This window comes from Ammospiza caudacuta, chromosome 3 (genome assembly GCF_027887145.1).
Source record: "Ammospiza caudacuta isolate bAmmCau1 chromosome 3, bAmmCau1.pri, whole genome shotgun sequence".
In the NCBI taxonomy this organism is placed as follows: Eukaryota; Metazoa; Chordata; class Aves; order Passeriformes; family Passerellidae; genus Ammospiza; species Ammospiza caudacuta.
In genome coordinates, this window is record NC_080595.1 from 42,367,770 (window position 1) to 42,656,127 (window position 288,358).

Below are 288,358 nucleotides of genomic sequence, written 5' to 3' on the forward strand. Positions count from 1 at the left end.
TTCAAGCAAAATGTAAAAATCCTTCTGTTACATTTTTTAAAGCATTTAGTAAGAGTGCTTCTGTAAGTATCCCAGGGCTGATTACATTCAATTATTAACATCACACAAATGAGACTAATTAACTTGGTATTCCACTATACCTACTTCTAATTACTTTTATGTTTTATTTCTAATAGCCTTTTGGCTGACCAATTATTTCACATTTATAATGTTCTCAAATTTTAATTTTTAACTAAATACATCCTATCATCCTCTCAGAAATAATTGAGTTTAATTTTTGTCCAAGTTTTGTCTGTCAAATGACATTGACATTTATCCATTAAGTCCCTGCATACCTGACCTGCAGATCATGCAACTCTCAATTCAAAAAACAAAGAAATACCAGAAAGTAGATTCATTAACACTTCTGCAGTTTAGAAGCAGATGCAAGTGTGATCATGCCTTATAGCCTTGTTTGTACCTCTTCTGTTGCTCATGTTCTTAGGACATAATTCATCAATACTTTTTGAAGGGAAAGAGCAAAGAACTCTTCTATTCCTACAGGTCCTTTATATAACCTCTAACGCCTCAGCTACACTGATTTATGTTCAGTTCCTGAAGGGAGTGTAACTATCACAAACCAAACCACATTCATTTTGCACATGATTTTGTAATAATCTTTAAATTTCTAGATCTACTAGTACTCAGCTCTGGCAAAGAAATCCTTGCAAATTTAAGCAGGAAGTGAAACACAAATCATTGTCTAGAAAGTGCTCTCCCTGCTGTTTGTGGGGAGACTGCTCATTTAAATTTCATGCTCTGCTTTACTGTTTTTCTTCTTCAATTCCTCCCCTCCCTCTCATTAAGTCTAATGAATGCATCCGTTCGGGAAATCATAACAACATGATATACAATAACTTCATACCATAAAGTGGTTATTCTGCATGTTCATGAAATTATTGTGTGTTAGTGGTCTTAGATTATTAGATAACAGCTCCTGAATTGAAAGCTCTTTGCACTGCCACCTTCCAACAAAACAAGTGTACCGTAATTCTGCATAGCACCTTATGAAACCTAGCACAATTCTCAACCAAGAGCCAGAAACGTAAAATTAACAGAAGCTAAGCCTTAAATTTAAGATTTCATAGACTAATAGAATTATTGATTTCCTATCTTAGGCTTGAAAAAATAATTGAATTGAAAACTTTTATTTTTCATAAGATCTGAGTTCAGGATTCTTTTTAGTCAAGATTCATAGCTTATTTGAAAATAAATTCTTATCTTACTTCCCCAATAAAATTTAAAAGTAAGAATTTCTGCAAGTGTCAGCAATTACAACGTCCCCTTTGACACCAAATGTTGGCAATAAGATGAAAACAGAGTTATTCTTTTCTATATTGAAGCATCTAATTCTTTGGAGTCTGTAACTATAATTTTGGACTCTTACCAACAACACCATAATGGTACATGGAAGTGTATAGGTCACAGACACAACAGGAACCTGCAGCAACCATTTGGGATTCTAGGGCACAAACCACCTGCCATCTAAATCTGAAAAACCTTTCTCTTAGTGCTGTGTTGTAACCAAAGGAGACAACTGCATAAAGTCAGCCTAATGTTTGAAACCCTGAAAGGCTGACCCAAAATGCACTCAGGTCAGTGAGCCTTTCTGTGTGTCCTCAGGCCTTGTATTAACTTATGATGCCAACCTGCAACTGATAGATGAAATCATTTGCATTACTCATGCAGATATAAACTAACAAATTAGGCATGCAGCAAACTAAGGAATTAAATTTGTTGCAGCCTGCCACTACCTGATTTGCCTGGATGCAGTGATTTCTTGTACTGGTAAATTGTAGGTACAAAAATACTCATGGACAACTAGACATTTCAAATATTTTGTGGATATATTTTTCCACTCATATAAATCCTTAGTTCTGGCTGAAGTTTGCTCAGTTTCTGTAAAATTGTACTTCAGGTAAGAAAAATAAACCTCTAAGCAGCACTAAAAACTCACAGCCACCAATCTGAAGTTATGTTAAATATGCTGAAACAAACACCTGTACAAGTATGTGCATTTCATGACCTTGACAGTGGATAAATAAGTAGGGATAGCCTTTCTTCCATCATGCTTTAGGTCAGATGGCTCCTCATCCAAAGCTTTGGAAGACTAAAAACATGGCAGAAATAAATGGTCTTGTGCTAAAACAAAATACTGAAAGCACCACAGAAACAATTATATTCAATACCTCTGACAGGCAACATCAATAATCAAACATGCACGATTTCACTTCTTACAATATGTTACTTCAAATGCTTGAAATGATCCCATAATATACCTCTTTCAAATAAAGAAATGTTTATGTCAAAGAAGTTTAAGAATCTCAAGCAAGTTACCAACATACAGAAAATTGCACTGCACAAAGTTACCGAAACTGTCACTAGTGAGCAATGTCAGAAGAGACAAGGGCTTGAACTTCTCCATTTTGGGTGTAAAAACCATCAGCAGGATGCTTTCAGAAAACTTGTAAGTCTTTAAGTACCATAAGAGTCCATTCTGTACCTGTATGGTCATAGCTCCAAAGCTGTCAGAGTTGGAGAAGCGTTTGCACAATGCTCTTGAGAATATGGTGTCATTCTTGGGGCTGTCCTGTGCAGGGCCAAGAGTTAGACTTTGATGATCCTTCTGGGTCCCTTCCACCTTTGAATATTCTGATTCTATAAATAAGAAACTAAAGCAATCAGAATTCTTAATTAAAATCTGTGCATAATTTTTATTATTTAATTCTCTGAGCCATACTGAAGTCAAATCTATAATATCTGATTATGACTCCCAGCTGCTACTGTGTATGTTCTGCAATGAACACTTGAATGCATCTCCTATCAGTAACTAATTTGTCTTACTTTGGCCCAAAGCTGTTGTGACTGGAATTTCCATCACTAACACTTTTCTGTGCAACCACACTGACAGATATTTGAACATTTCATACTCACCTTTGATTTTCCTGAGTGATTTTCAGTTTATTTAAAACTTCTGTGCTATTTCCTTCTACTTCCTGGAAAAAAGGCATATATGGTGAGAAACATTGAAATACTTTTCGGTATATAACAAAAAATCTGCAGCAATACTAATTGGCAACAGGTCTGATCAGCATACAAAATACTCCAATGTTTTTTACTCCATTAACCTTGACATAAATTATAGTAAGTAGTCTCTGTGTGACAGGAGTTTTAATTTAGCACTACATCTCAAGTTACGTACATCTTTGAGTCTGACATAGAGCCTCTCTTCTGGACAGTTTTCTCCCTTGAGGGAAACTGAACAGACAGTAGAACCAGGTCTTACCATGAAAACAAGGAAGGGTGTTCACAGCATGTTTTTTGGCTACAGCCAGTACTATGTTACAAATTACTTGATTTTGTCTTTCAGCATCCATAACCATTTCTGGCTTTTAGACTGAGCTGCTAGACAAAGCTCTGCATACAATGAGCTTTGTGCTTCACATTTCACCAATAATTGAAATGATGCCTGCTTTTTGACTACTGACATAGAGCTTCAGACTTCAGAGTCTGCAGCAGAACCTAAAATTGTTTTATTCAAACTATTACTCACTACTCTCAAGACATCTGTTAGTTCCTATATTTTACAGAAGTCTTTCCAAGTTCCTGCTGCTGAGCTGTTCCATGAATTTTATATGTCAGGGTTATCTACCACAGGCTTTTGCCTCCTTCCAGTGCCTTCAGTATAGTTGGAAGGAGGAAGATTTTGCAGCTTTGATTTACATATTTATATCAAAGTACTCTAATAGCTTTCCACAGCAGTTGGGAAAAGGGGGGAAAAAAAAGTAATTATACCCATAACTTTCCGCTTTCTAGAAGGCAAAGCACAGCAGGCCTAACCTGGAACTTGCTAGGGCCAAAGAGAAGATTTCCAGTCATTTGGGATTAGAGCTAGCAAAGGTAACTCATGTATAAACTAGTTTGCTGTATGCCTGAACCACATTATTGGGTTCTAAGGAGATAACTTTTATTTGGCATTGGAGAAATGTGTTTGATGAGTTGACTTTCAGAGTTTGAGCGTGAAAAGGCACTAACAGATCAGTTAAACAGATCTGTTAACATTCCAGCAAAAAAAAAAAAGAAAATGCATCAGGCACACTTATCTTTTAAAAATAAAACCTCCGTGGCAAAGAACATGTTGCACTTACGTAGCATCATGAAATGTTATTAAAAGACTATGGGAATGCTCTGGTTTAATTAGAATGTTCTTAAATTATAGTGGGTTTTCCCTTTAAAATGAGGAGTTTTAAATGTTGAATTGCTGTTACAAATGGTATAACAAACTCAGAAAGCCTACACAAGTATTCAGCTGAAGTGTGCTTGAAGGGCCAAGTCTCCAAAGGCTGCAGGGGCCATTCTTTTTTCCCTTATGGCTACTTAAGGAGTATAAGAGGTTTCCCTCCCTTACTGATGTGGCTGTCTCCTGTTGGGACAACTATACAACATTGCCATCTGCTGACTCTCTCTTTTCATTACAATACAGACAAGCTCAGCCTCCCCAGAAAAATCACTCTATAAACCAGCAATTTAAATTTAAAGACCTTCTGAATATTTATATCTATTTTTCAAAGAGCAAAAGGAAGGACTTCCGAAAGTGGATATTTTTTCAGGGGACCATGTTGTCATCTTATTGCAGGGGTTCCACACTGTTGTCTCCTTATCACAAAAGTTCCATACCTTCTTGGTGTTTCTTGTAAGCTTCTCCTCAGAGCACTGACTCATTCTTCTTTATAAAGCAGCCAACTGACTCCAGTTCCCCTCAGCCAACCAACCCACTCTTTTATAGCACTCTTCTTCTTTACAGCTGTGGCCTGGTAAAGTCAGGCCTGCTCCTAATCTTTAATAATTAGCCCAGCTGCAACTCTTTAGGGGGTAATATTTCTTTCTATACTACCTTTATTTTCTTATATTCTATTCCCCTACAGGACCATATTTCATTTGTCATCTTGCCATGGGGGAGCACGTCTTAGAGGGCTTACACAGGAACCTTACATAAGGCACATGGACCCTAAGTTGTCCTGCTTGCTAGGAAAAAAAAAAAATAGGGAAAAAAGGAAAAGTTCATGACTTACTGCTGCTGTTCATTGTTTTCCTATCTTGATACCAAGTAAATTCTCTAAACAATCCAAGAATTCTCTTCATTTCCCAAAGCTCTCTGATGTTGAAGACCTGCTAAGTCTTTAGAAAGAAGTGACAGACTTCTTTCTTGTACACTTAGGTAGCAGTGCACAGGGTTGGTTGAAAAATTACACAGGAAAACCAATTATTTTAAATATGTCATTGAATTTAAAGATGGTCAAACACATAACAAGAACACTGGCTGTACTTATACCTGCAATTTTCATGTTATGAAGGTTTTTTTCAGCTTTTCTGAGGCTTTTTGGTGCCTGTTTTATTCAGAGTATACTTAATTAATTAATTTCATCTCCTGCCAACAGGTATAACTGCTTCAGGAGACAGTAAGTTTGGAGATATGTTTGACCTTTTAGATGCTTAGTCAAACATAAGCCTTACATGAAGAACTGCTGTTTGCCCACCATTAGCAGTGACACATTATCCCCTACCCATGGTGACTGTACTTCTAGCTGCATGAAATTACCTCCTCACTCCACACAGCTGGAACCCTTATCAGCATAACTGGCAACAAGGACACGTTAAAGTGCCTTTATTGAAATCTTGTGCTATTTCTTACTGCACAACAGCCAGAAGAAAAGGAATACTGTTTGTAAATGCTGAATGCACTAATCCTGCAGAAATTTGCAAGCACCTATGTTTTATAGTTTAAGAGGTCCTCACACAGGCCACTTTCGGTATATAAATTTTAGCACATGAATAAATTTCTGCAAGTTCTGTACCTCGGATTACACAGCATTCAATACAAGGCTATCTCTCACTGCTTGCTTTGTACAGCACCAATGACTATGAGAGCTGAACCAATAATGATGGAGCCTAGTAAATCACAAAAAAACCCAAACAAGTAACAACTGTATTCTGTAAACAAGTATTCATGTTAATATTTGTCATTTTATTAAAAATCAATTACTTGATATCAAGAATTCATCAAAGACTTCTGAATCAATCTAGACTTGACATTCCTGGCTGCATCCAAAATGTGTTCACAGCTGTGGTCATTCCTATATACAAGAGAATAATCTCTAGAAATGTTTGGTTATTTCAGCATCCAGAAATTTCAAAGGAAATCAGGAGACAGTCCTATCTATCCCTTCTTGAAGTCACTAAGGCATTTCAGCATTCATTTCAAGGATGGATGATGCCAACTTGGAATACTTAAAAATCCCACCCAGAACATTTTTGTTTCTCCAGGCTAAGAAACAAACAGGTTAAAAATAATGATCCTGTTGTTTAATGTATATTTACTTGCAAATCCCCAGAATTGCAGCATGAATAGAGAAATAACCCCTATGTCTGTAGATCCCCATCTGACCTAGTGAGGGTCAGCCTACAAGCCTCCCATTGCAGGGGCAGAGGCTGAGATGCTCTGGTGAGCAGAGAAGCACCCAAACTAGGCACATGTTGTGTGTGAGGGTAAAATAAAGACCACTGAAGGGCAATATCTCAGTTCTAAAAGGTCCATCATGGTAGTACCTACATCGACACCAATAGTTCTTCAGAAATCTTACTAGGATGTGTGTAGAATTCATGATTTTTTTTGCCTGTATTTTTTTAAGAGTATTTGCCATTATATGCACCATCACGGCATAAACCACTATTTCTTTCTTCACAGTCTCTAGTGTGTTCATTTCTTCCCATTTATCAAGAGCTTTACACCTCATAGATTCAAGCTGTTCTGAAACAGAGAGCAGTCTTTTGCTATTCTCTTCATCTCATGTCTGCTTTGGGTTTCCAGAAGTAAAACAGTGCAAGCACAATGTAAAGGACAGAGCTGGCAGTGCAAAGCTAATGGTCATCCAAGGCTGTGTCCATGGGGTGCTTAGCAGGAATACCCACCTGTAAACTTGAGTAAACCATGCCAAGCACCCACAATATTGTCCTCAGTTGGGTACACACACCCCCTGTACCCACACTTTATTCCCACCAGGAAATGAATGCTGGCACACTCACTGTGGGCTGTGCCACTCACCTTTCACAGACACCCCCAACCAAAATCCTTTAGCTCTTCATGCAAAAGGAATCAGGCTCTGACACAAAGGAAACAGAGTCAAGGAAGAAGTTACTGAGTCCCAGCACAAAGAACAGATATCAGCACACAAGGAGCAGAATAAATAAACTGTACTCCCTTAGGAGAGTCCAGGAAAAATATGCACTTCAGAATTTTACAGACCAGCTTCACTGTCACTTCACCCATTCACCTCAGTACAAGTCAATAATGTTGTGTTACAAGATCCTACATGGCCAGCTCATGCTTCTGTCCAGCCAGGATCTTATTTGAGGCAGAGACCTTTTTGGCTTTTCACAGCTTGTCAGCAAGCTCGTCCGCAGGCTGTCAGTGTCCGTGCTGCTGCAGCCAGAGCTGTGTTTCAGCCCTTGCCAGCTCCTCATCCAGGGAAGGAGAGGAATGGCATGCACAAATAGTGCCCTTCACTCCAGTGGTCTGTACTAATAGAAATAAACTTTCTTTCTTTCCCTGGGGGCAGCACAGCTGAAGATGGCCCTGCTTTATCTGTCTCCCACACCTGTGTCCTTGTGCAAGGGGAGCTATGGAGAACACAATAGCCAGGAAAGATGGGTGCAGGGTTACACCTCCAAGGCTTTGCAGATGCAAAAGCAAAGGAAGGAGGAAGGAAAGGCACAGGTGAAGGGAGTGAGAACATGGAAAGGAGGAACTGGCCTTTCTCTGCTTCTAGCCTTGCTCTCTGGCTTGTCTCACTCCTGCAATGAGCAGCTCGGGAAAATCCTGTTGACTGAGGGGCTGCCTTGGATCTGGGAGGGACTTTCAGACTCTGCAGCAATTCATTAGCCTCATTTGACATGTAACAGCTTTCTGCCAGGGTGTCAGATTCAGGACTAGGCACTATATTGGGTAATGATGACATTTCAGCATTAAAGATCACAGAACACCTAAATTTCCTACCCTCCAAGCAGTTTGTCAGAGGCAGGCAGCCCTCCTCTCCATCCCTCTGGTCTGGGGGCAGTGTCAGCACTCACTCAATAGCTCCAGTGGGAGCCAGCAGCTCTGATGAAAAGTGAGGCAGGCTGGAGGAAGAGAGTGTGAGCCACATGTGAGGGATGCACTGCTTATGTGGGGAAAGGGCCTGACCATGCTCCCTGCTGCTCCTGCCCTGGGGACCAGCAGCCACTGGCTTCTCAAAGATCCTGTCTTTTGTGTGAAGCACTGTAAATGATAGAAGAGCACAGTCTCAACTCAGTGGATCAGAATAAGTGACTGGTCCTGGAAGGGCCTCAAAGAAATTTATCTAGAGAGAAGAAAATTATGCCTTCTGTTTTAGAAAATATTAAGAAAACTTTATTCAATGTTTAAATATACTCATATCTCCCTTTTCTCCTCTGAGAAAATTGTAAAGTTGTCATTTCAGGTTAACAGAGATTGAACACTTTTTTAATTGCTTACATTAACACATCTCACATTAAAAAAACAAACAACTCAACAAAACAGACCAATAAACCTAAACAAACAAAAAACCCCCACACAAACTATATTTGAACAATGTTTGTAAAGCTTTGTTCCCTATAGTGCCAGCATATGTTAGCACATGTGGCCCAAACATCTTGGCTTGGGCTTCTAAATAGAGCAGTAAGACAAAAAGAAGAACAGCAACATTAACAACATTCTGACTTGGCTAGTTTTAATTCCCCAATGTGTAATTGAGGAAGACAGGGAGGGGAAGTTTGAGGTTAACTGAGTTAGTACTTCCGAAATTAGTACCTGGCAAGGAGGAGAAAGGGAAAAACCTTTACCCATTGTTTAAATGCCTTTTAGCTCATGTTATGCAAAACTATTCCTCAGATATGCCTTGGCCTGGAGAGTTCTGCTTGTTTTATTCATTAGCCCCGTGGGAGACCCAGAGCCAATGACTGATTTTACTGTTTTTTTAGTGGTTGACTGCAAAGCAATGGAGCTCAAATTCTGTACCATGCTGTAGAAACAAACATAATCAGAGCAGCTGCATTCAGGCATACATTCATTGATGGGAAGACAGTTACACTAGGGAGAAATTTGGGCCAGTTTAGCTGCTGAAGAAAAAGACACAAAAAACACAACCACAGCTGGCTTGACTCTTCCTGACACTACACAGAAAGATAAAGAAGATTTGGATCTTTCTCTTCTCTCAAAGAGGAACTTTACATCACCCCATGAACAGCTATTTCCTTATTTACCACTTTACAACTTACTAACCAGTATGTTCTCACACTCTGGAAGAAAATGGCTTTCAGAACAGGTTTTCACTAAAGCCATAAAATGCAGGTGTGCTATGGTCAGACTAGTTATACTTTATCTTAGTGACATTCAACAGGATTTGCTAGCTTATCAGCAATCAGCTGTTTTATTTTTTTTACCCTTCCACAACTTTCCAGATTTATGGTTTTTCTCCTACTTGAAGACCCTCACACAGATTCCTTACAGATCAAAAGACTTACTTATCAAAAGACGCTGCCTTCTTGAGCAATACATCAATAGAGTGTAAACCTCAGTGCTGTCACTGAATCAAAGCACTGAGCAAACCTCCAAGAGGGACTGGACTATTGTATGGATAACTACAGCACTCAGGACTGATACAGTGAAGGCTGAAAAGAAGCTTAGCAAGGGCACTTGAAAGCACATGATTCAGGGTTTAACCTCCTCATCACAGGCATGAAATCCAGTTACTGTGTTTCTGCCAGCTGGAGGGTTTCATGCCCTGAGACATCTCTAACATTTTAGCAAGTCTTCCAGTGACACCTACTGGTTTCAGACAAGGCCAGGAGTAAAAGAAGTATAAGAAATATTGCACATCTGATTTCATTAGATATCAGCACATTTTGATCACCCTAACAGGAAAAATCTCAAAAGCTGAGGCAATTTTTGATTGGTTTTCCTTGCTGCCCTTTAGAACCTTAATGGCCTAAATTTGTAACACATCTCTTTTCTGCTCAACTCAGAAGTGTTCTATCACTCACCTTTTTTGTTTTCTGGAGTCTGATTCATCTGTTGCACTATTTTTAATTATTTCATCAATCTAGACTAGAACAAAAGAGAAACTCCATAAATATCTTTTCAAGATCATACACAAAGGTAGATGTAAATAAATAGTTGTTACATACAATGAAGATTATTACACATGCCCAGAGGCCAAATGTTGCTCTAATAGGGCAGAGAGAAACTGAGGTTCAGTGAATCACTGCAAAATGACTCCAGGTTTGAATGCTCAGTGATGCAAAGGAGAGAAGAATTGACACTCTGTGAGGAGCTAACAGGATTCAATCACTCTCTTCTTTATTAAAACTGCAGCTTCTTTTCCTAAGAGGAAACCTCTTGTTCACTGAACAAGGGAAGCAACTGCACATTGTAAGATGTTACAATAGCATAAGAGGACAGCTTAGCTCTCTGCCTGCATATCTATATTCTTTTTTTCTCTCCATCATCAGATTGCAAAAATTCTACCAGACATTTTAACATCTACTAACTAATGTTATTTTAAAAAAAGAGTTTTTTATAAAAAGCTTTTCCTCTGCCCACCCTCCAAGGATGGCTTCCCTACACACAGAAAGGATCACGCATGATCCGTGGCAAGAGGAAAAAATTCGGTCTTAGGCTGTCAGTAGTAAGCAATGCATGCAAATGACTCAAATTTCAGTTGTTGCTTTTCATGCAAATCTAGCAAGTTGACATTAGGATAGCACATGTGCCCAGACTTCTCTGGAAACAGACTGTCTTCAGAACTGAACAGTCTTATGGGGCATTGGCTTTTTATACCAACAGCTGACAAATCTCTCAAAAACTCCTTTAGATAATTCTAGGATGTTTATCATTATTTCCTTTCACCACTTTGGCAGAAGACAAAATGTCATATTCTTCCCCTTTATCTCTAAAATATTTATAAAAGCTTGCACAAAAATCAATCTCTGAACAGCCTAGATAAAATTTGCATGTGCAGGAGCTATAAATATTCCACACTATGCCCTGTTCCATCTTAAATTCATGCCAGTTTGACTATCCCATGGTAACATATCATGAATTCTCTCTGTAGACAAGTATAGACACATAGATTACTGGGTCACTGTTAGTCACCTTTCTGCTTACCTTAATGAAAGCTAATGACCCTGAGTGTCTTTCACACTCCAGTATCTTAACTGCAGAACCATGCAAAATACCTATCAAAAGCACAGTGTAAATATTGAATAGTGCACACACGAAATACTCTGGAAACAACAATTGAAAAGACATAAAGGACTTCTTGAGTCACCCAGTCTTGTTAGAGTTACATTTCCAAGAAAAAGAGATGGGTAAGAAAAGGAACCAGAAGCTTAGTTAAACAAGACTGCCGCCAGTCTTGTTAGAGTTACATTTCCAAGAAAAAGAGATGGGTAAGAAAAGGAACCAGAAGTTTAGTGAAAGAGTGACTTGGTAATTCTTCAGGTTCAGAGAGTGGAGTAGGCAAGAACAAGAAGGCAGGTAGGCTGCCAGGACAGCTTCCAAAACTAAAGGTCAGAGTTCTATGGCAGGTTTCAGCCATTCAAAGCTTTTTCCATTTTTTAATAGATCAGGGGTTTGTTTCAAATAAAAAAAAAAAAAAAGAAAAAAAAAAAAAATAATATGGACAGTTTTCTGCATGTGTCACAGCCAGTAAATATTAAGACAGATTCATGCAAACCCCTTGCTTTTGGACAATCCTTCCTGGTGTTATGCCTCTGAGCAGTGAGACATCCAACCTAGACAAAGCTCTGATGCTGTCAGCTGTGCCATGTTCATCATTACCTTTAACTTCATTTCAACAGATTGTCAATATCACACAGCTACTCCCAGCCCATTGCTAAAGAGAGTGGATAACTAGGGGAAATCCTCAGAGCAAATCCACAGGATTGTCTCTGGGTCGACGGAGAACATAGGCCTAAGAAGCTGTCAGAAAACAGAGGGGTCTAGTTTTGGAGTAAGGGAAGTAAAAAAAAAACAACAAACTAGAGTACAAAAGGATGAGATGGGGAAATGGGCAGGGGCTGAGAGGTCCAGGATGAACTGAGGTGGGCTCCTGTGCCATGAGCATGCTGGGAAGAGGCTCCAAGGGGGCTGGATATAGCTCCAGGTCAGGTATAGCTCTGCCCTCAGATCCTGACATCTCCTCTGTGCTCCCCCTGTGCACCCATAGCGGACGGCACCTTTCCTTGTGCATTTTCCTTTCAGCACAATTGAGATGTCAGGGGAGGGAGAGGCGGGGGAAAGGGCTGTGCAGTTCTGCTCCTGGAAGCCTGAGGCAAACACCACCCTCTGCTCAGCAGCATTTCTCCAGTAAACCTGGTAAAACCTCACATGGATCTACCAAAAACAAGACAGAAGGACAACAGGTTTGACACTTCAGAAATCCAGCACAGTCTAATCAGACAACATTCTGCTTATTCTGTAAGCAGCTGCTGTCTCAGATTTCCCTACTGGGGGTTGCTCCTACAGAAACTGTTGTCAAAAATAAAGCAAAGGGCAAGAACTAGATCTCTGATGTCAAACAGGGAGTGAGGAAGTGCCCATATCTGACTTTAAATACTTAATTTCTCTGTAGTATCACCAAGGAAATGAGCTAATATTGACAAATAAGTACCACCTTGTAATGTGTTAAAGGCAGAGAGTCCAGAAGAGCTCATGAATTTAACTGAGAGGAAAGAAGACTATAAAAAAATGCTTAACAGTCCAGATTACAGACTCCTGTTTAAGTTTGGCTCCAGGAAAATCATACCTTTTTTTCTGTGACAGAAGGTTTTCTTATTCTGCCACCTTTGGGTTTTTTCAAAACCTAGAGATGATAAATTGGATTTCAACTATAGCAACATCATTCTCAGCACAGTTCACCTACCTAAGTAGCTGCTCTTCCTCAAGGATTTACTGATTTCTCTGTCCTCCTCTTCTCTTTTCTTTCCCATAAATTTTGGATAGTAATGTGCAATTGTTTCCCCAAAAAACATGGAAAAATATAGAGGAATGGGTATTTTGCCCCCTCAGTTATCACTGGGAGAACCAATGTAGAAAATCGATCGTGACTACCAGCACATTACAGAGTCTGTACTCTATCAGAGTATAATTTTCAGCTACAATATTTTAGTTGTGTTCTACATGCAAATCACTGCCCGAATTGCTCAAGAATAAAAAACCCCAGATTTTGTCCCAAATAAAGAATTTCAAGTATTCTAATTCTAAATAGTAAAAAAAAAAAAAAAAAAAAAAAAAAAACAAAGGAAAAAAAATTTTGAAAACTGCCTGGTAAGTAAGATAAGAAATATCACACACAGGTAACCATTAAAGTGAAAGATGGAGAAATAATTCACCAGTAGGCTACAGACCGATTTTTTTTTCCCCATAAACATTTTAAGGATTTTAACATTAGGACTCAAAAGTTAGAAGGCTAGGGTATTGGGGAGGTTGTTTGTGGGTTTTTCTTAAATAATGTTTTTAACAAAGTCCTTCAGCAATAACTGGATGCTCAGGGTCAGTTTGTATTATTCACAATTAGAGAAAACCTGGGAAAGAATTCGTCCATCTTTCCTAAACACTGTCTGCCCTTCTGTCCTGACCATACAGAGATATTTCAGCAAGTGAAAATGTAAGTGTGGCACGTGATGCTACTCTCTTGTAACCTGGGGGACACTGCAGGAAGAAAGAGTGATGGTTTGCTGCTATGCAGTTAATTAAAGGGTATAAAGTCACCATAGGAACAAGGGGACACATGCAAGGGCTTGTCTCACCAGTAGGGCCACAAACAGAACTGGGAATGCACTGAAGACAAAAATCACATGGCTCTTGTAGCCATGCAGTTTAATTTGCTGGTCAGTCAAGAAAAATTGGATGAAAAAACACACACACAGAGACACACACTCGTGACCCTAATTTAAATGAATAAATGAAAGCAGTGACTGAAAGCATACCCTGTTCCTGAATCAATTTATATATCTATTTGCAATTCACCTTTTTCCCCAGTGGTATTTCTTCCAGTCTTGTGGCCTGTGCATGTGCAAAGATGTGCAATTCCTCTTTTCTCCTTTCTCCATTAACATGTTGAAACTTACAGAATGAAATTATGTCAGTTCAAATCACTGAGCAGACTGGAAATCAACTTTTTATACAGGCATCTCTCTTAACACTTGTATTCACTGTTCTTGTTTGCTTACCTGTGTACAATGGGAGAAGGAGAAAAATGAGGAAGAAATTGACTATCCCCTTTGAGACCACAACTGATGAAATATTAAAAAATTATGAAGTCCATGAAGTTTGTTTGGTTTTAATGTGTGAGTATTGGCCAAGACAAGAAGCAGACCTTGGAACACATTGCATTCTTTAAAAGTAGCTGTTAGCTCAGATTGTGCTCACAATTCACATAGACATAACCCAAGAACCCCTAGCTAAGGGATACAACAGCTAAAATAATACACTTGGAATCTCACACTTATACATTGCCAAGTCTGAGTAATAAATCTGGGCAAGAGAAAGAAGAGGGTCTCACAGGCAACCTGTGCTGGGCTCCACTGCCGTGGGAACTTTTTCTCAAGAGAGCTGCTGGCCTCACTTCAAAGTGCTCTGTGGCCAAGATTAAATTTTTCACAACAAGCCTTTTAGATAATACACTATGGCAGTTTTTTCCTTGGTGAATATATTTGTTTAAAATCAAGGCTGGTAGTGAGTCCAAACATTTAATCAAAGGACAAAGACTGACATCACTAGTTAGTGATAGTTTTCTGTTAAGCTTTGTACCGGAGGTGCTCTATCTCATAAAAGTTGTACTGATGCAAATTGTTTTTGGGGAAAAGGTTTCCTGGTAAAAAATGCTTCAAAAATTACAAGACCAAGTTGTTACCCTGATATAATACTGCACTTTGCCTCTTGTGTTCCCCCCATCCCTTCTTCCTTTTACTCTGACCTCTTAGCTCAGAGGCAGAAGAGAAGGGTTGCCTAGTGATATTGACTGAGATAGGAGGTAGCCAACTTCTGTAGCAAGTTCATTAACTGTGTGGCAGGTGATATTTTCTAAACTCCAGTGGAGGTATGTATACAAGACAAACAACCTCTGCTTATTTGTCTAATGATTTCCAGTTTCTGCTGTACCTGGGCTTCCGTTGGCATGGCTGTTTCCGTCGAGCCTGATCTCTATTTTCTGTGTTAGCAGCCACAGTCCAGCAAACACCACTGCTAAATTCTCTATGAAATGCCCTTCATAAATAAGCTGGCATCTCACAAAGGATGAAAACCTGACTATAAGTACCACAGTGAGGGACAAAGTGCCAAATTCTTTCAAATATTTCTCTCATCTACGCGAAATGTCAGTTTTTGTCCAGGCCATAGTAGTAGATGTGTCTTACAAGTGTTCAACTAAGGAAACACAGGGGATTGGGTCTTTGAAAAGAAGAGAGAGGCGATTTTGCTTAAACCTCTTTCATTTTTCTGGAACACACAATCAATGCATCCGGAAAGATAATGCCAAATTTACTTTTCCATCCACTTGGAGACTTTTTCTTACTTTAGGAAGCTTGCTTTCATGCTACTCTAATATTTTGCTGTTACATCATTTGGTAACAGCTCATGGTTTGCCACAAACTACTCCTGGAAATGCAAGAACTTGTTAAACTGCTCAGTTTTAGCTACGTCAGCCAAGTGTGAAGGTATGAACTGGTATTCCCCTTTGACAAGTTCTACAGCCATAACCTCTTACACATCTAACTCATCTCTTTCGATGACTCTCATAGGATCTGTCAGTTCCCTCCTCTTTCCTTTTTAGTGCTTTAAACTTTAGTATTTCCTGTGGAATAAAAAAATCTGCTGAGGCACTAACACAAGTCACAGGTGACTGTGGATGTCTGTTGTTAGGGCAGAAAAATTCAGGCTTTGCTGGAAGCAAAGGGATGCTGGATGAAAAGTTACCTGAAAATCTTCTAATCTTCTTTGCTCTCTCATTTTCAGCTGGGAATTGATTTCTTTCTATTATGGAAAAAGTTTGTTTCCTGGCAGAGTACCATCATCCCTGTTTTATTTTCTCCGAAGGCTTACAAAACTTCCTTTAAGTGTCCAGAGGTGTAGAGTTTAAGATTTGTTCTGTAAGCCATTTCTACACTAAGAGATGAGTCAGGCTCCTTGCATGACAGTTTCTTTCCATGGTAAAATGGATAGCTGCAACACACGCTTAAAAGGAGAAAAGATAAAACACACTTTAAAAAGGGAAAAGTTTAGATGACAAAATCCCTCAACACACAACAAAACTATTCTACTTTTGGGACAGAGTATTTTATACAGTTATGGCCTACAAAAATAGGCTGCTTTCTCCTACCTTCTCTGGTTGACAGCTGGACGTGAGCCAGTGTGTACCCAGGTGACCAAGAGGGCCAATGGCATCTTGGCCTGTGCCAAGAACAGGGTGGCCAGCAGGACCAGGGCAGTCCCACTGCACCCAGCACGGTGAGGCTGCACCTCAAGTTCTGTGTCTGTTCCAGTCCCCTCTCTACAAGTAACACATTGAGGCGCTGGAGTGTGTCCAGAGAGAGCAAGGGAACCTTGTGAAGGGTCTGGAGCACTAGCCTGATGAGGAGGAGCTGAGGGAACTGGGCTTGTTCTGCTTGGAGGAAAAGACTCAAAGGCACCCTATTGCTCTCTACAACTGTCTGAAAGGAGGAAGGTCAAGGGGAAGGTCAAGCTCTTCTTCCAGGTAACAAGTGAAAGGATGAGAGGAAATAGCTCTTGTACCAGGGAAGCTTTAGCTTGGATATTAGGAAAAACTTCTTCACTGAAAGGGTGGTCAGGCATTGGCATAGGATGCCTGGAGAAGTGCTTGAATCACCATCCCTGAAAGCATTCAAAAGTTGTGTGGATATGGCGCTTGGAGATATGATTGTAGTGGTGAGCAGAGTGGTGCTAGGTTAATGGTTTGACTTCATGGTCCTAAAGTTCTTTTCCTGTTGTCATCTTATTGCAAAAGTTCCATACCTTCTTGGTGATTTCTAATGGACATCTCCTCACAGCACTGACTCCTTCTTCACACCACAGCCAACAAACTGCAGCTCTTCTTCACCCAGCTAACCCTCTCTTTTATAGTACTCATCCTTATTAGACACAGCTGTGGCCTGTTAAGGGCAGGCCTGTTCCTAATCTTTGATAATTAGTGCAGCTGCAACTCCTCAGGGGTGAGATTACCTTCTGCATTATATTTTCTTACATTCTACCCCCCCACATTTTCCAGCCTTAAGGATTCTATGATTGTTGTCCACAGCAGTATACAAGTAGTCAGCGAAACCTGGAGGCACCTGTGTGTTCCTGTGAAGCTCAGTCTCTGCCCACACCCCTTGGTTGCACAGTCTCTGGCTTTTCTTCCCCTAGGTCTCCCCATGAATTTTGCTGCTTGTGAGGGCAGCTTCTTCTGCCAGTTCATTTACATTGGGCCTAAGGCTGATCCCTTTCTATGCTATGCCAAATAATTCCTTTCTCCTCACTTAGCACTGGAGAGGTGCAGGCAACATCAGTGACACAAGGCCAAATAAATGTTAGAAAACCTAAGAACCTGAATGACCAGATTAGGTAACACTCAAAGTAAAAAGTGTTGCTAACTTGGCTAAACCTGATTAACAATCTGTCTACCATATGTGAAAAACTGCCTAAAACAGTCTCAAATAGGTTAGCAGTTGCTTTTGAGGATAGCTGTGGACTGTTGAGTTACCGACTGTGACAATGCTGTACATTTGAGGTCTGTGTTTAAAAGGAAGGCAGAAAGGAAATGAGTACAAAAGCTCATCAACTTTACCTTCAGCTTCCAAAAACAAATAAAAAAGAGCTGGGGAAAAGTAAACTTATTCTAGGCCTCCACATGGCAAACAAGGAGCTGAATAACAGCCACTATGATGGTTCAGGAGCATCAGTGCAGGAGAGGCAGTTGTGTACTTTTAATTTACTTAGGCTTTTGGCATTACCTTTTGTACTACTGTTTTAAGTAAGCAAAACCAAAAACAAAAAAAGAAAATTATCTGGATCAACAGGCTAGCTTGAGTGCAAAACAAAAACACCAAGAACTCCATACAGCTACATTGAAAGAGTACTTATAAAGACTCCCTGTCCAAATTGAAGAAGTAACAAGCGAATCTATATGGAGATTTATCCTGAACATGTACCAATTTTCCCAGCATTTTTGTTTACACTATGGATGATGGAATACAGAGTATGCTTGTTAAATTTGCAGATGACATGAAATGGAGAGGGGATGCAGATATTCTTAGAGACAGGATTGGAACTGAAAATGCTGTTGATAAACTGGAAAATTCTCAGAACTGCTGGATGAACTTCAACATCTACAGAAATAAGCAGCTGCCCAATGGCCAGCAGCAGCTGGCTCAGTGGAAACTTGGGAATGTGGTCAGCACAAACGAGCAGCGTCAGTGTGGTGAGCAAGACAAATGCCATTTTGGGATAGACAGAAATGTCCGTGTTAAACACATAGCAAGTGGGAATACTTTTGTCAGTGTCGCCAACACAGAAAGGGGCTTTGGCCAGATATTATGCTCAGTTTCAGTCACCATGCTTCAGGAAACATTTAAGACAACAAGAGGATTCCAGAAGAGAGTAAGCTGAAACCATAACTGAGAAGAAAATGCACGTGGGTGCAAGAATTCAATTTAGCCTGGAGAAGAGACTACAAGAGGGAATACAGCAGAAAATATACTTGTAGCATGGCTGGAAAGATTTTAGGAGTTCAATAATTAAAAAACATATCTCCAGTGTTGCTGGACTTATCTCCTGTCTTGCTTTTCCCAGTTTTCCCAATTTCCAGGTCAGCAGCCTGCAGTGACCAAGAGCAGACCCTAACTGCTCTTGCTACTCAGGAAAACAGACTGTGAAACTGAAAGACACAGAAAATGTTATAAAATGTTATCTAATAGAACTGAACTATATTATTCTTTCATCAACAATATGACATTAAGAGGAGGGGGAAAGAAATTTAATTTTCCCTCCTTGGCACCCAATTTTTACCTGTTTCTTTCTAAATGTCACTTTTAATTCCATAACTATTTAATTGCTCCTATGATTGACTTGTGCTGGAGGGATGGAAATGAGCATTCTAAGAAGGTCGTGATTTTTCTCATAAAAACGTGCAAGAGAAAAAGCATATTGCCTCCTGTTGAATAAAGGATAAGCAGTGACTGCTGCAGCTGAGGACAATCTGCCTAACTGGTCATATTTGCTCCTCTTTTTTATCTTTAAACTGAGACAAAATCCTCTTGTGGATATGACTGTTATTATTCTAGAAATGTAGCAATAGGCTGGCCAGGTATAGAGCAGAGAACGGGACTAATTATGTTTTTCCATTCAGAATACAGCCTGGGCTGATCCTGAAGGGAAATCTCATCCTGGGTTGGGATCAGTTCATACCCAGATGCTGCCACTTCATTTCCTCTCTGGGCAGAACACAGTAGTCTGAAAACTTCTACACAAAATAAGTCTTTGATTCAGTCCTCATTTAAGCTGAAGTTTTAAGATCTAATTGGAAAGGAGATGAGGTGAAGCACAAGATAAGGCGTGAAGCAACACAAACCAAATATGAAATTATTTTCTTGAACAGAGCAGGAATTTTCTATTTTTTTCTCCTCAGTGAGTCTCTCAATGAGCAGATAGCAAGGATGAACACCTGAGGGCCTGTAGCTCCTGCTAGGGAATATGTCTGCATCCTGTCAAGCAAAAGCTTCCAAAGGCTCTGGGCAGCAGAGGCCCTTCCCCTTCCAAGATTCTCTCCAGTGCAATTCAGACTAGCCTGCTTCTATAAACCAATCCCACCATGCCTCTGTAGTCTATAATACAAGAAAACACTGCTCTGAAAGGGAATTATGTCCTTGAACATATCTGCATCGCATAGGAACAAGCACAAGAGAGCAGGAAATTAAATGCTTAATGAAAAGTAGGGAGGTAGAAGAAAAAAGTTTGGGAGACCTTGACAGGCTGGAGGAATTGTCCAATAGAAACCTCTTGAGGACTAAAAAGAAGCAACATACAGCTGAGGTGCTCTAACCCCATACTGCTGTACACACTAGGTGTGAGCTGAGCTTTGCAGAAGGGTGCTTGGGAGATTCCTTCTGGCAAATTGCACAAGAGCCAGCCATGTGCCTTGCAGTGAAGGCAGCTAATTGCTGTCATCTTATTGCAGGGGTTCCATACCATTGGCTCCTTATCACAAAAGTTTCATACCTCCTTGGTGTTTCTTGTCGGCATCTCCTCAGAGCACTGACTCTTTCTTCTTCACAAAGTAACCAACTGACGCCATTTCCCTTCTCAACCAGCCACCCCTCTCTTTTACAGCACTCTGCTTCTCATTGGTTACAGCTGTGGCCTGGTACAGTCAGGCCTGCTCCCAGTCTTTGATAATTGGCCCAGCTGCAATTCCTTAGGGGTAAGATTATTTCCTACACTATCTTTATTTTCTTATAGTCTATCCCCCTACAGCTAATCACTTACTAGGCCACACAAGCACATGCATAGCCACCAGAGAAAGGAAAAATCTTAGTCCCCTGTATTTCACATGGCTAGGCATGCCTGGCTCAGGGTGTCCAGTCTGTAGAGCAAGCAAGACAATGACAAAAAAAGTCCAGCAAAGGAAGACTAAAACTGCCAAGAGGCTGAAGCACAGGCCACCCCAAGAAGAGCTTTTTTGTATCACCCAGAGATTTGACCACTAATGAGAGGCAGGAGTAGTGGGTTGGATGTAAGGAAAAAAATGTGCATAGAAAGAGTGGTTCAGCACTAAAGTAACATGCACAAGGAGGCTGTGAAAGCTCCATGCTTGGAAGTATTGGCAACTCCACTGGATATGGTGCTGAGCATCCAAACAAAATTTATTAGTCTAACATGGAATAGGGCTGGACTTTGTGAGCTCTAGAGCTCCCTTCCAACTTAACTTTTACTATTTTTCCAGGAAGGTCTTTAAGCTTGCAAATGAAACACTGTAAAGTCAGGAAATACCTTGATGTGCTTCCCTTGTCTTCTGTCGTGTACATTCAAGCTGCACACTGCAGGTGGCAGAGAAGCAGCAGCAAAGATGAGCAAGCACTGTTGTTGTAGTCACAGTGCCTGCAGAATGTAAGTGAGGCCAGGTCTGTAGGAAGAGGTAATCTCTTTTATTAGACTGACTGATATACTTACAAGAACTTGGATGGGATTTCAGGCTCACAAATTCTTCTTCAGCCTGAAAATAGAAGCAGCCCACTTCAGTGCTAAACACAGGTTGAAAATGGTTACTCTGAATTTAGCTAGTTATATTTATCATTTAGACCATCTGAGAAAAACCCCCACATAATTGGCACTTGCAGAGTGAAAGATTTGTTAACTAAATTTTCATTTCTCCTCTTAATATACCTCTTCAAAGAGGCAGAGGGATATTTTTGCCTGCAGAACATGAGGGCGGAAGAGAGGTTTAAAAGTGTGACACAGCAGCTCAGTACAGCTGAGCATAGCTTCCCAAGAGTCAGGGAAGCTTGGGATGCCCTTAGCAAAAGACACACACACGTGCCAAGCTCAGTGTCAGGTTTTGGATAAGGGCACTGAGCAGGGGCAGCCCTGCAGAATGTGTCATGTTGATCACTGAGGGTTATGCTCAGCTTTTCCTGCTGCAGCACAATTTCATGCATTACTCCCAGACTGGCACAAAGGCCTCACCTGCTTCAGCCCATGTGGCTTCCCCTCCTTAACTTCCCACCTGCGGCTCTTCAGCCACATGTGGCTGACAGGAACCAGGATGTCAGCACTGAGGTGCTCACCTGATTCTCCTGTCCCCAACACAACCAGTCAGAGACTTGGGGACATGCTCACCACAGATCCCATCCATCACCACAGATACTGTCTGGATGCCCCATTGTTCCCAGGGCTCCCACCTGGCACTGGATAAGCTCCTGGGCTTGATGTTCCCTCAGTCATGTTTCTGCCTGGGGCTTAAGGGCAGACCCAGGTTTGATTTCAGACTGGCCCTGTAAGGCACAGGTCTGCATCCCACTGCCCACTTCCAGAGCTCCCAAACCTAGCACAGGCACTCCTGGCTCCTGCACAAGAGCTAGACTCCAGTCACAAATCATCCTGGAGGGTAGGTGCTCAGAGTCACAATGCCCTCAGCCTGGGTTTTGGGATAGCCTCTTCACCTTCCCAGTGACTTCTTGTGCTAACTACTGATGCTTCTTTCACTGGTACAATTCCCCCTCCAAGACTTGCACCAGCCTTCCTGTCAACACAGGAGTGCAGAGGGCCTTGACCATCACCCTACCCTCCATGCAGGTTGAGGCTTCTTCTGGTTCTAAAGAGATCATGTGATTCAGATAATTCAAACAATAAGATTCTCGAGGACCAAGACTTTACATCTAGTCCTCCAATAAAGTTTGGGTTTTTCCTCCACACTGGCCAACTACCAAAAATATAGTGCTAAGGAAACTTCTTTCATCGACAGAGCACCAAGTCTTTTCCATCAACAATATTTTCATCTTCAAGGAAAGGAGTATTTGTATTGCTGACAGCAGACAGTGGCTCAAGGTTTTTAGCCTTAGACCAATCTGCATTGGGTAGATGCAGATTGAAGTACCAGCAAAAGGCCAAATCCAGCAAAACTGAATTCCCAAATCCTCACACAGTCACACCAGTATCTAGTGAGAGTGTAAAAGACCAAATCAAGTCTGGGCCTCTCCAGAGGAAATTCCAGAGGAATTTCAGGTGACTTGAGCTGACTCTGTACCAGAAGGATCTGTCACATGAGAAACAGGATATAAGCAAGTCTGTACACTTAAAATCAGAGAGGGGGAAAAGCCACACAATAAATGGTCTGTGGAAGAGGCGAAAGACAAAAATGGATAGAAGGCCTTAAGAGCATGATATCTAACAAAGCTACAGAGAAATTGAACTTCCATGAGTATCAGACCAGAGTTCTCCACCTGCATCAAGCTGCTGAATCAATATATAGACAAGCTGATGACACAGTGAGAGTGCATGAGAAATAAAGTGGAAGACAGCCTTTTCCCTGGCAGATGGCAACAGACACATTTGCCTGGCTTTAGGGCCACAATCAACTTAGGCCCTTATCTCCCTAGCACATTAATCCTATCACGTTAATTAGCTTTACAATCCCATAATTTGTTTCCAGGGAAGACAGAAGGAAATCTACACCCAAACAAATGGAAAAACAAAACAAAAATAAACCCACAAACAAAATCAAGAAGAAAATCCTGCAATCAACTACATAAATTAACAAACAAACCCAAACCACAATACTGATGCTGTATAATAATCTTAAAAGCATACCCAAATAAATCCATTTCTTAGAAGTTTGAGCAGCATTGCACTGCATGCCTGATTCCTGAAAAACTAGATGACAACCACTTTAGCACATTTTGAGCACAGCACTGGTCATCATATCTGCCTGATTCAAAAGTCTGCTCTTAAGCTGGAATCCATTCTGCAGATTGGCAGGCAGGGAGCAGCTCGAGCTCCTCTTTCAAAGAATCTCTGGTTTATGCTCAAGAGTCACAAAACAGCTGGACACAGTTATAGTTTAGAATAAACATGAAAGCTCCCATCTGTGCCTAGCAGTGATCATTCCCAGCCAGCCCTTCTGTGTATGATGACCACCAATGAAGGTACATCAATACAGTTTTGTTACTCTTGAAACATGCAGGCACCAAACAACAAAGCCTCTCTCACCTCTGAGCTATTGCTATTCTCAAACTATGTTTGTCTAAAGGGAAAAGAAGTGACAGCATTGCTTCCACTACTGTTATTTCTTCAGTGGGGCTTTTGTTTGCAATGAGCAACAGAAAAGACTGCCAAGAAATCAGATCTATTGGTGTAAGTTTTATGGATATTATCCTTCCCCCAAATGCCCTGAAATGCAAACATCTTACGGTTGTTATGTACTTTGTCACAGTCACAAGTTTAATTTGCTTTCATTTCATGTTGCTATTACATAAAAAGAAATCATCAAGCCCAGGGAAGGGAACCATTTGAAAGGTAGGTTATATTTGCTCTGTAAGCCTCAGTGAGGAGCCTGTACCAGACTGATGCAGCTGGAGTGGCCTTGTGCTGAGATCTGTGGAGCAGATCAGAGGCTGCACAGGCCCATGGCATTAATCAGAGGCAGACTATGGTCACGGAAAGGGCAGAAGGAGGGCAGACTCTTTCTCAGTTGTCTCTGGCACAGAAGCAGGCTGGATGCTGTATTGAGCCAGATGTGTAATCTGTGCTCTGTAATTGGGCCCACATCAGCACTTGCGCCAAAGGCAAGATCCAGAGCTGGGGAATGGGAGCAATCAGCATTTACATTATTAGACTAGATCATCTGAGGTCACTGCCAGCCAGCACTAATTACACTGCTACCTTTGGAGTCTAAATGGGCATTAATTTCAGGAGCTGACTATGATTAAAGCCTTCACACCTGTCCCAGTCCCACTTTAGGCTGATCTTTATGAAAGGAGCCAGCAGGACCCTTCTGTGGAAACCCACATGAATACAGCCAGAATCCAGCCCAAATTTTTTCACGTCACCATGACAGAGCTGAAAGCTCTAGGCTGTGAAGGGAAAACAGAAGGAAGATGAGTGAGGGAGGTTCACCATCAAACTGGGATAATTCAAACCTGATTGCTGTGCAGGACAGGCTTTATAGAAATGACAAATGGAGCCCTTAAATAAAACTCATTCATCAAAAAGTGTTTACAGAATATGAAAACAGCACCAGAGCCCAGATATTCAACAATCACAGCATCCAATCTCATCAGTTTGACAGGGAAGGCTCATGTCATCACCAGCTCCAAGTTCCAGGATTAGATTTAAGAAAAGTTCTAATCTTAAATCCTTAAACAAAATCAGAATTCCTTAACAAGACAAAACCTAAGAATTTTTGTAAATATCTGCTGTGTAGCTCTTCGTCTCCATTGCAGTTTCCCACTTACACTTTCGTACCAGGAACATAACCTGTATGTAGTCCAAAGTCCTGAAAGGGAGGCTTGGCTGATAGGGAGCATTGCTCCCCACCTGAGACAGAGGTAAAGTGTCTCTACACAATGAACCTTAACAGAGAAAAACAAGGTGTCCAGACTTGTTCTGAGAAACTGCTGGCAAGTTGCAGTGTTTAGTTTGTGTATCAGGAACGGCAAAAGCAAAAGTTTGCCAGCATTCACACAGTATGTGGGGCTCCAATAGATGCTATTATTTTACCATAGTTCTAAAGTTAAAGTTTGAACTGTAAGGCACAGTGTGATATCTTAGGTAGCTTTTCAGCAATGTCACACTAGACCTCCCACTCCCTGGCACCTTCATTCTCCCACCATAAACCTTTTGAATGCATTGGCTGATTACACTCAAACTTCAGAGAACAGCTTCATAAATAACAAAATTCCATATTTGATAAAAGAGGTGGCTGTTTAGGGCCACTTAAACAGTCCTGTTAAGGACTGGGCTCCACCCCATAAATTTCATTCTTTCAGCCAGCTTCTACAGAATATGTGAGTCTGTGTATCATAGCCAAAGCCCAGTAAGGGATGATTTGTAATAGAGAGCAGAGGAGAATTCAAAAAGCACATGTAAAGATAGCAGAAAACCTAAGTTAAATTTTTCACATCTAAGGAAAATAACGCAAATCAATAGGAAGCTGGGCTTCACCACCCCTGTGATCAGAGGAGTACCTGTTTGGGAACACAGTGCAGCCTCAGGCCCTTTGGGCAGGATTTCACATCAGCTCTGCTCCTGTGGAATCCACCAGTTAATAATGCTGGGAGCAGAGATGATGACCATGGTCTCCTGTCTCAAAGTTGTTTTTGAACAGGGGTACAGTTGGTTTGGTTGTGTGTACATGCCTGTGGCTTTGGTGAGAGGCAGAGATGACCTTACCATTGGTACTTACCTTTGTCTAACAGAGAGGACTTAGAGAACACTCTCTGATCCTATTAGTGCAGTGACAGTGATGTGCAGAATTCCTGGGTGAGATCCCTCACAGTCACAGCTCTATGTGACTACAAGAGAGAAAAGTGACTGCAGCTTTTTAAAGCTCTCCCTGCCTGCTCTGCAAACACACAATTTTCAGCAAGCTAGGGATTGGCCACATTCTTAAAATCCTTGAAAAAGTAATTTCTCAGCAATTTAAAACATCACTGTTTTGCCTTGCTAAGTTATTTTTCATCATTTATTTAGGAAACATGTTTCTGCATATTCTCAGCCTGTTGCTGCCATAAATGTTGAGATTCTATTATTTCCAATGATCACAGTAGCTATTTGGAGTCTATATAACCTGCAGAAGAAGTATCCAGGAAGTTTATTATAAAGTTAAATGCAACTGTTCTCAGAGTAAAAAAAAGGTGTTGATCTTTTTTTTTGTTTGTTTTTGTTTTCTTTTGTTTTATTTTTTTAAATATTACTCTCTAGAGGAATTTTCACAAGCATTTCCCTCTCATCATTTCTTGGCATGTCAAAATTAGAGCATGTTACATTTTCTCCTAGGTTACTTCTGTTTTAAACAGATAGTGATTGCAGTGGGGGTATAGTGCTGAAGAAGCACACAGGCTGTGGGAAAACCATGCATTTTAAAAATAGATGCTTTTATGAACATGCACAGGAAAAAGCATGTGAAAAATCTGGACTAACCCTGAGTTGTACCATGGAGAATTACTCAGTTCAAATTTGGTTTCTAATTATTTCTAAACTTATTACAGAACATAACATACTCTATTTATTTTACTTTTTTTTCAAGGTGAAAGTAGCCCTAGTGAAACTGATGTTCCCAACCAGTTATCTCCAGGAGAACTTGGAGACAAGCTCTAGAAAGATAAAGAATTCCTTCTGTTCCAGCCCATCCTCTCTGTTTGTTGAAGTTTCCAGTATTCCCCTCAACTCAGGACAAAAATGGCAGTAATATCTCATATGGAAGGAAACAAAATGGGTTACAACCATCAGCCTACCCTGTAAAGTTCATCGAAAAGCCAATTCCAGACTGTGTAAACCACATTAGCCTTGATTGCAGCAGCATAAACACTAAATCACAGCATTCTCAGTCACAGGATTCTCTTGTTTAAAATATAGAGTTGCTACTAAAACACAGAAAAAGAGTTAGTGATGAGTCAAAAAAGCCTTTCCACATCTGCAAAAGGAATCCTGTTCCACTCCAGTTTTCCCATGGTACATTTTATATTGACTGACTTTACTGAAAATGATGACAAAGATCCTCTCTTGGTACACGTTCCAGTTGAAAGAATGTGAAAAAAATCTTTCCTGTTTACCATGTGAATGTCTGCTACAGCATTTCCCATAGCATCAGTATTCCTGGGGAGGGGAAATATCTGTGCCAGAAGTGTTTTTTCAGATGGAGGTTAGATATCTAATAAAATGGAAGCTCAAGCAAATCCTGCAAACTCTGTTTTACTGTAACTGAAAGCCAGCAGCAAAAGGAATAAGATACAAAAAGGCTTCATCTGTGGCACAGGCTTGTGTCAAGGTCTTGTAAAGGAAAAATCATCTTGAATTCACCCTGTAGTCCTTTCTTGTCACTTCCTAAACAGGTTCATAATACAGTTCAGTTTCAAAAGACAGTACCAGGATTCCCAAATTTAATCTATGCCAACATGAAGACACCATCTGAAGCATTTCAGAAAGCTCTGGATAAGCATTGCATGATGCTTCTATGAGGCAGACAGTGTGATTCTGCATGAGGGCCTTTATGATAATTTTTCACAGGAAAATTTACTGTGCAGGAAGACTGGGGAGCTGAGATTTCAGATCAGCCCCCTTAGTTTAGGCTGACCAGTGGCTTCCCTGTGGGCATAGCCCATTTCCCACCAGCCCTCACCTTACTCTCATATGGCACAGCACTCACTTCATTCCAAGCCTTTCAGGTATGTGATACTGGATGCAAATTATTTGTCTCAGGGTAGGAAGAAATTAGGATCTCCTTTTCAAATTCCAGCCTATTAACTCAGTCTTCATTAGACACTGTTCTCTGTACTTCACATAAATTTTGGAAACACAGCCCTGAAGAATAGCTTTACACTTTTAATTTCCAATCACTGGGAATAAATTCAGTTCAGAGAAATTGAGAGGATAGAAGAGGCTGTAGAGATGGCAGTCTGTTCTATTCATGCAGTCCTCAAAGGGGAAAGAAAAAAAAATAAAAATTGCTCTACCACAAAGTTCCTAGCACAAAAGGAGCAGAAAGTAAAAAGGAGGAAAATTGGAAGTCATCTGATGACTGGAGCTGATTTAGATAGTTTAAAGAATCCAAAGAATTATTTTTAAGAGCAGTCTGGAACAGGACATGTAAAGTGACTGCAGAACAAGAACTACAGAGGTGTGGTACCCAAACCAATCTGCCATTGATACCCAAATAGAAGTCAGTAAAAAATTAAAGCAAAATTTGCTACAGTGTTTAGTTATAGGACTTTGAATTTTTTTAAGATTATATGTCACTGCAGCAGCTCAAACGTTAAAGGTGCAGCCGTATATGTAAGCATGAAAGCTTTCAGTGTGATTTCTTAATCTTCCCCTCACATCCAGAGAAAATGGAAAAGGAAGGACTCATCAGCAGCATACCTGAGGGCATCACAGCCCTGTGATGTTTGTCCCCACCTGACACGAAAGTAAATATCTTTCTCTACGTATATCTTGAATTCTAAACTGCATGTACCCAGGAGTACTTAGCAATATGCATAACACACAAAAAACTGTGTTTAGAGGCTTAAATAAATTGAAAAAAAACCCAAACCACCCAGTGTCTGGCAACTTGCATAAGGCTATAATGGAAACCTGTCACAGAGCAACTTTGTTCCTTCAAGTCCATAAGTAGCATTGTAACAGATGCCCATTGTCTTCCCAAATGAACTGAAAATATTCTTCTGTTCCACCATCAGTACATTTTCATGTTCAGAAGAAAAGCACATTTGCTGGCTTTTTTCCCATACTAATCACATGAAAAACTACATTTTTTCATCAAGGTGGCTTTCTTTTTGTCTCAAGATGTAAAATACATTAATGTACATACTGACATTGAATATTTTTTTCTTTCCATGAGACAGTATCAGAAAACAACTTGGACTTCACTAGCTGGAAATTAACATTAGCTATCATACCACTTCTATTCTTTATGATGAACTTGTTCATCAAAACTATCCATATCTGTCACTGTACCACATTCACTACTGCTAGTGCACTGTGCCACACTGACTACTGCTTAGCACTACTACTGCATTAATGGTAAAATTTTCAGAGGCTTATTACAGCTACTGACTCTCTTAGGTGCTTCCAAAAGGTTTTTGGTGTTTTTGTCCTTTTGTTTAAATTTATTTGCTTTTGGGTTTTTAAATTTTAATTTTTTTTACTTTTAAAAACTATGTTTTTAATTTCTAATGGGCTAATGGAGTAGTGCATATTAACAACTAATGCTGTTTCTAAAAGCAGCAGAAACACAGCTAAAGGAACATAAGGAACACTAGAAATATATTCTCACCTGTATTCACAGGGCTTGCAATGCTGTAAAAAAGAAAAACTATTAATGCCAGCTGCATGTTAACAGATGATATGGTGAAAATCATTTACTCCTGTCAGCAATGTTACAAACAAAAAACAAAAAACAAAAAAAAAAAAAAAAAAACAAAAAACAAATAAACAAAAAAAACCCCAAACAAACGCAAAACCAAAAAACTTTATCTGCTATAATTCATTCTTTCCATATTTCTAGAGTCTGATATTTCCCCTTTCTTTTAGACTTTTAAACAACAGCTTTAATGCACACGTGAGCTACCTTCTGACGCATTTCTCTGTAAGTCATGCTTGACCCAGAGACAAAGAACTTCATCTTTGTAAGCAGCTCCTGTGGTACAGGCAGCCCTTCCAGAATGCTACTGAAACACACTGCAAAAAACTTCTCTCTGTAACCTCAGGAAGACAGAATATGGATTGAGGAAAGGGAATTTTGCCCTTAGTATTTGACTTCAGCAAAATAAGTACAACAATGTAATCTCCAATACTTGTTGAGTAGGTGAAAGCCACTGATATTTATGTCCCAGAGCTCTTGGATACTTTCAAATAAGACAAATTCAAACTTCCTCAAGACCAACAGCAATATTAATTTCCTCTTCAAATATCAATAAGCTTAAGTTAAGGTACTTTTACATTTATATTTTCCATTATCTGCAAGGGAATATACCCAGGCTTGATTTTTGTGTGTTTCTGATGACATTGTTCAATGTCAAAGGGTTAAAAATTCTAAGGAAAGCACACCAAATGGACAGTGACCATCAACAGCAAAGCACCAGGCTGTGCTACAAGAGCTAAGTCTGCACAACAAGCAGAAAAATATGAAAAGTCACAAGACTGACTGCCACCAATTTTAAAATCTTGTCCAGAAAGTTATTGATGTCAGCCTATAGACCCTTGCCAAAAATACAGAAACAAGTGGAAAGTACTAATTGATCATATGTAGAGAAACATTCCTCTTCTATTGCCTTTCCCTCCAAATAATTCAGAAAGTTTTAAATTAAATGAACAAACCCTATAAAAATTATTAAATGTCAGTGCATTTTCTCTCTCAGCACAAAAGCTGGCCCTTGCAGCAAACAGAGCTTTCTGGAAGGACTGGTCACAAGAGTATATAGTAAATGGAGAAATACACAGATTTAATTTTCTCCCTTATTTTTTTCAGCTATTTTTTAATTTCATTTTTAATGTGTTGGTCAGAATTTTGCTTTACAGTTCTCTGAACCTACCTTGTATTTTCAGGATACTGGCAGCTGTTAAAGCCCAATATTGCTTTGGACTAGACCTTACAAATTTGGGTGCAGGATTATTTTTTTTACAATTCAGCATCTAAGTGTCTCAGTAATTCCCAAAGGTAGCAAATGATTCTGTATCAGCTGCACTAACATTAGACAGTGGCAAAGCAAGGATCTCTGTCTGATGGAAGTTGTCCATCAACAGCAAGGCAAGCTCCTGGCAGCAGGAGAGCAAACAGAAAAGGAGATGTCTTTGCAGTTTGTGACAAAGTGAACCTGCAATAGGTGATATAACTATATTTTAAAAAAATCTTATGTTGGGAAAACATACCTTATGCAGGAAACTGCAAATACAGGGAACAACAAGCACTGCCTATGCAAAAGACTACATCGTACTTTGAATCACTTTGTGCCGTGTTTTACTTGTGGTGTAAACACACATATATGCACACACATTCCCATCCCTCACTTGTACTCCCAATAATAGCAAAAATAAACATGAAAAATAATATTAAAAAACTCTGTATTCAGTAATATTCACACCAAAGTATATGTATAGATATATCCATTAAAATTATGAACATTTCTAAATATATTTTATGTATCATACATATATTTATATGTATAATTACATATCCACAGAAGTCGTCTTGCTGTGCTAAAGCCAGCAGTAAAAGCAAAAACAGGTTTCACAATAGGACACCCATATATGCATATGTACTGGCTGTTTGGTTTGTGAATTTATTTACAACTTAACTATATCATAATAAATGCTTACTGTTCTATTGTACAAACGTAATAGTAAAGGTTTAGGTTTGTTTTTTAAATACAAAGACTGCAAATGAATACATGAAAAAAATTACACACCATGTACAGTATTTATAATTTATAAATGCAAAGTTAAGACCTCTTTAAATTATTGCACTTGCTTATTTTTACAAAGATAGTTTATATGTATCATATATATATATATGTGTGTGTGTGTAAATATATATATATATAAAACAAATTTTTCAGCTCACTAAATGTAGTAAAGTTGAATGTTGTTACCTTGAAGTTCTGTCTTCTCCACATTACAGCCCAACCTGAATTTGGAATATTTATGAAACTACTCTACAAATCAGTTTGATCTACCCTAGAAAGCAGTCCATTATTTTAGGTTTATTTGACAGAGTATACACCCGTATTACAATCGAGCACAGTTTTTGGTCAGAAAGCAAACAAAAGTTATGATGTGCCTTTGCTAGATTGGGATATAGAACCTAAAGTTTGAACATTAACTTCTTTGTAGTAGTGTGCAGAAAGCCTTTTTTGTGTTTCGAATTAATAAATTAATTGTTCCACTTCACAGAACTGGTCCAATATCACAGTGTTTGAGGCAAATGCATTATTTCAAGAGGGTCATGATTGATTTGAGCATCTAATAATCTCTATTTTTTAACATGAACAGTGCTTTTTGCTACTCCTACAATTTTAACACTATATGCTCTAAGTGCAGTCACAGCAAACTGATCACACTGTTTTAAGTTTACACAGGAAAAAAATCAGTGACACATAAAAAGATGAATTCCACTCTGCATGTCCTCTCCAATTCAATATGATTGATCATATACTCCAGCTAAAAAACCCTGTTTCATTTCTCTAATGATTACTTACAGAAAAAAAATTACTGCCATGAGTCGAATCATTACAGTAGAGTGTTGTAGGATCATGCAAAATTAATAAATTAATTGTAACAATGGAATTTGCCATGCTGTAATAAAATATGCAACATCTCAGATGAGCATCATGCTACATCAACTATTTTTCTCACTTAGTGCATACCTTTCAGGCACATTTTCATAATACACTAGAAATGCTCAGTTACAGCTTCAAACAGTGTTTTTACCTTTACTAGACATAGGAGGGAAAAGCAGCTGGAATTATTACCAAGAAAAATGCAATTCTAAGAACATAAAATCTAAGACTTCTAGGAAAGGAATGATCTGTTAAGCTTTTTATACATTCTTTTGGGCAAGATGAGTTTTAGTAGGATAAAAATGCAAGGAGGAGTGACTTTAGATAATTTAACTTAATGAGTCAGATGTCTTACAAACCTAGATGTCTTAATAAACTGCGAGTTTGAGTCCAGAACTTTGAATAGTTAAATCTCAAGATGTGTTTGATTCATCAAATTCAAATGCAGCTCCAAAGTTCTAACTTTTGGTGGATTTGACTTTGGAAGTGCAGGTACAAGTATTTTTTTTCAAAACACTTACACATACAAATCTGTATTCTGTAAATGTTAAGACAGACTACATTTGCTTAAATAAATCAGCTCATCATGACTATGTTTTTGGTCTAAGTCATAACAAGGAGTAATATTTTGTCATTACCTTTCTCCTTTTACACACCGGGAAATCAAACCAAATCACAGCCACTGGAGCCAATTTTTAAAAATTCTAACAGAAATTATATTATAGCAAACATATTTTATGTGGTTTGGATAGTTGTATGATAGAAACAGTTGCTGATTCACTTGTGACGTTAATAAAACAAGTTAGTGCCAATTTGATAAATCTGCCAGGGAAACATGTCCTCTATCAGTACTTACAAACTTCAAAACATAACAGCGTGTGATACTGCCAAACATTTTTAATGGCAGGAAACAGAACTAGTGAAGTTATCTTTACTGTCAGTGAGTAAAAGATGAGTGGAAAGCTTTCCATACACACAGATCTAGTGTGATATGGAATACTTTTGCAGTGCTTTTAAATCAGCATTTTTAAATGGAAAGGGGGGGGAAAAAAAGGGAAAATAATGGCAAATATATTTAATGCAAATATGCTTAAGTAAACATACTTAGCCTGCAAAGAAAAATATTCCATCCAGTTGCTGAGGTGCTGAGGTATCTGAATTTCAATGAGCATTTCTGTAGTCATCATAGATTTAGATAATTTCCATGTAAATTAGGAATGGTGGATTTTGTCTCAAAAGTACTCTTATTGGACAAAAGGGTGCATCTGCATTATTTAGCTGAAACAGAATGGCTACGGAGTAAAGTAGAGGACACAGCATGACATGTTTTTCGTTCTACTTTGCTGTAATTGTTTCCTGCCATGTCTTCCTTCTTTTGTTTTTGCTTTTTTCCAATTCCAAACCAGTTTGCTGTGATTACCAAAGAATTTCTGCACTTAGAATTAGTAAGGCAAGCTAAAAAACAAAAAAATAAATTATGGGGCTGTTGCTAGGTAACATGCATCACACAAATAAGATAACTTCATACTGAATTCTCAGCCTGTGGGATCTCTATGTACAGCAAAGGCTTAGGTGCATTTATACATTATGCGACTACGGATCACGCACTGTACACATAAACAGATACTGGCATGTGCTCGACCATAACAGAAGGCAAAACTCAAGAGGCCAAGTTGTTCACATGAAACCCAAAAGCTGGCATGCCTATTAGAGCAATAGAGCCCAAAAGACAGTAGATGGAAAAAGAACAGCTGTGTTCTGTCTTCAGGTCACTACTGTTGCAACTGTGTTGCAGTTACACAATGGCCATGTTATCACGGAACCTCCGCAAGAGTGCATTATCTGTGAAAAAGCATATAATGCACTATAGGCTGTATGTGAAAGGTATGCAAAGACTGTGTTTTCACCTACTGTGTGGATCACTATGAAGATTTTTTTTTCTCATTACTTCTAAGAGAAAGACAAAGGCAAATTAAGTGTTGTGAAACATATTCTGTACAATTGCACTAAATTTATAAGAGTGGCATTACATGTAAGTCTGTGCATAAGTTTGTAAGGCTGAGGCCTAAGTCAGCACAGAACTGTAAACACACCATTTAGTGTACTTTTCTTCAGTCAGCTATTCTTTCACTAAGAAAGGCATTTCTAAACTTTGAAATTTCTCTAACTAGGGGAAAAAACCAGACAAATGGAGAAGTTTCCTAATTTCACTCATCTTGGGATGGGGGGAAAAAAGCAGTTGAAGACATGCAGTGTTACTGTGCAACACAAAAGCTAGTCGATACAAAAACCATTTTTGATTTATTGTGATGGTACCACAATCCCTCTCATCAGACCTGACTTTTCTGACAAGCCTTTTCTTCCCAGCAGGTAGCATACTTCAGATATGTCTCCAATACCTTTTAAGATACAGCTCAGCAGGTAGAAATAAAAATGATGACTTTACTTAACTGTGAGCTAGGCAAGGAAATCTTTGCTGTCACATTTAAATTTAATCCAATATTTCTGTCACTATGGATACAAAAACTCCAACCTGAAATTCCCTCTTATATTGGGGATAATTAACCAGTACTTCCATTGTTTTAAGGAAGGAGTTGCCTAGTTTTTTAAAACATCCTAAAGAACAAAGCACCATCACTAGTTCTATCAATATTTCCCTTGTGAGTGACAGACAACTGGCATCATGATGCTTAATGAAGTACTTTAAAACTTTAACCTGAATGTTGGTTTTCCTTTAGTTTGCAGCAAGAGAATTCACTGTAACCTAAGCATAAATTATAGTCTCCAAGGATTCTGCTGGAGTTCAAACTGATTACAAGTAGATCACACATAAACATTCACAATAGCAATGGGTATATTGTTCTATTTATAGCCAAGAACTCCCAAGTGACACTGGTGTTAAAGCCAGCCACAGTACGGTATAATAAAAGTACCATTGAAACCCTTACTAGAAAGATACAATTTAGAAGTACCCCATAAGATTCCCCCCCACCCCCATCAGTTTTAAATTAAGGCCTCAGCAATTTAGCCCATGATATAAGGCCAGTCTTTTATATTCACAAGTTGTAAGTTCTCTTTTGATAGCTGACTCCAAACATCTGGGTTGTCATTTTCCCTCTGCTTACGTTGTGTCACTGGTGTAGGTCAGGAGATTGGCTGCCAGAGTCATTTAGCTGAGGTAACTCCATGGGTGTTACCTTCCCAGGCAGGTCTACTTCTTAGCATTTTGCAGCTTTCCTTTTTCCTTTTTTTTTTTTTTTCTTTTTCAAATAAAAATGAAACAAAACAAAAAACAATCCCCAAAACAAGAAGGGGTGCTTTTCAGGTTAAAGCAATCTGTTGCTGCTGTTCAGTCATCAGTCTTCACAGGAAGAGAATCTGAGGTCCCAGGAGCAAGGGATTGAGAAGAAATCCATATAGAGGCTTCCTCACCTCTCGTTACTTTCTCCCATTGGTTAAGATTGTCCCTGGAGATGCAAAAAATTGAAGGTAAGATACTGCTCATAAGTTAACTGGGATTTACTTCTTCCTCACAATAATGTCTGCTGTACTATACTTTGAGATTTATATTTATGTAAGTACATTTATATTAGTACCTGTATGTCATCAAGCTTTTATCATCGACACATTATTTCAACCTTCAGCTTCAGCTATCCCATTCGGTAATTCTATACGACTCATATCCATGTCAACTCTATCCTAGCCTACAGTACATCTTCCTTCCCCAAAGCAAGCCCTGAAGTGAGAGGTTACCACCTGCTTCCAGGACAAATTTATAGCCCTCATGGCTGCAGGAAAGCCCAGCTGTGACCCAAGAGACACAAGACTGCAGAGTCTCTGAAACAGCACTCTGAAGCACAGGAGCAGATAGATTAGATAGATTAAGCTTTCTGAAACTCCTGCAAAAGGGCTGCCTGACAGTATATAAAATGTTGCATACCAGGATCATAGTATACATTTTCAACTACTACTGTGATAATCATATTAGCAGTCTACTACATTTAAAGGGTACCCCTTCTTTGAGATATAAATGTATTTTAGTGCCTCACAGCCTGGCCAATCCTTAAATTCACAATTCTGTTCATAAGCCACAAAATGATGAGAAATGAAGCTGGTAATGTTCTAATGATCTGAAGGGGGTACAAACCCATAGTCTTACTTGCTGTGCACCAGTACCACTCTAGTGATTGGGAAGTCTGTGTTGATGATAGGCCTTGCAACCAATGGCCAAATCTCAACATTCAGTCTTCAAACACATACAGAAAGACAGCAAACCCAAATGTTTCACCTTCATCCTGTCAGATCCCTAGTTACTAAAGCAACAGTTCTTAGATGCCTTTGGTAAACTAACAGGATGACAACAGTACTAAAAGGTGTCCTATGGTATGTCACCGTGATATTACATCGGAATTTATGTGGCAGAGCTCTTCTGATTTTTATGTCATAGCTGTGTCAAAACATTTGCTAAAACAGCAAATAATCTGAAAGCACAGCATATAAGCAAGAGGAGAAAATGTTGCACTTTCTGGGGGTAGTGGAAGGCATGATCTGCTGAAGTCTACCAAAGAAGGCTGGTGCCCTCTAGGGTAACCCCTGCACCATTTTCTGCAGGAAAATGCTCTGCCAGTGCTTCAGGCCAACTGCAACTTATGAAGCCAGCATTAATATGACATTGAGCCTCAGTTAATATAATCAGGCACTAAGTATGAGAAAAAATGAAGCATCACTATTTCTGTCCCCTTCCTGGACCTGGGAAAGTAATGAGAATTGCAGCCAAAATATTTTAAAATTATAGATTTCATTAAGAATTGAGAGACCCAAAAGCACAAGCAAAATAGTTTCAAATTATATGATCTGAAAGAAAGGGGGGAAAAAAATCACTTCATCCTCCAAATAAATACACTACCATGTATTTACACTTTTGTAGACCTACTGAGTACATGGCTAATACATGTAACACAGGTGGTCTAATAGCTTTGATCTACACAGGATGACAAGGAAAACATTTAAAAATATGGAATAAATTACCAGACATGAAAACCTTCTAGACTACCTTACTTAATGGAAAACCAGTGCTGAATTCTTTTTTTCTTCTTTTGGTAAGGTATTGATAATATGATTCATTTGCCTTTGAGCTCCCAATGAAGCCCTGGCTCCTAATATCTGTAATAAATGCCCAGAGGTTCTAAAAATAAAAGCCTTGATGCTGACATGCTGCCTTGGCTGCCTTTGCTGCTATTATTTGCAGCTGGTGTCTGAGTTTCAAAGAACACAAGGACACAGCAGCTTAAATATTGTGTTCATGAATGAGCCCTGCTGGTGAAGAGGTGATATAAAAATTGGTTCAGTCAGCAACTCAGGAAACAACAACAACAAAAAAAAGAGGCTGTTTCACTCTGTAACACACCAAATAACAGTTACCCATCAAAAATAAAGGAAAAACAAAAATGTAGAGCAAAATCAGTGATTTGAAACATTCTGGAATATTCTAGACCCTGCAATAACATCAATTTTTTTTTCTGCCTATGCACCTGAAGTTATATCTGTGTTCTGACTTCATGTTCTCCGTCTCCGAGTCTTAACCCTCAAACTTCCTCTTCATTCTCTTCAAATAAAAAGCAGAGGATAATTTCAAGGCTAAGACAAAACTACCAAACTGCTCCTCAGAAGACTTTATGCCAGGGTGTTGATTTTCAAGAAGCTCTTTAGTCCTGCAGAGGCTTTATCTACTCATCTATGTTTCAGTTTTGCATTAGCACAATCTAAACTAAACAATGCACAACAGCAAGACAGGGAGCCATCTGTCCAGAGCTCTGTCCAGTGTGGAGACTGTGGCAGCGTAGCTTTCAGAAGTACCATTATAACAATTTGAATTACAAACAATAAACATAATTTCTGGAATATAAAAACAATCATATAATCTCTGCCAGGAGTCTGCTTCTACTTCAGACATCACACCTTCTACAGAGAAACCAACTCTTGAAAAGACATTCATGCTTGACCTTCAGAATTAGGGAGACCCTTTTTCCAGAGCAGTGCTTACACGGGTGTTTGATATCCACGATTCAACTTCAAATATCCTCATCTGAGTTCTAAAAGATGAACCACCAAGTAAAACAGGCCAATTTTGCAAATAAGCCTCATTGGGATATCCACATGGCCAGAAATCCAAAGATATTTATCTTCCAAGATTGCTGCTCCTGTGAAAGATACTGTGCAGTTTGAAACACTCCACCTAGCCTCTCTAAGGCCCAGCTTCCATTAAGTGTTATAAAAATTTGATTTTGATCAAGTTTTCACTTAGAGGGTGGTGAGGCACCCACTTGCTGAGAGAAGCTGTGGATGACATATCCCTGTAAGTGTTCAAGGCCAGGTTGGATGAAGCTCTGGGCCCTGCTCTAGCAGAAGATGTCCATTCCCACAGAGGGGAGACTGAACTAGATGATCTCTTCCAAGGCATCTTCTAACCCAAACCATTTTGAGAGTCTATAATTTTCTTGGATAAACCAAATGCATTATTTAGTCTCTCTACTAAGATCTCAAATAATTCCTTCAGCTCTTTACATTCTCTGGTTTGTTCATGTCTTTATCTACTCTCCTTAAAGCATAGGCACTAAACAAAATTCCAGCTGTAGCCCCATTCACATAAAAACTACAGAGGTATAGTTTCCAATCCTCCTGAATATTCCTTCCACATCCATCTAAGGGTTGCATAGCCATGCCAGCAAAGGTACCTTAGTGGTAGATGACTACTAATGATGGCTCCTAGATACTCACTGTTTTCATAAGGTGGTCCTCTCTAACAATGACACAGACCTACATATTCTTCTCTCAGCTATATGAAAAAGTGCTTGTATGTGAATGAAAATGTTTTGCTAACTACTACATTAATTCAAGGCATTTGTCAGTTACTTAACAAATAATTTAGTCCACAAGATCCACAAAAGGAGGTCATACAGGACAAAGAAAAAGTTCAATGTAAGATAGAATTTAGGGACCACAACATAACAAAAAAAATGAGAGAATACTAGTAAGAGCATAGAAAAACAGACCTTTAACCACTCGATACAACTAGAGATGGCAGACATTTTATGAAACAACTGGGGTTTTCTAGAAAATATGGATTAACCTGAAAATTTTCATGAAGCATTCATTGGTTTCAGCAAACTTTTTGTCAGGAAAGATTGCTAACGCCCAGGATATAATTACTGGACAGAACTACCTACAAAGCAATCCACCATCATTCCAGTGGAGAAGCAGCCAACACATAAAGGACTCTTGCCTCTTTTCCAGAACAACCCAAGCTCCACACCCACTGTGTTATAGGAGAAAGTTACATCTGCTTCTCCCATACCTGAGTGTTACCACTCCTTTGCTATCAACTGCTGAATATTTTCTAGATATTTCTTTTTCTGGTTTTTAATAGAAATTACATTATATGAAATAAATCCACGTGCCAAACACACATTTTTTAAGTAAAGAGAATACTGGCCAATCTTTATTGTGGGAACCATGCTGAAGTAAAAAGGACAGAGGGAAATTACACGGAGCCAGAGCAGACAGGGATGCACAAACACTGAACTGTTTCTCTCTAAATGCTTTTGGCATCTAACACATTTTAATCAGCTGTGTCTGTAGATCTACACTAGATAGTCCCTGACAGCAGTTATCACCTCTCGGTTTCTGAACACATCGATGTGAGATGATGTGTATCCCTGTTAATATTCATGCAAATTCTAAAATTAAAAATCTGTATTTCCAGACAAACTTGCAAAGCACTCTTGCGTTGTCCTTGACCAAGGTATCGGCTATGCACATTTACTCACCTGCATGCTCGGAGTAGTGGCCCAGTTGGAGGAAAGATCTGTGCAAGGGTGGTGTAACATGGGATGGCTACAGCATTGTAGAACCCAATCTATGAAAAACAAGAAATTAAAAAAAATAGCTTAAGTTTTGCCAAACTACAATACTGGAAGCTAACAGCTCAAAGCTCTTCACTTATTTACTACTTGTATTAGTTATTCACACTTCTGCATCACCCTTTAACATCCAAATGCTTTAAAATAAGCAGCAACAGTGAAATCTTTGGTAATTACAAGCTTCTTACATGCCTTTCTTTTATGACTGATATGGCTGCTTCAGGTAAGGTTTTCTACAGAACCTTTTATTATTCAATTGATTCACTTCTTTGTTCAGGATATGTCTACCTGTTTGGTGTCAGTAGCAGCAGGAAGTAGGTGGAGATGTTAGAGACATTTCTGCAAACATTATTCATGTGATGATTTTATTTTTTAAAAAAGGAAGGCTGTGCAGCATTCACAAAACATGGTCAGATTATGGATTGTTCTGATGTCCTGCAGGATATGCTTGCATAGCTCAATATACTAAAATGCTGTGGGCTTTGCACACTTGTGAATGGTGTGCAGTATGATCAATGATCATGTACGCAGTTCAATAATACATTTTTACCATTATCACATTTAGGGAAAAAGGGAAAACTCAATGAGCACATTTTTAATGATATCTGACTCAGAGACATAGGGGCCTGTGACAGCTACGATATCACAGCTGAATTGTCATGACATTATGAAATTTTTAGAAAATGTTACTTATATATTATCAAGGATCACAGATTGCATTCAGAATCATTATAACATCCCTCACTTATCCCAGACTCTTGATAGTTGCAATAGTGTACTATGAGCCCCTCTTTGGATGGAATTTTTAAGTGCCTTTTAGTGAAATACTATGTATTATACCATGACCAAAGCATTTTATAATATCTCTTTTTTTAATAGTCCAAACGTTGATCCTTATTCAGAAATGGAAGAGCAACTCTTGTTTTCATCAACACAAAGATTCATCCCATACTGCTATGTAACCAAGTCTTCTGTGTACTTTAAATAAAAATAAGATACATTTTCTGAGCTGTGAAGCCAGATGAAGTACTTACAGGGATGAAGTACTTACAGTGCAACCAATAGAAAGAAACTGCAGTTGGCTTTAAGGCAAGGCTACATACAGATGGGATGTCTGCTCATCCACACTATTTCATATACTGCCTCATTTTCTTCCCATTTGTTTTGGATTTTTTCTTTTCTTCTTGTTTGCTAATTTTTAAGGGGAACTATTTTATTTCAGTGGAAAAAGATGACTCTGTAATTGTCAACAACTAGAACAGGACATTAGATGCAGTCACCCTGTAGACCTTCTGGCTCAATGAAAATCACAGAATCAAAGGACGTGATGAGTTGGAAGGGACCCTCAAGGACCATTGAGTCCAGCTCTGCATAGGCCCATCCCCAAGAGTCACACCATTGTCCAAATATTTCTTGAACTCTGTCAGGCTGGTGCTGTGACCACTTCCTTGGGGAGCCTGCTCCAGTGCCCAACCACCCTCTGTGTACAGAACCTTTTCGTAATATCCCACCTTAACCTCCTTGATGCAAATTCAGGCCACTCCCTTGTGCCCTGCCCGGTCATTTCAAAGAAAAGATCAGGGCTGGATCATTCTCTCCCCCTTCCCCTCATGAGGAAGTTGTGACTGCTGTGAGGTCTCCCCTCAGTCTCCTCTTCTCCAGGCTGAAGAGACCAAGTGATCTCAGCTGCCTTTCATGAGGCTTCCCCTCCAAGCCCTTCACCATCATTCTTACCCTTCTTGGGACACTAGCTAAGGGCTGAAACAACCACTTACTAAGATAAAAAGCATTCTTGACACTTGTAAAAATTCAAGGTGATTGTGGTCATAGCTAGAGCTACAAGTACAAAGAAAGGAAAAAGTGATGACAGTGAAGAACACATTGTCATTTAACCAAAATCTGAAAAAAAGTTTTCCACTGCTACTTTAAAAATAACATCAAATTCAGCAGTGTGAATAACCCAGTTTCAAAAGCAATATTCACTAATATATGAAATGCTTTCTTCCATACAAGTTCTATGTATAAACAAGTACCATTTTACTGAGAGAGTTCATACCTGACCCTGAGGGACTTCATCTTTCTTATCTCTGTCCATCATAGGAATAGGTTGAATACCTGTTTTCTTCATTTCATCACCCTGGAGAAAAGTAGAGAGAGAGAGAGAGAGAGATTAAGAAAACAAAAACAACATTATTGAGACCTGAATTTATTTCCATCTTCTATTCTATGTCAATCTAAAAATCCAGAATTTAAAATAATGTGTGGTATCACTCTGAGGCAATCTCAGAAAAATGCACAAGGGGAGGCTCATTTTGTACATTCACCTAAGTGATAATGCAAACAGCGGATTCTGTAAGTCAGTGTACACACATTTTCCTTATTTGCAAGTGTGCCTCCATAATAAAAAGAAACTGGAAGACTAAACCAAAAGAAATCATTCCATTCTGCTCTATCTGCTCAGTTAGCTTCATCTTTCAAAATATCTGTTGAAAGCACCATAATACAATGACCAGTAGAACACAACTCACCCATCCAAGGAAAAGCTGAGTAAACCAGATGAATTTACAGTGTACCCTCTTTGTGATTTTTTTCTTTATATATATATATATATATGTATATACACACATATATATATATCAACATCTATCTTTATCAACTCATCCTTGGGTTACAAAAAATTAACATCTGGACAGGCACAATTATGTCCATAATTCCATCTTGACTATTTTTGAGTATGGAAAATCAGTTTTATCCTTCCTTCTCCACTGAGTTCACAAGATTTGCATTCGAAAGCAAGTTGATAAGCAAAAAAGTTGAGTATGTAATTAGTGAGGCATGTCAACATTATACCTCCATTCTACCACTCATAAGGACACGCACTTTCCAGGGCAGGCCTTTCAGAAAGTGAGTGCTGAACTAGATCTTTGGGCTTACACAGTCAGCATTTTTCAAAAATTTTGTTGTAGTCTGAGCTGTTTACAATTAAGAGAACAAGAACAAGTGAAAACGAAATACACCGAACAAGCAGCTCACACCTGGAATTTCATAATGAACATGCATCAGGCAGGGTAACAATCTCCACACTAAATGCATGCTACACCAACTTCACAGGCCTGGTGTCTATTTCATGCCTGTGTAAACCAGAAATAAGCCCACTGAACACTGCAAGATTCCACAGGGCACACAAAAGACAGAAAAACACTTTATCATACACATGTGCAACAGCAGTCCTGACAATACAGCTGTATCTCCAAAAGTTGCATAACTCCACTAGGTGCAATTTATTCCTTATCCCCAGAGAAGTCACTTCCACTTAAAAATTAAACAATTAGGATATTTACACCTCTGCATATGACATGTGAGAGACTGCATATTTATTTATGAACATGATTACATTACTACAACCTAATTCCTTGTTTCAAGTCTCAGTACATAGTAATTGCAGAGCAACTTTCGATGTATTGAAGAGCCAGCTCTCTCTGAGACATTCTTGTTTAGCTGGCTCACGGAGAAGACCTAAAAATTTAATGGTTTCCATATTTACTTTAGCATTTTCTGTCCTCACACTATAGCTTTATAAGTATGTTTCAAGGCAGCTGACCTGGAAGCTGGTTTCATATTTTGCATTTCTACAAAAAATACAGTGAGTGACTTCTTCTATGTTCTATTGCTTGATCACTTTATGTTAGGACGTACTTTCTACATTATTTTGAAGAGAGAGAAAAAACACTGCCTGAAAATTAGGTAGCTAACTCAGCTCTTTAAATAACTTCAGAGTAAGCAAAGAATACACACATGCGCCAGTGAAGTCTCTTCAAAACAAGCACACCAAGATGTTGATTGAAAAATACTTACAGTTGGGTTTTTCCTTCATGGATGCTTCTGTTTATAAGGAGAGTAAACAAAAGAATCACACATACCTCAGCCCAGAACTCTGCATATATATCATTGGCTGTCAGTCTGGTAACTGGCCACAACTTTGTTACAGAACACAGATCACAAGCTGTCATCATCAGGCCAATCACTCTATCTCTAAAATAGAATAAAACAACATTAAATTATAGGTTTTGTAAAGAATTAATGATTGCTCTGCAAAGTTTTTATTTGCCCTTCTATGAATTTTCTCCCACCTATTGTTTCTTCCTCATTTGTTTGATTCTTTGATAAGGCACAGCACAGACTGTTCACTGTATACCTTGTTGTATTCCCTACAATGTTTGCAGAGTTCATTGACCATCCTCTACACAATCACATCCATAGACCAGAGCACAGGATGCTTGCCTGTTAAAACATTCACTTGCCCCTCTATAATTCTCTAAATATACAGTACAAGTGTATAAAAAGAAATATGACATATCTTATAGCTGCATTTCTTTGTTCTTTAAAGAGAGGAGAAAAAAGCTCCTAAAAAGAGGAGAGTATTTCTGAGTCTGTCTCAAGGCGCTGTCATTGGTTTGTTGGAATGAATTCAAACTCTGACAGAACAAGAACCCAATACATAATTCTGTTCTATATGCTGACAAACCTGTTCACAGTGTAACTGGACAACATCGGGAACTGAACAAAATTATTAGAACAAGGCACACACATTAAAAAAATCCTATTTAACCAATTTTATAGCACAAATCTATGTTTTGTGAATCTAAGTTTTATAAAGAAAACCAGCAATTTAATTTAAAGTCACTTGTTTTCACCCAGTGGAGAAATTGAGATGGCCCTCAATGACACCTCCATCTTTGTTAATAATGCCTATTCCATGTGCAAAAGCATAGAGCTTGCCAACCCGCATGCCAGTGTGATGGCAGTCATTAAAACTGTCTATACATTGTACAGACAAATATACCAGAGGAAATACAGAAATACACAGTATAATCAATCAATAAATGCAAAGTGCACTTCCCCTAAGTTAAGATAAAGAAGTCATCAGCCATGTAAGGGCTAATGCAAATATAAAGCAATGGCAATTACTGTTACTTATGTATAATTTTACACACTGCTGGTCTTTCCAGACTAATTCCATAGGGATCTGCTACTGGTTTGGTGCTTTACCTGTGTGTTTGGTTCTTAAGGTTTAATGCTCCTGTCTGATGCAGCTCTTCAAGTTGCTTTCTGTTTCCAAAATACAGGGCAAGGTCTGTGGCGATGATGGCTTTCCGGATGATCTCAAGAACTTGCTCATATTCGCTGGAGCTCAGATTGGAGAAGACATTGTGCCCTTCCAGCTATGAAAAAGTAAAAAACCAATAAAAAGCACAAGCTCTAATTCTGAGATGATTTCAGTCTTTGCTTCAGACAGGTTACAACGGTTTTACAGCCCAATGACAACTTTTGTTGCAAATTCAAATGTTAATAGCCTGAAATTCCCATTTTTATTCTTCTTTTGTAAACATTGTCATGAAAAAAAACTATGACTAAGCCACCAATTTGTTTTTGGGACTGCTCCTTCTGAAGCCTCAAAGTATTACTAGAGAAAAATTATTGAAATCTTTATATTTGATTTAAAATCACTATAGACACTACACTTCCAGACGGTGTTAACTTGGAAATGTGTGACTCAGTTCTGATCCAAAGTCTGCACAGTCAAGTTGGTAAACTGAGTATCTGATTCACTTAAGCATAGTTTTGATACATGGATAAAGGAACACTCAAGTTAAAAATACAAAATCACTTTGTTTTCAAAATTATTTTGTTTTTCATTTTCATTTTTTGTTTTAATGTTCCAAATGAAATGGTCCTGAAATCGCTGCATTCACTGACATAATTTCCTATATAAAGTTAATTATTGTAATGTATATGAACATTTAGAGGGAAAAGCTGCTTTGTTCAACCTTAAGTTGAATGACTCAAACTAAAGATAATGGTTTCTGCTATGGAGGCTCTGGTGATGCACCACTGCCATCACTTTTCAATTTCCACAAGGTATTACTGTGCGTTTAACTGACAATATGCACGCATTGTGATCACTCATGAAGCTATATCACATTTTGAAAAGTCAAGACTATCTACTGTCTCCAAGATTTGGAAAAACACTTATCAAAAGTCTTCCTACTGTTGAAAGGAAGCAGACAAAAAGAAAGAATGAGCTAGCCATGTCAAGGTAGGCACATTCAGAAAAAAAAATCATTAAAATATATCAAATGCAGAGGTGTTTTGACATTTAATTGGCATTTGGGCTGAAGCTCAAAAAGTTTCCCTGACTTTCGTCAAGCATTTACATAATTTGCTCAAAATAAATCCTCTGCAGTACAAATAAGCTTGGTTTCTCTCACCATCCGGAACATAAACATCATTTTCCAGTACTTTTACTTAGACAAGTAGATTTATTGTGAATAATGAATAGAAAATACAATCCATCTATGCTCCTTTGACAGATTTCTAAGTCATAGAACATTACATTAAAAAAAAAAAATTCTGAACATTTTAGTCCATCATCAGCACTTTGGGACCAAAAAATTACTACTGCTAGTTCCCACAATTTAGGGTTTTGCGGATCCTTTACTCCCCAGCCTTGCTGTTTAATTCCTGGCTATTTGTCCTAATATTTAAATTATTCAGCATTCTAGTCTTGGGCTTTAGAAGCTGCACTCTCAGAAAGACCACTGTGACAACTTCTTTCAGAGTACTCAAAGAGTACTGATTCTATAAAGTGCTGACAGAAGCTGACACTTATGAGTTTGTGTCACTTAGCCTTCTGAGTAGTACATACAAAGTACAACCCCGAAGATTTTGTTCTTTGCCTGCTGAGCCACAGCTAGTGACTTGAATCCCGTGTCCTAAGTATGGTGTACACTCAAACTGCAGGTGGATGAGCAAAGCAGCTCTAAAGTTTCAAGCAGTTAAAAGTACTGCAGGTTACTAATGTAAAATTAAAACTCAGATAAACCCTAAAGACCATGGTGGTTGATTTGGCTTTATTTCCATCAGTCCACGAGTTCAATAAAACTTTTTCATTCAAACAAAATCCAGCAAGTCCAGAAGGCTGCTCTGGCCTGCCTTTGCTGCTAATTATCAGCCATGGGTGCTTTCAGCAGCTGGTGCCATGAATCCACTCTACAGCCCTGGCCGCCTATCCCTGTTCCCTCACTCCCATTGACGGCAAATGTACAAGTGCCAGGGAAGCAAAAGGGTTCCCTGCCTTCGTGGCAAATGGGATTTTCATAGATTACAACATTTCTGCCAGAAAAAATGCAAAATGGTTGGGACAGTGAAGTGTTAATGACTGAGGAACATGCTCACATATTCACACAAAGAATGAACACCAAACATCTAATGCCATACCACCAGTGAAGGATTCAATTACACCCTCCTACATGAAGGAGTATTCAGAGATAAAGCTTCCATTCTGTGATTAAATGCATATGATACCTAAAACCATAATCATAAGATGTGATTCTGAATACAAGATAGAATATGTATTTTTCCTAATAGGTGATTATGTATTTAAGAAAATATCTTACCCTGAAAAACCAGAAAGAAAGGAAGATTAACAGCTAATCAGTGGCACAGTAGCAAGGTTAGGCTGTAATTTGAGTATTCATGGAAAACTAAAACTAGTGAGCACAAATATGTTACGGTCTTGCAGTGGTTTCACAGCTAAGAGTTCTCACTCTTCTAATTGAGAATTATAAAAATTTCACTCATGTGTGTGTCAGTAGCACACCTGTATCTTCCCAATGAGTATGTTCATGTTTTCTTGCAGGTTTTTCTTCATTAAACATAAAGACACATGACCTCATACTTGGAACTCTACCTCGTAGTAGGAATTCTCTTTCACAGAATATTACCTGACACTGTTTTGTTTTTTTTTAATTTCAAATTGGCAAGTAACAAATAAGCACAGAATGATGTAATGAAATAAGTTTACAATTTTCATGCATGAAAAATTAACATGTCCCCTTTCATGCCACACAGTCAATGTTCACAGAATTTATTACAGCGGGTTTTCAAGTTTCTCACACAAAGTTTTGCCAGTACTTCAGTTTTTATTCAAAATTTCAGGATGGTTGAAGACTTTGTTGAAATACATTATGACAAAAAATATATGTATCAGAGAAAATTATTTTTCATTTTCCAAGTTACTATTCCACATGGTCATAGGAAAAGCCTCCAGAGACCAGAAGCAAAAAGCTTCAAAGGCAAGCCATAAGTAAAGACCTTCAAATAAAAAATATTTTTATAAGTTCAAGATTTTGAAAAAGCTCTGTTTTGCACTATTCTTGAATCCTTGGGTTGCTAGTTGTGAAACCTGGCTTGCTGTAATAAATCTTCTACTCATCTAAATGAGTACTGTAATAGAGAAATTAAACCAAGCATGCTTCAGCAAAATCTATTTATTTGGCAACGATGTGACTCCTCCTTCCACCAATGGACACTAATGCACAGAACACACAATTTCAAAAATCCTACCTGCAGGATGGACACAGTCTGTGAGAAGTGGTGCTGCTCCATCGTTGATGTGGAGTAGAGAGCAGCTAAGGGGTGATCAAATTTTTGAAGATAGCTGTTGCTGTAACCTCTGTGATCCAGGTCGTGACACAGGCATGCAACTAAAAGACCCTTTCGCTACAAAAAAAATGGACACAAGCATGAAAGGCAAGATGTATTTCTTGCCCCTAGATGTCACTCTCTACCCAAAATACTGTAGAAGTTGCAGTATGCTAACACAGCCTTCAAACAGCTCATGTAGAAATATCCTCAAAAATGAGAGAAACAAAGACAGTAAGGACATGCTGAATTAAAATTCTTGGCCCAACTGTAATTAGATCATGCATTTAAAAATCGTTGTCAGACAGTTACATACTATTGGATGGACTGTATTTCAGAAGAAATCTGCATTTTAAACCATCTGGTTATCCACGGAATCCTTACCATGTTTATTAAAACAATAAAAAGAACAGGTATTGAGGGAGAAGAAACATACAAAATGTATGATCTGCTGGTCAAAACAGGTGCACTGAAGTTCAATGCCAGATCTGCTCTGCAACACTCCTAGAGATGTTAACCAAATCTCCTAGTAGGGCTTTTTCCTAGGAAGTTACTAACATGAGTCATGGACAATGCTGGAAAATGAAACTGTAAACAAATAAAGACAATCAGTGGCTTTTTCATATAATTAATCCTTAATATCCTGATAAAATAGAGTCCCTGAAATCTCTTTTTCAAAAGATTTTCACACAGCTTATGTGTTTGGAAAAAAAATTCATTAATGTTTATGACTGTCACTGTTTTCATGAAGTATCATGAAAATTTCTTCAGAGACCCAATATCTTATAACTGTTTCTGGTGAGTGTTCAGTAAACAAGGATAAAGCTACAAAATTAAGCAGAAAAAGAGTATTAATTAGCCATCTATTAAGTGCACAACATCCAACCTGGATACTACATGAAGAGACCCATGAGTCTGTGGAAAAATAGCAATGATGCAATTAGAAATTCTATCACAGAAATACACCATGTGCAGAAATAAGGCTGTAGCAATGCTAACTGTAATTCTGATTTTGAGACATTTTGAGTGAGATGTTTTCAGTACTGCATCTTGTGAAGTGTACTTTTAAAAAGCATATAAAAACCCCCAGGTGATGCAGCAACACACGTCCACACAGATCCTCAACAGAGGAGGAACTCTTAGGAGCATAACACACACCTCTAACACCTGATGTCGTGCAGTAACAGCTTGTCTCAGTCTCCATGTCTCAAGAAATCATTCTTGTCTCAGTCCTTCAGGATTATACAATGCCCAACAACAGTGCTCTTGTCCTTTTACCTATTTTGGTACCTGTTTGGATCCCAAATCCTTAACCATTGCATTTTTCTCTATTTTTCTCCCGATCAGTGTCTCCTTTACAGTGTTTTATCTTATCTTCCCATCTCTAAACCTACTGAGGTTCACGTCAGCATCCCTCACCTGAGGTCAGCCCATCCCTAGATACCCAAACTTTCTTTCAGCAGTTTCCTGTATTCTTGTTGGATTCATCTCCAGCAGCAAGAAAGGAGACTGCTGAAAAGAGCTGGAACATAGAGTGGGGATAAGACACTCAAACAGATGAAGGCTGGCTGGAGAAAAGACTTTGCAGGGAAAAAAGACTTCTTCCATCTCTCTTAACAGTTGTCTCTTTTGCTCTCCCTTTCTTTCTTACTCTCCACCTCCAAAGAGATGGGGCTTACTACTTGGTTAGTATTGAATGTTGTCAGAGCTTTAAAAATTCTCTGAGGCTGTACTCCACAGTTTTGGGGGTTTTTTTGTTAAAGAAATACTGATTTCATTTTCAGACTGGTATAGCTTGGCCAAATTCCAGCATATGCCTGGCATATGCCACTTTTGCATTTCAGTGTCAATTTTCAAGTCTCTGCTTTACAGCAGGATGAACTAGACCTTTTCAAATGAAAGCTCACCAAGTTTCATTTTACTCTTATACACTGCCCAAAACTTTGATTTCTACTAGCATATCTCTTTAAAAAGAGCCAAACAGTTGTGCCTGGGATTTCCCCAAATGAATCACCTTGAGGAAGTTAACAGAGCCTGGAAAATTACAGCCCAAATGGATAATATTTGGCAGAGTTATACACAATTGAAAAAAAGTTCTCCAAGTCAGAAGTTTCATGCAACATTAATTAGAGACAGTACTCCATGTTATACCATAATTCAGAAGAAAAACAAGGGACAGTTGTCCATACTGTGTATTAACATTCTAAGCCTTCCATTTTACTAGTTATCTTTTCCACTTAGTGATCAGTTTAGAGTTTGGCTCTTCTCCTTTACTCACATATGTCAGCTGGCTCTGCAGCCCCTGTCCTCCTATTCAGGAAATCTCCCAGACCTCACAGGATTCATGATCCAGGGTTTCCCTCCCTCACAGAGGGACAGATCTGACAGTTAATGTGGTGGAAAGTGGGCGGGGAGAACCCCAAAACATAGACATGGATTTATAGCAAATCAGCTTCTGCTTTTTAAGGGGCACTCCTGAAAAACATGACTAGGTTTAGGAATCTGAGTAATCATCTTCCCTCAAACTCTTTACTCACGTCCATTCCTCCATGAAGACCTTTACATACACCCCGTCCGAGTTGACAAATAAACTTTAGCACAGAAAAGGTACTTGAACAACAACTGACAGCTCTGATGAGGTGTGGTAACTGATACCATTATGTCATTTACCTCCAGATCAGTGAAAAGCCCCTGGTTGTTCTGCAGTATGGCATACATGCAATGGGCAACAGTAACTGCATGCTTCCAGTTGTGGTAGGGCACGCGGCGATAGTTCTTCTTCACAGACATAGTAAATCGGCACAGCTTCTCAAGTTCAAAGCTAGGAAGAAAATAATTTGGTCAGAGACAAGACATAGGAACAGGAAAAACAACCAGCAGAGGAGAAAATATGGTCTTTGATTTACCCTTGTTGCTAGGATTGACTCGCACCGTGGATGACTAATGGAATGACATGAAGAGTCACTCAAGTTTGGCAAGGACAGAGGAGCGTGGATGCCTGACAATGCTCTTGGTTTAATCTGTTAAATTTGAGAACATAAGTCATGCTACCCAGCTCAGTCAATACAATTGCACGACCTTCCCTGCTCCCAGAAGCTTGAAGTGGTTTCTTCCAATTGCTTATTGAACTTGAAATATAGTACAACTCCGCATCTAATGGACAATTTGAAAACATGATTTGCAATCAAAACAGAAAATTCAGGGATTTTTAAATAAAGGATGCAAAAGAAATAAACATGATTAAATAGAGCTGCTCCATATTGACATTGTGAGAAGCAGAAAATTTTATTTTTCCAATATTTGTAGAGTTTTTCTGCCAGTGTAGACTCACAGACAGAAATTGACATCTCACAGTTTCTTCACTTCTCACCAAACAATATTTTGTTAAGTCCTAAATAAATGAATTTTTCCCTCATAAAAAGGCAATTTTCCTTCATCCCATTTTTTCTCCTGCTGCAATTTGACTTTCTTTTTAAGTTCCATGTTTTGATAATTTCTTGGGTATATCAGGAAAGAGGTACTAATGTTCTAGTTTTGCAGTACCTGTGGGGTGAGGAAAAGAAGGTCAATGTCTCTGACTTATGTATAAAAATGTAAGCACATCCACTACATGGAAACAGGCAGAAATATGTATTTCTACAGTTGTGTGCTGAGCAATGTAATTATTATTCTCAGCCTTAATCTGACATTAGGAAAAACAGAGGCATATTGTCTTTCAAAAAACTTTTGAATTTCTTTTTTAATTTTAGAAAGTCCGACAGCGATAGAACTATTGTTTAAACAGTACATTATAATTCAGAATATCACAATAGTCACTTTCAATCTCAATTCAATGGTTATTAACAATTGTACAATTATAGCCAAAGGAAAAAACATTATCTGTGATGCCTCAGCATAGAATACTACTAATTCATCCACTGCTGTATTTTGAACTTGATTGGGCAGCAAAATATTACTTCTTCAGAAGAGAAAACGTAGTGAATATGATAGGCTTTTCTGTGAAATCCTCCCTGGACAGGACAATTATACATCACACAGGTAAATACTTTAGGGCACAACCTTATTTCTCAATATATTAAAATAAAATTTAAGTCCTAAAATTTTTTGGTTTGTTTCAAAGGTTTGAGAAGTTTTGTTCTTTCAGAAATTAAATACAAGTCCTGTTCCAACAGTCTCCTTTTCAAATATTTTTCTTCACTTTTGTTTCCCTAATTTTATATGTTAAAGCTGAAGCTCATTTGAAAAGCATCAAGTAGATATCAATTCTTTCTCATCAAAGCTACATGTTGAAAGGAAGAGACTGGGAGTCAGAAAGAGAGGAGAACAGAACCAGACTGAAAATACAAATCCCAACCCTGCATCCACAGCCATTCAGTCTGGAATGGAAGCAAGCTAGCTACACTGAGCAGTAGAGAACTGTGTTCAGAAGAGTCACCCATTTTGCAGCACTGAGGAAGACTGAGACAGATCCTCTGTTTTGACTACATGTTTTGAGGGCATCCATTCAATCAGCAAAATAAAATGAAATGCCAGCAAACATTTCCTGAATTTTTCTCCCTTTTGTAGGAGCACACTTCTTCTTTCCATTGACCATCTGTAGGTTTTCCATAATTTGGAGCAGCTCCTTTCTTTTAGCAATGGGCAGTAATTACCCAACTACTGATATTAGTAATGATAAAGAACACAGAGAAATGACATGAAATGAAGCATTTAATTTAAAAATAATTAACTTCCGTAATTAATGCACAACTATGTAAATAACCGATTCATTTAGCAAGCTAAGATTTGATCTTGGTTTACTTTCACCATATACATTATTAATTTCGGCAAATCTATATCCAAAAAATCAAGTTTTCATGCACTTTCTCTCCTTTTTGGGAAGAGTACTTTTTTGTTGCCTTTACCATCTTCTGTCTGAAAAGCAAAATCATCTCAGAACCAAACCATTTTTCTGTGTATTAGATGGACAACTTTTAGGATGATATCATGAGTTCTTTAGCCTCACTGTTCCCAGATTTTGTTAGCTAAGGACCAAGAAGGTGGGACAAATCCCCAGACGGTTTATTACAGTCCTATAAAGACCAAACATAGTAAATAAACAGCAAAGAAAATAGACCTTGAATTAGGAAGCCATTCATTATCTCAAAAATTATAAGTAAATAAACACAGACTTAACAATTAAACAAAGAAATAATATACTTCATACCAGGCTGTCCCACAGGACTGGTGAACCATGTAGACAAAAATAGCAGGCCAAACATCTTCATATGGACTGATATCAAAATGGTATCTAAGAAGAAAGTTTCGGTTTAGAAAAGACAAATACCTTTTCATTGCAAAACAAGTGAAAAACAAGTGAAAATAACTAGGAAATGTATACTCAGCAAGATTCACTGCTCTCTGAATACACCCAGAAAGCTGAATTTACACATTAAATTTTTCAGTAATGTCAAGTTATGTACTCCTGCTAAGGTCAATGAAACTATGTTCATAGTTTCATACAATCATTTAGTAATTTATGTTGGAAAAGACTCTTGTGATGGAGTCCAAAAGCCAGCCTTTGGCTTTGTTTACATAATAAAAACATATATCTTTACCTAAGGATCCACAGATTAAGTAATGAACCAAAAAAAAAAATCTCAGGAACAATGAGAGGTTTACAGGCATTCCTAAAATATTCAGGACCTTCTTCCCAGAAATAGTAAGGATGGTGTCTCTAATAATATATTTACCAGCCTTTTTTCCAATAATTTCTACCATAAATTGCAGGAGAGGTGCTCTAATTTTGATATAGGAAAAAAACAGTTTTTACTGGCTAATAGAAATCAAGCTAAAACTTCAAAAATTTAACATTTAATACCTCATCTTTAATGTTTTATCACCTGAAGACTTCTCCCCTCCCCTGATAACAATAATGAGGTCTAATTTCAGGGACCCAGGACAGAACTGTTTTTCCTTCAATTATTAATTAACCCTTTCCCTGCACTTTCTGTGCTGCAAGTCCTATTTTTTTTTCTCCATGGAACTTAACTGAACACACTGAACAGCAGAGCAGCTTGTGAGAGGAATGAAGGTAGTTGAATTGCTTGGAAAATGATGAAATGTATTCTACTTGAACTAAAGGATGCTAATATAATTTAGAATGAAACCTGTCATCTTTGCAAGTAAAATTCATTTTTGCTGAGGAGGTGGGTTATATAATATCACCTAACAAAGCACAAGAAATTATATTACAAAGAATAAGCTTCTATTAGGGTGTAATCCTGCAAGCTGTTAATGCTCTGGCATTCAAGCAAATCACTTCAGCATGTAATGAACTTTAACTATAAGCAGTCCCTGTTAAACCCACAGGCTTTCACATCACTCCCAGCTACAATGCTCAGTGCTCAGCGAGCTCTGGAGATGAGGTTTAAAAAGACAATTTAGGTTTTGTGATTCAGTAGCTGATTTTAGGCACCTGGTTACTAGAGTAGAATTTATTGTGCTGGACCAAAACCAGTGACTTAAAAATGTGATGGCTCCCATTGTTACTGTTGAGCAGGGACTGGCCAGTAAAATGCAGCTACAGGTTCATCCACAGCATACAGCAGCTGAAAATAACTCAATTATGTCAAAGAAAGCCTAAAAGGCTGCATGGGAAATCCACCTCCCAAGTTAGACTGCAATTCTACCCTCTAGCCCATGGGGTATTTAAACCTGAATTATCATTTTCCCCTTAATCAATAAGCACAAGCAGATGTACAACACACACACTCGAAACTCACAATAAAACCAAACACCCCCTACATACACACCCCCAAAAATCAAACCAAAAAGCACACACAACCCATAAAACCCCATGACTGAGCTGGGAGAAATATGTTTAGTTCTACAACATATCTAAGGGGATGAGATCGTGCATTTGGTGTTAAATACTCATGTTCCAAGCTCAGCTTTCTCTCTGGCTCTGAGCTGATGGGGACTTGGGACTATAGGAATGAAAGCTCATCTCTACAAATCCGAGGTAAAATCTAATGCTTAAAAAGCAACTACTGCATCTGCCCATGCCTGTGGAAAAATTCTGAGTATGTAAAATTTTATATCTTTGATGGATAAATTTTGTTCATGGATCATTAAGTATAGCTAAGTATAAGAAAGCCAGAGATAAAACCACCATAATATTGCTGTAGGTCAAACTGCTTCCTAAAAAATACCCACTACGAATAAGAAAAAAAAAATTAACAGGCTATATACAACTGCTGCTACATTATAAAAATACTTACAGCTCAATTTCTTTATAAATATGTGGAGGCAGTGTACAGTGCATGAGGTTTTGCCACTCTTCTGCTGTACAAACACTATGGTAGGATAGCTTCTCCATCGTCACACGGTAAATGCACTCTGAATGACGAATTCTGTGGTACATCTGAAAAAGTAAAGTCATCCATGAATGTGGAATTCTAATCAAGAAAAAAATTACTTCCTGTATTCAAACAATGATTATTACAATACACACCTGCAGAAATGTTAGTGCTTTTGGCTGCACAAATTCACACATTAGAAAAGCGACAGATTACACTGAATTCAGTACTTCTGGGAAACCTGCTTATCTGCTCACTCAGTAAATATCTAAGGCTTAGCTGACTTTTAATTGCATGTGAGCTCTCCCAAGAAAAATAACCCAAGTTCAGGGGTTAAAAACAGAGCTAAGCCCCTTGCAAAATTCTGACAGAAAAGTTATAACAGGACACAATTCATATTTTCTGCCACTGCATGAATTCTGTTCATTGGTACAAATTACTGCTATCTATGCACAGTAAAAATATGTGGAATATTTATCATAACTACATTACTATTCAGTATGAAAAATAAGTGCAGTTAATTACTGAGAGGTTCAGACATGGCATGGTTTGCAAACAAGTGAGGACACAATAACTTACTAGTTAAAAAGTCCTCTGGAGCAGTACATCCTGAATGGCAACGTTCACCATCTAAAAGTAGTGAACTCACATACAACTCAAGGGTGCACAGTCCCAAGTGTAATTTATATACAGGCCATTCTACCTGCCCTGATCCAAGTGAAACAACTTGATGCACCTGCTAATAAAACTTGCTGTCCCAGTGTACCACTGGGATGCTATTGGTAAAATTAATTAATGTAAATCACCAGGCTTAACTGGCATTGCATTTTATCTTATCTCCCATGAATATAACTCAGTTCTTCTGCATTGCATTGTTACTGAATTTATTATTTTACTAAATTTTTATAGTTATATAGTAATGATCATTATATTGCTTATGTTTCCTACAGACATAGTAAATTTTGAGATAATAAAGGTTTGAGGAAAAAAATAGCTACCTACTCTTATCTAGAAGCATGGATAAGTATACACCATAGCATATAAGGGTAAAAATTGCTCTTTAAGTATTAAGAATATGGAATTGAGAGAATATACAGCATATTTCCATTACCCAATTAAATTTATAAAGTGTAATCCAAATTTATAAAAGAAATAAGAATCTTCTTTTTTTAGTGGAAAAGGGAAGACAAATATACACATTTCAGAGCTTGCTCTCTCATTTTAGCTACACAAAATTGATATATCCAGATTATGGTTGTTTCAAATGAAATCCCTATCATCCTCTTAAAATAGAATTATTCACCAAGGAATACAGCGTTAATTCAATGAAATAGACTTACAAATCATTTTAATAAGCTGTAACATCAAAATACTTAAGTATTCTCATTATAACTTACAAAACAGTAAATAAAACTTACATTAGCACAGTGTAAGGCTAAAGCACAAAAGACTGCAAACATTTTAAAGTTGTTCTCATCAGTTTTAGAGAAGGCACTTCCACTTATTTTGTTCACCATCTGCACAACACCTATTACACTTCCTCGGCTCACAATAGGCATGCACAGGATATTTCTGGTTGTGTAGCCTGTGTAGAGGTCTACTTCTCTGAAGAGCCACAAAAGAAAAAGAAAAAAGAGAAAAGAGTTAATATCAATGGGTATCCATTCCTTGATTCTCAGAAATGTTGATGTACAATATAGTTAATCATTTTAAAGTAGACCTAATTAGTACCTGCAAGAATTTAACCCTCAAAACCTTCAAATATTTTTATCTACTGTGTCATACTTAGAAAGAACTTTACAATCCTTTTTCTTCATTTGCAGGACAAAGAATTAATATTGCCTCTGTGAAACACAGAGTTAAAGAACATTTTGGGTATTCTTAGTTCTCTGTTAGTGAACTGTTTTTCTCTCATGAAACTAATGAGATTCCAGGGAGACTAATAATGAAATTTGGTAACAATCTAAATAAATGTTTCTCCATTATATTAAATTTGAAAAAAAACCACTTTTATTTGTATCTTAAAATTATCTCTGATGGCTAAAGTATTTAATAAACATCTGTAATTACCTCCGCATCAGAGGACTACAGCTCCATGAATGAATCTCAATATGAAATTTAAGTGGTAATTTTATGTAACAGATTTAATGAGCTATCTTCCCTCCAATGAAGAGCATCCTACCTGTTAAAGCGTGGGTCTGCATAGGCATCAGGGATGTTAAGGACTTCTCCTGTTCGTGCCACTTGACCAGCTATTCCTTTTTCTATAGAAAATCTGGAGAAAATAAAAATGTGTATTAGCCAAATTATGGAAAACACATTTTTCTAGTGGAGTCTGTCTTGGGCACAGTAATGGGCGTTCCCAACCAGCGCCATTTTCTTGCTTTGAGGAGAAAAATCTTACAACAACTAGTAGCACATAATAAAACAAAAAGCACATCCTAACAGATATTTTCTGAAAACATTTTATATAGCTATATAGTTTAATACAATACATGACATAAAATTACCATTTCAGTGACGAAAGTTCAAAATCTTGAATAACCCAGGAGGTTATCCCTAACAAACATAACATTTGTACAGAACTCAGACTTGTGTTTACACTTAAAAGATATTGATTTTATTATTATTTTTACATATCCATTGCTTCTTTTGACACAACAAAGAGAACATGAAACTTGTTTCTTTGGGTGGTGTATATGTGTGGATTTGGTAACAAAATTTTGGAAAAAGACCAGTGGAAATTTCATAGCTGAACATTATATGGATTTTTCCATGGGAATAGGAATGACTAGCCTATTTCATGACAATCAAACAATGCCATGGTACTGTGTCCCTTAATCACCACAGGAAAGTTAAACACAACAAACACATTCCTAAGTTGTATCACAAAAATCTGTACGTTTGTCTTGTGAGTAAATAGTTTTCAATATTTCGACATTAAGCAGTTATGACATAAAAGCAAAAGATAATTTATAGAGAAAAACACATAAAAAGAAACATATTGGAACGCTTTCAAGTCTAAATGTACCCTGATAGTACCCTGTACTGAAGTTAGTGATTAAGCTGTCAGGATTTCACCCTGCACACCTGACTTTAAGTTAGATTTTTCTGTTGCTTCTTATGATAGGTACATCGCACCAGCTTAAGACTCCTTTCTGATGACTCACTCAGTGTCACTTTCTTACAGATATTTAAGTTGCACTTCACTTTCAGTATGCAGTACCTGTGAAATGGCTCACACCCTTGCACTTAGAATCAACATTTCAATAACATACAGAGAAGACAGAAAGATATAAGCAAGAAAAACAATTATCATGAAGGAGTATTAAAGTGCATGTTAAAGCAGGCCATCTTCTTTAATTTACACCACCTCCTTGCTTGTCAGTACGCAAATTGCACCAATTTTTATTCCTTCCATTCTCACTCACACAATGGTAAGTGGGAGTAAGTTTGTCTAAAGGAGTCTTAGTGAAGACATGAATCACATTTCATATTGGCCCAGAACTTTAGAAGTATAAGGAGGAAATGAAAAAAGTTCTGATAAAAATCAATGCTGAATATTTTAGGAAAATTTTAGCACAGGATACATAGTCATAAAATACTTCATTTTTAAGAAGCTGAAAATCTGAAACCTGTAGGCCTTTGAAAATCTTAGTCTGGTTCTATTAAGGATTCATAATTTTTGAAAAGTGAAAAACATTATATTTACTTTGTTAAGCCTCTTTCATTAAAAAAGTGCATGAGTATAAAAATTAGGTACCTGTGATATGAAGCAGAAATACACATAACTTTTAGTCAAAGAATCCTTTCTAGTCATTACCAGACAATATACATTTTCAAATTCACCACTTCAAGCATTGTTCAGTATCAAAATTAATTCAAAGTTTGAAAATCTAAATTCACGTGAGAAAAGTAAAATTAAATTACTGAGCTTGAAATCGTCAAAGTGAATAACCAATCCATACTCAATTCTATATTTGCCTAATCCATCCATAAGAAGTACAAATTGAGATTTCCTTGCTTTGGATGTGCTGGAATCGCACAAATTTTAATTCCTCTTGGGAACCCTCTTGGGAAAAAAAGTCCCAAACTGGCAGACTATGGATTAGGTGCACTATTACCTGCACCTTTACCTACCTCAGAACACCTCTGTTTTTTTCCCAACATGATTTCCAAAAGGACCGCCTCCGGAAGACGGCATTTCCAGGAGTGACGTTATAGCTTCAGAGACGCTGTTTCGATGGCACTGCAATGTCATTCCCAGAAGTACTACCTTCTGGAGGCGGGTCCTGGTGGGAATGATATCACAGTATGACAAGTATTGTCAGGGTACCTGCAGATAGGCACAGAAACTGGGTAATAAAATGCCTGCACGTCCATAGTTATAACGAAACTGCACTTTTCTGCTAGCTATTCTTACCTTATTTCTTTGGTCTTCTTGAAGACAGGTTTCCCATCATTTTCTTCTCCAATATCAAAAAGGTCTGAATACAGCTCCTTATTTTTGTGGTCAACCTGGAAGAGTGCACACCTATCTGCATTCACCAGGTTTTTTGCATATATCTATAGACAAAAAACAAAACTAGAGTTAACGGTCATGAGTTGGATTATCTCCAGTCATTTACCTGATAAAAATATACACCCCTGTAAAAGTTTTGAGAAGCTGTCCAGTATGGACATCTTATTGAAGGAGCAATCTTATTATAATTCAATTCAGAAGTAAAATCTTGAATTCAATATTTTGCCTGTAAATTTGAGCACGCTCTTCAAGAAATGCAGGAATATCTTCAGAGACTTGAAAGTTTTCCCCCCAAAAATAGGCTTTCCTGTTTAATTGTTTTTCAAGGCTTTCCAAAATAGTACCTTTCTTCCCTCTATGTTCAGACACTATTCACCTTAACCTGATTTTAAATAGGTAAGTTAGAACAAGACCTAATGGCAATTTTGCCTTTTTGCCTTCATTGTCAATGCAAACATATTGGTATTTAATATCCAGCAAAGACAGACGTAACAGAGAATATAGTGTTTGCTTCTAAAAAAACTAAGTGTGCCTGTAAAAAACAATGACCAAATGATCCTTGTGGGTCCCTTCCAAGTAAGAAATATTTTGTGGCACTGTGATTCTGTCATTAGAGGTATCATTGTGGATTACTCAATGCAGAGGGATAGAAAATGACTGTACCCTCCCCATGTCAGGGACAGTACTTGCACAAGAGCTGAGACTTAGAAATTGTGCATGAACTAACCAAAGCCCAAAGGTACCAGCCACAGCCAAGTACCACAGCACAGCAACAGACTTGCATGGTCTCTATCTTACTTTGAACCAACTAGTTTTATCTCAGCAAAAATAACTCCCAGAAGCACTGACTGTCAGAACAGAATCTTGTCTTGAGAACACAGCAGCTCTTCACTGCTGTGAAGTATTTCTCAGACATACAATAGACTTTCTGAGAAAAAGAGGGAAAAGTGAGACAAAAATCAAATAAGGATCACTGTGTTACGATGCCAATACACAGGCACAAGAACCTTCTCTATCCAAATCAGATAGGTCTTCTGTGTTTCTTATTTGCTCAGAAAGTACAGTAACTTCATGGTACAGAAGGATCTGAGGTGGATCTCTATCCACTTATATTATATAAAAAGTCATTCAGCTACAAAAAGAGGCTAACAAAATTTTGGTGTGCAATGCATGCAGTTGGTATGTTTTAAGGATTCATAAGACTTCCATATGAATCACCTTCCCCAGCCCTTCTCTCTTGTATTCCAAAAAATAGAAACAAAACAATGCAGATGGACACATATTCAGCAGAAAAGAAACCTATATGAGATGAAAAATGATTGAGAGACTCTAGTTCTATGCCACAGGAAGGAAACTGCACAGATACCATCTAGCCCAAGTCCATAACTTGGAGGGCCCTCCCATACCAACTGAATCTGTGTTTAGGAAGACTCTGTTGTCTTCTACTCCATTTACTCCATCACAATAGGAAATTCAGGGAGACTGCAATCTAAGAGGTAAGATTTGTGTATTTTTTCCCCCTTAGAGCATTAAGAAATTTAAAGACCTTAACCACTTGGATTGCTTATTGTTTTGCTCAAAAGAGAGTGAACAGAAACTGCCAAAAGGACAAGGGGTCCAGTAAATGCTGCTATTCAGATACTGTTTCATATTTCTTTGTAAAATCTACAGCATAGAGTTGATTTTATACAATTAATCTTTTGTGGTTTGATGTGTATGACTCAAGAACTTACCTTGGTCATGATTCATGCTTTTCAAAAATGATTACTTAAACAGTACTAATTGAGAAATAGTTAATGGGATGAGAGAGTTTTACTTCTATAAATCCCTTGCTCAAATCCTGACCAGTGGTTGAAAGAGAATATGAGTACAAAAAGTATGTTCTGCACTGTCAGGGAAGCCAGGGAGCACCGTTTGCATAAGCTGCTTGTAACTACTCAAGCAGAAGGGCAAGAAAATTGGTAAGGCAACTTAAACTTTTACTTCCCTTCCTGGCATTTACATTTAAAAACACCTTTATATCACTAGCTTTGCTCAGAGATTTTTATGAAAATAAAAATGAAAAGAATGGAAAGAAACACACATAATTTTTCTTTAGTATTGCAGGAACAAAATCAAACCATAAGTGCAATCACTAAAGGGCAAAATAGTGAGAAGTTCTCAGTTTCTCGGAAGAAACTGAGCTCTGGTCTTTTCTCACAGTGAGATACAGAATAAGCCACATCATGATAGAAGGATGCTCCCATAATATGGCAGTAAATGTACAAACTCATAATTCAGCTAATTGGCTCAAGAAAGAGACAACAGCTACAGCTATAAAGGAAGCTGAGTATGAAACATCACACAGGTTAAAACACAGAATCATGATGCAGCCAAGTGTTGGAAAAGATGATGAAAGAGTAAGCACATTTTACTGCCAATTGTGTTTTCCACCAGATCTCTATTCACAGGGAAGAACAGTGAGGAATATCAATATTTGTTCTCAATGCCATATGTTATGTTGTACCAGTTCTTTTAAATGCTAAGCTATTTTTAAGAGGTTCATTTAAATTGGAAAAGTAAATTTTCAGAAATGTCCTATGTGCAGAATTCTTGACTGTGTACTAACTAGAATAACACAAACAGTGCAGAATATTTTCCATTACTAATTCACATTTCTAAATAAAACCACGTTATTGTTGTTTGCGTTCTAACATCGCTGTCTTTGAATAGTCTAGCTAAGAATATCACTTTGAAGACTGGGGCATGCATCAGAGCATTGCTGAAAAGTAATTTTTTGAATGTGCAAATTTTAAACAATGGTAATCACAGACCTGATTCAGGTTTACACTTAGGAAAAAGAACTGCAGAATGCAATGAATGTGCATAGAGCTAAAAAGCATAATTCACATGTCAAACACTCAAAATGTTATAAACAGCCAGTTCACCCACATTTGTTAACACTATTCAGGAAATAATTCTGAATTCAAAATTGATTTAGAAACTCATAAATTGCTTCTGAACAGTCCTTTAAGTCATTAAATAGTTATTTCAATGGGAAGAACTAACCATTTGCCTTTAGTGGTTTCTATAAAACATTGACTGACTGTCACTCTAGTTATGGGTGTAGTTTTCCAAGGTCTTACACATCTCATTCAACAATTGGAAAAAATATCCAGGAGTAATTTTTAAACTATATGCCCCTGCTACAGACAGTAACTTCTCCAGCAGAGTTTTGTAGCATGTAGCAAACTGAATTTAGAAGAAGGGATCAATATAACATACTAAAATAAAAAGAAAAAAGAAGCCTTTCTGTTACAATTTTCAAACTTTCGCAGAACACAATAGTAACCACTTAGTTCAGACACAGTGCTGTTTCATTCCTGATGAAAGCTGTGAACAGAAGTTGCTGCAAAAACGAAAAATCAAGCCATCCTTTACCACCTTTTCTGTATAGACATGTTTATACTGTTTGTATTATGTGTTCACTACAAACAGCTCATATATTTCAATGACATAATGTCTTCAATGAAAGGAGAACGAAGGACTTTACTACCTACAACTAATAAACTTAGAGGTGAAAAAGACAACTTACCATTATATGTTCAAGTAGAGAATCTATTGCAACTATATTATCAAAATATGTTCTGCAGAGAAAGAGAAGTCAGTAAACATTGGCATTTAGTCAAACACTTCTCAAATTATTCCAGGGGCTCTTGTTTAACTACAGCTTAACATGGAGCCAGAAAAGGTGAGGACAAACCACTGCACCTTGAAAATCACTAACTGGCTTGCTACAGCACAAGGGAATTAAGAAATGGTCCTAGCTCTGTTCCCTTGAGCCATTATTCTACAGAATTGAGAATATACTTTATTATACATAGAATTTGCTCTGTAGAAAATGGAAAAGACTACCAAATATTGCCTGCTGTGAACTGAATAGGCTCCTGCTGAGCAATACCAAGAATGCATCAAAATGCTTTGGCACCTCTAACACACTGAAAATTTTAAAAGTAGAAGAGAAAAGGAAAAGAAAAGAAGTAGAAAACAATGACAAAAAAATTTCTTTTAAAATACCAAAAATTGGCTAACTCCATGTAATATTATCTAATCCTTAACACTAGTTAAAAGGCAACTATCTAAGAAACTCTTCATGAGTTTTCTCTATGAACAACAGTTGAAATTGAAAAAAGGGAATGATCTTGTGACTTAAAAAATAAAAAAGTTTTTTGAAAAAAATCTCAGTTTCACAGCAAAGTGGTAACTGTTCAAGGACAGTCAAGAACATTGAAAGATAAAGGTCAAACTTATTAGTAAAAGAAGTCTAAGTCTTCCACAAGCCAAGTATTAATAACCCTCGGATTACAATGTTCCCAGCAGACAAAGGGCATTGTCCCGTGGCCTTGAATATATACACAGCTCAGTTCTGTTTGGGTCTTGTAGAAAGGAGATACAAAATACACTGGTCTGACATCGTCAGGGGCATGAAGAGGTGGAGCACTGAATACTCTGCCCTTTCTAAAATGTTACAGAACATGTCCCAGTGACATTGCACAGTAACCATTTCCTCACTGAAAAGGAAATTCTCCTTCCATGTTAGAAAAGATACAGACCACTTCCAAGAGGAATCTAATTATTTTCTTGCTGATACAAGTCTGTGCCTATATGAAGTTCATGAAGATATTATTAAATGATATCCCAGTTTTGTGTCTTAAAATACAAACTTTCTTCTGTAATTGAAACTAAAAACTCTAGGAAATTATAATACTAGCTAAGAATTATTCTCTTACAGAAAGGCATAATAAATATGTGCACTACTTACTACTTATTATCTTAAAAACTTAAAACAATTACAAAATTCTTTAAAACAATCTCAATACTATGCTAGTTCAAGAAAAAAAAATGCCACTTCATAAATCTGGACAGATTAATATAGTTTTTGGTAAACTAGTTCAGTATGGATGTTAGCAACATAAAAGCACTCTGGAAAGGAACATAATGGTGCAAGACTTGGTAAGAATGCCCTTTGGGAGACATGCTCTGAATCATGTTGAAATTAAAAAAAAAGTCATCCTGAGGAAAAGTATGGAGAAACATCTGGATACAACCAGCTTGCCCTCCTTGCAAGGGGCAGACTCCTCCCTTAGTAGTAATAAACTACTCGCCCTTCCAGCTGGGTCAGCTTGGCTGCCTACATTCCTGAGCAATGGCATAGGAATCTGGGATATCCTCTAATCTCATCAGCTTGAGAACTGTTCATCAAGACCCACACAAGTGTTTGCAGCAAAAATACAAGACATCTCATTTTTCCACAGTATCATCACTACTTTGTGATGCACTTTCAAATTTTTCCTCCAACTAGTTTCATAAAACACTGTTAAGCACTCCAGATCAATTTACCAGAAGTACAGCTCTGATTTATCTTTTAACTTATTGGTTATCTTTGTCTTTAAAGATTCTTACAGCAGCAACAAACAAAAAGAGATGAAAGAAGAGCAGATCACCTAAGACACTAAACTGATTTTGCAAGTGTAAGCTCAAGCTTTCACACTCTTGCTGTGCTTTCAAATTAACATTGCCTTATAGTGACAAGAAATTAAAAGCAAACATATTACATGCAATAAAAGTCTTTGAAAATTAAAAGAGATCCTTCAGAAAATGAACAGGAAGAGCAACCATGTGGCAACCCTGATTCTTAAAGGATTTAACTCTGAAATCCATATTTTTATGAATACATGCATTCATATCCAAAAAGTTGTTGGGAAAAAAGGGGAAGCTGAAGCTTACTAAATAACTTGCTGTAAAGTCCTTTCAAACCTTCTAAAATTGCCATAAGACACCAAGCCTATTTTTCACTACTAAAAAGATGGCCACTTTTAACTCTGACAGAAGAGGTGGGAAAAAAAAGAGGAAAAAACCCCATGCAAAAGACCACAAGAATAAATAAATTCTGTGAGGTATAAATGAATGTGATGTTTTCATCTGCACCACCACAAAAAAAATTATGAAAGGGATACACCACTGCCACACATCCCACTTGTTCTTGTCCCTGTGCTGAAGTTTGCCCATGCTCTCAAGTGTGCCTTTGCACCTGCTTGTGAGCTATAGTGAGTGGCTTCCACTACTGCTACTGAGTGAACACAGGTAGATTGGAAGAGCCAGGTTAGAAAAGATCATCAAAAAATCATGAAATTATCTTGCACATCACACTTACTTCGATACATCAAGCAAGAAGTCATTCAGTTCAGTCTGCTTGGCAAGGCCCCGGCACACCTGGAAGCACAGATCATAGAACCATTTGCTCCAGAACACTGATGCCACAGGGAAACTCAAGTCCCATCCCTTTAATTTGTATGAAAAAAAACACCAGTACTTGTGTGTGTGTGTACATACGTGTATATATATATATACACACACATATCTGCTACAGCACGGTACAAAATTAAAGCTGAATTTGTGTGCTGGGTTTCAATCTTAGCTATCTAGCTGCTGAGCTAAAACTGTGAAACACAAGTAAAATCTTTCCTAAGACTCACTTAAATCTGTTGGTTTTTACACTTGTTCATGCTGTCTCAAAGGCTGTCACTGACTGTGATTATGGAATGAACATTTCCTTATCCAGACCCTCAGATCTTCTGAGAATGTCAAATATTTTGTTTCCCTTCTCCCTTACCACATTTTTGCCACTTTTTCCAGGCTGCAAAGTAGCATATAGACACAACTGTAGTCTGACATCAGACAAGTTTAACTAAGCTAAGCAGCAGATGATACATGCTCAACTCAGGGAGAAATCAGCATGAATATGAATACAGAAAATAGTATGCATACTTCTTTTTAGAATCAAAATGTTAGATGAAGCAAAGCTTTCAACTTGTATTTGTACTTGACATATTTGCATACTCAGTATCTGAAACACAATTGTACATCTGTACATTACTAGAGCAAGCACTGAGGCCAAAAGAAAAAAAAACCTCTACTGCTTGTACATTTTACACTCACACAAGTATCACTTTGAATTAGTAATATCTTTCATCTGTGCAAAGTAGATACAAAATGCCAGGTCAAAACTCTTACATTCTTCTCTCGCAAAAAAAACTTGGGAAGAGCAAGCCCTCTGCTTAGAAGAATGAAGAGAAATAAAAATGGACAAGCTTGAACTTAAATTTCCCTGTTGTGTTTTGTTAGATGTGAAAGACTTCTCAATCAAGGAGAGAGCAATTCCTACACAGGTGAAGCTACAACTGCATGCAATTGCAATTCTACTAGTGTACAATAGCCTGTGCCAGCTAATTCTGCTAGATGGGAATGACCACCCCAAAGTCAGTGACTTCCAGCACAGAAGCAGAAAAGATTAGAGACTACAAGAGAAAAGCAGGAAGCTTTCTGCATGTCTTCTTACAAGTGTGCGAAAGACACCTTGAAAAAAAGAATGTCATGAATTTCCTCCTGGGAGTTGACAGAAGAATCTATTTTAGCATCTTCTCTGAGTTGACAGAATATGTTTAGTTTCAGTGTTACCATCCTCTGCTAGCTGAAGTAACAAAAGCTATTAGCAAAGCTGCCGGGGTTTGCTAGAGCAGCTTGACACTGAAGCTCCATTAGGCACCCAGCTAGGGACAGCATGAAGCATCCTTAGTGGCAGTAGTTACAGGACCACGAAGCAGCTAGTGAGGATGGCTTAAAATAGGCTTTGCTAGCAACACTTCATCATTTCAAACTGAATACCAAAGCAGGAGGAAAGCAACCAGTCAGCCTAGCAGTTGACTTTCTACAAGAAAAAGAAAACAAAACAATCCTGCAAAGTTGTTGTGGTAAATCTGCTTTAATCATTATTTATCTAGTTTGTTAAAATTTCTTTCCTTTAGTACAAATATAGTTTGTTATTTGATCCATGATTGCAAGTGAGGAAAAACTAGTTCAACAAACACCAAAAACGTTAGCATATTTTTCCAGGTTCAAGGAATGGGCTCTAAGCAATGCTTTAGCAATGACCTCCAGTTAAATCTGATCACAGTCCATGCTCCTACTAAATACATTCTGGAAGACGAGATACAGAATAAAAAAAATTAAAAACCACTCACACTTACTTGTACTTGATGTATTGCTACTGAAGCCCATGCAAGATTTGCTGTTGCAACCTGCAACAAAAGAGAAGAAATTCTCTCTGAAGAAACCTTGAAAACTGCACATCAGTGACATGCATCTTTTCTCTATCTACCTGCTAAGCAAATTGACTGAGCTGTTTTAGACAATCAGGCAGTAACAATTTAAGGGAAGACGGTTATTTTGCCAAAGTCTCAATGTACTTGCAAGTGTTTCAGTTTTAGAGCTTACCAATGGTTTTCAGAAGCAGCCATGAGCTCAAAAATACAACATCAAAACAAACATCTCACAAGCTGAGGGCTTTAAAAATTATACTGTTGAAAGGCATCTGCCATAGAAATAAAATCTGCCTTAACAGCTTTCTGGGGCTGTATCTCTTCAGCAATAGCTACTTCCAGCTGTAAACAGGCACTGTTTCTCTCATTACTGTTTTGGTGGCAGAAGAACCAGACCTGATCCCTCAGTTCAAGTGTTTTAAGTATGACAGTTTCCAGGCAACATTTCAAACAAATGTCATGTAAACTGCAGCTAACTATGATGTGCTACCATGCATAATCTCCTGTCCTTGAAGCACAGGAGCTTTTAAAGGAACACAGGGAACAGAAGCACAAGAGGTCAGCTTTTGCACGCCCTCCTAAGGTATTTTTTTATTTTATATTTTTAAACAGAACACTTTGCACACATTTCATAAAAATCGCTAATGGCATCCAAAGGCTTTCTGAAACCTGAAAATGAAAAGAATGCTTTAGAAAACTCAGAAAGTAACCTTAAAATATTTTTAATTCACCAATAAAATACTTTCATTCAGGAGCCAGTCTTTTCCAAGTAGAACATTCATGAACTTTAGCTATAGAAGCTATTTCATAAAACATAAAACATTCATATTTTCATTAAAAAATGCATGTCTGAGACTTATCTGAATTGTAGCTTGATTAATGTAATAGGACAATTTAAAAAATTAAATACATTGTGTGTAGGCTGCAGAATTAATGAAGCCTGGTTTTGTATGAATGCCTGTTCTTTGTTCTCTGAGCAAGGACAGTGGCACCACCACACTAATCCAGTTCCCTACCTTGACCTCTGTCTACTGGTGAAAAAATACAAGGTGTGAAAACAAGCTCAAGTGGCACTGACTACAGAACTAATATACAGATGTAAACATCAGATGAATGCCAGAGTACTTAGCTTACTGATAAACAAAATATACACTTGACAAATACTGCTGCTGTTTTCCTTCTTTGGGAGGACTAGTTTTAGTATCTCTTGCCTGAATATCTTCTGTCCTTTTCATACAAATAATTCCTGTTCAGTACAGCTAAACTGCACCATGGTGGATCTCATACCTTTCAAGACAACACACCTGGCTAGAACTCACTCCATTTTGTCCTGTGTGTTCAGATTTCCTTCTCTGGGGGATGGCACAGAGAAGAAATTTGTCTTTACATCAGAGACACATTAATGAGGATCCTAACCTTGACATGAGAGCAAAGATGCACTTTGAACACCTTTAGTATATCAACAGCCTTTGCAACACCTGCTCAGTTTTCAAATCTATTTGTATTTGGCTAACAGCTCCTAACTTCCGATTGACAAATGGGCATGTATGGACAACACACCTACAGAGGACTTGTATGAACAGAGTAATGCATGCAGAACAGTCATGGCAAGGGGAAAATTAGTATGAATGAGAATATCTGGATAAGGAAGCATCAGAAGTTAAAAAAAGCAGAGGAGAGCTTTATGAGCATCACCTAGACTGGCAGGTCATCCAGGTACCAGCACTTCTATACACACTTTCTAAAGGCGTCTAAGTCAGGAGACAAAGGACAGTGATCCTGACAACTCACAGAGATGGGACAGGCTAGAGAGAGACAAAGCTATCAGCTGCTAAAAGCTAAAGAAAAGCCTGACCCAAAACCAGCACATGGTTGTCAACCTAGAAAGAAACCAGGAGACCACAAAGACTCAGCAGACAGCATGCCTGGTCCTTCTGTTGCAAGGAATTCTGGAGGCATCACCTGGATACCTGGAACTGGAAATACCACCTAGACAGACTCATCTTGGTGCTGGAGCACGTGCGGCAGTAAAAACATGGATGCAAAGATCAAGAAACCTCTTTTGCTTCACTTTTGATTTAAAGTAAAATCTCTTTTCCCTCCTGCAAGACTCGGCACTGAGACTCGATAAACTGTTGCTGTAACATTGCAACACTGTTTTACGATGGGTCTCATTACTTTTGAAGCTACACCAAAGAGTAAACTAAAATTTTTTTTTAAATCTTACCATAATGTAAAACAAAGCTGTACGGGAAAGTTAAGATTGAGACTCAGATAACTGATCATTGTGATTTTGGGCTTTGCTGTTTGATTTACACTTACATTTCATTTACCTGCCCTGCGTTAACTTCTCAAACAACTCTGTATTGAGTTTATAATCAATACGGAAACTTTGAATCTGTTTATCCACAAAATAACACAACATAAAATTCTTGTAATTGTATGTTTTATCTCCTCTGACTGAAAATTCAAATCACCACCTATTTTCTTTTTAATAATAACAAAATCCAGCATGAAAAAGATATAAACTCACGAAAAGAGCAAGAGGAGAAGTTTGGAGTGGGGAGAGGGATGGGAGTGAAGTCCTGACCGTGGTGGGGGAGTGGGCAAAGGCTGCACAGGAGCTCACCTCTTGGTGACTGTGGTGGAAAGCTTCTTTGCCCCAGTGACGGTAAAGCTCCAGGATACCAATCAGGTCACCAATCGCTGTGACAATTGGCAGACACAGAACAGATTGGATACGGGTCCCCGACTCCAGTCCAGTACCTTTGGGAAATCGCTCATCCTAGAAAATGCAAACATAATCTGATAAAATGTGATATCTGATAAAGCATTAACAGCAAAGACGTACTGATGCTTTCCTCCTCCTCCTGTCTGAGCAAATCTGCAGGAAATCACAAAAGTCACAAAAACTCATCTCTCAGCATAACTTCTACACAGTAGTAAGACAGCAACTAAAAAAATTAATTTTGAAGTCTCAGCATTAATTTACATACACAGATAACTTTATTGATGTAAGGTCTGAATTAGCTGTGATATTACACCCAGATTTGAGTTTGTTTATATAATGCTTTTTTCTCTATTCTCACAGGCAGAAGAAACGGCACATTATTGCCAATGCCAGTTCAGATTAAATAAAAATCCAAACAAGGAATACTACCACTCCAACATCCTTCCCTCCAAAAAACCCTAAATAATTTGTAATCACAAAGTGGACTGCCCAGATCTCAGTATTAAGAGTAGACAACAGTGCTTGCAAGAAAACAAAAAATGAAACTTGAGGCTATGGCTTTCAGTTACACAGTTATAATCCTCAACCAACTCTTGAGGAGGAAAATGCATTCCCAAAAAATTACACATGAGAGTAAGCATCTTCCTCCTTTTCTAACGCATCCTGAACAAACTGGCGCAAAAGATACAGAAACAAATGTTCAAATAACCCTACCAGCTTGTATGTAAGGCCCAAATACATAACTTTCAATCTTCACAGAGCATGTTCAAGGCTTTATGGTTTCACTTCCCCATGTAGGAAAACTCAGGCAGGCCTAAGAAAGCACCTGGATGTCAGAGTCAGTGAGGCAGTCACTGCCCAGTGCCCAGTGTGCAAGACCCACTGCCCTGCACATCAGTCCTTCAGTACCTGATTCACAGCTTCCCTGCAGGCTGTGCTTAGGCAAGAAAGACACCCCTTCAAGGCTGATCAAAATCTCTCACTTCTCAAAGAAAACAGCAAGTAATCTCTACCTTAATTACTAAGATGACAATCAATTTGAACAAATGACAGACAAAAGAGAGTGGGAAGCACTTTGAAACACGAGCCTTCTGCTTTCTCTTTTTAGTTCTGTCCTCCCACAAAAAAAGGGCTGGCAAGTCTACCTGCATGCGCTTCCCTTTTGCTGTTGAGAAGCTTCTAAAATCACACAAAGGCAAACCGTCTCACCAAAATGAATCTTGCTGTTTGGTCAATGAATCACAAATATTACACCAAGAAAAAATTTCAAAACTCCTCCTCACTAACCCTATCATTTTAGTAAGAATATAAAACCAAAATACAGAACTCTTGTATGTAAGAATATAATGGTATTAATTGGAAATTACCAGTAAAATTTAAACCTTTTAACTGTAAAAACATACAAACACATGAAATCTAAATAGTCCAGAGAGTGGAGAAAGCACTGACTATTACTACAGGGAAAGCAGTTTCTGCCTTTCAGTTTTGTGGCTCTGTTTAAGTGTACTCACATTAGGCATTTGGTATTTGCTTATAGCCCACGTTTGCTGCCCTAAGGTCATATATTTTTTAAAAAAAAATTGTTAAAAGTAGAGGCAGCAATGTTCCTTTTTTTTTTCGGTCACAGTACCTAACAATTGTTATTCTGGGAAGAACTGCAAAAGATAGGGAACATTGAAGAGAGAAGAAAATGTAAACTTCCTTGGTGTTCTCAAAACCAACTAATCATAAAGTGCTTACTCAAAGTACAGTTTGAAAACCAATTTCATAAAATTGTATAAATGCAACTAATGGATTAAGTGTTTAAAAAAAATTAAAAAGGACTGACATATAGAGTGTCAAGAATTATCAGAATGTCACCTCAGGAACTTCCAATCCTGTTACAGAAAAAGGCTTGAATTTTGATTTCAGTTACATTACTGCACTTTTCATGTAGATCTACTGATACTATCAGTATTTTAGCTTTACATTAGAATATGCAGAGATAAAAATCCTGCCTAATAATCAGAATTCTAACTGACATTCTTGTCAGTGTCAGCCCTGTATTAAAATTAAATCAAATTTGATTGACTACATGAAAGTCTTCTTGTTTGGGGTAATATTTCAAGACCAAGAAGACAGGAGTTTTGATTGGTTGTTTTTTCCTATTGACGTAGTTCCATCATGTCCTTTACCTGACAACCAAAAAAAAAGGTAAAATAACCCAAAGTCAAAAAAACCTCAAACCTGTAAAACTAGAAATAAATGAAGTATTCTGAAATTATTCCATCAGCTAATCCAAACTCAGATTTACTTTCCTGGTATCGGGACAGATGTAAATTCTATAAGTAAATGTTCATCTCAATAAACATTTCAGCATCAACACATTCATTCTAAGAGCATGCTGCAATATCTCATTAAGAAAATAAAGCTTTTTACCCCCAGAATATCTTCTACTAACAACGTTTTTCTGGATCTGGCTACATAAGCAGATACAGTAGTGCCATGTGCAATGGGTCCTGCAGGAATGAGTCGTGGGTGTCCTTCTTTAGCTCCTGGTGGTGTGAATACACACAGACTCTAGTTAGAAAGAAAAAAAAAAGAGAGGAAAAAAAGGGAAGAAAAGCAATTAGAAAGCATGATTACTTTTACAGTTATGTACAATAAAGTAGATAATGTAAAGGAACACAGCTTTTGACAATGAAAAGTAGTTGAATAAACTCTGCTTAATTCTTCTGAAATCTTAGAAAATGCCACTCTAAAGTCATCCAGGTAACTCCAGCACAACTCCTGGGGAGCACAGTGGATAACTTAAGTCACTTGTTATTTATATCAGGGTAGGAATGCATTTACTTTGAACACATAATACACAGCATACAAGACTCACTCAAGATAACATTACCCTGTAAGAAAAACATTATCTTTACTTTTTTACCTACGACACACTCATTACTGCAATAGAAAATTTTCAAAAAGTAGAGATAATATTTAAATTTCTTTTTATATACACCAGAGATAGGTGACAATGCCACACCACAATGTATTACTAACACTCCTCTTAAGAATGGCCACAGGTTGTGCTGCTGATTAATTTCACCCTCAGAATTTGCTTTCATTAGGGCTGCAATCAGACAGGAGCTGTTTTCCAGCATGGATTATCACAGGTAACATTTGCATACAAAAATTCAGCTTCTACTATCAGCTGTAGAAAATGAAGTGATGACATAAGATGCATCCTCTCATAATTCTCCCTTCTTTACAAACATGCATGGTCTGTTATAAAGCACTAGTACTAAACAATTCCAAAAAAAAAACCAACCCCACTGAAATGTTCAGAAGCTAAAGAGATGCAATATAATGCACCATAAGAAGGTACTCCTGAAGTGATGAAGATTCCTTAGCTGTAATGAATTACCAGCATGTTGGAAGGAGAATGTTGGGACTTTATGCTGAGGGGAAAAAATGGTCACTTAAAAGTATGAAATTCATAGCCAAAACAAGATTGAAGTCTGTCCAAGAAAAATCAGTAGTCCAACCAATAGGGTATTTAGTAAGCTCAAAAGAAAAACACTCAAAATTCTGACAAAACCACTAACTGAGTACTTTGTTCTTAAGCAGAAAGTCAGTCCCAAAAAAATTCAGCAAGACAAGAAAGTGAGTTTTCCATCCAGCAACTCACAAGAAAGTGAGTTTTCCATTCATTTGCTAACATGTGATATAGATGAAAATTAAACTGTCTTGAAAACAATAAGAAAATGGAGCTGCCCCAAACTATTTTAGCACTGACAAGTGATTTTTTTCAGTTGGAAGGAAAGCTGCTTCTTCCATGGACTAGCTGCTGAATATTCACATTATTTACTCCATTTTGATGTCTTGCATTACAGTACAGGCACAAGAAATCATGGAATATTCTGTTTATTCTTATCCTAAACCTGAACCTTATTCTTCAAACCCATTTATGCTCACAGCTTCTTTGTGTGGCCCCTAGAAATAAGATGCACTTGAAAAGTGCATATGAATTTCCATATGAATTATAAAAATTCAATTTAAAAAAAGCAACATCCAAACAATCAAAAACCATCCAATCAATACATTGAATCTGTCAGAAAAAGCCTACTCAATATACCAGAATAAAAAGCTCCATTTACTCTTACTTGCTTATAAACTAATAAAGATACATAAAATTTTTAAATAAAAACTTAGCTTCATAGCTGCTTGCCTTCATAAGCTTCAGTTCATGTTTTTACATGCACTTAAATAGAATGAAAAAGAGCATTTTACATAACATAGCCAAGAAAAGCACACCATGATCTAAAAAAAAAAATTACATTATTCTAATAAAACTGAGGAAACCACAGATCTTTCTTTATTTAGATCAGTGTTCTGGTATAAAATAATTTTCAAAAAATAAAAAAGGTAGTAAAATACAAAGAGCATAGAAATACTGAAATACATGTCATAGTCTGATCTGCTATACTATATGCTTAAGACTTACTATTTAAAATACACTCTTATAGTAGGAAAAGCAACACTGAAAAGGTGGTTTCTATTGAAGAGAACTGCAAAATGTAGAGATGCAACAGAATGTTAAAAGTCTGATTTATGTAGTCCAAGTAGTGGAATGAGTCAAAATCAACAGGATAGAGAGCAAAGCTGATTTTGCTGAAGATGCCAAAGAATAACTTTTATTCACACCTTCTTCTATGCTTCAGATACATTTGGTTCTTTTTACCATGGTATCAATGCATTACATATAGCAATGTAACTGTGCTACTTAAATTATGTGTGTAAAATGTGCTTTTCACACTCATCTCCTGAGGATGCCCAGTCTTAAACATAATACAATGCACAAATCTCTCTTCTCAGAAAGAGCTTCTCAAAAAAAAAAAACCAAAAAAAACCAAAAAAAAAAAAAAAAAACCAAAAAAAAAAAAAAAAAAAAAAAAAAGGAAGAAAATCAAACAACAACTTGCACCAGAAAACAAAGAATTCACTTCTCCCACACCTTCAGTGGCCAAAAACCTGCGCTGACATTATGAAGTATTGCCTGCTAAGGCTGCTTTCACCAGCAAAGCCTTTCCTGTGTCCTTGTGTATCATTCTGTCTGGTAAACCTCTCTGTTGCTAACACAATAAAGTATTGCTGTGAACAAGTTTCCCTATGCTGAAAAAAGTTTGTGAACATTATTTTACTTCCAGCTTCTGCAAAAAAGAGTTACAGAAGCAATCCCATTCTGCTTCTAAGGAAAGTTGCAAACCTGTGGCTAAGGGGTCAGTGATCTAAAAACTCTTCTAACTACCCAACAGATTCTAAATTTGCCACTGTTCCTCCTGATTGCAGAAGTAGAAATGACTGCAGAACAAATTATAGTCTTATCCTAACCATGCAGCACTGTTAAAAAGAAAGGCAATTTTTCTCCTAACCATATATGAGCTGAAATTAATCCATAAGCTTCTACCATTCCACACTGACTTTATACATACAGCTGATAAATTGCTGTGAGTGGTTGTACGTTCCACATTTGATTAATTTAAATCTGAATGAGTTTAAATGTTTATTGCCAATTAATTATGTAGAAATGTCTCCAATAGAAGGCATCAATGGCAAGGTCAGTCAAACAAAACAAAGTAAACTGCGCCCTGCTCTACTATGGCATGTTACTGAAATAATCTCTGAGGTACCCCACAGACAGACCTTTATGGGAATCTCTAAAATTAACACTGTCAAAAAACAGCAGGTTTTTCACATCACCTATCCAGCTCACTTTTATTTTCTTTCTCTTAAGAAAATACTTATGAAATGAAATGTACTGCAGTAATGGTAAAATTTGGGGGACACCTATTTTCTTCCAACTGTGAACAACTCGAGCATTATTTTCATTTACAAATGTACATTCCAATATTCTTTCACTAGGCTGAAAAGACAACTAAAATGTTTCCATACAGACATCAGATATATTGTGTACAGCTTCACAAGTAAAAGAAATTATTAAATTTGGCCCTTTCAAATTAACTTGCATTTTCTCAGTTTGTCTGAATATTTTACTTCAAAAAAAGACAGTTTGTGTTTCTGGTAATGATAATAAACAATGATTAATAATCAAAATAAGAAACAAGTGGATCTTCATCCACAAGTTAACCAATATATAGTCAATAAAAAAGGAAATATGAGAATATTAGGGCCCCTGATTTCCCAAATACTATACTGATAACTCACAATGCAGTAAAAGGAGACAGCAGGACATTTGTGCACTGCTCACAGACTCTTTTGCTGCTATCACTTGCAGTGAGCCTCTAAGTCAGTATCAGAAAGGGATAAATACAAATAGCTCTTTACTGATAATGCTATGTCACGGTCTCTCTCCAGGCAAAAGTTAAATACTAAAAGATAACTACTGTAGAAAGAGCATTAGGTATGTCTTCTGCTGATGAGAGAGAAGGCAACCAAAATGGGAGATTCAGTCTGGATCTGAAAAACTACCAAAAGGACAAACATTGGCTTGGAGAGAGAATTCTCTGGAAGCTTACACGTTCAGGCATTCTGGCACCTGGCAGTCCACAGGACTCTCTAATTCCCAATTTTGACCTGTTTACCCTCCTTCCAGACAAAGACAGAACCTCCTTTTCTACATCAGTCTTAACTATCCTATTAAAAATATTCTCCCAATAAGTTCCATATGGTGATGGACTTCTTTAAATGTAGTAGGCAGGGGAACACTAAAGTTTGACATCAAGAACTTCCTGTAACTTGTTGAAACCCTAGAGCACATGAGATTCTTTCTTTTCTTCCACCTGTGACAGGACAGATTGCTCTAAGTGGGCCTAAAATCTTTGAAATTACTCCTCCCCTCATTGTTTAGTCACTTAATTCACTTCTATTAAGTCCACAGCCAAAAAAATCTCCTATTAATTTTGATGGATGTAACAGTGTGGTTTGGAACCCACTAATGACCTATCATAAACACAGAGATCAAGAGGTTGTTAAAAAAGCAAACTGAAGCAAAACAGAAAGTCCAAAAGAAATTGTGACCTTAACAAATGTTTAAACACTGGTGAACACAGACAAATGTTGCAAAATTCACCATTTCATCTTGGTGGTATTAGGCTATATAGTTGAAGGATTCAATGATCTCAGAGTTTTTTCCAACTTAAAACATTCTATTGATTCTATTCTATGAGCCATGTTTCTTAGGCACTCTAGGTATAGGTAACATATTGTTGTCTCTAATATATTTTAAAAATACTAATGTATATACAAGCCTGCCAGTATACAGGAATGCAGAATGATGTACTATAACTGTTTCTTGAGGGATATAAAGATGAAAACATCCTCAATTCACAAATAAACTTGGCTTTCAGAGACATAACAAGATCAGAATATACTCAATGAGCCATAATACCATGGGTTTGGTGCTCTTTCCTTGGTACTATGCACTCAGTCTAGTAACATTATTAAGTAATTTATCTTGAATGTCTTACTGTGGCTGAAAAAGCCTTCTTTACTCCTCATCTCTAACAGCTAAGAGCATGCATATGAAGAATTACTCATGTTCATCTTGTCATACTGGCGTAACTTGGCCCCATTGTTGGTTTCTCCAGTGAAAATCTAATGCTTGACAGAGACAGCAGATTAAAATCCCAGTAAAAGAAAACATGAGTAGTAGCAGCAAGTCTCATAACACAATAGCATCCGCAACTCTTGACAGATATTGTTACAGCACTAAGTAAGAAAACTGCAGTTTTCAGTGATTTCCATCTTGGGCTCTTCTGATGAAGATGACAACCACCAGTATAATTGATGCTCTTTTCCTAGCCACTGTTGGTATGCAGCTTGTTGGAATCCAACACCAAATCCTATCTCACAAAACCCAGAAACCATTCAACCAACTACATAAAGTTTGTCAGGATTAGAATTAAACTGCAAACATGTATTCATCATCATCATCATTTCACAAACAGTTACTTCTTCTTTTCATGTAACTACTCATAACTAACCAAATGACAATCACAAACCAATTTTTCTAAAAGCTCCTTGTAGAAAAGCAGTTTGGATAAGAACCAGACATTTTAATGATTAAAATGAAGGATGAGTACACATGAGACAAGCATTCTGCTAACAAACTATTTTGGTGGTACAGGTGACTGGATTTTGATCTAGTTTATTCCTCAGGACAATCTGCTAATAAAACTGGTCCTAAAATGCTTCATGGGAAATCATTTAATATTCAACTGACATTAAATGAAAGCCTTTATACTAAAGCATTGCTATGTGATTTGATGCTTGGGGGAAAGAAAAAATTAAAGAGAAAATGGAAATTGATCAACCTGATATTAAGTGAGTTTAATGGCCTTCGGTGCTCACATCTGTTTCTGTTCAATAACAGCAATAGATTTTTACTCTTGGTAAAGGACAACTTAAATGTAAGACCACACAACCGAGCAATAAAATTATCTGCAGATATTTACAAAAACTGTGTCCTAAGGCCTGGATTTTTAGCAAGAATAAAACTCAACATAATAGGCAAATATGACCAAGAAAAACAAACTAACATGATTTAATTTGGAAATTATTTACAGCCAAGCCGCTTGCATTTGTTATGTGGCATATTTGAAGTAGGAGCCCAACACTGTCATGCAAAAAGCTTAAAGAGCTCTAGGAAATTATGGGTTTAAGCACAAGTGCCACAGTCTGACTGTACGAGGGAGGCACACGGAGATAAAAGAAGACACCAGATAAAAACACCAGCAACTACCACCATTGTTTATAAAAAACTTGTTTCCTTTGCAATATAACACAGTGTATTACAGGAGATTTGCAATTTTAAGCCACATCATATGCACAAATGTTGGATATTAGTGAAATGAAGGTGGTGCACTTACTATAGAACTACTAACAGTTGGTGTTTTTCTTTTGTTTTTGGCAGGAAGGTTATGTCTTCACCTTTCTGAATAGTATCAATTTTTAACTGCACTTAAGTCCTGGAAACTTTCCAGTTGATTTACACAAGAAAAGCACCATAAGAGTTATAGAAGTTCATTGACACAGAAAATCAAGTTGATATGCCTCCCTCCTATCCCTTCCATTTTAAGGCATGGTCAGCTAAGCATTTTTCTCTAAGACATTTGGCAGAACAGGTCCCAAACACTCCTCCAGGGATGAGGATCCCTGAGTTTGCACAAGGAACAGACTGTCATGCTTCCTTACAGCCACAGCTGAGGAAGTTTTCCCAATGCCAAGTCAAGCACACTGCTTCTTGCCCTACACACTATAGGTATTGGAGATGATTCCCTTCCTCTCTGCCTTATTCAAGCATATCTTCATGTCTCAACTTTCTTTTCTTTAGACTATGCAAAACCACTTTTGTTTCCTGACCATTGTCTCTGCTCTCTCCTGAACTCACTTCAGCTCCTCCAATTCTATTTTTTCTTAAAGTGCTGTGTTTAAATGTTTTATTCCATCTGAGGCTTTAGCAGTGGAGAGAGAAAAAGGAAAAAATACATTAGGACTAGAGTTCTGTTTGTGATACATACAAAAGTGTACTTTTTATTACAGCAATGATTATTGCAGACTTATTTTTACCTTCAAATTCACTGACAACACTAGAATCTTTCTCAGAGTCATCAACTGCCCCACACAGAGGCAATATGTGGAAAGCCAAGCACTTAGCTGAATCATTGTCTGGTTTCTTCTGATCATTTTCCAAAACCCATTTTGAAATCAAACATACAAACATATCTGCAGTCCTATATTCTTTCTTTACCTGTGCATTAATGAATACAGTAAGCAAAACCAGATACCTGAATAAATCTCTGCAGATTTATGCAAAACCACCTCCCATTCTGATAGTGAAACACAAACACCTGGACTCTATCTAGTTTTCTAGCAATTTCTACATTCTACCTATAGCATATACTCATGTATGCACAAACTGGGGAATGGAGATGCTGGAGAGCAGCACCACAGAAAGGGACCTGGGGGTCCTGGTCAGTGGCAAGTTGAACCTGACTCAGCAGTGCCCTGGCACCCAAGAGGGCCAGCCCTGTCCTGGGGGCATCAGGCACAGCATCACCAGCAGGGCAAGGGAGGGGATTGTGCTGCTCTGCTCTGAGCTGGGGCAGCCTCACCTCGAGTGCTGGGGGTAGTGTTGGGTGACACAATGCAAAAAAGACATTAAGGTCTCAGAGAATGTCCAAACCACAGCAAAAGTGATGATGAAGAGCCTTGAGGAGCAGCTGAGGTCACTTGGTCTGTTCAGCATGGGGGAGACTGAGGGCAGAGCTCACTGCAGTTCCAGCTTCCTTGTGAGGGGAACAGGAGGGGCAGGCACTGATCTCTGCTCTGAGGTGACAGTGACAGGACCTGGGGAAATGGCCTGAAGCTGTGTCAGGGAAGGTTTAGGTTGGCTATTATGATAAGGTTCTTTAACCAGAGGGTGGTTGGGCACTGGAACAGCACCCCAGGGAAGTGGTCACAGCACCAGCCTGGCAGAGTTCAGGACAATGCTCTCAGGCACAGACCAGTTCTTGTGGTGTCCTGTGCAGGCCAGGAACTGGATTTCAATGATCCTGATGGGTGCCTTCCAACTCAGGATATTCTATCATACTTTCATCATGAACACATTCCACAAATCCTGAATATTAAATTAAACAAGACCAAAATTTCCCTAAGATACATTGTGACAGTTATTTATTTCTTTCAGCTTGACAATTTATTGACTCAAATTTAAACTCTAACACTGCACCTAAACAAGAGCTTTCACTCTCCACTGAGTATCACTATTCACTGGCAAATAAGAAAGCAACAGATTTCTTCCACTTTACATATAAAAGAACCCCATGGTCTTAGAACTGATTCAAGGATATAGACCAAAGTTTCCTGAATTGACTTGCAACTAGAAGGATTTCACCCGGAAACATGTCTAAAAGACTCAAATTTCAGAGAAGATGTCTATGCATTCAAAAACCAGAGATAGCAGGCAGTACAGGGTTTTTCCGGTGTTCTTAATTCAAATCACCCACCTCATAAACTCACTAGGTGGCACTGCATACACATCAAGCAGCAACAACTTTTGCATGACTAGAAATTAAAGAATGGCTTAATAAAATACACCCTGAAGCACAGAGTATGTGCACATATTTGTGGCCTCGCATAATTATTTCTTACAATAAAGCTATTGGAAACTTCTGTCTGAAGCGAGGATAATCTGTTTGTCAACACAATTTGCAGTTTCAGGAACTAAGCAACACAAGACCGAGTAAAAGTTGCTTTAAGTGGATGCCTGTTAAACATGAAGACATACATCTTTATGTAGGAATCACGGTGTAATCATAAGGCAAATTACTCATACAAGTAAGGACTATAAACAAGAAGTATCTGAAGAATTGATTAATGTAGTAATACATTAGGAACTCTGTAACTGTGATAAGTATTTTTGAAATAGTGCCTTGTAAAGATGTCAGCTTATGGACTTAAATGCCCAGCTAGCATGATACTTAGGCAATTGATTTACACACACGGTACCCAATATGAGGATTTCAGTAAATCCTTTAAGACATGTTTGAAGATGATACTTAATCAAGGTCATAACAGCAGAATTATGAACTGTTGTTCATTCATCCCCATAAAAACAAAAAAGAAAATGTCCTTTGCTGGAGAGTTGTGAAACATTCCTGTTTGATTTGGAAGTGTTTCTGTTCTCCAGTATTTAGAATTTGTAAAACAGCTGCTATGTACCTGAAAAAAACCCAACTTTATTTGCATAACTACACTAACCCATGGACACGGATAATCCCTTAGATATGAAGGAAGTTCAAAAACCAGAGGCAGTATGGGCCCAGGTCTGTTCAGATTATGACCCAGATGTGGAAGCTCTACTGTTTTTAGCACAAGTACTTTGCAATTCATTCTAGCACATACACAGCACAGGCAGAACCAGATTCTGAAACACTGGGCAACTTCACAGGGAAGGAAGGAGCTGGGCATGCAAGAGTGCTCACCTGCTAGAGGGCAATCATTTGAAAAACAGAATCACCATCAGAACACTCTCAGTTAGGACTGCATCGAGTGGTAGTGCTTTCAAGTAATTTGAACACCCAGAAGGATGCTAAAATAATTTAACTATCCACACTGGAATCATTCTGGCACCAATTCTGAGTATTACTTGCATTAAAAAATGCACCGGAATCTGCAATTGATGTGGCATCTTCTATTTCAGGCAAATTCACTCAAGTCAATATCCTGAAGGCATTCAACCTGAACTATCAGCTAGAAGTTATTTAGTCCTTATGCTGCTTTCCAACTCTAATATAGTATGTAAACTTCAATAGAGAGAAAGAAAATAAGGCTGTAAAAAAACTTTTTATATGGACAGATATTTTTACAAACTTACTTTTGTGCCATTAAACTCCAATGATTGTTTTCTAAAGCACTGTCCTCCTTTAAAGGCAATTGTATCATCTATGTTTTGCAAAAAGAAAGGGACTGGCTAATCTACGGCTTTTTCTCAAACTAGATGAATTTTCTTTCAGTACTAATGTAATTTTCATGTAAAGAAAATTCTGCCTATATTAAATATGGCACCAAAGAATGATTTAGTGTGCACTCTTAATAATCCATTAAAAAAGCAATTGGCAATGATATGGCTATTTTCTTAATATTAAGAATATTAAGAAAGAATAGCACAAAATATGTAGTAATCATTTACTAGTTTTCATTTTTCAAAAATTAAGCATTTCTGTAAAATGAAAATTATCTTCTATCCTAATTAGAAACTCACTGTTTAATCCAGGCTAAAGGTAGTTAAGGATATCTCATATTGCAAAAATTCTCCTTTGATAAGATTAACATAAACCAAAAATCGCAAATCTGGATTAATTTAAACAAGCAAAAGTATACCTATACACATTTAAAGCAGGAACTGCAATGAAGTAGAGTTAGTGCTTATGCTTGAGGTTTGGTCATAAATTCCCTTAGAGAATATTGTCAGAACACATGCATCACTAAATATTAGAAAACCATTTGAAAGCAGTTATCTACTTGTTAATAGGATTGCTCCATTTTTACACACTCCCATCCCAAAACTTGATTCCCAAAAAGACATACACACACACACAGACACACATTCCTAGCTGGATAACAAGCAGATATTTTCTAAGCTAATGAACAAAAAGCCCAATGCTAAATTGGGGGGATAGGGTCAGGGGGTGGTGATGAGGGTAGAGGAAGGATTCTGCCAAATTTGCAAAATTCAAGTCCCATATCTACCACCAAAATCTTAAGCCAGCATAAGGTAAATACTATTCTTCAACACATGGCCATAGATATTCAGCAAATACTCCATGCAGGCAAATCAAAAGTTTTTTGGTTTTGTTTTTTTTTTTTTTTTTTAATTTCAGCTTAAAGAATTAGCTCGTTCCTGATTTTGCTATGCAGAATCTTTCTGTTCCCATTTTAAAAAGACATTTAATAAAAACAAATAAAACCTCATTGCCAGTGCTTGCTGGGCAATGGCTAATCTCACTTGGATACATCCTTTAAATTAAATATTCCAGAGACAAAGGCTACCCAAATTAATTTACAATGACAATTTATTATAAGAAATAGGCTAATGCATTGCCATTTAGCTACAAGACTACAAACACGAGTTTGGCCCAAAGCCCGCTAAAGTGAATGGAAAATCTCACACTAACTTCAAAGGACTTGGGATCAGTCCCTATAATAACTACATGAAGAACATTCCATTTTGGGTGATGCAGCTACATAGCAGTGGTTAATAAAGTCAATGTGTGTTTTTAGTGGTTGGAGCTTTTTTTCAGGAAAGAGTTGTACTGGAATACTGGGAAGCAAATAGATTCATCTGCCCAATATGTTATTAAAAAAAAAAAAAGAAAAAGCAGAAGGTCATGTAGTACCCAGGCCCTTTTTGAGCCTCAACTCAAAAAGGCTGTGAGTAATCCCATATTATGCCATACTAATCTAATAGGAAAAACCTCACCATAGCAAAAATTCTCCTTGTCTCAAGCAGTAAAGTTAATTTTACTGTAATCTTTTAGAAAGCATTCAGAGATGAGCATGCTCAGCTGGCAGGCAGCCACTGCCACCAAAGCTGTCGAGAGCTGTGCATTTGGGATGGAGGCTGAACTTCCTGCAGGTTCCTGCCTCTGGCAGCAGGAGGGAAATTTTGAGTGACTGCTTCTATTACCCCTACCCATGACAATGAATGCTGACACCTACTAATAAGAACCAAAGACGGCACTCAAACTGATGAACAACATGTTTCTTAAATCATACATCTCAGCGAGTTATTTAAAAATATATGCTATTCATTTGCTTAGCAGAAGCCATTGAGAGAAGAAAGATTTCTTTGAATAATAAAGTGGGTTATCTTTATTATGTGAAACAGTTATATCACAAAAAATGCAAAACTTCATTTCCATTTCGTATAGGAAATTTCTGTATGGGCCTTCTTCCATATAAAATTACTTGCAGGTTTGTACATCTTCAATTCTGTTACCACTACTTCAAAACAGTAACTTTCACAGTTTTTTTCTGAATCCAAATATTGCACAACATGCAAAGGAAATTGGCTAATGGACTATAGAAGAATAAGCTATCAAAACTGACTGCGTAAAGTAAGGAAAAAATAAGACGAGAAAAAAAATTTTCCTCCCTAATCACTGCTTGTTTCTTGAACCAATGAAAGACAAAATTTCCAACAAATTCTGATTTTTAATTTGAGGGAACTAACTGAAGTACTACACCAAATTTCCTTCTGATAGCCATTCAAAGAAATTACAAAGTCTCGTATTATGCTAACTGTACAAATCCAACTGGATAAAAAAAGATGCAAGGTATTCTAACATTCAAATAACAAAAGAACAAATATTGGGCTCGCTGTTGTTTGAATTATTACATCAGAAAGCAACTGAATTACTAATTTTTAAATTTTTATTTTATGCCAACCAGAACCTACATCACTTCACTATCAAGTGGCAGCTGACAATTAACATCTAAAAAAATCAGAGAGATAACTAGATGCAAAGAAAAGGCTATGCAGACATTAAATCCAAGTAAAGTTTTCTGTTTCTTAAAGACAATTTATAATAGGGTTAAATCACAAGTTAAGCTTCCAGAGTCAGAGAAACAATAGCATTATTGCCAAATCTTAAAAAAAACCCCAAAAAGACCAAGGATCTAAATGGAGAGAATATTTTTTTCATTACCACCATTATTATATTAGAAAACATACTTGTGATGGTACAGAAAAGCAGCATTTTAATCCAGTATACTTACATTATTGCATTCTCCCAGGAAATATAGTGCAAATCCATCAGCTTTTGTAGCTGTCAAAGCAATAACAAAAGAAATAATTGTACTCACAGGGATAAATCAAACTTAGGCAACATCTTTGAGGTGAAACCACAGATTCAATTCCACTTAGGACAAACATCTACCATTCAAAAGATTAAGATCTTCTGCTGTGTCTCCTAAAACTTCTACGAGTCTATAAAGTTAGAGGTTTTTGCTTTCTTCATTGCCATTTACAGCATTTTAAAAGATAATTAGAAACAACTTCTTCATACATCTATACTCCAAGGCCTAATGTCTGTAAAAGCAAATGAATCCAAACACTAGATGTACCGTTAAAAAGTGTATTTACAATATAATCTGTCAGATACCACTGCAATTTTTATGAGTAAAATAAATGCTAATTGTAAATGTTAAGCTATATTTGTCCTTGCCTTAAGAGAGAAAATCATGGGAAAATGAGGAGTTACAAATACTGCCATAAAAATGTGTTTCCAAACAAACTGCTTCTATTTTCTGCACCTAGCCCATATTAAAAATAGTGACACTCATCAGAAAGTTTATACTTCATAGATTGCTGCCAAATTAAGAGTGTGGTATGAAACAGGGTAAAGTCAAGTTCCTTAAACTCTCAAAAGCTTAGAGTCAACCAACCATCATAACTTATCCTCAAAATCAGAACAGTACATAGCAGAAAATGTTTCTCAGCCTGCTCTACGCAACAGGTTTGGATCATGTGTCTTTCCAAAAGTTCATAAACATTCTAAAAAGAGAGTAAACAGACTTATCTGGTACCTATTATTTTATGAATGAACTCAAAAACCTTTTTAGTACATTTCAGTGGAAAACATTTTACTTGTGTGCAAACAAATCAAATGGCTTTCTTAATTTCTTTGACCAAAGGAAAAAAGTTCCACTGTGTAGTTACTTGCTCATTGTCAACTGTGCAGCATTATTAAGAGTTGAGGGCAGAGTAATTTGCATTCAGATTTTAAATCCTTCAGCTGTAGTACATAAGTACCTACAAGTCAAATGAGTACTGTAAAGGAAATAATATATAAAAAGCCCTCCCATCTGCTATTCAAAAGGAAAAAAAAATGTAATACATAAGCACTCTGTATGGTCCAGTCTCACTTGCTGTTTCTTAACAAATTTGTTTTGCTGTGAGTTGGACATCAATATCCAAATAGTAGCCTAAGCAAAATCAGCAGATTTTGCAGAGAAAAGGTTATTTTAAAACATCATATATATAAACCAATACTATTACCCATCGGTACAAAATTATGAAGCAGCTGGGACAGTAAAACCTTTCTAAAGAGCTGACTGAAATCTATCGTGACACTTCTAATTGAAGTCTGAGTACATCTACTCTGGCTAAAAAGAAGCCAAATTACACTTGTATTGTTATTGAGTGTTTTTTTTTGTTTTTAATTTTTAACTTTTGATAATATGCAGTATTTTCTTACCACATAAGGTACTTACACCTGATAGGAAAAATAGTTAAACAACTGAATTTGAGATCACATAAAAGATATGCCTTCTTCCAGTGGCATTTCAATTGTTTCAAAAGGAATTTAAATATGCAGTGATATTACTGATAGACTTTTATTTTCTTACTTTCACTACTGAAATTGCAACACCATCATAACCAGAACAGATTCTTTGGTTCATTTAACACGAGACTCTAATATCACAATAGGATATGCAACTCTCTCCACAGATGAAATTCACTTCAGTGCAGCTAGGGATTCACTGAGGGACAGAAGGTGAAGTAGTTCACACTGAGAGAACATCCAGTGGGAACACCGTTATCCCTAAGTACCTGTCTTTATTAATTAAACCACGTAAGAAATGTGCTGTGCACTGATGCTGAGTAACAGCTCAGAGACACCTGATTCTCCTTCTTACCTATTTTAATGATGCTGCTCAGTTCATACAGAAGCAGTTGGTTATCTCCTCCTGTATCCAGACGCTGCTCTATGTAGCTGTTCAATTCATACACTACGCCTTGCATATTCGTATCCTGGTACTATGGGAGCAAAGATGAGAAGAACATTTTAGAATAACTGAGATGCATTTTGCAGGTTAGAAACATACAAATTCATTAAAAATAATATGTTAAGATTTCAGTACTGAGCCAAGTAGAGCTGTCCTAATCCAGCTACCTGAAGAGCAAGGTCACCTCTAAACAAGAGGCATAGCACTCCACCCTCTGTTAATTAAACATTTGTTCAAAGCACATTGAGAACACCACTCAACAATTAATAATCACCTAAACTGAGCCAGGGTCATGAACAACATCTAAAGAAAATGAGAGACATGACAATTATCAAGTAAGTAGACTGTCATCACTGAGTCAGAGTTAACACAAACTCCAAAAAGAGTCAGAAGAAGGCTAATTCACTTTGTTAGGAAATCCATTTCTTTTTATACTCTAGTTTGCTACAGGTGGACCTGATTGGTTCTTTAATCAAAGCACCATCCCCATTGGTTAATTAGGAAACCACCCATTTGTAAACAACCTTACGGGCAAAACAGCTTATCACAAAACACCTGCAGATTGTTCACAATTCTTTCTCTCCAGCTCTCTCAGACCAATTCATGGGAAAGCTATCTAGCTTTCCCTCTCTCTGACCAGACTGTTACATTCATAGTAGACTTCAACTCCTTCCTTTTAAGCTCCTAGTTCACCAGGAAAGGAAGCAAGCAAGTGCCTTAGCTAGCATCTTCCACCTCAGATTCATGTGCCAAATGACAGAACTGTGCCAAGCACCAGAGCTTTCAGGTGGTGATAGCTCAGGAAGCTCAGCCTTTCAAATACAGAAGCAATTAACATCAACCAAGTGAAGGACAAAAATCACAAGTCAAAATACCGCCAGCCGCTGTGGCTTCATAGGCATTTGTTTCAACTGATGATGGCAGACACAAATCAAATCTGCTGGTAGATTACAAATCAGTTAGGATATTTAGATGGGAGCCATGGGGTGCTGATTGCTGGTATGATGGAACAGCACGATATGGTTAAAATCTCACAGGAAAGGAGATGCAGCCTCCCTTCAGGGGCCCAGCTGCATTTGTTTATCCATTTCCCAAGTTCTGAAGGACTGTTAAAAACAGCACTATATGTGTATATGTAGCATAACAGCATCACGAACAATCATTTCACAGGAAGCAATACTTGGCACTAAGTAAAGATTCATTACCCTGCCCAAAACTGGTAATGTGGAAACTGAATAAAGTAATATGGTCAATTACTTACTGAACTCCATGATGCAGTAAATTACATTGCTTAAACTAAAAATTAAGCTGGTGATATTTAGACAAATTAATGTTGCTTGAAAGACCAAGGCTTACTCTTGTGCTCATTCATACTTCAAAGCCAAGTTTAATATAGATCATACTAATATAAACTACAATGGAAAATACCATAAATGTTCAGAGTATCACAGTCTAGCCCACTACCACTCCAACGTTTATGTGCATATGTGTAACTGCTCAATATCTTCTCTGCCTGTAAATGTGGGTAAACCTCCACATGTGACAATTACTGATGGATTAACACATAACTCATACGATATATTTCATTATATGACTTTCATTCCCCCTCTTATTTTCATGCATACAACACACTATGTCAGGAATACAGAGGATACATTTTGTAAATTCAGCAGATATTAATCTTGACTTGAAAATGGTTCCTGAGAATATACAATCTTTGCTATGACCTCTTCTTAATCTATTAATCTACTGCTCCACATGGGCATATTAGAACATTTAAGTCCTAGGCTGTCCAAATACTCTCAATGTGTATCAAACCTGACACTTCATAATTCCTTCTGTAAAATGATGCAATGGTTATACATTTTGACAGCGATGTAAGGTTACACTGCATAAATGCATAAACTACTGCAGGTCTTGAGTTTACAATACAGCATGCCCCCGCCAATATTAGCACCATATGGCAGCTGGCAAGCTTCCACTGCCTGCCCTCTGTTGTGTCCCACATTACTCCTGTATGATTATTATTCAAAGGGAGAAAACAATAGCATAGTCTCATGCAAGTGGAGCTTTTATACTTACAATCTGTAGCCATAAGTAGCTGTAAAGCAGGAATATGGTGAACAAGAGTGTACACTATTCAGATGTGCTAACCCCAGTCTGCAAAAGTATGTGTAGCCACATACCCTAAAGCAACAACAGCTAATCAAGCACACATGCACTTTATCATGTGGAAAAATGCCTTCTCAGAACTTGGAAATGAATACACATCTTTTCGCCTGTGACGCACAGTCAGGATTTAAATCAAATTCTCAAAGGTTAAAGCTAATACGTTAAGAGAACGCATCATCAAAATGAGCCACGGCAGAATAACTGCTTTCCCTCTAATCAAGCAGCAGTTCAACCTGCATAGTAATTACATAATAGCTGGGTGCCCTTTATCCTCACCTCTGCCACATATGCTTGCAAACGTTTGGTAAGCAGGGCAAAGCACTCGTGTCACGGAAGGGAGGCAGCTGCGTAACGCCGGCCGCTGTTACGTGGCACGCGTCTGGCACTGACCATCTGCACACCCACAGCTGCCCAGATGAGTACAGCTTGTCCAGAGGCACAATTAAGTAATTCTTAGATCAATCATCAACAAAGATTCACTCCGTCATGCTGCAAAATGATTTTCCTTTCATTACAGTACAGTCAAAGAGTTTTTTATTAGGTTCTAGGCATTTTATATTGGATAACTATAACTACGTGGTTGAAAAGCCACAAGAGTCTTTATGAAACCATGTATTTAAACACTAAGTCATCTGGAAACTCTGGTACAAGCACTGCCCAATGTGGTTGCTAACACAGACTTGTGCATATTTGGCGTAAAACTTACTTTGAGAAAGCAACTCATCAAAAAAATTCAACACACTTGATGGAAAAGAAGTATTTATTACATATATACACTATTATATGTAGTAAGCAGCATTTCTTAATTTGAAATTTAAACATTATTAATGCTCATCAACTTTTTCCTTAATTAATTTTTCCCATTGCTGATTTCCTTCTATTTAAGATTCAGTGTCCATAAGTATTTTGGTATACTTACTGTAAAATTCTGAATTCCAATGACATTACATAAAATAATTCAATTAGACTAAAAACTAGTTTAGCACTATCATACCAGCATAATATTTCTAGTAGCTGTGTATATTTTAAAGCTATGAAAATGGACTAACAATTAAAAAGGGAAATTGTGTTATAAATATTCAAAATAAAATTAATAAATATAAAATAAGTTTGTTTTTACAGGATTTATGTAAAAATATGTATACGGTTCTTAGTCTTTACAATATTTTCTGTGCAATAGAAGACAACAACCCATGACAGGTAATTTCAGAATTGTTTTGTGCCTTAGAACTACACAAGGAGGCTTGGAACAAACGCTGAAAAAAGGAGATACTGAACTAATGTAGAGTAAGATGAATTTTAAGTATTCATTCTAAACAATTCAGAGACATGGAGAAACTAATATTCAAGTACACAATATAATATCTAAAGTAAAAAACAAAATGAAATTAGGATTATTTTCATGCTTTGATGCTCATAGTGCAGCTGTGCCACAGGCATTTTATGCTTTTGCAGGAAAGAAAAAGTCCCTTTGCTGCAACAAAAAGCCTTCATTAATGCAGCAGTTGTATCCAACTGCAAGGCGCTCCAGAGGTGTCACAGGGGGCCACAACATGGACAGATGGAGGCGAACTTGAGAAAGAAAAAACAAAAAAACCAACAAACCAAAGAGAAACATCGAAACATCTCAAACAATATGACATTATTCCAAAAAAAAAAAGAAAAAAAAAAGAAAAAAAAAAGAAACCTCACCAAAACCACAAAAACACAAACAAGCAAACCACAAAACAGCAACAAAAACAGCCTCAAAAAACTAACAACAAACACACTTTATGAGATCAAAATGACATTATTAGGAAAGAAAAAATGAACTCAACTGTCCAGGTAAGAAGGAATTCCTGGACCAGGAATAGAATCTTTTGGGTCAAACAGGGCTTCTTGGAAGGAACCTCAGTTGTTAAACAGTGTGAAATCACTAAGAATAAAGGATGAACATAGGCCAGGGTCATTGTACATAGAGAACAGGTGTTTTTTAACTCTTGGGTCTATCTGGTTACATCAGTTAGTATTTTAGATAACCAGCTTGTTCAAACCACCTAAATTAAACTGTCAATGGCATCATCAAAACTCGCAGATAATGAATTCAAGTAATTCTGTGCAACATTTTACACAAAAGAATGTCCTTAGGCAGGGACTGGATTTCACCCAAGGTTCTTCAGTCATCTTTAAAACTGACAGCTCCTCTCTTCTCTATCAGCACACTACAGAATATAGGCCAGCTGCTGAACCAAAAACAACCAAAATCTCCTCATAAACTTCCAGCCAACACAAGTTTTCTTTCCTATAAAACTATAGTCCTGGCAACAGGAGTCATCAGGGAAGGAATTTAAAAATGAACTAAAAAAAGCCTCCAAATTAAAAAAAAAAATAAAAAGAACACTTGTTTGAAGTCTTAATGGTCTGAATTAACATTTGATTGACATGCCAGTCTGAAATATTTCACACTAGGTATTTTCATACTTTACCAGATGTATAAAATGACAGGTCTTACATACCTAAGTTCTCTGGGCCATCGATACTTGCATAATAAAAACAATTTCCCAAAAGCAACACTTCTGTACTTCTCAAAAAAAATTGTTGTCAAAAAAGAAGTAAATAAACAAAAATATTTTTCTGAAAGAAATCAGCTTTTCCTTCTCTTGGGTAGCATTATGAAAAATCCCATATGCACAGTTACCATCCTGATTTAAGAGACTTGCTCTATATAATTTTCCAGTTGCATTCATAACTTATCTTCTAGAAAGATAATCAATACTCAATTACTTGCATATTTTCTAAAGAAATACTATATTTAAGAATTTTGGCACTATTACCTTATTTACCCACACACTGTTTTGTTTTTTTTTTTTTTTTTTTTAAACTGAAGAATATTCTTTTATGTTTCCCTTTTTTTTCTTCCTCACAAAGACTGCATAACTAGAAAGGAACATACTGGTGACTAAACCCAGTCCCCTGAAGACAAAGGCAGCCCTGTAGGAGACATTTGGTTTAAAAGCACTTAAAATATTCATTCCATGTGTCACTACACTTTATCACAATGAGTATTCAGACATCTAGTGTAGAAACAAAGAAGGCCAGACCTGTATCACAACAATCACCTACTTCTTTAAATTTAAGAACTTAATTTAGTTATAGTAATGTTATTGCACTTCTAATGACCAGGGGGTATAAAGAAAGAAACAGCTGCAGGGGGAAAATAAGACAACATTAAAAAAAAAGGTCAACCTATTTAATTAAATCAACAGTAAAATTTATTCAGGTCATTTTTAAGTGTAGTGAGATAGGTTGTGTACATTTTTGCCGTGTATGTTCATGTGTGTTACTATCTTTTCTAGGCCTTGTCTTTCACTGGCTGCAGTATTTTGCATTATCTGCACTGATGGCTAGTTCCCATCTTGCATGGAAATTGGTGTTTGTCATTTTGGGGCATAGATAACCACAAGATAATTACATTCAAATAACACTGTAAACATATATAAACTGGACATGTGAAGCAACAAAAATATGGATCTGCACTTCATTAAATAAAAGAGTTAAAAAACACAAACCCCCCCCAACCTTACAAAAGGCTAATCAAACTGCTTGTTTCAAAGAGGAAATGCTGAGCCAAAGGATGTGAAATCCTCGGACTGAAGAAAGTGGTGAGCAAACTTACAGTCCAGAGATGGCTTTCAGAGGAGCAATGAGCTTGGAGAGGAAACTCAAAAAAAAAAAAAAATCAGAAGAGGTAACTGGGCTTGGGTGACGTAACCAGTTTTCTTTAAACTTGGATACTGGAAAGCAAGCAACTATAAAGTGCAGTCTTAGCTGAGGTGATTAATTTTAATGGTTGTACATAGCCTCAGAGAAAACTGCTCCTACACGCATTTGTCTGACGTCTATTCTTCTTGTTTTGACTGGAGAGGACATGGGTTGGAACTTGCATGGTAAATAAAGTTTAGCATTGCAGCACCATACGCAGGTATTTACGAATTTTTTTCTTCACTCATCAAACAGCTTCATGACAAAATGAAAGGGAAAATACGAGATGACATTTGGCAGCACAGGCCCTATTATGATGCAAACCAGCTTTCTTACTCTGCACAGAAAGAACTCACTAGTTTTGAAGGCACACATTTCCCAGCCTTTTTATCTAGCTGATTTCCAAGCCTCGGAGAGATGGTGAACACCTTTCCTAAAAGAAGCTACTTGCCCCATAGCCCCCCCTCACTGACGTCCATCCTAACCTTCCCATCAGCTCCTTCCCTGTTACCAAATGGCAACACTGAAATAAATTGCTCCACAATAGAAAAAATACATCATAAAAAGCAAAGGCCTCACTTATGAGAAAAGAACATTATGATTACATAGAAGTAACCATATAATCTGTTATTAACTGTAAGGCTCATAAAGCTTCATGAATATCTCAATTATATCACCACTCCAGATTATATAATAAAACAGCATAATGAGCTTCACTTTAACTTGACAAGGCTGAATACTGCTCCTCTTTTTAAAAAGCTTTTTATAAAATGACATTCCCTCCTAATACTTGACTTGCAAGCACTCTAAAGACACCATGTACAACATTAAAAATAAACTTCATTTTCCTACCACTGTTGCTTATCACTACCACAGTATTCACAAGGTTTTCTTTTTAAAGACATCGGCTTATACAAGCATCTTCTCGTGACAATAGGTGCAATGCCATTTGCAACACTTCTAAAGGCTAAATATATTTTTTTATATATTTTTATATTTGTTCTAGTTCCCCTAACTTTTTTATTAATCTGTTTTCAGTTCTGGGACAACGTGAAAATAGTTAAATCCTATCTTTAATAAGATACTACAAGGAATGAGCTTGCTTTACCAATGGGTCATGGAGAGCCCAAACCTTTATTACCAGTCACACAGTGAAGATACATGCAATTACTGCAACTATTTACTGAAAACACACTTGCTAATTCTGTGATTGGCAGTGACATACTGTGCTGGGTGCTGGCTGGTGCCAAGGCAGCTGCCAAAAAGCTGCAAGTCCAAAAAGGGGAAAGGAAAGGATTAAACTATCATTCCTGTTTCCAAGAATAAAGTACTCTAAATGAGCAAGTCACTTGCTAGGTAATAATTTTCTGGTGTTTATATGGTAAACTTCTGTAAAGTGAATTGCTGTTGGCATTGCCAGAGTTTACAAAGCAAAGGTACTTGCCAAAAGGCAACTTCACTGGAAGTATTGTTCAAGTAAACAGGGAATGGAAAGTTATTAAGCAAAATGAACAGCTAATTTTGCTGTGATCGTATCAGGAACATTGAGTATTTTCACTTAAACTTCAGAACCTGAGGTACAAAAGAGCACACAGTGATCACGGGGAACTTAGCAGCACGTAGAACAGAATCCTGGCTATAGTTCATCAAGGAATGGGGTTATTTTTGCCAACTGAAAAGAATAACATGTCTCCAAAGCACACTGTTTTCACTAATGATGTCAGAGAACTACATCTTTAATCTAGATGTGCATGAATACATATGCACTTAGTGCTCAAACTCACACTCCTCTCTTTTTGTTTCTTTTGCAGGAAAATAGCAAAGTATTCAGTTAAAGTTTTCTTCATCCAAGTAGCTCAATAGTTGGTTTTCTTTCTGAAATCCCTCTGCCCAGAAAACCACTTGTGCAGCTAGGATGGATGGGATCAGCTGACACACATCTGCACAATAAGTGAGCAGAAGAAACTCAGCATTTCCAAGGATGTTCCCAATACTACATCATGCAAAAAGGAGATTCTGTCCCCAGTTACATATATTTCATAAACACTGGAAACTAGTACTCAGAAAAAAGTTCACAGGTTCATTGGTCACAGATGCTCATGAGGTATTTTGTAACCAGAGCTGCTCTTATGCCAAAAGCTGTGCACAGGAATCAGGAAATCATTCCCCTCCACCACCATTCAGATCCTATATCAGGCCAAACAAGGAAATCTTCCCAAATAGTTGCTGAACATCAAAGTATTGACAAAATTGTCATTAGTAGACCAGAATTAAAAATAATAAATTTTGACTTTTTCTTTTTTTCTATTCTACAATTCTAAAAATTTAAATTATGTGGAAGTTTTATCCTGTTATCTCCTACTTTCTCTTCTCCCCGTCTTTCAAACATTTCAAGTGCCAACAGCCAAGTTTGCCACTTTATTTTAATTTTCTACTAAGAAGCTAAAAATAATATATTCAAGATGGAGTTCCTATTCAACAGGATTTCAAAACTTACATTTCAAAATTTCTTAAATTTTCAAAGTGTGAAACTGTGACATGAAACCCTTGAAAATACTAAAATTACCTTCCAACAATTTAAGATTTTTTAAAATATATTCCTACCTCATTTTCTAGCTAACATAGTATTGCTAAAGCAATCGGTGATTTAGTTCTGCAATAAATTTCCTTTCACTAACCTTAATTTTTCCTTCCCTATGATACAAGCTGTTTCTTGCAGATGTTTTCAGGAATTAAAAATGTGACACTTAATGACTTCAAAACTCATAATTTTTCAGTCAGCGTGAACATGTCTTTTTGTCTGAAAAACATTACTCACATACAGAACTTCCCTAATTTAAATTCTAATTTATGTTCATATTTTAATTAAACTGGTATCAGTTTGAGCTGCTGAAGAACGAGTATGTGTTACAGTGGTCTACGTTTTTATATATGGCATTACTCAAAAATACAGCAAACAAATCAGCCTGTTAATTTGTAGCATGGTGTACTCCTAAGTACCTTTAAGTACTTTACTTTTAAAAAAGCTAAACCAAATAGTAGTGCAGCACAGTATACATACCAAGTGCACAATGATTGATGGCTAAAAAAACAAGGGAAAGAATGTTTACTTAAGAACATCTGAAGTATCATCTGCACCCTACTGATTCCAGGGCTTCAAGTGACAGCCCATCCATCTTTAGGAAATCCTAAGCCACAAGATATGACTTTGAGGGGCTGAGATGGCTGACACCAGACTGAGAGACACAGGGAGTGACTGGCAAGGCAGACTTGGGCATTCAGAACTTGTTTTCTTTGCCTTAAACAGCTCAGATGTGGTAACCAAGATATATTCTGTAATTCCGTTTAACAGAGGTTTAGGTAAATGTTAATCTACTAAATTAATGACAATTAAAAGGAACTTTCCCACATACATAATTAGAGCTTCTGAGATTTTTAGGCAGATCCTTCATTATTTTGAGATCAAAACAATATATATAGATATACTAATAACAATAATTCCACATTACAACAAAAGGTGTTCACTGTCATAACAGTAGCATACCAAGGGTTGAACAAAAACCATGTTGAAAACGAATGAATTATTAAAGCACACTAATTTTCACTTAAACTCTCAACAGCCTTCTAAGTCCATGGCACATCATGTATAGAGAAAATGTCTGCTTGAATGAACTCATTTTTAGACAACACCAAATCTCTTTCTTGTAGGCACATATGAGGTGAACTTCTGTTCCCCCTCATCCCAGCCCACTGCTCACAGGGTTACAAAACTGAGATTTCCACTACCAGCCTTAGTTCTCCACTCCTTCCACATTCTAGCATTTTCCAAAGGACTTCTACTGAGTGCAAGAGCATCCAGCCAGTTTTTGCAGTCTTTCAACCTGCCCTGGTTTTAATATGTGTCTGACACTACTGTGCTCCTCCTGGGAACATGAAATAGTTTATGCAAGACGTTCAAGAAGGAGACCAAACCAGGACTATGATTCCATTTTGGAAAGTCGTAAGGGCTCTCCCATCTTATGGGGTCCCTCAGGATGTCTGGGCCCATGGGGAACAACAGACTATCCTGAACTGAAATTTTCTCATTCACAGCAAAGGCACTCACTCCTAACAGATCCCTGTAATTAGTCCTCAGTCACAGACAGATATTCTGCAAGACACAGTGTCAATCAGATGTAAGGCTAGGGTTGGGAGTCTATTACTGAATGTGGTTTTTTAGGATTTTACACTACATTTCATGCAGACCACTGCAAAATATTTTAAATAAGAGAATTTAACTCATTGTATCATGCCACATCTCAAAAGGGAGTTATTAAATAGGGCATTTTTCTTCCCTTTCTATGCTTGCCACTTATTGAGGCAGTTACACTGATTAAATAGTCTGATGTTTGCTCAAAGTCCCATGAATTTCCTGGTTTCCATGAAGTACCTTTTTAAAACTGGATCATGAAAATAGCACTGGGAGAACTCTAATGCAAAATACCCTTCAATTTATTTACAGCCAATCAAGTGTTCTTAATATTTATTTTCCTTATTAACTGTTCTCTAGACAGTCTGTACAGCATTTTTTCCTCTGGAGATCCACTATAACCAGGGAATAGAGATAAATCTTGATCAGACTCTATGGAAAAATCATCTCAAGTGAACAGTGGGGCATGTGTTTTTAGAGGGGATAGAGAGCAGCACTTACCCTGCTGACTTCCTTAGGAGCCGTTTCATCTAAAAGGAAACAAACCAAACAATTAGGCACTCTGGGAAGTTTCCACACCGAGTGAAGAACAAGATAAAAAACTTCAAATTATTTTTGCACATTTGTACAAAACTTTCCTAATACGGTTTAACCAAGTGATTGAAATATCCTGAGATTGGCTTTCATTGACAATCTCTTAAAAGCTTCTAAAGCTAAAAATCAACTGAAATTAGGATAAAGTATTTAGGGATTCTATCTTGACTTAATAAGAATATAACATTACATACATTTCAGAATTCAGAGGGAAAACAATAAAAACACTAAACTCTACGTTTATATTCCAATTCAGTAAGGGTATTATTAGTACTGCATATTCTGAGAATTAAAGGCCTTTACTAACAAATATATGTCACCAACATCCTACAAGGAAGCTAGTGAGCAGACTTAAACCTAATATCAAAGTTCTAGTTCTAATAGCAAAGATGCTAGTCATGTTGACTTCTTTGGACGTGGAAAAAAAACCTTGTAGCCATAACTAAAGAAGAATATCACAGATGTTCTGGCATAACATGCTAAAAGAAAATAGATTACAAGATTATATATACATACATACATATATATATATGTACACAAGCTATAATTTTTTGTCCTTTCAAATGCAAACAGATTTTCATGCATTTTTAATAAGTTTAATACACATAAATAAACATAGGTACAATATCAGAGCTAAAACATTGAGTAGTATTTCTGAAAATGAAAGGAGCACAGCTACACAGCAAGAATACATCTGCCACAGGAGGAGTTTCTAACTTTCAGTTTAGCCACACCAAAAGTAGCTTAAAAGCACCTTTATAAACCTCCAGTTGGTTAGTTGTTTCTGAAAACATGAAGACAACTAATTTCAACCTTTTATTTGTTCCAAGGAGTCAAATTACTATACTTCGGAAATTAAAATTCAGTCAGGAAATAGATTTAATCTCACAGAAAATACCATATACTTATATTTGTCCAAGGCGCTTCATATCTTGCCACTTAAGATGAACTTTTAAACAACAAAGTTTGAAACCCTCAGATTTTCTAGCAAACACATTTAACACACAATTTCTGATGAAGGAATTCGCTACAGCAATACAGATTTCCCCTCAAAATTGAGTGGTGCCAAGGAAAATAATATATTTCACAACTGTGAGCGAATGAGTATTAGTGTCCTCTTAATCCTAGTCAAATGATATGCCACTAATTCACACATGCAGAACACAGACTTAATTTGCCTATTTAAGGCAGTTCTGTTGATTGCAGTGCAATGTGCAACACATGCTCTGCCACATTCAGTGATGTTATCTTCCTGAACCAGGCAAATCTTCATACCAGTTACAAGAACAGCCAGAGCTACACTCAAAATGCCTCTCTCCTATTACCTGATTTCTGACACTGAGCAACAGAAAACAGAGGGATGACATGACACTTTCCTTGGGAGTGTATGCTCAGTTTTCAGTAACCGACCGATCAAACATTTCTTCAATCACTGGTGACGCTTTTCTGTTTAAAGGATGGGGTTTTCTTCCTCACACTTTTGTGGGGTAGGAGGGGTGTTAGATTTTGTTTGGCTGGTTATTAAACCCTCGTCATCAGTCTTTAGCATTCTCAAAATGCTATGAGCTCCACAGTTCAAATACATAATACCAGAAAAGCTATTTTATTTTGCATCTGCGCACTATGTATTTCATCGGATTCCCTCTATTCACCTTATTCATTGAGCCTGTGATTCTGAAGGCTCCATCTCTGAAGCACATTTAAAAAAAATAAAATCCCATTTCATACATGGATTTCTATGCATGCATTTTTAAAAACAAAACAAAGGCCAAGAAGTTGCAAGATGCTAAACCAGTGCAGTCACAAAGAAAATTTTAATGCAAAGAAAGTTTTCAACATCTCAGACATGAAATTTTGAGGTATCAACCATGAAAGCAATGATTTTAATGCCCAGTTAGTTTTATCACAGGAACTCTTCTGCAAAAATAATATCAACTTTCTCCCTGGTCTTAGACTGTTCTTTTTTTTCTGGTAGTTTTCTGGTGTAGTTAAATACTGTTGCTGGTACACTAATTTCATTGATGACAGCAAACAAATGCTTAGGATTAATTCTGTTTGAGATCCCAGAGAGGTCTACAGTCACAGTTTCCTAAGGAATGTTTTCCCACACAGCAGATGTCCGATTGACCTAATAATTTTCCTTTTCAAAATTTGCTTTAGGCTTCAAATAATAAGACACAAGTTGCTCGCAATGCGATTAGACCAGCAGGGACATATTTGCTCATTTTTTTTACCTTGAAAAGTGTCATACACCTATAGATCAATAGAAACTCCACATCAATTTGTGTAGGTTGGGTAAGACTGATCTCACCACCCTGAAATAAAGGTTTACTTAATCTCTGCAGTAGAATGGCATCAGTCAGATGAAATTGGTCAGTCTATTTTAATTGCAATTTGCATCCTTATTTTAGACATCTTGAATCTGGCAGCTTCTGTCTCCACTGCATTTGTAGGATCTTTCAAAGATACCTCAGCTGAGAGTGGGTTTCCTAAAGCAGTAACTATCACACATATGCAACAGACATTTCAAGCCATCACTCAAAAACATTCTTGCTTAATGCAAAATCTCATTAAGGGCACCTGAATGCTACTCCTGATTTTCAACAGGATTTGAAAATCTGGATTTACCTCACAATTCAGAAGCACTTGTTGTGTTACTTCACAGAAAACTGATTTAGTTTGTTTAAACGTAGGCCTAGACATTGTAAGGGCATTTTCATTAGATTGATCTCTGGTGGCACACTGTTTCTTTCCCTGAAGCAGGACAAAACATGAATTCTAGCTCTTTTACATGAACAAGAAGATCTACACTGTTATTTTTAAGCTCCTGAAAAATGATGCTCCATTCTTACTCTTCTTTAGTAACATGCAACAGACAATAAATAAGGCCTGAACCAAGACTTCACTGCAGATGGTAAGCAGAGAAACATATTGTCTGCCAGGTGTCCTAAAATTTTAATTCACTCCTTTTCACATAAGCAAACAGGGCACTACACACAATAGGATTCAGGAGACTGAGCACTTGACTTCATTAGACATACCTAAATCTGGTAAATTTGGAAGCTTATTATTTTCTATGGTCTTAGCCCATACTAAACTGATGAAGCAGTTGGAGCAATTTTGCAGGATGGCTTATTCTGGCCAGAAAACTTCCAAAAGGCATCTTCTGAAAGTGTCACCAGTCCTTGTGAGAACAGGAAAGCATGAGCAAGATCACAGGTTTTTTTCTATTACCAAAATTGCTTAGTACTTAAGCAATTAAGTACAAAGTACTTAATTACTTAGTACAAAACATACGATGAATGGTAGCTCCACACCTATACATCCACGATCATAAAAATCCTCAACTGCAAAATGTACGTGGCAACTTCAACTAATCCAAGGAGGGCCTTTCCACATCTGCTAAAAGCTCCATAAAATTCAACAGAAGTCTCAAGTTTAATACACCTCAGCAAAAATCATGTTGGAACCTGGGCTCTGACCATCAGGCAGAAACTTAATAGTTTCCAGCAGTAAATATGCTTTACCAAGAAAGTGTACAATTGTGCTTTATGGTAATTAGCCGATGACTTCATATCCTATTCAACAGGGCTGTTGAATGACAAGAGTGTTAAACTGGTTCGTTCATCTATATTATCAGTCAGCAAGGTGCAATCACCATTGTTTATTACTGAATGCAGCCACAAGACAATGGGCTGGAGAGTATGTAAAGCAGTTCATCATTTCATACTTACCCATTTGCAGCTACACCTTTATGCTCTTAATTACTGCTTTTCTTCTCTGAAACATAATTCTGCCTGGCTTTCAGTCCAATAGCTGCACTGCAGCTTTCTTTAAAATTGCTTACATGTCACATTAGCACGTTTGGTGAAAGAAGACTCTCATCCAGTAGCAACCCAATTTCAATGTATCTAAGAAAGAACAGTATCACTACTAATTTGTTCTCTCACTTTTGAATAAAGATGCCTCTTCACTCTTGAATATTTTTCAAATACCAAATTCGAACTTCAAAGTCAAAGTTTTATTGCATTCAGCAGGTGTTTTCAAAGAGAAGGAAAATATTACATTGCCGTTGGCTCAAATACTACTCAGACATATACCTTAAGCAATTGCGCTAAGATCAATAGAACCTCTACAGCATGGATTGGAAAACAGAAATGCTTTCTTGTATTAAATGTCATGGCATTTCTGTAATATATAGTGATTCAGAGCTGAAAGAGATTATTAAAAGAGAACACTGCTTAAAGCAGGTCCTACGAAGCTCCAGCAACCTGAGAAAGCCCCATTGGATCTTGTCCACTGCAAGACATTTGGATATTTTAAAAACATGCACATCTTCTGGACCCTGCTGGGCCTCTGGAGTTTAGTTTGTTTATTCCTAGACCATGAACACCTGTTCCCAACTGATAAGATGCCTGGGGAACTATAAGTAAAGGCACTTCCTCCTGCTTTCCCAACATCCATATACAGCCCACTCTGAGCCCAACAAGGCAAGGGATGGGATCACACAGCTCAGTACCCTGAGGTTCCCCATCCCTGGCATGGAGCAAGGCTTCCAAGATTGTTGGCCCAAACAGACCAAGAAATTTCAGCAGATTGTAAGCTTCTGGAGTAGGAAATACTGCATATGGCTCAGTGACAGCAAGACAACATAATAATCTTACACGTGTTTGGAACCATGTAATATTTCACTTACCCTGGGGAGACAGAGAATCAGATACCAACATTTTTAGTGAACTTTTCGCTTTTAATTATTTCTATTTTGTTCTTATCACTACCTTTTTGATCACTGTATTCTTGTCTCCCTTCCATTTAGAAACATAAAAGATGTTTTTTGGGGGAAAAACATGTCCATGTAATAAAACTGTAAGCTATTGAACTCTGAATAAGTTGTTTAAAATTTTCAGATTTCACTGTTTATCGCTATAGAGAATCAAAAGTAGAACAGGAAGCTTCGCAGCCTGCCTGATTTTTGTCTTTCCGCACCTCTAACTACATTGAAAAGAACTGTCATGTTACTGAACTTTGTAGTAACATACTCAGAATTTGCAGATGTATCAAGACAGAGTAGTTTTCTTCTCTTTAGAACAGCTGACAAAAGAAACAAAAGAAAATGCCCCAGAGGAAAAGTCTGCTAACGTCAACAAGGGTAAGGGATCATTAGAGCTTGAGAGGATAGGATACCACATGAGAGGGTGCAGCGATCCAGTGTGAAACATTTATGTCAGGGGAATCATTTCAATCCCTCTGAAGAAACCATACTGTAACTACAACGCTAGTACATTTGGATAAGTGATGTATTTTATTTACTTTACTCCGGAGATTGAAAACGAAGAAACTAAAAAAATATTTAAATTAATCAAGAAAAAAACCTTAAGATGAAAAAGACAGATTAAAATTTACAAATTAAGCCTTTTTGCTTTTAGGACATTTCAGCTGATTTGTTAGTAATCATAATCAAGCTCTCAGTGACTGAGTTGAATATTACAGAATAATGATGTGCAGATAATTCATGACTTTAGAGTCTTTGAAAAATGACATGTTACACTAACACGATGAACAGATTGAAACCAAGAGAAGATTGAACTATTTACTACTTATCAGTACCACCACTGTGAGTAAAACATTTTGCTTGCAATGAGAAGACTGCTAAAAAATATATAAAATTATATCTTCAGTGTGTGGAAAGGAACAGAATATATAACTACAAAATTATAGACAGTTCTCCGTGAAAGATAATGACTGCACCTTACGAATTCCTGAAGTAGTCAGTTTTATTCTAAAAAGATTTTATAATGACAGATAATTATAGTTCACAGGAATGATACAAGAAAAAAATAATTTTAAAAACTATCTTTTTGGCTGCTCTACAACAACAACAAAAAAACCCAAGCTGCTGTGGTTTTCAGTATTCTTCTACTGACATTTGAACAAAGGAAAAATTTACCTCTCTCTAATAGCAGGTGCAGTATTAAACATGCTAGGCCAGATTTAGAAAAGTTTCCAGGCAGGGATACATGCACTATGATTTAAAAAAAAATCTCCAAAGCAGTCTGGTACCCAATTCCTTGAAATGAAAGGAAGTTAAATACCCCAATGATGAGTAGGTGTGTTGATTTACTCTGCCGATTCTCACTGCTCACATGACAATGATCATGCACTAAGTTGTAGAAACTCAGCCACTTGTGAAACCCTAAGATGATATTAAGGTTATGTGAAGTAATTGAGGAAGGCTATTGACCAGTGAGCTTACTAAAAGACAAGATAAAAATGTGACAAATACCAGTTGTCCCTGGCTGAAAACAAGAGTGTTTCCAATGAAGCTCTGTTTATATAGCTCTGACTGGTCTTGTGTACCTCCAGGACATGCTGGAACAGCCAACATCAGACACTCCAACACCAGAACACATCACAAAGTCCCAGCACCCAGCGGTTCACATGCATCAGGAGATATTAAATGCCTTGGCACGTCAGCATCCAGATTATCCTTTGACCCAGACTGGTTCTCCAAGAGGAGGTTCCACAAACATTTACAGGTAGAACTCAGTCCTCAGTGGACTGATGATTTCTGCATATGCCCACCAGCACATCCACATGCTCCACTATGCCAACAAATGTACTGCATGCCAACTTTCAGTACAGAAACTTTGACACAGGCTTCAAACTGAGGGCTGGCTGTACTATCAGGCACTGATGACAGTCCCATCATAAGAATCTAACTCCTTGAATCATTAAACCATAAGAAAGGGAGATAAATCACAGTATCTCTGCAATTAGGAATATGAGAAACACTTGGTGACAGAAATCATCCCTTCCTTAGGGGTTGCAAGGCAAATGTGACTTACACACAGAGAAGGGATTAAACTGGAAATTTCAGAAGGAATTTGGTAGGGAAAAAAAAAAGGAAAAAAAAACAAGCAATATCCAAAGGAAAAATGCAAATTCACATCTACAAGCTTAGAGTAAATGAAGAACTGGATGTGTTCATGCAAGACAAAATTACTTTCATGTGCATTTTTTATTTAACTAACAAAATCCAATGCAGATGGTAAATTAATTGAAATACTTAATAAGAAATCAGGAAATACATAAAGAAATCAGCTGGAAAGCTAATAAACTATATCTAACACAGCAGTAAGAGAAAGTGGAAGTACCACTTCTGTCGGTGGAATAAAGGGAACCAGAGCAAGCCGCACCTCTTCAGCACGGCTGTAGTTGCCGCCTGCTGGGATAAGGAGCTGTGTCTATCTCCCAAATTGTCAATCTCAGAGAACTACTAATGATCGCACACTGAGAGCCAGCAACCAAGCGAGAAATCTATTCCTGCAAGTATGAAAAGGGTAATTCATAATCTAAGTCCCTTCTCACCATGCCTTCAAAATAGTTTTGAAACAGTCATGATTGAGGAATTGCAAAATTTGTCAGTTACAGCATCGTTCTTCCCAAATTCCTTCATCAGGCCTGCCACAGAGCTCTGTCAACACCAACACGAGTTCCTTACGTAAGCAAGCATCACACAACTACTAGGATGAGGAATTTGGAAAAACAAATCCCGTGATACAACTGCTTCTTAGACACTTCTTTATATACTACATCTACCTAGTTCAGAAACACCAGAGCTGTGTTAATTAACACATTTGGGTCTGACATCTACTCAGGCATACATACAAGGCCACCCAATTTTCACATGCAGCACTGACTCCCCCAGAAGCTGCTGGGGGACCTGACCATTTCTAGACATCAGGCCATTTGTTTTGCCAACTAACTGCAGGAGTGAGATTAAGTCACCAAACATTACACCAAAGGGAACAGCCTAATAACTACATAATACGCTGGCGCTTCAAAACACAAACATTAACATAATTAAATAAAGCAAGACTGAAAGCCCAAAGAAGAGCAAAATACTTTCAAAATAGTTTCAAGAGGACATGCAAGGAGAGAGGGACAAAGATGCCAGGAAGAGCAAACAGCTTGGACAAAGACGTCAGATGCTACGAACGGTGATGACCTCTCTAGGATTATTTTACTTTCTGCCATGGTGGAAAACGAGATCCAGTAAAAAAAAAAAAACATGCTGTTTACACAGATCAAAAAAACTCAAACTGCATCTAAAGAAAGCCAGACACATAAGTCACAAGGTAAGATTTGCAAAAAAAAAAAAATCCTTTTGTTTCCAATATTGTTCACTGCTACTGTTTATGAAAAAAGAATGCTGGAAACTTAAATCATAAGCTTTAAAAATACAGCTGTCAAGAAGAAAAAGAAAGGTAGTCGCTTCAGTGTGCTTTGCCATTTTCCATCAAGTGAACAGACGGCATTATTAAAATTCTAGTAGAGTGAAGTATTTATAAGTTCATTAGACAACACTAACTATACAAAAAAAGACAGCAATATTGCAAATAAAGCTGCTGGATTCAAAATAGCATAAAAGTACCAATAAGGGTTATAAAATCACATTTATGAGTTAGTATACAAAAACAAATATGCCAAATAAAACAAAAGCACAAAAGAAATGCAGAAAAAAGCTCTATAAAACAATAATTTATTTTCCAGGGTCACTTCCAAGTTACTCCATGCATTCTGAGCCTGAATTCTATAAAAAGGACTTCAAGTTTGACAGTCTCTAAGACAGCTGAAAGGGAAAAAGCCTGTTACATTTGCTTTTCTTTAAATGCATATATAAAATTGATACTATGATGTACAATAAGTAAGAATAAAATTGCTCCAGAAATAATGCACATAGAAATGTTATTCTCTGAGGTGATATTCTTAGGAAATGAACAAAAGGCCAGCCAAATTCATCTAGCACATAGGTCAGTGCTTTTAAATGCTGTGCCACACTGGCTTATTTGATACCTGAGTTTCTTTACCCGCACTTCTCTATTTTGAATTCTTAGCCTACACTGAATTCACTTTGGAATCACTCATTTGTAATTGATTGCCTTACTTTCTATTGTCTTTCTTCGAGACACAGCAATGTCTTGACTTGGTAAAGTGGTGTCTGTTAGGATTCTAATTAACTTGAATAAGATGCAAATTCCTGTCACCTTCAAAATGTGCCAAAATGGATTTACTATAAAAAGAGATAGCTAACAAACTGAAAATTCAACTTTCACTCCAAATTAATATATACCAGCTCCCATATGTGCAGATTTATTCCAATGCACACCACTTCTCTCTGCAACTTTTATTAGTACAATCTGTGTTAATGTTTAACTCCTTTAAGCACCCTGTCCTCTCTGTGCTTATTTTACTCAGTCTAGCACATCATTCTTGGAAAGTCCTTGCTTTGATACCTGCATGGAAAATGACTCAAAAACGGACGTGTACAATTTCAAAGCACAAATCTTTCTCCAGAGTTTAAAGAATTGTATGGCACGTTTTCTTTTGAGGGATCCATTACCACAAGACAACATTGATCTGTTAAAGTGAGTCCAGAGGAGGACCACCAAGTTGAGTGGAGGGATGGAGCACCTCTCATATAAGGAAAGGTTAAAAGAATTGGCAATTTTTTCAAACTGGAAAAAAGATTTTGGGTTTACATTATTGCAGCCTTCCAGTACCTGAAGGAAGGCAACAAGAAAGATGGAAGGAAACTGTTTACAAGAGCCTGTAGCGACAGGACAAGGGGGAATGGATTTGAAATGAGAGTTGGTTTAGATTTTACATGATAAAGAAATTCTTTACTGAGAGGGTGAGGAGGCACTGGAACAAGCCACCTTGATAAACTGAGAGTCTGCCATCCCTGAAAGTATTCAAGGCCAGGCTGGATGGGGCTCTGAGCAACCTGGTCTCGTGAAAGGTGTCCCTGCCCACAGCAGAGGGCTTGGAACTAGATGATCTTTAAGGCTCCTTCTAAACCAAACCATTCTGTGATTCTATTACCTAAACCATATCCAGTGTTTTGTCAATGTTTGTCTATTACTAAATCAGATCACACTGATGCCATCTCAGATCAGAATATCTGAAACTCTTTTCCAGAAGAGATTAAACTATCTAGAAAGGATTTTCAAGGTGCAGGTCCACACCAGCAGAAACCACTTTGAGCCTGAACTGCCACCTCTGTGCTCTCCCCACTGCCTTGAGGCAGTTTACAGCTGTGGCTGAGCCATAGATATAATCTACAATTACATAAGCAAAATGACCAGTGCATGGGAAAGGCTGGATATACACACCCAGGGATGGAAGCTGAGGGCAGACAGTGCAGGCTTAAATCAACCACAGAGTTATTTCCTGGGAACAAGATTGTTCTGGCCTGAGTGAGCACCACTTGAGCTGACAAGATTCATTGGCATTCAGTTTCCTAATGACTGGGCTATTCAAGACCTACTAAAGGAGCCTGAGATTCCTACGACTTTCAAGGAAGCATTGAAAGTTGTCTTTGCTAAGAGGATTGCCACTTAATTTTTTTAACATGACAAGTTCATTCATACATAATAGCTTAATATTTAATAAAACAAAATGCAATTACAGCTTCCTTCAGGCTGGAAACACGGACACATCCTCTTTAGTAAAATGCAGTCGTTGCAGTGGTGTCCAGATTTAATGGGTTCTTCCAGTCAAAGAACGTGATGATCCCATCAACATTCATTTCTATTTATTAGTTTCCTTTTGCACAGGACTGGAATAAGTAAGAAGCTCTAATATGTTTTAGGCACCTGTAGAGCACGCAGAGAAAGGTTTAAGTAAGAATTCATACTATTCTCTTCAAATCTTGAAATACTTCTTAACAATCAAGACAAACACTGCTAAGCCATACCTCTGAGTATACTCTTTCTTTTGGTCCATCCTGCATCTAAATGATTTAGGATTGATTATTTAGATGATACTATTTTAGGAACAGGTAAAGAGGAAGGACATTAAGATTGAAAATTATCTTCAGACTCCTAGTTTTGAATTATTTAGCCAAATCTCAAGTAGAAAACAAGCATGGAGAGAAACGTGCTTTGACAGCACGACAGATTCCCTAACCTTGTTCTAAAAGATGCCTGTGATTCCAGTAACTGATTTACACAGTATTATTGACTTTAATACTTTCTTTTCCATTACAATTCCAGATATACTGAAAGAATCCAAACCTACTCCCTAATTTACTTTTTTTTTCCATGCCGACTGTAGTACGGCAATGAAATTGGATAAGGTGTGCCTACAAAATCAATGACAGGGTAAAAATGTGTTCGGTTCCAAGAAAAACTCATTGCTAGAGACTACAACTTTTTCAAAAACATTTGAAAAAAAACAGGACCTATTATATTTCAGTTTTGGGAGAAATATGACCTACAAGGCTAGAGAAAATTTATTCCTATGAATATCAAATACAAATATTAACATAAAATAAAAAGCTAGGCTCAATGCTGTAAATGGGTGGATGCACACTACTGTGCAGCAGAGAGTAGAAAATAACGGCTGGCTTTCCAGTGGAAAGACTTGGCAGCCAGTTGTGTGGTGCAGACGGAGTTATGCCCCCAAAGAAACATTCTTTTTGGCAATATATTGGGAGGTAGTTTAGAGTGCAAAAATAAAGGAAAACAGTCTTTCAATTTAGTCTATCAGTTGATCAATGCTAGTCATAATCATACTGTACATAATTTGATCCACAGAAAACACAGCAAATTAAATATTCAGAAATAATTTTTAATGATGGAATCCTGTGTTCTCCTACTTAACATCACTTTGTAATTATGAAAACAAGCAAAAATCCTTATTAAGTACTTTAAAAATCCTTATGAAATACTTTAAAAGTTCTCATTTAAAATATTACCAGTCACTAAACTTACTTCTTTTTCTATACATAATTTAGCAAGTGTCCTTTAATTTGATGCATAAAAGGATTTCCCACAAACATAAAACAAGTATATAACTGCGTGCATTCTTTTAGAAACCTACTCTAGCATGCTGGTTTAATTTGACAGCTATATTAATATAAACAGGAATTATTAATTAAAATGCAACTTGTTATATCCAAAAAATTAGGTTTTCTTTAAGCCCAAAGAAACCCAGGACCTGTAGCATCACAGGAATGGAAAACAGCAAGAAAAAAAATTAGGAAAAAATACTACATATTTGTTTGCATCTATGGGGTGCTAATTAGTTGAAAAGGGTGAGTGTCTCAGCCTGCCATCACCAAGAGATTACACAATCCACTCCTCCTTTCCGTAGCCTACACACATGTAGTCTTGCTTTTGTCCTTTTCTCATCCGTCCTATGCTTCCCCAAAGGGCTCTCCTTTCAGTACATAAGGGAAAGAAGGAAACCACTTGATAAAGCCACTTCGTATCCCTATCTTGACTGGGAATGTTGCCAAGGATGTTGACAAAAAGCATGAGTAAGCTGTAATGGGATAAGCAGGTAAGCTGTTTTCTAAGCTTCTCTACTGACAGAGCAGCTCAGTTTTTCATGTATTATGCCACAGTATCTTTGAAACACTAATCTTCAGAGCAGTAATTTTCTAGTAAATGCTGAAACTAGTAGTGAGAAAATTTGTAAGATTCTGTATTTGTTCAGGAACTCAGTAAGATGAGGATTTACAAGCAAGTTTGGAGGGTTCTTCTGATACAAGCTCAGTATGAAAGGCAGGAGCAAATACTTAGGTACTGACAATGTTTTAAACCTAATTTTTGCATAGAGTAACTTTTTAGACAGTCACAGGGACTTCATCTTTAGATGTGTTTTAGGAGCAAAACAACAAGTACTTTGTATCATCAACTCAAAGAAAGGCACCACTGTTCTGCATGTATTTTTCTGCAGCATTTCAACTGGTCATAAGGACTTCCAGATATCTTTTCTATGGAAAAAATACATTCTGCTTTTGCATTTGCCCAGGCCTTTCTATTAAAATTAACAAAACAAACTGCAACTTTGTGGGTTTTTCCCCTGTATATATAGATGCTGGTATCTGGAACTCAACATAGACTTTGTGCAACCACTAAGAGGAAAATTTGCAAAGATTAAATACGTCAAATGAAATACATTTAACTAAATACAATCTCTTGTAACTAATCTGAGGTACTTTCAAAGCAAAGGTCAGACTGAGATAACATGATTACTGAGAAGTCAGAACAGAAATTCAATACTTTCTCTGGATTCCTAATCTGTTTCCTTTAACAAACACAAGAGTTACCAAGCCAGTTTCCTCTGATTTCTCCTCTAGGCTCGGATCCCGGACACATTTTAAAAACATTTTCAAAACCAAAGGTGGTATCTGATGCAAATGTCCAAAAAGAGGTCCTGGTAAGAATGAAAAAATGCCTGTCCTTCTTTTACTTTATTCTCCTTATTAAAATGTGTGAGCTTGTCACTTACCACAGCAAAGGTTTTCATTAACCTTTTGAGATGCACAAATGAAGCCTCAAGGACATGAAAACAGTCAGAAAAAAATATTTTATAAGAGCTCCTGCCCTAAGAGGTAAAAGTGGAATCAGAATTCACCAAAGTTTTATGAAGTCAGAAAGCTCCTGACTTCCTGTCTCTGACACAAATCTCCCCTAATTACTGTACAAAAATTGCTGCTGTTTCTGCACTCTTTAAGAAAATCCATCTTCAGAAAGAGTAGTAAGAGATAACCATACCTGAGGGATTTGGACATATCATGAGACAGAGAGAACCTTGAGACCAAGGAAAATCATTCCATTACTGTAACATGTAAAAAGAAATGGCAGACCTTGGAATGAAAACCAAGCAAAATTGTGCCGCTCCTAACAATCCTAGAATTAAGAAATATATTAATATATATTTAAAAATTATAAGCCTAGAGAGGTAGAGAAAATTTAGTAACACCAGGCTTCATTCTGCCTACTTATAAAAAGGAAAATAAGGTACAAAGATTAATAGATGACACTGAGTGTTGATTTCAGTGCCTGAAGTTCTACATAAAGACAATCACTCAGAAAAAGCCAATAATTTCTTAAGTCTGTAGAAGAGAGAGCTCTTCAAAAACTCAGCTAATTAATTGTGGAGCTGTGAAAACTTTCAGAGAAAATATCGTACTATTTGAAATAATTTTTTACTTTAGGATGTGCCACAAAAGTAAAGGAAAACAATTATTTTAACTCCAGTAGTATCCAAGATCTTATACACATTTATTAAGAATCAAGAAAATCTAAATCAAATATTCTCTCCCTTTAAGTAGATTTACAAGAAGAAAAAGGAAAAGAAACAAGCTGAACTTCCAACATGACATTTATTCCTGAGGATTCTGTGTATGTAGTTTTATTCCTTTCATTGTTTCTATTAAAATAACTGTTTTGGCACTGCTAACAATCAGAAACCCAGCCAATTAATTTTTTTAAGCTGCCCCCAGAAATATTGCTAGATTCTCTCAGTACTTGTATTTTCCTAGAAGTGCTCTAGAAGCATCTCCACGTGTAGCTGATGGACAGCTAGATAAACTAAAAAATGCTGAATTCCAAATTATAACAAGTTACCCACATTTGTGAACAGAAACTGCATTGCCATTGTCACACTGCAAAGAAAACATTCAAATCACCTATACGATCCAGAAAAACGTCTTCGTTTTGGTGACTTTCTTCAAAGTGTGTTTAAAAGAATCTTGTTTATGTCCCTATGAAAAAGGGCCATCTTGGCCGTGTTTAAATAAATCTGTGTAGAAACATACAGTGGTAGTATTTATTCCAGAATTTGAGCCTGTGCATTCTCCAATCACAAAGACCTATTTGTGAAGTACAAAACTGCCAACATGGGCCAATAGCTCACTCAGTGTTTAGATCTAAAAATGGTCACTAAAAGATGCTGGACTAGACCATGACAAATGACAGTATTTCTGTGATTCCCTATGTTTTTGTGACTCTACAATATTGTTCTGTGACACCTACTGTGAATTTTGAAGAGCCAAAATTGTTTCTATACCTGCTCAAACTGTGTTGATTCAAAATTTGATAACTTTTATTAATCAGTGCAATAGTTTTTGATGAAGGAAAAGACCCTCTCAGAACATGAGAAAATACTTGCAAATGCCATTTTCCTCTATTGCATGGCACAATTTTCTCTGTACTTGGATGAATATCTATATATTCACTGTACTTGGTGTATACAGTTGGCTGCCACCTCAAACACTGAAATGTATCAGAGATTTATGTCCACTCTTTACTCCTCAGAAATATTTGTGTTTTTTTTAATACAATCATATTGATAAGTGGGGAGATGACAGTTATTTTCTCCAAAAATTGTTTTGGCCAGAGAACAGATGTAAAACACAACCTGGTAATAGCAAACATTTCTAAAAACAATTATCTGTAAAACTAAAATTTTGTTTAAGAAAAGTAACAGACAATAGGGAGAACTAAGATTATTCTTCAAGGACATTTATGATTGACCATGAAACATATGATGGCAAACCAGCAGGTGTCACAATGACATGGCTTCCTAGGTAATACAATGCAAAAAAAGCACATTCTCATAATTTAAAATTCCATTTGAAATAACTCCTCTTGCAAAAGGGCATTCACTGTGTGGATCATGACAACTCTGATTTAAAAAGAAGGGTCACTGGGTACTTACTAGCTTAAAAAGTTGTTTTGACAAGTCTCCCCGAGTGTACGGTAAATCCAAACATCACAGCCCAGCAAGTCCCCCAGAATAAACATCTCTTTGTTGCTATACAAATATCGTGAAGATATTTCCAAGTGTTCACAATGAACCCTCTTGGACTGAATTAGTATAAATGTAACAAGTTTGTTGCCATCTCCCCACTCCAGTCACCAAAACCTGATGTCAGTTACACCCAATTGCTATAAACTCTTCAAAAATTCACAGGCATTTCTCCTCCCACACCTATTATGGAATTGTGTCTTATTAATTTCCTAATCCTTGTTGCTCATCAACACCATCATCCTTTTTTTCTTTCCCTTTACCTCCCTATACTTAATGACAGATGAAATTAAACCAGCACGTTAGGATAAGGACCAAGCACCCTGTGAAAGAGCTCCCTCCTGCTACATGAACAAACAATAAAACAGACAAAACATTCTACCTTCACATTAAAAAACAAAATGTGAGAAAATCTCTTAATCACTGTTACTCAGCAATTTCAACTAGAGAAACTTTTTTTCCTGTAGCCAAAGATCATCACTTATGGGTGTCTCTGCATACTGCAGGTTGAAAGAAAGAATAAAACAATTTAGCTCAGTACTGCAGCTAACATAAGCCTGAATAAGGTGCTATCTCCAAAGAGTTTCAAAGATGCCTTATTGTTATAACTGAAAAGACCTCTTGCAGCTTATCTAAGAAGATCCATAAACAATGTGCTATAAGAACCCAGTTTCTTTTCCAGCATATTCAAATGAGTTAAGACAATCTGACTCACAATTCTAAGAACGGGTGGTACATAAATCCCAGAGAAGCATAAGAGAAGCATAATGACAGACAATAGTGACCCTATTCTGCTGGACCAAAAGTCCATCTACTCGAGTTTGTAGCCTATGACAACGGCTAGTAACAGCTCATTTAGAAAGCAAATAGGAAAAGAGCATGAAGAATTTACCCTGTATGAAAAGGAGAGAAAACACAGACTACAGATGTACAGAGTATACTTACTCCAGTATGTCCTCAGAGCAATCAGATGCTTATGAATTTTCTCAGCTGGAGGCTGCATCAGGATCATAGTATGTAACAGCTCTTGATGAAGTATTTCTTCTTTGGAATGTGTCTAATCACTTTTTGAACCCATTTACATTTTTAACATCTCAAATATATTATGCTAATGGGTTCATAATTTAGGCATGGGTTGTGTGAAAAAGGACATCCTGTTGTTTCAAATCTGTAGACAATTTGTTTTGCAGGGTGCCCTTCATTCTTCTGTTATGGAAAAGGTAAATCTGTCAACTGTCTTCATCACTACAGTCATAATTATCAAGCTTCTGCTAGAGTTCAGGTCTTTTTCAGAATAAAAAATCCCTTTCTGTTTGGTAGCAGCACCACAAAAGTCATCATAGTGTAAAGACAATAAGCAAGAAAGGCTTTATAAAGAGATAATATCACTATAAGAATTGGCGGTGGCCGAATTGAACTGGATGAGCTAGTCAGTGCAAGAAATTCTGACCTTGTTAACTCCCTCCTCAATAACCACAAACTTCCTACAAAAGAACACAGGATCTATGGATAGCATGGATCCATAACTAAGCATCTTCAAATGTCATATAGTTAGATAAAAAAAATTCATACTTATCATTGGCTCAACACCAACTGATACTGGTTGTATAACCCATTATAATTTCCTGCAAAACCTCCTTACATCTGAGCTTTAAGTGTTGCACAGGGGAAAAAAAGAGCCATTCCCCTCAGAACTAGAGAAAATGACCACACACAACCTCTTCCTCTGGCATAATTGACAGTCAGACATTTTGCTCAAACTGCCTAAAGAATTAAAATAAATAAACACAATTAAACTCAGTGGACTGTTAACCAGGTTTATTCACCATTGATAAAGTCAGGTGAAGTGGTTCCTCCAAGCCTCACGCGCTAGTCCAATAGTTCACTGTTCCCCTCTGCTGTGCTGATGGGACTGTTAGCTTGATATATTGTATCAACAAAGAGATCCACATAAAAAAATTACTTGCTTTCTTCCTTGTTTTTTGGACTTCTAGAAATATAGATTAAAGACATCTACACATTTGGTTACCTTTGCTCTTCTATGTATCCTGAGGAGGTGGTATTACCTGTACAGAGCATCTGAACTTCAAATTAACCTCAAATTTCCACAGTGACTTAATAATGCTTCCTGTTTGCTTGCATCTGGCTAAGCTCTCTATTTGTTCCCAAGCTCTAATGGCAGATTTTTCCACTGTAATCCTAGCATCCCTCTTTGAGCTGCAATAGCTAATTCAGTCTAGGCCTAAAGTAATGGAGGAATTAGGGCTGCAATTAGTAATGTAGAATTAGGACTCTAATACCACCAGGTCCTGATTAACTTTGCACTCAAAGCATGGCTTGGATCTTGCCAATCTGCACTTTCCCAAAACAATATTTGTGATCAGATGAGAGGACCAACACCTGCCAGGACTACTCCAGATGGTAACTTGGATGCAAGATCATATTTGAGTGTGAAGAAAAAGCAGTTTAACCTCATAGATGTCGCACGCCATGCAACTAGGCCTCAGAGGCAAAGATCAACCAAACCTTTTTTTTAATCTGACACTTCAAGAGATTCTTTACAATTTCTATGCATCTGGATTTAATTTTCAGGACAAATGCAGTTTTACTATCCTAGTATGCATCCATTTTTTCAGAGAGCTTATGAAAATAAAAATTCCTCTCAGAATACTGAAGTCCTCTGTCGTGAAAATTGTCTAGGAATTCCATGGTTCACTTCCAAGTTCTTAGAACCTCAATAAACTTCAGGAGGATTTTTTCTCAAATACCTGGATTTTTCTGTCCGATATTTTCTCTCTAAAGGTCACTGAAAAGAGTTCATCTCAAAATTTGGTGGGTTTGCTTGATTTTGGATTTTTTAGTGTCTGAAATGTGAGTACATGTTTTGAACCAAATAATTTCTGTCTACATGCTTAATAACACCTTCAAAGTATTTGAATAATATTTGTGACACAAACAAAACTCAATGGCAGCTAAGCAGAGGCAACAGTGTTCATTCCTGTGTAATACATGTATTCCTCCTACAATATATTTAAACGAGTATAATCTCCTGAAGGAGCAATTAGGGAATGCACAGAAGTAAACCAATGGGAATGAAATCATATTTAGGCCTTCCTCTTGCTGAATAACGTGGCAATATAATTTAACTTTTGTTCATAAAACATGCAAAAAAATAAAAACAAAAAAAAATCCAAAATCAGTTTATTATAGTCTAGTTGAAAGATATTTGATAGGATTTATTTCATTGCCAGGACAAAGAGTATGAAGTAGTAATTTTTGGACAAAGAACTTGATCTACCACTGGCCACCGGGACAAATCAGGGGAGTATCTATGACTCACCATGAAAAGTACACACTTTAGATTAGCTGCACTAAATCTGATCTGATAAACACAGGAGAACTGGATTAAAATTCCATCTCATCATAGATATTTTAAAAGATAAAGTAACTGAATCACCATCATGATTAGCTAAATCACTGCAGAATCACACCCTGAAAATTTTTTGGTCTTCAATAAGCCCGTACTATGTCTGTGATTTAGTGTTCTGTGTATGCAACCTGATTTCAAAGCCTTAAGACATTAGAGCAGTTTCAGAAGTAAAATTTCTGCTGAAAATCCTCACTAATAGCCAATATGAGGTTAAGTCAAATATCATTAATTGCTTCTGCCCACAGAAACATGAGAAACATCCATTTAGAGCACAGCATTAACATTTATATCCAACTAGACATCTCCAAGATGAATTTTCATTCATCCTCAGGGCTTCCTGTACTTCCTGTGATACAAAAGAGATGCAGAACTTCTATACATATATAATATACGGATAAGACATTGAGAACTTTGCTGAACTGAGTTTTCACTACTTGCATGCAGAACATCCATGAATAAATATTCTTTCTTTGTGCACATGTGGTGTAACAGACTATCACACTGTGCGACTGCATACCTCTCTTTCCTCAAAGATGTAAGTCTCATTTAATGGACAGAACAAGCAATGCTAACATCTGTAATTATTTTACATTTTGTCTTTTTATCCTTATTGGTCAATCTCTGATTACAGGTCTTGTCTAGCCAAGATTAATCAAATTAATACTTCTATACTTGGATTTAAAAGTCCCATAAAAGTTAATGACTATTCCCTTGTTATTTCTTTCTTTCTTTCTCAGCTTACAGACCATGGGAACATTCCTACTCCATTTCAATGCAGGTAAAACAGGTTAGCTGACATTGACATAAATAATCGTTATTAAAAAGTGTTGGCTACGTGGGTATACAGTCTCCACATACATCAGCAGAATGAATCCTCTCCGCCAATTACTGAGATTTTTTTTCTCTTGTTGACTTGATTTTTTTTCTCTAAAAACAAAGATTAGTTTACAAGAGAGAAACAATCTGAAAACAAAGAACAGCAGGGCCAGACAACATTCAGGAGAACTGTCTTGCACAGGAGGGAAATGGTTTTGTATTGCACATAATTTTAATTAACCCATTATTGAAATACTATCTCTCTTATACTGCCCACTCTAGAAGGATATTGATCATCTAGAAATGTTCAAAATGTAAACTGAAGAGAAAGTGTAAGAAAAGTGAAAAATCTATTTCTCAGTGTGATAATAAAAGAAGCTCCAAGGCCTAATTTACCAAAAAATTGGGAAATGACAAAAATGAACATCTGTTTCTTTTCTGATATGACTAGCAGTACTGCACAGAAAATGATTTTGTGAAACCAGGCTTAGAAGTAAGAAGAAACAGTGGTTTTAAACAGACAGAAAAAACATAAACACTCCTAATACAAGCTTACTAAAGACACAACAAACATTAGTATAAGTACATGTCGAGAATAATTGCTCTAGATATAATGTGATTAACATAATTAGTTCAAGAGGGAACTCAGACCAAGCAGTGACGTCTACTTCCTAAGACCAAACATATCGTCATTAAAGGATTACCCTCTGCAAATCTCTGACCATCTAAACAATTCTAAATATGCAGAAGTCTAGAAAAACAAAAAAATCACCTCCTTCACCTGACCCACTCAAAAAAACCCCAAAACAACCAGACAATAAACTCTCACACTGTTCAGCAAATTAAAAGAAAAAAATGTACCATGCAATTTTTTGTATTGTTGAACAAAAGACTTCATCATCACTCAAGACCTCAGTATTACCTACCAAGAGGCCACTGCTTAGTAATTCTGTACTATCAATACTTTTAAAAAATCCTATTCTTTCTTACCTAAATATCCTTTAACATTTTCTGTCAAAAAAAAACAGACTAACAACATAACAGGGACAACTTTTTCATTAACTCCTTCTCAATATTTTCACAGCTGAAATGATAACTTATAAGCTGATTTTATGATGAACTTTTAAGCTGATTTTCTTCTAATTGATTAAGAGAAAAAAATTTTAAAAATTGAACTGGTCACACAGGAAACATACCATTTCACCTCAGACAATTATACTGAGTCTTTCAGAAAATGATGCAGCAATAAAACCATTTCTAAAAGCAATGGCACAATACAACAGTCTCCCATGATACCTGCTTCTTCTGTATGCCTGACACATGTATTCCATTTTCATTATCTGGACTAAAATGGCATTCCTATGTAGAGCTCCACCACAGAACTGGGAAGTTCCTTCACCTGTCTACCTCTGAAATACTGATACTAACATAAACTTTCTAGACACATGAGAAATGGTAACCTGCAAATGATGCCATACAAAAGTCTACCAGTGAGTTTTATCTCCATGGAAGTGAGGACTGTGCGAAATACACAGAGAAAGAGGTTCGACATAGTAAAGTTCCCTGCTGTCATCTTATTGCAAAGCTCCCATACCTTCTCAGTGATTTCTCATGGGCAGCACTGATTCCTCCTTCACACCACAGCCAACAAACTCCAGCTCTCCCCTCATCCAGCTAACCCACTCTTTCATAACACCCATCCTTTTTGGACACAGCTGTGGTCTGTTAAGGGCAGGCCGGTTCCTAATCTTTGATAATTAGTGTAGCTGCAACTCTTCAGGGGTGAGATTACCTTCTGCACTATCTTTGTTTTCTTACATTCTATCCCCCCCCACAGCCCCCAGACATTATTGCAATTTTTCTGATAAAAACATTGACAATTGAGACAAATTTTGTCAGTCTGGATATTATCCCAGGAAAGTAGCACCTGTCAGTATCATAAGTTACCTTGGTTCAGACCAACAAGACCACCTAGACCAACATTTTGCATCAAATTGGCCATTGACAAACACTGAATGAAGAGCAAGAACACAGCAAGCAATTCTTCCAGTTGGAATTGGAAAATACAACCTTTCTGTCTTATTCTGAGGAAAATTAAAAAATAAAATCCAAGAAAGGCATCAAAATATGCAAATAGTAGGGTTTGGTAGCAAGACGCCCTGCTTAGATGTCACAAACATAAGCACAGCAGGGATACATCAGAATAAAACAGCATGTCTGCAGCATCAAGGAAATATTAAGACACCCTAATTATAAATCAAGGAGGTTGTTAACATGTTGCCATATCAGTTCCTCTGGTCTAGGCTGGGGAGAAGTCAGAATTGCAACAAGCTGTGGAGCATCACAGCAGTGAGAGTCTCCAGATTCCGGGTATGCTTCCCCTACAGCTCCTACCCTGCACGGCAGAACAGGTACCTCTGCTCAGTCAGTGCACAGTCCTCAGAAAACGACAAACCAAGAATAGGCTTCATTTTTTTCTTTGTAATTCTGGCAGCAAGCTGACATCTCTTTAGCATACACATACTGACACATATCCTCCTTACATGTATCTTTTTATATAGACTATCCCTGCTTATGGAAAGGCATGTAAGCCATCCTTTCACCTATTTAATAACCTTAGGCGAATTGCAAGTAACATGCCTCTATACACTACCTTTTAAAAGCAGGAATATATAACATAATTCAAAGAGCAAACAATGGAATTGGAGTAACTATGATCTAATGCAGAAAGATGTACTTTGGTATTCCTTAACAATAAAAACCTCAGTACAGACTTGCTCCCTAAATAGAGTCACACATCAACACCTCTCAAAAACTCACTACTTCATCTCTTACACGACTGTAGCCAAATTTAAACTCACCATGCTGATATCTAAAAACCTGAAAATGCAGCAACAGAAATAACTTTTTGTACTTTTATTATTTATGTGAAACTTTATTATGTGTCAATGATGCAGATTAGTGTAGTTCAAACATTACAGCAATGCCATACTTATATGAAGCAACTAATTTCTAATTACTTCATCTTTTTTTTTTTTAACAGGTCAATTATGAAATATCAAGATTCCTGGAAATGCAGTAAGTCAATTGCACTTAAAAGATGATAAGTTTTGGGTATAATCAGGGTCATATTGTGTACTGAATGTACTACTTTCCACTATTTTTTAAAATTTTATTTATTAATTACTGAACTACACTTGTATTAACAATGACAAGGCACCTTAAGTTCCCACTATACATAGCTTTACATTTTTTGGCAAATTTGGCTGGAAAAAAATAATGTACACAGCTGTTAATGTTTCCAGATTCAGCAGTAATTAAGCACGTGGTCATGTACTGTGATGAACATGAGGGCCATGGGAAGTGACGAGTTTCTTAAGTGATATAGGCAGCTTTCCATGTAGAAATTCTGTGTCAGTACAGTCCTTTCTTCTTAATATAAGAGGTAATTAAAAAGATTAGGAAAGACATCTACAACATTCAGTATCAACAGTGTAAAAGATGCACATGCACATCTGGCTTGTAATCAATGTGCTTAGCCTCTTCTTGTTGTGGAAGTGAAGTTTCAAATAATATAATTATGGTTGGAATTTATAAATATTTTTCTGATAAATTTGTTGGGAGATGAGGATCTATCCAGCAGCAGAGTTTAAAGCTTTCCTAATATTATGGTTCTGGCTACAATCACCTGCCACTTTTGCTTGAATGGTATGAAAGAGGACAATGGAAGAAATCTCATGAGTTCTGTGAGTCCTATATCTAGGCATCTGAAAAAGAAGAGACCTCCTTCTGGCTGATTACTCTGCCATGATCTGGATAGCAAAAATTTAAAACTGAAGTGTTTGTATATTACAAATAGAGTTGTTTGGAAATTCTGTGTGCAATAATACAAGGCCTGGGTTTGTTCTGAACATGTAATTTATCAGTAGAAAATAGTCAGAGTTCAAAAAATTGCAGTGAATACCCAAATATCAGCATAAGCAGCATTCCTTTCCAATGCTACCTTTGAAGTTTTTCTCCAATATACCAGGAAAAGGAATGAACAAGTTAAAGCAAAAAATGTCTTGTAATTCCAGATAGATTACCATCACAATCAACCTGTCATGACCAGATTTCAATCTATCAATTTCAACCTATACAAGAACTAACACACTGAGAACTCAACTCATTAGATTTTGGGATATATTTATACCTTAAACACTGCAATATTTAATGATTTCCTTCCTTTTTAATAATTTAAGTTTAAAAAAACCCCAAACCATTTACAGCAATTAATTCAGTGAATCTCAGTCACAGATAAATTTTGGCTCATTTAAGTCTAAATCAGACATTTCAGTTCATGCTAATGAAATTCAGATAAACTACCCTGGCTGCAGGCCCATTGACTTCTGGCTGAGGAGTACACACAGCTGGATGTCTGTAAATCAGGCAGGACACAATTTCTGCATATAGGTTAATGACTGTTCTGCGTCACCAACGTGTAAGAGTACAGACACTAAGCCAGAGACCTCAAACAGCCTTTTGCCTGCCTGGCAACTTCCTCATAAAAACAAAGCTCACTTTTCCGGCTGTATCACATTACATGATGTGAGCATTTGTAAAGTAGACTAGACTGAAGCAAAAGGGATAGAGGGAAAATTATACCCCTACTAATGTAAAGTGACTTCGGCTACACAGTCACTTCAAGTCACCACAGATCTGTGCTGACACCAAAAGGATCAGTTCCATCCTCTCCCCCTTGTTTCTCAATGCCACCATAACTCAGGCCGTAGAATTTGCACATACATAGCATGAAATGAGCAAATGATCTAGCAAATTTCTTTCCTGAAATATTGCTTTCTGAAAGATTAGGATATGTTGTTACCAGAAATATTTTATATGACTATAGGCTTTATCTTTCTACAAGAAATACACAGACAAGATTCATTAGTATCCATTACATTCTATAAACAAAATGCACTCAAATTAATCTGCTTTACTTGGCAAGTATAGTTTTAAATCTTTTTGTGCTTATTTTTACCTAAAATCCAGCACTAAAGAAGACCCATCTGCATGACTGCCTTTAGTGTAATAACTATGGCCGCCTTAAAGATTGCTGTCAGCAAAAGGGAAGTAGCAGGGAAGGCAGAAAGACATGTAGAATGATAACAGAATGAAGCTAAATGCTAATGGTAGCATAACTATTGCTTGACACTTTGAATACAAGTTTGGGAAAAATTAGCCATAATATAGAATTTTTAAAGTATACAAAAAAACCAGACAAATCCCACTGTAGTACCTGTTCACATTAAAACTTCATTAAGATAATTATCAGCAGTCACTTTACTTTAGCAGTTGCTACAAAAAGTTTCATGAGGACTTCCACAAAAATTTATCTTTTATTTATAGCCTTCTCCCCCAAAATTGGAAACTTTGAGCAACTGGTAATAAATTCCACTTAAAAAATATGATTCTTGAAGCTAAAAATTCTCCGACGCATTTATTTGGTTTTAGCATAAAGATCCTTAACCTACACTATGAAATGTGTTTCAAACACGGAGTGATTTCTAATAATGATTTCAAGCACCTTAGATAAAATTTTTATTTTTAAATGTGCTAGTGTTCATAAAAACAAGAAGTATAAATTTCTGGTAACATGAAAGTATTTTTCATCATCTTTTTACAAAAAGCATTGTCACAACCTATTCCCCTGATTCATAACACTGATTTCTGATTGTTGTTATAGATTATAACAAAAGGCCTCCTGCGGTTCTGCAGTTCGCAAACTACCAGGAAAGTAGCAAACAATCTATTGCTATACACTTCTATTCTGCTGATAGGTAAGCTCTTTAAGCCAACAAAAAATTATTCCCACCTTAGGATGATAGTCATTACCACCAAAAATCTGGCTCAATATAGCCTTTTCCATTCCTTGTCCACCACCTTTTTATCTTTTTATAATTCTGCAGAAAACACTATCTTCTTGGAAGTAACAACAGCCCCTCTATTTAAAATAAGAATTATCATTAGAACTTAAACCTCTAAACACCTTAGAAGTCAGCCACTGAGCAAAACCAGTGTTTCTTCCCTAACCTTCTTGGTAATTTCCTCCTTTGCATTTTACCTGGTACGTTACAATTCATTGTTAGAATTGCATGGATCTTATGTTTGCAGAAAATCTCACCAATAACCAATTTAAGATCATTACAAAATTTATGATCATTGTCAACACAAGCTGGCTCAAAACAAAGTTTTCTGGGTCAATTTAGCAAGGTATTTTACCTAAAGCAACACAAACAGAAATACCTCCAGAATTTAACACACTGAGTTATAACATCTATGTCAACATTCTTATCTAAACTTGACTTAATTACATGTTGCAAGTAGGAACTTTTGAGATGGTATATCCAGTAATTTACTGAGGCATACTGGATAACTTTAATTCAAGTCTTACCAATTTTGGATCCAAGAAAACCAAGCAATGTTTTCAAAATAGACACTACAGGTTGATAGACAGTATTTGCAATTCAAATAATACCACCATATTTCAAAATAAAAATACCAAAAGGCTCAAAAATATTTAAAAAATTGTTAGCCTATTTTGCCTCCAAAAATAGCAGAACCTAAACACAAAAATTATAATATTCAAGTCATACCAAAACCAGATTTCCTTTTTAAATCTGAAAATAAGCTGTTCACATGAGCTGCTCAAAGCTAAATATTAATCACAAATAAAAAGCACTTACCTTCTTGTCTGTTATTTTTCCTTTTTAGCCATTTTTCCACAGTTTCTGCACTTACACTTTCTGACACAAACTCATCCAGTACCTGGGGGTGAAGAGAAAGATACGCCTTCACTTTTTCATCTGTTAAGCCTGAAAGAGAGAACATTAATAGATTACATTATTGGTGTGAACTCCCTCATATGAAGAAAATACCTGGAGACCAGCAAGAATCAATATCCCTTTATTTAACACACTGATTGAATATATGACTATTTAAATAGAACAGAGAGAGCAATATTCTGTCAAAAAAATGAGCTGCATTGTAGAAAATAGTAGAAGCAAAGTGTAGCCATACAAGATACTGTGTTCAAAAAGTCCCCTGAAGGCATACCCAGAAACATTACCCAGGAGAAACAGCCAGGTAGGAATTCATGACTATGGTTATGACTCAAAAAATATTTCCAAGCTATGCAGGATGATATATTGATAAAGAAACTGGTTAGAAGGAGATAGAAGAAGGTGAGCTGGGATGTCTCACAGAGCACCAAATTCAGTGTTCTCACTGCAAATGGCAGCAAAATCAACACAAACTATTATGGAACACCAAAATCATATGCAATTTTCAAATACTAGAATTACTTAAGTTACTTTAGATCTACAAACTGTTTTCACAGGCACGCTTCCATTGCTTTAATAACTTAGTTATCAAAATGAAAATAATTGCAGATAAAATGTATTTATAATATCTGCAACAGAAAGAAAACTCAAGTAAACATTTCAGAAAAAGAAGAAATATTCAGAATCTCAGATCCCTTACATTCATAAATAAATTTTCAAACTCACAAAATTATAATCTGATTATACACTATGATTGGCCACAGACAGGTGAACCCAGCAGTGCTGGGGCTGTCCTATGGGGGAAGCAATAGGAAGAGCCTGTCCTGGGGGACTTGGCTCCAGGCTACCATGGAGGGAACAGGCACTCCTGGGCAAAAGCATTAATGAGATATGAGGGGAAGAGAAGTAACAACAACTGTAATGACTCTAATGAAATATGAGGGGAAGAGGAGCAGCAACCACTGTAATGACTCTAAATATGCCATCTTCTCTTGTGTTTTGCATATTTAAATATAATAGTAAATTCTCCACAGAAAACAGCCAGGCTTCAGCAGAAAAGAAACTCCCCCTGAGCAACACTGACCTCTTTCAGAGAGGTACAAAATGAGATCAATTCTCCTATTTTGTGCTTTGCACAGTATCAGAACGTGATGAACAGAGGTGCAGTGCAATTTGCATGTTGATCAGTAATGGAATATTTAAGATCTCTTACAAATGTTTACTGTGAAAGTCTTCAGGAAGCAATACCAGAAGACAAATCAAGAGCTCTCATCTGCAGAGCATCAACCACCTACACCACTTTCCTCACACCAGCTGCACCACATCCCTCACCCACATCAGCCCCCAACAGCTCAAAACTGCTTTAAACTACCCTTCCTTTTAACTCAGAGGTGCAACTCCTGCTGGATAGCATAACCTCAAAGAACATCATTGCTACTTAAGGCAATTCCCCATACATGAATCACTTGAATCACAGCTTATCGAGCATCCTGAATTTTTTTAGTGAAGAAGAAAAGGTCTATCATAAATCAGTAAGACAAGTAGATAATCAGCAAGTGGGGTGAAAACAAGCAAAACCCTACTATGTTGATTGTTTAACCTTAGGTGAAAGCTTGTAGAGTTAGATCATAATGCAGCTATAAAGAAGTACAAGTGTGAAATAAACAAGATAATTTTAAAGCTAGTTCAGGGATTGCCTCATGTTCTAAAAAAAATCAAACTCATTAATATAATTCTTTAATTTGTTCAAATGAGAAAAATGTAGACCCTTAAAAAAGTATTTCTAATTCCATAGTGAGAAAATTAGAGTACCACATTTTAAAGATTTAGCCATCAAAATGTCATCAAAATTTATCTGCCCTTTAAGTTCTACATGAAAAATGATCAAAACAGACTTGTCATAAAATGTCTGCTAGTTTCAAGTTGTCTTTAGACTGGATAGAAACACTTTTTTGCTTCTAGTAAAAAACTATGACCTGAAAAGATTGTAAAAATAGCAACTGGAATTCTGTAAGGATCGATTTGTTTCTTCAGTGAAAATAACCATTTTTTTCTTGATCCAAACCTTTATATGTTGTGGGCTTTGTAAAAGACACATCAGAATTCAATAAAATGTTAATTTGAAATAAGACTTCAGTTTACAGGTCTCAAGTTTAATATCCAGATATTAGGCAACTTCAGCAACCTAAAGCTAAAAACTCTGCTTTAACCTTATACAGAAAAGTAATTGATGGAGCTGACATAAGAATTCCTAAACAGTCTTTAAATTACCCATCTTTATTTCACTAAAGGTATCTGCGCACATGTTCTTTCTCAATGTGGGATTTGTAGATGGGAGCAGGAAGAACAAGATTTACAACTATGTTTGCAGAGTTAAAAAGCAGTGACTTAAACCTATTTTCTACATAGATTAAGGCAAACTTATTGGTCAGCTCCCAATTGTTAGCTTGCTGCATCAAAAAACACACCCTGCAAACATACACACAAACTCACAACCAAAACGAACAATAACACACTGTAACTTCACAAAATGTATAAATACAAGTCTTTTCAACGAAATTTTAATGGTTTGTGTTTTATGTGCATTAAGGCTAAAAAGTGTTGTAAAGATGCCTGAATGTAAGAGCATTTTACAGCTATGCAGAAGCAATTATTTTATGGCATATGGAAAGCCTTCTTGATTGTAAGGTGCACATTAGAATAAAGTTATTGCATAACAACATGCACACACTCACCCTCTTGAACATTCACATGCTCCTGAAAACTTCTAGTACATGTATTTTTGTTAATTATTATTGACCTCTCTATTTGACCTCTCTATTGAAGCATTGCAATCCCTTAATTCTGAAAAAATGTAAAAAAAACCACCCCTATTTGAATATTTAGAGGCAATGATTATTACATTTACATAAAAAGGACAATAACACACCCACACTCAGGAAACTAAAGTTTATCATGCCAGTCAGGTGCCATTTACAGAATAACAAAAAAACATAACACAAGCCAATGCTGGTTATTAATTTTTCTGTTACTAATGTATTGGTCCTAAATATTTGGGGCAGCAAACTTTTCTACATTCACTCACATTAGAAATATTTCTCCTCTACTACTTCTCCCCTCACTGCTACTTCCCATGACTTCCAGTAATGCAAGGACTTCTCTCATTCTTGTTCACCATTTCTTGTGTGGAGCATCAAGCGTATACATCAACAGTGCCTAGCGAAGGAAAAGGCAGCAGGGCCCACATTCTTAACTGTGTTGGTCTATACATTTCCTCCCTAGCAGCCCAAACAAAAACTCCCCTCACTTCATTTCATGCATCCTCAGAAAGCATCACCTCTTGTATCTGGAATCCATCTGTCCCCTGACAGAGCTGTGACAGTCTCCAAAAGGAGCCATCACTCAGGAGGGCTGAACTCTGGCCATCAGCAGGCCAGAAAGCACAGAAAGACTGGACTAATTGCTCTGGGAATTAAAGGAGGAATCTGGCATTTGATTTGGATGTCCATTCATTCTGTTTATGCAGTGGAGTTTGCCCTCCATGCATATCTCCTATTTAATTAAAAACACACCAAATCAGCTTTCTCTCTTGTATTCTTATTTTAAAATTATCAACTCACATTTCAGTGCTGCTATCTGACACAACTTCCTGTTGTTGTGTTTTATGCACACATTAACTATTTGTTCTGAATTTGTGATTTAAAAATGAAGGACACACACATATCAGATGAGCTCTTCCTCTTTTCATTCCCCTCCGAACAAACCCAAGCTACAGCTGCCCACCACTTGGGGCAGCCCAGCACTCACTTCCCGACCACCACACCCAGCTACATTGTGTAGACCTCAATTTAAAATGCTCTCTTTGGCCATACCATCTGCTTCTGTGGTTTATAACTCCTTCATTCTTACTATTAAGCTTTCTTGATCTCCAGCAATGAAGCTGAGGGGAAATTGCCTCAGCTGAGGTTGACTGCCTGCTGGGAACCATCCCTGACCTGACCCTACTACAGAGCAACATTTGAGACCTGCCCAGGACATCACTAGCTGGCTTGGAAAATGCAATGCCAAGAACCATTCTAGACAGAAATCCAATTCTAGTACATAAGAATGCTCCTTTCCACCATTTACTAACTCACATATAGCAGAACTGGGTTTAAAAATAAAACAAAAAACCTTCAAACATCAATTATCAGTAATTATTCCTTGCCTTTGAGCCAGAATTCAACAGCCTTTCTTTAGACAAAAAAAAAATTATAAAGTAAAAATCATATTTTTGCTTTCAGTCATATTTTTGCTTTCAGCTTTTTATGCTGCCTAAAATATTTTTAAAATTTCTGAGATATTAGATAACCTGTGTACTACTGAATCGATTAATGGCTCTGCTCTCTGACTCTTAATCCATGTCACACTGCACTCTCCTCTGAGAATAGCTTCACTGAGCTCAGTATAAAGCAGAACTGACTGTGAATGAGCTGAAAGAATTGAAGCCTAGAGCTATGTTTAAAAATCTGCTCCATTTAGCAACATGAGTCACACACGTCATTAGCAATTCTTGCAATTTTTTCATTAGTGTTGCGATATTTGGTCTTTTTTCTAAAACCACTAACTTAATCAAACCTCATGATTAGGCAAGAATTTTAATTTTCACCTAAATTGTCTGCTTCCCAGTCTGGGGGGTACAAGGGGAGTCAGAAAAGAAGGGGTAAAAACTGATGAGCCAGCCTAATTCTTACCAAGGGTCAGCCTTTTATCCTTGAGCAGCTAATCTCTGACAGACTGCAGTCATTGCTTCCCTCCAAACCCTTTTCCCCATTTAGACAGGATACAATAATTTGAAAACACATTGTGAGGATGTACACTGGTCATAGTAAGAAGTCAGGTAGATTTTGTATATCAAGAAGGCTTTTACCAATAAACACAAAAAGAAATAACTATAAATACTGTCAATGTTGCATCTGTTAGCAACAACAGCAGCAAAGTAATTCAAACAAAAAAAAAAAATACAATAATTAACTAGTTTGGTTTAATAAGCAATTCTTCCCTGAAATTAGAGAGGACGCAGAGTCACAGTAAATATAGGCAAAGTCTTCATATCTCCAAGTAGCTAAAAATGCCTAATTTGAAAAACCAAAATTATGAAGAGCAAAGCGCCACACTTCCACAAAATCAGCATTTGAAAATGAATGTCATACTTGTATGAAAAAAGAAGACTTGAAATATGTGAAAGTCATCCAGAAGACCTAATTTGAGCACAGCTTTGCCCATGTATTCCTTTATCTAAAGCAGTCTTGTCCCATCTCTTACTTACACAAAGATCACCTCTCTGTATTTTTCTACAGAACTTTATAAGTGATATTTGTAGTTATTCTCAAAAGCATTCAAGGCATGTGTGTACATTGCTTCATTTGGATTAAGCATTAATCCCATTAAATCAATCCCTTCTTTGTTCAAAGCATCAGGATTCAAAACCACAGGCACAGTCAGTTTTGAAATATCCTTTTCAAGTCAGACTTTTTATCTTAATCCATTTAAGTACACAGGAATGTAAAGTGACCAAGTGCCCAAACCCTCTGAAACCTGACATTACTGGTCTGGCAAAAAGTATAATCACTAACAAGAAGCCATCAGAATGGTCAAACCTCTTTGATTGCTCTTTTCTCGAAAAATCAATTCACAAGCATGTCTGTGAGCAGCTCCAGTCACCTTTTTTGTCCCTCCTCCTCCAAATCTCTTCTAGATTGCTAAAAACAGCCCAATACATGGCCCCAGCATATCACCAGTGAAAACCAATAATGCAATACCTGAAAACACCTCACTGCTGATTTAGGTATTTTAAAAGGGTTTATGTTTGTTTCACAGATAACACATTTTACTATTAACTGTTTCAAATCTTCATTCAAAGGTGAATGTTAAATTACATGAGCCTCCAATAACTGCCTAAACCTGCAGGATCTGTATGCATGTAAATGACAGCAGTAGCCACATGACATGTAAGCTAGAATGCCAGCAGTACTGCTGAAGTTTAGAGAGAGAAAATAAAGACCAGCTCAGCTAAACAGAACTGGAATGTGCACATACAAAAAGAATATCAACAACCACCACATACTGTATCCTGAAATTCAAATCCCATATTCCTGATGAAAAAGCCAGGGATGCACTTGAACATGCCAGGTGCTATGGCCTGGACATCAGGCCTTGAGTTTCCACCAACTTTCGTGGTGGTTTTTCTGATATTATCAGCATCTTGCAAGCCTGAGTCCTAGACATCTGTAGATACTCAGCTGCTTATGTCTCCCAAAATCTAACACTCAAGAACTGCAGAGTACTAGCAGCTCTGAGCCCTGCTTCAGTATTAACATAAAAAGCAAAAAAACATATAAAATTCCTGATGAAATCAGTTTTCATTAGCTAGAGCTAAAAGTCCTATAATCCTTCCATAGGAATTATATGTCTGTCTAATGGAGTCAACATATTCTCAGTTTGAATATTCATTTTTCATGGGGTTTCAAAATACTCTTCAACTTGTCTGAATGGCATAATCCTGTATGTATGCTGTTATGCTGTAATATCATCCATTCGTTAATGCATGGAGCTTTTTAAAACTCTGTCTTACTTTCCTGGTTTGAGAGGAGCTTTTCTCCAGTTCTCATTAGCACATTGGAGTAACTCTGAGGGGTCTGTAAAAAGCTTCATTCTGCTTCCAGGTGCATGATGGAACCAAATTTGGAAATTTAATTAAGACTCTGCAAAAAGCTAACTAAAGGACTACAGACGTGCTCTAGGACTTGCAAATTGTAATCAAATAATTTCAAGCATTTGCTGGAGAGATTTATGTATCTATGTATCATCTTAAGGTTACTGATAAAAATAATTATTAACATATTATAAGTAAAGCATTATACTGAAGTAGGTTAAAATGTATTCATAGGTGTAGAAGGAACATCTCAGTATAATTATCTGCTTTTTTCTTTCTCTTGTGCAACATACAGAGCCAGGGTACCTTGCTCCTGCCCAAAATACACCTGAAGAGTAATGCATATCTTAATAAAGACAAAATAAATACTAAAATACATTAATAGCTCATTATGAAGTATGCAAAGCCCCTCAGAACACGCACATAATTAATATCTTAAAATAGTATATATAGTTTCAGATTAAACTACTTAAAGTCTAATGATTAAGTAAGGTTAGAATGCCCTCACTCTTCCCTTGAGAACAGGTGTTTGGACCAAGTTCTTGATTTATGTCTTCTCCAGTAATATCTTCTGGCTGATGTAATGTCTTCCTCTCACCTGACACCTAATCCTGGAGTAGCTCCCTTTTTGACTGAGTCCTTTCTGTCTTAAAAGTTGTCCCATTCCCTTTATTACCAGTCTTTTACTGCTGATTTATTACTTAAAATAAACTTTTGTGAATAAAGTTCTGCAAATCCTTTATAATATACTTACCAATACAAGTGTGCACTCCTGTTTATAAACTGCACCTTAACTTATTCTACAAACAAGATCCACTGTGATGAAACTTTTGATGGATACTACATGCCTGTTCCAAGTCTCATTCTGTTATTTCACTAAACTGGAGACAGAGAATGTTCTTCCCTCTGAAAGGAGCACCCCACTTCACCTGAACACTTGGATTAGTAGGCATGTTAGGACAGTTTCCCAGAGCACAGGACTCTTCTGGAATAACACCTACACACAGTCAAATAACATGCTACTTAGCAACAAGACTGGACACCTGAGAGTCTCTGCTTTGGTGATACCAGGACCCTATCTGCAGCACCACAGAGCAGGATTTGTCATTCTTTTTAAATCCCCTCCAAACTTAAAGTTTTAGGATGCTTAAAAAGAAACGCAGTCAACATCCTTCACAAAATGAGAAGGTACAAAACCCAGAGAAACTGGTCACTAAAAAGTACTAATAGAATAAATAGAACACAGCCATATCCAGAAAGGTTTGATCGGGTTCATGGGAAGCTCTTCAAAAGCAAACTATGCTAGCCCAGCACTTTCTAGACATCATGTATAAAATAAAACATTTAGAAAAATATACAAATTAGTCTAAATGATTAATTTCACATATTCTGCAAATTATATTTCTTCAAGTCCTGCATCCAGTTCATTTATGAAGATGCAGAAGAGCCCAGACCCAAGGATGGCACCCTGTGGAACCCCCCTAGTGACAGGTCCCCAGTCTGATGTCACCCCATTCACTGTAACCCTTTGTGCCTGGCCTGTGAGCCAGCTGCTCACCCATCACATAACACTGTTATCCAGCTGTGTGCTGGACATTTAGTCCAGGAGGATCCTGTGAGAGACAACATCAAAAGCTGTGCTGAAGTAAAAAAAGACAACTATGCACAAACCCGATGAGTTGTTGAACGGAAAACTAGAAAGGCTGCAAGAAGCAGGCTGCAAGGTGCTATTCTTATTTGATCTACAAATTGGCTATGATATTTACAGGTTCATTTGTTTAAAGACAGATAGAAAGTGCTGCCAAGATCCTGACCTATTGATTAACACAAAGGGTGTCATCTCCTAGATGTACATCAAGCCTAACAAATTGAAGGCTGAGCTGGTACACACATTTTTTTTTTTAAAAAGACATCTGATTTCAAATAAAAGACTAAGCTGTAAAAGCGTTTAGTCCAGTTTCCAATTAATCTCTTCAGGTTACTAATAGGTATAAAATGGGTGTACCTATTAAATAAAGAAATAAAAAAATTTAAATCCCATTCTAATTGCAGTATCGATTTTTCTTATTTTACCTTCTGGCAATTAATTTTTTTTCTTTCCTACTTTAACGATTATCTTGAAAGAGTTTTCAGCATTACAAATCAATTCTTCATAAAGGTACCACTGGTCTGAATGAATAACATCTATCCTCTTTACACAGTGGAACAGGCTCTAATTTCTAAATTATAACACTGTATTCCTACAACATTTCACAATTCCAAAGAGATTTAGCTCCAAGTATCCATATTCAAATATCCAACTATTCCTACAGTAGTTCCAGAAAATTCTCTAACCTAATTCAAGCACCTTGACAAAAATTGCAATAGCTAAAACAAGAAAAGAACTTCTAAAATATAAAAGCTTCTAAAGACCATCCAAAAAACCAAGTTTTCATGACAGAGACTCCAGCTTTATCACTTGAATGTTAGAGGGTACATCACAGCCTTCCCTTAACACCACCAAAAAAGCTACACAGCAGACATTTTAGCAATACAGTTGAAATACAAAAAGATGGCATCACATAATTGATCTTTGAAACTGCTTTTTACTCTTTTTGTATTCCTGTAAAATATAGATGCAAGGTGCCTCTTTATACAAAATTTAACTTTGACTGACATTTAAAATAAAAAAAAAAAACAACCTATTTCATTCTTTTGTGGGGAATAGAAAGCATACCATCAGACTAATTAAGCACTGAAAGTAAAGCACTGACTCCATCAAACTGTCAGAAAAAAGTTAGAGACTCCAATTTATTTAAAACACTATCAAGGAAGAGAATTATTTTCTTTTTTTCTGTCAGCTCTTTTTTTCAGCTGTATAAATGAACAGAAGGAAAGATGATTTTCAGAGATGCTATCTCTGCTCAATTTTATGGTGATGGATGTAATGATATCTCTATGTCAGTAAAGTACAGCCTAGGAAAAGCAGTATAATTTGAGATATTTAAAAGAATATGCTACTGAAGTAAAGGAGGTTTGAAGTGATAATTAAATACTGTGTTACGTACACTTGTATTCTACAGACAAGGACATATTGTGCAACCCTTATTTGCACTGGTGAACACTTACAGGAGTAGTCCCATTGACGTCAGCGAGACTACTTATGTGGGCAAGAGCTCACTAACATGTGAAAGGTTGTGCAACAAAGCCCCAAACACGTCTCATTCCACACATTGTTTCAAGCTTTGTTCTTCAACCACAATTTTTTCTCTAGTAGTGTTAATAATATTATTTCACTAATATTACCACTCAGAAAAATATGTAAGAGCGTAAAACTTGCTTAGTGGTATCTGACATACTCCGGTTTTTCAGCTAGACACCAAAGCAGAGGCACACAAGAACTACAGATTCACCGAGGATGGCAGGCACCTCTAGAGATTGCCACAAAAGCCACCCTCTGCTCAAGCTGCAGTGGGTTTCTCAGGGTCCTGGTCTGCCAGCTTTGAGTATCTCCAAGGATGGAAAGAGACTCCACACCTTCTCTGTGCAGTCTGTACCAGTGTTCAGGTGGTTTTCTGTGTTCAGGTAAATATCCCTGTGTTTCAGTTTGCACCCAATGCATTTTGTCCTCTTGCTGGGAACAGCCAAGAGGAACCTGAACTGGATCCATCTGTTTTACTTCACCCTCCACAAGATACTTATACAAAAAGAAAATCCCCTCCGAGTCCTTCTTTCCTTCAGGCTGAACAGTACAGTCCCAATCATCCTTAGGCCCCTTTGCTGGTCTCACTCTACTATGTCCACATGTCTCTTGCACTGAGGAGTACAAAACTGGGCCCAGTACTCAAGATGTGTCTCACCAGGGCTGGTTAGATGGGCAGGATCACCCCTCAACCTGCTGGCAATGCTCTTCCTAATGCTGGGATGGATGCTGCGGGCCTTCTTTGCTTTGAGGGCACACAGCTTGAGCAGCTTCAATAGATTTATAGGAAGAAATGCTATAGGGATTTTTACTTCCTGGCAGGTGAAATAAAGGAAAATACCTTCTACTGACTTGGATGTTGGCAGCACAGAATAAAAAAACAACATATGGTGTTGGCTGATTTTCCAAAAGAATTCACTGCTGTGGCAATGCTCTATGCATGCAATCTCATCTGGCAAAACATCTTCAATCAATACTATTTTAGACAAGAATTCAAATCATCTATTTGTTACTATTTTAAGAATTTCTTTTTGGCAACCACACTAGAACAAAGATGCAGTGTTTCAGTCATGCCCCTAGTTTTTATTATAAAGCTTAAGCAAATGCCAAGAATTCAAGGCTAGTTTAAAAAATTAAAAATGAGCAGCTGCATCTTTTCCCTGTCCTCCTCCCCTTCATCATCTCCCCACCCTCCTTTGTTTGTTTTGGAGACAGTGTAGCTCACAAACACGTGTTCACCTCCAAAAAGCATCCTTAAAAGAGAAGGGAACAGGGAAGAGGGAAGGAGAGTTGGAAAGAGTAGAAGTAAAAGGAAAACAGGAGAGATAAAAGCTTAGGGCTTGTATTTGTACAGGACTCAGGAAACGTTTTAAAAAATTCTCATATTCACAGGATGCATATCCTGCACTGTGCCTTCACTGTAATAATTTATACAAACTTTTCACAGAAAAAGATTATAAAGTACTCAATGAGAAAAACATTCTGGTAGAATTGCTTCTACTAATTGCTTTGTCACAGCCTGATTTGATAAAGCCTGTTTGAACTTGGCCATTGTCTTCATTCAGAAAAACACTTTAAAACTATAAATACATTCATATAAGGCAGACACTGTAACACATGAAATTGAGGCACATTTCCACAAGGCTGGTCATAAATTTTCTCTTTAAAGTGTTACAGTACTTACAGCTGAGATTCTGATTTCAGTCCAGCTCACTGACCAACCCAGAGTTGCCATGAGCCCATGATAGGTCCCTTACAATATCATACAATCACCAAAAAAAATATACGAAAGCCATATCTAAAAATGATGTACACAGCACATGAATAGACTGATCCACTGCCAAAACTAGCCAGTTAACCAGTTACCAGCCAGTTAGCCAGTTACTGTGTCATAAAATATCCAACAGGAGAAGAGCACATTAAGGACTTCAAAAATTTTAAATTAGATGAAATCAAGAGATTTAACAAATAGGCAACTATCAACATTTTAAAGTCCTTCAGATTCACTCTGGGAAAGCCCCCATGACTTCAACTTCTGTAGGCTGGAGAATATAAATGTTAATACTATTCAATTTAACTGACAGTGACATGAAAGATCTGGAGAAAATCCAGTGCACCCAAGTTAACTAAAAAATGACTCCATGTTGTACTGCAAGAAAAATGGGAGCAGGAGGTCTCTCAAGGATATGGTATCAATGACAAAAAGCAGTCATAAATACCAGTACATTACTCTTTCTCCTTTACTACCACTGTCACATTACTTTACAGACTAATGGCTTAGTAATTTTGTGAACAGCAGTTCTGAAGCCTTAGTAGTGCTGGCGCTGTTCATGTTGCTACACAAGCTAAAAAATATACCTGATAGTGAAATTCATCCAAGTCCCCGGCATGTCTTTCCAGCAAACAGGCAATCCTGCAATGCTTCTGTTTAAGCAACTGTGACACATATACTCTAACTTTCTTGCAAGAAATCCAAGCGTTTCAAAGTCAATAGACAGCAAATATTTTCATAAGTTGAGCACACCCAGCATGACAGCAGCTGGGATGGATTTTTAATGGGGGGGGGGGGGTGGGGGTGGAATTGGGGGGTGAACAAAGAGGGAAGCAATAGGTTATCAAAAATGCATCAACTCAAATTCTTTAGGCACAGTCATCTTCTTATGTGATACAAAGGCTCAAGAAATACTAGATATATTATGAGCAGGAAAAGGTCACAGGGCTACATACATGGCTACATTATCACCATGGATAAATGGACAGAATAAAGCTGAGAGAAACACAAAGAAAATGCAGAAGAAAACTTTAGAGGCATGAGGATGAACATGGGTCAGAGAGTACAGACTATTCAAAAGGTAGAGGAATGACTAACCAAAGTAGCACAAAATTAACCAGCAAAAAAACCACAAAAAACAAAACCAAACCGAACAAAGAAAGAAAAAAATAAACAAACCCAAAACACAAATTGACAGCTTTTTCCAAAATCAAGTTACACTGACTACCTGTGTGAACCTTCATGCTGCAGCAAAGAGTGACATGTATGAGGATAGGGTTAGGCAGTCCAGGCTGAGGGAAGGCAGATCTCTTCACAGCAAAATTGATAACCTCCTCTGGCCTACAGTGATTGGGGATTACAGCCTAAAACGTGGAAGAATGAATCCATGCCATTCGAGAGGCCACATAATGTCTAGCAAAGATCAGCTAGCAGGCTTTTTGGATTCAATAGACAAGCACTTTTTAAAAAAATCCAAATCTAATCAATTAGTTTCTTAGAAGAAGTTGAAAGTAGAATTTCTCAAGAAACATAAGTATTCCAATTTTCTGAAATTTGGTTTTATTTGTAACCAGTACTAAAACTTTATAGGACTATGAAAATTGGTGACATTTTTGTTTGTTTTTCATTTTACTTCTTTGAACTTTTAATTTTTTCTTTAGAATTCTGAAAAATGTAAACTGAATTATTTCCTCATAATCTTTCTATTAGAACTAAAATGTTTGTGCTTTGATTTCAACAAAGGTACATTTTCCAGAACGTACAAGTGACTGGTGAGAGCCCACATCCCTGTGCCACTCAAAATTCCTCTATTATGCAATATGCAGACACATGGTTCTTTCTTTAACTTTCCTTACTAGAAGCACCAGAATTAGCTAAACTTTACTAATCGATTTATTTGACAAACCACTACGGAAAATACATTACAAGTAACATGAGCTTTCTTAGAGTAAGGCAGAAAAAAAATACAGTGAAATCAAGCAGTGCTTTTCAAGCCAAGAAGGCTACCTAGTCCATCTGAAATTCCACCAAAGAGACTCAAAGTGGAGTCAAAACTGCTATTTAAAACCAGTTTTTTGCATAGCCATCCTTCACTGAGCACTTATGTGTTTAATTAGGATGTTTTAAAACTATAGTCAACATGTTTATAAAGAACATAATTTTAAAATAAAAAATATTAGAAAACTGGATTCATATTTGCAGCTTTTCTTCAGAAAAAGAACAGTATAACATAAAAAACCCCCAAACCTGCCTCTAAGAACTTTTTTGGAAGATTAAATCCCTAATATTATATCCAACATATGAGAAATCAATGGTTTTGATGTAAAAAATAATTTTCTTGAGTAAAGAATTTTAAAAAGAACATAATTTTCCATATCATTCAATACTTTCTAGGTAACATTAATTCTTAGTTGCTTTTATTTTGCAATTAAGCATAGAAGTGGAAAAGCATAGGGTATCTTTTGAAACAGTTAAGGAAATTAGCAAATTCTATTTCTTGGAGCTCTCTGGTTAACATCAAATACATTTTTACATTAAAGGGCTCTGGCAAAGAGTATCAACCTTATATCAATTATAAAGCATGTAGAGGACACTTTCTAGACTTAAAATTACTACAAAAGGTGAATGAAATATCTGGAGCTTGGTGGAGTTTTAGGGGATAGGGGGAATTTGGATTGTTGGGGTTTTTAGAATAGAAAATAATAAGAACTCAAAATGCCATATTTAGAAATCTGTTGTATTCATCAGCATTTTCGTTATCCCAGAGAAATTATGTTCTAAATGTTCATAAAATATATAAATAGCACACACTGCTTACAGAGTGACAAAATCCAAAGGAATCAGGTGGAATTTAAGCAATCTCCACAAGAAAAGCTTTAATTAAGCAAAAGCTGTAAACCTAAGCTATCAGAGTGATATTCTGCTTCCTCCTGACATGGTGTGTCATGTACTTGGCTTTAAAAGATAATTTAAAACAATAATGGTCAATGGTTCATTATTTCAAGTTGTCATGCCTAAAAATATAGCAACTTAATGAGCTTCTGGTGTATGATTACCTTTGCCTTCATAAAAAAAAAAAAAAAAAAAAAAAGAAGAAAAAAAGGAAAAAAAGAGAGAGAGAGAGAAAAAGAAAATACCACACCTTGTTGAGAGATCAACTGGTAAGAGACTTCTTGAGATTTATATGGAATACATATAGAGAGGATGAGCATATCTCCTGTTATTCAAACCGAGAAAAACATTCTCCTCTAGTATCCAGGAAAAACATATCTGGGCTTCATTTTCCTTCATGCTCAGAGCATGGATCTACAACATATTCTGAACTAGCTCAATTTCCTCTAAATCAAAGAAACACAGCATGAAAATCTCAAGGTACACTGTCATTGCTTCTGTGACCAGAGGTGTGCAAAGGGGTGCCTAAACATCCAAGAGAGCCTGTAACTCTGATGTGATTCATATATTGCTAACACAGGCCAAAAGGAACCACCAAACACAGTATTTTATACAACTGCCCAGTAGCAGGAACACCTGCAAAGAAGGTAAAATGTGCATTACTTTACCCTCCATGGCCAAAGTTCTTTGAACTAACAACTTTAAGATCCCTGCAGAGTGCCTTAGCCAGCAGGCAGCAAGGAGCTCTGGCTGGAGGCAGGTGAAGGAGGGAGGGAAGTTTCTGCAGCAGGTCACAGGTATTACAGATACTGAGAAGCGAAGAAGCCAGAAGCAGAATGATCAACAGTAGTCCAGCACAGGGACCACAGCACTCAGCTGGCAGCAGGGGTGTACCCTGTTCCAAGTTTTTTCTCATAAAACTACTTCTGGTTCCAATACAGGGAAATTTTACTATACAGTATACATGAATGATAACAATAAGGACATATTTGGCTTTGGTTTGTACATCTCCTAGAACAACTCACATCCATCCACATGCACATTTTTTACTGGGATTTGCATTTAATATGCAGAAGCAAATACTACTAAACTGTTGTATCATTTAAGGACTTATGCTTTCCACTTCCCTAAGGAAAACATAAGGCCCATGCTAGAAAGAAGTTCCGCAGTTACAGTGATAAAGACGGCAAAGCCAGAGATAAAATATTACCAGCTTGTTATCAGGATCGAGGGATCCCCTTCACCACCCACAAAAAGAGAAATCCACTGTAGAAGGACACTACTTCAAAAAGTTCCTGTACATGGATCTAGTGTGCAATCATTCCACACACATGCTAGAACAACTATTCCCTTGATGGAGCTTCAATTAAATTGATAGAAATCTACCATAACTTCTCCCTACTACTAAGGATATATAACTACACTTGCCAAATTAATAGAACATTTTAAAATTTTATAGATTTATTATCTGTTTATAAAAAAGCATAAAGGTTATTACATCTGCACTATTATGCAAAAATATTAGCTGAAATATTACCGCTATGGTTATAATGCAGTACATAAGCACAGCACATACTTGTGTGTGTGTGGTCATTTGAAGACGAACAAAGGAAAGGAAATATTGTAGTCAGTGTGATGGTTAAATTCTGGCAAGTGAATGAACAATTGGAAGAGTTCCCATTTCAGAGAACTGTTTGAGATGAGGTAGTAGGCACATACACAAGTTGCCTTGGGGAGCATCAGGAAGGAGATGAACAGCTGAATTCATTGTACTAAAACATGGCTCTTGACTGTTTTGCTCAGGAGAAACTTCACCCAGAATAGCAGCACTTCTGTTGGGTCATGAAAAGTGAAATTCTTCTTTCCACCCATTTACAACAGTGAAGGAATAGCACCAAAAGATACCCACTACTCATATGCCCAATATAGCATGGATTTTACCTTGCTTTCATATGTCTTGGTTTCTTTAAAGTAGCATCATGAGAAAAAAGGTACTAATTAATTAAAAGAAAAAAATTACAGATGCAACACATGCATTCACAAGAAAACAAGCCAATGTCACAGTGCCTTGATGCTGGAAGTTGTTTTCTAGTTGAGAACAACGATACTGAAATTAAGAGCAGAGTAATGGCTGGATTATTAGAAGTAGAATCTTCAAAACATCCTCAGCTTTTATTTGGAAAAAACAGTTTGCCTCTGAAGATAGAAAAAAAAGCAGTGATGCAGAGGTTTGTATGCTTTTTAATGTCATACCTTCTTAAACAACACCAATCTTGCCATGAAAAATAACTAGTTCTTAAATTTTTGTCCTCCCATATTTCTTATAATTGAACTCTATCAAGTTGTAAATAACACTGGGTAAACTTGGATTTTAGGGTTCACAGTCATTACCTTGCTATTTGAAAACAAAGAAAAGATCTGTGTTTAAAAGAAAATAAATACAGTTTTTGTTATCTTTACATAACAAATTTCTTTCTGCTTAAATATCACCCCCAGGTACTAAAAATATTGATTAATTAAACCCACAGACATTCAAGAATATTAATTTTATGAGCATGTAAAAGAAAAAGAGAAGTAAAAAGGTTCTTGTACTTTTATTTCCTCTAAGTTTGGAGGAGTCCAAATTACTACCTCATTATATGTCATAAATTCACACAGCTTTAAAAATCTTATAGCATTCCTGAAATTTAAAGATTAATTGAGGTCACTATTTTAGTCTTAATGTTATAGCTATAAACTCATACAAAATAAATATTTCACCACTGATGTCTCTTACTGAAAACCTTGTATATTATTTACAACTCCTATGAAAAGATCTAACAGTGTTAATACTTGTGTGCACAATGACTTTGCAGTACAAACCCTGCATAAAAATTTTCAAATGTGATTTGTGTCAGGTTCTTTTAAACATGTGAAGTACTGTCTGTCTTCCACATTCCCAAACAAATAGATTGTACAGCTAAGATGTTGGCTGCTTGTAAGCACCTATCTCCATCCATTTAATGATATGCTGCTGCTGACAACAGAGAGAGGAACAGCTTCTGTTGGTCATTTTCTTCTCCTTAGCCCATTACTATACACATAGCAATCTATCCTGAGGGCTCAACACTGATCAAATTATCAGTATGGGCAAAAAAATCTCAATAATACAGTTACATGAAAATAAGTATCTCACACAAGAGGAATATAGAGGTTTAAGTGGTTTGCAATGGGCCCCTTATTCATGAGCCTAGCATTTTAAGACCCTCATCTAATTAATCTGATTTTCTGAAGTGCAAAGCTTTGCCATTAACTTTTGTTGAACTCAGTGGGAGTTCATAGTAAAGTTTCCATGTCCTGAATGTGAAGTCGTCTTTTTCAGTTATACTTATAAAAAAAAAAACAGAGCAATTGAAATACTGAGACCCCAGTGATTTTTCAGAATACAACAAGTTTTTACACTTTCCAGCTCACCCCAAAAAGCAGACATAAGGCTAGCCAAATCAATGCAGTTTCAAATACTGCAATGATTCTGTGGACATTTCTAAAACTATATTGTATTAAATAGACAGAGAACAAATCTTAATTGTTTCTAAATTCAGGAATTCATTCATAAATCCTATTAAACTGTATATGTGCAACAGGTATAAATTCTCAAATATCTTCTTTGCTGAGATAAAGGAATATTAATCAAATAACTCACACTAGAGGGAAATGCCATTGCTTCTGGAGTTGTTCTCACAGATATAACCACTGGAAAGTATCCTAATGCTTTTTACAAACATAGGTAGCACAGCAATAACAGCAATTTAATTTGGAACTTGAAAACATTCAAAAGGACAAGTCAAACATGCATAGTATACCCTCACAAAAAGATGGCAGGTGGATTAATAAGTTTTTAAATGAGATATAGTCCTGTAGAAGCCACAGCAACATTCATTTCTATGACAGTTACTCAATATGTTTCAGTTCTTTTATAAATCCTACCACTTAGTGGAAAGAAAGAATTTGCATATTTAGATAATTCAAACCAACTTAAAATAAACTGTTGTAATAACATTGTGGCTTCCAAGTGATACAAGGAATATTGTCAGTTCAAATGAATATAAATCAAGGGTGTCCAAAACTTTTCTGTTTGAAGGGCAGGCAGCACAAAACAACAGCTAGAGGCTCTACGCAACAAGTGTCCCATCACTGCTTCCTTCTAACCCACATGCTGCATTCCTTCAGCCCATGAATTCTGAGCCTGCCTGCCTGTAATTCTAAGTGCCCATCTTTTGAACTGAGACTTCCTATTACTCCTTTTTCTTTTAAGGTATTTTCTTCAATACTTAAGAAGAAAGAACATGTTTTGCCAGACAATGGGAAAAAAAAAAATTAGCCAGGATAGAACTGCACATTCAGCACAGCTCCATGAGCAGAAAGTCCTCCTTTATCAAACCTGATCTCCTTTTATGACAAGATAGATCAGGTGATCAGGGGAAGCCAGTTGATGTAATCATTTTAGATTTCAGTAAAGCTTTTGATATTGTCTCTCACAGGATCTTTCTGGACAAAATGTCCAGCACACAGCTGTATAAACGCATCATGGGATGGGTGAGCAGCTGGCTCACAGGCCAGGCACAAAGGGTTACAGTGAATGGGGTGACATCAGTCTGGGGACCTGTCACTAGGGGGGTTCCACAGGGCTCCATTCTCAGCTCTGTGCTCTTCAACATCTTCATAAATGACTTGGACACGGGACTGGAAGGGATACAGAGTGAGTTCACAGAGGATACAGAACTGGGAGAAAGTCCCTTGAAGACAGGGAGGCCCTGCAAAGAGACCTCAACAAACCAGAGAGCCGGGCAATCACCAACTGTATGAAGTTCAGCAAGAGAAAGGGAGAGGGAGGTTGGTCACTGGATCAGACTCCCCACTGAAGTGTTTACAGCACCAAGCCTGACAGAGTTCAAGAAACATTTGGATGATACTCTGGGAAACACAGTGTAACCTCTGGGGATGGTCTGTCAAGGGCCTGGAATTGGACTTGGTAATCTTTATGAGTCCCTTCCAACTCATCATATTCTTGGACTCTGTGATTCATCTGCTGCAACTTAGCCTAAGCTCTCCTTGGAACACTGGCCATCTGAAATCATCAACCCCTTTGCTGGATTGCTGAATATTATTTTGGACCGTTGCATTATAAGCAGTGGGGGCCTATCTGCCATTCCCACCAAGACCATATCCAAAACATACCTGTTCTCTCCAAAGCTTGTGTTATACATTTACAGCCATCATTTCATATTAGAATAGAAACAATAATGCACCACAAATATGCACTTCAGAATCCCTTAGGTCAGGCTTCCTCAATACACCTTCATTCACACCTAAATTATTTCCTCTCCAAACTTCTGTAATTCCCCATATGCCGTATTAAATAACAGATTTTTCACAAAACTTAAACACTGTGACTATATTTTGCTTCTGCACTATTTAAGCTTTTATAATCTCTCCTCTCCCCCTACCTCCACCCCTCCTCTGCCACCTCCAGCTCAGACTTCCTACAGGGTAACAGTTTGAAAATTACATGTTGGTTTCCAGACTTGCCATAATCAAATTCTCTCATATTCTGAAACTCAAATATTCACCTAATATCTTTGCCCAATCCTTTTGCTTCTTCTGCCTTGGTTCCTTGCTGTCCTCATCATGCATTTTTCTACAGCTGGGACAGAGATATTGACGTTTCAGTTGCCTTTAGACTACATACAAATCAGGAATATTTTGTCCCTTCTGTAAACAATAGGTTTCTATCTGAGGTAACATTTAAGCAAATACTGCACAAATTCTTGCCCTCTCCTAGATTATAGGTGCCTTTTAATGGGTTTTGGAAGACATTTTATAAAGAGCAGAAAGTAAAAGCAAACAAAACTGCTTAATTACATGAATTTAACAGCATAGTGTTCTCATACCAAATTATGTTTTGGAAGAAATAAAAGAGCTGTAAAAGACAGCTTGAAACTATTGTTCTCTGTGAAAGAAAAAGCAGGAGGAGATTTCTAAAATCTCATAAATCTTGCATTTTCCTAATTGCTGCCAAGATTCAGGGGAAAGACTAAAGGGCTTAAATGCAAGTCATTCACTAATTGTCTGTTATCTTTTTTTTTTTTTTAATTAGCATAAACAAAGTGTAATTTGCACTATTACGAAGCTTCTGTATTTAAATCCTTATATTTATACATTCAAATTTACATGATAGAGGTTATTAAAAAATAAAAGGACCCAATTATACAGTAAAAAGCACAGAAACTCAGAACATGAGAGAATCTTTAAGTTTCTTTCTGTGATCTGAAACAAGATCAAGTAAGGATTTTTAAGTGTACCCCTTCTTACATAACATTTGAAAGTTGTTCCTAAAAGTCTGTGATAGGCAAGCTTTCCAGCTTATATTTGTTAACTCTCAAAGTATTTCTTACTACTTGGTGTCTCCCTGAGGTTTTCTCTTGTGATACCATGACCTCCTACAAAAAACAACTGTCTTGCTTCATGTACCAAGTTCTTTCAAATTGATGCCTATGTTCTACATTGCTCTCTTCAATCCATCTTATCTATTTTAGATGGACCAAAATTTATTATGTTTTCTCAGTCTCCTACAAGTCTGTTGCCTTCCTCTGGATTCTAACTCATTGGTACCACAGAGATTTGTCTTTCAACATATGTGTTATTTTGGCTACAGCCTCACCAGTGCTGAAGAGATGGAAATTGCTTTCCACATTTCAACTGTAATATTTCTGTTTCTAAGAGTTGTGCCATACTTTTACTTACTCATTTTACTACCCACTACTATCCCCATATCTGATTCTGCTTTATTTATATCTACCTATTTCTGATTTGACATTTACATATGTTTATTCAGCGTTATTTATCATTCTTTACTTGGTTCATTACAGGAAACTACTCCAGTTTATCAAGATTTTTCATTCTTATACCCTCTTTTTAGCTTCTCTCTTGCCTGGTGGCAAAAATTCACTGATTTTTGTACACGTACAGTCATGTTTAACACCATCTTCCATGAAAGATGTGAGATAATTGTAGCCCAAGAAGAGGCTTGTATGTGCCATTAAGTTCAAGAGAAAATTTTTTTCTGAGTAACATGGTTCACTTTGTAAACTCAGCATTATTTCAGTGAAATCTCCCTGTTTTATCTGTGCTAATGCACAGAACAGCATTAAAGTTGAGATAGAGTTCTATAGCTCACTACAGCAGCTCCCTAAGCAGGAAGGAGAAAAGCCTGAAGTAGTACAACAGAATGAAGGAGAAGATAAAAAAAGCACAAGAAATATTCAGTTTATCATTAGAAACCACTACCACATACAAGTCACAGTCAGGATGGATGCCTATTATTGGCATCCTTTCTGAATCAACAAGAGATGAGAACTTGGGAGAGGCTCTCAGAGGCACAGAGGAAGCACACAAGGGCATGGAGGGAAAATTCACATCCCGTTCCCAAGCAGTGTTACCACACTGCAAAGTTATTGCCTCACAGAGAGCAGCTCCTCTGCCCAGCACAGCAATCCAGCACAGCCGGGCATGAGTGCAAGCACGCCTGCTGGGGCTGGGAGAAGGCAACCAAAACACCATACTGACCTGGAGGGAGAGGACAGCCCCAGAGAACTAAAGCCTTGAACAAAGAATTTAAGAAGAACTTCATCAAATACTGCTGCTTAGACTGTAACTAACTTCCAGAAATGTTCCTACTCACAACTTTCAGTATAGCTGTATTAAGTGTTCAGTCATAGCTTACCATCTTACAGTCATTAGATCAGCCTTAAGCTCAAATTTCAACTTCATTTACAACTTCCCTGTGGCTCCAATAGCTAGGCTTTTTTAAAGGAACATCCTGGGGGCTGTTTCACACAAGCTATAACTCATTTTGCATCTCGCCATTTCTGATTATTTTATTGAGTGGTACATTTTTTCAGTTACTCTGCATTACATAACTTTCATCCTCCTCCTCTTATGTCATGTTGTATGTCCTGCATACAGATTCTAAAACATCTAGAATGTCACAAATATATAGCTAGACTACTCTTCACACAAAAACCTGTATTTTAAAATAAAAAAACTGAGTTACTGTAAAAGGGATTTGATCAGTAAGATTCAGCATCTCTTTTAAAGTTAACTTTACACAGAAGAAAATTATTTCATTAATTTTAACTAAGTGATACAAAAACTGTTATAGCAAAAGCAAAGAAGCATACACAGCCTTGTGCTTTCCTCAAAGATAGTGAGATCATGCTGCTGACAATAATGAAATCCATTTCAGCCTCAAAATTGCTAAAGGACAAAAATTATACAATTACTCACATTAAAACACAATTATCTTTTCATACCATTATTAAAATGATGCTAACTGATAAAATGAGAATTTAAGCTATTTTGTATTTTATAAACATTAACATTTCATGAATATAAACTATTTAGAGTCACATTACATCGGAAATTAATACTATGTACAATAGCTTCCACTGAGGATTTGTGAAATGTTTTTGAATTCAAAATAATAATTGCAATTCTTTCTAAAATTATCTGGGGAAAATTATTCTTGAATCCCTGGGGTGAAACATCATCTTGCTGAAGTCAGCTGATGAAATTTGGCCTTTATTAATTACAGTATTTATCTGTAGTTTACCTTGCAAAATATAAGCAAAGATTTTTCAGACAAAAGCTTTTTATAAAAGTAACGATTTTGAAACTATACAGGCTTGTGTATAATATCTGGATCTTTTTTATTGTATTTTTGTTGTTAATGGTTGACTGAATAGAATATATTCTCTTTAAAAGCATTCTAGAGTGAATATGGTCTTTAGAAACCAGCAGTAGAGAACTATGGGAATACCTCTCCTTTCTTTTCCGTGAAGATTCACAAAGGACTTTTTGCAGACTTAATGTTGAGAATTAAGTATACAATAACCAGACTAAGAAAGGGAAGAGAGCCAAGGGAAACCCTAGCATACAATCAGAAAACAAAACATACTATCATATGGTAGAAAAGCACAGTGCATTAATGAAATTCACTGCATCATTTGTTTCTAGCAATAATTCCCTGAAATGTCAGAGTTGCACTTAATTTAAACCACACTCCATTAATTCTGACTTCTTATGCAGTCAAAAAGTAGATAATGGATCATTTCAGGATGATTTAGGTATCTCTTAAAACAACTACATACTTGAGAAGCAATACAGTGCTTTCAAATCATAGAATGGCTTGGGTTAGAGGGGAGATTAAAGATCACTGAGTTCCAACTCCCCTGTCATGGCCAGGGACACCTTCCACCCAAGCAGTTTGCTCAAAGCCCCATCCAGCCTGGCCCTGAACACTTGATGCTGTGTATCCAGTCCAACTCAGAGCCACTCAGGCACAAATCCTGCAAGCTCTTCCTGACTGGAAATCCAGCTAAATTTTGCAAGCAGTGGCTATATAGCCAGCAGAGTGTCAGTCCCAAGAGAAATTACACTTAAGGATACCCAAAATGGTACTTTAGGCAGCAATGAGCATTACCATAATCCTACGCAACTATGAAAAGCTGTTTTGCAGTAGACCTTCATGTTTGGCATTTTAAACCCTTACAAACACACACACACACTAACTTTTGCTCCTATGAAAAATGAATAAAATTCTGCAAACGGATGACAAGTAAGATATATGGCTTGATACACAAAGTAGCCCAAACTGAGTCTAAATATTTTAATAACACTTGTAGGAAGGCATATATAACACATACACTGATGTTCACTTTATCATCACTAAAAATGATGCATTAAACTTAGCATCAGCCCCTGGGCTTCATAACACACAGACACATCTCCTTTGGTTCAGGTACCATTAAAAGTAGACCTCCAAAAGAGTTATGAGGTATCTCCTAAAACCAAGCAGCTTTCCAAAAAAGCTTTGGATAAGGACTTGAATTTTTAGCCAAAGATAACCATGTTAGTGCCATCCTGCTACCTCTTCATTACAGCTGCAACACTTCAAAGGAGGGCAGCTCCAGGGGGGCTTCAACAACAGGAGCCACTGCAGTGGCTACTCAGGTCCTTGAGACCTGTGATTAATTGGGCTGTCCTGGCATGTCTGTTCTGGATTTGGCTTTACAGCAGTGTGAAATAAAACCATAACTGTATATTCCTATAAATACATCTGCAAGAACAATGAAGTGTAGAAAAATTGGACACACATCTAGAAATTCCAATAGCAACACAAATTTTGCTATATCTATATAGATGAACAAACAACAGGCTTGAATAAATACACATAACTAAGCATATGATTACGAAACACATATTATTTCCTATCTTGAAAATATTATACATAAAGCTTTGAAGTCATGTAAGGTCATGACCTCATATTATTCCTAAAAGTTTTAACATCCTGCACTATTTGGCACAAAGTTATTTTGTTAAGAAAATTAACAGAAGAAAATTTAATTCTTCTAAAAAGGGGCATATCTTTCAAAATCTGAAGGACTACAGTTTAACACAGAAACCTACAGTTTAACACAGAATATCAATCAATAAGAACTATATAGGTGAACAAAACCAATAGAAGTTCAAGGACTTCAAAGACTACTGTTCCATGCTTATTATGGAAGCATTCTGACAACCAACCCCTATCTTTTAATCATTAATGTAGTCTTAAATTGGTAATTTTTTTTCTATTGCTCTGCTTCATGACCAGATACTAGATTCTTGAAAAGTGAGCTTTGTATAGCTTTAAACAGCACTGTGGTGCGGGCTTGGCTATCACACTTTATAAACACTGCACGCTGTATTGTGTGTCTGATGCTGCAAGTACAGTCAAATATACATCGCGCATGATGAATTAAACACACTTTTTTGAGCGGACATCTATTCTTGCCAAACAATTCAGGAATAAAACTAAATAGTTTAAACAGACAGAACTCTGGCCTGAATTCAAGAAAAGCAGCAAGATGTTAAAAAAATATCTCAACAGGGCTGCCTTTTCCAGACAAAGGGCTTTTTTTTCCCCTCTTGGCACAGAGGTTTGGGATTGGAGCCAAGGTGCTACTTATCAGCTGTTTGACATCAGGGGAGGACTGCGTGCGTCAGTGGACCCAGTGGGGACCCTCGGCTTATGGCACGCACCATGTGGTTCTTATCTTATCAGTTTGCAGGGTCTGGCACTTCAACCTCTGCAGCGTGAAAAGAAAAGAGAAAAAAAAAGGGGGAAGGAAGGAAGGAAGGTGTGTACAGCTGGGAGGGAGGAGGTCAAACAGGACTGGTGAGCCAGGCTGGACTGCAGGACAGAGCCTTGATTATACTCTGGCCTACTGCGCTGTGTATGGTTGCAGGAATTCCCAATAGAAATTTCTCCTGCTTTCCCCACACTCATCGAAGAAAGGAACTTCTTCTCACCCAGGTTCAGAGAAGGCAGAATAATATGTGTGTTGGAGGGACAATGCCCCCTTTCACATACAGCTGATAGAAGGGCTGCCAGAGAAATGAGGAATACGATATACTCATTAAAAAGCTTATCAAGGTAAGCGTGTCCTCCAGGAAACCTATGAGCGGCTGCAGTTTCTTTTTGCAAACAAGATTTAAACAGCCCAGATTAGTTCCCCAAATGCACAGCTTCAGCAGGACTTAACAGCTTTTGCTATTTATTATAGCAAATTATTCTCAGGACCAAATGAGCCTTATGGCACAGCACAACTCCAAGCTTAGAACTTGATTGCACAAATGATCCTTTGTATTCAGTATTTAGAAAAAATATTCACCACAGAAGATAATCCTCAAGTAAAGCATCTGCTTTCCAAGGTTCATTCCAACTGAAAAATTAATATAATTACTCAGAAAAATATTATTTGTCTTACCCTACGCTTCCTACACAATGTGTATGAATCAGACAGCAAAAGAAAAAGTCACCTCCTTCAGATTAATTTCCTTAACCTATTCTACTTCTGAAGATGCATCACAAGATATAAATTACAGCAGAACATGAAAAGCTGTTAAAGTATCTGTGGAAATTAGCAGGTTTACACCCTTAGGCAATCTTCATAATTATTTCCAGGTATTTCCATACAAAAACATTTTGTCTTATACTGCAGTGTATAAGGCAAATATACAGGCTAACATGAGTAGAGGCAGAAAAAAAAGGCCCAGTACTTGCACAGAAACCTTGCTTGCTAAGGATTCAGCAGAGCTCTGGGAAGACCCACTGGCTGAGGACCAGGACTCGGCAGCCTGTCATAGGTTATGTTCACTCTAATGAAGGTTCTATTTTGCTACTTCAAAACACTGTTTTCATAAACTACATCATCAAAAATTGCAACATTTTTCTGCATCAAGCCATGCTGTGCTTCAAATTTTATTTCTCGTGTTGCGTCAACTTAGTGAACCTCAAAGTACTGTGTAGTCAGTGGGACAATCACTCATCTGAAGGGGCAATTCTGGTACTAGTACACTTTCTTCTCCAAATACAAACTACTTTTTAGTAAATACCAATAATGTATTCTTACACAAAACACAACAAAAAATTTATGATCAAGGATCCTATAATTTAAAAAATTGTCTATAGAATTAAACACATAACACTGGTTCACTATGAAAATCTACAAAATTGCCACAATATAATTTTTTTTCATTCATATTTTTCTTTTCTTATCCGTTAATTTATTTTGGTCAGACAGGTTGTTGCTTGTGGTGGTTTGACCACTCTTCAGAGCCAGTCTTAAAGGCACAGAACAGATGAATGGGGTACAAGCATTATCACGTCACCCCAGGACATTGCTTTATCAGGCTTAGGAGACAGAGAAAGAGAAAAATAAATGAGAAGCCTGAAGAGACTGTTCTCTTCACAGGTGACAGTCTCACCTGTAGACACCGTCCTGCATCCTAACTTTTATGGATGAATTTCAGCACTTGGAAGAAGCCACCACTGCACTCATCTCAAAGGCCTGTGCAGAGTGATTTGGATACTGAATTGGTGGCTTGAAGAGTATGCTGGTCCCCCTTGAGTCAAATGACAAATATAGAAGTTATTGGTAGTGATCAAGGATCACTCCATGTGGGATCATGTGCTCCCATGAAGCCCATGACTTACAGAAGTTACATTTCTTAGAGTGAGTGATTTTTGTCTCTTTCTACTTTAATTTGAAAACACAACTGACAAATGAATTGTAAGTGTAACTACAGGTCTATGACACAAAAACATAAACACTGCATGTGATGCTTCATTAGCCAAGAAAAACAGACACACACATATGAAAAAATAATGTGCATCATCTCTGAAGATCCCATCATTCCCATTACATTTGCTTGAGTGAAAAAAGGGTCTACTTTGTATCTTCATTTTGCAACTCCCCCTCTACCCCCTCCTTTTTTTTTTTTTTTTTTTGGAACAAGACAAAATCTCAGTGCAAATATACAAGACCTAGTAATTTTATACAAGTCAATTTAGGTGCTTACATCTCAGTTACATGACAATGCTTTGTCAGCTGTTTCTTTAACACAATTAAGTAAATTTTTTGCATAATTATACTGGGTCACAGGCCCTACACAGCAAGTATATATACTGTGTACTATTCCAGTGTGTCTTTCTTCAAAAACCAAACATTATTTGTTTGTCTTATAACAAAAGTACAAAGCTACATCCAATTAAGTCAGTGACCAATTTCATGTTCACCTAAGACTCCCCCCTACCCATCCCATCCTGTGGAACCAACACAGTCCTTGAAGAATGAACCTCATGGTGCTCCTTGCACAATCTTGTTCAATTTTTTATACATGCTATTTCTACTAAAATATTTAGTACAATGAAGCCAATAGGAGCTTTTCACACGCCTAAAGATAATCACATTTGTGGTCAGCAAAAGGAAGGACATTTGTTGGTACCCTGCATATGTTGAACATCCTGTTTAGAAGTGTCGCCTTGATCTTGACCATGTCCACTAAAAATGCTCTAATTAAAAAAACCCACCTTGCCACATTTCCGCTGATTCCTTTTCTTTCCCTAACCATTTTCTCCAGTTTTCAATGTCCTGTGCAAACAACTGATGAAATTCGAAATTAAGACTTCCAAACTCCATGTAAGATGGATAAAGCAATCCCCAAACTCTCCTGTCTTAATAGAGAAACCCCACCAGACATTGAGGCAACACTGCTTCTTTCAACGTTCTGATGTCATTCTGTTCAACAGTTTTATGTATGAAAACATTTGGAAACCAAAATTGCACATAGTATGTAAGTCAGAAGTAAAAGAATTAAGAGAGCTAAAATTGTAAAACCAAAGGATTAACATATCACAGCTAATGAAGTGCCACAAGAGAGTTAACAATCCCATATAGCATGAATTGTTATCTTATCCAGAGATACGACATGTCCACAGCTAGAAAAATGATTCAGCACAGACTGAAGGAGGAAATTGTTTCTTTAACCATATGAAATTTCTCTAAATATTCCTTGGCATGCGATCCGTCAAAAGATCATAGCACAAAAGATATGCTCTTGAGCAAACACAATCTCAAAAATCCATAGAATATGTTTAAAAATTATAAAGATAATGAAGTGTAAGCACATGTTCTCTTTAAAATTGATGTGGATTTGGGGTCTTCTAGGTCTTCATTTTTACCAGGAGAGATTTTGGTTAGCTTTGGCAAATCAAACAGCTTTAGGAGTGAACAAAAGAGAACGACAAAATTATTTGAGAATAGAAGGACATTTGAGTCTATTGTGACCAAGTTGTATATTAAAAAACTTTAAGTTGATTTTAAACATCAGTTATGTAAGAACATCTAAGATATAAAATTACTGAGTCTTTTTCTCTTCTTCATTCCTTCATGGCCCGTACTACAGAAGTAGCAGAAAAGAGTCTACTGTGGTAGTATGTTAACAACTCTGACAGCATGAAGGTCCATGGGAAAAAAAGAAACAACCAAACCTCCAAACTTTAAATAAAAGGAAGTCTTTTATGTAGACTCAGTAGTATCTATATAATTATGTGTTTTGATCTTCATCAAAATAGTAAGACTGCCCCATAGGACATTAGTATGGGAAATTAAGCATGCTATAAGGTACATTTGGATTATGCAATCATCTGTTCATCACTATTTAGACAAAATGGTAATTTCGCCACTGAACTCATTATAACTACCTGTACAGGTCACTTTCAAGAAAACATCATAGACACATTCATAATTTTGACTGTTATTTTTAGCTCTAATTGAAATGAAATTACAGATTATTTTAACACCTATTCCTATTTTCTCAAGAGAAATACAGTTTATGAAGTTAAAAGGCCAAACTAATCATCTTGCTTCAAGACAAATGACTCAAAGAGTACTCATACCAAAATCATTAGCTGTTCAGCCTTCTGGTAACATTTTTTTCCCCATCTTAACAAAATCTCTTCTAAAAGAAACAATGCTGCCATTATTTCACCACTGTCTAAGTAACAGAAGCATGGGGGAGAATCAGTTAGACTCTTTCTAGCAACCAGAGTGCTCAACCAGAGCAGTCCCAGCCTGCTTCCTTGGCCTGGGCAGCCTTCACAACCTCAGCTCAGCACAGCTGATGAGATCTGGCCTTGTTTGTGGGCACTTCATCCCACATGCTGCCAGCCAACATTCCCCTTTAGGGAAAACTGCCAGGACAACCAAAGCTGATGCAGCACACTGAAAAAGATGCTTATATCCTCCCAAAGAACTGTAGCCATTTGCAGTCAAATTCCACAAAGTTCTTTTTCAACTTGTTACTTTTCATCTCATTTTTCTCCTAGATATATAACACACAATGACAGAGAAAACAATAAACTCTCAAAGAGAAGTCTCTAGACATAAACATTCCCTATGTAGAGAGAGAATAACAAACTGTTTAGCATTAGTAAAGTAACTCTAATAATGGTCCTCTATTAATTTTATCAAATATTTTCTTTGTGCAGGAACATTTGTTCTACCTGATTCCTTGGAGTTCTCCATGATTTTTTTTGCCAGTTTTACTTATAAGCTTTTGTCCTGAAACCCCAGTACAACTACAGCACATCACCCAGTACCTTACTGGACACATACAGGTAATAACACCATCATAATACATTACATTTACTTGGCTGCTCACTTCAGAGGCAAAGTGCAGTGTTAAAATTCACTCATTTAATTTTTTTGAAAAACACACAGGGATTTTACTGTTCATAGTGCTCTCTGGACTGAGAGTTTAAGATTTATCCAGAACACTAGAACACTCACCTCTGCAAGCAGGCTTGTTGTCAGCTCATCACTGGAGAAAGGGTCTCACTGACACAGGTACATGAATATTCCCAGGTCTAATACACCAGAAAAGGCTTTAGTTTGCTCATAAACCTGTCAGCAGATTTTCCAGCAGACTCCAAGTTTTGAGTGGAGAACTACATGAGATTATGCTTACAGAATACAATTTTTGCTCAGAAAATGTTTTCTGTGCTGAAGCCTAGAAGTCAAAACCTGCAAACATGTCCAATTTTAAGTACTACTGACTTCAGCAGGCATATTCACATACCTAAGAAATTTTAAGTTACTCCCACACACAAATGTCTACAGCAGCACTGAAATAGTGAAAGGGATCAAAATTGTTGTACAAAGATGACTCTTCATCTACAAGTTTTAAAATAAGAAATCCTGCAAGCTTTTAAAAGTATTTTTAAATAGGAAATTTAAGAACTTCGCCTAGTGAAACTAGCCACGAAAGTGCAGCATTGTAGCTCTGTAGTGATATCAGGGATTTTTGGTTTTAAAAGCAGCCTCGCCCTTAGAGTAAACACCGGGATTCCCCCTGGTTTTGTTTCTTATTCAGGCCCTTTCTCATGAATCAGGCAGGGGCAGGGAATCCAAAAGGATGGCTGCAAGGATTTTTCCGTGAAAGGTATGGGTCGCCCTGTGCTGCTTCTCCAGACAGGCAGTAAGTAGGGCCTTGCCTGCATGAGGCTTTGGGAGGTGTCAATCTTCCAGCCACAATAAAACTAAATAACCCTTAGCCTTCCAGACATGGAGCTCTGGTGGTTTGCCTTTGGTTTGCGGGTTGAATGACAATTAGGTAGAAGTAATCAACAGATTTGTCATGCATGTTTCAAGTAGTAACCCCAGGCTCAAGTGTCTGTGGTTTATCCGAAAGGATTTCAAGGCAAGCCACAAGAGTCTGTAGCTGGGAACATTTGAAGAGTGGCTAGATGATCCTTTCAAATGTGTTGACAGCCTTGAGAAAGCAGCGTGTAACTACTCAGATTGCAGGTCTGGTGAGGACAAACGTGCATGGAGTTTTTATGGGAGAGAGATGCCAGTAATTGCTTTGGCCTCTCCCTCTAAGGGCCCACAGTCATGCAAGTGGCAAGACCCAAGGAGCCCCCAAAAGTTCATATAAACTTTCAGTGGGTGCTTCAAGCTGGTCACAGCCTTGACTTCACGTGCCAATTCATTCATCCATTAAGACACAGCCCTGTACAGATAGATCTTTTTCTGCCTATTATAAGGGGCAAACAGAGCTTGGGTACTTGGGAAAAGTGGAAAAACTGACAATAGAATAACCTGGAAAATGGGGGTAAAGCAAACATACAACTTATTAGCTCCATGTGAGTTTAGCCATGGGTTGGCATGGATTTCAATGTCTGGAACGCTGAGGAACCAAGAGAGAAAGCTGTATTTCTACTGTGTGCAGGCATTTTTACACATATAATGGTGAATCAAAGAAAACACACCAAAGATAACTGTAAATACGGCTCAAATATTATACAGCGTATTTGCTGCCAAATTCTAAAAACTCACTCATTTGAAAGGGCTCATCATCCTCATGAAATGATTTAAGGAGCCACAGGAAAACCATCTCTGAATCCTGCCTTCACAGTTATATCAGTACAACAGAGAACACAGCAAATACAAGAATTTTAAGAGGCAAGTAGATTTAACTGATGTAGTACGAGCAAAGGCCAGATCCTTAGAAAGCACAAAGAACTTTTACCTTCAGCCAAGCTGCATACTCTGTCCTTCCCAGCCCTAAAATGTTAATGCAACACACGTACTGCAAACTCTGTGCTTTATTCAAAATAGCTCAGTTTGAGCTTGTTTAGTATCAGTAATAACTTTCAATTCCAAGTCAAGGCTGACTCCAGCCTCCAGCAAGGAATGGAAAGCTGCTTGTTACACATATCTAAGGTTATTAAGTACTAAGCATATGTGCTTAGCTACACTTAGTCTTTTAGACTCCTTTTAATCAACCTTCTCCTACACAAATGTTCCCACTTGCATACAAAAAATGTCACCTGCAGCATATTTTAAGAGACAAGGATTATGCCTAAATAATACTGTGGGGGTTTTCATGCATTTTAATAATTAAGAGAAAATGTACATAATGTTATACTTTTACTTAGTTTGTATTTGACACCAATCATGCTTCAGTTGGCATTCTTAAGGTCTTCTATTAATCAGTCCTATGACCCATTCCTGATAATGCTTGCAAAAAGGAGTAAGAATAACGTATAGAAATCAAAACCATCATTAGTATAAAAAAGTAAAAAAAAAAAATTTATATATTACTATTTTGTGGATGTCCATTTGTGGATGTTTTGTCATTAACAGGATAATTAAACAAATTTAGCTTTGATAAATACAAGTTGGAGTCCGCCTTGACAGCAGTGCTGTTCCAGTATCTGAAATAAATTACAGTGTAGCAACACAACCACAGAAGCCACATTCCTAAGGCCACGATTTCTTTTACTCATATTTTTCTATAATAAATAATTACGGCCTCAAACTCACATGTTCTCCACTTAGTCATACCATATTTTTACCTTTACCCCAATGTTCAGTCCCCAAATCCCAAAATCATACATTTTAAATCCCAAATAAATTTTCTGCTCTGATTCACAGATTTAAATCACGATGTTTTAATCCACAGTACCATACAGAAACACAACTGACCCACACTTCTTGGAAAATATTGCCAATAGAATACAAGAAACTGAGAAGGAATGCTTTTAAAATAATTATTCAAAATGAAAAACAACAGCTCAAGTGAAGTTTCCACATTAAAGGAAAAAGAAAAACTATATTACATAGAAATGAATTAAAACAAACCATAGTAACTTCTGAAGTCACATGCTGTCAGTATTCACAGTTGGGTTTCTCTGCTGCAACTGGCAGCATTGCAAGAACTTAAATCAGCAAAAGGAACGCAATTGTCCATCCTCTAGGTAGGAGTGATGTGAGCAGCTGTTAGAGGAAAGCAGTAGCCCTTCAGGCTTTGTTCATGTAAGGAACATTTTAAAAAAAGTTTTTAAATTAAAAAAAAAAATGAAAAAGCATTTAAAATTAAAAGCTGCAACATTATTTAATTAAAATAACGTAGCTATTTGGCTCCACTCCCACTATAGTTTGTAAGAAATCCTCTCCTTGAAGTAGTCAGAGGCCTTGCACAAAGAGAGGGCAAAAGCACGAAAAACACAGTGAATGAAAAACAAACCCTACAGTCAGCAGGAGGATCCAGTATTTTCAAGTCTTTTGGGAGACATGAAATTATTTTCAACTCCTTAAGTTGAAATTAGATCCCTGACCGACAGTTTGGAAGATTACTTGGGTCAGAAAAAGCCTTTTTCTGTTAATTGCAAGTTTCACTGTTCAAGACAAGTTTATCAAGACATTTGCAAACTCCAAAGACCAGACTTACAGATAAACAGCTGAATTTGTTTCAGAAATAGTAAAAAAACCTACACTTGCCTTTGGAAGAAGGGGAGAAGGGAGCAGACACCCAAAAGAACAAACCATCACAACAACTGCCAATACTATGAAACTTAGCAGTACCTCAAGTATTCAAATGAATGATTAGCAAAACAAGTTTTAGTTTCCAGACAGAGTTCCACTAGAGAGAATCTCATCTGCATTTAGGAAAGTTGGCTTAAAATATTTACATGAATATTTACATGTACACAATTTTTTTCTGTAAGACCTCAAATAACTAATCAAAAAGGTAATGCAATTTTATACCGTGCAAGCATGATGTTATCCTTCCTTAAGGCCTGATCATGAGATGTGACACAGGAAAACACAAGGTTATTGAAACTTGTAAGCAGCAGACCCTCTCTAGCCACTCACTCGATGCACCTAATAATTCTTCAAAGGGAATCCTGCACATTAAGTAGTTTTTAAAGTTTGTGTAGTGGTCAGACCTGAAACACTTCAGCAGCATATCCCTAGGAAGTTCAAGCTCCAACATTCAACATAAAGTTTAGCTAAAATTAAAAAAAAATATTAAAGGTCACTGTCATCCTTCTCTGTTTTCCCTCTCCCTCAGAAAACTATTAATTCAAAGTCCCAAAATAGCCATTCTCAGGCATTAGAAAAGCCTGGGAATTGCTTACCTAAACAGCACTAAACTTCACAGGGTAATGAGCATTTAAACCAGAAACTCTGAGTGGAAACCATGATAAAGCCTCAATTATATTTTTGTTAATAAAAATAGATTTGTTCTAAAGAAAAAAATTCCATTTCCCCTTCTGACATCGTTTTTCCATGAGATCTTGAGGAAGTTCTAAAGGCCAAACCACTCAGTAGGAACCACCAATTCCACATGTCCCGTTCTGGTACCCATCAGAGACTTCTTCAGAACCACTGTCAGGAGGGACAGTTTGTTTTCCATTTAGGTTCATTTTGTGCTATGAAAGCAATTTTAAACAAAAATTAAAAATTAGATTCTGAGGAGAGACATCCTAGCACAGAGAAATATGACATTTGTAGCTACATTTCACAATGTAGATTTAAATGCCCCCATTTTCCACCTGTAAAATGGTCTTTGTGTTAAAAGACAATAGTAGTACACCAGAAAAACCAGTGTTACAAATGAAGAGAATCATGATCTTTACTGCCATTCACTTATTTTTATGGTTTTTTGTGGGTTTCTTTCTTGGAAGCCTTTCACATGGAGGAGTGGCAGTTGAATATTGTGATGAATCATAGTAAAAAATTCCACAATTCAATCAAGCAAGGAAGAATACAGAAGCAAAGCAGACATTCTCAGTTATTTCAGTCAGATTGATCAAATAATTCATTACAGTGTCAGATTGCAAAATCCCCTATCATATGTAGAAGGCTAAAGTCAGTTGAATTATTTTATTGCTAAGAATTTGCTGGGGTTTTTTTAATCATTAGACTTTTAAACTCAGGGTATTTTTATAAGTAGGCAATGATCAACTGCTACTATCTTACAGCACAGATTTTTTCTGTCAAAAAAGCTGCATGCTTGATTCACACTCCTCTAAGATACTAAATAAAAACTTTTCAAATACATATTATTATATTATTCAAGGTTATCTCCTCATATAGGTATTAAAAGCTAACTAGACTCAAACATCTAATATATATAGTTAGCAATAATAAAAGACAAGCAATCAGAACTAGCCAAATTCCAAAAAAGTTATTTAAAAGCACTAAACATAAAAATGCCATTAAAACATGGAAAATGCTTTCTCTCTTCCCTACTTACATGGCTTACAGAATTCATAAATTGGTATCAATTTTATTTTAAGCTGCTGCTTAAGCTGTAATTGTCTGGCTATAAGCTTTGCCTTTGTTTTTCCTTTTTCAGCACATGAATACCAAAGCTTAGCACTAATCTGCTAGTCTGTACACTTGGTGACTGAAAAGAAGCAACATTTTTCAAATATGACACATCTGTTATAAACTCTTGAGACCAATGTTTAACTGTGAAGAGTAACAAACAGGTTTTATATTTTACTTAAATTTCTTTGTCCTAACCAATACTCTTTCAAGAACAGAAACTATTATTTTCCAGGATTTTTATTTTCTTTACTATTAACCTTAGCAGTACACATTGCTACACACAACCCATAAAAACCAACATATTCAGCAGGTTTGAGTGAAAGCAGCTATACCTATCTCAGTTTCAGTATGTAAGCAACAGTCCCTGCTCTTTCCTCACCTTTTTTTCAAATGTTGTAACTATTGAAAGTGTCACTCAGGCACAATTTACGACTGATCTTGTAATGAGCTGCCTACAAATGATCCAAGCATGGATTCAGAGTTAATTTTAGCTCTCTGGAATTTTAAGACCTGCCTATGCAGGGCTGCTCAGTTCTGAGCAGTATTTAGTCTGTGGTCATCTGTAATTAATTTAATAATGCAATTCAGTGCAATGCTGTGGGAGTGAATTGTGACATCAGACCCTCACTGAACTGTTTTCACACAGGCTGAAAACATGAAGGAAAATAAAAGTAACTTAATCCACAGTCAGGTGTATTGCACAGGTGTTAATGTGCAATTATCAGCATTAACATATCCCACATACAGTGTCATGGGATTTCTGAAGCTTGTTTCAAGACAGTTCTGGTGCACACTGACAAACCAGGCTGGGAATCCTGAGAAATGGTAGACAAGTTCTAGCAACAGAGAAGCAGCTCAGGCTCTGACTAGTAGATTTGTTCTCCTCTTGAACTAGCTCTGAATGAAGTATGCTGATTTAGTTTGCACAGATGCACATATCCTTTAAGCTTTAAAGTAGTTATCTGCAAAAAGTGGTTAAAATTCTCTCCAAAATACCACAAAAGGATGGATTAGCATAGAACTAACAAAAGAAAAAGAAAACAACGAGGCATTTCATATGTACATCTACTACAGTAACTCTGGATAACCAAAGGAGAACAATTACAAATATTTATAGCTCCTCTTCTCCAGTTGTAGATTCAATAGCATGAGATGCAGTCCAAGTAAAACAAAAGCTTACAAAAACCATGTATTAATACTCTTGTTAGTAAGGTTGAGCAAAACATTGTTCAACATTGTTTCTATGTAGTAGCAGTACTATTTTTTGTTATAAACTGCAAAACATATAATACTAAAATTTAAAAACTTCAATAGATGCATCTGTTAGTAAAGAAAATACTGCCTCCAACCCTGCATCAGATTAGATATGCAGTAGTGCCCCTGGCAGTGGCAAACTGCCACTGAGCATGTAATTTGATGTGTAATCTTAGTGGCAACGTCTAGAAGCATTTATTCAGTTATCACAGAATTACCAGAAAAACTAAAAACATATATGAAAGGCATCTATCTTCTACTTCCCTCATCTATCCTCTGCCTCTTATTTTAAAGTGGTGCAGGCTACACTCTTCTTGGTTCTGTTTGTCAATGCACAATAGGTCATCTTTTCCTCTCACAGCTATGTGATGCACACTATCCTTTCAGGAACATTAGGATAACTGTTCCTGCAGAAGTAGTAGTGGAGTCATTACACTGCTCATAGCACTCAGATCACTTCTGATAACTCAACAAAAAGGAAAATATGGCCATGGCTGAAAAAAAAACCAAAAAAACAACCAACAACAGAAAAAAACCCCCATGAAATATAAAAGATGACCTTGAAAAAAAACCCAAACTTTTTCTTAAAAAATAAAATTTCTATCCTGCTTTTGTATCTGTACACTCAGAAGGTGACCAAATGAAAATATTATGAAACCTCAGGCATAATATCCAAAGTATGGAAATTTATTTTTCATCTGGCCTGCAAAATACCATCTTGTCTACATACTTTCTCATATCCATTATTGTTTTCTATTTGACACTGTTGGTATAAGTTTATGAAACAAAGTATTTTAAACTGAAACACCAGCAGCATTCACATTTGACCAGAAGAGTATCTGAAATCAATAAATTGGTAATAAAGAATGTTGCATAATCCCCTCAATTATTAAACATTTTGGATTAGATCAGTTTTAAAATAATAGACTAGGGGGCTTATTTTCACAGCTGGATTTGCCTTATATTTTATCATCTATCTCGGGAGTGCAGTAAAATCTCCATGGAGGCATCTCTATAAAGCATATAATGTTACTCTGGGAGCAAAACTACAAAAGCAACAAAACTCCCTGGACTGGACAAACCTAGAGAGAAAAAATAAACATTTGCTTCATCACACTAATATGAATAGTACCAATTAATTCTACTGTGCTACTCCTGAGCAACATACACGGAACACTGAATTGTATTCAGAGGATTTACTTTACTGCCAATTTTTTCTGCCTTGAGCCAACAAGCAAAACTGGAATAAAGAACTTAAAATTTCTTAGTCAACATTTAGAGCTGTTGCCATTGTCAAGCTGATGATGCTAATTTGTTGTATTATTACTAACCTGCCAGACCCCAGCTGTTGTCTTAGTCAAAACCTGAGTTTTCCAATAACTAGGAACTGCAGCTGCTCAGAATGGGTCACCAGGGATTTGCACCACCACAAACATTACTCATCTGGTCCTGCCCTGATCAGACTTCTTTGGCCAAAAAGCAGGGTCAGGCCTGCCTGAGATTTGAAACATACAAAGTTAAGGCTTTTATTTTTTTATTTCTATCTTCACATAAATAATATTTCTTACTCAATTTTTAAACATTTATTCATGATTCTTACTTAACATGGATCCAACATGCAAAGCCTACTTTCCTGGACACTCTGCAGTAATTAGCCTTTGAAATATAGATGATTAATTATGACTTAATATATTCACTAAATTACTGCTCCCATCTATCATCCTATCCCTGCCAAAAAAAATCAGAATCAAGAAAGTATTATTTATTTCAAATACTTTCTCTTTAAACAATTGAAAAACAGTTTCTACACGAAGCATCTGCCAGCTGCTGCATGTAACAGGTGTAACCACAAACATTAAAAAATGCTTCATTTTGATGTGCAAACAGCTGAAGTGCTGCCTGATTTAAACATCCCAAACTGGAATTATTTTTGTTTAACAAACATTGTCACATGAAGTACTTTCAACAGAGCCCCAGAACATATGGGAAATGACTATTTATGTTTAACATCTCATTGACATTTATTATTGGTTTTACTCCCATATATTAGTTTCCGATGGGAATTCTTGCCAAAAAAAACACTAATTGTCCATTTCTCCAACTCTTATTAACTCCTTCTGTTTGGATTGCCAACATCACATATCCTGATTTCTTCCTCTCCTTTCAAAAAGTTTCTCTCTGAAAATACAGTCAAGCTGTCCTGCTCCCTGAGCTCTGTGGCCCTCTACTGCTTCTCCTTTCTCCTCCAGAAATTCTTTCCTGTCATTCTGGCTTTCCAGAATACCACTCCCTCTCCTTGCAGTTTTGTACCATTTCTGCATTGTACAGCACAGTGAACTCTCCTGGCAAAGTAGAAGCACGTGCTCACGAACAACTGGAGAAGCTGATGTAGCTTTTCCACACTCACTGAGCACAGAAGCGTTCTAACCACAGGGACAGAACCAACAGGCACTTTCTCCATGGCTCTCAAGGTACTCGAGTACACATGAATTGCACACAGCACAGGCTAGAGAGTGCCCAACAACTGGAGCCAATTTCCTGCAGAGGGGTGAGGGAGAGCTCCCACAGATGAAGGTTACTGAGCACAGCTTAGAAGAGTGCAAGCAAAGTAACACTGATGGACCCAGCCCTCAGTTTTCATCCCAGCCACTTCAATATTCAACAGCACACTTGCCTCTGATATTATGGTAGGCTATTATGCTCTCTTAGAGGCACAAGAGAAAGCAAGCCATGCAATGGCCAAACCAGATCCAACCACTTCTGTTGGAGATCTTCTCATAAGTATTACAAGGGTTTCCATGTTCAGAAGCTGCATGACTACGAGTGTTCTTTGCACCTCCAAGGCATTCAAGTTTGACAGAAGAAATAACAAATTATTCATTAATCTCCACATAAAAGTAGAGAACTGTCAGTGATGGAAGTGACAGGTCAGTCAAGTGAGTAGGCGAAGCTACCTCTTGTCTACAGGCAGGAGGAAGAAAAGTGTGCAAGGACAGAAATCTCTTTTGGAGTTAAAAAGTTTCAAGGCCATTTGTTAACTTTATCATTCGTTTTCATTCCTTTTTTTTTTTGAAGTGGAAAAATATGAAGAAGCAAACCTTGAACAGCAAATTTTGAAATACACCTTTCACTGACCTTGTAGAAATTGAAAGAGAAAAATTTATAAATTCCAAAGCCATTGAATTTCTCTTGCAAACAGCAAGAACTGAACCCTCTTCAGGCAAAAAAAACCCCAAAACTGTCAGTCACAAATGAGTCAGTGAGGCATTCTTATTAACAAAGGTTTCTCACTTTAAATCCTACAGTCACTACAAGCAATGCCAACATTTTTAATCCTAGAAAAGCAGATAACTCATCCCATTCAGCTCACCAGGTCTACCTTTTTCCTCTCAAAAGGAGCTAACACCTGGCTCTTCACACAGAGCTAGGTATCTCTCTAGGAGAGACCATGGCTATAAATGAAGCAACTCAGCAACAGCTCTTTTCTCCTCCTCACATGGAAGACTGACTTTTCCATCCAGTAAAGATCTTTCTGGCCATGGGGTTGTTTGGGTTGTTTTTTTTCTTTCCTTTTTAGTAGCATTTTGCCCTTTACACCTTACTTGGCCCTGCTTTTTTTTTTTTTTTTTTTTTTTTTTTTTTTTTTTTTTTTTTTTTTGTATCTTCTGCCAGTCGTAAATATCTGCCAAAACCCAACATTTGGTTGCCATGCTTATAGTTTGGGACCAACTTTGCTGCTGAGGGCTACTCACCACCGACACTCATCTTTGGTTTCCTCCAGCTACCAAAATTTGGAACTTTTTAAAAAAACTATACTCCTTTTTTAAAAGGATTCAAAGTGCTCTTTAAGCATGTTAGCAGCACTGCCAGAGGCACTCTATGGGGGGCATAACCATGTTAGCATCATGCAGGTTATTCACACATAACTGGTTCAGAAGTTTCCTTCCCAAGTGACTCTCCCCATGAACCCCACTCATGGCACCTTGGTCCCCATGGCTGAGCAGACTCAGAGCACATGCATGGAGGCTTCCCTGCAGGCTGAGCTACATCACAAGATGCACTCCAGAAAGTCCAAGGGTATTATAATGCACAGAACTGAAGTAGATCCACACTGAAATAACCTCATCAAAATGCATAGGATCAATGTTGAATCCTTAGCACAAAACTTTTTCCCCAACAAATCCACTTTGCACTCATCCTCCTTTCCACATCTTCCCTGCAACACATTTCACTTCCACTGCCCCATTTCTGTGGCCATCACTGCATAGAATCCTGAAAAGGGTTAGGGGTTAGACTCTCAGGCAAATTATTCCATTAGTTGTGTGCACTGTGATTCTCCTTTGTCATCAATATATTAGTAAACTTTTTATCACCAATAGCTTTTGCCTGGAAGAGCACTTTTTCACCAACACAAAATGCACTAAAACAACAGTGTGAATGAGAACAGGATTGCAAACAGACTTACCCCTCCAGCTAACAAAGATCCAGCTCATTTGCTCACATGCTATACAAGTCCTCAGAAAGTCACATGCTGCCACCCCTCTCAGTACACTGGGTTGCACACCATGAAGGCTAAGTGCATTTTTGACTAGTTATGCTGCATCACACTCACATCCACACACCACCACAGGAAGTCAGGCAGTCTGCTGACCTGCAGTTTGCCACAGTACCTTCCCAGGCCTGAAGGCAGTGACTACATTGTGCCTACAACTCGAGATCAGGGATTTGAATGCCAAAACATGGGAGTGCAAAGCACAGACAAGAAGAAAGAATGAACTTGGAATTCACCCCATTAGACTTATGCCAGTCTGGAAACAGCCTGTACAAGTCAGAACCACTGCAGAAGTCTAGAGGAGAAAACATCCAGGCTCCACAGTGTTCACACCTTCAGTCCTGACTGGCCAGATCAACAGCCTCTCTGCTTTTTTCCCATAACAATTTCTGGACTTACAAGCCAATTTCAACTAAAACCAGCACAGGGCAAGAGTTATCCAAAAATAACGACATTTCTGAAAGTTTTATGACCACTGGCAACTGGGTAAACTGGCATGCCTGTGGTTAAAAGAGCTTCAGATTTTCTCTTGCATGCCCAGGATTTAATCAATCAGCACACTGGCAGCCAGTCAACACACACCATCAGTCACGTCACATCTTCTCCACATGGCTGCTGAGGCCCATGGGAGAAAAAGTATTTGGGGACACAGGCCAAAAGCATTACAGTGGGGAAGAGGTACCTCTAGAGATACTAAGTTGAGAACATGCAATCCATGTGAAACAACACTAGTTTTGTATGAATTCCAAAAGAAATGAGCAAACTTGATAATGAAAATGCAAGTGTGCACATGAATGTGAAAAATACTTAAAGTTCTGTCCATTTGCAACGAAAATATTAATTTCTTTCAGGGCTAACACATCTGAGATCACTTCAAAACATCTTGGTAAAAAAGAGGGTATATCTGTGCGTCCACTGAGAAAATAAATGGCTGCAACATTGGCTAAATCCTTTAAACATATAAAGGCATCGATGGAGAGGGACTAGCCACCAGACAAAACCAGAGTGGTAAAAAAGCTTTATCAGTCCCACCGCTCAGTCTCATGGGGCTAATTAATCACTTGTTGTCTCATACAGGACCCAACCAACCCTAACTTTGCCCAGCCTGAGGCCAGCTCAACAGATAACGTGACCTGACACAAATCAGCATCTCTGGCACACGCCCTCCTCTTCTCTCTACAATTCACTTCTTTCCCCACAAAGTCTTCCTTGCAGTTCCTAGGCACATCATCACATTCCCTCCTTGGGGAAATGTTTTCCTTTGCCCTCCCTTGAGCTAGCAAGCAGAAGGTCTCAGAAACACCAGCACCAAGTCTTTCAGCAGCCACATCAGCACATGCTAGCTTGAAGTACTGCCTTAAAAGAACAAGGTCTCAGTGCTCCAACTGCTGATAGCTTTTTCTCTTTTCTTTTTGATATTTGCCCTCACAGAGCTTAATGAAAACAAGCAAGCATCACATGTAATTATTACGACTATAATTAGTGTTAAATAGTTATCATTTATCAAAGTAAAAATAAAATCTACAGTTAATAAATTTTCCAAACTGGATAACTGGTTAACAGTGTCTGTTTTTATAGTTAAGACTGCCCAACACAATTCTTTAAAATTGTCATTTCATAAATCACAAAGTTTAAATAAAAATTTTCTGAGACTCACTTTAATTCAGTGGAACTTATATTGAATGCAAAACCAAAGAATTCACTCAAGAAACAGTAGCAAAAATTGTACAGATTTACCCACATTCAGTACATTCTAGTCATTTGCATATTTATCTAATTAGCTCTAGTGTCTCTTGGAGTTAAAAATAGGAACAGGGATCACAACATAAATGAGAGTGATATCCAGCTATGCAAGAAGACTTCCCCAAATATGGTTAAACAGCAACCAATGGACATTCTTAACTGACTATGCTCAGAACACTTGTCCCAGAACCTTCATGTTCCACCTGCATTAAATATGTTCCCAAGGTATGGTTAGTCTCAGAAAAAACATTCAGCTCCACAGAAATAACAGTAAAATTGGTAGCTCTCCATTTTATAAGCATGTTATTTAGCCTCAAAGGGTGGTAGAACAAATTCTTTTTGAAATCTTCATATAAAATCCTTTATAATGTTCTGCTCCCTTCAGCTTCCCTTCACTTTTGCTTGGGTTGTGACCACATACTACACGATCCTAAGGGCTGTCTTAGCCAGCCCATAAAGTACACTTTTCATGTAGAGAGAAACAGCAGTGCACACCTACTAATCTCTATGGAAGTGTGACCCTAACACCTGCCATGCAACAGTTAAACTATGCAAGAGATTTATTAAGTCATCCTTTCTTTTTAATGACATTTAAAGAAAAAAATAATTAGGATTTCCACATAAATGCAAATCAGTCAAGTGTTATAACCACTGTCTTTTAAAATTATTTTTTCTGAATGTATAATTGATGTTATATAGATCACTATTAAAAACAGCAGTCCTCCTTCTAGCTGATAAATTTATAGCTGTATGCTTCCAAATTTCTACTGGAAACACCATCATAGCATGCTATCCCACGTGGAGCTTTCAGATCTTGTCAGAAGAGCACAAAACTGAGCTTCCAGAATTAGCACGAAATAGCTTCCAGAATTAGAAAGCACACAAAGTATATAAATCACCAAAATATATAAAGCCTCAAGACTACATTAAAAGTTAAACCTCATTATCCTGTAATGATTTATGTATGCATTTATTCTGGCACCATTCCTGCAAATGCCTTACAATAATCAATCTGATTGGAAATCAGCATGTGTAAAGCACACAAGACATGAAGTCAGACAGAAATAAGTATCTATCATCTTCAGGTAACCCAACCTCCCTCCTGTCTCCTTCCCAACACCCCTGCCCTTCAGTTAAAATCACTTTTATATGGGTAGAGGCTTAAATAACAACCTAATATTTCAGTGGCTATTTCTTCTATAACAGCTCACAGAGAAAAAACAACATATATTTTGTGCTTACATTTATTTTCCTGAAAATGGTCAATTGCAGCCTAGCAGCTCTATCTTCTGCAGTTGACAGCAAGAATGATGCTGCCTCAGGAATGGCTTAAGAATAGTGAATAAAACATGAAGTCTAGAGAAATGTAGATTAAACAAGATCAAACACACAAATCCTACGTGCTGGTGTGGTTTATGTCCGTTATGTCCACATGTATGCTCATGGACAGTCTTGCATAGCATTTGTTGCTTCACATATATTCCACTCTATCATTTTTCCAGCTAACAGCCCAGAACCTTGTACAATACCAACATCCATGATAATTCTTTATCTGTATTTTCAACATACTTTCAATGTATGCAAACAGCAAAGACAGTACTCTAGTTAAAAAGTACCAACATGGTAGCACTGTAAGCAATATTGGGCAAAATATGAATTAATAAAATCACCTTATCTGTGGTTAAAAACATTGCTGCCAGTGTCCTCTATATGAGCTACATGGCACCACTAAAATTCAAAACTTCTTAGCTACTTAGTTTATATTGTTGGAGTTGAAGGCAGCCTTGGATAACTTTGCTGACATCAGTATAGGTACAGTTTTTACGACATAAGTGTTTGCACAGTTTACTTTCTAAAGCAACTTAACATCAGAATCTCTGGATCCCAAAACCAACTAACAAACCACTAATATTGCTACAGTAGAATTGCTTTGCTTAAAAGAACAAAACAACAAAACCCACAACACACACATGCTTACTTCCTAATGTTACCAAAAAATACAAATGTCAGTGTCCATGATACTTCCTGAATTACATCAAGAAAGAGATATGATAACACCACACTTTAATATGTTTCTGGCAGTGCAGTGTTAGTGCTAGAGATGATTATAGTGTTAGCAACGAAATACACAAAATTGCAAAACAGAAAAGTGACTTGTTATCACTAAATAAAACACTTGCAAATAACTGTGACCATGGCTACATAAAACAGCATTAGGAGAACATGCTGCACCTGCTGAAGGTAAAACCAGTGATTTACTAAGAAGGGGGAAAGAAAAACAGTATTTAGGAATAAGTCAATTACAACACATGCATAATTTTTAATTTATTTTGCCTTATTTGACTTTCAAACAAAACTAACAAAAAGGCTACTCATCAAAACACAAATTATTAAATCCCAAGCAAGCACCATCCTATGAATACGATCTCCCCATGTCAGGCAGAGATGTAAGAAGGGCCCCATTGCATCCAACCTGGAAGTAGCCACCAAAGCATTCATGCAGCCCCTGAGAGTCAGGGAAACCTTCACTACAAACTTCAGTGAGAGAAAAGTTCAGCTCATGCTTTTCATAATACCATTTTTTGTGCCCCAGTGCTGAAACACGCACTTTCTTGTTAGGCTTAACAAATGTTACATGTCTCAGAAGCATAAAATATCAAATCAGATAGCACAAATAGAAGCCTAACCAAACTGGTATCAGCACAGACCTCAACAGAGGGTGCATTGTTCAGTTTCCTTTATTTTTGCAAATCTGGATGTTCCTATGACCTGCGAGTGACAATGCACACTGCTAAACAAGAAGTTTGAAGCTCAAAATTGGCCTCTTGCTTTTCTACACCACACTCACTCTCTTACAGCAGCCAGTTTAAAAACCAGACAAACTTTGAATGATTGTCATTTAGCTTATCTAACCAGAAACAATACTAAAAAAACAAAGATGGGAGAAAGCAAAGTGAACCACAAAGGGCAGTCTGAAGATAACAGAAAAGATCTAGTCACAATTCAAACATATCACTGGAATTACACCCTAGGTGAGGAGTACAGGATTGGGAACACACAGTTCACAAAGAACAGTCCTTCAGTTCTTTCTGACTAAGGCTATTTTAACAAGGTTAGATAATCAGGAAAGGGGACATAGGTCTGTTCATTAGCCATTATGAGGCTAGGAAAATATGCACTTGGCTAGATACAGGAAAACAAAGGAGAAAAAAAACAACATTCACAAATTTTGTCAAAAAACTCATATTATATGGTTTAAATTAGGGCTCTTCTGTCAGATTAAGTATTGATGTAAATAGAAAAAGAACCAAAACCAAAGGATTAGTCTACAAAATGAGTTACAAACCAGAATGGTGGCACAATAGCACTTAAGTGTAGGGAAGAATACAATGTTCCTCTCTTGTCATTTGTGCTTTATAAGTAGATTGGACATTTTTATAACCACACTTACTAGCACTTTCCATAACTAAATCCGACACAGTGCATAATGCAGCTCCTCAGCAGAATAAAAATTCTGATTTTCTTTGCAAATTGGACCAGTTCAGCAGAATCAAATTCATAACATTAATAAATCACCAAAACCCAAGATAGCATCTCAAAACAGTGCAATATATAAGCCTTAACTATGTTTTACAAACATATTAATCATGAACAGATTGAATAGCCCCACAGTAAAAGAATTCATCTGCACTCATCCAAGCTCCTTTCAATGGGTCACAAAATATTCTTACATCAATATTCCACAGTGCTTCCATTATGTTTTGCCAAAGCTGTTCAGCAGACCCCAGTCTTCAAAGTAATTTTTCAGGCACTTAGATGCATGCAAAATATCACTCAATGCATGACATACATCTTGCGTACCCCATTTTGCTACCACCACAACCACTGTAAAGGATTCCTGTGGTACTGCTAAATTTTCAAAGAACGAGCTGCAAATCAGGGCTGGGCCTATATTAGCACAGCTTACCCAGGAGTGGATTTCCAGACCAAAGCAGGTGATTACAGCATTTTTATGTTTTAATGTTTAGGTTAATTTTAACTTTTAATGTTTAGGTTACTTTTATAACAAACTATCTAATCTGGTCCTATACAGCCCACCTCCTTCTTAAGAGAAATGTGGTAGTGCACATCCCAGTTTCATTTAGTCTGAAATAATCCAGTTAAGGGATGGGTGCTCTGTTTGACCATTCTCTGATGTGATCCAAGAACAAATGAAAACAACTAGGACAGTCACCTCAAAATTACCTTTCTGATCTGAACATACTAATGTGGACATGGTCCCAGCCACAGTATTTCACTTAATGTTAAATTTCTATCTCAGCCATGGAAGAACAACCCAGAAGATAGAAATTTCAACAATGAGCAACCTAGTACCCCATCACCATAAATCACATAGAATAGAGCATCTAATAGGATAAAATTGTCAGTGGCTCTTTGTAACCTGACCAAATAAATCTTCCCCAAATGCCCTCCCTTCTCTCCACTTGATCATACTCTTCCTTAGACCTAGGCTGAAACCACTTCCTCAATGACCCAATTCTTACCCTTCCTCACTCAGCCCACCATCTGAAATGCTCTTTCTGAGCAACCTCCCTATGCCTCTGTTCCTTTTCTCCTCAAACTAGCTGTGAGTAAACATTTGGAGTAATCTGTCATGCAGGCAATCTGCACCATCGTCTAACTCTCATTCTTCCAAACCAAGATTGAGGCTCCAGCAGACCTGCACACAGAGCCATGAAGTGCAGCAATGATGCCAAAAAAACAGATGAAGAAGAGGAGGAGTCAGCCTGTGGCGGCCTGGAAAGGAAAAAGTTCTCAAGCTATCTGAATAAAAACAAAAAACCTCTTACAAGTTCAACAGCCAGGGAATTAAATACACTTCAGCTGGGAGATCATCGGAAAGAAGACAGTCAAAAAGCAATCTTACAAAATACAAGGGGAGAGAGTTTACAGAGAGTAAAACTGCCAGAAACAGAATAAAAATGGATCTCAGAAAGTACTACATGCAGTGCAGAAATATAAGAAAGAAAATATATAGGACAGATGCAGATCATTAATACAGCTACTTTTTTATCAGAAAGGAAATCTAAAATCTTGTTATGCTATCCTTGAACATGTTCTCACTAACATGCCACGAAATCTTATATTTCATGCTAAATAAAACCATGCTTTTATTTCAAAGCATGCTTTTCATTGCAAAGCTCAGGCTAGGGGTGGAATGAAGACAAGCTACTGCTCAGTATTGGTAAATACACCATTTAATTGACCTAACTAATGCAAGCCAAGTATTAGTGCAGTTTCTGAAGAAAAGCATAAACATAAGTGAAATGTAAAAATAAAATTAACTTACACCTTATCTTACTTTTATCCATGTATGTTTTCATATTTATTGTCCTTGAAGAATTAAGTTATTATTGTAAACATCACATCTAACAAAACTTTTTAAAAAATTAGCAAAGAAAACAATTTCATTTTATCTGGCTCAGTTCATTTCTCTTAGCTGAACCTTACCTAACCCAAACTTTTCACCTAGTGAAAGAATGGTCCAGTGTTTGCTATAGATCCAGATCGGGATCTTGCTTTCAATAGGGGATTAGGTATTTCTGAAGGCAGGTGGTAGTAATAAGAAACTACTTTGTAGCAGTCTTTCACTTTCAGCAAAAAACTGTAACAGTAAAAACAGGAAAAGGCTTAAACTATCCCAACCTAATAAGAAAGACAAGAAAATGCAATAATAGTTTTCACAGCTGAAGATCTGTGCAAAGGTTCTAAGTCAGCTCTGTCAGAGAAAAGCACTGTAAGATGATCACAAAACTGAAGCACTCACTGCAAAGTTAAAAAGGCAAAGAGAAACAAAGCTTTCTTCTCTCCAATTAAGAAAAAAAAAATCATAAAACACAAATTTAAAAATCCTTCTTTTTTCAGAATAATATAAAAAAGTGACGTACTTTCCCCACAGCATGGAAAAATATAAGGTTAAAAATTTAGGCCAGCAAGGCCACATCAATCTACTGCTGATTGAAGAGCATTAAGTTACAGAATCCCACATATTTGCAGCAATATTATGGAAATTGTATTACATTATTTGATGCCCTGCCCAGTAACACAGTCAATCTAGATACTGTTTCTTGATAACACTTAACACACCCCAGTCTCAAAGACAGGATGATTGTTGCTGTCATGCTCTATATCCATTCCCTCCTCCCTCAACTGTAACCTTAATACATTCAGTAGCCAAAGATATTTTCATAACCTTTTTTGACCTAATCCCTAAGACAATAAAAAATATTTAAGGGCATTTCCCTACTGTCAAAAAGAGAATTATCCCGTTTCAAGCATCTGTCAAATCTAAGCAAGCTACTGTACAATATTTTATTTCTGTGTAAGAAGTTCAGCTGTAACTTTCAGCAATGCCTAAAGCACATACACTGCTTTTTTCCCCACTACTCTTAATAAAAAAAAAATTGCCATCTTTCTCTTACATAACTTCCCCTTACGAATACAACAGGTGGGAAGAAAAAAGTTAAAGCTGCTCTGAACTACAATGTGCCAAAATGTAATCATCTTCAAGACTGCCAACAACTCTAAAAGAATCTCCAGATCAATGTAACAAAATTTGCTGTCCTGTAATCTGTGGTACCTCCCTTAGGTCAGAAGTAAACCAGTATCCTAAACAGAGTTCCTGTGGTCTTGACAACACAATCACTGGGACAAGTCCTAAACAAAATCCCTTACTAGAAATCCAGGACTCTTTCTACAGTCCCTGTTCTTTAGAAATCAGTGTCACTTCAACTACACCTGAAACAAAGATATTACATGCAAAATTTTTGTAACCAGTAGAAACTAGATTAGTAGATAAAACAGAATCCTTCAATCATGAGTTTGATGTATTCCTGCCCCACCTGCTTCCTGTCCTCAAGTCTGTCACATGATGAAAAGCAGAGATAATCACTGCTTACACACACAGTCTGTATTTCATAATAAAAACAGGGGGAACCCCACATAAACCCCTATTTTAAGTGAGTAGGAAAAAACACCAGAATTCTGCAGTTGACTCAAGAATTATTCAGCTATTCTTGGATCTCCTAAGTAATAATGTTCAGCTTGATTCTCCAAATCATCAAGGAATACTCTTAAAGGTCTTCATGCAATGATAAACAAGCATACAACTGAGACACAGGTGGTGAGAGACTCAATCTTTCTTGTATTTAACTTCACCTTAAATGTCTTCTTAGTGTCTAATCCACATCTAAATAAAAAGACAGGGAAAGTCTGCAGGTCACCTACACCAACATCACCATTGGTCCTTCTCAGTGCAAAGGCTGCCAAATAACTGCACCAAGCTTAACATTTAGAGCTGCCATGCTCTGAAACACTTCCAGGATACAAACCTGAGCCTGTGCTGGTCTCAAGTGCATTGAAGCAAATTATCTTCCATTATTCTAAGCTAGATATCTGCTTATAAAACCTTTGTTTCCTAAAATCTTGTAACATTCTATTCTTTCCTGAAAGATGACTGTTTTCACTCAGCCCAGCAAAAGATTTGTCCATATATGGACAACCCTGAAGACAACAAATGGCTCTTTTCCCAGTCTATTATCAAGCCAGGAAATTAGACTGCCTGAGGTACTCTGCCTTACTTACTCAGTTCAGAGCTGAGAGGAAACATTCTTGACTTCGTTAATCATCCATTTTCACACGAAGGTGAACGGATGCTTTTCCTTTACAGCTTTAGCAGCAATCACCACCATCAATTACAGGGAAGATTAAAGTCCTCACACAGCCACGGGAGATAACGGAGCACTAAACGATGACAAGCAAAGTTACAGGGCAGACAGCCCTGTCCCCGAGGGCTTGGTGGAGGGAAGAAGAAAAGCAACAGGAAAATTTAAAATAAAATAAATATCACACATCAATAAATCCTGCAACACTGAAAGAGTGGAAACAGGAAAAAAGCAAAATCCCTGTGTTTTCAGTAAAGTCTCAGCTATTTTCTTGCCGTTCTTTATGCTTAAATGCAGTTCTAACATAAACCTGCAGCCCGAAGAACACTATGGATATGAAACACTTTCCTCTCTGATCCTCAGGGGCCTGTAAAGTTCATTTACCTTTCCGTGCACAACTTGCAGTTGAAGTCACTAGAGTAAGGATAAAACACACACATGTGAGGAATCTATAGTCTGAACAGATCTGAAAAATAAGTTCAAAGTCCAAAGAATTAAAGACTTTCCCAATGGCCAAGAAATTTCATCCTCCTTTCACACTGGAAACCTTGCAAAGAAACCTCTCTCACAGAGTCAGGTCAGCTACCTAGAAACTTAGAGGCAAGCCAGTCTATGCCTTTTTAAGCTGCAACAAAGGAAATGATAGAGGAAACATTAAAACCCAAGTGCACCATAAAAGGCATCTACCAGAAAACTAGCTGCTGCTTGCAAGGAAGAACGTGCCTTATTTAAATGATAACAAATCACCACAGTCCCTATGTCCTATTAAGATATAAAGAATGTATCAAAAGAAACATGACCAAAAGCTGGTATTTCAGCTTCTCAGAAGCTGGCATATTTCTTTCAGAAACTTGAGTAGGTGGGACTGTATTTTCTCAATGGAAAAATATGAACTGATGTGTCATAATCTATTTATGTTTTGTTGGTAGTTTTTAAATCTTCTGCCAGAAAACTCCTTATTGCCCCTTCCACTTCTTGGTGTCCCAATTGTCTTTTCAGCTATGTTTATTTTCTGATTGGCAAGGAAACTACAAAATTCAATCTGGTTTTTTTTTTTTTTAATATGCTTTCTTGTTCCTTTCCGTTTTCCTCCTCTGAAGACATCCTGCACACGTTAATTTTTCAAAGTGTGTTTCACAATGGAACTGTGCAGCTTGCTATGCTGCCAGCATTAGTCAAGGCAACAAAGAGCTGAAAGACAGCCACTTAAAGCAGTCACAGAATTGTAACTTCTGGGTTTCCATTCCTAATACTTCTCAAAAAGATTATGGGTATCTATAAAACTACCAGTCTCACTCATTTGACAGCTGTTCTCCCTTGGTAAAGCTGTCAGCATGGGGGCAGGTGTTTGCTCTTTCTGAGGGAAGTATCTTCAGAAATGAACCTGAGATGGGACAATAAATAACCCCCAAAAACCCTCTTCCTGATGATACTGCATCTACTAAAAGGCAGTGGTAGGAATCAATTAACAATGACAAGTTTTGGAAAGAGGAAAGACCAATGAAAGCACTCTCATCCTTTCATGTAGCCCTAATAGGCTGTCCTCCATCAGGAATGTCACATTGGTATTTTAGGAAGACATGAACAGATAATTTTACGTTGTTAAAAATACTGCTACAGGCACTTGGTAGTACTCTATTTCCTTCCCTAGCTTCCACTAGCTGCCCACCTTCTACATGTATAATACATGGGAGTTTTACTAATGTATTGTACCTTTGTCAAGAAAAATATACTGTCTATAAATCTAAATTTAAACCATGCATAACTTAAAATCATCAAGGGAAGGGAGCAGGTGACTAAGTGAAACTGCAACAATTCTAGCAGTTTGCCATTTAACAACAGCATCTAAAAGCATTATTTCCCTTCCTCCTTTTGTCCACTAAATGGGATGAAGGGTTATTTTATCCCTCCAGCACAGTAGTCCACTTCAAAATGCCACACCACTAAAAAACAACTGCTGTCTACATGTAATTATGAGAATACCAAAAGAAAAATTGTAGAATGGAAAACTAGTTTACATATATAATTTGGACTCCAGCCTCTCCCCTATTACCAACACTGTTTCCTCACCACAGCCTCAGAAACAGCAACTATCATTTATTTTCATAAAGCCTTCTGCTTTTCAAATATGTCACAAGCCCATCTGTTGAGTCAAAGAAAGGGATGTCTCTAAAAATAAAATTCCAGAAAATTAGGCTGAACTCAAGCCAAAGGTAGCAAGTATGAAGTATTTCTGTGAGCTCAGATAAAAGGGTAAAGGGACTTGAAATATGCCGTAAACCAGAAAATCATCTCCTGAAACAGAAACTTCTTGCTCCCCACTTTCAATAGAGAAAAACTTTGTTAAATATAACAAACTAAAACACAACTGGATGTCAAATATTCTTGTTTAGGCAGTTCCACTGTGCTATTCAAAACCTGGAATTAGGTTAATTAAATTAATTATTCTTATCCAAATTATTATTCCAGCAGCTTTTAAGTGTGTTTGTTATGGAGCTTTGATGGTCTGCTTCTACAAGTGTCCCAAAAAAAAAAAAAAAAAAAAAATTATGTTGACAGATTTTCAGCCCTGAACATTGCACAATTGGCTGGAGGACAAAGCAGGGAGTTGCCTGCCTGCAGCATCCCATCAGGAGAACCATCTCCTGGCTCTAAAATTCCAGCTGCTACAGGACTTTAATACTTGTCACAAGCACTGAGGGAATGAAAAATCTGTTTCAAGTCCAAAATGCAAGTTACAATTCAGAAATACACCTCTAGTGTATTTCACAGCTGGTGTCCCTTAGTACAATAGCTATTTAATGTTCTGTTTTCTTAAAAAGCTCCACAAAAATATCACAGTCCTTTCATAAGTAAAACACAAGCTGCCATCTCCACTCCCATCTTCAGACCAGCAGAGAAAAAACCCCATTTTTTCTTTTGGGGGAGTTAGTGAAAGAAAGCTGCTTTTCATTTTCTGTCAGACATAGAAATAAGGAGAAACCAGCAGCAAAGCTGTGTAGAAGTTTCATTAGAAAAGTACATCATGGCTTGCAATTCCCTCCTTTCCCTTGATTTCTATTTTTTTATACACAAAATGCAGACCATGCCCTTGAGCTTCTGCCAATGTATGATTTTACAGAAAGGCCATGTGAATAACTGAGTGGTTCAATATGAAGTAAATGATGAAAGAAACAAAATAAGAGGATGATAGTTGCTTCAAATGAGTTTTCTCTTTAGTAGGAACTGAGTGCATCAACATTTTCAAAACAAAAACTTTCACCAGTTAAACATACTTTACTCATTAGCTCAGATCATATGAGAGCATCCTTCCAAGTTAATTTTCCTGAAATCTGAAGACAAACTAATTTTTATTTAATTCACAAGTGAGTTTAGGGACACATCACTCCACTTAAAATAATAAAGGTCTATTCAGAAAAAAATTTAAAAAAAAAGATCTTCAGTACAGTTTCCAACTGTGGATCCAGCTCTTGCTTAGAGTTTTATTGCTATTTGGGTTGCAAATTCATCTTTGGCCTGGCAAAAGGAACAGCCACAAAGCAACCATAAACAGAGTACGTATCTTCCAGCTGTTACAAAAACATACTGTGCTTTACTTTACAAAATAATTTTATCCTACGGTTTTTAAACCATTTACAGAAGTTTTCTTCAGTGAGATTTGTGCAGAGTTAAGCAAATAAAATAAAAAAAAACCACTGAATCTTCTATGCTACAATGCACAGAAAGAACAACTGTCTGTCTAGCTGCCATTGCCTTCCTGTCAAAGCAAACATGAGGATCAGCCCATGCCTTTCAATCTTCCTTGAGATCATGGGCTAGAATTGAAAATTACCCATAACACAATTACTGTTATTTTTAATGATACAGAGCCATCAGAGTACCATTATGACAAGACAGAAGGGAACTTAGGCAAGTAGTCATTTTTGCCTCCACATCTGCATGCACAAGCAATGTTTAAGAGTGCCTAAAAAGTTCTGCAGAACTTTTCACAAGAGCATCACAACATTCAGCAGTCTGGCTGAAGTGTAAAAAAATCTTGGTGATGTCTATACACCGGAGAGACATTTTTGCTTTATCTATATATTTTTTTTTTTAATTGGCTGTATGCTTTCTGAGCTCCTATACCACCATTGCCTTATATACAGCAAAAACCAGCTAAAGTTACTAAACATCAAACCTCTCTTCTAATCCTCTCCCCACCAAAAGCAAGGCTATATAAGAATAAATAAGGGAATGCTTTTTCCTTTGGAGCATTGCTGAAGATTTTTCTGGTTACATATTTGATGCACATCGTAATTCATTCTACAAGTTCCCACTAAGGTAAATCTCTGTATGCTGTTTTCTAACTGTGATCAGATATAAACATTTGGGCACTCCTAGCATTCCAACCAGCCACCTGTACCTCATGTAGCTTGTGTTCTTCCATATTTTGCCAAAACTTTTTCTGAAGTCAAGCAGAGGAAGTCATGTCAAAAATGCAGCAAGACAAGTCACTGTATTCCACAGGTCAAAACACAGTAGTCAGTAGTACACACTGAATACTCTCTAGTGACGAAATGTAATGTGTTTCCACTTCAGATTAAATGAGATTTTAGGCAAAATAGAAAAAATAACAGACAGAAATGTGATTTGGCTTAAACATATACAGTTACAGCCAACAGGAACAAAGTGATACTGTTTCAACTTAATGCATTTCAGTTTCCAGGGCAGACTCAGAAAAAAGAATGCATCTTCCTCAGAAAATACATTCATGACAGGAGAAATACACATTACATAGATCTTGACAGGAATAAAATACATTAGATAAATATTTAGTCTATTTGAAGCATTTATCAAGTCCATCCAGCTTTATGCATCTAGACTCTCTTGGCATATCAATTATCTTGATCTCCTGTTTTAGCATAGTCTGCAGAGAAAAAGATCAGAAGTTTTGTTGAAATCCAATTTAGTTACTTCATATTTCAAAATATTTTGTATTCATGAAGAGTATTTCAAAAATACTCTTCATTAATAAAAACTTTCAATACTTTGTTGAGGGACCAATGTCAGGAAATCAGATTCATAAAGCATGAACAATCCATTACAACAAAAAGATCAAATTATACGAGTAAATATGATAAATAAATAGTGGTGTTTCATCTCCAGCCGGGCTTAAAAGCACGACACATGGCAACAGAAATCAATGACAAATCTCGCATTAAACGAAGCAGAGCTGCGATTTTTGTCCTGTTTCCAGGAAACACAAATGCATTACATCAGTTGAGATGTACTTCCCATCACGATGACTCGATTGCAGAGTCCCTTGGCAAACGACACTTGAGAAGGAAAAAGCTACTGAAAACATCATTGATCTCTCCCACAGAAGTTATGTATCTCAGCCTTGTGCATAAAGCACTAAAAACCTTAGGACTACAAAGAAACTGGAGCCATCATTAATAGAACCTCAATGCTATCCAGAGAAGATTAAACAACAAGAAAATTGATCCTTAAAAAATCAAAAGTAGCAAAACATGCAACTGCCTTACTGGCTTGTCAGCTAAAAAACTTGCCCATACAAATAGATTTTGACCTTGTGATTAACTGTAATCAAATTTGACCCTACCATACATGTGTCAGATGAGTTCATGAAAACCAGCAGCTGGGAAGATCCCAGCAGCACGAGCAAGTGTCCACAGAAACTCTGCCCATCTTATGAGATAGCAGACATTCCATGCAGCAAGAAAGTGGTGGAGAATAAAGTAGAAAAGAAAAAACATCAGGAATATCTAGACTTCAGATCTAATGACTACTGAATTGATTGGAGTTTAGGGATCATCGGGCTTTGTCTTACCAAGTTTGAATTGAACAGGCGCAGAGTTGTGCAGATTCATGGTGCTTCAGCCGAAAAACCAAGCAAGCAAAGTTGCTAAAATATGAAGACATACAAAACAGGAGAGCAGCAGTTTGGGTGGTACCCAAGTTATACACTGCTCTAAAAAAAGAAAGCATTATGTCAGTAAGACGACAATATTTGTATTGCAGCATTTTAACAAAATAATTCATAAATACATTTTGGTTCTCTTTTCAGAACAAGATTATTACCAAACAAGTCTGAGACAGACTGCTAAAAACTAACCAAATAAATCCCAAGTCTTACTTCAAAAGTTTCACTGAACTGCACATCAGGTGATCAGTTGATAAAACTGAAGGACTAAACCTTCACAGGCAGATTTTGACAGCCAAACGATATAAATGACAGCAGTAAGTAAAGTAAGCATTTAACCTCCAGCAGTACAGGACAGGAAGTGTCTGCTTCAGCATGTAAATGACAAAGTGCACACTGAGTTGCAGCATAGGAAAGTATCAGTAACCATAATTTAGACTGATGATATATTACTTTACAGTCACTGTAAAATTTGAAAGTTACTTATCTATTTCTCCTTATTTACACCTTTTACTCCTCCCAAAACCCAATAATTATCCTGAAGTTCAAGAGCTCTGATATAGTTTCAGAAAGATTTCCCTACTGATGCAAGGATGCAGGTTTGAGTTATGAAAACATCTACAGAGAACATTACATTACCAACCAAAATCCTCCCTCAGTAGGCTTAATCTTTCACTTTTTAAGCAACACCACTGACTGTAGCACACTCAGTTGTGACCATACCAGTAAGAAAGTATGTTCTGAAAATCAGAGCAAATTCATCACAAAAGGTGAAGTAAAACTGCCTCAAGTTCTAACGCTCGAGATCAATAACTGAGGCAAAAAAATGGGAAGTGCCCAGAAAACTATGAATTGGAAATACAGTCAAGAAACATCTAAATATCTTCTAGTTTGTCTTCTCTTTAACACATTTTGTCTTCCCTTTTGTTTTTTTCTCTCCCAGTCCTTTTGGTGATGGTGAGATAATTTTGTCATCTGCATTGTTTTAACCATTTCTCACTATATATTATATATAATGTTACCTGCTAAAACACTAATTCTTTCCTCAATTAAAATGTAACTTAGAAAAGTGGCAGTATCAGAAATAGATGTAATCAAAACTAATAATTACCTCACACTTCATGTTTTCAATACAAGAACATTTAAAGTGATTTCACTGTTGCCCTTGAAGAGGATTACGTTTTTCAGCCAAAGCTCCCAGATCCCCAGCATCTGGGAGCTGTTTACAGAAAAAGACAGACACAAACACAAATTAAGTCACAGGAAGCTATAGCAACATTCTGCTTGGATCATTAAAATAATGAGGTCTGACAGAAGGATCCCCAGATTAGAAGCCATTGTGGCTCTGCCACTTTTCTACTTTGTAGCTACTCATCTATTTTGGTAAGGTTTCCCCAGCTGCTTGGAAAGATGAGTGCTGCTCATTGCAACTTCCTGGTTTTGCAAACTTCCAGGTTTGTTGTAAGAACCAGTCTGTGCTCACACAGTGCTTGGGGCAGGGGCTGGATAAGGGTGGTGGATATAATTATTTCAGGTTATCTCCAACCATTAGCTGACTAAGAAAACTAATGAATGTTCTTGTACTTCTAATTCCTTTCCTTTTCCATTCTTCAGTAATATGCAAGTGACAAGAGTTCATTACTGCCCCATAGCACAAAACAGAATATAAATCTGTTAGAGAGCATCCAAAGGAGGGTAACAAAGATGGTGAAGGGCCTTGAGGGAAAGCTGTGTGAGGAGCAGCTGAGGGCACTGGGTCTGTTCAGCATGGGGGAGACTGAGGGCAGAGCTCGCTGCAGTTACAGCTTCCTTGTGAGGGGAACAGGAGGGGCAGGCACTGATCTCTGCTCTGTGGTGACAGTGACAGGACCCGAGGGAATGGCCTGAAGCTGTGTCAGGGGGGGTTTAGGTTGGGTATTGAGCAAAGGTTCGTCACCCAGAGGGTGGTTGGGCACTGAACAGCTCCCGAGGGACATGGTCTCAGAACCAGCCTGGCAGAGCTCAAAAAGTGCTTGGACAATGTTCTCAGGCACATTGACAGTGCTCTCAGGCTTGTTATGTGATTCTTGGAGTTGTTCTGTACAGGGTCAAGAGTCAGACTCAATGGTCTTGCAGGCCCTTTGCAACTCAGGATATTCTATGATTCTATGAAAAAAAAATATTTCATGCCCACAAAACCTTCATGCAACCACCACCAGCAGAAAAGCCCAAAAGAAAAATAGCAATTCCATCTCTGTAAAATGTTCACAAAAGAATGAGAAGGATTTGGGAGTTGCTACAAAAAAAAAAATTAAGAAGATATCAAGGAACACTTCCTATCAACATCATGCACATTCTGGGCTGCGGAAAGGACTGGGTCAAAGAAACAAAAGTCCTGTGAGGAAAAAAAAAAAATTAACTAACATCAAACCAAAAAAACCCCACCTGAGCTTATAAGCTGAAACCTTCATAAAGCTGACTTCCAAGGTGGCAAAGTTTATATTAAATAGATCATGCTACATCCTCATCTTCCATGCAAAATAACATATTTTAAACATACACTTCTAACCCGTAAATGTGCCTGCACAGGGGGAGGAGCAGTTATGTAAAGAAAGAGCAGTGTTAAGGAGGAAGAATTAGGGCATTTTTTAAACAGAAGGGTTAGTTTATGTGAACTTCAAGTGACCATGAAACTATGGCGTAAGTGTACCAAGCAGAGCCAAGCTGATCTAAGATGAGCTGCTGATGAAAGGGGTTATCCTGTCATCAGCTCCCAGCAACAGGCTTCCCATCAGCACCAGTGACCCTTTGACTCCACAAATTCAACTTCCTGAACTTATTCAGGAAGTAAACTATTAGAAAACTTACTCTACACCAGAGAGAGGCAACAAGCACCTAACATATCTCAGCCCCCTGAAACAGCCTGCTGTGGGATCAGACATGTTCCAGAACTAACAGACAGAAAGGGGAATGGAGCCAGACAGTGTAACAGTTTATGCCCTCATCGCTCCTAGCAGCCTTTTGCAATCTGCTTCTAGAGATTACCAGCACACGAGTAGGACCCAAGGTCACCTTTGCAGCTCTGCATCCATCACAGCAGCCTACAGCCCAATAAGTCAGCAGACCTTCACCTCTGCGTGTATCACAGGTTAGGAAGCCAAACAATGTGCTTGAGCCTTTTTCCTGCTACCTCTGCTGAGCTGGCAGTGACTTCAAGCGAAGAAGCACAGGTTAAGTATCTCAGTTGCCACTAGTAGACCTGCCAGACCTCATATCTGACATTTAAACATACCAAAATTCATTTGGATTTAAGCAAACATTAAAGTCTTTATAGAGGATTTAAAATCAGTTTGTCAACTCAAGTTTCATTTTCAAAGATAAGTTCAGAACAGAACTATGTTTAATTAAAGCTTAAACAATTTCTGTTCTGGCAAAAGAATTCAAAAATTCCAACATTGCTCAATATAACTGTGCAATTGTTTTCATGTTCTCTTTTCAATTTTGATATATATATAGCAAATTTCAACTTCCTTACCATTCCTCCCTTCAGCTCCATAAACAGCAAAAGAATTGTGAAACAAGAGAAACAAAAACCTCCTTTTTAGAAGTGCTTGGGAAGAAGTGTTTCTTGGCACAGCAGAAAGGCTAGTTGCTTTGATTCAAACACAAGTTGTTAAAACAAGATGTTGCAAAGTGCTAAGAGAGCAGTTCAACATAATTTTTAAGGAAATACAGACAACCAAATGAAGACAAACAAACAAAAAATTAGCCTTGCAGTCAAATCAGAAGGTAACACCTGCAACATCATCTTGTAAACAAGAACCAAGGCTTGTCATGGACAAGTACGAGGTCACCATCATCAAAGCAGCCAGCCACAGTGATGTTAGCTATACTCACAACACATCCACAGCCGGAGCCACCCAAGGCCATTCATGCTAAGAGACAAAGAAGGGCATGTGCTCTATGTGTAGCCAGAATAACACTTTAACAAACTGTTGGGGAAAAAAAAAAAAGAAAAAAAAAAAAAAAAAAAGAAAAAACGGGAACAAGGTGGATCAGTTATTAAACGACAACTAAAGCATTAAAAAAAAAAAATGAAGAAAGGAAATAAAAACCACATGGGGTAGAACAGTAAAACTTTCAGAGTGACCTTAAAAAACAATGGTAAAGGACAGTCTCAGCTGGCATAAACAAAAGATTGTCAAATAGCAGCTGGCCATTCATGAAGATAATATTAAGCTGCAAAAAGTAAAGAAATAAATTAAAATATTATCTGTCAGCACATTCATAAAGTACATAAGATTCACCATGCACACTTAAGTTGTTACTAAGGAGGAAAAAGTTAATATTTAAGCAGAAATAAAGCATTTGTGACATTAAAAAGAAAAATAACACTCACACTTAAAAAACAGTAATCTTTTACTTCAGTCAAATCTTATACTTCATTGAAGAGATTCCCTTGAAATTTGGTAATTTGCTGGGAGATATTTACATATCAAGCCTTTCATCTATCCCAAAAGAAACCTCTTAAAGTTTATAAATAGCTTTCCCTATAAGGATGAACATTTTCTTCTGCTGTAATTGCATTCCTTTGAGCAATAAAAATGTTAAACTCCTCTTACCATTCCAGTCTTCTCCCTATTCTATTCCTGATTTTTGTCCCTTCAATACTGCTGTCATAGATGGACAAGTCTCCACCATCTTTCATTAACTAAAGATACATAATATCACCACACACACTTCATTCATCCTTGTCAACTGACCAGCTTTGCATCTTGCTCTCCTATGAACATCCATTTACGCATTTTAGTCACAACTCCCAAAGATCCTTTCAAAGCAGCAAGTCCAGGAAACAAAGACAAAAAATATAAATAATTGTGCTGACTCAGGCAGCAAGTCATGTCCTCCAATATGGTCCCTTATTCGTGGCACGCATCTTTCATTCAGGACTTTGTAGAACCTGTGGTTCATTCCCTAGGAGAACTTGGTGTGTAGAAGCAAGGTCTGCCTACTGCCACAAACAGTTTGGACTGTTTGGTTCCTCTGCTCCTCCATAGACCTATGTCCCTAAACAAGTAATTAAAACAGCCCAGAGGCTGATCTTTAACCACAAAGCACAGGGGCGTGACACAGCTTCTGTATGCAAAGCTAAAATCTTATCCTTTCATAAGGTGGGAAGATCTAAGTATTATTCCCAGTGCTTTTGGGGAACAGTCTGCATTTGCTTACTCCCAACACACATGAAATTAGGCATCAGTCTAAATGGATCAAGGAGCTCACTAAAAATTAAGCAGAACAGACAGGACTAAAGCTTGAGCCCACATCCTCTGTGCTTAGTTCAAAAAGCATGAGCATTGCATATAGCTCCAACAAAAGTCCAAAAATGGTCTGCAAGAAATACGCAATCTACAACCACATTCCTACCCACAAAAAGTCTATGAAAGTTCCTGCAACACGCCAGATGATCCTGTTCGCTACCATCACAAGAGCTAAGCCAGAAATTGTACTGTTCTATAAACATTGGAGACTGCACGTCAGCCATTCATTCTCTCTGATGTCTCAAAGCACTTCTCAAAATGACACCTCTAATCCCAATACCTTCTTGCTTTCATAATCATCAGCTGAAGGCCACAAAACTACATTAAACACTTAAGATCCACGAAAGAAGCAGCTTCCACGAGCAGTTGTCGCAGGAGTCTGCACTGGTGAAAACTGAAGTCTGAAGAAACAGGTACATTGGGACACATCCACACAGGAGCAATTTGCTCTCAAGAATGAGACACGGAAGCCTGGCACAACAAAACCTGAGCATATTAGCCAAGGCAGTGCCTGTTTTGAGAACAGATGAGTTCAGTTCTGTTACATCAAACAGTAACTTTCATCAGTCCTACGTGTGCTCAAAAAAAAGCAAGAAGGAAAAATTTCTACTGACATCACACTTAGGGCTGGGCAGACAGTGGCGGATTAGGAAATACAATGAGTCACCGCAAATACAGAACACATCGTGAGCATTTTCAAACTACCATGCAAAATTTCTTCTCACCAAAAAAAAAAAATCCAGACAATACTGTTTAAGTGAACCATACCGGAATAAGAATAATAGCGCCATAGTGCCTTCACACAACTGAAATAGTTGGGGGAAACAAAAACACTGTAAAAAGGAGAGTATAAAACACCAGACCATGCAGGAAGAAACAAAATCAGCACAACTCAGCAATCAAGAAGGAAACATTAGCTAAAATGAGCTTATGGGTGGACAAGGGAAAAGGAATATAAAACTGAAATTACAATATAACTGAAAGTAAGGCATGCAAAGAAAGGACAGTCGACAGAGCTATGTTCCAAAAAAGAATTCACTCTAGAGAAGCTGCCAAGGTATCTGTATATGCATGAAAGAAAACCAAAATATAAACACAAAAAAGACAGTGTAAGTAAAAGAAAGAGTTATCATAAACTCAAGTGCTATGTGTTGGTGAAAAAAATCATTACTGGAATACTGAGACACTTTTTTTTTTTAAGACTAAATCAGACCTTTAGAAGAAAGGGAAGGAGTTTTACCCAGTTTGGAAGCAAATAAAATAAGACACTATAGAAGAAATACAATGGAGATATAAAAACTAGGCAGTGAGGAAAACTACAAAAGAATAAAAGGGACGCACATTTAGCCACCATAATTCAGGCTAAACATCTTATTCTGTGAACCACAATGTTGCAAAAATGTTACTAAAATATACATGACAATGAAAGTGGCTTTTTTCCTGCCAGTGTGGAAATTTCCCCACAGGGTGAAGAAAAGCAAGCAGTATTACTAAGGTAAGCATAGCAGTCCTTGTCAGCAGCTACATATACCTGCTATTTTGGGTATGTATGGGTCACAAGAGTTAGACATGTGAGGTTTCGAATAACAAAGTTATTAGAACTTCAGATGCAAAAGTTTCCTTTTCTTTTGGAAGTATTTGTGGCTTGACATTAGGGGATTTATTTTTGATGCAAGTGGAAGGAGAGAGGAAGGAAGAATGTTGAAATTATTATCAGCTGAATAAACTTTGTTAAGAAAAATACAGTTCTGGTGCATGGGAATTGGCTGATAATGCAGAAACAAGAAATCAGATCAATAAGTGCTAATGAAAACATTAAAAGTTTTCAGATGGAAGGTGGATTAACTGGTCTCAGACCCTGACAATCTTTTCTTTGGGTCCCAGCACCAAAGAAGGCGAGATCACTACTGCTGCTCCTACATTGAGGTTTTTTATTATTATTTTCAATAGATATCAATAATATTACTATGGATTTTCTGAAGGCATGAATAATATTCAAAATCCCTCTCTTTTAGTATTCTTGAGCCAAAACTACTTAAGCAAGTCTTCAAGTGATATACTGACCACAGCTATCGTCCTTTTGAACCACAAGATTTTGGCACCTGTTAATGATGTGACATTTTATTGTTAAAAATCTCACTCAGACTAAACCTTGCTATCAATGTGTTTTCCAAAAGAATATGAAATTTGTAAAACCAGTATTTTTTGTTTTTAATGCCACCTGTGACAGGATGCTTAAGAGCTGGAATTAAAAAGGCTTCCTGCGGCAACAAATCACCATGAAAAGGTATATTAAAAGAATTTTGAAACAAAGGAGTTCTTTTTAAGTATGTAAATGATATATTTTTTTAACTAAATCATATTCTTGCCAATTTTTTAAGACATAATTATCATACTTGAATGTTGAAATAAAGCATTCTTAAAATGCACTAAGCTAAAGATTAATGCATGACTTTCCTGTAAAAATTTAGAACTTTTAAATAAAATTGTCCTTCTCTCCTGCAAAAACAAACATATCATGAGCATTGAGGAATTTTCATCTGTTAGCAAGGTATGGTGGTGAGTCTGTTACCTGCCTTTTGAACGGCCTCATTTGAGTGTGCAACACATCATTACATTGTCTGGCATAGCAGGAGCCAAAGCCTTCAATAAACACCAGCCAGGCTGGTTCTTCCCACACTAATTATGACAGCTTGACAAGATGTGATGAAGAAACCACAGAAATATGACGCTTTCTCACAAACTTTTAAAAGGGGACAAAGATGGCAAGGGAAGCCCACCTGCCAGGATGAAAATCCTGTGTCCTCACCTTGAAACAAATTAGGAAAAAAGAAATGCATCATTTAAGAGCAGAGCTCAAAGCTGAGATTTGATTCCACACAGTTGCCAGGTTCAACTGCACCGACTGGTCCCCTGCCCAAGCCAAGGGAGGCTGAGCTGGGGGAGGCGCCAGGAAGCAAAGGCGGCAGCGCTCCGGGAGCTGTCAATCAGCAGGTGGCACTCTGCAAACTCCATCCCAGCGAGCGGGGGAAGCCCTGCACCAGCGCCAGCGAGGACACACCGCCGAGCAGCCTGCGTCTTCAGCAGAAACACCAACAAGAAATACTGAACTGCTTCAGCCACAACCCATGGGAAATGCAATGGCTTCATTTCTATAACATATAAAGCAACCCTTGTGAACAACCTCTGAGGTTCCTAGAAATGACAATTTTTGGGTGGTATAAATATTTTGGATGAACACTACTCTACACTACTGTAACAAAATCAATACCTTAAAAAATTATCCCTTACATTTACAGAACGCTTTGAGTGCAGCATTGTAGCTAATTATGTAGAAGAAAGTCAAAGTCATGACTGAATTTTATCTTTTTTTCATTTAACAAAAGACAGCATAACCATTTCTGTGTTATCACAGCTGTTCTTCAAAGCTGGACAATATATTTGTTACAACAAATGAAACAGACAAACAAATAGTTTGGAACAATATATGAATTGTTATTTCTGTGAAATTTACTAATGAAGAGGGGACCAAAACACCCAAAGATTCAACTGCTTTTAGGACAGGAGTTAAAATCAATACAAGGTATAACAAAAACTGGAAACGCTGTTACATAAAAAAAAGTGTCAGACTTCCAATTCCTGCAAACTGTGTTTCTTCATTTAACAATTATACTTTAAAAAAAAAAATGTGTATCAATGCACTTTACTACTTATTTGATAAAACAGTAAAATAAAAAGAAGATTTAGTAATCATGTTCAAGTACAAGTACTTGTAATTGAAACAGCCAGCAGAGGGAGTATAAAAACAATTTTAAAACCTTCAAACAGCCTTTTTTTATATATATATATACTTTTACCTATGATTTAGCTTTCTTTTAGAATACAATAATAGTGCCAACAGTGCAGACATTGTAATATTATAAAACAAACAAAAATCAAATGCTCAAGTATTAAACAGAATTACCTGAAACTCAAATACTTTTTAAAGTGGCATTTTAAAAAATGAGCTGATACTAAACTCAATCTAAAATACAATTTTAAACACAGGCAAGGTTAACATCAATCAACAAGCTGCATAAGCCATTTCCCAGTCCAAAATCCACTCACTCAAAGACTCTCATTCTTAACATTTTAAGTCCATGATTCCATAATATTGAGAGAACATTGGTTATAATCTATGTGTATTAGAAAATGGCACAGAATCTTAAAACTGCACAGAAGTTACTGCTGTACTGATCTGTACGATAGATGACATAAGAGCAAGACAGCCAGGTTTTTGCCCTAGATCATTAGTGCAAGTAAGAACTCACATGACTTTCAAAATCAAGTCACTAAGTCACATACATGTTGAATAAAAACACATCTTTACACTTCAGGTTTTCACCACGTCCAGCTGATGAGGTTGGCTTAAACATGAGCAAAAAAGAAAAGGACACAAATGGGGGGAATGAAGCTGCCAGCCTTGTGTTAGAATACTAAATAAGCTGCCATCCTCCTCACACAAGTGGCAAAAAGAAGCCATCTCCCAACTCATCTAAACCGTCCCACTGTGCATAATCACACCTTCCACAGCTCATCTCACAGGAGGAGCCAGGTTACTGAGTTACCAGGGAAGGCATTACCTCCTCTCTCAAGGCTTGTGAGCGCTAGGGATTCCCAAACCATCAGGCACAGGCAGCAGAGCTGAGTCGAAGGGACAGAACATTAGATATTCCAAATGTAAACTGCATGTTTTACAGACAACCATTTGTAAAAATACCTGACTTGGAAAAGCAAGCCTTTCTCCACTCTTAACTGCTTGTGCTTGCATGGTTTTCATTACCTTTCCAAGCCATTCCTTGCTGTCTGCCCTACGTATTTTTCTGTTATCCCATTAAGTAGAGATGCAGTGCTGCAGACCAGGATATATGGTGTTCCTATACATTAATGAAAAATGTGAAACACCAGTTGTGATGGGAGCTGTGGAGTGACATCACTTATCATAACTATATCCTACTTTAGCGGTAATTTTGCTTTCAATTAACCTAGAGTCAGAATCCATGGGGTGAAAACTCGACAATTTCATTTCTTACATATTCTAAATTTTAAGCATGATTTAATTGGAAAACCAAATTCTGTCCACCTTCACACAAGGGATTCATTGCTGAAGATCAGAATTTAACTTAGAACACCCTGACTGCAAAAAAATGAATACACAGACCAGGAAAAACAAGAGTCAAGACAAGATTAATTTTTCCATTAGATCAAGTAACAGGAATACTTTTGACATTATTTAAATTTTAATTGCTATTTTCTTCCTGAACAACAACATATCTTACATGTATTCTTTCTTAGAGTGCTGCTTAATCAGAAAGCCTTAGCATGTGGCATGTGAAGTTATGGACTAAAACAGCCAGAAAAAATGTAACTGTATACAATAAAAATATACTGGTAATTCTCTGACAAGCAGAAAGCCCACATAGTGTAAAGAACTCATACCTGCTAGTAGACCCATGGACTCATGGGAAACAGATGACATATGCTGCACCTGCACCATGACAGAAGACCTGGAATGTGGAAGGAAGATGGGATGCCCACCTAAAGGCAAGACATTTCCCAGAAACCTGAAATACTGGAATACTTGGCAACTTGCAATATTTTAAATATGACAGAACTCCACTGGAGTATTGATCCAGGATGTTCAATACTCAAAGTTTCTTAAAACACTGTTACGTGCCAAGACTTCAAACAGTTAAGAAAAAAACAACATACATCACACAAAGTTCATATAAGCTTCTGCAGTCCAGTGTTTCATTAGAAATTTTAATAAGAGAAATAGCCAGATATGGCACAAAGGGAGTATTGCAGAACCTTAAAATTTTAATAAGAATAATCTTTTAACAAAATCCTGACTGAAGAGCATGCAAGTCAAAAGAGCTGAGATGCAAGAAGGAATACATCTCTAGCAATTTCACTGTTTTCCACTCTTGAGGATTTTGTTATGCCACTTTTAAATATTCTCTCCAGGAGGACTCATCTCAGTTCTCTTCCCTACAGAACCCCTCAGGTTCCCTTCAAAAATATTTAGGCTCTTTTTTTTTGGTCTTAAAAGTCAAAGAGCATATATATATGCACATGAATATGATTTAGAACTTAAAATACAATTCAGGAAACAAAAGCTATGAGACACAGCACATTATCTTCATTATTTTACATGATCTCATCCTCTTCAAAACAATGATAGTCTTCCGGCTGCACTGTAACAGGACTGTGCACAGCACTCCAAACAGTTGGACAAGTGCTCTTTGCAGGAGCTGCACTGGAACTGAACACTATCTTGTTTGACTTCCCTCCCCTCCTTTTTTCAGCCTGGTTTCCTAAGGAAATCAGATTTATGCAATCACTCAGGGAGGGAGGGCAGGGTACACATATGTACATACGCACCGCATGTCAATGTCTGTCCGTCAGTCTATCTGGCCTCACTAATACCTGTTGAGCCCACTGGTCAGTATCAATCACATTCAAAAGAAGAGCAGAGAATACCAGACTTTTAAGTTCTTGGAAGTTTCCTGAGCACGGGCCGCGGAGTATGGAAAAGTGTTTCCACAGAGAGAGACTGCATGTCTTCTTAGACGTCAGTAAACTCACAGGGGAAAGAACAGTTCTGCTCCTTTCCTGCCTGCCGGAAAATCTTCAGTCAGAGGTCACAGTCAGTGAAAGACGACCAAATTTCTTGTGTTCAAGAGTTCATAAAGTAGCTTAAGTTGAATTCACTACTGCTTTTAAAGCTGTTCTGAACAAAGCTGATGTTTTCCACATCATATTTTTCCTGGTCTAGCATAGGATTGAATTGCCCCACATGATACACATTCCCTCGTTCAGTTCCTGTCTCTCACGACCACTTATTTTAAAACATCCGCATTGTACCACACGCATGGCGGCATTCTACCGTTATCAAGCACAAAGAAAATTAAACCTGGAAGGGTTTAAGATTCCCTTCAGGTCTCAAGACTAAACAAGTATGTGGTTCTGTGCCATAATCAACTATTGAATAAAGTTGAAAAAATACAGTGCAGCAAATACAATAATCATCTTTATTCACCACTACTCTGGAACACAAGTACTACCACAGTTGTAGGCTCTTGTGCTTAAGACAGCTGTAAGTAATGAAACAGACAATGAGGTTTCAGTGGACATCTCTGTAGTTGTTCTCACATGTCCCCAATGAACCATATACGGTTCACCTGTATCCAAAAAGCCACCTATAACAAAGTATACTAACAGACTAAAATTCAATCTAGGGACACCTTAAGGCATAGATCCACAAACTAAGGAGCTGTCACAAGAAGAAAATATAGCCACAACTGATAGAAGTCATCCTAAGCATCAAAATACTGGACAAGCTAAAAAAAAAAAAAGTTCCCTATAAAATATAAATATATATAATATATGTATTTCAGCTCTGACACATGCACTGCTTGTAAATTCTTCAGTCCTGTGAGCACACCGAAGCCCGGCACACATTACACATTTCCCGGCGGGGCGCTGGAACTGAGGGATGGCGGGGGACAGGGGCCGGCGGACCCGGCAGGTTTCGGCCCGCAGTCCCGGCCGCTCCGGGCCCACGCCAGCCCGGGGCGCGGCGTGCCGGGGAAGCGCCGGGCGGCGGAGGGCGAGACCCCCGAGGGGCAGCGGGGCCGCCCGTCCCTGCCTGCCCACGGGGAGTTCCTGCCGTGCGCAGCCTCTCCCCGCTCGCACAGCCCGCCGCAGGGCTCGGGCCGCTCCCCACGCCGAGCCCCGCACCGAGGACAGGCCGAGCTCCGGCCCCAGTGCCGCCCGCCCGCCCGCCCGCCCGGGGCCATCGCGCCCGGCCCCCGCCCTCCGGCTCGGTGGAGCCGGCGAGGCTTCGGGAACGACTGGCTGCGGGGAGCCCTTTGTGGAGCGCCTCAATCGCCCCGCTTTATTCCGCCCTCCCCGGCAGCCGGTCACTATCCCCGCTCCAGCGCCAGCCCCTCGTAGCAAGGAGCACATGTTTCCTCCTGGGCTCCTGGCCCGCCTTACAACGAGCCACGGCCAGGGGAAGGCGGCACCCGGTACCAAAGCCGAATCAGAAATATGGAATGTGAACGCGCGTGGCAGATCTGATGAGGGATGCAGAAAGAAGCGATCCATTTCACCCTTTTCGGTCCTCCGCTGCCGCTTTTCTGTCAATTGCCGATACCATAATGCTTCCTTTCTGCCTGTTCGAGTAAGTAGGGGGGACAGTCTCCATTCCTCTACGTGTCATTCCTGACCAAATTAAGCATGTACCAGGCAAAAGGCTGACATACATACACGTAGAGTTGTCTGACACCGGAACGATGCCGAAATCCTCGAGGCGTTACCAGCCAGTTCCCACAAAGAGCACTCAATTACATCCAGCATCCCCTTTGTCCGTGCATCCTCAATACACACCCGGCCGCTCCTCCATGCGTCCACGCACGCCCCACGTATACGGCCCCTTTGTGTCCTCGCCTCCCCCCCGCTCACAAAGAAATGCCCTTTGCACAAGGCATGCACCCAGCCTCGGACACAGCCCTTCGCCTTCCCCCGAGACACGCGCGACCCGCCGCCGGGCACAGCGCTCCGGTACCTACTTGTATTCAAGAAACAGTCCGTAAACCTCCTAAAGCAGCTTGCAGAATTAGATCCATCTTCCATGTCTGGCCCTAGGAGCAGGGGAGACGAGAAGGAGAAGAAGGCGCCTCTCTGCCGCTGCTGCCGCCTAGGAGTCCTGCTCCCGCCGGGGCCGTCGCCTCCTCGGATCCCGTCGCCGCGGGCTGCTGCTGCAGCACCGAGGGAATTGCAGGACCACGGGCGAGAGGCGGCTGGGGAGAGGAGGAGCCGGGAGTGGTGCTGCCGGGGGCCGCCGGCTGCGGAACGGAGCAGCAAGCCCTGGATGGAGGAAGAACAGAAGAGTCTCCTCCTGCCGCTGCCGCCTGGATGGGCGATCAAGTGAGCTGCTGCTGCTGCTCCGCCAACATCTCTTCCTCTTCCTCCTCCTCCTCCTCCACCTCCTCCTCCTGCCGCTCTCGCTGCCTCTCCTCCTCCTTCCCTCCCTTGGAGACTTGTGAGGTTAAAGGAAAATGAGGAGGGGAAACGAGGAGGCGGCGGCAAGAAATAAAAAGAAGATGGAGAAGCGTAGGAGAAGGAGGGGATTGGAACGAGGAAAGGAGCCGCTGCCGCTCTAGAGACGATGCTGGCGGAGACGGCGGAGGAGGCTGTGCCTGTAGCGCGGCTCCTGCTGCTGGTGGTGGTTGTTAGGAGGAGAGAGAGGGAGCTGCAGGCAGCCGAGTCGCCTCCAGGAGCGGGGGGAGGAGGAGGAGACCCGCCGCTGCCTCCACCTCCACCGCTCTGGCCATGGGAGTGGAGCGGGCGGCTGCCGGAGCCGGGCTTTTCCCCGGGCGCTGCAGCTAGGGGGGCCGAGGGGCGGGATAAGATCCGCTTCTCCGGGTTGGACATGCTTCCGCTCTTCCCTCCCTTTCGCGGTAGTTTAAGGCAGGACGTCTAGCAGAGATACGGGAGTAAAGCGAAAGGAGAAGCCGAAAAAGGACGGAGCCAAACAAGGGGCAACCGCGGATCCGTCCTGCGTTCCCTCCGGCAACTCGCGGGCAGTATTTCCTCCGCACCCCGGCTCCCCGCCCTCATAAAATCCTCACATTTCCGTTCCCCCTTTAGGCCAGAGGGGACAGGGCGCTACTGACCGCCAAACGGCTTCAATCCCCTTTAAAGTCCGCTTTTCCCCATGCTCCCACCTCGCATTCAAAGCAAGAAAACGGCAACAATCTGTATTTTCTTCGAGCGAGGCAAATATTGCCCCGTATGTGCGCGCTCGGCTGCAAAGAGGCAGATACAGTCACTGCAGTGCCGCTTCCACACCAGCGCCGGCCGCCAGAAAACGCCCACTGGCGGAGCCAGCGCTTCCCAGACTCCCTCCCTCCCTTCCTCTCGCTGCTCGGCGCGCACACGGGAGCTACAGCACAGCGGCTACCTAAAGGGAAAGCGGGGAGAAACACGAGGAAAACATCCTCCCTATGCGGTGTTATTATTTTAAACACACAATTCCAGCTGCTGAGATCAAAAGGCGGACGCCCTGCTATTCCTGGGCCGGAGACACCCGAGAGCTGCCCCTCCGTTTCTGTGGGGCATCCAACACCATTTCCACGCGAAGATGCGCAGACCCACCCCGACGCTCAGCATCACACGTGTTTGCTTTGGCTCCCCCTTGCCTTTCCCACCACTTGGCACACTGACAGCCACCCACCCCTCAACCCCAGCCCTCCGACTCCCCGGAGGCTGCCTCAGATCCTGCTCCCAGGTGCAGTGCGGTCCCGGGGCTGACACCGGCCTTGCTCCGCAAGCACTGGCACCGTCGCTGGCCAGTGGAGCCTGTTGCGCTGGCCAGCCGCCAGCTTGACCCCGCGCTGGGGTCCCTGGGCACCCGGGGTCCCTCCCCGCCGCCTTCCCCCGCCCATCCTGGCCGCAGCCGGCCCGTCCCGGCGCCTCGGCGGTCCGCGCTGCGGCGGCCCTCAGCGGGGCAGCCGCCGGCCGAACGCCCGACCAAGGGAAGCCCAAAGGCGGGCTGGGATTGGAGCGGGGCCGATGACCGCGCTCATAGCCCCCGCCGCCTGTATTTCGTTTTCGCCCTAAATTCTCTCTGCCCTGCCCGTCAGTTGCCGAGAGGCGGGAGGAGAGGGCCGAGCCCACCGGGATTCATCTCCAGCAGCAGGAAAGGGTGGCCAGCATCGCCAGTTTGCTGTGGGGCTCCCCTCAGCCCTGCCGAGCGCTCCCGTCGGGCCGGGCCGAGCGGGACCGCGGCCGCCGTAGAGCCGATGCCCCGCGCCGCCCGTCGGCACGACCGGAGCCCCCGGGCTTGGGGCTCCCCGCCGCCGAGCTGCCCTGCCGGGACAGCCGTGCGCCCAGCACTGCCAGCGCCGGGAACCGGCCAGCACCGTTCATCACCCGGGCAGGCGGTGCACCCGTGCTTGGCGCCCCTGCCCTCGCCCCGAACGGCGGCGCTCACCGGGCGGGGGCTACGGTGCCCGGCGTCGCCTCCCCGCGCCCGGCGGCCGTCGGGGCGTGCCCGGCCGCGGCGGGGGCTCAGGCGGGCTGCCCGAGCGCCAGGCAGGCGGGAGCTCCCTCGGGGCACCGCGGTGCCGACCGCCAGCGCGGGGACACCTCCGGGGCCCGGCTGCGAGGGACCGGAGCCCGGCGCAGCGCCACCCGCCGCGGCACGACAGCGCGCCCGGCGCTCCTGCCCCGCAGCCACCTGGACGGGGCGCAGGCAACCGCTGTCCCCAGGTGCACGACGCTTCCCCTCGGCGCTCCCCGCCGCCAGCGGGAGGAGAAGCGGGCGCCGCGCCGGTGCCCACCCATGCGGGGCCGCCGCCGTGCCGCGGGCAGCAGATTTTGTTGAGGCGCGGCGGGGTCCCCGAGCAGGCAGGGCGGGCGCTGCCCGCGGCGGGGATGGAGCGGGCACCGCCGCCACCGTTGCGGATAGTGGCGGAAAAGGTGTTCGTGGTGCCGCTGCCAGCAGGGCACCCGAAAAGCGGGAGATTCTGTTTTGCTCCTCTACCTTCCCGGAGATCAGACCGCCACGCCGTCCGCCGCCACTCCAGGTGCTGCATCAGCGGGTCCAGGCGTCGGTGGGAATCCTCATCCAACTACCGCAGTCTTCCTATTTCCGTTCAAAATTCGGCTCGCTCTTTCGAATTTCGACTCCTGCTTCGAAAACAGTGTAAACCTACGCTTTTGGGTTTTATTTTAAATCGTTCAAGTGTTTTATATTTATCATTTCAGGACTTCTTTTAATGCTAGAAAACACACCAACTCCTGTTACAGCTAGAGTCTTTATGTATCAATCTGTAACGCTGAAAAAGATAGTCTTCTGAAAATAGCAACGCTCTCAAATTAAAGAGCCTCTCCCGCCAGCTAAATGTTCAGTAACAGTGAGAAACAATCCACAGAGTTTGAAAAAGGTTTAGAATGCAAAAACAGATTAGAGAATCTAATTAAACAAACAAAAAACCCACAAAACAAACCGAGAAAACTCAAGTTTTACTAAACTGTTTCTGTCTGCATGGTTCTTAAAACCTGTTGCCTAAAAATCCTGAACTAAAATGCAGAAAACTGAATCTGTTTTGCGATACACTTTCTCTTAGGACATTTGCCTTTACCAAAACAGTTTAATAACTTCTATTTCATATGCCTATTTGTGTGAGATTCTTTTATTTCCTTAAGTCCAACCACTACATAGAGAGCTTTTCCCTGAAAACTGCTGCACAAGGACCAGAGATTCAGTGAATATTTAAATTCTCCGAGAGAAAGTTTTGTTAATGGAAACAAAATTTCAGCGAATGGTGTTTTGTTATTGCAGCCTGTTTGTTTAGCAATTAACCATTTCTTATTAGAAAAACTCTTATACTAAAATGTTTAAATTGAAAGAGCTAACCAGATTGAAACGACTGACAAAAAGCAAGAGCCAGTCACCCAAAAAAATTAAAGTAGGTCCTTTAGACAGATTAGTAACAAATTTTTTCTGTCAATTAAAAAAGTAAATTACTGATACTTTACATCGTCGATTTATAATTGTAGAAATCTTGTTTAACTATGCTAATCTATGCTAAATTCCTCAATTGCTGCTCATCCAAACTGCATTTGTTCAAATATCACTGTCTCGGAGTGGATATCTGTGTATTCATATGAGGCATAACAATTGTGCATGTATAAATACATATCTGTGTGTTCATCAAACAGGCGAAATACATTTTCATTGGGAAAAAATACTCAGATATTCTAGAAAAGCAGTTTTCAGGTTAAGAGTTGTTTACAAACTATTCATCTGATTACTATTCATTAGCCATTGGCAATTCATACCTGATTGATCACCTGCTTCTTGGCTGGGCAAGCAAAAGCAATCACAGAAAAAAGTTAGATAACAGTCAAAATTATTTTTCAAGCGCTCTACATTTATATTTGTAAATTATACAGACTTGCAGACATGGCCATCTCAATACCTGGGGATAAATTAGTGGTGAATCACATTTGCTCATCAGTGTCAGTCTGGGTTTTCATGGTTCAGTCAGCATCAACATTTCCACTGCCATGGAGCAGTGATGTCACTGATCCCACTGTGGCACTAACCATATACTCACGTCATTTACAGAGAAGTCTCACCCACTCCAATAGGAAACATGAGATTCGCTACGTCAGCCCCCCACACATCCTCTCCCCCTGAAGAAAAAAGGATCTTAAAAATGCAGAAACACAACAAAATGCAAGTTAAAATACTTTGGTGCATTCCCTTGTGCCAGGTGAAAGGGTTCAGGTACAAATGCCCTGTGTCAGTGCAACCATGAGCAAAGGATTTTAGTTGTATTTATATGGATAAATGTGATTTCATGGGAATTCAGAAGTCACAGCACACTAAAGCCATCAGGAGGTCACTGAAGCCATCAGGTGCATTGTAGTTACAAGCATAGGCCTGGTTTGAAAGCAGCAAATAAGTCTGTTTGGCAATAATTTGGCAATATTAGTCAACATACTTGAAGAAAAAATATTGTGGGGAAAAACAAAGTTATAACAAAGATTTTTTTTTTTGTATTAAATACAGCTTAAACAAAAAAAAAAAAAAAAACCCTGTTCTTTCCCAGTTCTGTTGGCTCCATTTTAAGAATGACAGTGACTCATCTTTTATCTGGTCCCACTCTTTTGTCTGGTAAATCCTCTTATCTCATTTTATATCCTGAGTCCATTCTACCATGGGATGACCAATTCCTTGGGAAAAAAAAAAAAAAAAAAAGAAGAAATAGGACAAAATATAGGGAAAGGGAGTTTATAAAAATGTAGGATGACAGCAGTAGAGGAGCTGACGGAACCAAACACCTCAATGTGGGTGAGACAGAAGCAGCCACAATGAAATAGAGAGAAGGCAACCTGCTGGAAAAGTGGGGCAGGGGCAACAAAATGATAAATGCAGCTAAAACCCGAGCTCTGAAGCTGAGTAAATACAAGTAAAAATATTTATACAGAAGTCCTGAGCAAGTTGATAAAAATAATTCTTTTGGGTTTGGTTTGGTTTTTCTTTTTCCTCCAGGGATTTTCCTGTAAATGATCTTACAGAACATAGTAATTGCCACCCAGATACTGAATTGCTATCACGAATTAGAAACCTCCAGAAAAGACATTTTTTCCTAAAATCTTAAGAGTAATTTATAGAATCTCTTACTTCATAAGAGTTTGTTCTTACAAAGGACAACTCTAAAACACCACACTCATGCAAGGAGTAAGTTTGTTTAAAGGGTATCTATCAGCCATTTTCTTTGATTCCCACAAACACTCATCCAAGCAACCTCTTCCACCTGGATATTAACTGCAAGTGTTGGCAACAGGCAAACGTGCTAGCAGCCACCTTGAAAATATTCTGGGGAACTACCTAGTCCAGGTGCAGAAGAAATACTGTGAGATAGAAAATGAATGACAATTTTTTCAGAAAATAAAATCCCCTATTTTTTAAGAAGTCCAGGTCAGTTCAGAGATAACTGACATCCATAAAAATAATAATAAAAAAGTAGATAAATATCTAGTTTACTTTCAGTATTTTGTTCAGCTCTGCTATGCCATTTCACTTTCTGCTCAGCTTTCAACACAGCTGAAAGGTTCTGTGGCTGGAACGATATATGATAAAAGTTTGTCTAGAAGTGCTATGCTGTGTGATGCATGATAGTGGGTACATTATTAAAGCTGTGAAGACCATTTCCTGCCAATTTTTTTACCTCCTCCTAGAAACACACAAAAGAGAAGTTTTCAGCATTATTTTCCGGGGAAAAACTACAATTCTTTATGGAAAGGAGATACTTCGTGTGCAAAACTAGGATATTTTTAATCACAAAACTTTCTGGTAGACACATTACTAAATATTACATTGAAATAAAAAAAAGATTCATTTTAAAATGGAAAAAAAGCTAGTGTCAACATACAGAGGGAAACATTTACAATAATTGTACTCAGATTTGTTTTCTATAAAAGACTGTGAAAGACGCCAAACAAAGCCTTATGAAGCCATCTAGCATTTTGTGCTTTCCCATGCAGAACAAAACCAGATATTTATTGGTTTTATTTAGAGGATTTTCAGAGAGTGAAATGGCTGCTTGCATTTAAGTTACTGTTATTAAAATAGGGAACACTTCTCCAGAAAAACTGCCCTTTAAAGAAGTTCAAACTCTAGCAGCAGCTTTCTTTATGGAGATGCTTTATTATAAACCCAAAGCAGCAGAAACACTGCAAGCTTTTTGATACAAAAACCATCTTTTGAATCCTGTTCAGCAGAACAGGATCATGGCCTGGGACCAGGGCCTCTGAAGCAATAATGAAATACAAACAGCAAAGGATGTAATAGTTAGCAGAGTAGACAACAGCATTGATGTTATCTAGTACTGTTGGAAGAGCCATTTTTATTGCAAGAAAAATAAACAGGGTTATCAGGATTTTTGTAGTTCTATCCTTCTGGTTTCATAATGAAATCTAGAGTAAATTTATGATAGAAATTTGTTACAATTTGCTATCCATTACAGACAAATAAGTTACTTCTATCCTGTACTCAACTGGAACATAAAAATTCTATTTTTTACATAAACTAAAGAATAGATTTAACAAAAATCCAAAAGGAAAGGTTAATACTGACTTACATTTTACTCATTCACCATGAGTTGTGTGGTATCTTGCTAGCACATGGCACAGAGTATACACTATTGTCACAACAGGGATGCCAGCTTTCCCCTGTAACTCTCTCTCGCAACCCCTTTCTTCATTTTCAAACCAGTAAAAAGAGGCAGACTTTTCCCCAACATGGTTTGAACAGTTCATGCAAAGTCCTACTGGCAAATTCTTTGATTAAATTAGCAATCTCAGCTCTGAGTTTAAGTGTGTAATTTTGTTCTAGCCTAAACCTACAGCTGGTTCCTCTTTGATATTAACAGCAGGTATAAAAAAAAATAAAAACCAAACAAAACAGAGACTGAGTCCAACCTTTAGAATTACCTACAAACAAAACAATTTCATGTTGAATGCAAGCACCTTGTTGTGATGTCAAATCATTGCTCGAGGGAAATAAGTGCTTTTTCAGAATGCTTCACTCTTTTAATTTGAATTCCTCCTCCTTCCTTCAGTTGCACTGACTACCAAGCTACGCTCTATGAAGAACAGAACTTTTACTCCTGCCCTTCTGTTAAAAAAGTCAGACCTGAAACTGTGGTTGTTGAGAGTGAAATGCAGTCATTAGCTTTCAGGGTTAACACCTTGATGAGACAAAAAGTGCAAAGACATGCATACCTCTAGCAACCACAGATTATTTAATGTGTTTTCTAGAAAGTTTGGGTTCAAAACCATGACCTGTTTCTACATAGAAACATACCTTTGCAGTCCTGAAAACTAAAAAGCTTGACTTTGAAAGCTTGAACTCTTCAAGTTTGTTCTACAAACATAGCTGTCCCAGATGGGGTCTCAGACTGCTGTAGCATGCATTCACTCAACAGAACTGAGCTAATAAAATTGAGAAATGTTTATTATCTAAGCAACTTTTTTCCATACCAACCTAACCTTAGGGACTAAGAAATTCAAACCAACTTACTTCTTTACAGTAACATACAGGCACGCACCATGAACATACACCTGCTGTCTTTATATTCCATCCTAGGACATATATTCCACCATAGGACATATTGATATCTTTTTCTTGCCTGTTCTTCCCACTTCTCCCCTATTTTTTTTTCTCTTTTTCTTTCTCCCTCTCTTTGTCTTTTTCACATAGACAGTATTTCTCTAGCTGCACAATCAACTCAACAATATAGATTTTCTTTAGACAATATTTTAACACGAGCATGTGAAACCCACCACATAGAAGGCTGGGCTATTGCTGCCATCATCCCAGAACAAATACTCTCACATACACAACCCTAGATCATTGCAGACCACCTTATTTGATTCAGTACAATTCTTCTAGAAATAAGAGAATTGTCATATACTTTTATTCATTGGCTTTTATAGCTTTGTTTACTTATTCCCCATTATTTCCTTTGCCATCATCCAGCAGCTCCTGTTATTCCCATAGTTTTCTCTCCCTCATGCATGACCCATTCTTCTCTCCAGTTTACCGTTTCTCCCCACGCTGCCCGATCTGCATCTCTGCTGGCAGCATCTCTGTTCTCTCAGCTGCAACAAGCTCTTCACCTGATTTCCCTTTACTGCTTCCAAAGTCTTTCTCCAACAGAAGTACATCTTCCTGCCCTTCTGCTCTGCAGGTCCCACAAAAAGCTCTGGTCCTAAAAAGGGGAGGGAAACTCTTCCCAAGCCATGGGTCTAGATAAAAGTTAGTTGTTAAAGTAGAAGGGGAAGGACAGACACTGCTTGTTCTCTACAAGAAGCCTTGGGCTGCCTATGGAGGAGGCTTTAGGATGGCAGAAATGAAGCAGCATTATCTTATCAGCTTGGCCACAGAGACAGGGAGTTTTTCATCTCTCCTGTTTGATATAGGTCCTCTGAATGAACAACTGGGAGACTTGACCACAGAGTTCAAGCAGAACAAATAGGACACATCCTACTCCTGTGATAACACAAGACCAGCAGTCCAGAAATAAAATATGCACAAATAATTTCTTGATGCATACTCCTTAGAAAGAAAATAAAATTGGATCGCATGGGTATAATTGGAGTCCTGTTCAGGCTAGGAATCTTTGTATTCCTGCTAGCCAAACAGGGCAAGGATTTTAAAATATATTGATTTTTTTAATTACTTAGAAAATAAATATAGAATTGTATACTGCTGTCATATTTAGAAAGAACAGACCTGAGAATCTGGTCAAAAAAATTTTGAAAAAAAGTTTATTTGAACTTCTCTTTTTTTCCTTTTTTTCTGTTAATGTCCTGCACCTTTAAGACAAAATCAGAAGGGAAAGCACAGAGTAATCCACTTGATCTCTACAGCATCCTCAGCTCAGCTCTCTCTTGCTGGATACAGTCTGCAGAGATGTAAATGCTGAACCTTGGGTATAACTATTTTCAAAGCAAAGCAACAATGTGGTTCCAATCAAAACCCCATAACTCAGAATCCATACACTGAGAAAGCTTCTGGCAAGCCCCCATTTTTCCAGAGCAGAAAAAGTAAATAACACAGCAGTCGCAACACCCAAGTCAGTCAGACCATCTCTACATCTGATATGGCTCATGCACACTCAGATATAATTATCTATCATTACCTTTTTTTTTCCTTCAGCACAGATTGACATCCAGACAAAACAAGCCATTAATGCAGGAGCAACTCTGGGTTTATTTCTGGAGGAAGGATTCCTTTGTGAGACTGCAAACCTCCCATTTAGCTCAAGCTCTGTATGAGGTTTTCACCTGTGGTTACTCTAACCTAAGTTAGCTGTAGTTTGACTGAATGGGCCTTCACTAAATAAAATCTGATTAATTTTATTGGAAAAGCAAAACTTTTTGCCGCCAATGGCTTTTCTTGCTTACCAGCACATGCTTGTCACAATACAAGCTCAAAATTGAATACCATTTCTCTCATTCAGAAAATAATAGGAGTTGATATGTTGACTATTTCAGCCCCATGGAGCTCTAAAATAACAGGATAACATTAATGCAACTGTAAATTATCTGTAGAGGAGGGCTTTAAATAAAGGGGAAAGGAAGCCACAGGAACATTTACATGGAGTAAGGAAAAAAAGGGACAGGCAATTTTTTTAAAATATAACTTCCACTTTTTTGACATTTGGTTTTATAGTATTATTTTTCTCAGACCATTTTCTCTGGCTAATCAAGGCACAATCTTTTAGTTCTTTCATATAACAGTTGTTGTTTCCTGGTGTCTCATCACACAAGCCCTTCACTATGCCTCTTCCACTTGGAATTCACTTTTCCTCAGTGCAGGTGACTACAGTTGCAGGCAGCTCTGACTAATGTTTTACAAACAGCTTGAACATTTGCTGGTTCTTTTGGAGACATTTTTCCTGATACATCATGATCATAGTACTGGGTGGGTGGGAGGAGTCACTGCTGCCCAAGTCATTTTGTGATGAACATAGCCATGAGGACTTTCTTTCCTTTTGGTTGTTTCCAGCTGATGAGCTCAAAGACAGCATTCATATTCGTCCCTAGGTGAATGATATTGCACTTTGAACTGCTATGTTTCATTCTGCTTCCAGTCATACAGACTTCAGAGCTCTCTGAATCATACTGAAGTCTGCACCAGTTCCCCTCTGTGCAGAAAATGGACTCTCAAATTTTATAACCTATAAACTCTGCTAACACACCCTTACTTGCATGTAGGAAAGAAAATATAAAACCAGTTCAGTCCCCAAACAAGTTCTTGCTAAATTCAATTTGTAACCTTTCTTATGCCAACAGAGCATTTGTCTTCCCTTTAGCTATAAACACTTCGTTCTCAGGTGGACCACAGCACCCAAAATATTCCTGCAGACTTTACAGACACTCAGGACATTGTCTGACAGCTCTGCAAAACAGGGAAGCATTATTCACTAATGCTGCCTCACAGAGGAAGAAACACAAAAGCTGCTTCTTTTCCCCCTGAAGTTATGCAGAAAGTTTTTAAAAAGTGTTATAAAAAGACCACTGAAAAAATGACACAGATGTATTCTAGTCCCCCACTCTGTTCCTCTGCCTGCAACATCACTGTCTGTTCTCTCCTCCATCACACGTAGGAGGACAGAGTCCAGGCTGGGGCTGCTCCAGGCAGAGGCAAAGGAAGCAGATGCCGAAAGCCGCAGACTGCCGGAGGGCACCTGGCTGCCTGCTCTGCCTTTCCAGGAAGGCAAGCAGACAAGCTCTTCCAGCAGGGTAGCCACCCAAAGAGCACAACTCCAGCCCTGCCTAAAAGGCCTCCTGCTGTCTCAGCCACCAAGATCACGATCACAATGCATGTCTTGTCTTTAGTGCCTGCTGTCCTGCTTTTTTAAGAAAAACAAACTTCTGCTGTCCTTTGTTTTTCTCTTCTCATGGCCATTTTTCTTTGCTATACATGACACTGAATGGTTTTTAAAACAAACCCTCATATTCAACAGAAGTGTAATTTTTCAAAACCACCCTCATGACTGAGATCAAACCATCCCTCCTTTTCTATGAACTGCCAGACTTCTATGCAAGGCCACTCTACCAAGAATTAAGTTACAATGTACACAAATGACTTAATTTAATCTCAGAAGATATTTAGAAACCTTAAACAACAACATTTGACCTGTTATTTGATCAAAAACCCAAACCAATACATAAAACCCACCCAATCCCCACCAACCTATGTTTACTTTTTGCTCACAGTGAGACACAGAAAAGCCCCCATCTCCCCAGTTAAACCTACCTTCTTGTAATTGAGAACTTGTTCTTTGTAATCAGATATCTAGCCTTGCCTGGGTGTAGAAGGAAGATTCCCACCTAGAGATTAGTGCATTGTTAATATTAACAGCTTTCATGAGATCACTGCATAACTCTGCCAAGTGATAATATTTGATCCACATGAACTGTGCCGAAGACTGACACACAATTTGAGGTGCTTCTGAGGTTTTTCTTGGATTTTTCCAATAGCTGGGTTTCAGGCAGCAATACAAACATAACTGACACAGCAGCAGCAGTGGCATTGGCCTGTACTCCTTTTTGGGACACAAACAGCCCGACCCCAGCAGGATTTGTTACAGCTTCTACTTCTGCGTACACTCCGTGTCACATTCAGTTTTGCAAAAGACTTTCTGAAACCAATCTTGTTTTGAATAGCAACAACGAAAAGTTAATTCACACTACTACTCTTCCATGAAAATCAGCATAGCTGTGTTTCAGCTAAGATACTTCTCTTTTAGAAAAGATATATCAGTGTATACTACATTCCCAACTTGCTATAGCATTTTAAGGAAATGCAAGAATAAATGTAGGAAGGAAGGAAAAATATCAAGAAATCCCATTTATGGAAGTACAAAAGAAAAAGGAAAAAAACAGCTGTGTTAATGGGATGTTAAAATTCAGAAGGAAGGGAAATTTAGTGAAAGGTAATGGAAAAGTAAGTGGCGTCATCTTGGAGCTCTGGGGAAGTTTTTTGCCATTTAGCTAGCAGTTATTTTAAATCTTACCACACCCAAGCAGCAGTTTCAGGCAATCAGAAATTCAGACCCTTCAAGTTCTTGCTTCTCAAACCATAAAACAGCTTTCTTGGTGAGAAGTCCAAGGCAAACAATGATAATTCACTCATTTACCTACATGAAAGACTGTGTCCTTGCTTTGCCTGAAACCTTGCACCTGTTTTTTTCTGCTTTGTGCCAGCATAAAGCCATGGACTTCAATGGTTTGGGTTATTTCTACAGAAATCAAAGAGAAGAGCCAGACCACATGTTTTTGGCCTTTTCTTCCAGCCCTTCCCTTGTTTGACTGCCTTATTCATTCTTCATAATTCTTTTATTTTTCCCATTTCAAAGCCTCTCCAGTCGCAGCTTACAGGGATCTGGCTGAGATGAGGGTCTCTTCCTTCCAAGAGCAGAAAATGCAAGAAGTTATTTAAGCCTCACACTGCAGGTGAGTATTTGCCATGGTTATATGGGACAAAGAGTAGATCCATTTCTCTGTGGGCACAGGATGTGGGGGTAGTCTAGGAATCCCCATGCAGGTATTTGAATTGCACAAAATGAGCAGCAGCAAATAACTTCAAGCCCACCACTCCAATTAGATGAATCTACCAGATGGAAAATCACTTAAAAAGCTAACAAGACTGTCATATTTTGCTGATTCGTCAGCATGTGCCTTCCAAGCCTGTTTGAAAACAAAACAAAACAAAACAAACATCTCAGAAAGCCAGGGAAAGCAGAATTACAATTGGGCTTTCCATGCATAGGACCAAACCAAACTGCCTAAATATGTAGACACAGTCTCCACTGGCTATTTAGATACAAGGTACATTTTTCAAGTCCATTACAGTTTTTTATAATAAGTATAGTTTTAAAAAAACACTCATGTGGGACAAAAGGAGCAGATACTATATGAAAGAATCCTGTACTTAATACACTAGAGAAATTGTTTATAGTTCATTCTTCCTTGGCTGATTAGGCTACTTATCAAAAGTTACTGTGGGAATCATTCTGACTTTGCAGGTAACTTCAAAACAATTATGTCCTGCTGTTTGGGAAATGCTGTGTTTACTTGAAAAATAGTTTTTCTGAATTTCTTTACTTTTGTCATAATGATTTGCATTCTATTTCCCACAAAAACCCAATGAAATGGCATTTTTAACTCCATTAATACATATTATTGATCGTGGCTTTTTTAGAGATTTGCATATACCAGATACAGGCATTGACTGAGCATCCTCAGATGACAGGTCACTTCAGCCCATGTCTAATCCTTAGAACATTTTGTTCTTGTGTGTTTAAGGACTGTGTGAACACTGTGTTTGCACAAATTACTACACACACTAAACTAACTAAATAATTAACACTGAATGCTGAGGTATACCTAAGCACTTGTGCATCTTGATGGTGCCTGGTTGCTTTCAGAAACTCGAGGACCCAGAGTTGTGTAGTGTAGTTGATAATTAAAAAGGTTTGCTTCTTCTCCAGAAATGCTACAACTATATAACTGATTAAAAATATTTAGAATATGCAGTGTGTAACCATGCTGTGTGAATCACTGCTATTTTAAAAATCAGCCTAACAAGATTAAGCTTGAAACTAGAAGTCCACCTAAGTTACAGAATTTAGACTGGTAATTCAATGAATGAGACTAGGAAAAATCCTCTCCCATGACAGTTTGTTCCACAGTTGACTTCACTGAGATTTCTTGCAGATTCTTCCTAACTTTCTAAGAATGGACTCCCTCAAAGCAGGGCAAGACCAGTAGACAGGCTTATCTGCAATGGCCTCTTCTATGCTCCTAGCCACCCAAATGTTGAAAAAAATTGATGAGGGAAAGAGGGATGCATTTTAACCAGAGCTTTTCACATGAAGAAGTAGTTTGGCTAAACAGGAGATGAATAAAGGCTTCAGAACAAAGCCCAATGAACAGAGTGCCTTCTCAAACTGGTAACTGGCTGAAACAGTTGGTTTAACTTGTTCTGTGTGATAAAACAGTACCTAAGAGTAGGAAGCAATCTAAAAATACTAGTTTTCATCTGTTAGCAATAGTATTTTTGTAAAACACTAAAATACTGTTGGAAAACAAAGATTAAAGCATGCAGCATAAATGGAGCAATAGCCAAATGCCTCTGTCTGGTATCGTTAGAAACTCTGAAACGTGCCTATTACAAATGCCTTCTGGCCACTGATTTTCTGCCTTACTGTCATGCTCCTTCCCCCACCCCAGTCATCAGTTTTCCCTTGCAGCTCCGTGAATCACAAAACTGAATGCACTCTGAATCACCCCAATGCTCATCGAAAAGGTAATTCCCCAAGCAACAATTTTCTTGATGTGGTGATTGCAAACAATATATACGTGGCCGAAGGACAAGGAGCTGTGTGTTACCACCACACAGTTTTGGTCACCAAGGCCAGCTAAGCTCAGCTGGGAAAAATATTCCACCTTTTAAAAAGTTTAGTTATTTCCCCCTTTGATTTTTTTTCCTAAATGAATGTGTTTGCAAAAACAAACTAATAAGAAAACAAACAATTACCAAAGCAAACAAAGTTATTTTAAAGCTGTCTGGAATAAAAAAAGTGTAAACATGAAACTAAAGGTGACTAATACATGCAGACATACAAAGATCCCCAAAATCTCTCGAAATATTAGATTTTCTTGACCCCATCTTCATGTTCGAGAACCTGCACTTCATATTCACGCTGGGAGATATTTTTGGGACAACTTGATACATCTAAACCTAGATAGCATCTTTTTCTGCTCTGTTCCTCAAGTTGAATCAGGTTTCAAATAAGAATTAAAGAAAAAAAAATTACTTCCTCCCCCAGCAGAGCAACCTCTCTCGGGGGTGGATGGACTAAGAAAACATATTCAGACGGCAGAAAGGATACTCCTGGGTTGGGGATAGCACTCTGCTCCAAAATCAGGTCTCCCTCTGGCAGCCCACCTTCCACCCCAGAGGACAGGAATTCCTCTCTCCTGCCCATCCTCCTCACTCAGTCTCTCAGCTGGTATATCCTGCTGGTACCCTGCTGTCTCATCCTGCTCTCTGCTAACAGGAGAACCATAATGTTTTAGCTAGTTATCCCAACTGCTAGAAGTCTGGTCCTTTTCCCTCTCCCTTAATAAAGGCCTGCAATGATGAGGTGAAACTGACAAGCCAAATTTTCACTGCTAACTCCTGATTCTTCATGCAGGCAGACAGCCATTGCCACTACCAGGAATCAGGAGTTATTGCTCAGCAACAGGTGATGGAAGTTCTTACACTATTTTTTTTATGTTGGAAATCTCTTAGGCATGCCTTCCCTCCATTTCTGCAGGTGTGAGTGTTACTGAAATAATTTTTATCTTCTTATATTTCCTGTCTTTGTACATGGAGCTATTCCTTCTTGTCTTTCTGAGCTGTCCTCTTGACAGATTTTGCATGTGAGTTACTAGGAGCTGGTACCTTGTTTCATTTTAACATCTTTATGACTGTGCATGAATCATGGCTGCAATGCTGAGTACAACAAGGGCCTCTCCAGAAAGGTATTACATAAATCCTGTTCCCTGTACCTATAAAAACCATAATCTTTTCTCACTGTACTATCCCTGGAGCCAGGCCTCGGTCACCACAGGTTTGAGGTGGGCTCTGGCCCCAGGAGATCCAGTCCCCTCTAGACCCACCCAAACTTGTCCAGGTGCCAAGCTCTCCACCTTCACCTGCATTCAGCCCCTGGGGGGGGTTCCATGTGCTCTCCGTTCCCCCACTTCTCAGCCAATGCCAAACTCCTTATTTTTACTTCCCAGGGTCTCTTTATAAGCATAGCCCCTTCCTGCTAGCCCATCCTCCTCCTCTTGCTGTCTCCATCTGCTCAGCCTGGCCCTCCCCCATCTCCATTCACTCCCTCCCTCCATCCCCTTTGTGTTCCCCTCATATGCCTGCTTGCTTTTCATGCTGCCTATGCCTGGATTTCTCTTCTCAAACTCCATCTGGCATGCATTCATTCTTTCTTCCTCCCACCTTATTCCCCTTCACAAAATTAACTTCAATGAAACTTAAACAGTGGTCTCTGCCACATTCAGAAAAAAATGCCTTAAAACTTATTTATATCAATCTAGAAAACTCACTAGTATCAGTCATCTGATTAAGTTTTTCCAACAAACATGCCAGTCTTGCCTCCACTCCCTTCCTCCCCTCTTCCCTCTCACCTCCCTCCATGTTGCTCTTCTCTCTTGTTTGTTCTCCTTTTAGCTTGGACTGGAAGCTTTTCAGGGCATCTTTATCTCCATCAAAAAGTGCTGTGCATGTTGATAAAAGGGAGGATTGAGATGAATGGAACCAAAACACCCTGCTAGCTCCAAACACTCCTTAAGGTCCTACAGCTAAGCTGTGTTAATAAACACCAGCCAGAAAGGGTGAGTTGAGAAATTATTTAAAACTGGTGTCTTGCTCTCCCAGCTAAAGGCAGCAGAATCCACCACAAACTTTGGGCAAGCAGAGAGGGAAGACCTGAGGCCAGAGACAAGAATGAGAGGCAGGGACAGCTCCTGGCCAGCTGTGAATGGGGAAAGAACCAAAAGTCTTGTGAGAGAGGCACAACTAACTCTCCTGCCTATTTCTTCAGCAGTACCCAATGGCAAATTGAAACCATAAAATTAATGCATAACAGGTTGGTTGCATCAACAGAGTAGCCTAGCATCAAACACAAAAAGCAGCATGTGCTTGCATGCTGGCAGTGCAATACTGAATTAGCAATTTCTGTAACAATAAAGGAAGAGCAAAAACATATCCAAGCAACTTCCTTTGCAGGGTAGAGCATGAAAATCAGTGCAATGGTACAAAACTAGAGTAGAATGGATAACTCAGGAGGCTGCTATTAGCAAGAGCATTGCACCTTGAGAATGACCAGACTAACAAGTGAGTTATTAATGTCTTAAGACTCAATACAGCACTCCTCACCCCTTAAGATAGGTTTCTCATTTCATGTGCAGGGAGATGCTTCTGCCAAGCACAGCTCAAATCTTTCTCTGTGCTCTGATGGCTTTCTGGTTGCCTGTAGGGCATTAATGTTTGCAAATAATTTCTATGAAAGGGAAGTCAACCACACTTTGAAAATACATCTTTGGGATGAAAAATTAACAAGCTTTCTTTGTAGTTTCAGTGGGAGAAACACCAGGCAAAATTGGTTGCAGATTTAACATTCTTTTTCATTTGGAAGAGTCCTTCTAGCTCAAGTAGAAGAAAACATGGCACTGCTTCTGAGCCTAAATCTCAGTCCAGGCCTGCCACTCTCCAAGCTATTGGTGAGAAGCAGATGGAGTTTCCACCAAAGGGGTGACTTCAGCATCCCAGAACAGACCCCCTGTAATCCAGGAGGAAGTATCCAGTGACCCGCTGAGCCATTTAGACACTCACAAGTCTAAGACCAGAAGGCATTCAGCCAAGGAGGCTGATGGGAGAACTCGCTATGTTGCTGTCTATCACTTATCATCTACTCCTGGCTAACCAGGGAGGTCTCAGACAACTGGAGTTGGCCAGTGTGATGCCCATCCACAGGAAGGGCTGTAACGAGGATCCAGGGAACTACAAGCCTCTCAGCCTGCCAAGCTTATGGAACAGGTCATCTTCAATGTATTCACGTGGCACATACAGGAGAAATAAGGAATCAAGTCCAGATATCACAGAGGTGGGAAAGGCAGGTCCTGCCTGACCAACCTGATCTCCTTTTATCTCCAGAGGGCTCACCTAGAGTCTGTGGATGTTGCTTACTTGGACTTAAGCAGATTTTGAGACTTTCTCCCATGGCACTCTTCTGGAAAACCTGATAGCCCATGGCTTGGGCAGGTCCACTCTTTGCTGGGTTAAGAACTGGTTGGATAGACAGGTCCAGAGTGTGGAAATGTATGGTGCCACATCAATTGTCAGATGGTTCACCAGTGGTATTCTCCAGGGCTCAGTATTGGGCCTCAGACCTGTTCAATAGACTTAATTAAAGATCTGGACAAGAACATCAAGTACACCCCCAGTGAATTCTTAGCCAAAACCAAGTTGGGTGGGCTGTTGATCTGCTTCAGGGTAAGTAGGACCTGCAGGTATGAGATTCAACAAAGCCAAGTGACAGGTCCTGTACTTTGGACACAACAATCCCATGCAGTACTGCAGGCAGGGGCAAGTGTGGCTGGAAAGGGCCTGGTGGAAAAGGACCTGGAAGTGCTGATCAACAGCCAGCTAAACATGAGCCAGTGTGTGCCCCAGCAGCCAGGAATGGCATCCTGGCCTGTATCAGCAAGTGTGGCCAGCAGAAGCAGGGATGTCATTGTGCCCCTATACATTGGTGAGCCCCTGCATTGGTGAGGTCACACCTCCGGCTCTGTGTACAGTGCTGGGGCCCTCACTTCAGGAGGACAATGAGTGCTGCAGCAGGCCTAGAGAAGGGCAAAGGAGCTGGTGAAGAGCTCTAGAGAGTGTCAAATGAGGAATGGCTGAGGGAGCTGGGGTTGTTTAGCCTGGAGAAAAGGAGACTCAGAAGGACCCTATCACTTTCTACAATTTCCTGAAAGGAGGTTGTAGCCAGGGAGGTTTGGCATCTTCTCTCAGGCAGCCACTGACAGGAAGAGAGTACATAGGTCACAAGCTGTGCCAGTGGAGGTTCGAGTTGTACATCAGGACGAATGTCTTCACAGAAGTGGTTATTAAACATTGAAATGGACTTCCCAGCAAGGCTGTGGAGTCCCCATCCCTGAAGGTGTTCAAGAAATAAATGAACGTGGCGCGTAGTGCTGTGGTCTAGTTTACAAAATGGTGATCTGTCAAAGGTTGAACTCGATGATCTCAGAGATCTTTTCCAACCTAAACTAAATGATTCTGTAATCTTATTGGCATTTTCATGGTCCAGAATTTCCATCATAAAGAGTAACCACAACCTTCCATCTGAAAATGAATTTAACTTTTGATTGATTATCACTAGCCATTACCGTGAGAGGAATCTCAAGACTCCTCTTTCCAGTTTATTGACCTTCAGTCACTAACTGGTTGTCAAGAGTAGGATTTTTTTTCATGGAGAAGTTTTAACAGAGGGTGTAATTAATCAAAGCATCTGACTGCAAGAAAGTGCTAACACCCACAAAAGCTAATTTTTAAGAACTTGTAAAGCCTCATGCAGCTTCTAATAGTACTACAAAATCTATTTCATCAACAGTTCTTCCTTGAAATTTTATCTCTGCTAAACCAGAACCTGAGACACAGTCCTGGAGCCTGAGAAAGTGATGAGAGCAGATTGTGTTCAGCAACCACTATACATTTCCTAAAATATCACCAGAATTCTACCAAATATTTTTACTCTCTTTCATTAAGAAGAACATTGAGTTGTATCACCATGAAGTAGCAGTTGCCTGAATCTAGATTTATTTTTTGTTTTTTTTAGACTTCATTTAGACTATGTATTTACCAGTTTACTCGTCAGCGCTTTGAAGGAGGGACAATCTACTGTTCCACATACGAGCACTATGACAAACTAGCACAACAGACCTCTATTCTGGGTTAGTCAAATGTAATTCTGTAAAAAAAATAGCAGGTGGTCAGTACAGGCGACAGAAATTTTAAAAAAAAATTCAATTGACTTTTCTTCACTGGAGTTTAGGAGCAACTTCTGCCCTATGTAAACAGTAGCACAGTGGTCTCCTCCCAGTGTTTACAGTGCCATAGTGACAAGTCCTTGGCACAAGCAATTTTTTTGTCAGGGGAATACTAGGCTGCTCACTTGGCCTCCCTGCACATACATGCAGTGTGTACTAATGTCAGGGAACAGGAGTGATTAATGAAAACCTGATCTAAAACACCTTACTACTTCACAGTAACAGTCCAAAATGCTGTAGCCATAACACAGTGTTAAGATGTGGTTGATTTAGCCACTGCTGTGAAAGACTAAGTTTTATTTTGGTGCTTTTTAATAAGAGGGAAGGAAATGCCTCACACTGCTCAGCAATGATTCCTTTGGGCAATTAGGAACGACACCAACAGGCTAGAGGGAGGTTTGCCCAGAAAAAAATGAAGGGCGCGGGCCAGAAAGCAAGAGCAGACCCTTGGAGGTTTGAAAGTAACATGAAGGATACCCAGAGGCAAGACTGGGAACATCTTAAATCAGGGAAAACAGCAGTAGCTGCATAAAACCCATGCTGTTTTCTGTTTTCAGGTTTACAAAAGCTTCTGCAAATGAGTAAGCCATATGAAAATCTTAAAAGGTTACAGATAAGACATGGAGTAAACTCAGCTGTATCTGTGTCACAACCAGCAATATGCTGCATTCCTAACGAGAAGATCCTGGATACATTTTGGAAGGGACTCAAGCTGCCAGGCTTTAAGCCAACACAATCTGTGGGTGGGTGCTGGATGCTTGCCTTGAAATTCTCTCCTTGCCAGCAAACCTATGGAGTAACAATGGCATCAGTTTTGGAGGGAGATTTCCTAGTGTTTAAAGCTAGAAGAGACCACAAGTTGATCTACTGTGGCCTCCTGCTGTTAAATTTCACTACTGCCCTTTCTATTGAGAATAAAGATTTCAATTATAGCAAGGCAATTGATTCTTCAGTCAACCAAGCTTTCTGCATGCTCCAAGACTACGAGCAGGAAGAAAGGCAGAACTCAAATCTTTGCAACCACAGGTGTGGTACAACCACACATTCCCTGTAGGTGATCCACATACCTATCTTAAGAGAAAATCAAGTTGATTTCCAAGTCTCAGCTAAGTGATCAGGAGAATAATTTTTTCCCCTGGCAGATCCAAAAGTGATCAGCAGTTTCACATGGGGTATAAGACTATGAGACGCTACACAGGTATCTTGAAATGAGAATTCCCTCTACTATCTACTCTGAGATCTCTCACCTACAATTCTTTCCTGTCCTTGAGGAGGGAAAAAAAAGGTGAAAACCACTCCCAGTATGCATAAATATCATTCCTAACCCCTGTGGGCAGCCGGATGAAGCCCTAGAGCATGAGACTTTATTTTAACATCAGGATATATTCCAGAAAGGAAATGGGGGGAAACAACAGGATGGAAAGATGAAGCACAAAAATATAGCACTGTCTCAACTGCAAATAAACCTGCCACTTTCTGCCTCTAGTACACTATGCAGGAAATTCACAGGGTAGGCATTTTTGAAGATCACACTCAGAGGTAAAATGGCATTATAAACTCCCAATCTCTTATTCTAACCTTGCCTGCCCTTCAAAAAGCAGCAGCAGAAGGAATTTCTATCAAAGAAGTTAAAAGAAGGTAGACTAAGGCCACTGAAATAATAGCATGAGAAATAAACCAAACAGAAATCTGAAAAATGAGAGAACAAACTAGGCTCATTGACAAATAGAAAAGCAAGCATTAATTTGAAAGTGGAAGATTGAGCCAGTTTATTCTGTGTGTAAGGAAATAAATAGTAACAATGAGACAACATTTTCAGGTGAACTAACCACTGGAAGAAGAAGATTAAGTCATGAATGAGGGGTAAGCAAGCATATTTCAGGGACAGAGGGAAATCAAGCGCTATGTCTGCATAAGCTACCTAGAGATGAAAGATGAAAAACATGACTCATTCATAATTTGTGGAAGTATTTTCCAAGTATTTGGAAACAGATCCCATAGTTCCAGTATTTAGCAAATAAAGATTCTAAAAGATAGATTGATGTTATCTTCCTAAAAGACTAATACCTACATTTTTTTAAACCCTCTGAGATATTTATGAGTAGCCAGGGGGTGCACTTGGAATTGTGAAATTTAATTAGCGAGTCACTACAGAATTATGAAGCGTAAATCAGGTCAAGTTCATTTTTATACAGTAACTGTTGGTCTTGATTCAGGCAAGGAACCAACAGATCTGACCTAACAGACCTTCAAGGATATTTGCTTTTTAATCAGGTTCCATGTGGACTGGATTCACTTCATTCATTAACAGCATTTTTAAGAAATGAGCCTGATTCTGTAGCTGCCATGTTAAAAAGCCCATCAGCTATCACCATTTTTATATTAAAAAAATGGGAGCATGGAGGCAGATACCTAAATCTGGAGGGTTTGTACTCAGCCCTGGAGCCGATGAGGAGCAGACCACCAGCAGGGCTCTATCCTCACCATTCATTGATGATTTACATCAAATCCTAGAACTTCACCATCCCGGGCACTGTACTTTTCAGGCAAGGCTCTCCTGCCACTTTCCAAAGGCGGCTGTCACACACAGACAACCAGAGCTGGGAAAGGCTTGGCCATCCTTCTCACATCACACAGCATGAGTCTGGGTTTGTTCTGGGGAAGCAGTCATGCTTTCCTCAGTGGGCATGATGAGAATAAACTATCAGTGGATTTCAAAGACGTGCTTGCTTCTGTCAAGGTCATGCTGAGTTCTGTTACTAGTATCATTCCTACTAATACAGTGACAGGATTTTTCCTCAAATCCCTCCTCTGTTTCTAGTGCCTTTCATTGTGAAAAAAATCCATGTGGTCATGCTCTTATCATTAGAAATACTCTGTGCCCATATTCCCCGTCCTCATCAATCTTTTCACCTCCCTCTACCAGCCTATCCCAGGCCTGATGATTCTGGCAGGTTCTGCCTCCCATTCTCTGCTCAGAGCAGAGCAGCATTAAGGAAGGCTCTCAGCTACTTGATTGTAACAAGCATACCATGCTTTACAAACCCAAGCAACAGAGTTTCCACATTGTGAGAGTAATGTGGAATGAGCATCTAATCACAGTGTGCCGTGGTTGTCTGGCATCAAAAATGAAATACCTGATCAAGGCAAGGATTTCTTTCAGCCTTTCATATGTGTCCATTTGAACCCCTTGTACCAAGTACAGAAAGTCAGAATGAAGTAACTGCCCTCAAAATCATAGCTCTTCAGTTTATTCATTTAATGGAACAGATGGTGGTTTCTATATGCCTATTTATTCCTCTTTTTTTCTTTTGTCCAAAAACATAGAACATTTTCTCTTAGAATATTTTATTTTTCTAAAGCCATGGTAATAGTGCTTGAGCTGCAGTCTAAAAATTAATCACTCAAGTTTTAAAATCATGTTAAACTTCATGATCCAAAGGAATTTGTCAAAAGCATAAGGCAGGTATCTTAGTATATAAACTGAATAAAATTCTACCAAAATCAAGAAAATACTGATATTTTACACTAAGCTGTGAATAGTTGAAGCTGATATCTCTAGTTAAATAGCAGCAAGTATTTATACAAAACCTGGAGGTCAATATGATGTGCACCAAGAAGGTACTTGCTGAAAGCAAAACGGCAAAATACTATCCATGTGGATTTAACAACTTCTGTGTAGTTTTACTTCCCAGCCCAGCCCAGTCACTGAGCTATTTCACAAGGCAGAGTTTCTGTGGTCATTCTTCCAAAGATGCTCTTGATTTTCTGTTGATGACTATTTTACTTTCTGGCTACAAGGCATTGGCATGGGGCTCCTCTGTTTAGCTTTGTAAGGTTACAGGAAGAATTTTAAAGTTTTTAAACCTACTTTCTAGCCCTTCTCCCTGAAAATGAAGACTTGAAAATAGTTTGCTTCAGACTAGTTTCACAATCCAAGGTTATACATTAAAGTCAACAAGTAAATGCTAGGCCCCAACTAAGCTGGTACTGTCATCTTAAGTCTTTGTAATCACTTCTCTCAAAAGAATGAGAAAATTGTAAGCAATAGTCTCAAATTAGAAGGTAGACTCCACACATTGCTAAAGGAACACCATTCAAAAGCAACTTCTGCAAGGAATCCCCAAGGTATTGGCATGTGCAATCAGTAAGAGATACCAGAATTATATCAAAACTATTAAAAAATTGAAACAAATCACTTGAGAACCCCCATTTTTTAATGAAGACCTGTGGGGAGACTGTGTTCTATATTGTCAGTTCCTCTGAATATTTTTGTTACAGTGAAAACTAAAGGATGTACATTGCAGTTCAGCCTGTAGTGCACCAGCCCATTCAAAGATGGCATTCCCACTGAGATATGTAAAAGGTGCTTTATGTTCCCCAAACTCTTCTTAGGGCTCATCCACACTGTCCTGTTAAGAGCGGTGGGGGAAGATACTATCCACTGGTTGACCAAACACACACACTCACAGGTCAAACAGCAGGTAGTAGCTTTGGTAAAGGCAGTGTATTCTGAATTTGCAAAGTCACAAGGCATCATCTTGTCTCCAACAGGACACAGAAACCCAACAGTGAGCCAAAACCAGCAATACAGGCATAGACAATAATAAGAATATTGCTATGCTGCTTTCTATACTGCCTTATACTGCAGACTTACCCTTTGTGGGAGCTGTGCAGCCCAGATATGATAAAGACAGGAGCAGCACACACTTGACCTTCTGACTGCCAGCTCTAAGCTTAGGGAAGGAAGCTTAGAGGATGTTTTCCAGTTTTATTCCAGTTTTATTCCATTTATTTGATTAGTATTTCCATTTCCCCTATACCATTATTTGGTGCTTTCCCCAGCTTCATCAGGAAGAGAGATCATGTTGTTATGAGTGGCAGACAGATAACTTTTTCATGAGCAATTCAGGCAAAAGTGGCTTCAAAGGCAGAGCACTGAGAAGACAGGTTTGATACCTCAGGCCTCAAAGTGAATCCACTTAATGGCTCTGCAAGAGGCTTTCAGCATGATTTAATCCCTCTACTGACACCCTTTAGAAAGTACTTTTCAGCCTTGTGAGGACAATGTCAGGACTAAACCTGTAGTGCTACAGATACTCAGATTTGATGGGGGGCTTTAGCAACTTCCATAATGAGTGACAGTGGGCAGTACAGTACATGCACTTATCTCTTTACGGGTATGATATTAATAAAAAGCAAAATAAAACTCATTATCCCTTGGCATCCATTCTGAATCTTAAATGATTGATTCTGGATTCCCATAATTTCAGTACACAGAGTCTAAACATGTTCCATGCAGTTTAGTAGTTATAAAAGTATAATCATTAAACAGCAGCAGCAAATACTGCAATAAGGAGTGAAAAAAAAACCCTCAGAAATCTAAGCTTGCCCATAAAAATGGGCAAGCCATCTCATCCCTCCCCCACTCCAGTCTGGAAACTTCTGGACTTTGTTCTCCGTTTCCAAACTGAATTAAATTGCAAGTGACCTGACTATTTTCTGCCTCTTAACCTTTAATGTTATTTCCCCTTGGCTGGCAATAGTCGGATCGCAGTCCCAGTAGCGTATCCCACTAAACCAGACAAATAACGACACCACATCTCCTGTTTTGTTGAGGGCAGTGGGGTAACAGGGCTGCACAGCCCCGTGCTCACTGCTTCCCAGCCTCCTGGCACACCAGGGGTGCAGCCAGCAGAATGCCATCTGCCGGCCCCAGCAGCGCCAGCCCCTGCTGCCCCCTCCCTCCCCGAGACACCTGCGTCCTGCAAGGAGCCAGCGCTTGCTCTCTTCATCACAGCCAGCTTTTACACCCTGCACGCCTCCTCTCAGGGGCAACTCGGCTTGGCCTTAGTGCCTGCCTCAGAGGAACAGCAACTTTGGGGACACTGGTTGGTTTTGTTTCTTGAAAGGGGTAACTATTTAGGGTAATGCACTGCCACGTTTTCCAAACAGTTCAATAAAAGTGACATATTAAAATATAGTGACTCACCACCTCATAGGACCACTCTGCAGAGAAGAAAGTGACAATGTTGAGCTTTGAGAGTTTTCAGTCCTAGACTTCCAGTTAAAGAAGAAAGTTACATAGTGTCTCGTTCTATAAATTTATTTTACTCCTAGTAACTGAATGTGCAGAAAGATTTTTCAGCGTGTTCAGATCTTTTGTTAAGGATTTGGAATGGCTGGAGCATTAAAGAGTCATTTTCCCCAGCTAAGAAAAGCTCCAAACAAAAACTCCAAAGACAGCCAAAAAGACAGAACACAGTTTTTGGTGGCCCTCACCACCCAACCCCTGACATTCAGAAGTTTTACCTGCCTGTGCACTCACTAGTAGGGCAGCTCAAGCTGAAGGCTTTCTGAAACAAAGAACTTTGCAATAAAATTAAAATTGTAATGGTAAGGAGGAACTATAGAAACAAGTCTTGTCAATTGAGAGATTTCCTTCTCCCTCCTTTGTTTGAAAGCTGAGTCTTATCTACTCCATAAAGGGGCTCCAGTATGGTTGGGGATATTTTTGTTTTTCACATGTAGCTCCAATGAAAAGGAATAAAAAAGTCTTGGAGGGGAGCAGGGGAGATTTTTCTGAAGTTTCACTAAATCGATGTTTGCAAATTATCTGAATCAAATGACAGAGGCATAAACAATAAGAAGGCTCTTATTTTATCCATTGATTTTTTAAAACCTCTGGCATATTACTACACGAATCTGAAGAAATTCAAGCCCCTACGTACAGATGGGGTATCTTCAAGGATAGAAGAGGATCTCCATGCTAAAGCCCATGCAAATGACAGCAACTCCTGCAGAAACAGCCTGCTCAGGGACATTCATCCGAGCCTTGCTGCCTGATGGGTGGGGGAGTGCTTAAATGGGAGTGCTCCCAGCATGTGCTGGGAGGTACAGTGCTGCACAGCCCACCTGGGGAAAAAGCAAGCACTGCACAGTATTTGTCACTGGGAATTCTAGCCAGCATGGAGAAACACAGTGTTATTACTGCTGCAGTATCCAAAATACAGATACTCATGACCTGTGAACAAAATTATCCCAGGTAACACCAGTGTAATATCCTAGAAGGTGGGGAATGCACCACTGTCCTCATCTGAAGACAGGGAAGAAAGCGAATTCCCTATATAAATTATTATATATCTTTCCTACTTATTGCCTTCCACCTCGAGGATGCCCAGCTGACTCTAGATGACATGTGCATTAGTTGTGTCTTTAGTATATAAACAAGAATGTTGTGTTGCTCCTGATATTTGGGCAGAAGCTTCCTATACACATCCCTATATATCAATGCACACTGGTCCTTCAGTAAAGCACCCTGGCACTAGAAATCATATCTAACACCCACCCAGAACTGGAGTGGTCATATATACCATTGGCTGCTACCACATCATCACTATTGGCCCAGGGCCACATCAAGAAGGGCTAAAACTCTCTCTCTCTCTCTCTCTCTTGCTTTCAGTTCAGTGAATTTCATATTGAAGTTACTTGCTATTTTTCTTTTAGTTTTACAGACAGCCTTTCACTGGTTCTGCAACAAACATTGAGTCCACAGCTCAGGAAGGACAGATAATTTTAAAACAAGACACAAACCTTAGGCACCAAAGAGCTATGTCATTTCAGAAATTAGACAAATGGCATGAAGCAGAATTTTCTTTAGTGCTTGCCCATTACCATACTTAAGTCTACTTCATATTTATTTACTGCCCACTATGAGAACTACTGGTGAGTTCTATATAATAATTCTGCAGACAAATTAGTCTACCACAGGGGCAGCATGCTAATTGGTTTCATACCCTCATAAACTGGAATAATTTCCCAGTAAAATTTTTCAGAACAAAACCAATGACAAGCTTTGTTCACAACATATTAGTCTGTCCGCAAATTTAATTACTTCCCTAATATTATTTAAAATTCAGACAAATAAACTTAAAAACAAAAGAATTCTGTGAGAAAATAACCTGTTATTTATGAAGACAGTTAAGTGTGCAATTACTTTTTCCCACTGATGGAACAAAATACAAATAGGCCCTGGGATCACCAGACCATCACATGGGTGAGCAGAGCTCACTCACAGAGGCTGCAGTAGTGTCATACCAAAGGGAAACAGATGGACTTTAGTCTCTTTAGTTCAACAGAAAGAAAGCAGATTTTAACCTGTGCGCAAGAGATTCCTGAGCCATTAAGCTGCGGTTCAAATAGGAAAAACACCCAAGGCAACAATAAACAGGAGTTTACAATTAAAAAGGCCAATTGCAAACTGTGCAGGAACTGCTTTTTCGTAAGAAAGTACACAGAACTACAATGCCAGGGGCCTGTAGCTGCTTGCAATCCTGCAGACACTACGTATACAGCCCCATTGCCCAGCGCCTCCTCCACAGATGGAACCAAAACATTTCTGTTATGATGTAGAATTTTGCTGCAGTTTTAAAGCTGTTTCATGCCTTGAAAATATGGTTCCATTTGCCCCAAAAGAAGCAGAACTAGAAAAGCAGAGAAGCCTTTTGGCCTTCATCAGTTATGAATCACGCATATGTGACAGGCTGTTTCTGGAATCATGACAATGCACTTTGCACAACAAACTGGACTTACACTCCACAGAGCAGCCAAGGGTGTGTTCACCCTTTGTGCACATGGGGACCCTTAAGGTCAGCAGGAATGACACCTGCACTGCAAGTTGGACTTCTGCCTGAAAGGCATGCTGAACTAGGATGTGAAGCCATAATAAACTTTTTTACAAGTCCATCTTTTATGCATCATACAGTGGCCAAAATGCACGTGCTTTACACACATGTCACAGGCATGCTATATTAAGATGTGTCTATGCTGCTGAATCTAGCAATTTCATTTGTTCTCTTCTATTGATATTTTTTCATATGACACTTTCCCACTTGGTCTCTAGATGCTGATCTCCCTTTGGAAAACTACATTTTATTGTTTATTAGATTTCCTCCATCAACAATAAAAAGTAAAACCATAATCTGTCTTCCATCCCCCTCTAGGATGAGCCTCACAGAAGACACAGACTTTTTACAACAAGTGTTTCTAAAGGAAGTTAGAATTACAGGCAATCTTTAGTCAAACATCACATGCTATGGTTTTGGGAAAAATAAAAATAAAAGAAGATTCATGAGAAACAGCATTTTTGTGAGTAATTCTACTTTACCACAGTCCCTAACTCAACCCAGGACTGTCCTACACAACCACAGCAGAGACAGTGTGGGAAGAGAGGGAAGTAACTGTGCCATTTAGCACGTATCATGTTAAGTTCTCCTTCCAAGGGTCTCTGCTAACTGGGTAGATGAAACTCTCATTTCACCTCTGCTCCTCCTAGTGCAACATCTTTGCCCAGTGGAGCCCTCCTTGCTGATCTGCCTTTCAACAGAACCAGGAAATTATCATTCACTGTGAAACAACAATCTTGGTACCTTCAGCATTGCTAATAACCACCTAAACAATACACATTTGCTAATTGTCCACCTACCAGTGGGTATTATATGATGTGCTACTATGAACACAAGCATCATGAATCACAGACCACAAATGCTAGTCTCAAACTGGTTCCACAGCAGCATCAGTTTTCCCCCACTCCAGTTATCTCCTACACACCATCCTTTGCTGCTACAATTCAGGGCAGTAGCCAGTATCTTCTACTGTTTGTATTTTGTGTGGGGAAGGAGAAGGAGCTGGTGAAGCGAGTGCAGAAGGGCAAGTTTTCTCTCTGCTAATTAAGTGCACGGGGTTTGCAGTAAGAGTAAGGGATGGACATGTGGGTGGAAGGTATGCACTGCCCTCATTTTCCAGATTCTTCCTTTTCTTTGATTTTGTGTCAGCAATGCTGCATGTACATCAGCTTTTGATTTTTATGTCTTTGTGGCTTAGGGCCATCAGGGTTGCTATATACACACAAACATACAACATAGCTGTTTCACAACAAAGATTTTTCTGCATTAATGCTGCAAAAGATTTGCCATCAGAAAGTGTTACTGAAGATGAGAACACCAGTTCTAGAAACAGATTGATACAAAGAAGCGTGATATAAAACACAAAGAGAAGGAAGAATGAGGAACATGAGGAGAAAGGGAATACCAGATTCTTTTGCGGATTAAACAAAAGGACTGCTCAGATGTATTTGTCCAAATTGTTTTCTGATGTAACTTCATAGGCTTCAGAGGAGGAGTGAGAATGAAAGTATCTGCTCTTGAAATGTATCATCTGTTCATCAGACTCATGTAGGTGGGCAGGTTACCTTCAAACGATAAATTAGAAATTTTATAAAAAACTGAACTGCTGGATGCAGCTCACTGAAAATCACTTTGTCTACATCAATCCTATCTTCTCATAAATGAGTCACTAGAAATGGGACTAGAAACTAATTCCAAAAATTCAGGCGTGCTTTTAAAAAACCCCATAAAGTTTATTTAAGTAAGTCAGACTTATGCCTGCAGCACAGGGCTGACCTTACAAATGAGTTAACTTTCCTGTGATGTCATTTATTGTAACAAACAGAAGTGACCAGAACGGGGGAGGGGGAACCAAAAGTAGTGAACCCAGTCTCAGATGCACCACCACAGATGTCATCTCCTCTCATTTGTCTTCATGAGAAAAGGTACACTAGTCACTGGATTCTGCTCATTTGTTCCTATACCCAGGCTCTCTCCTGATTTCCTACTCCTGAGGAACCTGACTGAAGCTCACAAAGATGAACAAATAGGCACTATAAGGACTGTCACTACAAATTTTTATTTGTTCAAAAGGTCTGTCTTATAGAAGGAAGACCACAGCAAACATAACAACTTGGGCTACATAGCCTGAGACTCGGATTGCTTTTCATTTAGTTTCCACATTGCATGTGACAATGAAAGGTTGTGACATTCTAAGTGGTTCCAGACTCCATCAGGCTGTCCACATTGAATTAAAACACAATAAAATCCAGATGCTTTCTCAAGTAAACACTTCCTTTCTCAGCTAACCAAACCAAATGCAAAGGATACTGCTGAAGGTTTTCTTCTAGCATGTTTATTTTATATAAAGGTACCTTATACTCCACTGGCAGTTAAGTGTTCTCCTCTTCCAACACAGTGAAGTCCCTGGCACTCTTTTCCTGTGTTTCTGGTGATGGAAGCCAAAGCCTTGAGAAAATATCTCAATTATATGAATGATTTCAATTTCCTTCTAGATATTTAATGAAGGCTACATCTAAAATAACACTAACAAGTTAAATTGGCTCCTGGAGTATAGTTTCAAATTAACTGAAGTAAAATAAAAATAATAGTTATTGAAAAAAATATAAAAATTCAACTTTCAAAGCACAGAATTTGTGTCCCAAACAAGGAACATGTAATTGTATACAAGTAAAACATACATCTTTTTAATAGAGGACTGAAAGAAGCAAAAATTAATAAACCCACAAAATAAATTAATTGTGTTAAACCATTGTTGTCATCCTCTAAAACATTGTTCATAACACAGGTAAGGACTTTCAAATGAAGTATTACTGTTACCCTTAAGGAGGACTTTGTTCTTGACAAGCACTTCAAATAAGAGATTCTAACTGCGGTGCCTTGCAGTTTCCTTAAAAATCAAACCCAAACAGCCACCTCCAGGTCCCAGCCTGCACATGAACACAGCCCATAGATGCTGCCTTTAGTCCTTTCTTTTCTCTTTGTGAGGATACTTCTATTTTCACTGTCCTTTCAGTTCTCCTGGGTTATAATGAAGAAAAAAAAGATGGTGCCTATTTGCACAGCCAGTCTCTTTCCATTAAAGCCCAGCAGCACAGCAGACAGACACATCCAGCCTTTAGTAGCAACAACAGGGAATCTGTTTGTCGGAAGACAGGGACTTCATTCCTCTTTGCCATACACGTGGCTTTCTACAGATTCATCCCTGGCCCTCTCTGAGCTTCAGCAGTGGCAACGTGGAAGGCAAGACCACTAGAGCAAATTTATTCTGAAATAACGACGCTCTTGTAAGGACTGTACAAGCCATTATTTGATCCAGAAGAATCTTTGAGAGATTAAACAATTCTATAGGTACTCATCCTCCAATATAAGAATGTATTTTCAAGCTTGAAAGATTGCCAGGAAGTTTGTTATTGTTTTGTTGTTGTTCTGTTGTTTTATGGTTTTTTGGTTTTATTCTTTTTTTTTTGTTTTTTAATTCATGATCTTTAGTTGATATATATCAATCTGCTTAAGGGGAAAACCGACCTCTCCTTGTGCCCCTACCAAATCCTATCTCTAATCTTGTAATCTTAAAAGCAACAAGGTATTTCAATATAAATTGATAAAAAGTATCAAACTGCATTTAATATAAAGCATGTACTCCTACAACACTCACAGGGTAATCTTGGAAACCAAGCAAAGCTTTCTTTTTTATGGGACTTTTTTCCCCTTTGGAGAAAACAAAGAAAAGGAAAAAAAAAAAAAATAAAAAAAAGAAGCAGGAAAACATGAAAACCAGCAATAGCAAACAAGTGGAACAAGGTAATCCTTGGCAACAAATGAAATTGTGACTGTAGCCTTTGCTCCATGCTTTAAGATGTTAGAAGAGCTGAAAATATTTTTGCATGCTAAAACCTGACATCACAGTCCCGTGCTTTTTTCTGATGTAGGTGCCATTGCTCCCACTACAAGGTGATCACTTCCTCACACGCATCTTACTTTATCTAGCTTTGGGTAGCATTGACACACGTTTTTGTCCTCCCGTCCATCTCTTTGAGTTCACAGTAACTCCACTGACACTGGTGGAAGTGTGCTGGATGTTTACCTCATGGAGGTAACAGTCCCACTGTCTCTCTAGAGTAAGGAGATTTTCAGATTATTTTAGTTGTTTGACCATCTTAGTTCTGAGAAAAGGGGTTAGCAGTCTAGCAAACTGTTGCAAACACAGCCTCAATTTATCACGAGTTCTGATAAAGTGATTTGGAAAGCCTTGAAAAAACTCCTTGAAAGGAAAAAAGGGGTGAAGCATTCTTTAAAGACGGCTTAGATAGAAAGAATATAAATTTCTTCTAACCAGGCCACTTCACAGAGATTTACTTGATAAAAGCAACATGTCGATTTATTCAACTCCTTTCCCCTGCTGCCCAAGCTGTGAAATGCAGGCAGATGATGCAATCCCTCTGAGAGACAAGGAAAGGAGGGGGGGAGAAATAGAAGCAAAAAGGAAAAAAAAAAAAAAAAAAAAATAAAGCCAGCAAACAGTCAAGAGACTATTTCACAGCGTAGGATATCGCTGGCATGGCCGAAGTTACATAAGCTGTTCCTGAAGGGACTGCCGGAGCTCCTGAGCTCCCGGCACTGCAGGCATTGGAACCGGGGTGTGCCAGAGCCCTCGGGGCTCCGAGCCCACCCTGACCAGGCTTCCCCCGCCTTCAGCCCCGGCACCAAAAGCATCCGGAAACACACTGACAGGCTTAACAACCGAGCAAAGCTGGCATCGCCATTTGTGCTTATTAAAAATGGTATCAAAGCCAACACTGGTGATTCTCCTAACTAAAGATTAGCAGAAAGTCTTTTGTTCCAATGTCTGAATGCATCAAACGTGCTTGCCCTTTCAAAACAAAACACAACAAAACAAGCAGAGGCAGGAATCACAGTCTCTTCTCAAACTGTGCGTGCTCTTTACAATTTCTGTATAATATCTTTTCAGGATTAAATCACTGATATTTACTTGAACTCAAGATCACTCTGTTTATAAATGAGATATTTATTATACAATGCTAATTTGCACACAAAATAACATGAAATCAAGTTAACACAATCGAAGCATTAAATGACTTTATAACAAGATGGGTTCATTTTTCAATGTAAGAAATTCTTTTAATATAACATATGTATCTATTAGCTACGCAATGTGACATGAATTTCCCTGCAAAGTCTGGAGAGGCTTGCTTTATTTCAGTGTGGCTTTGAACTCAACAATATCTAGGGTATTGCTAAATTCCCCCACTTCTCCCATTCCCATTGTATTGCAACATGAGTCTCATGATATTTTGCCTCTTGGAAAAATTCGCTGTGTTCTGCTTTGAAAGAAACAGCTTAGGACACTGAGCTTTCATTTATATGATTTTAAGTAAAAGTTACATTCATTTTTTTATCACCAGAGATTTACTTAAAATTTGTAGTAGTCGGATCCAAAAGATAAACAGGGAAAAAATAATCAACTTCCATTAAAAAAAAAACACCAAAAAACCCCATGAAGTTCTCTATAGTACAAGAATAATTAGGATCCACATCATCCAGTTATTTTCAATTTCAAGACAAGTACATTTATTTTAAAACTATAGTGTCTTCCGAGGTCTTCTTGCTTGTCACAGCCAATTAGTCAAGGAAAATGATACACAAGGGCAGCGCACCATGAAAAATCAAACAGTGGCTATAACAGTATATGTAACAGTATAACAGAAACACAAAAATATAGAAATATCAATTATTCCTTCTCACAGCTTCATACACTCATACAAGCTTCCCTCTTGGTGGATATCTGAGCTGAACTGAGCAATGGCTAGATGTACAATAGAGCAGCCTGCAGCAGGAAGTGAAGAAGAACTTGGTCAGATGAAAAAGCAAAGGAAAGTAAGGTAGAGGGAGCACAGAGCTCAGTGACATTCTTGGCTTAGAGCTTCATGCCAAAAGATCAGGACCAAACACATAGGTATGTCCTAGGTTATCTGAGAATACAGCTTAATGTCAGCCATGGACAAACACTTTTTTTAGAGTATATCTTCCAACAGAAGAGACAGCTCAGAACCCTCAAAGGTCAAATCAGCAGAAGAGGTGATTCAGGAGGGCACTGGTACAGATGTTCAAATTTTACTGCCAACTTCAGTCCTCTCCAAGCTTCCCCATCATGACTGCTTCTTAAAAATATTTGTCATGCATTTATCAGGCAAAAAGCTTGCACTGATGAAACACCAGCTGAAGTCATCAACTCTAACTTTGCAGAACACATAAATGCAGTGGGCTTCATATCTGCTCTCTGAACAGACCTAATGACCAACATCCAGGCAGTCTGACTGGTAGGTGGCCTAAGTATCTTGAGGAACACCATTTGTGTGGTACCCTATTCAAGAGGAATCAAATCAACAAATAAAATAAGTAATGGTTCCTCAAGAGAATGTATGGTAGTGGTTGGACAGGGGGAATGTGACTGCTCTACCAGTACTTGATTTGGGCTCTCTGTTGCATCAGCAGCACTGTTTCTAACATTTCTAACCCTTTTTGAAATTAGTACAACCGGAACAACAAACCAGAACTGAACAGTGAGACCTGAAAGCCTACGCCTAGACTTCTGAAACGCTTTTCAGATTTGGAATGACCAGCCCTGCTGAATCCATCTCCAGACATGGCATAAACACTGTAAATTGCTAGCTACCACCCTGTGACAGAAGCATTCATCATATCATCACTTTGCAGCAATTCCAAAAGTCTTTGGCACTGAAATGGCAGACACAACCTTAATTGACCCTGGCCCAACCTCTGCTACCGCTGACGGCACCAGGAATGAAATAGCTTTTGATTGGTGCACTGTCTGACTTGCGAACTTGAAGAAGGAATTCTGTTCCTCTGCAAAGTCAGAGGGCACTGTGCACCCAGCCCCGGTTCCCCAGCAGTCAGGAGGCTGGTATAGTGGCAAGGATCTCTGAAGAGGAGATGCTGGCTACACACTTGCTCACCCTCTCCTTGGAGGATAACTAATCCCCTCTCCCTGTTACCTACGTGTTTGAGCTGTGTCACAAAACAGTGACAAACCTCTCCAGGATGGACCATAATCAATCAGAGAGCACTGCTACAAGATTGAGTATTTCAGGTTCTCCCAAAACCCGTGTCAAAAGTTAATACTGTTCAAATTAAAAGCCTTGTGTTGTTCCCTACCTTAGGTTAAGACCTCTCCTACTTCTTAGTCATATTAAGACCAATTCTCATTCAAGCATCCTCAAATATCAACTACAACCCAGACACCAGTTCAAACCAACATGTCTCCACATTTGAGAAAAACAGCTTATTGCCAAGGATTTACGTAACAGGTGTAAACAGCCGAGGAAATAGTCTGGCAAGCCTACAGAATCAGCCCAAAATCCATCACCAAGACAATAAAAACAAAGAAAATAAATAGGGGGGAAAAAAAATCCAGCAATTCTACAAACACACTGACTGCAATGTTAAACAAACATCCCAAATTACTTTGTGAATTGCCAAGTCCTGTACTACTAGGTTTCCTCCTGCACAGTGTCAGTACTGCGACCTCAGGTCTGGTTAGGATCACTGCTGTGAAAAGTCAAACTTGTGGGATAGGCCACACAGTTTCTTTGAATAATACATCATCTTTGTACTGGTTTGAACAGCATCAAAAGTGCACAGAGAATTCAACAGGGAAATTTCTGCCTCTCTCAAAAGTCAATGACGAAAATTTCACTTGTGTTAGCACCATCAGGTTTTAACCATGACCTCGTGTTATGCTCGTTAAAATGCTAAAAATATGGATCTTGGATCCATAGCATAGCATAAAGCAAGCAATACATGCATCAACAAGACAAAAAAAACATCCTCAGATTAAGAAAACTTTCTTTTGGAAATGTCAATATTTGTCCATTGAAATGATGCTGTCCTCTATTCCCAACACTGACTTTGTACCAGTCATTGCAGTTTTCTATGTATCAGTGACCACAGTGGTAACGGGGAGGCAGAACCATCTCCACAGGCACTTTGTTTTTAAACCTTTTTCAAACTGAATGGAGAGGAAAAGTTGTATCCAGAACTATAATATGATATTGTTAAATGTTGACACCGAGTTTAATGACCAGCAAAACTTTTCTACTTCCACTGAATTCTTTTTCTTTCCTTTTGTTTTACAGCCTGCTGAAACACTGATAGTCCACATCTGGTTAGTGTCTGGTTCAAAACAGACACCAAATAGAAAAGCCCATGTTTGGGATGAGAGAGGCAGGCATACACAGCACAGGGCAGAAGAGCCATTCAATGCTTTTCTGCACAGCAGCGGTGGGGTCTGTGTGGGGGATAGGACTGGGGAGGGGAAGTGTGCTGCAATTTTGGGGACACTGTTCTGCTTTCTGAACCCCAAACAGTTCAAATTTAGTTTTCTTGATCCTTCTTTTCTCTCAACAGAGACTGTGTCTAATAAAAGCAATGAAATACACAGCAAAGATACAGCTGTTTCAAATGCTTCCAACAGCAAATGCATAATGTTTATATAGGGAAAGCATGAAATGAATTCTGCAGGGATAGCTTCATCACACAGAACAGCCCAGAAGACCCCTCAGTGCCACAAACCAGAGATGGCAGAAAACCAGTGGTAATATGTAGACAGGGCACTGGCAAAAAATGGAAATATTACAGAGGCATGCTATTACAGAGGGACGTCCAGCAATGGTGAACACACCAGTGGAAAAAATAAACAGAGGTCAACAGAGGCTACAAATGAGGACAGAAATTATGCTTTGCATTTAAACCAGTGAGAAAAGTAGTGTTAAGTGGTATTTCTGAAATATTCGTTTCTCCTAAATTATCAACACAAGCTCCTTAAGCATCACTATGATGAGTTTACTTGTTGCAACAACAGATGAGTAATTACTTAATGCTGTAATGGATTGTATTCAATCTCTTTGAAATGTGATGACTCTAACAGCAACCTGGCATGTAGAAAAAGCATTAAAAAAATCCAACATAATTAGTCTTATTGCCAGAATAATGCATCAGAAACAAAGGCAACCTCCTCCTTAAACATGGACACAAATTACCCCCTGAACACAAGCACGTGCTATCCATCTGAAGGGGGGGAAAAAAGCTGTTTTAGAGACTGTTCCTGTAAGAAAAGGATGTACAACTGAAAAAACTGAGAGGAAAAAAAAAAACAAACAAAGAAGCTGAAGCAAGCCCCAGAGAGGCAGACGAGCAGAGGGAGCATGGCATGACTAAGCAATGGGCTCACCTACCCCACCCCCTCAAGCAGCATTTTCTTTTCCATTTAAATAAGACCTATTTTGTGGGTTCTGTCCCATCCCTTCCCCCCACCCCCTTAAGTGCAGCAATAGAGGATTCTGCATATTCTTTGTTGACATACACATGCAGGGCAGAGGTACAGATATACAACTCATACCATCATTTGCTTATCCTCATTAGTACAGCCTGCTTCGCCTTGAAATTTTGCTCAACTGTTTGAGTCCAAGAAAAAAAATTAAATTATTTTGTAACTGCAGAAAAGATGCTCAGCAATTTCAAAATGATAATCAATTGAAGATGTTTCATAGCCATTATGCTAATGATGTTAGTGTCAGGGGGGACCTTCAATGTCGGAAATGTAGGCCCTGCATTAAAGAACCAAATGCAGCTAAATAATTCCTAATGTGCTTAGAAATGGTACTCATGATTTTAACACTTCTACTGAAACCATTTTCCCCTAGGATGTGATTACAGGCACTTGAGGAACAAATATGTGGTCTTAAGACATAACATCTCAAACCTGTCTACTGCTTTACAATGAAACATGTTGCACTGTATTCACTATTCTCCATTGTACCTGCTTACTGTGATCCTGTTAACATCACCTTCCTCTCAAAGAAACAGACAATAAAATGAATTGCAAGAACAAAAAAATCCTGTTACAAAAGAAATGCATTTGTAAGAAAATTCAATATTCTGCCCATGAAGACAAGAACTGGGTCAGAGTTTCTACCAAAGCTATACTTGTCAAAGCTATGTTACAAATATACAGCTATAAAATGAATTAAGCAATCAAAAGAGACAAGATCTAAACTTTGTTATCCTTGTTTCACTCTACAGTAGAGAGAATAATGAAGGAAGAGATGGATGCTATTGAATAAGGGACGCGTCATCTTCTCCCACATTATTCTTCATCATGACATGCCACGAGCAGAGATTAAATAGAAGCCCAGATAAGTTCAAATGATAAAGCTATCAAACTGAGGTGCTTCTAATAAGCCCTTCACATAGGCACTTGGACTATTAAAAAGAGGTAATGCAAAGACCTGTGAAATGGATGAGAGAAGAGAGACAAAGAAAAGGAGCTAATCTGAATCTCTCAACAGGAAACCACAGGGAAATGGGAACAAAAAGGAAGAGGCAACACTGTGATTAATTTTTTCTTCTCCTGGTCAGCAATGCACATAAAAATAGAGTTGTCTCTCCTCTATGTAAATGATAAGGTACTCCACAGAAGACAATAAAGTTACACCACTATCAATGAAAGAGGATTTTAAGTGGACTTAGATTACTTCAGATTGTCCAAATTACATTTTTGCTGAAATGGAAGGTGCTTTTTTCCACAGGGGTGGAGAAAACTTGGCTTTATTAACACTCCTTTCCAGTCATGATCCAAGAGGCCTCCACACAATGAAGCAGGAGGAGTGCTGGACTATCATCCTATTGGTACCTTCCCTGACATACCCTCCAAGGATAACCATTACTACATCTGAGAACTCACCATGATGCAGATGATGACCAACCTTTCCTAAAGACACAAATCCACAGGGAAGCAGTCTTCATTATTGCAAGGGTTGCTGCCCATGGATCCATGTGTCCTTTTAAAGGGGATGGTCTAGGAGCCCACCCAGGGCCACTGTTCTTCCTGTCCCAGTCACAGGCAGCAAAATAAGAGGATGCCTCTGAGATCCTGGACACCAGCAGAAAATTAACAACAGCCTGGTGTTTAATAGCAACTCTAATTGTAATTACAGCATATGGTTCTTTCTCTGTGAGATGGGATTTCTTTAGGATAGAGATTATATAGCATTGTGTTTGTTAAAGAACGACCAGTCATATAAACAATAGAATAATATAATCAAGCAGTAAAGCTAATAGTGCCCCCTAGTCACAGATCTGAAGTTTAATGACTCAAACCTGGCAGCACACTGGGAGACTTGAAAAGAAGAGGTTTTCCTAGCTATTAGGAGATGGCAAATAAGCATACACAGGCACGATCCTTTCCAAGGCAAAAGAAGAATCTGTGGCTTAGTGGGTAAACGCACAAATTTTAGACCCATGGCTACATGATGACCTTCTCAGTAGAATCATTTTATCCAGGAGACTGTATTACAGACACCTCTATCTGTGCCACCCAGAAAAGTTATAGAAGCATAAAACAGAGAGCTGAGTTAGTTAGAGATAAGCCACTATTACTCCTGGACTAAAATGAAATGTATTAATTTATTGTAGTCATCCTAAGACATATAAGCTCTATCAAATAGTCATCATTACACTGGAATAAAAGCAGTTAGGCAAGGAATTATGTTTCTAACCACCCTGCTGTAATTCTGCAAGTGTGACTAGCAAAATTTCCCTATATGAGCAAGCTCCTACTGTCTCTGGTAACAAATTCGAGGAATTAAAAAAATACAAATCCAGTTAATTTCCAGGCAAATTAATTTTTTAGCAGAGGGATCCAAGTGCTAAATTTCTGCCATTTTTGTATTGCTCTTCTTTGATAAGTATATCTTTTATATATATATATATATATATATATATATATGTATATATATATATATATGTATATACTGTATCTTATATATGGGGTGCCAAAAGCCACTGATGCAACAAACTTTTACCTGCACTTGCTGGAGCCGAAGCAGGTTAAGCTCATGGGGCACTTTGCTTGTCCTTGGGACTCCATAACACTACTGTCATAAGCTGAGCTGCTCCACAGTGACATGACAGGAAGTTATTTCCAGTCCTATGACACACAGTAGGTCCACAATGCCTTGCTTCACCTGTGGCTCCATTTAAACTCTTCTATTTGTAGGTACCACGCTTTAACTTGAGGTGCAGCAAGTCCATCACGTGCGGGACCATCTGACAGGGAGTCTGTGCTTTCTGCATGTAGGAGGAAGATGTGGTAGGACATGCTACTAATAGTCTCACAGAATTAAAGAATCATTTAGGTCTCAATGCATGTCACCACAATGAGCCAAATTCAACAAAAAGAAAAGAAGAAAAGACTTTTCTGAAGTTTATTTACAGCTGATGCACTTACAGTCTCCCACGGCAGCTCAAAACCTGTGCATTTTACAGCATGATAAAAGAGATGGTGAGGAGGGTTTCTGGCTATCCCACGCCAGTGATGTAGCTTGGGATTTGCAGGGCTGCATTAGATGCTTCCTGCTCCCTGTGCAAAGCCACAGCACTCTCACTGACAGTGTGCAATGACAGGAGACAACTACAGGGACAGGAATCCCTAGAAACATTCAAGGTCAGGTTGGATGGGGCTGTGAGCACCCTGACCTAGCCTCACTGCAGGTGGGGTGGGACTAGATGACATTTAAAGATCCCTTCTAACTCTATTCTATGGAGGCCAGGGAGGATCTGCAGCTCCCATCAAGGGGGGCACACCACAGCATGCCACACCATGCCATTGTCACTGATACTCACCCCAAATGGCCTCATGACAGCTTCAGAGAAGGGCAGCTGTGGTCTTGGGGAAAATCAGAACACAGTGCACAAAGCCAACAGCAGCATCGGGTGCCCATTTTGATCCTACTTGTTCATATCCTGGTACTTCCTTACCAAATTTCTCTGTCCAGTGCACCAGAGGACAGGCAAAGCCAGACATTACTGGGAGAGAGGAGGAGGTAAAATTTATAGCATATTTAGCTCTTCTTAGCTTCTAAATATCCTTTATGCATAATGGCAATATCTGCTGCAAAGAACTGCACATGGAACCAACCATCACATCACATTCACCTCAGCCATAGATTTTGCAGGTCCAAGTCTCCTGTTGCTAGGTTGAAACCATTCAAATCCCCCAATTCCAAGGGACTCAGTGACAATTTACAGTGAAAAGCAAAATCAGATCTTAGAGAGAGCAATCAATGTGAAGCATTGCAAGGACAAGAAATGCACCTCAGCACATGTGTGAAACAAATTCTTGTGCTTCATCACCAAGCGAGAAGAGGTTTGGTGGGCTCCTACAGGGAGGACTTGGCTCACAGCCAGCTGGGCATGGCACCACACCTCTGTGCCATGCCTTGGGCCACCAAAGTGGTTTACACTGCCTCAGTGTTTCCCAGTCAGCAGGGAGGGAGTATGTCAGGGAAAGAGGAGCTACAAACTCGCCTTTGTGGACCAGGAAGATGTAATGTTTGGCTCAATATGGGGCATGATTTGTTTCCTTTCCCTGAAGCAGATGTCTGCTTCCAACCACCAGTGAAACACTAATAAGCAAAATACAGCATCTATAAATACCTGGTAGCAGTATCAGCCCTTCTGTGGATACAGCCCTGAGGGAAGGTGGCTAAGGGTCACTCTTAGCCCAAAAAATCAACTGGCATCACAGTCAGGCAGCTGCTGAAGCCAGAGGGCCAGACTCAGCCTGGCTGCTCCCACTTCATTGCATCTTGCATCTTGCATCCCCTTCACTCAGAGATGATGCAGGAGCCACCAGCTATCCCCTTGGCACCAGAGGAGCTGATCTCAGGAGGCTGAATCCCACCATGTGGCATAGCTGCTTGTGCCAGGAAGCTCAAGAGCTAATTTTGGTATGTGTGCACAGACCCCAGCACAGCCCACACATGAAGGATCAGGAATTTGGCTGTGTGTGTTACCTGGCAGCTTGGTCTTCAGCAATTAGACCTGCTATCCACCTCAGGACACATGGGATGGTAAGGTAAGGACTGGGATCTCAGGAGTCTTGGGATTCTGGCACAAGAACTTTACCTTTGCCTTCACCACCCAAGCTCAGAGACAACACAGTAGGAGGAACAACTACAGGGAAGACAGAGCAAAGCCCACACCCAAATAGCTGCCAACAGGGACTTCACAACGAAAAGACTCAATACATTAAAATTGCTAAGAAAACACACCTGTAACCCCTAGCATTCATGAAATCAGAGATGAGTAATTGCATAAACTGTTGACTACTAGTTACAGAGCCATAGCAGAAACTCACTAATGCAGTTAGAAAATTTCTATTCTTAGTCTGAATTTGGATGCTCCTCTCTTGTGCACATAGAGATTCCTTGGTTAAGAAAGTTAAATAAAATCCATTTCCTTATATAGCAGAAACAATTTAGGCTACAAGCATCCCATGCCAAAAGGATTTTCAGCCTAAAAATTACATTATAATGACAATTCAGACATTAATTCTTTGTTTAAGCCCAGCAGATTGAGCAATTCTTAAAACACAATTATTTTAATAAAAACAATAATGACAATAAATCTACATATCTATAGAAAAGAATTGTGGAAAAGTCTCTCTTTAGGAGGAAGAATAAGAGTTGAACAGACTTTTCTGAGAAGCTGCAGTATCTCGTAGTTTGTGTTGCATGTTTCTACTATTTTTAAGATAATCCTAGAGAATAGTGGAGACTTTTTTCCTTACTACTGTGATGGTTCAGAAAAGTCTAAATACACATACACTTTGGTATATGAAAGCCCACTTAGAAAAAGAAACAAACAAGAGCTAGGATTCAAAAACAAACCCAGTAAATTTTCTAAAGATGCAGCTGAGTGAGGAAGGTTATACTTTCTAAAATACCAGGAAAGAGTGTTACAGTGATGTTCTCCTACGGGATGTTCCTACTTAAAGTTCAAGTGTCAGTAAACCAAGGGAGCAAACATCCTAATTAATCTGCAGGCCACAGTCTCCACCCATTACCCACCGACTAGAGCTCTTTTTGTCCTTAACACTGATATCACTGATGAAGAGCAACAGGCTGATGAGCAAAGGCTGACCTGGCAGAGCTGGGGGCACAGCAATCTGAAGAGGTGCTCTTTCTTTCTACAACACCTTTATCCAAAAAACATAAGCTCCTTCCAGAAGCAACTCCTGCAGACTGTTTTAAGGAGGAGCAATCATAAAGACACTGAAAGACTAAACCAGTTGCTCACATTTTTACACTGACCAAGGAGCAGTCTGAAGCTTCATGGTATCTCTTGTAGTCAGTCTACTTGCTGGCTTACTGAGTAAGTCAGGACTCTCACAGATATTGATTTGTATATGTGCATCAATAATAGCTCAACAGTGCACAAATGTAAAAAAAAATTATAATCAAATTAACCATGAGCACAGGACTAGCATCTCCATACAGCCAAATGCATCCTGCATTTAATTCTGGGCACTGGAAACTAATTTTTAAACAGGTCTGCTAAAGATATGGAATGCACACATAGAGTTCCTGTGATAATACTGACCCAATGCATACACAAACCTCTACAGCTCCATGCCATCACCACCAGTGCCTGTGGTTCTAAACTGCAGTGCCAGTCCTGTCAATGTCTTGGATGGCCAGAGAAAAAAGCTGTCAAAATGTGACCTTTTTATTTGACAGAGCAGCAGTGTGTAAGAGAACACTGGGAATACTTACACACACTGGTAGAGAAAGACTGAGCCAGCTCACCTAACAGAGCCACGCTGGACTGTGGAATTTATCTCTAGATAGGCACATTCAGATGTGGAGCCCAGGCCCACGATGACCACATGGCATAGACAAAGGTATTGTCTTCTGGCACACCATAGTAGTGGTCACAAAAGGTGCAGAAGAATCCCTTGTTTGCAGGCTTGCTTAGCAACCTTTTTCTGGCAGGGATGAACTTCACAGCACCATGCTCTGCAATGAACTTTCTCCAGTTGCCTCTGTTTAGCACAGGGTTTTCCCACTGTTTTTGGTATTTTTTTGTGCCCAGGGGCATGCATGGAAAAGGCAGTAAAAAGAAGATGTTGTCCATGCTTTACACCAGAAGAGACATAAAGCTAGTATTGTGGTATTCAAGAAATTCATCCTAAAATCTCTTCCTAATGGTTTTAAAATGCTGCAAATCCGTAGCAGGAGAGAAGGAGCCCTAGCGGACAAAGCAGGTGAGAGCACTGGAGCTGAAAGCACTGTTACATGCTAGCATCTGCCCACACAAGGGTGGAGAAAAATGGCTGGCATGCTAAAACCCTCCATGTCTGCCTGGCAATCACACAGGCAATCACTTTTTCATCACTGAGTATAAAAGTGGTGTAGTAGGCCCAGGAAATCATCCACAGAGCAAGAAGTTAAACCACCAGTACTAGTTAGCAACACAAAATGATGAACAGAGCTCAGACTAAATAGAAACAGAGTGCAGCTCCACAATCTTCTGTAATGCTTGAGGAAGGCACATGAGAATTTCAAAGGTAATTTAGGGGGGATTAAAATTATTTTTAGTAATTTTCATTTAAAAAATCCTGGAGTTAAAAATTAGGTGAGAGAGTTCAAACCCAACTCTGTAGTCTTACCACAGTGTATGTTAAATATACAATTAAAAGATCCAGCTAGCTCATTACCCCTAATACCATCTGTGAGTTTCTAAAACTGACATTTCTGTCGACATCTGAATTGGTCACTGGAGGTGGTAAATAAGATGATTTGCCACAGATGTGAGGAACCAAATCCCAGAGCTGTGCAGAGAACAAACGAGAGCTCTGTTTGAGCCACAGCAGAGGCTTCTTTCCTCCCTGTTTGAGGCCAAACGCACCCACAAACAGCTGCAATAAAGCCATCGCATCAGTTACGGCCCTACCATGGCTGGGGAAATGCACAAAGTTGCATTTACTTGTTAAAAATGATTGATTTTAGCTGCCCTCCATATCCACGCTCCACACAATTCCCCTGCACGCTATACCATCTGCTTAATTCTCCCAGGTTGGCTGTGGCATACCGTGACATCCAAAAATCAATCAGAACCACTCGATACGTCAGCGAGCGAGGAAGAGCGGCTGCACGTCTGATCTCACCACTTGTTTTGCAGAGCACTCTTGCTGCCTGCCCAGCTAGTGTGGAGACAGTACATTTCTCCCCTTTCCAACAATGCGATCTTATCTCAGGCAGCTGGCCTGCACTCTGCACTTTCATTTTTATTGTGTGGGTTCTCAAACCCTGATGCAAATAGTCTGCTGAACATCCTCCCTCCACGGCATGTAGAGGCTTTTTTTTTCCCTCTTCAGCCTCCTTCCACGCGGCGCGCTCCAGCGTCAGGCTGGCTCCGGCCAGCTCCCATTGTTCACATTGTTATTTTCATGTCAAGGGCGTGAGAGGATTTTTTTTTTTTTTTTTTTTTTTTTTTCTGCCAGAACAACCATTTAAAGCCTAGGCCTTGAAAATACACTTACCACTTGCAGGAAAACAGTTACTGGATTCTCTGCAAGGCCAAAGGTGAGGGACAGAGCCACGTAGTTAAAAAAAAAGTGCATGCTGATACAAATGAGAAACTGAACCAAAGAAGGAAGCCATTTGCAGAAGAAAATGAAAACACCAAAAGTTTAATTTGTTCTGCATTGGCCTACATAGAGGGTGAACTGCCACAGCAGATTAGACGAGTGGTCCACTGGGGCTGCCGTGCCAGCACCGCTGTAGCTATCTCTAAAAGCGCGAGAGAAATGATGCGTGTGACCTGGAGTGACAAAAGGGAAGAGGTAAGGAGCCAGCTAATTGTGCAAGGCTGTGCACGAGCTCTTTCCCAACACCTGCTTGGGAGCCATACCATCACTTATTCCTGCAGGTACTGTGATACAAATGCTGCATTGTGCTCCAAAATCGCCAGTATTTCAATGGGGAGTCCACAGCATCTATTTCATGTGCCTCAACCTCTTGCAACTGCAGGCTGCAGCAGCTGTCAAGGTGTTGGGAAAGGAAGTATATCCTTTGATCAGCTCTACATTTACTATGCTGAGTTTACATTAAGGAGTGTAAAGGGACTTCATTCAAGAAGAGAACCAGGAAGGAAATGAAAATGTTTCACTATTCCCTTCACAGGTTTTGGGGTTTTAAAAATATTTTTAGATATGATCTCCTTCACAGTTCAGAAAGCCTCAGGCCGGTCTCCTGTAACCTTGCTTTAAAATCTCTTGCACACTGATCCTGCCTCCTCCTGTGACTGCTTTTATCACATATTTTCCGACTGCTGCCACTGAAGAGATGGCAACCTTTCACATGATATTTCTGCCTGCCCTCAATTCTATGCCATGTAGGTTTACACCTTCTAGTTGAATTTTAATCCCCTCTTTAATGTAACTGAGTATCCTAGCAACTCCAATGGCTACTGTGGTGTCCCTAAATACCCCCACCAGGTTACTCAGAAGAAACTGTTTGAAAGAAGGAAACCTATTAGAATTAATGGAAATCCCTCAAAATTGGTAGGGTTTTCAGCTAATATGGACTCTCCTACTTCTCTCTGTAGTATGTGTTCTTCATGCTCAGAGAACCAGTTCCCAATTTACTTTCTACTCTCTCTTAAAAATCCTTCAAACGCTTACAATTCTCTTGGTTCAAGTAGCAGCGTCTCCTAATTATGAGTTCCTTCTTAACTTCTGTCTGGTCTGAGTTGCTGCCTGCCATCATTTGTTTATTCTGTGGCTTCATAGCATGCCCCTTGTTTGGAATAGCAGATACCTGCACTTCCAAATCTTACCTCATCAGTTCAGGATAGGCTTCTTGCCTAGTAGCTCTGTATTTGTTTTCAAAGTTTTTATTAAAGAGGTACACTAAAAAGGTCTTGAAAGATAGAGGCACTTGGCCAGGAACTGCTTCTTCAGGACCCTACACTGGCCTTTCATCTCTCTAATTATGCTCTAAGTGACTCAGCAAGCAGTCAATAACAGGCACTACAACAACAGCAACTTCCCCTCATCACAAACAGGTAGTTATAACTGGCTAAAATACAACAGTTATTCAAAAAGCTGTCTGGTCCTTTAAAGAAACCAAGAAGTCTGCTTCTTACTCAGGATATCACCCTCCATCTGAAGAAGTATGCTGAGACCCCTCTGGACTTCACTAGGATTGAGTTGAAGCCCATAATTCATTATTCTTGTAAGTCCACACTCTTTGTTCAAAAGGCCTTAGATGTTTACTGGTATCTTTTAGTTCTGATAATTTTTTGAACTTCAGGCTCTCAGGAGGCTTTAAATTTCCCCCTTAGATACTCCAGTTTAAGAAACATAGGTAAGTAAAAAATTTATATAGTAAAGTCAGATGTCCTTTCCTGTGCCAAGCAGCTACTGATATGGTACTTAGAACTGTAGCTCATTTTGAGCAACCCCAGGTTTCAATCATGCTCTTCTGCATATTTCTAGCCAGATTCAATCATGTCACTATGGATGGTCACGGGAGGCCAAACCTTTCTCACCTCTGTTGCCAACACATACATTTAAACTACTCATCCCTTTCTGAAACAGAAGCCTTTTTGCCTGCTCTTCCCTCACCACACCCAGCAAATCTTCACTCGTGTTGCATACATCCCCACATGTGTTTCTGGATGGCAGCCTAGAGAATTATGGCAAAGGTACAAGGATTGGCAGCAGAAATCAACACCAGATCTGACAGGGTACAATGAGTAGATGGGTCCCAACTGTGCCACCTCAGACAAACAATCAGCCTTTATTTCATCCTTCAAGGGCTCAGCCCTTCCAGATGGGAGGGAAAGGAATGCAAGGTACCTCCTCACTAGCACAGGGCTGGGAAGCTGAGTTTGGCATGACTGTTGGGTAATCCAGGTGTGAGGCAGACAACTGCTCCTTCCTCAGAGGAGCTGCCACCATCAGTGTGCAGTCACTAATATTGCTACAGTCTTGTCTCTCAGGGAAGTTTCTCTGGCAATCCTGTCCTCTCACCCTGCAAAGAGCAGATGGAAATGATGCCATTTGCCCCCAGAAACATGTGCACAAGTGCATGCAGGAGTCCATGGTGGGGCTATCAATGCTCTCTCCTAAAACCTTCTCATGTGCTGGGGAGAGGATGACTGACTATTGGAGAGGAGCAGTAGGTCTTGGCAAAGTGCTTTGCTACTGGCCTGTTATTAAAAATAAGACCAGCAATGTTATATTGAAAATTGAATTCCCTCAAATTTTGAAGAATTTATCTGATGTGGGAAGGGATCAGGTCATCTCCCTCAAGTAAGTATGTGTAACACAGCCTTTGAGTGAGATGTACTGAGACAGCTAAGGAGGCACCTCACTTTAAACAAAGACTATAACCACATAGTTTGCTCCTAAAGTCACTAGCCTTCTAAGCACTAATACTTTTGTCTTGGGCTTTGATTAGTAAACCATTGCCTTATTTTACTGCTAGGCCTGCCCAGCTTTGAGGAACAAGATGAATTACGTTAGAAAAACAATAAGGGAAGAAAGAAACAGTGCTGAACAATATGCAAACCAGAAGTATGCTGCAGGAGCTTGGGGGGCAGGAATATAGAATGGGAGGTGGAGCAGGAGGCTTACCCTCTGCTGTAAGAATACAAATCTCATCTAACCTGTACCTCCTCTCCACATCCTTCCACAGAGCTCACAAGGAACATTTCCACACCCCTTCCTTCACAGCACTTGCCATGGCACTAGCAGAGGCAAGCCAGGACATCAATTCACTTCCAAATCTTAAAGAGGAATAGATACATTTTGGTTGGCATCAAACAAGCTGTCCTTCTGCACTTTGTCTAGGTGACACATTTCTCTGATGGAAGGTGTCAGGGACAGCTCTTCACCACACCCTGAACATGTCCAGAGGAGGTGCAGGACTTTCCCACTCTACTCTTTTAATAAACTTTGCTGCTTCTTTTAGCCTTATGCTCTTTTGTGCTCATAAAATTCAGTTATGGCCACTACTGAAGTGTTAGTAATTACTTAACAGTAATTAGCCATGCTAGAAATGGGTATGGGTCCACAAAGAGTATATACATTTTTCTTCCTTTTGGACATTTTGGACACTCACTGAGTAAGAGTTATTTCTCAATAAAGCTGGAGCTAATCTTTCCTGCACTTAAACTCATCCCTGAATTTTGAGCATGCAATTGATAAAATAGGAGGGAAAAAACACCAAAAGAAAACAAAGAGAAAAATAGCTGAAAGGAATAAAAATAAACAGAAAAGAGCACTGGATTACATTTTCAAAACTGCTACTAAATACTCTTTGGATTTGTCAGCCCTCTAAAATAACTTGAACTAAAAAATATGCATTCTTTTTATTCCACTGGGGAATTGTGCCCTTGACTACTTTCTTATGCATTTGTTTGGGATTTTTTTTTTTTTTGTGAGGATTACATGAAGAATTAGACAAATTTATGAATTACCTGGAGAACACAATCATTTACTCACAAGCAATATGAAGAACACATGCAGTTAATCTGATACATTCACAGCTGACCTATTCCTGTCTTACTAGTTCTTGGGAGACCTAATTGGCAAGGGTTCCCTAACGAGCTAGAAAGAGAGAAGACTGAGGGTAAAGTGGGGAGCACCACCCCATACTTCAGAGGCAACCATTCTGTATCCTTGGAGGACTGGGTTTCTGACTCTCAAAACTCATATGACTGTTAAGAAAAGTGAAGAATGAGAGCGGACCTGACCTGCCAGATTAGGCATTTCCCATGGGAAGCCACCAAATTCCCTGCAGAGGATTTGTGATTTCTCCCTGTCCCCTCAGGTAGCACAGTGCCACCAGAGGCAGAGTCATGCCTCTCACTAATTTTCTTCTGCTTTGATACAGACTCGCATTCTCAAGCTCTGTGTTTTACTAGCTGCAGAGGACAAAGCATGTTTTGTGCCAAATAATGACTTGATTTGAAAGGGTTAAGTTTAACAGATGCCAATATAATTCTTTACAATCCCATCCAATCCTTAATTGCTGGTAACAAAGACTATTTGCAGCACACAGAGTTGCCGGGAATACTCTTCTGCTTCAGTGTTGCTGGCAAGGAAAAGGCTTGTCGACAAATGCTCATTTTTCTGTGGCACACTTTGCACACCCTGCTTTGGCTGATGCTGCCAGGGTGGTAATACTGAGAGGGGTACACAAAATGCCTAAAGGTAGCACAGAAGGCTACCTAATCTAATTCTAAAAATAACAAGACCAAGGCCAGAACAACCACCTCCAGACACTCCAGCCCCATGGCACTGTGAAGCACCGACTGAGCAGTCCTGCCCTTGATTCCTGCAGCTTGGGCAGGGCAATGCAACACACCAGACCAGTTGCTCGGACCATATCATACTCATCAGACTTTCTGTGCTATCATGAGGAGCAAAGGGAGGCAGCTGACTTCTCTGACTAGCCGGGCAACATCCAGGATGGGCAGAGCAAGTGTGCCACAGCAAGAGTGACCATCCAAGGCACCTTTCTCAAGCCCCTACTACGTACAAGGGTAGCTGGCCACTGAACACCTTATCATTCTCACCTTCCCATATTCTTTAGTCTGAAATGAGACATCTTACCCAAATAGCAACAGGAAATGTTAGGCAATATAATCTCCCCACAGCATAAAGCAGCAAGTGAAAAAAACAAAAAGCAAAAACCAAACCAAAACAAACAAAAAAAACCCCAACCCATCCCAAAAAAAAAAAAAAAAAAAACAAACAAAAAAAACCCAAGCAAAATAACCCCAAAATCAATCGTTTGGTAGCATTCATTCCTTGCAAAAATCTCCTGTCATTGAGGAAGTTTCCTGAGAAACACAGGAGTCATCACATTTCATTTGTCATCACCACTCACTGTCCTTCAGTCCTGGTGCCACATACCCCAGCCCATACACACAGACACTTCTTTTTGGAGCAATGGAGTGCCAAGAGACCACTCTATACTTGGAGCCTTTGGAAATGAGCATTAGTCACCTTTCTTTCCCCTGGAAAATACGGTACCCTCTTACATGCTTTTTCTTGCCCTTCCCTGCTCATAATCCTCATGCCACCACTTTCCCCTCCCACAGCTCACCAAACAGCACCCTGCCCCATGTGAAGGCCTCCTGTGTCCCATTACTGACCACAAGATCCTCCTAATCCTCTGTGCTCAGTTTTGAGACCATTACAGATGCAATGCAGACTGAGGCCTCCCAAGGCATCAGACTAAACACATCCTGTGACTTTCAGCTAGCCTTCCACTGAGCAGCACTGTAATACTCACTTACAGACACTGTAAGAGCAGAAGCACTTCTTAATAGCAATAAAAATAATGTTCTTTTCACTCTGTTGAAAACATGGAAGATTTCCAGAAGCAAGTCAGGCAGTCAGCCTCCCCTCAACACCCACTCCTGCAGGCGTGCGTAGGGAAGAAGTTCACTTTCTGACATGGAAGCCTGTCATTCCTCCAACCTCTCTCTCTTCTCTGATGCCCACATACACACTCTTACACTTTGTTCCTGGATACCTTCCCTCCCTCAGAGATTGGCTGAGCCACACAAGCAGTTCACAGGCCTCTGTATTCAAGGTGCAGCTCAAAAAGTAAAAAGAGCATCTTCTTATAAGGCCATGGTAACACACTAGGGTCTGGCTTAGTGAAAGAACATATCTGTCGCCCTCTCCACACCATCATAAATTAACTTAAAGTGATAAAATTATTCATTCAGATTTTACTACCTCCTCTGATGAAGACTGTGTTGGCCAATTATTTCAAGGAATGCCACGTTACAAATGGGAGCTCATTCACTGAATTGTTTTATAGGCCAGTGCTGATCAATTTTGCATAGGCTGCTTTGTTTTTAGAGCTATTTTCTAATCCTAACTCACATCACAGACACACATCTCTGCTTGGATTAATTAAGATCTCAGAGAGAACCTTCTGCTCCATTACCCTCCATTACTGATTTATAAAAGAGGCCATGAAGCAATGTTCTTAATGATAATGAAGAGGATATTTTATCCCTTAATTCCGTTCCTGTGCTTGAAATGCAGAGAGATGTAGATATTTCAGGGAATAAGGAGAAAATCTTTACTAGTTGCATGGCATCCTTCATTGGCAGATGGAATCCTTAATTTTTCTCTCCACAACAAGCATTTTGGTTAGTGATCCTTCACCCTCTCAAACAGTGACTGATAAGAAGACAGAGACCACCACCACCCAACACTAAAGGGACAGACCAGCAGGAACTCATTTTTAACAATAATGATATGAAACAGCTCAACAGGACCTCAAAAGCAGTAAAGGTCATAGGAAACTTAGGCCAGTACCAACACACGGAGACAGGATGATTATGCAATTCCTGAGAGTAAGGACAAGAGGAGTGTGGAAAGCACTAAGGAAAGACAATAGGCTAAGCGAGCTCTCCTGCAGGCACTAACTGAGATGTGCTTGCCTCCTCAGATGAGAGAAACCACCTAGGTTTATTTTATACAACCAAAGTAAAACTGTCCACATCAGCTGTGAGCCACAGACCAAAAAATTCAACAAGGTGGGTAGTGTAATATCGAGGATTTGCCCCTACCAAGCCCCCCACTGTTTGATGGGACAGAAATCCAGCCCCCAGCGGGAGAAAGCACGAATGGGAAGGTGGAAAAGCTGAGTTACAGCAACAGAAGTGGATTTCTGAAGTGGTCCAAACAGGCACAGGTCCGGCTCTCAGGAGTTTGACTTTATTTAAGCAGTAATCCAAAAAAATCTTGTTCCCACCATGAATTTCCTATAAACAGGAAGCAGCAGTGACATACTAAAAATGACAGCTTCACAGCACCACAGAGGGGAATCCCAGGATGTTCCTCTCACAGGCAGTCACTGCTCTGCAAATGCAGAAGAGCTGCAGACCTTGGGGTGACAGCCTGTATTTCCATGGGATGAGACCTTGGTGGAGATACACTTTTCCCCCAGGGTGTCCTTCATTGCCTGCTTCTCTGCACCTCCCAGCATCCACCCACAACTACTTTCACTACTTCGCTTCTCTGTACTTTTGGTGTACAGAGAAAATTATTTTGTTCTGCTATTCTTTTTCATATTTTTTTCTTTACACCAGCTTAATTTGGCAAGTTGTTGAGAGAGTAGCTAAGAATTAGAAAAGTACAAAACCAAAACTAATCCTAAGTCTTGCACCTGCAAGATAGCGTGTCCTTAAGCTTAGCTAGAGTATGATAACACATAGTAAAAGAGACATGAGAAAAAAGAAATGTAACCCCTAAAAATTAGAGAAGAGTTGATGTTGTCGTATAGCCAATAGATAAAGTTACAAAATATTCATGAGCTTATTACTTGCTGTATAAGTGTCTGATACTCTCTTCAATAAACAAAGTTTGCTAATCTCATATTGAAAATCCCATGTTTTCTCTGCAACCGACAAATAACTCATCCCCAACAAATAACTCATTCTACAACAGTAAGCCATACTAAGGGAAGTACAAACAAAAGTATACAGCATTTACATTAACAGCTATAAAACAAGAAAGATATGATCTGTGTTGTCCAGCACTTCTCCACCAAACTGAAGGCCAGTTTTGCTCTTGCTGAAGCCCAGTTTTGCTCTTGCTGAAGCCCCAATCCCATCTGAATTATTCAAAAGACAGGCAGAGTTGCTCTGTCTTGTACGACACTGAAGACATACATATTCACAAGTAATTTGATAAACAAATTATTTTGCAGTTAAGATGAGTTTGACAGATACAAATGGAATCACACTAATTTTGTCTGATTGGGTCAAAATAACATTCCATCTTGGCCACTAAAAGAAAATAAAAGGAGGAAATAAATGCTTGCATTTTACAGAGTACTGCCTGAAGGCCATTTTTCCTTCCCACCAGTGCCAAGATGCAGAGCTCTAATTCTGTAGGTGTTCAGAGCCAGACAGGACCTTTCCCTGAGACACAGCTAATGAGAGCACCACTCTGCTACAGGGCTGACAAAAGATGATGGCCTTTATTCTGTAGGATTGTTACATGGGCACTGATGGCTGTGACTTCTGCAGCTGAGTAAGGACAACAAAGATATGTACTTGTGGAGTACTGCTGGCATTCATTTGCCCCCATACACTATTATTGCTTATCTACCCTGTGTCCCTGCATCTTAGCCAGAACCTCACAGGTCCCAACAGCCAGGCCTTTCATCTGAGGCTAAGAGCAGTAACTTGTAAGAAAGCTGTTGAGTAAGCAGGGGTCTCACAGCAAGGAATACCTGCAGAAAGTATCTGAAATATAAATATGCACACACATGCTAACAGGTAGATGGTGAATCAGCTCACACCCTGTGAATCTTGTACAGCTCATGTGAAGCATCACACAGCAAACACTGAAATATCTAATCTGTGCATGGAAGTCTTGTTCCAGCTTAAGGGGAATGCTTAAGAGGGCAATATGAGGTGAGAGCTGATTCTGCATCAGTGCCTCAAGCCTTTCAAGGACAAGAAAGGCAAAACCAGAACAACACATTGGAGAAACCACTTAAAGGGATCAGACACAGCAGCTCAGTGACAGATCTATGAGCCAAACACCAAATCAGACCCCACTCTGGCTACAGATTTCCAGAGAACTGCCCAGCTCCCTGGGCACAATAATCCCAGGGAGAGAATTGCATCTACCTTTTCCAGACTGGCTATAATGATGGCAATTTCTCACATATACTCTGCCATGATAGCTCAAAAGCCATGCAGCAGAGCTGAAAACACCCTTCCTGGCTTTATTAATACATTGTAAACAATCACCTTTGCTTCCATTATATTCCTACCCAGACACTCAGAATGTTTTTTCGTTGTATTATTTTAAGAGGAGAAACGTACACACTCTATTTTCCATTAAGCTCTTTACATATGTATTTTCCAGACATTTCTGATGATCACCATTCAGATCTCTCCTTCCCAAAGACAAGGTGATTAAAAAAAAAGCCATTTACTCCCTCCACATTTACCTCCACATTTCTAAAGCTGACAGCTTTTTCTTCAGGATTGATTGTGGGTGAGGGGGGTAGGGAAGTTATTTGTTTGTTTTAAAATGATAACAGGCAGACTTGGAGAATAGAGAGAATGAAATCTCAGAGGGCTCAAGCAGTCTTTAAAAAATTCCCCAGAAACAGTTTAATACTGCTAAAGGTTGATTCATGCAATAAATGATGCATTAGAGGCATATAATTTTTACTGATACAGCAAGAGCTCAGTCTACATATATGTATGTCCTCATGCATATTCACAGCCTGCAATACAACTTAAAGCTGAGACAAACTGCAAAAAGGCTTTTTCATTCTGTAACATGAAACATATGTTAAGAGCATGCTCTCTTTATAAATTTCAGCATAAACTTGGAGGACATTAATTTAGATACCAACAGGAATTAGGACATAAATTTAAGAAGGTATCTCTATTTGAATCTTTAAAACTTGTGCTTCAAGTGGCTGCATTCCAGCAAAAACAAAATGGGTAGCAGAGTCTAAATTCTAAGGCCAAAAGCTTAAAAGTATTTAGTAATTTTAGATGCTCCCTCTGAGATGTTTTGGGCCTGCCAAAACTGCAACAAAATAAAAGCTCACAATTTTGTAAATGTCAACTTCGCTCCAAATTCAGAAGCAAAAGCTTAGGTCTCTAGCCCTATATTTGGTTACATTCAAGTTTAACTACTGACGGTTTCAGCACATAGTAATAATCCATACTCCTTCATGAGATCCTGATTCCAGCAGTCAATATAGTTGAGCACTTTAATGTACACAGAGTGATGTCCTAGGCTTCATTTCAGCTGTATTGGCTCCCCACCTCTGAAAATCCTACTATTTCTATTTAGGAGTCCTGACACAGAATTAAGTGTAGCATGGTATTTAACAGCCATACAAGTCCTGCTGTCCAGAGGTTTTGGCATTTTGTCAGAGTAATGAAATATCACAAGCCTTTCACAGATCAGAAAATTTGAAGTGAGAAAGACATTTTATACCAATGGAGATGGTCTTAAAAAAGTGTGCTGCTTTAAATGGGAAATTTGCAGACTGCAGTATTACAGCCTTCTACAAAGGTAACATAATAAAGATCCTGCAATAGCCAAACATGTCACTAAAGTTAGGCAAGAAATTACCCAGATACGTAGCAGAAGCAAGGCTTTCTTGGAAAACTAAAGAAAGCTCCAATTTCATAGCAAGAGATCTGAATGCTATCAAATAAAAGCAAAAAACACAAAGGTTAAACTATTAGCCTTCCGACAAATAGTTCTAACACAGAATTACCATAACAGAAAACATGTGGCTCAAAGAACTTATGAACCACTTAAGTGGCTCATTTGGGGAATTTAATCCTTTGACAGTACTGGTGCGTAACACCAATCCCCTTAGTGGATGAACTTTATTATATCCTGCGCACCACTGAGGATTCTGACTTAAGAATCTAAGGACAAAAAGTTACACTGGGGACTCCCTAGAGGTGAGCATTCTTCACCTCCAAGCAAGAACCCCTGTGACAAGTCACGATTCAGAGAACAAATTTCCATTGCTGCATACAAAATAGCAGTCAAAGCAATATCTGTTTCAGATCTTACTTAAAAGTTATGCTGAAACAGCCAAATAACAGCTCACTTACGTAGCTTGCTGACTTGCTTTCTGCATTTCCACATTTCCAGCTGAATGTGAAGATGTACTTTTCCCAACTTCTCTGCTGCTTCATCTTCTGCATAAAGGTAATGCTGGACAGCGCATCACAGAAGCTGCATCCTTCTTCTTTTCAAACTCCAGGCCAAGGTTCTGTTTACACATGTTGATAAAAATTCTCTTGAGACATATAATTTGCAATACTAAATGAACAGAAGCCTGCCATCCTGATGAAAATTTGCAAACCATAAAATTAACTAAGAGAACTTGGTCAGAGAATCAAGGCACACCAAACATAGCTTCCATAAGAAGCCAATGACAGCTGCATAAGTTGTTTGTTTTGGTTGGGGGTCTTTAGAAAGCAAAACCATGTATTTAAAAGTGGCATATTGTCAACAGGTTCCTGTTTCTTTTTGTTTTCTTACTGTTTTGATTTATAAAGAATGATTTGTCAGGCAAAAGCTGCACTTTTGGTGTGAAATAGGTACCCAAGAGCCAGTAGACTACATAGGATGGGAAGATACTTTTCTAAATTGTAACACTGTGGAGAGAGACATTAATGGGTGGTTCTTGTTTCTGTCAACCTTATTTCCTGTAGCATCACCATGCCAGTGCAGGGAGCTCTCATTCTTCAAGGCTCCAAACAGCTCACAAGAGAAGCAAATTTTTGCAGTGGGAGGCCATCTCCCCACACCAAACAACATACTCAGTTGTTAATTGGACTATTTAAATCCAAACTCTGGGGACCTCCGCAGACATACTGAATATCCATGTTAACAAATCTTAATATAAGATCTCTTGTTCTACACAGGTGAGCAATTTACTAGAGAGAATGGAACAAACTAGACATAATGCCTTAACTGCATTTTTTCCACACAGGTCTCTACCCTTCATGCTAAATCTAGCCCTGAGAGCTAACTAAACACTTCTGCCCCAGAACTCAGGTAGGCAGGTTGGTTGGTGGCTCATGGCTGGAAACCCCTCTGCTGTATTTAAAGGTCTTTATAAATAATGTCAATATTTCACGTAATTGTTTTTTCAACCTGGCCAGGTTTCTGTGCACTCTAATTGTTCTATATCAATGTGGTAAACACTTCCTGCAGACAATTTGTTAGGAAGTTTGGATTTTATATAACCCAGGAAATGAAGTCACCGGACCTGTGGGCTGCCTGGAGTGATTCAGGCCCCTGGTTCCTGCAATAAGCAGGCACTTGAGACACAAAAATCCAGAGGGCAATGACAAACTAGTGGAAAGAAAAAGGGTGCATACTAGTTTCTCCATACATTCTATCCATACCTAAAAATTCAGAAAGTTACAAAGAACTTCCACAGACTTTTAGCCATTTATTTTTATCTCTGGTGCCAAAATTATAAATAAATTCTGATCCCTCTTCTCCTCTTGTCTTAATTGCATTGGGGAACAGAACGGGACACAATGTGTAGGAGGGTATTGAAGTTTCTTTTTGTATCTTTTCACTAAGGAAGCAGTACTTTTTCTTCTTTACTTCTTATTTCTATTGGTTACAAAATACATGTGTCACTTTCTAGTAACTTCCCTGGTTTTGCATCATCAATCACTTATCAGCGCTCTGGAAAAACGCTACATAGCTACAGCTAAGGCAGTATTCCCTGAAATGGCCTAGGAGTTCTTAAAAATTCATAGCTTTTAGTTCAAAATTAACTTGGATTTAGAGCTTTCTGCTGGTTCTGATTGTTTCAGAAACCCTGTGAGAAAAGTCAGGAAAACCTAAGATCTAGACAATGGAACAGAATGCCCAGAGAAGTTGTGGACTCTCTATCCACAGAAGTGTTCAAGGCCAGGTTGGATGGTGCTTGAGCAATCTGGTCTAGTGGAAGGTGTCCCTGTCCATGGAAGAAGGGACACCTCCTGATCTTTACAGTCCCTTCCAACCCAAACCATTCTATGATGTCATTTTCTTCCCTGAAAGTTATTTTACAAGTCTTTTTGAAATGTACAATTTGTCTCCTTCGCTGTGAATGGCTCTTCTGAGCCATGCTCTTTAGCATGAATGGAAGTTCTTGTCTAGCCATCACCACCACACAGCTGTGGTGTGTGACCTCAACACAGCCTTCCACTGGAGTCCTCTAACTATGCAAGAGGAACCAAAATATTAGCTAAGCAGAGTAACACTTCCTTCCAATGGCCATAAAAAATGTCATTGCAAACAAAGAGGAAAAAGAGACAAAAGAGAAAATGTAAAAAGACTAAAGGAATTTCACACTGCAGACAAAGGAATAATCCTTGGCTGCACAACATCCTGGAAAATAGTCCCCATTTAATAAAGGTTTAAATCAGGAAATTTGTTCAATCCATATATGTTCCAGTGGTAAGATCACACCACAAAATCATCTTCTGAACTGACAGGCTTTGGAGACAGCTGCTGGAACCTGAGGACTTCTGCATGTCTAAGCTTTCCACAGAGGAGAGATTATTCTGTAAATCACTTTCAGTTCCTCTTCTTATAGGATCCTTATTGTTGATGTGGGTGGGCACACTTGGGTGTCTTTTCCTCTATCCTTCCAACACATAGGCAGAGGGTAGAAGTGGTACAGGTCCTACCAGCAGCCATCCTGTTACTGCTGTCATGGCCCTCTCCCACAATACACCACAACTGCAAATCTGTGTCTGTTGCTGGCATGCAGGGCTTAACACTGTCACATTACCCTCACACTGCTGCAAACACCATCAGGAATTAGCACAAGCCAGTATCTACCTGTGAACTCTGACTCCAAATTCAGCAAAATTTAGCTGTATCTGGCACATATCTTTTCTGGCGGGGACCACAGAAAAGTCTGATTTGGAGAGGAGAAGGGGGAGAAATTTCAGTGATCACACAGGGGCTAAACAACCATAGTGATAGCAAGCAGATGAGAAGAGATAAGGAAAGATCTGAGTCTCACTTTGCGCACCTGAATACTGACAGGTGAGATCAGGCTTTGTTGCTATCCCCATTTCAACACTGCATACGAAGGGAATGAGTAGAAGACAAGAATTTCTGACTTTCTTGAAAAATACTAGTAAAAGGAAAGAGCATAAAAAAACAAGTGGGCCTACCATGTGTGGAGATAGAAAACAGGTAGTGAAAGATACAGCACCAATAGTGTCAGGGGAATAAGGAAAACAAGAGGATTTTGTCTCACTCATAACAGAATACAATCATGTTGCATTAGGTGCCATTTAGATGTGCTTACCCTACTTTTTGATTAAATGCATATAGCCACTTCCCTTTTACTGTCTTTGATAATTCAAAGCCATTATGTACACTGCAGAATTTACTTTAGTTTGTTCACTTTTGCTCTCACTGAGGTTTTCTCTTCAGAGGTCACTTGGTCCCAGAGCCAATGATAAAATTCATCTTCAAAAGATGAGTCGAAATAAAATTTGAATTTAAAAATTAAATAAAAGCTTTCTGGAGATCATCCTGCGCCTAGCCTGCCCTGTTGAACTTAACAGGAATAGCCCTGTAAATTAGGCAAGCCTGATTTATCCTACCATTACCCCCAATACTGGCATTTATTAATTCCCAAGCATAACAAGAATTCTGCTAAATGTTTTTGCATATTATGCATGCACTCACACTGCTAAGTTCTTCACAGTTGGAAAAGAGATTCAGAGCTTCAAATAGGTAAGAGAGGCAACAGTCATAAGAAAATCCCAAGGGAAAAACAAGAGGACTTAATAGCAGGCTATTATTAAACTCTATTTGATATATTAAAAAATCACAAGGAAGCCTGTCAAAAAAATTACCATGATCAAATAAATTGCAAGGGAAAGCTGCCAATCATGTCTTGCGAACTGGTATGGCAGAGATATGAAGGGAAATAAAATGCCCAGAGCCCAAAACAAAATCAGGTTTGTCCTGCCAAACACTCCTGTCCTGCTTGTGTCCCCCTGCCTTCACCCAGCCTGCACCAGCTGCCCCCTTGGCACCTCATCCTTCATTCCTGCCATGCAGCAGCTAAAGGTGCTGCAGAGGCTCAGCACTGGGGCTGGGAGCCCCACTCCCACTTCACTCCACCTCCTCCCCAGCAAAACTGTTCTTCTCCTCAGCTCCTTGTTATCTCCTGCCTACGCACACGCTGTATTCATACGTACTTTGCCACTTTGCAAAGTGCTCTTGGGATTACTTAGGTACTGCACCAACCCAAAGTTGCTCCATTTTACAGCACTGGCTTCATAAAACTCAACCTCACATTGCAGAGAGCTGCCAGAGAGTTTAACTTCAAAATGTTCCCTTTAAAGTGCACAGTGTCAAAACTCTGTGCAGCGGATCGCAATCAGTGCTTCTTCAATGCAAAAGCCCTTCCTCCTTCAAGAGCTTGGGCTGGTGAAGCACTTAATGTGCAGACACAGAAGAAGCCAAGGCTGGACATGCAGCCTCCCCTCTGTGCTTTTCTCTCAGTTGTACCAGTACTGCCCAGGTGTAGCTGCATCACCTGAGCTGCTCTTTCTGCAGCCCTCTATACATGCATTTCCCAGGGATAAGGGTCTATGGGTTTAAAACAGCAGCAGTACTACAGCACACTGGTGTAACAGTATAGCAGGGCAAAGTTGGAAGAAGGAATCAATACTTTACCAGGCAAACTGAAGAAGCTGGAGAAAAAAGAAAAGCATCTCAGCACTAGGGGCCTTTTTCAGATTTTAGGAAGCTAAAGGTTTCACCAGGGGAACTTGAGAGCTAAAATGCATTTCTTTATCTTTAGTTTCTAATACCATCTTAATCTCAAGTAATTAGTTTCTCTTCATTGCATTTACTAGACTTTTCATTTGCTTCCTTTCTTCCCAAGCTGCATCTGGCAAGCTAAACATCTGAAACCCATCAAACCCCAGTCAAGAAAACATAGCCAGAAGCCTGGGTGGCTTCAGAGGTGCGTGCTTGCACATCTTTGTGTCCCCATGCAGTTCTTCAGTTATTACACTTAAACAGAAGTTTAGAAAGCAAAAAAATTGCTCTACTTACATTTCCAGATGCTTCTTGTTCCCTGAGTTCCCCCCTCCAAAAAAAAACCCAACAAGCATTGCCTCAGTTTAAGTGCCACCAAGAGACTCCATCTGGTTGGGGATTCTGCCCCCTTAAACAGTTTAACCTAGCTATCAAACTTAGTATACTTAAGCGAGAAAACCCACTGACATCAACAGAACTACTCACATTAATAGTTACAGCTTGATTAGGCCTTAAGGCTTTAGATGTTTAGATGAGCATTTAGATCAATTCTACACCTTGGACTAGTTTTGCAGTTTAAACCATTTAAAACAAGAAGCACCCCAAAGGAGGCCACAAAGGCAGCATGAGAGAGAGAGCAGAGCTCCTATAACTTTATTCACCATGGTGGTTTGTGGCAGTCCAGGTACACTAATGCCAGCTAAGGCTTTCTGCACCTGCCTTGAAAAGCCCTTCTCCAAAAGCAAAAGTCTGACAAACCCCTTGAACATGGCTCCTGGAGCCAAAGGCAACAGGGGACTTACACAGTGAAAGAAAATCTAAATTTGAAAGTCTTTTTTTTTAGGTATTGTCCTTGAAATTGCAGGGAAATTGTAAATTATCCCCAAACCAAACACTGCAAAGACAAGACATGCTCAGTTATTACACTCTATGTTGAGGTACAATTATGTAAAAGCATTTTACAAATATATAGTAATAAAAGTGCAAGAATACCACCCAGGCTGCCCAAAGCAGGCATGAAATGACACTAGGCAATAAGTCTGGGACAAAGATGTGGACATCCTTGCATCAGAACAGGCCAGGTGACAGAGGGGAGCACTGTGACTACCTCAAAGAAAGTGCAACAGCATTGGTTCAGTGTTACCTTTGACTGGACTTATTTATCATCACAGAAGCCAGGCCATGAAGCTCTATTTTAATAAGGTCTCACTGAAAGGCATTCTTTTATCCACTTCCTCTTGTTTATTATTCTTTCAAATATCTGATAAGATACTTTTCAACTGTGTCTATTCACTTTCTGTTTGCGTAGGTCTTGGGTTCATCACAAGTTACAAGGTCAGCATTAATCTAAACAATGGTTGGTTATGGGTGATTTTGCCAAGTAGAAAACACTCTAAAGGCTAGATTGTTATCATCAATAGGGCAACACACAGGCAGCAGAAACAAGCCCTACTTACACGCATGTAGATTAAGCAGAGCTACTCAGATGCCAGGTCATGGGTGTAGCACATGCACCAGAAGCCACAGCTCCTACCCAGGGCTCGTTAAGACGAAAAAGTAGGGAAGGAGGGAGGAGCTTCTCTCCCTTGTACTTCAACAAGTCAGCATGGCCACCTGGCCAGGCACCTGTGAGGAGCATGGAGGAGCCACCCAAAAAGTGCAGAAAGCTCTCTTAAACCTGCGGAGCACAAACATTTAAGGCAAGGAAAGAGCCTGCAAAGTGTGTCTTTTCCAGCTGTGCTCTGTGCTGTCATCCAGCCCACAGCAATATCATTTATAAGCAACATACTGACAAGATGCCCTGTAGAAAATTCCAAAACAAAAAATCAAATTCAATAAAACAAGGGAAATAATAAGTATTTGTGAAACCTTTTAAACTGATTTCTTTGAGGACTGCTGATTGATAGCTGACACAAAAGAGTAAAGCTCCACTGGCTTGTAACACCAAAATACTTTAACTCTATTTACAGTTTGTCACTGTTAGAGCCAAAACATTCCAAAATATACTCCCTGAACCTGGAATGCATGCAGCTTATCTCTTGGCCTTTATATTCCCTTCTTCAAAACACACCCCTTCCTGCACTCTCACCAACAGTGACTCACACCAATCTAATGAAAAAAATTAAAACCCCAAGAGTAAAAAAATAAAAAGGAAGACAACTACTAATCAAACATTGCATATGCAAACAATTTTATAAACCTGTTTTACACAAATCTGTTTTTTGTAAGTCTTCTGTCCATGAGGTACTCTGTATTTTTCAGACTGGGACTAGGCACCGTAGCACTAATACCCATCTATTACCATTGATGGAACAAACTGCAAAGTGATATTTGTTCTGCATGTCTTGTTTGACCTCCAGATTGGCTGATTAACCTTTCTGGAGCAGCAGCTCTTTGCAAAGGAAGGTAGCTTTCACTGGAGGTAGGCAGCCCAGCCAGAGTGTTAACCCTGACTCAGGAAAACAGCAGCTCAAGAGGATCAATCTCTATGGTGATGGAATTGCTGGTCTCTCTAAGAATGGTAGCTAGCACTTTTCCAGGGCTGTTATTTTGTGATGAGAGTCAGAAATCAATTAAATAATTTCTCTCCTGTGCTAAAGATTCATGGTTTGCAAGCTACCTTGCTGCTACCTTAAGCAGGATCTGATTTGGAGGCCTTCAAGGGAACCATTCCTAATTTTTCATTAAACACCTCTGAGATATCCTGTTCTCTATATTACTTTTATAAACACCTGAAATAAAAATATTTACATTATGACTTAACCATTCACTCTGATTGTGTAGTAACCTTGGGCTGACAATCCATATTGTGTTTTTTTAAATCCCATTTTGTTCAGCAATTGTTCAATACACAATGGTCTGATGGTCCAGCTGCAGCCAAGAAGCACACCACAAAGCTGAGGGAAAGTGCAGGCACCCAAAAATTGATTCTCTGGCCATCGTCACACCACTGCCCAGCTAGCAAGGCCAGCTATCTAGTTCTTTTCAGTAAGACCAGCTGCCAAAATCTCCAAAAGGTCAAAAGATCTGCTGGGAATGGCAGGGATGAAGAGAAGTCTTCATGACTTCAGCCACCATGAAGAGTGGAAATACAGCAGCTGTTGAGTTAAAGCTTTACAACCATGGAAAATTTTTTGCATGCTGAGATAAGCCTCCAAGCGGGCAAGGATGAGAACTCACCTCTCACAACATCAAAGCTGTTGTATCTGGAGTGATTCCTTTGAAATGGTGAACTTTGAAAGGAAAAAGGTGAAGGGCTTATTCAGTCTGTATTACAAGTAGTTTGCTGCTCTTCACTTCTGCAGCTATATGCATTTTCACATACTTCTAGCACACCCACTAAAGCATATTTCCTACAAGGATATTTAATACTGTTTATCAAGAACAAGGTCAACGAGGGAAGCAAGATTAGATATTTCAAAAGATATGTTCCCTTCTGTTGCCATAACAAAGAAAGGTACATTAAATCAACACTGCTAAGCTGAATTCAGATTTCAGCAGCCCTCCTTGCTGAAGAATCACACACACATACTCAAACACCCCCTCACCCCACAAAGCCTCTGTCTTGTTACAGGATGGGCTCTGGCACTCAAGCTTACATCACAAGTGTACATGGCCTTCCCTTAGCAACCACCTTAACTTTATTGATTCTGTAGTTGATTCTTATGGCAACAAGCTCTATTCTGACTGTTTATAAACTTTAAAAAGGTCATCAAGAAAACAGAAATAAAAGCTGTTTCTCCGGAGTATTTTTGTGGCATGTAGACCCATGGAAGCTACTGGGAGAAAAACAAAAATGCAAGAAGGAAAGACAAAAATCTCAAACTGAAAAAGGGAGGGCATGTCTGTGGCTGTGGTGGGGTCACCTGTATTCTCTTCTCTGCTCTGCCATAAGCTTTCTCAGTGACTTTGGATGTAAACTGGGTCTCCCACTAGAATGTGTTCTTTCAAAAAACTCCCCATCTCTTGTTCTGTGGACTCGACCTTAAAAATTTTATTCTATAAGCTGCTTTGTTTTTGCCTTTTTTTTCATCCCAAGAAGAGGTTCATGGATAACTTCCTTAAGTAGAGTGAAAAGAGAGAGAAACAAACGTAAGCCTAATGTTTAAAAAAAATCCACTATTTGCATGCAGATGTTTGCAGGATTTCATCATCAGTTGGCAGAGAAACCTCCCCCCTTGCCCTGTAGCTGGGACGATACCCGAGTTAAAGGGGCACATCCAGAAGTACTCCAAAAAACAATGACCTGGCTTTCTTCAGGTCTGTTCCACAGCTCTGACCTGAAGCCCAATACAAATTACATCAGAGAACAACAAGATCACACATAATATTCCTGTTCCTGTCACTCAAAGCTGATATTCCTTTAACTGCACTGCTTACTTATATCCTGGTCCCACCTACACACACAGAGTCCTTCTTAATCCCACAAAAAACACAACAGCAAGTTTGCAGTGTAAGCAATGAGTAGACTATGTGGTAGCCAATTTCTTGTTCAGAGGTTTTTCTGGGAGGAATTCCAACTCATGTGATGCACAGGACCCCGTCTTATCATTAAAAGGAAATATCATTTAGCAATATTTTACATTTTGAGACAAGGAGCAGCTAACTAAATATCAACTTTTTAAAATAAAAGAACAGCATTTCCTCTGGTTTACCTGAGTTATTCAAAGGCAGCTTCTCCTATCCCTTGTGTTTTTATTTAGAGTTCTCAGTAAATGATTTGATACTATTTTAGAAATTAAAATAACAGATAGTTTTATACCATCATTTGAATGAGATCTGTGAGCAAACTACTGCATTTCCTGAATAGCATGAATATTATTCTTATGAATGAATCAACTATTTCCAAATATGGATTGGAAAATATTCAGCTACCAGATATTTGGAAAAGCAAGCACCAAAACAAGCTCAGAAGTCCGATACAGATGTCTAAGACTCAGGAAAACATTCCATCCAATCAGTCGTGGGATTTAGACTCAGTCATTTCTCTGAGTCACTCATTTCATTGCTATTCTTCACTTATTTTGGGTGTGGACTGAAAGCAGTTATTTAGAAAGCTCTTAGTTCCTGAAAACTCAATGATGTGAAATTCTCACACACCAAAGCAAAAGAAATGAAGAAAAATATCACTGTTTCTGTCTGCAATGAGCCCATGTCCTCTATGCAGCACCTTCTTTCCCAACTCCACCTTTGCTGCTGATGTACATGGCTAATGGCTGCTGCCAGCCTGTGCTGCCCATCTTCCCAGCTTTCCAAGTTCCTACTTCTCTGCTCTACTCAGCAAGAGGTATTTGTCTCTGGGTTTTGCACTGATGCCTACCACCATAGACTTTGATGCCCTGCATCTGTTAGCCATGTTCTCTCATTAAGGTTCCCACAACAAACAAAAGCCTCAAAAGTTTCTTTTCTTCCTGCTCTTTTCATAATGATGCCCTTCATTCTCTGTCCATCATAGCTCAGACTTCATTCATCTTATTTCCATTATAAGATCAAAATCTCGGCATTCCAAAACTGCACCCAAACAAAAGACTCTCCAGATATAAATGCCATCTCAAATCAATTACCAGTGCATTCATTCCTCACAATAATATCTCTATTATATTCTCCTACTGTTGAATCCAAAGATTACACTGCTGACATGCTTTCAGAGTTTATGGACGTGGTAATGGGGAAAGAAAACACACCACTCTCAAAGCTCATCAAGAGAATCGTGTTTTTCAAGTTCCTTAAAACTTAAATCCTGAGCAAGAGGAACAAGGAGCATCTTTCTTGTTACATGTGTACACTGTACGGAACACAAAAGAAGTTGACACACCCAGGAGGTGTTGCCAGAATGCAGTCAGCATCAGGCAAAATCAAATACTGTGTTAAGAGAATGATATTTCCATTGGAGAAAATTAGAATTGCACCTGCATTTAGCCCTCTTTGAATCACATTACTGCAAAGCAAATGGAGACCACAGAGAACACTTACCTCTTAAGAAAAGCAGCAGGTCCAACAAACCATCAGCAACCAGGCATTACTTATAATAATAAGCAGTTTTAAGATTCAGAGGTTTTTTAATTAAGGGGTGGATAGTTTCAGTTTTAGAGAACTAACTGGAATATTCAAGGAATGCATCTAATAACTGCTTGTTCCAGGAATCTTCATCAAAGTATATTTTAACACTTTGATTATGCTTGAAAATATGTTATACATGATAAATGTTTAAAGCAGTCAAGTGCAAGCATGAAACCATTTTTGTATCAGATTTAAAACAATCCATTCCCTGCTATAAAACATAAGCAAGATTATGCAATACTTCAACAATGCAGGTAACACTGTGCTGACAACTAAACCAAACTTGCCCTTTTCTAAATACTTTCAAAAGTGTTTAACACATTCCAGGCTGTACAGTCATGCATGTCAACTAGGACTGGGTATAAAACACATAAAGAAATATATGCAGCCTCCAAAAACCACATGCTTCATGATTCATTCTCCCATATCAAACTTGGTTTCATTTCTTGCCTCTTCCTACTATTTCCTGCATCTTAAGCTAAAGCCTTTCACAACCAGGATTCTCCCTTTACTTGTTTTGCTCTCCTACTTCTAATGAAGTCCTTGGCCACCATATCAACACCAAAACACAAAAATAAGTACTAAAAAGTGCTGATTATAGGTATGTTTATCAGACCTCTGAGCTTAACATCCACTAACCACAGCCTTCCCTGACACTGCCAGTATCTCTTTGTTGGCAGCCAAAATGATATGGCAGAGGTGCTGCAAAGACCATGCCATGAATCACTTTGCTTGTTCTCACAGCTGATGTGTTTGGCAACACAGGAGTGCAGCGGAAAGCCCCACACTGAACCAGCTGACACATGGCTCATGATGCTTTGTCTGTGTTAGAAAGGCCTCGTGGTTAGCACCCAGTAGTTTGGCATTGATTTATTCTGTTTTTAAGTCTGTGCTCCAGATGAAAAAGCAAGCACTGAGGAAAGGATCGTGGATAATTTTCTCAACAGCACTTTACACTTCCCTCCTGAGTAGAGGAGCATGCTTAGTTCGTATTGAGGATGGGTGCACTGTTCCAAAAAGTGCTAGCAAAAATGCACTTATTCATTTATAGACTGTGTTACTCTTATTACATGGAAAAAAATTCATAAAGGTGCACTCAGTATTCAAAATCTCCTTCTGAAATTTAACCTTTCAGGGGAACTCAGAAGCAACTTTAAATTTGCCACATGGTATGCCATGTCTTTCAGATATTCAAACTTCACATACGTTCTAGACTAGAAGAAAAATTATTAGTTTTACTCAGCCCTCCTCCCTACCATAGTTTGACAAATAGTTTTAATATATCACCTTTATTCACTGTTATCTAATATTTTAACTTTTATAATTTAATGTGGTCTTTAACTCACATTTCCAATACCAGTCAATAAGATGTAGCTCTTCTACACAAGTTACATTTTTATTCCTGCCAAATTGCAAGTTTTACTAGAAAATTCCAAAGAAAAACAACTTTAATGAGAGTCAGGAAGAATACTTTTTTCTTTTTTGTTTCCTTTTTTTGTTTTAAGAAAGTTGTAAAAAACAACAGCCACGGGCTATGATATAAATAGTTTGAGAATTTTTCATATGGTATTGCGAATGCTTTTTATATGGTATGATGGGCATTATAGTCTACTACTATAGTAAACTTCTATGTTGAATGTTTATCAGAAACTCTTGAGAAATTAAATCAGAACATCCAATCCTGATGAAGTAATCATGATTATTTTTGAAGACAAGGCAGTTTTCTGCATACATGAAACGAGTTCAATGTATTCCCAATGGGCAATCTAAGCAGTAATAAACTTAAATTTTAGATTTGGTCTTGACATTAGGAAAACACCGAAGCTTAGGCTAGTGAAACACCAGAGTAGATTGCCTGCAAAGGTCATTGGATATTTGTCACAGAAGCCACTGAAGACAAAGCCCCAGGAGGATTCATTGCTCTCAGTGATCATCTGCATTCAAAGAGGGGGCCCTGATGGCCTCCTGTTGCTTGCTGCCAGCCAATCTTCCTGCGAAGCTATGACCCCAAGGAGCAGTTTTACAAACCGAATTACTGAAACATCTATGGATTCCTAACGTACAACTCCTAATGCTTCCTTCCCTGCACAGCTGACTCTCTCTCCTGTGGCTTTCCTTCTCCTTTGTTTCCCCCAACACTTCATGCTGGACTAGCCAAGTGACAGCACAGGCTTTGGCCAGTCTGGAGTTACCTGCGCCCACTGCTGCTCCTGGGAAAACAGAGAGTATAATTACAACCTCCTCTGTAGATTTCTGTCTTCTTTTTTTCATTTTCTGCTAGCCCTCCAACTAGATATGTGGAAAAGGGCTTTAAACAAATAGCAAAGTTATCTGTAGATAAGTGAAGGAACTGAAAGGTAAACATAAAGACAAATATTACATTAGCCTTGTTAAAAATGGACTTCGGATTATCTTCAATGGGTAGAGTTTGCTAAAACCTTTGAATATTTTCAAACTAAAAATTAAAAAAAAAAAAAAAAAAACAAAACAAAACCATTAAAAACTCACAAAAATCCAAGGAAATTTTATGACACTGGATTTCCTTAGTGAAGTTTCTTTACAACACAGAGCCTTAAGTCATCACATGAATCACTGAATATTTAATCAGCTTCTGCAAGTTTGTCATCCTTATCAAGAGTTGAATTTAAGACCTTCAAAAAGTTCTTTCACTCCATTTATGAACTGCTGCACCTACTGATTCAGCCACCCACGCTACATTTTAGACTACCAGAGATTCAGCTAAGAATCCAGAAAGCTAATATTCAACTTAGAGGCTAAATGAGCTCCGACCAACCTACAGGTGTCAAGATGGGAGAGCCTTAGGAAATCTTGCTTTAAAATGGAGCACCATCAGGTGAGAGCTCCTTTTGCCCAAATGCAGCAAACTTCACAGACATTTTTGAAAACATTTATGTGAACAGCAGTGGGAGAACCCATACATTGCAAAACACAGAGCAGGTATAAAATCCAGTGCTAAAATCATCTCATCTATCCTAGAGCTCTCCTGAGAAAAAACCTTAGCCTGTTAACATGCTCAGACCAGGAGCTATTTTTTCAGATAAAATTACTTTGCATGAATATATGTGGCACATAATAGGGACAGCTTTTGTGAAACTAAAGCTCTGTAGCTCACAATCTGCTCTTTTGCCAAGTTAAATGAATACTGCCATCAGTGGTAACTAACCAAACAGTTTCTTAGCATCTCTGGGTAATATCATAGTATCTCTGTACTGAAGTACAAACAAGAGCAACAGTAAATAGCATATTAGTTATTTCTTCTGGCTTCTTTGGAAGTAGCATTTTTTTATCAGCTTGAAACAAATGGTGACCCTTTCAGGTGAAGAACACCACAGTTGCACTTGTATGGTTCAGTCTTGGCTACAGTTTGAAAAAACCATGAGACTTTTTCTAAAAAAAAGGAAAGATTTGTTTGTCATTTAAAAGACGGGCAAATTGTTCAACACCCCATAATTTGAGTACCTAGCACATTGTCATTCATCTGCCTGAAAATTTGTGGATAACAATTGATTGACATTTTTGAAAATGAGATCAACGTATTTGCAATACTTCATTTTGTTTTCTTTTCCTTGACTTTTACTGACATCCAGTGGAGACACACTCAAACCTCTTTCAGGGGCTAATACCAATTCCTTTCTTGTAAAACACCTCTAGGTTAAGTTATCAATGGAATGGAAAGGCTGCCTTGAATGTAACTGGTTTTAAGAAGGCCCTTCCCTGCTATGTTCACAATACACACTCCTTTACAAATTCAGTTCTTAAAAATGTTTCATTTCAAACACTACATATTTCCAGTTCTGAGAAATCCATTTTTATGGTTTAGTTGCTGTTGCACTGGTACAAATCCATATTCTCCTCCTTCATCTTATCAACCTACAAATATAGGAAAACAGATCAGAAACAACGCCTGCTTCAAAGACTGTGTCTTCATCACTGTCAAATGAAGCCATCTCTGTGTGCTTATCATAATTTGAAAGAAGGCCAGCATATTATTTTTGTATGTGTGAACTCTGCTTACTGACTGGAGGAATTTGTGAATACCATAATTAAACTCCACATAAGTACATACAAAACACAGACCTTAACAAGGGAGCATGTGGGATCCATTACAGGAATCATCTTAAGAATAAATGATCTTTATTTAAATGATGTTACCTGAGCTTTTTTCTTATACTTCTCAAATAACCATAGCTCCTAGAATCCACACTTGTTACTGACAATTTAAACCCCAGCAATCCAACAAAATTCAATGCAGTGGATTCAGCCATGCTGAGATGCTCAGCAGCAAAATGCAAACCTAAAGCCCACACTTCCATATCCTATCCACGCTGCAGACTGCTACTCAATATACACTCCAGAAAAGCAGAGGTGCTCTGAGATTTCCATCACCCAAGATGTCTACAACCCTTTCAAGAGAATGAAAAGGGAATCATCTCCAGACTGAAGAACATATGTTTGCTACAAACTTAAATACCCATATGTAAAGGTGCAGCATGTTCTTCCTGAATATGTGCATGCAAATCCCACTTAGATTACAAGGAAGCTTTGGACAAGGAAGCTGGAAGCTAACACAGCCTTATAAGAAATGACTTTACTCTTTTACAACCATCTAACACAGAAAGACACGACAGAGCTCATTACCCACAGTGAGTCACGTTTTACCATGGAAGTATGTTCTTTGTCTAGGCAGTTGTTAATTAACAGCAGGAAAAGGAGACACTGTTATTTCAAAACACATTTTTGTTTGTTTTACAAATATATAAAATGTCTGCATATTGGAAACAGAGGTTCAGCCTAAATTTCTCAGGTAGGCATGTTTCCCCCAGGTTTCAAAACATTCATATAGCTTATAGCACTATATGAACTGTTGAGAATCTGGATGAAGCAGCTAGCAACAATGGACATGATAGCTCTCACAATAATGCCTGCAGAACAGAAAAGACATGAACTCACACTGTGTGAGATACAGGTCTGGTAAATGAGCAGCAATAGGAAAATCATTGTCCTTAGAGTGAAATTATTGTAAGGCAAACTGACAAGAGTGGGCCCCTCACTGTCTCTCTAAAAAATATTAAAATATGGAATAACCATAGCAACATCAAAGATGAGCTGAACCAATTAAATACTACTGATAATTTCCACAAATTCAGGCAAACTTGATTTAGGGCCATGTGTCCAACCTGTGAAGCTCAATTGCCTCTGAAGAAGAAGTAATCTTACTAGACCCCTTCATCTCAGTTCCAGCAAGGAAAAAAACAAGTGGGCAGTATAATTATTCTTGTGTGTCTCTGCAAACGCAAGAGCAAGAACATGTTCTCTGAAATACGTAATCACTCCCAAGACAGTGTCCTGGCACGTCTCAGATAATCCATATGACCTGCTGGCCTGTACCTCAAATAGGAACGCCTTCGTTTGTTTTCTTTGGCATGGATCTCCCTCTTACTTCACCTCCAGTTTAAGCTTCCTGCTTCCAGAAATTATTTCTCTGAGACAGTGTGCTATCTAGCAAGCTTGGATGACAAATTCCTCTATGGGCAGAAAATAATAGTTTCTGTAAAGCCTGCGGTTGCTAAACGAGGTATCTCCACCCATGCTATTCTTCAGCAGAGAGAACTCCTTTTTAAAACTGTTTCAGAGGTTGTCAAATATCCTGGTCTGTAGAAGTGCTATCTCATACCTATTAATGTCAAAACAACAGTAGCATGTGGTCCTGACAAGGACTGGTCATCTCATTAGTAGGCACTAATCAGTCAGATCATTAGCAGCATGTGCACACAGCCCTGTCAGCCTCCCTGAGTCCTACAGTTTGCATTCCTCAAGGGAAGAACTGATAGGAAGCAGGCCTCCAGGACAAAATCCTAATGAATTCCAGTAATATCCAAGTTTGGCTTCCTGTGGAACTGAGGAATGAGAACCAAGCAGGAGACCATTTTTTTGCTGCACCATGAGAGATCCACAACACCTTTCCACAGACATTTCACCCAGGTACAAAATTAGGAGATCCAGGTTTAGATCCCACATTCAGTTTCTGCAGTTCTCCAGCTCCTCCTACTGCCCCACATCCCAGCTACAGATCCAGCCGTTGCCACCCCTCCAGCAAGAACCAAGGGGGCCATCACCTGTTTTTGCTTTGGGCTGGGTTGTGCTGTTACATGCTGGCCTATGGTGGAACATAACACTTACTGCACCTCATAGCTTGAGCAGCTTAAATGATGTTTCAGCTAACAACAAGTATAGGTGTGACAGCAAAAAGAAAACCCAAGAAAATCTATACAAGCCTTTTGACCAAAGCCTGTAGATTTAAACAGAACACTTACTGAAAGGCAACAGACTTGATTTTAAGGACCTCTACCACTGACTATATAATATGCGATGTATTAACTGTGCTAAAATTCCGAACAACTTTTAGGAAGAGAAACGCCATCAGAAAACAGTAGCATTTCTCTGGTTAAAATGGAAAGAAGCAAACAGAAGCAATAACATTCAGGTTCCAACTTCAAGGCTCCATTTTCCTACATTCTATGCAAATAATTCAGTCAACTCCACCCTTATTATGCATTTCCAAGCCCTAACATGGATATAGAGACAGGGTAGTCAAGTTTTTTTTTATAACAGAGATGTAAACACTTCTGAAATGCAAGCCAGGAGACTATCACAGACAGAGAGAATTATACTGCTCTGATGTGTTTGTTTGCATACTAATCACATAATACTGAAAACAGATGACATTTGGTCATTATTTGCTTTCAACTGCCACTGACTAAAGTAGAAGAAGGAGAAGTTTAAAAAAAATCCCAACAAAACACAAAAAACCCAAAATAAAACACGTAAGACTGTAGGACTGTCAGAAAGGACAAAACCAAGTAGTTATTAAAATATTCATTTTATTCAGAAACTGCCTTGATGTGTACCATACTTCTCTTGTTTCAATTAATTTCAAATGCCAACTGTAAGCAGCATGTTAAATACATTGACAAGATGTCTCATTTCATGTAACATTCAGTTTTGTCTTTTGCAAGTACATTCTTCAGCAACGTTCTCAGTGAGTTTTCATAAAGATGCGTGCCCTTGCTGGAGAAGTTTCAATGTGGCACAGCCTAAAACCACGATTTTGTTATAAATGATTAATTAATAACACCTCTCTCTCCAGGCAGGCCTTCAACACAATGGAGTTGAAAGCAAATTGTTAGTAAGCGCCTAAGTGTATACTCTTTGAAATACAAACTGACATTTGAATTATGTTCTGTGCAATTCACAGCACAAAAGGATTCAACCTTGTACTGGAGTTTAGATAGCAGAATATCACATGAATGTCATAATTTACTAATAATTGTTCTGTGCATGTGGGATTTGGGGTCCCAATTTATGAACCACATTTTAGAACAGAATCTGCCTACCTACCTCAAAAATTCAGCTTGCCAGCTTGCCTGAGCATCACGTTCTTAAAAGTTAGGTATGCCAAATAATGCAGACACTTCAGTAAATATACACAGGGGTGACCTGGACAGCAATGTGCAAGTGAAACACTGGCAGAAGGAATTCTGAACAGCCAGTTCCCATCTGATCAATCCCCAGGCTGATCAGGGACTTGGCAATACCTTATGCTCCCATACCAGAACAGCGTATGTCAGGTGCAGCACTACAGCTTCCTGTGAATTATGAACACCAAGATTTAAGACAAGATCCTTTCTCTAAAGAACATAACAAAGACTAATCCCTGACTCTTGGTACATGTAAACTGCAGTGGGATGAACAAGGGAACTCACGGTTGTTTCACATCTGTGGCAGGTTAGCTGAGGTGATATTAAACCAGCAAAGTATTACTAAACATCTTCTCCTGGGATGGCATCCTGGCAGGGCAGACTAGGGAAGCCATAAGTTCCAGTTCCAGTGGCTCCTCCTAAGAATGAGGCCAGAAGAGGAAGAGGAAACAAGGTGTCATATGAGACAACCAAGCTACTATGAGGAGCTCAGGTCCCTAAAGACTCCTGTTGTAAACTCCTGTTGAACAGCATTCTTTTGACCTTGCTCACTTGACACTGCCTCAGACTGGGCTCAGGAATACCTTGGCATGGGTGGCACAGTGAGACGTTTTTTAATATAGACAGCATAGATCCCATGAGGTAAAACTGTCTCAAGTCTACTGAATACTGTGGGCACAAGCAGCTGCCCCACAAAATTCTGCTCCATGAGTCTCTATAGCTCTGCGAATCACTTGTAGTGTCATGCCTCAGTTATAACTGAGAACCATTTAAAACTTCTCATCCTTGCAAAAATAGCACAAATCATATTAAGTAATGTATCTCATGATCAGGCTTTCTTAAAAGAAATTAATTATATACACGAGATTATAAATTCAGTAATACTTTAACACAGTAGTGAAGTGTCACAAATGACTTACCTATTACTCAGTGTCTGTTTCACTTGAGCTGTACTTTTTGAACCATACGTGCTATTAGTTACCAGCAAAAAAGCACAATTTTACTCTGTGTTACAATGAAAGTATAGACAAGTGCAGATCTTCCAAGAGGTTTAAGCAGATTTTTACTACCACTAGCAGAAGTGTGCAAGGAGTGCATACTTCATGTCTGATGCAGGTCCAGCCATGCCTCTCTTTAACACAGGTTAGAGGTGACTCTATTCTTGACAGATTAACATCCTCAGCTTAAAAGAAATTATTAGACTTCAAGAGAAGTTTTTAAAACAAAACTAAATTGTTTTAATTTGAGTCAAAAGCCCCTCACTCTCTGGAGAATATTATCATGTGTGGAAGCAAACCAAGTGATGCAGGAAATGCCTTCCTGATACCTAGAATGTATCAAAATACAGGACTGCAAGTAGTAACCAAGAGCATGCAAATACGAAAAGCAAAGTCTTTGTGTGCATCTGGAAAGGAAATAAAGAATGAATCTTCTGATGAGTGAATACAGACATCAACTACAAGAAATTATATACGTAGTACAAGTCAGCCAAGGGCATGTCCTACAGGTTTTGTAACATACACCAAGTGCCATTAAGATGCATTTGGGTCAGATTCATATTTCACCAAGCATGCCTAAGAAATGCTCAACAGCAAAACCAGAAAAATTGTTTCCCCTTAACACTTTTTCTAGAAGTAAAACGCAAAGGCTGCTTTTAATTATCACATATTAAAGAAAAGCCTAATTAATTATTTCTCCATAATAAAACCATTCAAAGCTAGGTCACAGCTGGTCTTTGCATAAATATACAGTAGGTAGGAAACAGAAAAAATACTGCTCCTTCTCCTAACCTACTGCAATGAACATTTGATTTTAATTCCTGCTTCAAAGGACAGCAAAATTCGCTCTATCCCAAAGCACACACAGGTATAAACACAATCCACCAAGAGTTTTGCATGTATGCAAGAGCAGGAGACGTTTCATCAGAACCACTAAGACGTTTCATGATGCTCAGAGGGACAGATTGGGCAGCAGAGAACCAGCCCTGAGCCTGAAAGCTGAAGCCAGATGCAAGTTGAAAATAAGGTGCAAACTCTAAACAGAGATGATTAATCACTTGAATGAGCTACCAAGAGAAGCAGCAGACTCTCCACCCCTTGAGATCCTTGAATCATGTCTGAGCACTTCTCTGGAAGATGTGCTTAGCCAAACAAATGTTTCTCAGTACAGGACAGTTGAGATGGGTAACACGAAACCGCTCGTGTTACAAAACAAATCGTGGAAGGCAATCGAACATCCCTGCTGGCCTTATGTCCTGCATGATTCTGTGAGTCACATGTAAGCTCAGGACCTTGGACTGCACCTTACTCGTGAAAAGAGAAATGCTTTCACATTTGTTTGTAACACACTACATGCATAAACATGAAACGTGTAAAAAACTTCATTTCCATGGCCATTAGGGAAAAACATGGTTAATCTATTTAGTTTTTCCCTGACTTTTATGAAGCATATTGGAAAAAATATAGGTTTAAATAACTCAGGGAAAGATTACTTTTCTCAATTCTATAATTTCAGTTAAAATTAATGATCTCTATTTATACATAACACTATTAAAAAGTTCATTTTACTACAAAACTTTAAATTACTTAAACTACTAAAAGCTACACAAATATTTCCATACCTCTGGTTTTGTAGTGCTCACATACCAGAAAATTTTAAGCCTTCTATGCAAAACTTGATTTATCTAAATTCTAAAGGCTTGGCAAACCTATCTTCTCACATTGGCCTTAAAAATTGGGGGTTCACATGGCCATTTTCAGTATAAAGAAATCTATCTTCCTTGTCCACCAAAAAGCTCCTCTCAAAATCTTGAGATACTCTCCTACTAAAGCAAACTCTTCTTTCTTCCTGGAGTTTAGTCAACAATCGTCTCCAGTCACTTCTGGCAGGTTGGGCTTTTTTCATAATATTACAATTAAAACTTAATTCTGAATCCTTAATTCCCTTGTTGAATAATAAAAATTTTTGTGCTTGGATTAAGCCAGCTCTGAAGTTTATTTATTTTTTGTGAGAGAGAGAGATGATGAAAGACAAGGAAGTTGCCAGTAAAAGAAACCTTCTTTCTCATTTCTAGTCTGTCCTTGTATTGAAACAAAAAATATGCCACTCACACATATGATGTAATTTGTTTTGAGCCACTGCAAGAGTGAAGGACAATCAAGGGCTGGACTCACAACTTTTGACAAGTTGTCACTCATCTCTTCACTCAATATCAAACTGGTGAGAGACTGATCAGAGCACTCACACACACACATTGTGCTTCAATCTCAATACCCACTTCAAATTCTTTTTACTTGCCAAGGTGAATTGAATTTATTTATTTTCTGTTTCAGAAAAAATGTCCAAGCCTCTAGTCATGGAATATCCATTGAAACATCCCCTACTATTAAAAAAAAAATTAGATACCTGGGAGATGTAATATGGAAATGACCATATTACATCACTCACACATGGGAGTTGGGATCTACACATTTCAGACCTCTGTCAAACTAGGACAGCTTCTGCACAGGAAGCTGCAAACTCCCTCCCCCAGAGCATCCTCCATTAGTTTGGAAAATAGAAATCTTCAAACTTTCACAGCAGAGAATCTAAGTCTCCCATTAGACTTAGAGATAGAAAGTAAATTCTTAATTAGTCTTGATCATTTTAACCCATCTCCTTTCCCCTCCTCAGTTCCAGTGAAAATCAAGTCCAGAACTGGACTCCAATTTTCAAGTTGTCTCAGGCTAAGAACTTGAAAGTAGTTTAACTTCACAGAAATGAATCTTTGAAGGAAAGAAGTGAGTGTATAAAAAGAAGGAAAATCTCCCATTGTCAATTTAAAATACAGAGGTTTTTCAGCTTTTACAGAATTGCTGAAAATTGTGATATTTTTAAATACACATACAGCTGGAACTCTCAAGGGTCTGACTTATTTCTTGCTATTGCTCATCTTCCTAATTTTTTTCTCCAGATGCAGCTTGGACATCCTAATCCAACTCCCATTTCAGTAACTTTTAAACTCACGATTACTTTGAGGTGTAAGTTTTCAAATCCATTTGTCCAAATGGAGGGATTAAATTCCTTGAACTCCGGCTTAGTTGTACTGAAGCAGAAGTAGAAGTAAGTCTTGCTAACAAGCTTTTACATAAATAGTCAGCTTTACAGTTTCAGTCTACAGACTGAAGGAGGGATGGATAAAAAGCAACAGGGAATGAAAAAGCAAAAACCTTTAGGCTGAAGTTTATACTCTTATTTTAGACTTCTGGCAAAGTCAAGGTTCAGGAAATGCATAAAACAGACCTCATGAAAGGTGTACAAACTGTACTGGAATATGACAGGACAGTCATCTGTCTCCATCAATAGCTTTCTTTTGCACATATAAATCATGCTAGTTCCTTTAGGACACTACAAACTCCAGGTAACTGCACATACCACCAATCCACACACACTTCAAAAGCCAGAGGAAAAATGCATTGTAGGAAAAAAAAAAGTAAAGAGAATAACATGTCTTGAATATATCACAACAAATTCTGGAGAATGGAACATATCCCTTCATAGTATACCTCAAAGCATGGACAAGTTAGGTAAACATCTGTCTTTGAAGAGGCTGAAGAATTTAAAACAGACTAGTAATGTTCCACAATAGTTGTGCAGCATATTACAAATATTTCTTTTAAATAGTTCAAGATTTTGTAATAGAACAGCCACAAAAAACGGTATGTTCTCTTGTCTAAAGATTTGTTTCTAAATTGTTTCAAAAAGTTGAAATACCTTAATGTTGCACCATTGTGAACTGAAATCAGTATAATAAACACTTATAAATCTGGAATAGTAGGAAAGAAAATAAAAAAATACTTGTTTGCTTTCTTCAAAACCCAGAAGAAATCCAAAATTTAAAAATTTTATTTACAGATTTTCAAAGAGGACTGCTGTCATTAAAAGTGCTTCATATTGTTGGCTTGTAGATTCAGTTTCCTTTTCTATTACCTAACTGCAAAACATACTACTTAGAATATTTTTTAAAATTTTGTTCTTATTTTGTTTACTTATTTTTTTATGCTATGCATAAATATGTATAACATCCTTGATTTTGAGGAAAGCAGTCTAATTTAAACAGAAGACTTAACTTTCACTGCCAGCTAGTGAGAAAAGTTAAAAGCCAAATAGATTAAAAGGAGATAAATAACTAAAAGTACTGCAACTGGAAATTAATTTTCCCCTGCTGGGGACAATAATCTGTATGCCTTAAATTTCTTAATAGAAGTAAATTTTAAATAACATGCTTTAATATCCTCCTCTCAACATATTGGTACACAGTGCAGCATTTTTAACATAGCTGTTATAATAACTGTATACTTATCATCAAGTCTCAGCTCCCAGAGTCAGGTCAGTCAGATGATTGTAAAAGATTGAACAGACCCTTCAGAAAAAAGTAATTTCTAGCTCCAGTAGTTGCAGAGAAACAAAAAAAAAAAAAAAAAAAAAAACAAAAAAAAAAAAAAAAAAAAAAAAAAAACCCCAAAACCCCCCCCCCCAAAAAAACAACACCAGAAGCCTGGTTCTGTTGCATCCTAATGACTCAAAACTCCAAAATATGTTATCTTATGCACTATGTTACTCTTAGATCACTTTGACGATGTCTCTACTTAGTTATAAGCTCTTGGACAATGGCAAACAGGCACATGGCCTTCAACCTAATTCCCAAGTCGATCTCCCAAAACCCAGGTGATTATTGTCAACACATGAATGAAACCTCTGTACAGCAGAAAAATACTTATAGCTAGACAGACAGAAATAAATTCTGTAATTTCTCTAGATGTTTATATAAATGTATAGGGAAAAAATTAGAAAATAAAGGTCCTTGTTACTTGTAACAAATCGTACTGTTACAATTACGACAACTGCTTGTTCTGACAGAAGTAATGCTCCCGAGAAATTCCTGTATCAGAACAGTTTGAAAATTAAGTGCATTCATCTTGTCCATTTCCCTAAACCCCTGGAAGAACTACTTTAGGTACTGGCTTCCCACCCACATACCAGATGTTTCTTCCTTTAGTTAGGGATTTGAAATCCAACAAGATTGGTATTTGACTCAAATGCGGTCACTGCATGTTTTTGAAGTTACTTCATTGAACAATAACTGCATTAGGCAAAAAGAAAGTGACAGTAAAACATGTTTCAGTCTCTAAGTGTTAAATAAAGTTGGTTTCAGTGTGCATTACAGAGGTATTTATGTATTGTTGAAAAATTACCACAGAAACTGAGTCATAAACTTCATTTACACAAGTGCAATCAAAGACAGTCCTTGATAGAAATTCCAGCGGAAATTCCAGGGGGTCCCATGCAAATCACTTGAGAAGTCAGCAAGAACATAATATCCAAATATGATTTACGTGAATTCTTGGCTCTGACGTGGATGCTGCACGTGAGAACAGCTCTAAATGATGGCCACATGATACACATTACCACAGAACCTGCTGGATCTCAAAGACCTGAACTGTCACAGCTAAAGAAGCACAGTAAATTTTAAAAAGCGAGCTTGCAAAAGACTGCTCACTGAAAGTAGTAATTCCTCCATTATAAAAGAGCTATATATATTTATTATCACAGAGGGTCTTAACAGCTGTGGTGAAAGTTAAAATTATGCAACAAAAGGGAAAGCTTTCCAGAGCACAGCTAAGTTGATTATTTTAATTCATATCTGGAAGTGAAAACACACATCCAGCTGGCATAAGAGGTGATAGCCTGTTCAGAAATACAGATAACACCAAACATACATGCTTTATGCTCTCAGTAAATTATTTAATCCCACCGGAGTGGTGACATTGAAAGACCTTCAGGGAATCTGGCCAAACAAATCATCATTTGATGCAGACCCATGTCTGTCACCTACATATTACTGAAATACATAATTGTTTGCCAATAAGGAAAAGACAAAAGATTGACCAGAAAAAGGCCTAAACACAATTCACTCTAAGAAGGCAAATCAATGAGCAACAATTCTTGCTACATCTCAGATACATGGGAGTCAGATTTATCTCTTGAAGATTTTCATTTCCTTTCCTACAAATACCTCTAAGTAATGACACTTTAATGCTTACATGCACAACAGTGAATTAGTAACAACTGAACATGTTCATAGTCAAAAAGTTAGCACTATGAAGAGTCCATCAGTTTCTTGCCTGTACAAATCCAACTAAAAATTCCACAATTACTGCCACAATTAAGGAAATATTACACGAGGTTAATACAGATAGTTTTGCTGTCATCATCAGACAGGCTGGTGACCATACCTGTAGTCTCAATTTTTGCCATTACAAGCTAATGCCTGCACCTGCTTAAATGAATAAGGCAGATAATCTATATGATTTCATAGACCAATGAGATGTTTAAATGTAATGCAAATCTGAACTGAAATACAGAATTTTTAATAGAAATGAAAAGAACATAAAAGAGAGAATGCCACATCTGACATGGAAAGAACCCTAAGTGTGCTTACTGTAATTTGCGAAGTAAGGAAGAAAGAATCTGCATTTCAGAACACTTTAACATGGGACATAAGAAACTGCAAATCCAGAATGATAGATAAAGTTTTAATACAATGAATTCTTTCTGTAGGGATTCCCTCTAGAATTCCCTCTATAGACAGACATGATAGCTCATGTATCACTGGGGAACAACAAGCATAGCATCTGCATTTAAAAATGCAAAACACGTAAGCAAGGTCACTGCAAATTAAACTGAAGGCCTAAAATACTATTAGTTCATTCCCAGTAGTATAAAACCAACATAACATACAATTAAAGGCACAGACAAAAGGGAAATTAATACATTATCATTTATCAAAGGCAGGTAGTGTCAGAATAGTCTATTTCTCTTGGAGGGTAGCTAATTTTCTGAGAAATAAAATGGAGATCAGATTTTAATGAAGCATTTGGTAGCATGCCATGAGAAGAAGTTGGTAAAATGGAGATTGATACTGTAATATTACACAGGGGAAGACAGCTACAACAGACACCATGAAAGCCTTTCTCCAAATTGCAGAGGGTCTAATACAGTTCCTGCAGACCTAATCTTGACAGAAACATTTTCTTATAATAAGTTCGGCATGAAAATATGCACAAGAGAATGAAATCTGCTTAAAAGACCAATACTGATGGGACTGAGGTATCACTCAGGAAAGACTGGAATGTACAGAGACATGCAGTATGAAATGCAGTAACATGAAACGAAAGTAAAAACCTTGGAGCCCAAAAGGAGAAATTTATTGTTTGGAGCTGACAGACGAGAAGGTGGGGAGAGGTTTACTCCCAGGATCAAATCAGAGATAACAGTAAGCCACCATGGATCAAGCAGCCTGAAAGAGGCAAATGTGATTTTAAAGCGTGCCAAATGAGACATCTGACATTCATATTTATCATCTGCAATATTGTGCGTAATTCTGGTTACTTGCATATAAAAAGGAAAGAGTCAAACAGGAGAATGGTGCTACAAAAAACAGAGGAACTGGAAAGCTTACATCCCAAGAGACTAAAGACAGTTCAGCTTATTTAGTTCTGCCTTATTTAGCTCTGTTTCTTAAGAAAGGAAACAGACAGAATATGATAACAGAATCACAGGATATGTTGAGTTGGAAAGGACCCACAAGGATCCTTGAGTCCAACTCCTGCACAGCACCATTGCCAAGAGTCTCACCCTGCTCCCAAGGGTATCGTTCAAACACTTCTTGAACTCTGTCAGGCTGGTGCTGTGACCACGTCCCTGGGGAGCTGTTCCAGTGCCCAACCACCCTCTGGGTGAAGAACCTTTTCCTAATATCCAACCTCAACCTCCCCTGACACAGCTTCAGGCCATTCCCTAGGGTCCTGTCACTGGGCACCAGAGAAGAGATCAGTGCCTGCCCCTCCTCTTCCTCTCATGAGGAAGCTGTAATTGTAATGAGGTGTCCCCTCAGTCTCCTCTTGAGGCTGAACAGACCAAATGACCTCAGCTGTTTCTCCTACACCTGCCCCTTCATCATCCTTGTGGCTGTCTTTTGGACGCTCCTTAATAATTTAATGTCTTCGATTGTGGTGCCCAAGGCAGAGCAGAGTCCTGCCTTCAAGGGACTCAACAGATCCTCCCAATTTTTTATCATTGGCAAACTTGCTTAGTATCCCTTCCAGTCCTGCGTCTAAGTCATTTATGAAGATGTTGAAGAGCACGGACTCAAGGATGGAGCCCTGCAGAACCCTACTAGTGACCTGAACACATATTTTTATGCAACAAGTTGGAGGGAAAGGAACTGTCTTCAAGTAAAAGAAAAGCACATGTGAAGCAACTCCGAGATTATTCTGCTTAGTCCCTAGCTGGCAAATAACACCCCATATCTATCATGTTTAACATGAACTAAACTTATTTTGTAAATCACCACAAGAGAGGGGAGGCCTATTTCAGGCCAGTGAATTTGTGTGGGTTTTGTCTGGGTGGAGTTCACTTTCTCTGCAGTGGCTGGTGTGGGGCTGGTTTCAGATCTCGCTGAATAATTAATAATATAGAGACATTTTTGTTATTGCGGAGCAGGGCTTACACAAGAGCCAAAGCCTTTTCTGCTTTTCCTATGGCCACACTGGTGAGGAAGTTGGGGGTCAATGGGAGGTTGACTGGGGACACAGCCAGGACCCAAGGTGACCCAGGTGACCCAAGCTGACCAAAGGGATATTCCAGACCATGTGACATCATGCTCAGTATATAAAGTGGGGAGAAGAAGGAGGAAGGGGGGGACATTTGGAGTGATAGCATTTGTCATGTGCAGTACCAAGGAGCCACAGTACATGACAAGGTCCTTGAAATGGTTGAACACCTGCCTGCCCACAGGAAGCAGTGAATTAATTCCTTGCCTTCCTTTGCTTGAGTGTGTGCTTTTGCTTCCCTATTAAACTGTCTTCATGTCTACAAGCGAGCTTTTCAGCTTTTACCTTTCTGATTCTCTCCCTGATTCTGCTGGTGGGGGAATGAGACAGCTTGGCTGGTGGCTGGGGTTAAACCACAACAGAGGTGACCTCTAAGCAGACCTTTGTGTATGTCTTCAGCTGGTTTGGACTATTATAGCTACCTTCAGAGCAGACCCTTACACCACTGCAGTTCATCCCCAGGTTTGTGCAGAAACTGCTGAATGAAGGAAGGAGCCACAGTGGGGACCACTGAACAAATGACTTTTGTGAAGTTAGAAAATGCACCTAAACAATTTACATTTACCTCAGAGCACACAGTATTCAAAGAACCCTGCTCCAAGTCCTGCAGAAGGAACACTGCTCCAAGTCCTGCAGAAGCTCTGCTTTCATAGCACTCTGAGCTGCAGATAACAGAAAGAAGGGTAAGAAGGGTAAGGGACTGCTTCAGGATTGCAATTTACCATCTAATGCAGTTCTTGAAGGGCATTCAGCTAGAAATTTGAATAAAAGAAACTGTGCAATCTGAAAATTAAGAATTAAATAATTTGGCAAAATCTGTTAGTGATAATGTTGGTTAAGTTGTTAAAGTTCAGCTAAACTTTAAAGACATGATGAAGGTGGCTCAGGGGGAGTGTGTACCATTATGCAAAATTAAGCACAAAATTTCAAAGCCAGTAAGTCTGAGTGACAAGTTGGTTAAGTTAATTGCAAGCAAAAATGGAACTCTAAAAATTACAGGGAGGATAAAACTACAGCATTGTTACTTCTAAAAAGAAAAATCAAGGGAATGTAATGATGGTACTTGAAGCGCATGAAGGAATAATGAAGCACAAATAGCTAGAAATATTAAGACTAACAATAAGAGTTTTTTAAATGTATTGCAGGCTTGAAAAATGCTAGAGAACATTTAGTTCCATAAATAAGGTGATAGAGTAAGGAAATATTTGCTATTTGGAAAAATAATTTCAGAATAATGCGTTCCTTTTTTGTATTTGAATTTCTCAAACAGAATATTCTCAAATGTAAGACCTTAAAGAGCACACTGTGGCCAGGAGAAATTCAGAAGGAAAGAAGAAACTAATACTCTTGTTTAATGCTAATAAATACCTGAGATATCACTTGAACTTGCCTTGCATTTTCCATTGCTTTAAAAAGCAAAATTTCTTTTAGGAGAAAAAACTTCAGCACAGCTTGCAACAGAAACCTGAATCTAGACAGAAGCTCCTATTATTTCCACAGCTGCTTGCTGGCACAATGAATATTCATTCAGAAAGGAATATATTAGGAGCAGTAGTAAATAACCATTTGTTGATCACAACATTAATCTCAGTCAATCTTGTGAAAGCCCTTAGTAAAACCTCCAGACATTCCCTCTTCATAAGCATGCATCATTCTCTGCATCATTCCTAATCAGTAACACAGGAATAGAATATAAGGACTGTATCCTTCCCCAGATTACTTCAGTCTTCCTTATCAGAGTTAGGACAAAAAAAGCCAAGACAAACAAAAATGAAATAAGATAAAACTCTGGTTCTTCCTGCTGTTTAACTTCCTTCAGTGCTTCCTGGGTACAGTCAGTCACTGCCTGCTCTCAACCACAAACTCCTGGGCTGGCTGCACACTGGCAGCACAGAGGCAGGGTCAGCTGGTGGCTCCTGTGCAGGCAGGGACAGGGGATCCCTGTGAGGCACGGGTGGCAAAGCAGCATGTGTGCTCAGTGACATGGAGGCCGCTGTCAAACACACAGACAGACACAATGTCAGAGATGAGGCTGCAAGAAGTATTCTAATTTTTTTTAATATTAACTGTGCCTTTACCATCAAAGACCTTGATGGTTTGGGGAGAGTGTGTTGGCTTTTCTTCCCTTTGCTTCTATTTGACAATAAGAAAAGCTTAGGTGAAAGGAATACACTGCATCCTCCCAAGAACTATCTAGAAGACAGCAGAATGAAAACTATTGCCATCACAGGGCTGAGCTGGACAAGAAAGACACTTCTTAGTCTAGGGGAAAACTCGTTCAAAAATTGGCAAGTGCACAAGCATTGAGTAAAGTCACAGCTTTATGATTTCTTACTAATGAGCAAGAACACAAGGAGGTAGAGTATGGTGAGTAGTTCTTAGTTAAGAAGAATCAAGAGGAAGCAATGCATTTAAAGTAGTAAATGGTTACACAAGTTGCAACAAGCTTTAGTCCAATCTTTTGTACTTGCTAATTTAGCTTTTGGAGAGACAGAGGGATTAAGTTTCCCTTGATAATTTTCTTGTCTCTCTCTTTCCTGAGGGTGGATAGGGCAATTAGTTTTGGTTTGTTTTTTTCCTAGCATAAACAGCTAATGAATAAACTAACATACTCTGAAAAACACAGTGGAAAAACCAAACAACCTCAAACTCTAAAGAAGTAAGGGTGTGGAGTAAATATTGCTTATGTTGTTCCTCAGATGGGATGACCCTTGGCTTGTCTCTTTCTCTATGCAACACTGGGGCTTGTGGTATCAAAAATGGCTGCTGTATGAGCCCTTAGCAGCCAAAACAAAGATAGTGAAAAATGGAGGAAATTGAGACACTGAGCCATAAACATTCCCACTTTAATGCAGCAGTTCAAGCTGATCAGGGTTAGTATTCAGGCTGTAAGTGATTCTCCACGTGAAAAACTATGGAAAAAGTGCAGGATAGTTATGAAATCCACAGGAATATGGTCTTCACTCCTTTCCTGCTACTTCTGGTCACAGTATCCTTATAGTTTATCTAGTAGTATGTCATCAAACTCATGACAAAATTAATCTAATGACCAAAACACTTGGTCATCTCCTCCTTGTTAGCTCAGCTAGCATGTTAATGCACTGGAGAACAAACACAATGTACTACACTTTGTGCCTCCTCCTCCTCCGGCTTTTACTTCAGCTATCTACCCTAACACAAAATGGATAAACAGTTTTCTTGCCAAATAGTAGTGGATTATCCACAGTGGTGGTGACGACAGCACAGTGCACGGAAGGATAAGAGTTACAATAGCTATTCCTAAAGCAGTAACGTGAGCGGGGATAAGCTGGGAATGAAAAGTCACCATCCAGATGAACATTTACACACTCTGGAAATGATGACTGGTATTTGGATTGAGCAGAAGGGTGAATTCAGCATCACACCAACTTCCAACAAAGTTCATCTGATCAAGATCATATATCCTGAAATTTTATCCCATAATCCATTTCTCCATCTTGAATACAGGTTACTAAAGTTTACTCTATACAGTAAAACAAAACATAAATACTTGAATAGTTGTACTGTAATGTCTGTGATTGGAAATACTTTGCTTTTGATATTCTTTCAACCTTGGCCTATTCCTGAGACCTACTAAATGTGTATTTCATATCTATCTGAAAGCCCTGCCAGTTTTCATAGCCCCTAGGACAGGAAAATTAATTGAATTTATAGTTGAGAATAATAAAATAATAAATAATAAAAATAATAATATATAATATATAACACCTTATAAATAATAAACAATAAAAATAATAAAACTACCAAGATTTCAGGATGCCTGGAATAGCTGAAGTGAAATCCCCAGTTTGCTATGCATTAGAAGGAAAAGCATTGTGACATTATATCATGCTCTTTATGATTTTAAAATTAATGCAATATTTAGAAAATCAAACAGAATATTTTATAACCTGTCCAGTTCTGCTACTTCTGTATATACACATTAATGTAGTAAAATTGTTTACCACTCTGAACTGGAGCACGTTCATTACATTTTGTACACAGTAAGAACAACTGAAGCACAAAGGTTCATAAGATCTTAAACCTTCAATGCAGTTTTCAGTCCCACCACAAAATTTTCTATGCATTCCAGTGGTGAGTTCAGTTTTCTATTAGGAGGCATGAAAAATGGGAACATTGCATGGAAAACTGTACTTTAGAATGCAAGAAGCTCTTGCATTGCTGGGATGGCAGTGGAAGAAGCCCTGAGAACTCTGTTCAAGGTGTCAGAGAGATCTTCTGGAAGATATGATACCATAAGTAAGTCTACAAACGTAAATCTTTCACCTTATTAGAGGATAAAACTGCTTCTTTCCCTGAAGTGTCCATTGATTGATATAATCCCAATTATTTAAAAATTCTTTAAGGACTCTTGTGTCATAACATACTACACTATTCCTGAATTAATTGGCAGATGGAATGCTCTGGTTGACAAAACTTCTGGTGAATCTGGAAAGTTTTATTAGGAAAAAATTCTCAAAATGTTTTTGGGGCCCTTTATTTACTTCCATTTTTCTGTGTAATTTTCTACCTTTTTCATTACTGGATGTCCTTCAGCTCTTTGTAGCATGCCACTTATCCTCTCTGGTGCTTGTCCCTCCTCTCTTAGACTCCAGCAAGTCTGAAGCTCTCTCTGCTTCACTGCCTGGGTTGTATTTCATCACAGCTGCCACATTATCTGCAACAACCATCATTAAAAAGGCTGCTGCATTATCCCTAGAAAGAATGCAACATTTCAACAGCTTTGTGTGGCAAATGCACCCAGGGAGGGTTTCTGCTGCCTCTTGCCAAGCTCCTATTGCTTCACTTTCCCCACTGGTTCTCCTGCTTTGTAACTGGGGTTCTGAATTTTTCTCAGGTCCCCTCTGTTTTGCTCTCATTAGGAAGGCATTTGGGCAGCATTCTTTTCCCTTCATGATGGAGAATTTGTTCCAGGTCACTGCTGAGCTGTAGACATTGTCCTTGAACATGTAACCTGTAAAGAAATTAATGACTTCCCTGCAAGATACCAAATCTTTCCTGCAGGATTCCCCATCCTGACCCTAATGGCTGCTCAATTACCTGGATGGATTTAGAATAACAGAAGAAAGATAAAAGTGTAAAGGAAAAATGTGAACTGTTCCTTATCTCCCAATATATGTCTAGCAATGTGTCTTGGGCAATCTTCCAAAATTGTTTGGGCTTGGAAAGCTAAAGAACAGCTGTGCTATACACCCAGCTGTTGATGTTTTCTTAGATACCAGCTATGTCAGTATGCCTTAAGTTCTTAGTTATTAAACCAGTTTTTGGATATTAATCTTTCTATTAAAGAAAAAATCATTGAAGCACTTGATCTACCAAAAGTTAAGATTATAACTTAGAGGTGTCACATCTTAATTCACAGAAGAGGGATCTATTTTAAAATAAACACCTGTTTCTAGCTCTCCCCATCTCAACCCATTCTAAGCCCAAACCA

The 288,358-nt window shown here is 38.6% G+C and overlaps 1 protein-coding gene across 1 annotated transcript; it reads right to left on the reverse strand.

The window, feature by feature from the left end:
* Positions 1 to 31,434: 31,434 nt before the first annotated feature.
* PDE10A (phosphodiesterase 10A) lies at positions 31,435 to 198,482 on the reverse strand. The gene is made up of 22 exons (XM_058802226.1): positions 197,618 to 198,482; positions 126,328 to 126,456; positions 99,658 to 99,686; positions 88,965 to 89,085; positions 87,042 to 87,091; positions 74,190 to 74,330; positions 71,670 to 71,825; positions 68,969 to 69,019; positions 67,096 to 67,154; positions 64,477 to 64,528; positions 60,804 to 60,946; positions 58,563 to 58,655; positions 57,799 to 57,985; positions 56,303 to 56,445; positions 54,247 to 54,330; positions 51,711 to 51,861; positions 48,963 to 49,118; positions 45,606 to 45,778; positions 44,477 to 44,588; positions 42,613 to 42,693; positions 40,464 to 40,552; positions 31,435 to 36,104 (listed from the first exon to the last, which is right to left on the reverse strand). Exons 1-22 carry the CDS (start codon positions 198,480 to 198,482, stop codon positions 35,987 to 35,989), a joined length of 3,183 nt encoding a protein of 1,060 aa, XP_058658209.1. The 3' UTR covers positions 31,435 to 35,986.
* Between the last annotated feature and the right edge of the window lie 89,876 nt (positions 198,483 to 288,358).

Coding starts and splice junctions, on each gene's coding strand:
- PDE10A (XM_058802226.1), bottom strand. CDS start 198,482: ATGTCCAACCCGGAGAAGCGGATCTTATCCCGCCCCTCGGCCCCCCTA. Junction 64,529..67,095: donor TTCTTGCTTGATGTATCGAA/GTAAGTGTGATG, acceptor CTTTCTCTGCAG/AACATATTTTGATAATATAG. Junction 44,589..45,605: donor CTTAAGAACCAAACACACAG/GTAAAGCACCAA, acceptor ATTCTATTTTAG/AGATAGAGTGATTGGCCTGA.